The sequence below is a fragment of the Dromiciops gliroides genome, chromosome 3 (genome assembly GCF_019393635.1).
Source record: "Dromiciops gliroides isolate mDroGli1 chromosome 3, mDroGli1.pri, whole genome shotgun sequence".
Lineage (NCBI taxonomy): Eukaryota > Metazoa > Chordata > Mammalia > Microbiotheria > Microbiotheriidae > Dromiciops > Dromiciops gliroides.
Genome location: NC_057863.1, coordinates 176,392,881 through 176,681,238, shown reverse-complemented (window position 1 = coordinate 176,681,238; position 288,358 = coordinate 176,392,881). Strand labels below are relative to the sequence as shown.

The 288,358-nt window shown below is 36.6% G+C and overlaps 1 protein-coding gene and 1 pseudogene across 2 annotated transcripts; both read left to right on the top strand.

Moving 5' to 3' along the window:
• The first annotated feature begins 67,664 nt into the window (after positions 1-67,664).
• TUBGCP3 (tubulin gamma complex associated protein 3) lies at positions 67,665-231,632 on the top strand. 2 transcript variants are annotated; one of them, XM_043997221.1, is made up of 22 exons: positions 67,665-67,816; positions 89,674-89,781; positions 111,975-112,042; positions 124,090-124,167; positions 126,329-126,546; positions 137,669-137,841; positions 144,468-144,586; positions 145,618-145,743; positions 152,787-152,855; positions 153,634-153,766; positions 157,516-157,682; positions 170,871-170,981; positions 171,911-172,019; positions 175,918-176,107; positions 179,560-179,695; positions 180,177-180,245; positions 184,630-184,765; positions 198,481-198,569; positions 198,787-198,918; positions 206,012-206,152; positions 220,174-220,290; positions 226,946-231,632. In XM_043997221.1, exons 1-22 carry the CDS (start codon positions 67,741-67,743, stop codon positions 227,102-227,104), a joined length of 2,724 nt encoding a protein of 907 aa, XP_043853156.1. In that variant the 5' UTR covers positions 67,665-67,740; the 3' UTR covers positions 227,105-231,632. The 2 variants fall into 2 exon arrangements, with proteins under 2 accessions (XP_043853156.1, XP_043853157.1); XM_043997222.1 differs by lacking the exon at positions 67,665-67,816 and adding an exon at positions 113,132-113,295 and having other exon boundaries at positions 89,763-89,781.
• Positions 221,755-222,140, top strand: LOC122750483 (annotated as a pseudogene).
• Positions 231,633-288,358: the final 56,726 nt, after the last annotated feature.

The window sequence follows — 288,358 nt, the reverse complement described above, 5'->3', positions numbered from 1 at the left end:
TTTGGGCCCTGGACAAAGCTCGGAAAATAATTAGAAGGACCTGAGGCCAAAGGCACCATTCCCCACATCCTGGGATTAAAGCTGATTGTAATAAAAAGCTGCTAAAAACAAAAACAAAAAAATTGGTAAGCAAAGAAGAAAGAACCTAACCATAGATAACTACTATGGGGATAGAGAAGACCTGGACTTGTTTTCAGAGAATACCGAAGAAAAACAAAAACAAAAAAACCCAAACAAAGAACAACAACAACAACAACAACAACAACAAAACGCCTTCCCTACCCCAAAGAACAACAGCAAATCACCACATGTCCAAAAAGAGTCCCTGAAAGAACTTCAAAAGAATTTTAAAAATCAAATAAGAGAAATTGAGAAAAAATTAGAAGAAAAAATATGAACAATCCAAGAAAACCAAGAAAACTATGAAAAGAAAGTCAACTAACTAGAAAAAAGAGATCAAAAATCTTAAGGAAGAAAACAACTCCTTGAAAAGTAGAATTGGGCAAGGGGAAGCAAATGCCATTATAAGATACCAAGAAATAATAAAATAAAATGAAAAGAATGTGAAACATGTCATAAGAAAAACACACAACTCATCTGGAGAACAGATCAAGAGAAAATATAAGAATAATTGGACTACCTGAAAGCCACAATCAAAAAAAGAATCTTGATACAATATTATGAGAAATAATTAAAGAAAATTTCCCAGAAGTTTTAGAACAAGAAGGGAAAGTAGAAATAGAAAAACCCACCATTCACCCTGAAAGAGAACACAGGATGAAAACCTACAGTAACATCATAGCCAATCAAAACCCTTAGGTTAAGGAGAAAATATTACAAATAACAAGAAAAAAAGAATTCAAATACTGTGGAGCCACAATGAAAATTACACAAGACTTAAAAGAATGTAGGTCTTGGAAGATGATATATTGTATAGCGAGAGAACTGGGATTGTGGCCAAAAATAACTTACCCAGCAAAATTAAGTATAACCCTGAATGGAAAAAAATGGACATTCAATGAGTTGACAAACTTTCATACCTGTCATTTCCAAATGAATGAAAAAATAGAGGGCAATGTGAAATATCTCCTTGGAAAAACAGCTGACCTGGAAAATAGATCCAGGAGAGATAATTAGAAAATTATTGGACTACCTGAAAACCAAGATCAAAAAAAGAGCTTAGATATCATCTTCCAAGAAATTGTCAGGGAAAATTGCCCTGATATTCTAGAAGCAGAAGGTAAAATAGAAATTGAAAGAATCCATCAATTACCTCCTGAAAGAGATCCGAAAAGGAAAACTTCCAGGAATATTATAGCCAAATGCCAGAGCTCTGAGGTCAAGAAGAAGATATTGCAAGCAATTAGAAAGAAACAATTCAAGTACTGTGGAGCCACAGTCAGCATAACACAAGATCTAGCAGCTTCTACATTAAAGGATCAGAAGGCATGGAATATGATATTCCAAAGGGCAAAGGAATTGGGATTACAACCAAGAATCACCTAGCCAGCAAAACTGAATACAATCTTTCAGATAAAAAATGGGACTTCAATGAAAAAGAGGACTTTCAGGCATTTGTGATGAAAAGACCTGAACTGAATAGAAAGTTTGACTTTTAAATACAAGACCCTAGAGAAGCATAAAATGGTAAACAGGAAAAAAAATCATGAGGGATGTTAAAAGGTTAAACTGTTTCATACATGGGAAGATAATACTTCTAACTCATAAGAAATTTCTCAGTATTAGGGCAGCTGAAAGGAATATACTTAGAGGGCACAGGTGTGAGTTGAACATGAAGGGATGGTATCGGTAAAGCATTTATTTTTTGCTTATCATTTTTTTTGTGGGGCAGTCAGGGTGGGGTGGCTTATGTCTGGGGCCAGATTTGGGCTTGGGGCCTGCTGGGTCCAGGGCTGGTGCTTTGTCCACTGTGTCACCTAGCTGCTCCATGATGACATCTTTAAAATAAAATTAAAGGGTGAGAGGAATGCACTGGGAGAAAGGGAAAGGGAGAGATGGAATGGGGTAAAGTAGCTCACATAAAAGAATCAAGAAAAAGCTTATGGAGTGGAGGGGAAGAGGGGGAATGAGTGGGGGAGTGAGTGAGCCTTACTCTCATCAGAATTGACTCAAAGAGGGAATAACTTACACACTCAAGTGGGTACAGTAATATATCTTGCCCTGTGGGAAAGTGGGAAGGGAAGGGGTTAAGGGGGAAGAGATGAGGAAGTTAGGGAAGATTGGGGGAGGGATCAGTAAGAGGCAAAACAGTTTTGAGGAGGGACAGGGTGAAAGAAGATAGAAAATAGAATACATATCAAGGGAAGGGAATAGGATGAAGGGTAATACAGTTAGCAATGGTAACTGAAAGAAATGATGAGCTGGATGCCATCAGAAGGACTTATGAAAAAAGCAGTCCATCTACAGAGAAAGAACTGATGGTATCTGAATACAGATTGAAGTAATTTTTTGTTAGTTCCTATTTCTAAAGTTATTTTGTCTGTTTTCTTTCACAACCTGACTAATGTGGAGATGTTTTGCATGACTGCACATGTATTGAATTGCTTGAGTTCTTAGGGAGGGTTAGGGAGGGAGGAAGAGAATTTGGAACACAAAGTTTTAAAAAAATCAATGTGACTGTGTGACCCTGGGCAAGTCATTTAACCCTCATTTACCCACCAAAAAAAAATTGATGTGAAAATTTGTTTTTACATGTAACTTGGGGAAAATTCTAAATAAATAAATAAATTTTAAAATAAAATGAAAGATACACAGTGTTAAAATAAAGGGCTGAAGTAGAATATATTATGCTTCAGCCAATGTAAGAAAAAAGCACTTATAGCAATCATGATATCAGACAAAGTTAAAGCTAAAATAGATTTAAGTAAAGGAGATAGGGAAGCTACATTATGACAAAAGGTAACATAGATAATGAAGCAATATCAATACTAAACTTATATGCACCAAATACCATAGCATCTAAATTTTTAAGAGAAAAGCTAAATGAATTACATGTGGAAAAAGATAGCAGTACATAGTAGTGGGGGACTTGAATCTCTCAGAACTAGATAAATCTAAACAAAAAAAAATAAAGAAGTTAAGGAAGTGAATAAAATTTTAGATAGGCTAATTACGATAGATATCAAGAGAGAAATGAATGGAAATAGAAAGGAATACACCTCTTTCTCAGTGGTACATTGTACTTTAACAAAGCTTGACCATATCATAGGATACAAAAGTGTTATAGCTAAAAGCAGAAAAGCAGAAATATTAAATACTTCCTTTACAGATCATAATGCAATAAAATTATATTTATTAAGAGACCATGAAAACATAGAAATAAATCTAACTGGAAACCAATTAGAGGCACAAAACAATCTAATCTTTTACAAAAATAATAAACATTTTTATTTATACTTTTGAGTTCCAAATTTTTTCCCTCCTTTCTTCCTTTCTCTCCCCTTCCCTGAGCCAGTAAGCAATCAAATGTGGGTTATACATGTGCAACTATGTAAAACATTACCATATTAGTAATTTTGTACAAGAAAACTTGAATAAAAGAAAAAAATGAAAAAGTGAATGGTAGCATGTTTCAGTCTGTGTTCAATCAATATCAGTTCTTTCTTTGGAGGTGTATAGTATGCTTCATCATTAGTCCTTTGAGATTGTCTTGGATCATTGAATTGCTGAGAGTAGTTAAGTCATCCACAGTTCTTCATCAAACAATATTGCTATCTCTGTGTACAATGTTCTTTTGATTCTGCTCACTTCACTATACATCAGTTCATATAAGTCTTTTCAGGCCTTTCTGAAATAATCCAGATTGTCATTTCTTATAGTACAATCACCATCACATACCACAGATTGTTTAGCCATTCCCCAATTGATAGGCATTCCTTTGATTTCCAGTTTTTAACCACCACAAAAAGAGTTGCTATAAATATTTTTGTATAAATAGCTTTTTTTTTCTCTTTTGGGAGATGTTAACAATCATTAGATTAAAGAATGTATAGTTAAAGAACAAATAATAGAAAAATCAGTAATTTAATTAAAGAAAATGACAATAATAAAACAACTTATCAATCAGAAAAAAATTTACATCTCTAAGTGATATCAATAAAAAAAGGAAGAGCTGACGAATGAATTGGGTATGCAATTTAAAAAACTAGAAAAAGAACAAATTAATAATCTCCAATTAAACACTAAATTGGAAATCCTAACAATTGAAGATGAAATGAATAAAACTGAATGTAAGAAAACCATTAAATCAATAAATAAAACTGGGAGCTTGTATTGTGAAAAAAATTAATAAAATAGATAAACCATTGGTTAATATGATTTAAAAAGACAGAAAACCCCAAATTAATAATATCAAAAATGAAAAGGGTGAATATACCACTAAAGAGGATGAAATCAAAGCAATTATAAGGAGTTATTTTGCCCAATTATATGCCAATAAATTTAACATGAAATGGAAAAATATTTACAAAAATACAAACTTCCTAGATTAGCAGAAGAGGAAACAGAAAATCTAAATAGACCTATTTTAGAAAAAGAAATTGAACAGGCCATAAGCTTCCTAAGAAAAAAGCACCAGAACCAGATGGATTTACAAATTAATTCCATCAAACATTTAAAACCAACTAATTTCAATATCAAATATTATTTGGAATAATAGGCAAAGAAGGAGTCGTACCAAACTTCTTTTATGAAACAAATATAATACTGATATCTAAACCAGGAAAAATACAAGCAGAGAAAAAAATTATAGACCAATTAATTTCATTAATGAATATGGGTGCAAAAATCCTAAAATAAAATCCTAACTAAAAGACTATAACAATATATTACAAAGGTTATACATTATGACCAAACAAGATTCATACCAAGAATGCAGGGATGGTTTAATATAAGGAAAACTATTAGGTTAATTAATTATATCAATAATAAGAGGAACAAAAATCATGTAATATCAATAGATGCAGAAAAAGTATTTGATAAAGTACAACATCTATTTCTGTTAAAAACACTTGAACCTGGGCAGCTAGGTGGCATAGTGTATAGAGCACCAGCCCATGGAGTCAGGAGGACCTGAGTTCAAATCCGGCCTCAGACACTTAATACTTACTAGCTGTGTGACCCTGGGCAATTCACTTAACCCCAATTGCCTCACCAAAAAAACCAAAACAAAACACTTGAACCAAATAAGAGATAGAGAATAGTATGAAATGCAAAATGGATGATTTTGATTACATTAAATTAAAAAGGTTTTGTACAAACAGAAGCAATGCAGACAGAAAACTGGAAATAATTTTTATAGCTAGTATTTCTGATAAAAGCCTCAATTCTAAAATATATTGAGAACTAAATCAAATTTATAAGAATCCAAGTCATTCCCCAATTGAGAAATAGTTAAAGGCTATGAACAGGCAGTTTCCTGATGAAGAAATCAAAGCTATCTATCATCATAGGGAAAAAAGCTCTCAATCACTATTGATTAGAGAGATGCAAATTAAAACAACTCTGAGGTACCCCCTGACACCTATAAGATTGGCTAATATGACAAAAGAGGAAAATAATAAATGTTGGGGAAGCTGTGGAAAAATTGGAACAATAATGTATTGTTGGTAGAGCTGTGAACTGATCCAACCATTCTGGAGAGTGGTTTGGAACTATGCCCAAAGGGTTATAAAGCTTTGCATACCCTTTGACCCAACAATACCACTATTAGGACTTTTTCCCAAAGAGATCATAAAAAAGGGAAAAGGACCCACATGTACAAAAATATTTATAGTTGCTCTTTTTGTGGTAGCAAGGAATTGGAAATTGAGGGGATGCCCATCAATTGGGGAATGGCTGAACAAGTTGTGGTATATGAATATAATGGAATACTATTGTGCTGTAAGAAATGATGAGCAGGAAGATTTCAGAGAAACCTGGAAAGACTTGCATGAACTGATGATGAGTGAGATGAGCAGAACCAGGAGAACATTGTACACAGTATCAACAACATTGTGTGTTGATCAACTGTGATAGACTTGATTCTTCTCAGCAATACAGTGGTCCAAGATAGTTCCAAAGGAGTCATGATGGAAAATGCCCTCCAAATCCAGAAAAAAAAAAAGAACTGTTGAATCTGGATGCAGATTGAACGAAACTATTTTTATTGTTTTTGTTGTTTTTCTTTTTTGAGGTTTTTCCTTTTTGCTCTGATTCTTCTCTCATTACATGACTAATGCAGAAGTATGTTTAATGTTATTGTACATATATAACCTATATCAGATTACTTGCTATCTTGGGGGGGGGGAGAAAAATTTGAAACAAGAAATCTTATAAAAACAAATGTTGAAAACTATCTCTACATGTAACTGAAAAATAATAAAATATTTATATGGAAAAAACAAAACAACAACAACAACAACAAAACATTTGAAAGTATAGGCATAAATGGACTTTTCCTTAAATTGATAAGAAGCATTTACCTAAAATCATCAGCTAGCATTATTTATAATGGGCATAAGCTAGAAACCTTCCCAGTAAGAATGCATACTGTCACCAATATTGTTCTATATTGTATTGGAAATTCTAGCAATAGCAATAAGAGAAGAAAAGGAAATAGAAGGAATCAGAATAGGGAATGAAGTAGTAAAACTATTTCTTTCTGCAGATGGTATGATGATAATCTTAGAAAATCCTAAAGACGCAACTAAAAAGTTAATTGAAATAATAATTTCAGCAAAGTAACAGGATATAAAGTAAACTCACATAAATCACCAGTCTTCCTATATATCACCAACAGGATCCTGAAGAAAGAGATAGAGATATCCCATTTAAAATTAACTCTAGACAGTATAAAATACCTAGGAAAAAACCTACCTAAACAAACCCAGGATCTATATGAAGAAAACCATAAAAACCTTTGTACACAAACAAAATGAGATTTAAATAAATGGAGAAATATTAATTGTTTATGGGTAGACAGGGCCAATATAATAAAAATAACAATTTAACCAAAATTAATCTATATATTCAATGCCATCCCAATTAAATTTTTAAAAATTTTAGTCAGAAAAAATAATAACAAAATTCATTTGGAAGAACAAAAGGTCAAGAATATCAAAGCAACTAATGGAAAAAATGTAAAGAATGGAGGTTTAGCAGTACAAGATCTTTATCTTATAGGGCAATAATTATGAAAACTGTCTATCACTAGGTAAGAAATAGAAAGGTAGGTCAGTGGAACAGAGTAGACATACAATCTACAGCAGCAAATGAATATAGCAAACTAGTGTTGACAAGTGTAAAGATTTAAATTTTGGGGATAAGAATTCATTATTTGGTAAAAATTGTTGGGAAAGCTAGTAAGAAGTCTGACAGAAATTGGACAATAACTTATACTATTTACAAAGAAAAGATCAAAATGGATACATGACCCAGATATAAAGGTAAATATTACAAGCAATTTTGAAGAACATGGAACATATTTCCTATCAGACTTATGGATCAGTGAACAATTTATGAACAAATAAGAGATAGTGTTGTGGGATGTAAAATGGATAATTTTGATTACGTTAAAATAAAAATTTTTGTATTAATAAAACAAATGTAGCCCAAATCAGAAGGAAAGCAGAAAACTGGGGGAAAATTTTATAGACAACCTCTCAGATAAAGGTCTTATATCTCAAGTTTATAAAGAACTTTGTCAAATTTGTAAGAATGTGAGCCATTCCCCAATTGATAAATGGTCAAAGGATATGAACAGGCAATTTTGTTGAAGAAATCAAACACTTTATAGTCATATGAAAAACTGCTCTAAGTCATTACTGATTAGAGAAATGCAAATAAAAACAACACTGATAAAGCACTTTATACCTGTCAGGATTGACTAAAATGTGTGGGAAAATATGGGCCCCCCTCAAAAGCTGATTGAAGTTGTCTGGGGAATGTCTGGGAAGTGAATTTCAGCTGGGAGAAGGGTGTTTACTAATGGCTCCTTTCCTTCCCCCTCCCCAACAATCAGGATCACATGATGAGAGAGACCCAGGACTGGTCATGTGGAGAGGAGTTTAGAGGGATGCCCCTTTGACTGTACTGCATTCCAATTGGCTAGCATTTGACTCGAAAATTGTAACTGAGGAAGAAGGGAGGGACCAGCAAGTTGAGATAAAAGGGCTCCCTCCCACATTAGGGAGCTGGCCCATTCGCGTGTGAATGTATAAATAAAGACATTTGATACTTCTCCAACACTGAGTCCCAGAAATTTTTAAATGGGATTTCTCACAATTTGTTTCTCACAAATGATAAAAGGGAAAAGTGAGAAATGTTGGAGGGGACGTGGAAAAATTGGGACAATAATTCATTGTTGGTGAATCTGTGAGATGATCCAACCATTTTGGAGAGAGATTTGGAATTATGCCCAAAGAGCATGGACAGTTGTCCATATCCTTTGACCCCACAATACCACTCTCACATCTGTTTCCCAAGATGATTAAGGAAAAAGGAAAAGAACTTACATGTTTTAAAATATTTATAGCAGCTCTCATTGTGGTGGCAAAGAACTGGAAATTGTGGGGATGCCTGTCAATTGGGGAATGGCTAAACAAATTGTGGTATATGTTTATAATGGAATATTATTCTGCTATAAGAAATGATGAGCTAGGGGCACCTAGGTGGTACAATGGATAGAGCACTGGCCCTGGATTCAGGAGGACCTGAGTTCAAATCCAGCCTCAGACACTTTATACTTGCTAGCTATGTGACCCTGGGCAAGTCACTTAACCCCAATTGCCTTACCAAAAAAAAAGAAAGAAACAAAGAAATGACGAGCTCAATGATTTTAGAAAGGCATGGAGAGACTTCTACAAAATAATGAAGAGTTAAATGAGCAGAACCAAGAGAACACTGTATGCAGTAACAGCAGTATTGTTTTAAAAACAGCAATGAACATCCAAGTCATTCTGACTATTATAAATACCCAAATTTACCACAATGATCCTATGAAGTGAGAACTGCAAAATTTACTGAGAACTGATTCCCCACCCAGTCCCCTCTTTCCCAGGCAAATGAATTGCCTGGGGCTGACTGTCTCCGTGATTTCCAGACTCTTGATGGATTTATGGACCTTCCCCCAAGCAACTTATCCCCTCCCAATGTTTCCCCATCTTACTCCCTGGACTTTATGTTATTATTTAAAAAGGGTCCACCTACATTAAGTAGTTTCTATTTAGAGTGAGTAGTGTCTATACTTAACTTAGGAGCAGTTCTATTGTTTCTTTTGTTAAAGGTTCATTTACATTAAATAGTTGTATGTGACTCTGGAGCAATCTTTTGGTTACCTTCTATTCTGTTACCCCATAAAAACCATGTCCTTTGTTCTCATCTTTGGGTATTCCTACCAAGAGCTATAGTTCCTCTGCCCAGATTAAAGACTTTATTTCTCCTATATTGATTGTTTCCTTAATTTCCAGGTTAACAGAAGTAAGATGCTGTTTGAATCCAGAAAAATAACTGACATGTGTATGGATGTGGATGTATATACACATATACAGATTTATGTCTAATGGTAGCCATCTCAAAGTTTTGGGGGAGAGAAGGGGAAAAAAGTTACATGATAACTTTGTAGTATATCTGAAAGGAATAACAAGTTGTGCATAATGGATCTGCAATTTCAGGTGCAATCCTCTGTTTTTCTATCCCACTATGTCATGGAAATGCTTGTTTTATTTCTTAAGTTCAGAATAAAATAGATACTTTTAAAAAAGTTGGGGGCGGCTAGGTGGCGCAGTGGATAAAGCACCGGCCCTGGATTCAGGAGTACCTGAGTTCAAATCCGGCCTCAGACACTTGACACTTACCAGCTGTGTGACCCTGGGCAAGTCACTTAACCCCCATTGCCCCGCAAAAAAAAAAAAAGTTTATAGAATTCTCCTGTAAATCCAACTGGACTGTATATATTTTGACAGTTCCTTTATAATAAGTTTGGGACAGCAAGGGGTGGGCTGGATTCAAGAAGACTCATCTTCCTGAGTTCAAATCTGGCCTCAGACACTTATTAGCTGTGTCACCCTGGGCAAGTCACTTATCTCTGCTTGCCTCAGTTTCCTCATTTGTAAAATGAACTGGAGAAGGAAATGGTGAACCACTCTAGTTTCTTTGCCAACAAAACCCTGAATGGGGTCACAAAGAGTTGGATACAACTGAACAGACTGAACAAATTGTAATTGGTTTAATATTCTTTTCTGAAATTGTATTATTAAAGATTATTAAAGACTAAGGCAGATTTTACACTCCTTGAGTCTTATTGTAATTGATTACAACATTTATATCAATGTCAATGTCCTTTACTTTATCTGTTTCCAATTTTCAATGGAAAAAGGGATAACGATAGGGATATGTGGCAAGTAAAACTATGTGGTCGCTTTATTTCTGCCACAAATTTTGGGAAAATTAGCTGGGGTTCCTAATATAGTGCTACTTATAAATTAGAGGCTACTGCACCAGTTTTGGGCATTACGCATTTATTAAAGCATATTAAATATTAGTAAAGAGAGAACACATGGCTCTGAAAGATAGGAAAGCCTAGCTAGGAAATAGAAGAGAGAGAAGAGAGAAAATGGGGAACCCTAGAGGGTTGTGTCTGCACTCACCAAATTCCGTCAAAAGAGTGAGAGCCTAGGAGTCCCAAAACCCCTATTATGAAGTAATTACCTCTATGTGCAGGTCAAGACATTCTCTTATGCTTCTTATACTTTTAGAGTTTTTCTTTTGGCACTAAAATGTTAAGTGACTTGCCTGGGGTCACATAGCCAGTATTTGAGGTAGTCAAGATACTGAGGCCAGTTCTCTGCCCACTAGACCATATAACCTATGTTTTCCGTTCTTTTTTTTTTTTTTTTTTGCAGGGTAATGAGGGTTAAGTGATTTGCCCTGGGTCACACAGCGAGTAAGTTTCAAGTGTCTGAGGTCAAATTTGAACTCAGGTCCTCCTGAATCCAGGGCTGGTGCTTTATCCACTGAGCCACCTAGCTGCCCCCTGTCTTCAGTTCTTTTAAACAAGCAACTAACTTATTTAAAGACATCAAGCTGGAATTGTTTTAATTGTATGTCATATCTGTTTTCCCCCTCATTTTTATTCTTTTTTCTCTATTATATATATAATATATGTAATATAATATAAAGAATTTTGATATTTGCTGTATAGTAGTTGGCTGAACACAGGCAGATAATTCAGAAATGACTTACACATCAGTAATGAGTCATTTTCTGTCTGTTCAAATAGAATCAATTTCTTTTTTTGTGTGTGTGATGCTGGTAGGACTTGCTGTGTCCAGTACCCTCTAATTATTTTCATGGGAAAAAAGTATTAATGACATATAAATATCATTTTTCTGTATAGTCTGCAAGTTTTTAACCTCTTATAACTACTCATAAGCCTTATTTTCTAGCATTTTTTGCTCTCTTCACATATTCCCACTTTTGCATTTAAGTCACTATCAAAGTAGATGTTGATTTAATTTGCTTCATGGCATTTCTTTATCTCTTTATCTTCTGCAACAGATGTTACATATAAGCTGTATTTGTTTTCATAGTGGTTTTTATTTGCTTGTTTTTACAAAACTTATCATGGGCGTTGCAATGTAAGATAAACAAATTTTTCCTGTTACCTCTGGATGCATGATTAAACTTATTCTTCCAATACCTTTACTGATTCCTCTAAGGAGATTCTGCAAACCATCTTTCCATTTAGCTGCATCTTCCTTTTTTTTTCTGGTTTCAATTATACCAAGAATGCTATAATCAATATGATTTAGGTCCTTCAGCAGTATATCTACTCATTGCTCTTGGGGCAATTTAGAGTAAGAACAGCTATACTACTTTTTATAATGATCTTTAAAAATATGTGATTCTTGCTACACTCTGCTTCCCTCCCCCCAACTTTTTGGCTATATTGTTAACAACACTGTAGAAACAGAAAAGGTGATACCCAAGATTTAGGGTCATTTTGTATTTTCGTTGCCATGACCAAAGAAATAATCAGCAAATGAGCAAGGTTGCCATCTTGTGATGGTTAATCTCAACTGCAGATCCATGCTCTAAAAGGAATATGAAGTAATATGTTAAAGTAGCACAAGTTCAAGAAAATTTTTTTAAAAAGTGATGTCATAGAATAAAAGAGAGTCTTTGTGTCTGGTTTCTTTCTTGCTTTTGCACTCATCCATGAAAGAAAATGAAGGCAATATCTAGCTGAAAGAAACTGTGGGGTTGGGGTTAGTTATGTATAGCTGGGATTTAAAAATCACCTATGTCTATAGAATGATGAATATGGCTTTTATGAATACTCATTGCTTAGATCAATATCTTGTTGCTTATTTGTTATCATACCCTTGTGGTTCTGGATATCTCTACTCAGGAAATGATTCACAGAGGACAATAGAGTGCAAATTTTGAGATGTTCCATCAGAAATGATATTGCTCCTACCTTTTATATGATAAAGAGAATATCAAAAGGGAGCTTGCCCTGCATCTCCTCTGGATTAAGGAGTCCTATAAAAGGATTAAAGGATACTATCTGTACTGTGTACTCTTTGTTCTCTGATTCCTCTCATTTACTCTTGCCTGTGGGACTGCAGTAGGAGATAGACACATGGGAAGCAGAGGTAGCAACCATGGGGCTTGAGCAATAACTGTGATGAGGAAATGCTAGAATAATCAGAAGCCACTTCTAATCCAGAGCAGATGTTGTGCCGCAGACAAATGTCACTTAGAACCAGTGAGGACTGTGTTTTTTTAGAATTCTTATGGCCATTGAACTGTAGGAAATGGCCTTCTCTCCTTTCTTTAGCCCATAAACCTAAAATGAGAGTGGGAGAATTGAGAGTCTCATTCTTTTTTTATGAGTTGAAGTTGGAAATGAACTAGGAGTCTTTCCCATCTAAAAAGAAGATACTGGGAGGGGACCAGTGTAGTTTTTATATTTGCTTTGAATTTTATTTTAGGTAATTAAATAAAATATGCATTCATACTATATTATGTCTACAGTGAGAAGTGATTTGAGAAAGTAGAAGATCCCTGTGGGGTAGAGGCTCTCAGTATATGTAATGAATTTGATATCTTAATATCTAAGCAATGTCTTATTTCACTTTAAGACTAAATTGGAACCTAGGCAACAAGGGATTAAAATAAAAGCCACTCCCCAACCTCTAAGGTTACTTCTTATAACATTTATTTCTACATCAGAAACTGTTATCATCTCTGACTCTTTTTTTCTAAGCCCATTGCTTGTTTATGTCAACTCAATACAATCTAATCCAAAATACAGGTATTAATCACCTCCTATATGTAAGATGAGGTGCTGTGTTCTGAGGATACAAAGGCCAAACAAAAACAATCCCTGACCTCAAGGAGCTTACATTCCACTGAGAGGATAAAACATTTCTACCCTCACATTCATACACAACTGTATGATGAGGGAGAGAGAGAACCCTTAACAACTAGGGTGAATCAGTGAAGGCTTCCTTTAAGAGCTGGCCCCAAAAAACCTGATGCACTGTTGGTGGAGTTGTTGATTGATCTAATCATTCTGGGGAATAATTTAGAACTATGCCCAGAAGGATTATAAAACTGAATACCATTTCACCCAGAAATGTCGCTACTGGGTCTGTATCACAAAGAGATCAAAGGAAAAGGAAAAGGACTTATGTGTACAAAAATATTTATAGCAGCTCTTTTTGTGATGATAAAGAATTGGACATTGAGAGGCTGCCCATCAATTGGAGAATGGCTGAACAAGTTGTGGTATATGATTGTGATGGAATAATATTGTAGTATAAGAAATGATGAGCAGGATGCTTTCAGAAAAGCCTGGAAAGACATATTTACTGATGAAAAGTGAAGCGAGCAGAACCAGGAGGACATTGTACACAGTAATTACAATATTGTACTATGATCAACTATGAATGACTTTGCTATTCTCAGCAATACAATGATCTAAAGCAGTCCTGAAGGATTCATGATGAAAAATACTATATATAAAATACCAGTCAAAGAACTGATGCAGTCTGAATGCAGATCAGAGCATACTTTTTAAACTTTCTTTATTTTTCTTTCTCTTTGTTTTGGTCTGTATTTTCTAATTTTTTTTCAACAAACATTTATTTTATTTTTTCCAGTTACATGTAAGGGTAGTTTTCAACATTCATTTTCATAAGATTTAGAGTTCTAAAATTTTCCCCCTCCCTACCTTTCCTTGCCCCTTCACAAGACAGCAACCAATCTGATAGATTATATATGTACAATCCACAAGTGCTCTTTTTATCAGTTCTTTCTATGGGAGTGGACAGTATACTTCACCATTAGTCCCTTGGCATTATCTTGGATCATTATATTGCTGAGAGTAGTTAAGTCATTCACAATTGCTCATCGAACAATACTGCTGTCACTATGCATGATGTCCTCCCAGTTCTGCTCACTTCACTATACATCAGTTCATGAGTCTTTCCAGGTTTTTCTGAGATCATCCTGTTTGTCATTGCCTATAGCACAATACCATTCCACTACAATCACATACCATAGCCTCTTCAGTCATTCCTCAATTGATGAACATTCCCTTGATTCTCAATTCTTAGCCACTACAAAGAGTTGCTATAAGTATTTTTTTGTACAATTTTCCCCCTTTTCTTTTTTTCATGATACTTTGGGGGCAGGATGTTCACCCTGAAAAAAGAAAATGTCTACCTATGAACCCAGATGGACATTGAAAAGGGATTCAGACGATTGGAGAGGACCCTCAAGGAGTTTTCTGTCTGGGTCATGGATATTTCAGAGTTAATTGATCAACTAAATTTATTCTTTGACTTCTATAGTTAGGAGTTCTACTCTGAGCACACCAAATGGGAATTCCTGTTCTCCTGGATGATGGGAAAGGTGTCCCCTGCTCAACATGTAACCACCTTCTGCTGATAGATTTTGAAGAGTTACTACAACAAATCTGCAAGGAATTTGATAATTGCTTTAATTTGAATACATCCTCAGGCTCCATGAGGGGAAGGGCTCCTTTGTAACACATGCCAGCAGCTTCTGGGCTCTGGTCCAAGACCTCCAATGGGACCAACTAGCTCTGACAGGTCAACTTTTGGAGGGTTTCACAGCAGAGATATAATCAAGAATTTTGGAGTCCAAGACAAATATAGTTTTTGCAGAAGAGTGGGGTAGTAAATTGAATTGGAGCATGGAAGTTCTCGGGATCCACATTGGCTGGCCACATGCTCACATTGCTTCTGATCCAGGCTTTGCTTAAGAAAGATTTGATACAGGTTCTCAGGTACCTGTGGTCCTATGAGGTATAGCCATAGTTTAATGGATAGAGCTTTGGACTTAAGAGTAAGGAACACCTGGATTCAAATTCTGCCTCAGACACTTACTAGCTATGACCCTGAACAAGTTATTTAATCTCTCAAGATAATTTCCTCATCTGTAAAATGAAGGGGTTGGGCTAGATAGTTTCTAATGCCCCTTCTTATATCAAGTATATGAATCTAACATCTTATGTGGGTGGGATTAGCTCCTCCCTTTAGAATCCAACCCATGCTCTATGACAAATCCAAAGAAGACTCCAAAGGAAAGAATAGTGTGGAAACCTTACAATGGGGAAAACTGAACTCCAACAGAAGGGCACACAAAAGCGATAGATTTCTGGGGATGGAGGATCAAGGTTGGAGTAAAAGCAGGGGGCCAATAGAGAACCATGCTGTGTGGGGCCAGCCCATTGGAGGATTGATGCTATGAGGAATCTCAGCTGCACACCTAGAGAACAAATTCAGAGTGATTTTCCCACTTAGTGACCAGATAGTTAACTGACTACCATTCTATTCCTCAATTCACATATACCTTGAATTTCACTGTCCCTTTTATAAACTGGCATAGATTTACATCCACTGGATTTATGCTCATTCGCAGTATTAGAAGAAGTACGGTAAGAATTTCTTATGAACAAAATCCTTGCCTTATATAGACCTAGAGGTTACTTTCAGAAATTAGGGGGTAGAAAAGAAATAGTTTGGAAGAGAGGATCTTGGAGCTAGTCTATTCCCTTTGTACTCTAACATTGGTAGAGGACTTTTATCAGCTGCACCCCACCAAATTCAGTACCTGAAATACCCCGGGGGCAAAAAATAAGGTCTGCTGAGTTTTCTGAGGCATAAGTAAGACTCCTAGCATCTGGAACAATTTCAGCTTAAGGACAAGACAGAATGTAGGTAGGTCCTCTGAGAGACAGTTGGATAAATTGGAATAGAAGAGATGACCTGTCACTTCCCTTTCCTCCCTTTGGTCTCTCCTGGGACTGTCTTCCCCTTTCCAAGTCCTACATGGGCTAGTGGAGAACTGAGAAGTGGGGAGATAGCAGACTCTGGACTGCTATGGGAAGAAAGTGCACCAGCTCTCCATTCTTAGCACCTGGCGTCAAGCCTCAGCTTCCCTCACCTAGTTACAGATCTGATGGTTGCTATGCAAGATAATAAAGATAGCAGGAGCTCTCCAGCTGAGAGGAACTCAGGGGGAAAGTGGCAGGAGGTAATGTCTGCTTTAAAACCTCCCATTTAGGGAGGTGATGAAATGCTAGTGTGACAAATTGGAATACTCTTTGTTTAACTTAATAACCTGTTGTTTATCTGGTACCAAACCTCTAATTCTTGAACCTCCTTTAGCCCACTTAGATTTGTATGTGATCCTGGTTTTTACCCAGCTTCCATTTGATCCCAGTATATATAGCCTCTGACCTTTTCAACCTGAAGACTTCTATCCATGGCCATTTTGCTTCTTCTTTCTCTAATTCAAACCACTTTGACTTCATTGCTTGTGTAATGAAGAGTTTTACAGCAAGTCAGTCCATGTAGGCATTGACTCTTCTTTCCTGATTTGCTTCTTGCTAGTGAAAAATATGATGTTTGTAAGTTATTGCTGAGATATTTGCAATTTTTATTAATACTCTAAAGAAACATGTTAGTTAGAAATATGGGGATGACAAGGAAGAGTTGCCGGATTTCCTGGTAAAGGGTGCCTCTTTTGTGAGAATCAATATGATCAATAGGTGATCTGAGCTTTACTATCTTGTTTTAAGAAAAACCTATTACATGACATAAAAAGGTATTGAGCAAGGCCATTCTTTAGCATAGGGTAGACATAAATGCATCTGCACCTCATTTAGAAATTTTAAGGAGATGGTATTATCAGGTCTGATGTGCTTTCTAACTCCCTTCCACTTTCTCCCTCAGTAGCTCCCAGCAAAGAACAAGGACCATAGCCATATACATATGCTGCTTTACTTACATACTCTTCCAAACACAGAAGGATGTTTTTTGTTTCAAAAACTGCCTAATTGTCATTCACTAAATATCTTTGGAGGCAGGAAAAGGAAGAGAGATTTGGGCTGCAGAGTCCAAGTTAGGATTCTAGCTATTCAGCTTGTTAGAACAGGCAATGCAAAATTATATTTCCAATATTGGTGCTTTTTGCATTCACAGTTGTATTTAACAATTAAGAAGTTTCAGCTTTCTCCCCCGTCCCAGTTTCTTATAATTCCTTCTATCTAGCCTTGTGTGCCTGATCAGGAAGTATTGAATTCCAGAATACATAAGCTCCCTTTTGAGTAACAACTAACACCCATACCAATTCTCTTCTTTTGTATTCATTTTCAAAGAAAAAAACGTGAGATCAGCATATAAGATACTAATTCTCATGGCACTCCACTCCTAGACCCTTTTCAACTCAGAGTCTATCTCAACCCCTGATTTAATTTTGGTTAGTGAGAAGATTTTCTCTCTTTCCTTCTTCCTCCTTTACTGTCTTTATAGATGGATTGTAAACATCTGAAATGAATGACTTGCTTTGCTAAGTGTCTAATCCTAGGTATAATACCTGTTTGTTCAGCCATTCAGACACTGATGGATGCATTTCTAAACACAACTAGTTTGTGCAGCCATTTATTCCACAGGAACATCCTGATAGAAATGACCTTAACATTACTTAAATATATTTTGTTCAATTCATCTATTTTACGTTTTCATTAGGATGGGACTGATCATTTCACTGGAATAGGGAACTCCCAAGCGAGAAAGCTCTACCATTGTAGGTCATCATATTCTCTGCCATTCTCTGTTTTAGAGAGTTGCCTAAAGGTATGAGAGATTAAGTAATTTGCCTCTGTCGCATAGCCAGTATGTGACAGTCAAGACTCAAATTTATGTCTTCCAATCCACTCTTCCATACAGCCTCTTATTTCTAATGGGGAAAAAAAGTGTTTCTTTGACCTGTTGTTGAGGATGTCTGACTCAGGTCAGTATTCTGTTAGTTAAGGTTTGATGTTGGAATAAAATGAGACCCTCAGAAGTTGTTCAAAGGTTTACAAAAGGAGGCTTTCTTAACCATATATTGGAAAAGATATTCAACAAGGAAATTGCATCATTTAGCTTGCATAGATAGCCCCATCCTCTTCATATGGAAATTATATAGTAGGGTGTGATAACTTATGTGGTCCTGGGATATCTGCCAAGTCTGAAGTACTGACTCACACTGGTAAGTCTTTTATGCTCTGAGATAACCAGAAAGCCATAACAGTATGTCCAGAGGCTCCCAGGAAGAGAGACAGAGCTTGATTTTATGAAACCTGGGCCGATCAAGTCCTGGTGACAGCTTTTCATCTTTCAAGGGAAAACTAGCTTAACCCATTTTGCAGAAAGAGGAGGATAGATAGAGGTCTATCACAGCTACATATTTAATTGTATCAGGAAAGTAAATTATAGACTCAATAAAGCAAAGGGTTTTTCTTGGGGGGGGGGGAGTATATAATGGAAGAAGAAAGGCAGTATGGTGAACTGAAAAGAAGGCCAACTTTGGAGTCAGGAAGAACCAGGTTTAAGTTTTGCCTCTTGCAAATATTAATTCTGTGAGTACAAAGTACTTAATCTCTTAGTACCCCAAGGAATTTTGTGAAAGAGTGCTGAATATGGAGCCACAGGATCTGAATTTGAATCCCAGCTCTGATACTTACTACTTGTGTAATCTTGGGCAAGTCACGTCTCCTCCTTGAGCCTCAGTTTCCTTATCCATAAAATGTGCTAGATTACTTCCAAAGTCCCTTTCAACTTTAGATCCATGATCTCAAGGTCTATTGTCTTCATCAGTGGAAGGAGTTTCTTCACTGGGAGTGCCCTAGGCCAATGAAGTCACAAACTACCTCATTACAAAATACCACCACAGAGATGAAAAAATATGCCCAAGTCAGGAAAGATGTTTTTATTTTTGAAAATTCAGCATCACTTGTTTTCATGCTTAGTAAAAACATTTGAAATAGGATTGAGTACAGTAACAGTAATATTGTTTTAAGAAGGACTTTGAGAGACTAAGTTACTTTGACTATTATAAATACTCAAATTAACTATGAAGGACATATGAAGAACGATGTGATCTGCATCCAGAGAAAGAACTGATAAATAGAAGTATGTATAGAATAATATTACATACATATACCTATTTTTGTCAAATGGTGGCCATGGGGGGAGGGGAGGAGATGGGAAGAAAAAAAGGAAAAGCATTTAAAAGTTTACATAATAACCATTTTAAATTTAAAAGGAATAGCAAGTTGTACATGGTAGATTTGCAGTTTCATGTGCAATCATATTTTAATTATACTATGTTATGGAAGTCCTTGTTTTATTCCATAAATTAAAAATCATATGGAGTCAGGAGTACCTGAGTTCAAATCTGGCCTCAGACATTTAACACACACTAGCTGTGTGACCCTGGGCAAGTCACTTAACCCCAATTGCCTCACTAAAAAATTTTTTTAAAAATCATATGTAACCTGAGGCAAATGTTCTCTTGATGGAATTTAGATCTCTTTCCCCAAAGGGGAATGCTAAGACCAGTTATTGAGATTTAAATCCCCTTCTTCCTAAGAAAACTAGAAAAAGACAATGCCTATAAAATTAAAGAAAGGTTTTGATTTATCAGGGAAGAAATTTTTTTTTTGGACATGCTTCATGGGTATTATCTAGCCTATGCTGAACAGGACACCAGGTAATAGAATGCGTAAATTTATATACCTTTTAAACAAAGGCAGGTAAGGCATCTTAGAAAAGAATGGGTCAGTGGGTCCCATTCCCAAGGGAAGGGGGAGTGAGGAATTTCAGGGATCAAGGATGTAATCTCTGATACACAAATTGGAAGGCGTCCTTGGCCATAAACAATTCACAGTTCAAGGCTTGATTAGGAGATATTTTGATAAGGAGATCTCTCAAAAAACAGGATAATTTTGAGAGTCGCATAACCAAAGTTAGGGGAGTAGCTGAAGATATGGTTGTCTCCAAAAAAAAGACCTTAAACAGGATATGGTCATAGTCTCATAACCTGCAGTCAGGTTAAGTCTTTGAAGACAGGATTGATTCTTGAAGGTTCATAAATCACCATCACCAAATAGTTCAGAATTTGCTTCAAAGCTGATATGAGCTTAATTGACTTCAGAGTTAGTAATTTTCTACATGTCCAGTTAGGTTTACTCTTGTTCATTGCAAAGGATTGTCAAGCAATTATGCTCCTTAGACAATACAACCAGTCCTCATACAGCTCTTCTTGGTTATTTGGATAATTAGGGAGGTCAAGCAAATTAAGGTAGTTAGTATACTCATTTTCAAATGTGTTCTTACAAAATAAATAAAAAAGAAATAGTATGATATCAATTAGAGGTCTGATCTTTTCTGATGAGTAGCTACTTTTTATTTCTCTGAAGTCTTATGATTACCCCTTATGAAGAATGGGTGATAGGGGAAAGAGTATGGACTTATAGAGAAGTGCAGGTTTTAGGGGAGACAGAAAATTATGAGAGCTCATTAAGATAACATCTCTCTAAGCCTCACTATTGCCCTTCCTGTTGCACCCATTCCTGCTCCATGAAGGGGGGATAATCTTGCTCAGGAGTCAGCTCCTACTGAAATATGAGCTAGAGCAATTATCCTGCTTATCTCGAGAACAGTTAGATTTGATTTGAGGTAAGGGAGGGAGAAGAGAGATCTATTAATGTAAACGGATTCCCAGAATATCTAATAGCTGCCTCTCAGGGCCATGGCAGATGCTCAAACAATATATTTATTGATTTAAAACAACAAAAAAAAAGCCTTAACACAGAGTGTTATGATGCACAACTTAAAAGATCATCCTAGGGACTACAGTAGCTGCCTATATGCTAGTACAGGGGTTTTTACTTTTTAATGTATGTCATGGACTCTTTTGGGCATCTGGCAAAGCCTTTGGACCCTTTCTCAGAATATTTTAAGTGCATAAAATAAAATACATAGGGCTACAAAAGATATCATTTATATTGAAATACAATTATTATTTTTTTAAAAACCCAACCTTTTAAGAACAAGTTCATGGACTCCAGGTTACGAATTCCTGTGTTAGATGAATATTTAATCAACATCTGCCAGAGGTCATCAAGCTAGATTTAGGGTAATATTCATGGATTATTAAACTATCTGTAATGTTGTCTCCCTCTCCCTTCTCTTTCTCCCCTTCCCCTCCCCATTTTTTGTCTTTCTCTCCTGTGTCTCTCTCTGTCTCTGTCTCTGATTCTTTCTCCCATGTACACAGGAGAGAATAAGAACAGCAATTATACTTTCTGGTTAAAGATGTGACTATGTCAGGGGCAGCTAGGTGGTGCAGTGGATAAAGCACCGGCCCTGGATTCAGGAGGACCTGAGTTCAAATCCAGCCTCAGACACTTGACACTTACTAGCTGTGTGACCCTGGGCAAGTCACTTAACCCCCGTTGCCTGCAAAAACCAAAACAAATCAAAACAAAACAAAAAACGAAGATGTGACTACGTCATATCCACATTTCTATTTTCTGGGTAAAATAAGGTCTTTGAGTTTCTATTTGGGTAGAAGAAAAATGTTTATTTTGTGGACACATTATAAAAGTAGCTAATATTTTTCAACAGTCCATGGGATCCAGTACTTAGATGTCTCTAAGTATCAATTTATGTAGGTACTCATTCCAAGGATACATATTGCAAGCCATCTCTGTTTACCAAACTTGTATGACTTTTATCCATGTCCTCCCATAAATCCACCACAGGGCATTCACCCAATGTGCCAGAGGCCTTCTTCTACATCATGTGACATGCTTGGAGACAAATAGATCACATGGGTTGGCTACTAGTTTTTCCTTTCTCTGGATATATTATTGGCCTATCCTCCCCCATCCCCCCCAGTTCATATATTACTTATTTTAAATCAGAAATTCTATCTTAAAAATCAATTATAGGACTGACAGGTATAAGTTAGGAAGCTAAGACAGAAGGATACAAGTTGAAGTTCTATCTCAGACTCATAGTCCAGGCTGTGTGACCCTGAATAATTTGTTTAATCTCTTGGTCATTGCCCCTGGGCAATTCTTTAAGACCAGAAATTTCAGAGAAGGTAGCTGGTAGATGGAATTTCTTCTGGGGAAAATACTCTAGAGCTCAGTAGGAGCCTAACTTTAGTTATATCTTGTCCAGTCATTTTTCAGTTGTGTCCATCTCATTGTGACCCCATTTGGGTGTTTTCTTTGTAAAGATACTGGAGTGGTTTGCCATTTCCTTCTCTAGATCATTTTACAGATGAGGAACTGAGGCAAACAAGATTAAATGACTTGCCCAGGGTTACATAGTAAGTGTCTGAAGCCAGATTTGAATTTAGGAAGATGAGTCTTCCTGACTCCATGCCTGGTATTCTATTCACTGTGCCACCTAGCTAGCCAACAGTATAACTGCTGTTTGCAATTCCTAGTTAGAAGGAGTTGGTTCATCAAACTCATAACAAGGAATATTCTGTACAATCCATTATGAGGACATGGAAGATTCAGAGAAAAGTTGTAAAAATAATCTGACTCAAAATGTCTCCCAGAACAAGGCATGTTCACACTCACTACACCTATACCATTTTCTAGTTCATTCTCTAGGTTTAAAGGAAATAAAGCCTCTTTCATTCTGTTTCTTTTCCTCTCTCATTCCATCTTCCTTCTGTATAGAAACTGCCACTACCACCAAATGATTGACTAGACTACTACAGTAGCCTTCTAATTGGCTATAGGACCTAGGTTCTAATCCTGACCCTGATACTAACTAGCTTTGAAACAATGAGCAAATTATTTAACTTTTTTTTTTTAGTGAGGCAATTGGGGTTAAGTGACTTGACCAGGGTCACACAGCTAGTAAATATTAAGTGTCTGAGGCCAGATTTGAATTCAGGTGCTCCTGACTCCAGGGCCTGTGCTCTATCCACTGAGCCACCTAGCTGCCCCTTATTTAACTTTTTTGAGCCTTGATTTCCTTAACTATAAAATGGAAATAATTTGTGTACCCAATGCAAACTGCTGATATGAAGGATGAATCAAATAATATATGCAAAACACCTCATGGCCATACAGTGGGAGATAAACTTGTTACAATAATTATTATCCACCTCAATCTTCCTACAATATTGTTTTTATCATGTTGCTCTGTTCAAAACCCTTTAATTCCATTGCCTACCATGTGATAAGATACAAATCTCCTGATCTGGTATACAAGATCTTCATAGATGGTCTTTCCAAACCATCTTTCCATACATTTTCCATAAACTTTCCAGACTAATTCCTATTATACCCTTAGACAAACCCTCTGCTTCAGCCAAATTTCCTCTTCCTCTGTAAACTTTGCTTATATTATTTGTTTACCTGGAATATACCACCACCATCACCATCTCCTTCCTTAACCAAATCATGCCCATCTTTCAAGGCCTACTTGGCATAATAGGATCATAGACTTATAACTAACTCAAAGTTTTAGAGGCCATCTGTTCCAACCCCCTCATTTTAAAGATGAAGAAGTCAAGGGTTGGAGAGATGAAGTGGCTTGACCAAAGGCACACAGGCAATAAGTGTAGCAGCTAGGATTTGAATCCTCTGATCCCAAATCTGGAACTCTTTCCCTTGCCTCCCTTGTTTCTAGAAAAATGCCCCTGATACTGTAGCTAAAGGGTGGTCTCTCCTTCCTCTGAATTCTTTTACCATTTATTACCTGTACCAGTCATTTGGCATTTACTTTGAACTGCTTCGTATTACTAGTTATTTTTTCTTGTGACCATTCATTCCCCAAATAAATTGTTATGACCCTTTAGAACAGAGATAGTGTAGCTTTCTCCTTCAATATTGAGCATAATGTTTTGCATGTAATGAGGCCTCCATCAATATTTGATAGTTGGTCATCCTACTTCAAATAGCAGCCAGTAGAAGGGTGGTTTCACTACTAATGCTTAGAACTACACTATGACTTCTAGAATACCCTGTGTATCTTGTGTTTTGGGCAAGAGACCTTTAACAGCCGTCTCGGTAATATGAAGGTAGAATACTTCCTTGTACTTCCTTAAGGCAAGTTATACCCCTTTGGGGTTTTATGCACTGGGTAGGTTATGTGAGAGGGGAGCAGTGTATGTAAGTGTTCAATTCAAAACACAGGAACACAGCGCCTATAGGTGATCTAGACTGTGTAGGTGACTAACTATATGATAGAATTTAAGAGATGATGAAAAAGGCTGCTTAACCAGTAATATCCTTCCTGCCTGCCTTTCTTGACATTTCCAGCATCAGAGTAACCCTTCTGGTTTAAAGTAACAAAGCCATGGGCATTGCTTCTAGGTCATTGTTAAAATGCACCTGGGTTACCAGAGAAAAGGACAGCATCAGGGGACTCTTTCAGTCTTCTCCCATTAGAATATTAAATTTCATTAGATTAGCTAGTGCATGTGTTCAGGGGTGGAAAGAGGTATTGAGAGGGAAGGTGACAGAAAGGGGAATTTGGCTCTATATAAGACATTCTGGTTGTTCCTTTTATAGAAGCCCATTCTTTTGTCATATTAAGGAGAAAGTTGGACACATGATGACTTGACAGAAAGACCTTTTGCAACAAAAGTCACCAATTTCTTAAGCATCACACACCTCATCACCTGACATTTCTTACCTGGCTTCATTACTTTGAGACTTCTCTGATTGACTTCACCATTCCCCAGGAAGTCCATTTTTGAGATAACCTCATCATCCTGGAAGATCTCATGAGTCTTGGTGCCATACTTCATCACTACCCTCTGCCTCTCTGATTGGAGTGTGGGGCCATGAACTCTAAACCTCTGTTTAAGGAGTGAGCCCTGTTCAGATATCTCCTCATATCCTACCCAGCTGCACTACTTATTCTATAGGACCTTTCTGCCTTCTCCACCATGCCTCCACATCCAATTCCTTCTCCTCCCTACCCTTCTACTTTTCAGTTTCCTTTTAAGGTTTGTCTTCCCCCATTATATTGTAAGCTCCTTGAAGGCAGAGACTGTATTTTTGTTTCCCTGGTGCATAACACAGTGCCTGACACATAGTAGGCACTTAATAAATATTTATTGAATGTTGACTTTTCTATCTTATGTTTTGTGATGCTATCCATGTGCATCCTTCCTCTAATGAGGAAGATTATAATACACTCATATCAGCCCATTCTGTCTGATTCCTTTTCATATCTTCATGTAAGTTTGCCACTATGTGTGTGTGTGTGTGTGTGTGTGTGTATGGGGGCCTCCATTCGACATTCTGAATAACATTCTTGCACTTTCTTGACATTGTGAAGACAATTATGGAATACATTGGTTTTACTTCACTCTCAGACATTTCTTTGAAGATGTCCTTTATATAACTTCTCTTTTAAAATATTTGTTTGAGCCAACCAAGCCCCTTCCCCATCATCCTAAGATTGATTCTCAATATCAGTTTTTTGGAGTTTCACAACTGGTATAGTGGCTAGAGCACTAGACTTATAATCAGGAGACTCTGAGATGAAATCCTAACTTAGAGACTTGTTTTGTGACATTGTGAAAGTCATTTAACTTCCCCGTGTCTGTCTTCTTATCTGCAAAATGGGGGGTGGGGCAGACTCAATGATTCCTAAGGTCCTATGGTAGTACCACCATCTATTAGGATTCCTTCCCTATCCCACAATATGGGTTAGGCTAGTTTTTCCTTGAAAGATATTGACCTTTCAGAGTTGGTAGAAATTAAAGAGGAATCTTTTATACAAGCTAAGTGCTGAAGTATCTTTACTGAATGTTCTTTTTATACCATAGCTAAGTAAATGCCTTTTTATTAACTGTTGAATGATCTATGAATTCCTCATTTCATTCTAAAATCAAACCTAAAATAACAGGGTACCAACCTGAGTCAGGCCCATTTCTAACAGGTCCCTTCTTACCATAAAGTTCTAAAGATTAATAACATTTGTTTCAGGGAGAAATGTAGGGTCAAAAACTGTGGATGTCCATTAAACCCTAGAACACTAAAGAGCCTTCAGAATGAGATCCAATCACTCCAAAGAGTTTGGTCTAATTATTCTATAGGGAAAAGCAAGAAAATGCCAATTTCCTGTTCAGATTATACTGTGCAATTGAATGACAATTTTTAGCTACCTAGACATCTTGTAAAGACAATGCAAATAAGTTGGAGTCTGAGTATAAAATGAGTACGAATGAAGGCTGGATTAACTTTGAGAAACAGCAAACTTTTTTTAAATGGCCCCAATTTTTCCCTGAAACAAAAAAAAAGTTAATCTTCCTATTACAGGCTTAAAAAACCCCTTTCAGTTACTTTATTTTTATTTTCCCTCATTTCTACTAAATATGAGCAAAATGGAAGCCAAGACTCATAAATAATTTTAAAAAATATAATAAAGAAAAGCTATTTCTAAAAACCAGTGATTCTGGGATTAGAATTGCCAGTGCTGGGGCAGCTAGGTGGCGCAGTGGATAAAGCACCAGCCCTGGATTCAGGAAGACTTGAGTTCAAATCCGGCCTCAGACATTTGACACTTACTAGCTGTGTGACCCTGGGCAAGTCATTTAACCCCCACTGCCTTGCCCCCCCCCTCAAAAAATTGCCAGTGCTTCTGGCTTGGAGCTCCCTAAGACATTTTAGATTGTGAGCTCTTTGAGAGTGGGGACTATCTTTTGCCTCTTTCTGTCTTCCCAGTGGTTCTCACATTATCTGGCACATTGTTGTTGTTGTTGTTCAGCCATTCATTCACTCATGTGCAATTCTTCATGACACTGTGGACCATATCATTTTGATACTGTCCATGGGGTTTTCTTGGCAAGGATACTAAAATGGTTTGACATTTCCTTCACCAGTGTATTAAGGCAAACAGATGCTAAATGACACACCGAGGGTCACATAGCTAGTAAGTGTCTGAGGCCCAATTTGAACTCAGCTCTTCCTAACCCCAGATCTAGCTCTCTATTCACTGAATCATTTAGCTGCTATCTGGCACACAGTAGGGTCTTAAAAATGTTTTTGATTGATTCAATTCAAGGTATTGTACTGTTAATGGTCATGTTGGTTCTATTCTACTTATATGTTGGTACTGAAACACTGTTGATTTCAATGTTTACAAACATTTCTGGGATGTTTTCTAAATCATAGGGAAATAGTGGTAAATCTGCATTAAAAATCATGTTGGCAATACTAAAGGAAAATCATGAATTTTTGTAACAGCTTAGTGGATAAAATAGTTAATGAGTGTTTATCATTGTGCAGACTAATAGTAGGTGTTGAGCATGAAGGGCAAAGAGAAAAACAATATGACTCCTTTCCTCCAAAAGCTGACAATTTAGTTGAGGAGCCCAAAGAGTATGATCTATCAAGAAATCTATGAAAATCATAATATAACATTACATTGTAAGAAATCAAGAAATAGAAAATGAATTATATACATTTTATGCAAGAGTATTACCATATACCAGTCAACAGAGCAAGGTGGAGGTGATTAAGGAAGTCTTGCTGATGGAGGTAAATTATGAGCCAGGAGTATGAGATTAAATGATTTGGAGTATGAGAGATGAATAAATCTAACAATTCAACAAGCATTTATCAAGTGCTGACTCTGTGTCACCCTTAGATACAAAGAAAGACAAAAAAAGACTCTGTCCTTAAGGAATTCACAATCTAATGGGATAATGAGATAATTAGGCAGAATTTTTTGGCTGAAGCAAAGACTAAGTTCAGGAACAATAAGACAAAATGGGAAATTTATGGGAGGCCTGGACTACAAATGTATTCTATCATCCTTTCTCATCTTTTTTTTTTTTTTTTTGGTTTATAGTGAGGCAATTGGGGTTAAGTGACTTGCCAGGGTCACACAGCTAGTAAGTGTTAAGTGTCTGAGGCTGGATTTGAACTCAGGTACTCCTGACTCCAGGACCGGTGCTCTATCTACTTCGCCACCTAGCTGCCCCTCTAAGCCTCTTTTATATTATATAGTTTATGCTAGAGAGCTTATAAGTCATTTAAATAATCATTTTTAACTATTGGCCTTAGAATTTATAAAATTCTACATGGTAAGTTTTGGTAACCTTGATAATAAATGTAGGACCCTTCTGTGTGTGTGTGTACATGTGTGCACACATGTTCATGTATGTGTATGTTGGGAGAGGAAGCAAGAGATAAAGCATGCATCATGTTACAATGGAAGGAATACTGGTTTTGGAATCAAAGGATATGGGTAAAAAATCCTGCTTCTGTGATTACTGTGTGGTCTGTCATTTAACTTCTCTGTGTCTCAGTTTCCTTGTCTATAAAATGAAGGGATCTGAGGGTAACCAAAAATGTACCTGGAGGAGATGGTGTAGACAACAAGGTGAGCAGCAAAGGCTTTCCAATCCCATTACCAGTGATAAATATAATTTCCATGAGTATTGCAGAAGAGCCCCAGCATTGCAATCTGCCACCCACTGTTGCAATATTCTTGTTCCTCTTGGCCCCTGGATATTCTGTGAGAGCATATTTTTAAAACACCAGGGAAGCATTATTGAGTAATGGCCAAGCAGGGGTAAAAAATGGCCAGAGTAAATATCCCACAGATCTTTTCACTTGGCATTGGGAATATGATAAAAATTAATATACCTCAGGTTTTAAATCCCTTTATTAATTGCAAAACCCGATAGGTATTTTCGAACACTTCCTCCATTTTACATGCGTCATTCTCATTCCCAATGAATGGGGTATAGATAAAAGCTTCCAAAAAAGGAAATCGTGTCATTATATGGTTTCTCCAATCCATCAATAATAAATGCCTTACACCTAGGGGATTTTAAGTAGGATTTGCAGGTATGATTAAATGGCTGCAGTCAGGGTTTCAGATGGTTAATTCCTTTTAATGTTTTTCCTTTTTTTGATCTTAGGCAATTTTTTATAATCATCTGTGGTGCATCATCTGTGTGGGATACTTTTTGTGCCAAAGGCAAGTTCTCTTATAAGCATTATTCTATTTACAAAGAAACAGTTGTTTTCTTCCCTTGAGGTCCTAATGCTTTCCTGTTCTTTTTTTTTCCATGACAAGAAAAATGGTACAGGTTACATGCTTTCAAGTGATTACTTTTTCATTTGCCAGCTAGCTGTTGAGCTCCCTTGAATAATAAAATACTCTCTTTCTGCTAATACTATCACCTCATATTGTTTTGAACAACTCAAAGAGTAGAAAAATCTTTGTTTTTCTCTCAGATTCCAGCATCAAATTTTCAAGAAAATATTAGCAAGAATTCCTTCCAACAGTATATTGATATGGAAAAGACTCAAAATTATTATTTTCATATGCAATGAATACTCTTTCTATAGTTTAATAATCAGATATAAGATTATTAAATAGCTCGAGTTACCAATGACCCTTGCTTTCCTTTATCTTTAGCAGATTCAGTGCAGCATCTTATGTAATTACCTTTGATTAGAACATTGACTATTTTAACCAATCAACATCTCAATGTTGTACTTACTTGCAAAAAATTCTGAATTTTGATGGCTTTAATCCATGCTTTTGTCATGGGCCTTAGAGGGCCATAGGATCTTGGGACTGTACAGATTAGGAGATGATATTGGCTAAGAAGAAAGGTAGCTTAAGGAGACAAAACACTGAGCTTTGTGAGAAACTGAGTATGTGGAACTAAAGCAGATCTAATAGAGTAAACAGTTGTTCACTCATGCAAAAAACTTCTTTTCCCCCATCAAGGAGATAAGTTGACAATATAGTTAGATATATGTAAGAACTTGCTGCAGAGGAAAATTTTCTCCTTGCCTGCAATTGTGTGTCCTTTTTGAATATATATATATATATATATATAATGTGTTACATGCCAAATCAATGTCAAATGAATATTAAAAATATATTACTAGATGCAATGGTTAAGAATATCATTCATCTTTTTCTCTTTTCTTCTCTATTGTTTACTTAGATATTTATTGTAAAGCTCCTGCTTTTTAAAAGGCAACACATACATAAATCAACAGAGAGGAAATGACTTTCTATTATTTTGATAGATACTGGAAGCATGCTATTATCTGCATAGCTTTATGAAATCATTTTCTGCTCTTATATAATGATGAGCTTGAATTTCGGCTTTAAGCCTAGGAGAGGTAGGTACCCTAAGGAGAACAGTGGAAAAGATAGTCTCTGTAGTTCCTTATCATGGCTCTATGTCAGTATTGACTCCCAATAAACAGCAGCATTTGGATCATGGCCATGTTAAAGAGAAGCAATGAAATGGTTTATCAAATGACTGACATTTTTGTTCCTATTTGACCAGTAAGGAAACTTAAAGGACAAATAGTACAATGATTTGTACCCAGTCCATACATTAACAAGTTACTTATCTCTGCACAGCTCAGTATCCTCAAGGGGAAAGTGAGGGCATCATGGACACTGTTTTACCAGGTTATTGAAAGAAAAGTGCTATGTAAATCTAGAAGGGCTATATAAAAGTGAACTATTGTTATTATTATAAACATATTTTTGGACCAGAATTATACCAATTTCATGGGTTTAGAGAGTAACCAGTGAACAAACTCCATTTACTAATGCAGAAAGCACTCACTTTTTTGTAAATAGTATTTTATTTTTCCCAATTACATGTAGAGATAGTTTTCAACATTCATTTTTATGAGATTTTGAGTTCCGTGTTTTTCTCTCTCCCCTTCCCCCTCCTCAAGACAGTAAGCAATCTGATATAGGTTATACATGTACAATCATGTTAGACATATTTCCACATTAGTCATGTTATGAAAGAAGAAACAGAATAAAAAGGAAAAACCACAAAAACAAAAGACAAAAAAGGTGAAAATAATATACTTTCATCTGCATTCAGACTTCATAGTTCTTTCTCTGAATTTGGATAGTATTTTCCATCATGAGTCTTTTGGAATTGTCTTGGATCATTGTATTCCTGAGAAGAGCTAAGGCTATCATAATTGATTGTTACATAATGTTGCTGTTGCTGTGTAAGATGTTCTCCCGGTCCTTCTCACTTCCCTCAGTGTGAATTCATGTAAATCTTTGCAGGTTAGAAAGCACTCACTCTGCAGTTTTTAGATAGTTTCTTGGAGACACTGAGAAGTTGTGTCTTGGCCAGGATCACACAGTAAATACATATCAGAGGCAGAACTTGAAACCAGGTTTGTCTGATTCTGAGTTCTATTTTCTTTCTTTTAAACTTTTATTTTATATACTATTAATCTTGGGTTTTGCTTTTATTTTTATGTGAATTCTCTTTTCAGTTACAAATGTTCTCCCTCCCCCTCTTCCTCCCTAGCCATTGAAAAAACAAGAAAAACAAACCCCATTATTAATGTATAGAGTTATGCAAAACAAATTTCTGCATTTGCCATCTTAAAAAAAGGCAAGAAAAAGAAAATATGCTTCAGTCTGTTCTCCAAGTCCATCAGTTTTGTATTTGAATGTGGATAGCATGTTTCATCATGAGTCCTTTGGAATTGTAGTTGGTCATTTTGTTGATCAGAATAATTGATTTTTTCAAAATTGATTATATTAACGATATTGCTGTTACTGTATAGTTTTCTTGATTTTGTTCATTTTACTTTGCATCAATATATCTAAGTCTTCCCAGTTTTTCTGAAACTATCTCCATTATTTCTTACAGCACAATTCTATCACATATATAAACCATCATTTGTTCAGCCATTTGTCAATAGATGGGCATCCCTTCAGTTTCCAATTCTTTGCCACCACAAAAAGAGCTACTATAAATATTTTTGTACATGTTGATCCTTTCCCTTTTTAAAAAATCTCCTTGGAGGGAACAGAGCTAGTAGCAGGATTGCTAGGTTAAAAGGGTACATACAGCTTAATAGCTTTTGGGGCAGAGTTCTAAATTGCTTTCCAGAATGGTTGAATTAGCTCACAATCCCATCAACAGTGTATTAGTATAACTATTTCCCCATATTCCCTCTAGCTTTTATTATTTTCTTTTTTTGTTATCTTAGTCAATTTGATGGGTGTGAGGTGGGACCTTAGAGTTTTAAAAATTTATATTTTCTAATTATTAGTTATTTAGAGCATTTTTCATATGGCTTTGATTTCTTGTTTTGAAAATTGCATATTCATATCTTCTGGCTATTTATCAATTAGGGAATAGTTCTTATTCTTTCCAATTGGACTTAGTTCCTGATATATTTTAGAAATGAAGTCTTCATGAGAGAAATTTACTGCAGAGATTCCCCTCCCCCAGTTTCCTGCTTTTTAGCTGCGTGGTTTTGTTTGTGTAAAATTTTAAAAATTTTATGTAACCAAAGTTATCTATATTATCTCCTAGGACCTGCTCTATCTCTTGATTAGTTATAAACTCTTCCTCTATTTATAGATATGGCAGGTAATTTCTTCCACTGGGTTCTAATTTTTATCAACAGCAACATGTAACCTTACTATTTTTTTTTTGCAGGGCAACGAGGGTTAAGTGACTTGCCCAGGGTCACACAGCTAGTTAAGTGTCAAGTGTCTGAGGCTGGATGTGAATTCAGATCCTCCTGAATCCAAGGCCAGTGCTTTATCCACTGCACCACCTAGCTGCCCTGCAGCCTCACTATTATAAATATTGTTATTAATAATAACAATAAGCTAGGCCTGAAACTGAATAAGAGTAGAATACAATTTGGTTGGGAAATTGCATTCTTAAGTTTTTCCCTGAAAGAAAAGCGCACTTTTTTTTAAACACTAATTTTATTCAGGTAAAGTTATATGGCTGTGAGTTATAGAACATTAGAGTCTCTGAAGAATTGAAATTGAAGGTCACCCAAGGAACATTAGAGAGATGTTTGGTGGACACGAGGAAATAGGGAATTATATGACAGAAAGCATGTAAAGAGAAATGCATGCTCAGAAAAAAAAAAAGCTATGGGTCAAAGGCCAATAACATAATTCAAGGAAGCAACCATAGCTTGTATACTGTACTTGTATCCATATATAGTGGCAGTTGTACTGGATGGAGTACACTGCATGCAAATGTGTTGGCTACTTCCAGGAACACGTGGCTCAATTCTGAAAGGGTTTATACCTTTAGGATGACATAAAGAATCCTGGGTAGGCTCTTCATCTGCAGCCTGTTCCATGAGAGTGGAAGGGGGGGTACAGTATTGCATCAATTAAAAAGGGGTACAGTATTGCATCAATTAAAAAGGAGAGAAAGTTTTGTTACTTTCCCTTTCTGGGCTTCCAGAAATGGTGGATGGCAAACACATGGCCCCTAAAGTCCACGCATTGGCTTAGGTGAGTCTGAGCCTAGGCCTTTCCAATTAGGCTTCCTTGGATCTTCTAGAAGTGGGTAGTTTTTGTTATTCATTAAATGTCAAGAGAATTCCAGAAAAGCCCCCAGGATGTTAGACAGGTCTCTTGTAGTGGGTTTATAGAAGGACTTGGAAAAGGATTGCACAATACATATGTATGTTTGTATGTGTGTGTGTAGATATATATGCATACATATATGCCCACATATATGTATATATTTTGAATTTAAAACATTATACATTATATTACATTTAATGCATTATATATATTAACATTTCCATGTGACCTTTGGGTGAAGTAGGATTATCTTTCTGTGGGTATGTACAGATGGATGCTCTTAGGGATATTACTGTGAATCTGATGAATTGTTCTTCATTCAAGTTATTTTTGTCTAAAGAGTACGTCATCCACAATAAGAGCAGCCTGTCCCCTGATCAATGCTGAATGTTGACTGATAGAATCTTACTCTCCATTTTTAGTGTTTCAGAGGAGACTCTGAGAACTATAACCTGGCAAGTCTCTCTTCCTAGTAAGGAACTAAAATCTATAATTTAAAAAAGGCTCTTTGAATACTAACCTCATGGGAATTAGACAACATGTTTTCTCTAACGTGATGCATTTTTCAGAAGAGCATAGATTTAGATCTTTAATGGAGTGTAAAAATCACCTGGTTCAACAACTTCATTTTATAGGCAAGAAAAGGATAATTGATTTGGCCAATGTCACACAGGTAGTTAATGGCAGAACCAAGTTTTGAACCAAGGTAATTTAATTCCAAATCTTTCCACTGTGACGTGCTGAATCCCTCTCATTTAATGATAGATACATACATTTTACATGAAATTAATTGAACATTTATGCCAGAAATTCCTTCTTGACATGGATAGTCCAAATAAACTTTGGAGACCTCTCACTTATATGACTCACTCCCCCACACTCCCCCACCCCTGCCCCAGTGTAATATGGGAATTTCAGTGTCTAGTTTACATACTGAAGTAGACACCACATTCTCTTACCAGTGTTTAGTTTCATAATGCTTTAATTCATAGATTAGTTCATTTAAACAGTAAAGTATATAAACAGGACTTACATCCAAATCTATAGAATTCAAGAATCCTACTGCAGTGGGCTGCTCTTGTTCCCCGAGCAAGCCACCTTCATTCACTCCACGAACACACATTGTATTTATTACTTAAAGCACTATTTCAGGTTGGAATTGTTCTTCTATACCTGTGTTCTATACCTCTTTATTTTTCCATACTCATTCTCTTCTATGGTTCATGTTCTACTGTCACTGTCCTCCATTCCTTGAAGGGACTATGGGAACTTCTCACAACTGGCATTGTCTCTGCCTAGCAGTAGGCATTGCAAGTTCTTCTCAGTGTGATTACTGTCCTTGGCATTTCTTCAGTACTAATTCCCATTGTTGGGCCCCATTCTAGGAGATGGTGCTAGTTTTTTTCTCTTTAGAAACTAACTCTCATGCATCTAGATAATGACATGATTATCTGCTCCAGGGTATTGTTTCTCCATCAATTTAAACTTTCTGTTATTGCATATTTGGATATTGCAGCCTCACTCTTCACACCAAAGTTCTCTTTATTTGACGGTAGGAATGTTTCTTTCTTAGATTGTTTTTAGACTATTTTCTTTGTTTTTTTTTTTTTGTTTGGTTTTTTTTTTTGGTGAGGCAATTGGGTTAAGCGACTTGCCCAGGGTCACACAGCTAGTAAGTGCCAAGCATCTGAGGCCAGATTTGAACTCAGGTCCTCCTGAATCCAGAGCCAATGCTTTATCCACTGTGCCACCTAGCTGCCCACCTAGTGCATAATCTTGTGACATAAGTATAATGATTTTTAAATTGCTTCATTAGTATATCAAAATTCTTTTGGGCAGGTGGGAGGGAGAAAAATAACAAATATGCATGTTGACAAAGAACAACTAGTGTACATAATTTATTTGGATTTTCAAAAAGCCATAGACTAGATTCTATAGAAAAGATTTTATTTTGTTTTGTTTTGCATTATATTGGAGAGAATATTTTTGTGGGAGTTTCTGGATTTTTGAAATGTAACAGTACTATTCCTTAGTGATCAGTGATGGTGACAATCTCTATTCAACTTTTCCATAGATAAATAGGAGTACAGAGTATATAGCAAAGTCTTCACATGTGCAAACAATACTGAATTATTCTGTAAAAACAAATAGAAACTGGATGACCCAGGGAAACTGTAATAAGTAAATATGTGTGTGCATTTTGCTTTTTAAAACCAGTATTTTCCAGCCCAAATGATGTTGAGGCAGTGACATAACTAAATTTTGTGTCATGTACTAAAAATATATATTTACATAATATATTTACAAAATTCTTTAACAGCATAAAATGATTTCAAATTATTTTTCATCAATTTATCAGGAAATAAAACAATCCCACATCAAGAAACAATCTTTTATATTCAAGTAGACTAACAGATGCTATGTGAGATCTATAATAATTTTTAAAATGTCAAGACTGATTATAATTCATACAGTAATTTTTCTGTTCTGTGAATTAAAGATGTTACTATTAGATCTAGGCTAGGGTCAACCGTCAACCAATTTCTTTGCTTTGATTTTCTAGAGTACTGTCCCTGGGATACTTCTAACTCAGACTCTTAGGATGGGTAGCCTAGGTGACACCCAATGCAGGATAAAAATACTCTGTTTCTCAACTCCTAAAACTTTAGCTCATGAGCCTTCACCACTGTTAACCTTTAATAGTAAAGCAGATAACCCAATAGCTCAAAGAAAAAGCACTTATTGAGCTGGAATTTTTAGGATAGTTGTTAAAAATACTATTATTGGCTCACAGTTTTCCACATATATACACTATGTCAGTGGGAAGAATGGACACACAAACATGGATGCACACTCACACACACACACACAGAGTACACTAGTAGAGAAGCACACACTTAGGGAACCCATCTGGCACTTCAGGGACTTAATGTTCTTTTCCTTCTTGTGGTATCCTCATTCTGCTCCCATTGGGAGCAATCCAGCCCATGCTGTACCATCTGAATTCCACTAGCCTGTTATTCTTCATAGCTTAACTTCCAGTTATTAAGGTTCACTCTCTCACTATATAAAATTGCTTAGGTCTGTACCTTGACTTTTTCAGTGTATAACCTTCAGAGTGTCTCTGACTGGGTGGGTAACTGCTGCAAAATGACATGTTAATTCAAATCAACAAGCATTTAAGTACCTGGCAGGAGCCAGGTACTGTGCTCATGCTGGGGATATAAAGTAAGACAAAAAACAATCCCTGCTCTCAGGGAGTTTATAATCTAATGGTGAATACAAAAATGCGAACAACCACATTCAAACAAGATGTACACAGGATAAATTGGAGATACTCTTGGACAGAGGGCACTGAGATTAAGGACTATGAAAGGCTTCTTGTAGAAGCTGGGGCTTTGGCTGAGACTTAAAGCAAACCAGGAAAAGTCCCTGAAGTGCCAGGAAAACAAGGAAGCAGAGTTGAGGAAGGAGAGAATCCCAGGCATAGAGGAGTGCCATTGAAAAAGCCTGGAGTTGAGACATGGAGTATGTAGTATGAGGAATAGGAAAGAGGTCAGAGTCATAGAGTATACAGAGGGGAGTAAGGTATAAAAAGAGTGGAAAAATGGAAAGGGGTCCAGTTTTCAAGTGCTTTAAAAACAAACAAGAAATTTAATATTTGATCCTGAAAGTAATAGGGAATCACTGGGATGTACTGAATTGGGGATGGACGTGATGAGAACTATACTTCAGGAAAATCATTTTGATAAATAATGGTTGAATGGGAAGAGGAGAGAAAAACTTCCTCTCTTCATGAGAGTTGACAAAAGATTCCTCCCCTCTGAAGGGCTAGGTTCTTCTTCCCTATCTGTTTCTTCTTGACTTCACAGAGCTCCAGTCCTTAAGAACTGTCTCCTACCATAAATGACTCACTAGAGACTATGTCCTGACTTTTAAAGGACCACCAGTGGGCATGGCCAAGCCTTTATAATCATATGAAAGCATGCTCAAAATCACTAAAAGTTAGAAAAATACAAATTAAAACAACCAAGATTTCACTTTATACCACACAAATTGGCAAAAATGACCTACAATGTTCATCATTAAGTCAGGGTTAGAAGAGTTATGGGAAGACAGGCATGATATTTTCTGAAATAATTGTGATGTGAAAACAAAAGGCATGAATAAAACTTAAAAAGAAATCCAGAGGAGGAAGAGATCAAGCAGCTAGATGGTACAATGGATAAAATGCTGGGTTGGAGTTGGGAAGATAGAAGTTCAATTCCTGAATCAAACACAATAATTGATAGCATTTGAGGTTTAAGGTTTGCAATCTCTCTCTCTCTCTCTCTCTCTCTCTCTCTCTCTCTCTCCACACACACACATTTTCACATGTTCACACACATATGCTATATATACATATATACTACATATATACACACATATACATATACATTTTCATTTGATCCTTACAACAACCTTATGAGGTAGGTGTTATTATTATTATTGTAGTTTTACAGATGAAGAAACTGAAGCTAAGAGAGGTTAAGTGACTTGCCTAAGGTCACACAGCTAGTAAGTGTCTGGGGGAGGATTTTGACTTCTTGACTGTAAGTCCTATGATCTATCCACTGTGCCATCTAGCTGCAAACTTATTTGCTTGCTGTTTGAGTCAAGTAATCCTTTTAGGCTTCTTGAACCTTGATAACTTCATCTGTAAAATAAGGCGTTGGATTCTATGTCTCTTTCAATGCAAAACTATCTTCTTTTGATCCTATGATCAGTTTGGTTTGCAATGATCAGGGCAGAATTCACCGAGGCGGTAGGATGGCTTCTGGACCTTTAAAGATGGTAGAAATTGATATTAGATATAAGGAAGAATTCTCTGATTGAGAATTATTAGAGATGAGATTTAAAAATTTAGGGTATATATGGAATAATTTTTTGTGCATGTGTCAGAATTGATTGCTGAGGGAGGATGTAAAGTCACCTTCTCTGAACCCCTTTAAAAATAGGATTGATTTTTTTCCTTGTCTCAGATATTTTAAATTTAACCTGCTAGAAGGGAAGAGAAACTAAAAAGAATCTCAAGGTTCTCCCAGTCTCATGATTCTGTGATTCAGCTACATCTTGAAAGGAAGTGCCAAACTCTTAATACCTTTGATTCATACTGGAAAATATCTGTAGGCTTTCCCAAGTGTCATATATAATCTAGCACCATTTATGGTTGCCTAGATGAAAGCTTTCCCAAAGTTCCTTTAATTGTGAATCATCCATGTAAATTGGACACATCCCTGCTATATTGGATACACTTCACAAGGCCTGGAGGAAAATTTGTCCTTGTTGCTCAATATTGTGATTACCTATGATGTCACAGAGTGAGAAAATCTCTTTTTTTAAACTATTATTTTTATTTAATTTGCTAGAACTGCATTTTTAGATTTGTGGTTGGCAGGAGCCACAACATCATTTTTAAACATTATGGCATACTGGACATTGTCATTATGGAAGCCCAATATAAGACTATTTTCATTCCTTCTTTGATATTGATTTAATATCATTAGACCATTTACTCCTTGCCCCACACAGATGCTAAGAGGAACTTGGCAGTGGCCATGAAGGACACAGTCCCTAGATGAACCAGTGTTTACCTAGAATAAAACACAAGTTTAATATTTCATCTGAATATCTTATTAGATGTTTTTGAACAGAGAAAACACCTAAGCATATTTAGGAAAATAAGCAGAACTTCAACAATAAAAATAAATTTGTAATAATACACCAATTTCCTATTCTGTCTTGGTTGTATCTATCCCTCATTGAGATATTTAATTTGGATTTGAATTAAAAACTGGGAAGTTCCTTTTCATAAAGGATGAATAGATGCAAATAGGGTAGGACCCTGTTATAATATAGCTTATTATTTGGATATTTTAGACATGTCTCTTCACCTCTAGGGCCAAGGTTCCCCTCCCCCATTCTCCCCATTAATTGATGGGGGCTGCATGATTTTATGGTGCATGAATGGCTCAGAACATGCTTATGGATACAGCATCTAATGACTCTGGAAAATATATTTTGTCAATAGACCCTTGCCTAGGGGTAGACTTATATAAGGAGAGCCTAGCTCTGTCATAAACACCCAAGCAATGATCTAAGAGGGCACTAGATCAAACAATGATAAAGAAAACCAAAGGAAAAAAACTGGTAAGCTCTTCTGCCCCCTCCAGGACTGCATAAGAACACAGGCTGAAGCCTGTGGATAATCAATCAGAGAAGGATTGCATCAGGGGAGGTAGAAGCCAGCCTAAATTCTGTTGGCTTTCTGAACAGAAATGCCCAAGGAGCTTGATCTAGGGGAAAGGACCTTAAGCCTGTGGGGTCTTTATGGTGAAAAGATGTGTCCATGATCAGCAGGTGCTACATACGTAAAAACTCACTGTAGAGATGGGGTGTGTTGGAAGCTAGTTAAACCTGTGGGGCCTAAAATGGGCCCAAAATATATAGGGTTATTTGAAGGAAAGTGAAGCCAACCTGAGCTCCCATGAACAGGACTTGAAACTGTCAGGATCCTGAAACTGACCTGCAGCAGCATGAGTCAGAGCCATCCATCAACAGGTTATTACATAGGGATATGGGGCCTACCATTGCATACCTCAGAGCATTTGGAGCTACAGAAGGCAAAAGGAACAGCCTAATCTGCAGGCACATGACCGTATCTGATTTGGACCTATCATAACCACAACAAGGGATAGAACCAATTCCAGACGGTTAATTGTGTAAAGAGAAAGAAATGGAGATCAACTGAGACTAACACTCATGTTCGGCCACCAGGAAACACAGGAAAAAATCAGGGATTGTGAAGGGGAGTAAGGTCAAGTTCCAGCCCCATCTAGAACTTTAGAGGTAGGGGTATCTAGGCCATGGAAGGCACGAAACCAAATCGCCTAGCCAAACCATCCAAGATACAGAATGGGGCAGAGCCTGGCCCTGGCACATGTCCCAGTCCAAGACTAAAGTTGCAGAAAAGACTGAACAGAAGAAACTCCAAATATATGAATACTCTAGGTTAAGAGAAGTAGAAGAGGTAAAACTAGAGAGAACAACTCTACAAGAAATTCAAGTAGAGCCCCCTCAAAAAGAATGGAGTGGGGGCAGCTTTTATTTTTAATATCTGGGGGCAGCTAGGTGGCACAGTGGATAGAGCACCGGCCCTGGAGTCAGGAGTACCTGAGTTCAAATCCGGCCTCAGACACTTAACACTTACTAGCTGTGTGACCCTGGGCAAGTCACTTAACCCCAATTGCCTCACTAAAACTAAAAAAAAAAAAAAATGGAGTGGCCACTGGACTCTGTGGAAATTTATTTTGATTTGGGGACCCTACATTGGGGCTGAGATTAGAAAGCCTTAGACCCTCAGGTTTTTCTTCTCTGTGTGGGAGGGGCTGGTGCCCCTCCCCCTCCGCTTCAGCTGAGCCAAAAAAGCCCCGTGGGCTATATAAGACACCAGGTCAGACAGCTGGGGGAAAAAGCCCCAGCTCCCTCCGCCCTGAGCAGATCTATTCCAGAGATCCTGGGCTTGTCCAGGCCAGCCTCTGGCGTAGCCTATGCAGAGGTCCCTGGGTGCACAGCAGGGGGCAAGGCTCCCTGGAGCCCTGGGTGTGGTACGGACAGGATGCTCAAGTGTCACCCCCAGCCGCAGCCCGAGTGTGGCTGGCAGATTAGCCATGTGTGGGGGTGCAGGGAGCCCTGAGGTTTGAATGGAGAGAAGGAAGATATATATACTGGAGAGTTAGATGCTGAGGGGGGTGGCAGAGAGCACAGAAGCAGGCAGCACAGGGTACAGGTTGGAGAAAGCACTAAGTGACAGGGGAAGGAGAAAAAGCTAGGAGCAAGAAGGGACGGAGGCCAATATAGAGCAGCGGGGCTTTTCAGTGAGGGGAATGCTAGAAGGTCTGTTGGTACGCAGGAGGAGGCTAAAAAAGTTCCAGGTGCAGCAGGTGGAAAGAGATGCGCCTGAACGCAGTCAAGGTTGTACATTTTATTTCCCTGTATTCTTAATTTTAAATTGTATCTCATAAATAAACCCTCTGTTGTTAAAATGGAAGAGGCTTCTTAATCTTTTGCTTATCAATTGTGGGAGTGAAGTAGTGTAGTGGAACTTTATAAAGGGCCCATATTAAATTAATAGCAGTCAGATAACCAAACAGTCAACAGTCCCAGATTAAGTACCCCAGTCAGATTAGGCCCCCCAAATTAGGCCAGTAAGTCAAAATATTTCTACAACTTTAAAGAATGGGCAGGCCAGAAGAAATGAGACAATAGATAAAAATGAAATGAAAGCTTTTGAGGAAATAATTGGAAGAGGAAAAAAAGAACTTGAAATAGAAGAGTTGAAAAGTTTGCAAATGGTTCAAGTACCTTTTTTTGGAGTAATACTACCACTAAACATAATGCCTAAAGAGAGTAAAGAGAAAGAGAAAGGAGTCATATGTACAGAAATATTTATAGCAGCACTTTTTGATAAAAAAGAACTAGAAACAAAGTAAGTGCCCATCAAATTGGAAAATAACCAAATTATAATGTACACATATTATTATTATTATTATGTTAAAACAAATGACAAAAGGGACAGATTCACAACCCCAGGAAGACTTATATGAATTGATTCAGAGTAAGGTGAGAAGAACAAGGAAAATAATTTATTTAATTACTACAGCATAGTAAAGGAAAACAACTTTGAGAGACTTAAGAACTCTAATCAATGTCTTTTACACAATAAGAACACAAGATACTTTATTATATTAAATAATCATTCACATGAGAAGACTGATAATAAAATATAATTCTTGGCAGAGAAGTGATAGATTGTAGATTCAGAATAAGACACACATTTTCAGACATAGCCAATACGTGAATTTGTTATCTTTGATTTTTTTTTTTGTTACCATGGAAGGCTTTAAATTTTGTAGGGAAAGTTACAGGGTGTGGAGAATGGAAAAGACAGCAATATTAAGGCAAAAAAGAAAAGAGGAAAAGAGTGTCAAGAAAATATTTTTTTAATTTCGCAGAAGAGAGAAGAGGGACATTTAGAAGGAGACAGAAGCAGGGCAGTGTTGGTTCCATCACGTTTAATTACACACGCATAAATATGTATGTGTGTATATACACACATATGTGTATGTGTGGACACATACACATACGGAGTCTATGAAACGATGAATCTCTATTACATGTAGTTCGGTTTTAAAATATATTAACATATGTTAAAAACAAACACACACACACAAAACCTGCTGTGTGTAATAGAGATTCATGGTTTCATAAACAATTTTCCCCTGTTCTTTGATATGGAAATTTTCATGTTTGTTGACATCTGTCAAGTTTGCAATTTTAAAGAATGAACATAATGAAAGAAAAGCAGAGTATTTCAAGGATGCAGACCTTATATCTCTCCTGATATCATTCCCAAGGAAGCAGGCAACTAGGAGAACAAGTAAATGATGCTCACAGGAGCTCCAACTCTGTTCCTCCTAGTCACAACTGGAAAAGTCACTTGGCTCCTCCCTCACTCCATCCTCACACGTAAATTTGCAGTTTGAAAAATATCCCAACTGGTTCTCAAAGAATATGCCAGTTCCATTCCTACTGTCCATTTTTCCGAATTGCTTAGGTATTAATACTGAAGCACATAGCAACCCAGGATGATCATGGCACGTTGGAAGCCTCTTGGAGAAGAGCTCTATGAGCTCTGCATCTCTCACCTGAGCTCTCTCCTGCCTCTGTACCCGGCTGTGCTTTTGGCTTGACTTTGACTGTACTTTAGGCATTGTGCCACTCAAAAAACTTAGAGCTAACACTTGACAGGATCACTAAGCCAGTAGATCAGATCTATAACTATAGTTAGAGTTAATGTAGATTTTAACAAAGAATTTAATAAAGTATCTTGTGGTTTTTTTGTGTAAAAGATAGAAGAGGGATGTGGGCTAGACAGAACAATTAGATGGATTCAAAACCTACTGAATCCCCTGATACAAATAATCATGTATGATTGCCTTTTCATCTTGGTTGGTAGTCTTTAGAGGAGTGCCCCAGGTTTCTGTTTCACATGCTTGACTTGATACTATTTAACTTTTTAAAAAAATCAGTGATTTGCATAGAACTATAGATGAGATGCTTATCAAATTTTCAGATGAAAAAATTGGGAAGTACATTGGAATCTAGTCAGGAACCAAAAGGATCTTCATAGGCTAGAGTATTAGGGGTGAAGTCAAGATGGTGGAGGAAAGACAGTAAGCTCTCAAAACTCACAACACAATCACTCCAAAAACTTTCCAAATAATGCCATAGGACAATTTCTGGAGCAGCAGAACCCACAAAAGAATGGACTAAGATCATTTTCCAGCCAATGATGCCTTAGAAGGTTGGCAGGAGGGGCAGCTAGGTGGCGCAGTGGATAGAGCACCGGCCTTGGAGTCAGGAGTACCTGAGTTCAAAACTGGCCTCAGACTCTTGACACTTACTAGCTGTGTGACCCTGGGCAAGTCATTTAACCACAATTACCTCACAAAAAAAGAAGGTCGGCAGGAGGGGGTCGCTGTGCCAGGGTGGGAGTGGAGCCCAACCCTGCCATCATGCTGACACAGATCCAGTCTCACCAGAGAAAGAGACCCCTAGAGTCTCTGAATCAGCTGCAGTGCCAGTGTCATCTGGAACTAAGCTCATGGTCTGGTGAGAGGGCTAGGCAGTTGGCCAGGGGGAGATTACAGGGGTCTCTGCTGGCACTGAGGCAGAAGTTAAGTGTTTCACCCCTGCTGGGAACAGGGAAGTAGGCTTGAGTGGTTGTGGCCCAGGTTGGGGAGGGGCATAGGCTTGTACCACAGTACACAAAGTTTTGCAGTCTGGTTGATTAGCAAGTTGATCTGGGGTTGTCTATGGACCAGAGAACAGGCCAGGGGAATGAAGAACCTGTCTCTCTTTAAATACCATCTTAGAACCCCTGAAGCTTGGGACAGTACATCCTGGAAGTTTTGCCACACTTTAAGAAAGAGTTAGAAGTCAAGTAAAAGAGGGGCAAGATGAGAAGACAGAGAAAGATGCAGACCATAGAAAGTTTCTTTAGTGACAAGGAAGATTGAGGTACACCCTCAAGTGAGTATAGCAATGCCAGGGCTCCTACATACAGGATAGAGTACTAGGTTAAACCCAAGAAGATAAAATTCAATGAGGAATAATATAAAGCCTTAGACTTGTTTTTTAATGTCACAATTACAAGATAGATGAAGGCATGGTTAGACCACAATTTGTTTGAAAAATATGTGGGAGTTTTAGTGACTGCAAGCTCAATATGTATCAGTGATGTGATGCGGAAGCTAAAAATGGCTAATGGGACCTGGGACCGCATTAACTAGCCATAGTTTCCAGGAATAAAGATATGTTTTCCCACTGTACTCTTCCCTGGTCAGATGATGTCTACAATGTTGTGTTCACTTCCTGGCACCACAGATTAGGAAGGACACTGATAAGGTGGAATGTCCAGAGGAAGGTGACTAGGATGATAAAGGACTATGGGCATCAATGAAAGGAACTAGAGAGAGAAGATCCAGGGAGGATATGATAGCTATATTCAAGTATTTGAACCACTGTCACCTGGGACCTATTCTTTTTGGCCTTGGAGAGCAGAACCTGGAGCCATAGGTAGCAATTATAAAAACAAACAGACTGAGGCTTTATGTCTAGGTAAACTTTCTAATAATTAGAGGCATCCATAGGTAGAATGGTTTGCCTCAGGAGATAGTGGGGTCACCCTTATTGGTGATCTTCAAGCAGAGGTTGGATTATCACTTTTTGGGAATAAGGTGGGTTAGAGGGTCACTGAGGTCCCTTCTAATTCTAAAGTTCTGTGATTCAGCAACAGATTAGCATTTACAATTGACCAGTCATTACCTGAGTTCTTGCTCACTAGAGAAAGGGAAGGAGAAGGAATAAACATCTATGAAGCTCTTACTATATGCTAGGTACTGTGCTAAATATTTAAAAAAACAACAACAAATATATCATTTCACACACACACACACAAACCCTGTAAGATAGGTGCCATCATTGTTGCCATTTTATAGTTTAGGAAACAGAAAAAAACAGAAGTTAAGTGACTTGTCCAGGGTCATACAGCATGTAAGTGTCTGAGACTAGGTTTGAACTCATGTCTTTCTGATTCCAGGCTCAGAGCATTATCTATTGAACCATTAGATGCCTCTTCATTCATTAGGAACAAAACAAACAAACAAATCTAATTCTTGATTTTTACCAGTTCAATCCCCTTAAGAATGTATAGGAAGCCTGGATGGTACATTACAATATCACATTCAAAGAAAGCTAAAATAGTGGAAAACCCTATTTATGGGCACTCTTTCTACTTCTTATATTCTTTTGTTAGCACCATGGACAGTGGTGGGTGGTGGTGGTAAAGACATAATATGTTGTTCAATAGCACCATAACTAGGAAAAGTGATAGAGCTATCTTTAGCTGGGCTGGGTTAAAGTTGCCACATGAGTATATGGGAATATTGTACAGTCAGTTGTTCTAAGGTGGAGGAAGAGTAGCTTCTGCTGTCAGTAATTATAGGACTATTTTCTACCATATAGCATTTTGGTAGAATCTGGCCCAACTAAGCATCTGGGTTGTAGGAAGGGCAGAGATGCTTTGTTTAGAATTTTCTGGGAGACTTGTGTGTTGAGGGCATATTTCTGTAAGTCCAGTTCAGAATGCTAACTTGTAAGAACATAGCCCATGAATATATGGGTCATGTCTTTATTTTTCCTCTTCTGGTATCTGTGTATTGTCATTATGCTTCAGTCTTCCCTGATGGCAAGGTAAGGCAGAGCAAGGCAAAGCAACAACAGATATTAACCACTTACTATGTTCCAGGCAGCTAGGTGGCTCAGTGCTAGGTCTGGAGTAAGGAAGATCTGAGTTCAAATATGGCCTCAGATACTTAATAGTTATGTGACCTGGGCAAGTCTCTTAACCTCTATTTGCCTTAATCCACTGGAGAAGTAAATGGCAAACCGCTCCATTATCTTTGCCAAGAAACCTCATGGACATTATGGTCCACAGGGTCATGAAGAGTTGATCATAACTGAACAACTGAACACTGATTCAGGCACTGTGTTAAGTGCTAGGTATGAAAATACAAGCAAAAACAAAGATAGTCATTCTAATGGGGAGTGGGGAGATAATACACAAAACAGATTCTAAAGAGTGGAGGAACTGGAGAGGGTAGTGAAGTGCAGAGAGTTAAAAGAACATCTGGTTGGGGAATGAAGATTGGATGGCCCGGGCTTCTCCCCAAAATGGAGGCCCTGGAAAAAACTCGCCAGTGGAAAAAAGGAGGCTGGCATGGTGGGGGGATAATCCAGGGTGAGATGGCAGCTCAGGAGTGGTGGAAAAGTCCAGAAAGTCAGGAGCAGAACTGGAGAGGGTGGGTCAGGCAGGTTTTAGCTTCAAGGACACAAGAGTTTCTGGTGATAATTCCTTTCTGAGATAGACTAGCTTGTATCTCTGAGGTGGCAACTGTATGAACCTCTGCTCTGTCAACCTTTGGATGTGTTTGAAAACTCTAGTAACACCTTTTAAACTCATTGTGCCTTTGAACTTGTTTTTCTATAATAAAGAGTATATAAGATCCCATTGTTCTTATTGTTTGTTGATTATGAAAAGGCATTCAGTTTGGTAGAACAAATCAGCACCTTTTAGACTCATAACAAGGAGTCTCCCATTTATAAACAAAGATCATTTAAGGTTCAATGGAAGATGTAATAACGGAAATAACCCTGTTTAGTGACCCCCACCAGTGATAAATATAAAGGCATAAACAGGGTGATGTATGCTTACAAAAAATAAGGAGGAGACATAATTAGATTCCGGGTCAAGGAGTGATTAGCTATGGATAGTAAGGTCATACAGATTCTCCTATTTGCATAAGACATGATAATTACATCAAGGCCTAAAACAGTGTAGAACTTCCTTGAAGAGGAGCTTGACTTGTTAACTCAAATGAGTTTGGATTCCCCATCCAAAGGAAAGACCTGATTGACAAGGAATGTCTATTGCCCAGATTTCAACATGTGTCTTAGTGGGTATCCTAGAAAGTTCATCCACCAGTATGCAGAGCTGAACAGATAATACAGATGGCAAATAATGAGATCATTCAGAATTGAAAAGGGGGAGACCAGACCAAACTGTTTTTTAGGAAATCACAAGGAACTTACTGACCTCAAGCTTCCCATAATAGAAAAGGCTAATTTTTTCCCAATATAAACATACCAGGGTTGTTTTAAGCCAGAAGATCTAGAATACTACTGCCTCTGAAGAATTTCTTAACATCTCAAACCTCCTTGGTGTCTTCTCTATTCCATCCTCCTTTATTCCAGTCTGTGATGAAGAGTTTCCTAAGGTCAATTCTTTATACACATACTCTTGATTCCATCTTCTCCAGCAGATTGCTTCCAACAATTATCTCTTCTCTCTCTAATCTTCAATCTCTCCTTATGTACTGATTCCTTCCCTACTGAATACAAACATGCTCAAGTATTACTATCTTTAAGAAAAATCTTCACTAGGCCTCATCAAACCTGAAGCTTTTATCCTATACATCTACACCCACTGTTCCCACTTCGTCTCTTTTCACTTCTCAACTCTTTTCAATTTCTCTTTATTTCATCGTTCAACTAAAACTCCTTTCTCTAAGGTAATCAATGATATTTACATGGCCAAATTTCATGGCCTCTTCTCAGTCCTTATCTTTCTTGTCCTCTCTGCACTTTTGTCACCATTGACCACTTTTTTATGCTGGACACTCCCTCCCATTTGTGTTTTCATAACACTGCTATCTCTTGGTTCTCTTTTTAGCTGTCTAACCACTCCTCAGTATCCTTTGCTGATTTATTGCATGGCATTATGTTCCTTAAGTGTGAGTGTCCACAAAGTTCCTTTCTTTGAGATTACTTCTTTTCTCTATACACTCTCTCATTTGGCAGTCTCATTAGCTTACGTATATTTAATTATTATTTCTATAGAGATGATTCGCAGAACTATATATCCAGCCCCAATCTCTCTCCAGAGGTTTGTACTTCTCCAACTACCTTTATCAGACTGAATGTCTCAAAGGCATCTCAAAGTCAACATATCCAAATCAAAATTTATTATTTCCTCCCAAACCTCCCCCTTTTACCCTTCTCTTTTCTTCTTATTAGGAGACATCTCATTTTCCAGAGCTAAAGCCCAGTAAGCAAGCCGTACCCTGAGCTTGACATAACAACAGTCCTTTGTGCTTACCCTCTGTATGAATTCTGCCGCAGCTAAATCATAGAATTGGCTCAAACAAGCCCCAGGTGGTCCCTGAACTTTGGCAAGCACCTGCAGGAACCATATTCTGGTCATAAAGCCCTATTATGAATAGACATTTTTGTCACTAGGCAAACTTGTCACATTGTTGCCATTATATCTCACTGCTGCTGTTATACCTCATGGCTTGATTCTTTGTCTTTCCACTTCTTTATGTATCAAGGCTAAGCCTCGCTGCCTTGGGTCTCCTCAGTCCTAGACCAGGTATGAGCACAAATGTCTAGTTTCCCTCCTCCAATGGAATAAAGAAGGCTTTTTGCCTGTAACTTCTGTGAGCTCTTTGGTTTTTTTTCAGAGTTGACAGTGTAAAGCTTCTTTCTATAACCTCTGTGGGCTCTTTGGTAATTTATTTCCTAGAGTGGGCATTCTGAACTTCCTTATTTTTGTCAAGGGTACCACCATCATTCCAGTGACTCATAAAGCCTCAGTATTATTTTTAACTCCTAACTCTGTTGCACCCCATGTATCAAATTAGTTGCCAAATTTTGTTGTTTCTAATTCCACAACCTGTCTTATATCTATCCCTCTGTCTCCATGCACATGCCATGGCTATTCTCATATTTGAGGTCTTTATCACCTTTTCTCCGGACTATTGCAATAGACTTTTAGTTGATTTCCATGCCTTAGGTCTTTCTCCACTCCAATGAAATGTCCAGAGAGTTGCTAAAGTGATTTTCCTAAAATGTGGGTCTGACCATATCATTACCCTTTTTGTCATTGTTGTGCAGGGTAGGCCAAAAGTCATGAAGGGGTTTTAATATTTAATAATTTCTTTATTTTTTGTTTTTAATTTACAATATCATAGTATCATATACAGTATATATAAGAAATGAGTTTACATTATGTATAAAAAATCAAATCACATAAATGGCCAAAAAATAATTTTCAAAAAGTTATTAAAGCATCATGACTTTTGGCCCACCCTGTAGTTTAGTCATTTCAGTTGTGTCTGATTCTTTGCAACCCCATTTGGGATTTTCTTGATAAAGGTACTGGAGAAGTTTGCCATTTCCTTCTCCAGCTCATTTTAAAGATGAGGAAACTAAAGCAAAGAGGGTTAAATGACTTGCCTGGGGTCACACAGCTTAATAAATGTCTGAGGGAAGATTTGAACTCAGGAAGATGAGTCTTCCTGATTTCAGGCCTGGGATTCTATCCACTGCACCATCTAGTTGCCCCATCCCTCCTTTAATCAACTCCAATTGTTCCCTATTGCCTTCAGGATAAAAACAAAAATTCCTCTGTTTGGCTTTTAAAGCCCTTCACAACCAGAACTCATATGTTATTTCCCTTTCTAGACTCTGTAGTCTATGCAGATTGGCATTCTTGTCTTACACATTGTACTTCATCTCCCATCTCCATGACATTGCGTTGGCTCTTCCCAATGCTTTGAATACAGCCCCTCCTCATCTCTGCTTATTGGTATTCCTTTCTTTCCTTCAAAAATTATCTAAAATACCACCTTTTACATGAAGCCTTGCCTGATTTCCCACAGATACTAGTGCCCTTCCCTTCATTACCTTGTATTTTATTTTGTATGTGATTTTATACATACATACATATTGTTTTCACTGTTCTCTAAAGAATATAAGTTCCTTTAAGTCAAGTACTGTTTCATTTTGTCTTTGTATTTCCAGTGCTTAGCATAGTACTTGGCAAATAGTCAGTACTTTAATGATGATTGACTGATTGATTACTATCACAACAAAAGAAAAAGAAATTCCACAAGCCATATACTAACATAACAGAATATAAAGCAAATTGATACACACACATATCTCTCTTTCTCCATGTGTGTGTATATATATATACAACATAATCAAATGGACAAAATAGGAAATAAGTAAGCTAAAGAAAATGAACCACCCATTAAGTATCTGCTTTTTAAAAAAAAATACTAGGGCCAAATGGATTCACCAATGAATTCTATGAAACATTCAAAAAACAAATGAAATCCAGAAACCCAAAAGCTCAGAAAAAGTGGTTATTTAGTCCAACCATACCTGAAAAATAAACACTTTTACAATATCTCTGACAGTAGTCATTCAGTCTTTCCTTAAAAACCTCCAGTGAAGGGTTAGCCATTGCCTCCTGAGATAGTCTACTTTTTGACAATTCTAAATTATTTTCCTTAAATCAAGTTGAATGTGCCTCCTTGTAACTTCTACCCATTGCTCCTTATTCTGCCCTTTGGGACCAATTAGAACAAATCTAGTCTTTTTCACCTATGACAATCCACTAAAAAAATCTAAAGTTCGATTTCATGTTCTGCCTGTCTTCTTTATACAACATAAAGTTTTCAAAAAACAGAGGAAGACAATATTCTGCTCTTTCTGTAAGGAAAATATGGTCCTGATAGCCAAATTTCATAAGGATTAGATAGTAGATTAGAAATATGGGACAATAATACCTATGAATATCAGAGTAAAAATATTAAATAAAATATATTTAATTTTAAAATATTAGCCATAGCAGGATTTATAACAAGAATGCAAGGTGTCAGTATTAGGAAAATAATATTGTTATTAGTCTGTCTGCTCATATATATTTGGCAATATTATAATAAAGTGACCACAAATTACTTTCTAGCTGTTTGAAATTGGGGGAAATGGGATATATATTCATCCCTCCATCCCTTAGCTTGAGCAAGGGCAATAAGTCTCAGGTAAAGCTAGTTACCAATGGGTCATAGATTAAAGGGACAATTCTCTGTTTATTAATAGAACAGGACCCCCTTTGATTCAAGACTGAGACCTTCCTTGGAAAGGGGACTTTATTTCTATGAACCTTCAGAGCTAGAGAATTTGGAAAGTAAAAAAAAAAGATATTACCTCATCTTTATGGAAGTATCTGAGGGGAAGTCAGGGGACAAGAAGCTATATCATCAGGACCATTTGGTCTTATGTCACCAGCAATAGTAGTTGGGATTCAAGACACAAAGTCTTTTTTCTTCCCTGCTCCTCTTATGCTTTGGAATAAGAAGTATTATGGAGCATTGTGGTTTCTAGATTTCTCTGTAGGTAATGATGAGTAGAAGGCTATGCTTTTGAGAAACTGAGCTACTACCAGAAGGTTTTTTCTATTTTTTGAATCTCTGTTAGGATTTGGGAAGCCTATGTAGCCTCATGCTAAAGTGGACCCATTTTTTTTTCTTTTCAGGAGTAATTATGTTTTATATTTTAAAAATTATTTTTAGGAATTCTATCTTCACCTTATAAGCCATCTTTGATTCACATGAATTTATCTCCCCCTCTAGTCATGTGCTTTATTGGTTTTAGCTTGGAAATCCATCTTTGGGGTAAGAATTTACCTTGTGTTTGATATTGCTGACAGTCACCATTAAATACCTTTGTATATCGTATCAAGAAGGATGCTATGAAAATTCTTTTAATTCAATAGATGCAGGGTGGCTAGATGGTGCAGTGGTTAAAGTGCTGGCCCTGGATTCAGGAGTACCTGAGTTCAAATCCAACCTCAGACACTTGACACTTACTAGCTGTGTGACCCTGGGCAAATCACTTAACCCCCATTGCCCCGCAAAAAAATAGATGCAGAAAAAATACTGACAAAATACAAGACTTTTTGATTGTAATGGAGGAAACATTTTTTTTACGTGTTAACAAATATTATTTGAAACCAAGAGTAGGATTATATAGAATGCAGTTCTTGACTTTTTTGGGGGGAGGAAAAAATTAAGTTAAAAAACGCAACAAGTGATCAATAAGACTAGTTGAAGGGAAAGAGAACAAAGGAGAATCTAGTTGCTTAACTGAGAAGAAAAAGAAGAGGGAAAGAATTAAATACAATAAAAAGTTTAAAAAATAAAATAAATAATAAAAGCAGAAAAAAACTGTTATCCAAAATCCCATATCATTATTTATGACAAGGTAGTATTTATACCATGGATGCAAGGATGGTTCAACATTAGGAAACCAATTAACATAATAATATTCAAAATCAAAATATTCCAAACAACGCGATCATCTTCATAGATGCAGAAAAAGCTGTCCCTGGGCAGCTAGGTGGTTCAGTGGATAGAGCACTGGCCCTGGAGTCAGGAAGACCTGAGTTCAAATCTGGCCTCAGACACTTAACACTTACTACCTGTGTGACCCTGGACAAGTCACTTAACCCCAACTGCCTCACAAAAAAAAAAAAGGGCTTTGACAAAATACAGTACTTCTTTCATGCTAAAAGCACTAGGAAGTATAGGCATAGAAGGACATTTTAAAATATCATATAAGCATCTATCTAAAACCCAAGGTAAACATTATATTCAATGGGGATATACTAAAATCTTTTCCAATAAATATGAGTAAAGCAAGGATACCTACTTTCCTAACTATTATTTGAAATTCTTCCTGAAATGCTAGCAAGAGCAGTAAGGGAAAACAAAACAAAACAAAACAAAAACAAATCAAAGGCTTAAAGATAAAGAGGAGATAAAATTATCACTAATTTTTGATGATATGAGAGTAAACATGAAACATTCTAGGGAATGAGTAAAGATATTGAGACAATAGCTTTAGCAAAGTTGCTGGCTACAAAATAAGATCTCAAAGAGCAACAACATTTTTATATAATAATAAAGCAAAAACAGAAAAAGAATTCTCATTGCAAATACAAAATGCATAAAATGTCTGAGGACTGACCTACCAAAGCACACAGATTTACTTATAGAGTGTTCCTTACAGAAATAGAGAATAACTTAAATAGCTAGAATAATATTCAGTGCTCATGACTAGGCAATGGCAAAATAATAAAAATATCAATACTATTAAAAGTAATTTTACACTTTTAATGCTATACCAATCAAATGACCAGGGTAGCACTTTATAGAACTTGATAAAAAATAAAATTAATTTGGAAAAATTAAAGATCTAGAATGTCAAAAGAAAAGATTAAAAGAAGTGGAGAGGGGCAGCTAGGTGGCGCAGTGGATAGAGCACCGGCCCTGGAGTCAGGAGTACCTGAGTTCAAATCCGACCTCAGACACTTAACACTTACTAGCTGTGTGACTTTGGCAAGTCACTTAACCCCAATTGCCTCCCTGAAAAAAAAAAAGAAGTGGAGAAAAGAAGGGAGAATAGCATTTCTAGTCCTCAAACTATATTATAAAGCAGTAGTCATCAAAACTGTCTAGTATTGCTTGAAAAACAGATAAGTCAATGGAATAGACTATGCAAAGGAGAATTAAAAAAAAAATAGAACCCAACAACCTAGTGTTTGATGAAATGGAAAATTTAAATTACCTAGGGGGAAAAATTCCTTATTTTACAAAACTACTGAGAAAACTACAGGAAGTCTGACAGAAATTAGGCTTAGAGCAACAATATACACCACATTCCACGATACATACTATACAAATACTCAAACTTAATATTAATGATCATACCATAAAAAAATTAGAAGAGAAGCAGATCATGTCTTTCTCACAGCTATGGATCAGAGATTTGTTCTTAATAATAATAAAAAAAACCTAGAGGCAAATACAAAAGATACAATAGTTAATTTTGATTACATTAAGTTGAAAAGCTTCTGCATAGACAAAATTAATGCATCAAGAATGATAAGGGAAGTGGTTGAATGAAAAAATATATTTGTATCAAATTTCTCTGATAAGAGTTTGGTATCCAAGATATATAAAGAATAAATAAGCATATATGTATATGTAACAGATATAATTATATATGCATATGTATATGTAATATCTATATGACTGCTAACTGTTCCCCAATAGACAAGTGATCAAAGGACATCAACAAACAACTCTCAGAATAAGAATTGCAAAATATCAAAAATCATATGAAAGAATGCCCCAAATCACTAATAATAAGAGAAATACAAATCAATACAACCCTGAAGTTTCACATTACACTCTGTAAATTGGCAAAGATGACAAAAATTACAAGATTCAATGCTAGAGGGTTTTTGGAATGATAGACACACTAATTGTTAGTAGAGTTGTGAAAAGAAACTTGGAATTAAGCAAATCAAGTGACTAAAATGTTCATATCCTTTAAAATAGTGAGTCTATTACTGGGCTTATACACCAAAGAAGCTATCAATAAGTATAAAGTCCCCATTTACACCAAAAAAACAACACAACAACTTTGAAAGACTTAAGAACTGTGATCAAAACAATGACCAAGTACAATTCCAGAGGAGTAATGATGAATCATATACCCACATCTTGTCAGAGAGGTGATGGACTTAGAGTATAGATTGAGACATTTGGTGGGGTGAGTGTGGGTGTATATCCAATACAAAAATTTCTTTTGTCTGACCATACATATTTGTTAAAAGGTTTTTTTCCTTGCGTTTTCAACTTTTTGGGAAAGAGAGAAGGTAGATTTTAGTTAATTAAAAAAAAAAGAATGACACAACGATTTTCAGTGGTGATGTGACTCCTTGTTGGAGCTGGCTGTTTATTTTGCTCACTCTGATCTGTGATAGGCTCCCTGTGGCTAGATGAAGTCAGAGGTTACACAGCTGAGACAGGAGACAGTAACTCTCCTGAGTTTTAGTTTGCACCAGTTCCTGTTTTGTGTTCTCACACAAAGACTTGGATTCCAGAGTTTCTGTGTCCGCACCACATGACCAATCCTGTGGGAAGCATGAGTCAAATATCCAATGAGAATTGAATTATTGCACTACTTTGCCTCATCAATGGAAGTCTCAAATTGTTTGTTGCTTATAGCTCCTGGATCCAGGTTCACCCAATGTCTGGGGACACATAAAGGATTTAGGAGAGCAGCAAGCTTAAAAGTGCATAGTAAGGGGCAGCTAGGTGGCGCAGCGGATAGAGCACCAGCCCTGGAGTCAGGAGTACCTGAGTTCAAATCCGGCCTCAGACACTTAACACTTACTAGCTGTGTGACTCTGGGCAAGTCACTTAACCCCAATTGCCTCCCTGAAAAAAAAAAGTGCATAGTAGATGTTTTATGTATTTTATTATGCACTGTATTCTTTTGGTATTAAGTACTGCTTATTTACTAATTGCCTCTACACAGAGTAAAAATGTATTTCACATTCAAATATGTGTGTCTGCTTCTGTTGGGAAACAATTGTATTATGCCAAAGTTGTGTAACTGTCACTCATCAAACATTACATTCAGAGGAACTGGGTGGAGGTATAATGGTTAATCCTAATTGCTGTACCCCCGAATGAACATATTCCCAGCAATGAGTGGTGTCTGACCTATAGGAAAGGGTGTAGCTGAAGGATAGAAGGTTTCAAACTTTCTGGTAACCATAGAAAGCATTACTTAACACTTTTGCCAGGGGCAACTAGGTGGCGCAGTAGATAGAGCACTAGCCCTGGATTCAGGAGGACCTGAGTTCAAATCCAGTCTCAGACACTTCACACTTACTAGCTGTGTGATCCTGGGCAAGTAACTTAACCCTCATTGCCCCACCAAAACCCAAACCAAACAAACAAAATGCTTTTGCCACACTGGGTTATGTATTGACATTGGATATTATATGGATATATAGGGTGAGTGTGGGACTTCCCAGTGAATAGCTATAAACGACTATTGTCTAAACTTCTATGATATATTGTACACATTTGTACGATTCAGAGCCAAAAGTGAGTTTGTTGTCATTGAAAGCATTCAAATGGAGGTTTGATTATGCCTTCTTAGACTGTTGTAGGATATTCGATCCAGCAGATAGTGAGTTGACCTGGATGATCTCCAACTTTTCTTCTGGCTCAGGAATTTTATTTTATTCATTGCTATATTATCTCAGTGAGAGTGTTAAGTATAATGGTGGGTACATCTTTTCCAACTTAATTAGGAGACTAGAAAAGATATTTGAAAACAGCAAAACCAGAGAATTGGGGGACATAGAGTGTTTGGTTTTTGTTTTCTTGGCAAGTGTGACTTGAACATTTATGCAATGCTTCAAGGCCATTGCACTGCTTGTCTCAAACATTTAGGAAGCAGCATAAAATAGTGGAAAGAACCTTGGACAGACTTAGAACACATGAGGTCTAGTCCTGACTGTTATCATCTGTGTGCCTAAGATGAAGCTCACCTGGATAGGCAGAGGAGCTCCTCCCTGGGAAGTCCCTACACAAATGAGATCGCAGGTCCAATACCTATTCTTTGTTCCCTCTAGGATAGTGGAAAGAATGCTGGACAGAGGGACAAAACAAGGGCTTCAGGCCTCATTCAGTCCAGCCATTTTATTGATGAGAAATCTGAAACGCAGGGTGATTTGTCGAAGGTCATACAGGTTAAATGAGTTTGAACACAGTTAGGTAACTGCTTAGTGTCAAAGCTGAGATTTGAACCAACATCTCTAGGTTCTAAATCCAATTAAAGAATGAGTGTCACTGGGCCTTTAAATATTGAATTTAGCCTAGCAGAATTTTTCTCACAGAGAGCATTGGGTAACAGAGGTTTTAATTCCTTTTATCAGATTAGAGGGATAAAAGGATTAAGAGTTAGTAGGCAGTTTCTCAGCATATTTTGGTAATTTATCTTGTCATTCAAATCTATGAATGCAGCTGATCTTACATGTGATGGGATAATATGAGAAATCAAATACTCAGACTGAATCTCAACTATGCTTTATGGTATTTGTAAAGCTAAAACTTTGTAAAGTGACTCTCAACAAAACAAAGTCCTCTGGGATTCCTATTTAGTACTTACGTATGTCTAAAGAAGGTTTTAAACATAACACAAAAACTTTTTTGTTCTCTTTAGAAATAATTTCTGAACAAACAAGGAGTATTAATGTTCTCATTATTTAATAAAGCACTGGGGTTATTGAATATTTCCAAATGTTTAATAAATTATTTGAAATAAAAGAATAAGAAATGTGGTAAAAATGAAACTACAGTTTTTAAGAGAAATGTAATAGATGAAAAGAGTCAGAACTAGTAATGTTTCTACTGGAGTTAATATGAATAACAGATGAGAAATTCTAAAAATGTTTTGCCCTATATTATTCATATGAACCAGGTATAAATTCGAATTATATTTACAAATATGTTTACATTATTTTAATTATATATTATTCTATAGCATATAATAATAATATGTGATATAGACTATATTATATAATAATAATTCACAGTATATTATGACATTATAATAACACAATCCTATAATATTTTATATTATATAGAATATGGAACAATATTATGATACTATAGAACAATACATTATAATTATGTAATGTATAATAGAATGTTATAGAATTTATTTAGAATATGTAATTTTGTGGTATATTACATATAATGTAATTATGTAATTATATTTTAATATATAATTAAATAACTACATTTGTAAATGAAGTAATATAGAAATGTGTGTGCATGTGTATGTATTCTGATTCCCAAAGACTGCCAATCTTTTCAACTATTTTCTAGTCTCTTCAAACTCATTGGGCTCTTGTCTGTCTTTAGGCTTTGTAGTCACTTCAGGTGACTCTGGCTTCCGTCCTTGAGAGAGAAAGTAGAAGACATCAACCCCTACTTCAGGTTCCTGAAGGGAAAGACTTTGGGAAGAAATTGACCTAAGAGGAGCTGGCAGTCTCCATCATGTTGACTTCTTCCTAGAGTCTTGGAACTCCATCAATGAGGAAAGTTGCCCATACCAATGGGCTTTGGGATTCAGGTTCCATATACAAACTTGAGAGGCAGAGACTAGTGTAGTGGAGAGTTTGGGTTGATGGACTTGGGAGTCAAGAATTCAAGTTCTGCTTCTGACATTTACAAGCTCTGAATAAGGCAATCAATCTGAATTTCGGACAACTTTCTAAAGTTATAAACTATACCATTGGCTTATACATACTTCAGGGCTTCGTAAGTCAAAGCTTCTTAAACTGGGTTGCAACGCCATATGGGGTTGTGTAACTGAATGTGGGGATCATGAAAAATTTGGCAACAGTAACAGTTATATCTATTTTATATACCTATATACCTGGGGTCTCATAAAAATTTCTCAGGCAAAAGGGGTTGCTAGTGGAAAAAGTTTAAGAAGCCCTACCCTAGGTGACTGGCTCACTCATTTGTGTGCCTATATTCCCTATCAAAAGTTTACAAAGAGGAAATGTTTTTCTTCACTAAGCAGAAGTAATATAAAACCTAAAGCTGCAAAGACAACACAACACACATTTAGAGGGAGAAATGGTCCATCAGTTCATTCATGTGTTTAAAATCAGTAATTGAGGTAGCTGTGCACAGTGCCAAAGAGAAAAGTGAAAGTTATTTTAAAATTCAAAAATGCTTTTAAAGTATTCTGATCCTTAATATGAGTTGAATGAAAGTTTTACAAGCAGAAGGGACAATTAACTGGGATGGAGCATCCTTAAAGATGATGAACCAATAACATTATTTCTCTACTCCTACAGGAAGTTAATTTACTTTTCTCCTTCAAATGACTTATTATAGTTTCTCCTTGAAGCTTTCTCCCAATGAATACTAAAGACATTTGAGACATTGATAAGTAAAGATCTTTCTCTCTCTGTATATGTATATATATGTATATATCTCAATACATATTTATACATGGTATACATGGTATACATGTTATATGTGCATATTAAATTATGTATATATACACTATGTATATGTATGTTTATGGTGATATGAATACACATATTATAGCCTGTCCAGTAGAATCAAGATTTGAAATATCATAAACACTCATGGACCACAAAATGCAATTATAATCCAAGAGAACTAAGCATTAAAAGAAAATCCTTCCAGAGTTAAAAGAGAATAAAATGCTCCTTCCTTTTACAGTTGCCATAGCAAATTATCAAACCAATGAAGTAGGCATTTCTGGAGGGCGATAAGAGTTAAGGTAAAGCTTCTGTCATAATTTCTTCCCCAAGCTAAGCCTTTTTATATTTCAAGCAGCAGAAAAGCCTTTGTCTTCTTAAGGAGCATACTGAGTTCACATGATGCTAGGGCAACTGCATACCAAAGAGAATGCTAGGAATAGCCATCCATAGAGAAATGAGAAGGAATAGCAAAGGGGTAGAAGCAAAAAAGAAAGTAGGATGAGTTCCTGGCCATGGGTGAGGGTGAGAAGAGAACTTCTGATTTCATCAGTTTGCATGGCAGCCCTGCTGCCTTTCCCTGAAAACTGCTCTCAATGCAAAACAAACACAATTCCTACCACATCCCACTCCTTGGTAGCAAATTTCCAAAAACTATCTAAAGTAACTTCCAGTATCAAAATGAAAGCATAATGACAAATAATTTATTAAGATCTTACTATGTTCCACGCACTGTGCTAAGTCCTATGGATGTAGATAGAAATAAGCAAGACAGTCTCTATCCTCAAGGAGCATATTGGGAAAGACAGCACATAGGGACATGGTGATGGTTACATAAAACAACCTTAGTAACTGGAGGAGAAACGTAATGTCCATAAAAACCACAAAACAATATTAACAGTTTTCTTAAAACAGAATTGTGATAACTAGGAGCATCTTGAAAAACATCATATTTATTGAATAAGTGACAGTACCTCTGTCAGTGTAACTGGTCCTGTCATGTGCGAATTCATGGTCCTTTATCATTTGAATTCAAATAGGTAAGAGGTCATAGGCCTCTTGCATGCATCTGTTCTTGGGTCTAAGTACTGGAACTCACAGTATAATACCTACTCAATATTCACTGGCCCACCTGCCAAAACCTCTCTTTTCCTAGGAGTCCTATCAGGAGGATAGTGTCAAATTTTGGCTCCTTTTGAGGACACTAGTGAGAGATAACCCCTCTTTCTAAGGGATTGGCTGATAACAAGCCTTTATCTTTAGCCAAAGAATCAAAATTACTGCCAAGTTATACAAAGACTTGCCTTTTTTCCAAGTGAACTCCCACTCATCATTATTGTAAAACAAAAGTTTCATTCCCCTCTACACAGTTTTTTAAAAAAATATTTTTATTATTAAATGTTATTTTTAACATTTATTTTTAAAAGTTTGGGTTCCAAATTCTCTCCCTCTGTCCTCAATGAGAAGGCAAGCAATTTTACACAGGTTATACATGTGCAGTCAAGCAAAACATATTTCCATATTTGTCAGGTTGCTAAAGAAAACATAGACCAAAAAAACCCAAACAAACAAGAAAAATGAAGTTTTAAAAAAGTATGCTTTGATCTGCATTCAGTCTCCATCTGTTCTTTTTCTGGTGGTAGATAACGTTTTTCATCATGAGTCTTTCAGAATTGTCTTTGATCATTTTGTTGCTGAGAATAGCTACGTCATTCACAGCTGATTGTTGTACAATATTTCTTATAATGTGTACAATGTTATCCTGGTTCTGGATTTCTACTTTTTGGTCTCCCCAATCTTTTCTGGGAAAGAGCTGTCTAACTGTCCCAGGGTAATAGAAAACTGCCAATTAAAGGAGATGTGAACTGTTTTCCTTGGTTGTGTAGAAATTTATTAAGGAGCAGAAACCTTGAGGCTCAGTTGATTCTGCAAAGAAGATGTAATAAGAAAGGGCTACAGAAGAGCAACTGAGACTACATTCAAAAGTACTTCATTCTGATCAGTCAAGACTTAAAGACTGCATCTAAGAAACCTCTGGAGTAAAGAGCCCTCCTATTTCCTAGGGTAGTACTGATTTCACAAAGAAATCATCTCTGTGAGATGATACCTAACTTCAACCATCAAGAGTATGATGACAAAGCTCTTGTCCATGACAACATTCCTTCATACCAGTTGCCTGGGGATGGTATCAAAGATGGAAAACAGTGAATAAAATAGTGACAGCTCTCATCTTGGATCTTTTCATGGTAACATGGTTACTGTCATCAGAGGTGATGTGAAAAAATGGTAAAAAAAAAAAAAAAGGATGTGGTCTATAAGGGCCCTGATAATGGCTACCCTAGTAGAGGACTTTTAGGATGAAGAGGGTGTCATGTAGGGGAGAAGAAGGCTCTCACTCATGAAAGATAGCCTCTATTTTCTCTATAAAATAGGAGGAAAGGGCACATGCTTGTAAGTGGGCAAAGGAGGCATTGGGGATTTGAAAGGAGGAAAGAAGGTTTGTAACAGCTATTGAGGCTAGTGAATTAGAGTTGATGATGGACTAAAAGTTTTGCCTTGTAGCAATGAGTGTGGCTGAAGTAGTAAAGTGAGAGGTCATGGGAGTTGAGGGAACTGGTGAACTGTGTTGCCAGGGTGATGAACTAGGAGAGCACTGGACACCTAGAAACCATAGCAATAAGGATTTGGATATAGCTGGATGAAATGAATCTCAACAAAAGAGAGGTTTCTGAGAAATGGTGTTAGGGACGGGTCTGAAAATGGTTATTAGGAGCAAAAAGCATGCCAACTCCTCCTACTGGGGGCTCACTTCTCCATGTTGGTGCTGCCCTTCAAAGCTTCTTTGCTTTGCTTTGCTCTTTCACTAGACATAGTTTTGATTTGGTTCCTGTTCCCCACTGGTGTTGTAGCATTCTACTACAGCTTCCTTTTGCATACTGAAGGTGACATGTGCCTTCTCTCCATTACTGCTAGCTTCTACTGTCCACAATAGACCCTCTTTCTTCCAAAAGTTGGTGCTCATTTTTTCTCTTTAGAGCAGAGCTACTTAAACTTTTCCCACTTGACCCCTTTTCAACCAAGAAACTTTTACATGATCCCGGTTATATAGGTATATAAAATAGGTATAAGTAACCTTTTACTATGGCCAAATTTTTCATGACCCCCCACATTCAGGTATGCCAACCCATATGGGGTCATGACCTACAGTTTAAGAAGCTTTGTTCTAGGGGACCAGCTCTCTGGTTGTTCATGGGAAAGCTCATAGGGTTAAAGGGGGAAGGGAGAAGGGAATAAGTATTTATACAGTGACTACTATATGACAGGGCATATGGGGTATTCAAGAAGGACTGGCACATCTGGTGAGAGGGCTTGCTGAGACCTTTTTACCTTTGGTGTCCACCTGCCACCCAGATCTAACCTGTGTCTCTAAGAAGCTGCAGCATATCCCAGTAAAGTCATCTTAGCAGACAGGCTAAAACAAGTAGAGGGAAACCAATAGACAGACCTCAAACCCATCATCAAGTTAAGGGGATGGCTACCCCAGGCATGCAAAGACTTTTTTCAGCAGAATGGGCAAATGAGAACAATTTGTTCCAACAGCCATGAAGGCGGCTGAAGCAGGTACTGTGGAGTGTTTAGACCTTGGTCAGACATTAAAGACTCCAAGGTCATCTACCATATTCCAGGCCACCTCCAGTTGTCCTGACTTTTGTCCTGCCACTGGACTTCTATGACTCTGGAGGAGATAGTAAAGCTAATGACTTGAGCAACTCTGACTAACTTAAATCCAAGTCACATGCAAGTCAATGTCTCCCATGATGTCATTGGTCCTCTTTGAAAATGAAGGATGAGTTGGGGCAGCTAGGTGGTACAGTGGATAAAACACCAGCCCTGAATTTAGGAGGACCTGAGTTCAAATCTGACCTCAGACACTTGACACTAGCTGTGTGACCCTGGGCAAGTCACTTAACCCCCATTGCCCCACAAAAAAAAAGAAAAAGAAAAGAAAATGAAGGATGAGCAACAGCAACAACAACATTATGTGCCAAGCACTGTGCTAAGCCTTCTACAAATATTCTCATTTTATTCTCACAACAACCCTGCAAAGTAGGTACTATTACTATTCTCAGTTTACAGTTGAGGAAACTAAGGCAAACAGTTAAGTCACACAGCTAATAACTGTGTGAGGCTGCGTTTGAAATCAGGTATCCATATCTCCAGACCCAGTGCTCTGGTGGGGGCCCACCAGGCTGCCAAAGGATGAGTAGGTTGGAAACCATGTAGATCAAAGTTTGTGTGGTGATCTGTAGTTGGATCAGATTGTTCCTGCACTTTTCAACCTGGGTGAGATAGAGTGTCCCAATCTCAAAAGAAAAAACTCCTGGTAGAGTACATTTAGCTTCCTCTCCTTCATCTCTTTATCTTTGGAAAGATGTTGATACCTAGACAGCACCTTTTTCCATTAGGAAAACTCAGCAGACTTTGTCTCATTCCTAAAGACACAAATATAGATTGATGAACACTTTCAATCTTATGCAATGGAGGTGAGATTTGGAGTTGTCAGCGAAATGAGAGGTAAAAATGACAATAGTTACTTCTTCACTTATGCTTGCTTATGCATTATTCTGAAATAACCTGTGGTTCCGATATTCATCAGAGAAGTTTGAGAGACCATACTTGTTCAAGAATGAACTGCCCTTTGCTCAGTTCCCAGCTGAGAGCTTCTTAGAACTAAACTTTAAAGTTCTTTCCTTTCCTGCTGCTGGGAAGATTGGAGCAGAGAATGAGTGATAAGGTATGTTCTGGTATATATGTAGTCAGTGCTTTGTTATTCATAGATTTAGAATCATGGATCTAGAGCTAGAAGGGAACTAATCATTTTACTGATGAGGAAACTGAGACCTAGAGATATCAAGGGATTATGTGACAAAGCCAGGATTTGAGATCAGGTCCTATGGTTCTAAGTTTAGCACTTTATTGCATTATACTATTTCCTCAAATTAGATCTATAAAAATGCAAAAGAGTATATCTTGTCCATCCACACTGGAAATACCAAGTGGATGTAAAATATCTGTTGCCAAGATTTCTTTTTCCCCCCCTTTTTTTTGTGGGGCAATGAGGGTTAAGTGACTTGCCCAGGGTCACACAGCTAGTAAGTGTCAAGTGTCTGAGGTCAGACTTGAACTCAGGTACTCCTGAATCCAGGGCTGGTGCTTTAACCACTGCGCCACCTAGCTGCCCCCTGTTGCTAAGATTTCAATATACATCTGGCTTATACCTTGTAGAACTTGTCCAGCAGTATGGATACCTGGTACTGATGGTATTGAAGGACAATGAGTTGGGTTCAGAGTTGAAAAGGAGGAGAATTATATTAGATTGCTTTCAGGAAATTGCAAAGTTCCTTCCCTGACCCCAAGTTTCTCAGGGTAGCAAAGACCCATCTCTTCAATCTTACTCTTTTACTAATGTTGCTATATGGTAGTGAGATATGTAACACCACTGCCTTCAAAGAACCAAAGAAGGCAAGGGAGGTGTGTGTGTGTGTGTGTGTGTACAGATTATATAACTGAGATAGCCAATGAGGAACTCTAAAGCCTAGGAATAAAGGATGTTGGTAAGGAGTTGTATGAAAGTAAGAGAAGAAAGGACAAAGTGGCAAAAGCTAAGGATAAGAGGTAGAGTATTCCACTGATGCTCTTTATGCTGGTAGAAAGTAAAGGAGGCCCCTACCACATTGACAGGATGTAGTAAACTTTTGAGAGAATGTGAACAAAGAGTTGTACAAGCTAGGCAAGTATGGATTGGGTAGAGATCTGCATTGATGGAAACAACTCTTGAATGGATGGGATCACAGATCCATTTTAGTATTTGAGTATGCTTTAAAAAAAACCCATGCAAAATAATTTTTTAAACGTCATGGTCCTATCAGAGGGGATCTGATGAAGCATACACAAAGAAAAGGGCAGAAAGAGAGTTTTTAGTTGTTGTTGAGGGATTTGATTGGTAGATGTCAAAAATCTCCTAAAGTGATATCAGAATCAGACAGACTATGCAAGAGGCAGAGCCACATGATTGCCAGAATGGTTTCTGACAGAAACAAATAGCTTGGATAAAAGTAACAATAGCTTGACAACTATAATCTAATGTCCTTATAGACCTTCCAACCATAATATAATGTGAAAAGAGGTGTTTTATAACAGAGGTATAAACAACATTCTATGGGAACATAGGCATTTGAGGTGGGTGATGGGAATTCTACCATCTTGAGGCAGCCCTTGAATTCCCACAAATACTTTAGAGCTCAATTTAAGTACGTCTTTTTTCCAAGGTGCTTTTCTTTTGGACCTTACGTAATACCTTGCTCATACCTCTCATGAGCTTATTATGTATAATTTTCTATTACAATCATTTTAATATGTATCCTATCTCCTTACTAGAACATAAAATCTATGGGTAGGAATTGTATCATATTTAAGTTACAGTGACTAGTCTTTATTGACTGATTGACTTTGTACATTACTTAACACTTATATAACTGTTTGCTGTATTGAATTGATAGGTGACTTGGGGTGGTATCATGGAGGGCTTTGAATGCTATGCTAATAAATTAATCAACAGATTCTTATTAAGAGCCTACTACATGTCAATCACAGTACTCTGCAAAGGGGATACAAATATAAAAAAGGAAACAGTCCTTTCTTTCCTTCAAAGAAATTACATTCTATCAGAGTACAACATGCACACATAAAACAGAAAATATTTACAAAGTAAGCCCGAGGTAAGGAATTTGAACTTATTTTGTAGGCAATAAAGGACCACTAAAGGATTTTTGAGTAGGGAAATGACATGATCTGTTTTATATTATTTCAGGTGCAAGTTCTTTACCGAGGTTGAGCTCATAAACTACTTGAAATAGCCAGGGACATTGAAATTTAAATGACTTGCCCAGAGTCAAAGGCAACATTATTAGAAGGCAACATTGTATCCACAGTAGAACACGTCCTCTCTATTGAAAGGTAGAAGGCACTTTATGGGTGTTAAGGCAAAGGTATATCAGCAATTTTAGGGATTGTGGATGTTTAATCGGGGAAATATTTTGGGATAAAAGGCGAGTACAGTCTGGACAGTCTGCTTTGCCTATGCACAGGACTGGCCCTTTGCACAGCTCTGCAGCACGGTGCGGTTTTAATACTAGCGCTGCTACTTATCTAGGCGCCCTTAGGTAAATAAGTCATTTAAACTCTCTGGGCCAAGTTTTCCCCTAGGTCAAATGAGGGGGTTGGACTCCGTGCTCTTTAAATGTCACTTCCACACTCGTTATTCTATGGTTTAACCAATAATGGGACGGGAAGTTTTTTTTAAACAATGCACTGTATTTTCGGTTGCCACTAAGTGTAGTGCTGAGATTAATGGCTAATGGGAAAAAAATGAGAAGATACCATCAATGCAAAAAAAAACCCACAACTCTTTGGACTGGAAGGCTTCGACCAGCCACCATCCCCTTATCCCAGTAAATAAGCCAGACTCGCATCCAGCAGAAGCTGCACCTAAGAGAGGGAGGGAAGAGCTAGCCCCTGTCTTTCTCTGCCCAGTTTATGAGAGGGGGGTAGGGGGTGGGGGAAGCTTCAGAGAATTCCTCTGGCGGAACCTTTAGCAACCTGGCTGGAGGAGCCGGGGGGGAGGATGTACGGTGACGGGAGGGGGAAGCTTTAAACAGTTGCACCCAAGGAGCCTGGGAGGAGGGGGGGGTGCGCTGTGAGGGAGCTAAGCATTGTGGGGGTTGCCGGTAGTTTCGGCGGGTTCTGTTAAAATGGCGCCGCTGTTAGGCGCTGTCCCTAACCGTTAGGCAAGAGGACGGGAGCGGAGAGTGCCCGTAGACCCGCGTGGGTGGGTGGGGGAAGGAAGGCGAGTAGGCCGGCCAGGTGGGAGGGCGAGCACGGCGGTGGAGCTCCTTGTACGCGCCGTGGGGTGAAGAAGGGGCCGGAGTCAGGTGAAAGAGGAGGAGAGGGCGGGGGCGGGGGGGTGGTGGTGGCGGTCCACCCCCCCCTCCCCGTGGGCGCGCGCTTCCACATCTCTCTCCCCCGCCCCACTCCGGCCCCGGCGCGAGGATGGCGACTCCGGACCAGAAGTCCCCGAACGTTCTGCTGCAGAACCTGTGCTGCCGGATTCTGGGCAAGAGCGAAGGTAACGGCGCGGGAGCGGGGAGCGCGTGCCTGCGGGAGGGGGGAGCGCGCTCCGGAGGGAGGGAGGCTCCTCTTCCCCCTCCGTTCCCCGCCCCCCGGGTCCTTCTCGCTGCTGCAGAGGCCCGGGGCCACCCCGAGCTGGGGTGGAGAGGCCGGGACCCCAGCCGGAGCCGCCGTGGGGCGGGGGCACGGGGAGGGATTCTCTTGGCGGAGGCTGAGTCACTGTGCTTGGAGCTCACCCGGGCCCCTTCACTTGTCTCTGGAAGGGGTGAAGGTGGAGGCGGGCGGAGAATTTATCCCTCTTTCTGGGGGTGGGGGTGGGTGGGTCACGTAATGTGAGGGGAGGGCAGGCTCTGGTTCTCTGGGAAACTTGGTGGGTGGGGTTGGATGGGTGAGTTCCTACAGCTGCGCAGGAGTGGCTTCTACGTGACAGCCACCCGTGACCAAAACATGGTCACATTGTTGGAGAGAGCTGAAGGTTTGCTCTTTTCCCCCCCACACTGGTAAAATTGAACTGGTTCAATGGCTTGGGTAAGGGACTATAAAGAGCACGGAATGATGAATGGGCAATGAAACTGCTCAGGAAACTTCAACTTATACGTGGCCGTGGCTTCTGAATTGTTTAGACTAGCACAATCACAAACATGAAACAAAAAGCGATATAGCCCCAATATTAGAAAACAAAACTAAAGAACCCCCCCCTTCCCTTATTTTCAGGAAAGACTTTGATTATAGATTCAGTGATGAAAATTGTAAGACAAACTAGTTAAATTCTAGTAGGTTCCCAGAATGTTGGCTACCAGGTAGAGGAATTTTTTTTTTTTTTTTTGCCTGGAGCAATTAATGAAACTGTTTAGGCATGGAGGACTTGTGATCTTGTGATCTGTCTTCACAGAGGAATTACTTGCATTAATGAAATCTTGGATCTTTGGAATTATTGAAAATAAGAAATTGGCCATCACATGAGTGAGTTTTCCAGATAAATGAAACTCCCCCCATTTAGCACTAAAGCTTTTACAAATTTAACCATTTTTAATGATCTTTACAAAATATGGTACATGTGTCCCTCCTTGCCTTTTTTTTTTTTTGCAGGGCAATGGGGGTTAATTGACTTGCCCAGGGAAACACAGCTAGTAAATATGAAGTGTCTGAGGCCGGATTTGAACTCAGGTCCTCCTGAATCCAGGGCCGGTGCTTTATCCACTACACCACCTAGCTGCCCCCCTCCTTACCTTCTTAAAGAGAGTATGTAGAACAAAATTTTAACCTTTTCCTAGTGAATTAAGTCATCGTTATGATCATTAATTACTGCAGTAGCTTATATTCTCAGGGGCTATGGATGGATGCTGAGCCATACATGAAGTTTATAGATTTCACAATCGTTTTACATAATTGTCTCATTTGAGCTCAAACAGCTCTTTGAGGTAGTTTCTGCAGGTATTGTTAATCCCATTTTATCAATGAAGAAACAGACCTACTAGGTTTAGGTGGTTTGTCCCTAGTAAGTGGTTTACTTGGAATTCACACCTAGATCTTAAAAACTTCAAGAGCATCACTTTGTCTGTCTTGCCCTTCTGCACTATGTAAACAGAGTTTTCAGTCTTTTGGTTTCCTTCTTACATCACTGTCCACTTTTCACTATTTTCACTGTGTACCTTTCTCCAGGATTTTTGCTTGTCCTCTTCTAATTTATTGTTTTTATTTAACTGTGGTCTGGCAGAATTAGCTAAGTTTGTAAGAATTGTTTTAATTTGTAATAAATATGCCCCCTGAATAAGAGCCTTAGAAGCTCAGATATGAACACATTGATAATATTTGTGACTTTTTTTTTTAAGTGAGGCAATTGGGGTTAAGTGACTTGCCCAGGGTCACACAGCTAGTAAGTGTTAAGTGTCTGAGGCCGGATTTGAACTCAGGTACTCCTGACTCCAGGGCCAGTGCTCTATCCACTGTGCCACCTAGCTGCCCCCAAAACAATTTTTTTTTTCTTTTTGTTTTTGCAGGCAATGGGGATTAAGTGACTTGCCCAGGGTCACACAGGTAATAAGTGTCAAGTGTCTGAGGCCAGATTTGAACTCAGGCACTCCTGAATCCAGGGCCTGTGCTTTAACCACTGTGCCATCTAGCTGCCCCATATTTGTGACTTTTAATTTTGTTGCTTAGAGGCCTTTTTTTTTTTTTGCTTACTTCCAGGTTCTCTGCTTTGTTTTTGGATAACTGAAGTTAAATGAAGTGACATACTTATATTTTAATCTACTATATGCTGATGAATTTTAATATTTGCTGTTCTATTCCACAGAGAAAAGGAACGATGACTTGCCACATTTTACTTAAAATATTTACAGGATCATAGGTTTAGAGCTGGAATGAACCTAAAGATTGAGTCCAAATCCCTCATTTTATAGATGGAGAAAATGTAGTTGCAGAGGGAATTGCAGAGATATGAGATGGCTTGCTAAAGATCACTTAAAGTGGCAGAACTGAGATAGGAAACCAGGTCCAGTCTAGATCCAGCATTCATTCCATTGTACCACACTGCCTCTGTTGGTATAGATTTCATGACATGTTTAGATACAATTTATCTGAATCTTGGTTAAAATGTTTATCTAGTTAGACTTTTTATGTTAATGACTGATGTTTGTGTGATTGACATTTGAGTGGTACGTAAAAAATATTTGAAAACCATCTTTTCACAACAGTGCCCTTTGTGAGGATTTGTTTGTAAGTATATTTTTAAACTACCATAGCTGACTTCAAAACAAGCCATCTAGCAGCATATACACACATATATTTATTATTACCTCCCAGCACATTTTATTTTGCGATTGTTTCTTTACTTTCTCATCTGGAAAATTAGAAAGATGGATTAGTTCCTTCTGGCTATGAAATTCATTGATCATATCATATTTATCATATTACTGGGCATTTGCAGTGTGTAAGTTATTATTCTTTAGTGCTTTAGCAGGTGCAAAAAAGTGTAAGATGCAGCTCCTGTCCTCAAGCAGTTTATCTAGGCAGATAAAGCATAAATATATGAATAACAATACTAGAGAGGAATTGAATTCAACAATATAAAAGGCAAGGTGTGCTTAATTTCTAAAGTAATGAATGCATAGCCTATTCTATAAGAGATGAGAAAACTGGACCGAAATAGATTAGGATGCCTTCCTTCATGGGAAAGGAGGAAAGGGAGTATGAATTTGATCCATATTTTGAAATATGGAATAAGATGAATAGAAGAGATGGAAGGTAACAACTTACAAGTGGGAGAAATAATGTGAGTGAAGGTTTGGAGGTAGAAAGGCCCAAGACATGCTGTGTGACAGTAGATCAGTTTAGTTACAGGGTTTGGGAAAATGAAGAGTTATCAATAAAAATGGAAAGACAGTTTTGGGGACAGATTTTGGAGTGTCTCAAACCCTCCAGATTAAGGAGTTTTGACTTTTTTCTTGTAGATATTGAAGAACTGTACATATATGCATATTTTGTGTACACTTATATATACAGTAAATCCTGCAGTATATATAGAACCATTTGGGCAGGAGTTTTCAGTAGTCCAGTTTTTCAAACAGTGAATGCTAGCCTTTGAAATGCCAGAAACCATAAATATTTAACTTCTTAAATGAAAATCTTTCTATAACACTCTCTGCATTAAGCAGGAAAAAGTTTTCATGATGACTTAGATAATGAGAATATGAATTATGATTTTGTACATCCAAATAGTAGGCTATTGACTTGAATGGGTATTGAGATTATTATTGGCTTTGTAACTTAGGTTTTTTTTTTTTTTTGGTGGGGCAATGAGGGTTAAGTGACTTGCCCAGGGTCACACAGCTAGCAAGTGTCAAGTGTGTGAGGCTGGATTTGAACTCAGGTCCTCCGGAATCCAGGGCTGGTGCTCTATCCACTGTGCCACCTAGCTGCCCCTGCTCATAGTTTCTTACAGCACAATACATCCATATAACCACAACTTGTTCAGCCATTCCCCAAATGGTGGGCATCCCCTGAATTTCCAATCCCTTGCCACCACAAAAAGAGCAACTATAAATATTTTTGTACATGTGACTCCTTTCCCCTTTTTTTTGATCTCTTCATGACCTAATAGTGGGATTGCTGGGTCAAAGGGTATACACAGTTTTATAGCCCTTTGGGTATAGTTCCAAATTGCTCTCCAGAATTGTTGGATCAGTTCATAGCTCCACCAACAATGCATTAGTGTTCCAATTTTTCCACAACTTCTCAAACATTTATTATTTTCCTTTTTTTTTTTTTTGGTCATAATTAGCCTATCTGATAGGTGTCTGGTGGTACCTCAGAGTTGTTATAATTTTCATTTTTCTAATCAGTAGTGATTTAGAGCATTTTTTTATATGGCAATAGATAGCTTTGATTTCTTCATCTGAAAACTACCCGTTCATATCCTTTGACCATTTCTCAATTGGAGAATGACTTGAATTCTTATAAATTTGATTTAGTTCCCTATATATATATATATTTTTTTAATAAAGTATTTTTTTCCCCGTTACATATAAAGATAGTTCTCAACTTCTGTTCATACAAGCTTTCCAATTTCAGATTTTTCTTCCTCCCTCCTCCCTCCCCTAGACAGCAGATAATCTGATATAGGTGTTTATATATATATATATATATATATATATATATATATATATATATAATAACATTAAACATATTTCTGCTTTAGTCATGGTATAAGAGAAAAATCAGAGCAATGAGGAAAAACCTCAAAATAGAAAAACAACAACAACAACAGCATCAAAAACAAAAGAAATAGTATGGTTCATTCAGCATCCACACTCCACAGTTCTTTTTTTTTTTTCCCCCCTGGATTTGGAGATCCTCTTCCATCATGAGTTCCCTGAAACGCTTCTGTACCATTGCATTGGTGAGAAGAATCTAGTCCATCACAGTAGATCAACACACAATGTTGATGATACTGTGTACAATGTTCTAGTTCTGCTCATTTCACTCATCATCAACCCACGCAAGACCCTCCAGGTTTCTCTGAACTCCTCCTGCTCATCGTTTCTTACAGCACAATAGTATTCCATTACATTCATATACCACAACTTGTCCAGCCATTCCCCAATTGATGGGCATCCCCTCAACTTCCAATTCCTTGCCACCACATAAAGAGCAGCTATAAATATTTTTGTACATGTGGGTCCTTTTCCCCTTTCCATGATCTCTTTGGGGAAAAGACCCAAAAGTGGCATTGCTGGGTCAAAGGGTATGCACAGCTTTATAGCCCTTTGGGCATAATTCCAAATTGCTCTCCAGAATGGTTGGATCAGGTCACAGCTCCACCAACAATGCATTAGTGTTCCAATTTTTCCACAGCTTCTCCAACATTTATTATTTTCGTTTTTTGTCATTTTAGCCAATCTGATAGGTGTCAGGTGGTACCTCAGAGTTGTTTTAATTTGCATCTCTCTAATCATTAGAGATTTAGAGCATTTTTCATATGGGAATAGATAGCTTTAGTTTCTTCATCAGAAAACTGCTCGTTCATATCCTTTGACCATTTCTCAATTGGGGAATGACTTGGATTCTTATAAATTTGATTTAGTTCCCTATATATTTTAGAAATGAGGCCTTTATCCGAATTACTGGATGTAAAAATTGTTTCCCAGCTTTCTGCCTCCCTTTTAATTTTGGCTGCATTGCTTCTGTTTGTACAAAACCTTTTAAATTTAATGTAATCAAAATCATCCATTTTGTATTTCATAATATTCCCTATCTCTTGTTTGGTCATAAACTATTTTCCTTTCCACAAATCTGAGAGGTAACCTATTCCTTCCTCTCCTAATTTACCTATGGTATCACCTTTTATGTCTAAATTATGTACCCATTTTGACCTTATTTTAGTATAAGGCATAATAAGATGTTGGTTTATGCCTAGTTTCTGCCATACTATCTTCTAGTTTTCCTAGCAGTTTTTGTCAAATACTGAGTTCCTATCCCAGAAGCTGGAGTCTTTGGGTTTATCAAACAGTATATTACTATAGTCATTTACTACTGTGTCTCTTGTGCCTAACCTATCCCATTGATCCACCACTCTATTTCTTAGCCAGTACCAAATAGTTTTGATGACTGCCACTTTATAGTAAAGCTTCAAATTTGGTACAGCTAGCCCACCTTCCTGTACCTTTTGTTTTCATTAGTTTCCTTGATATTCTTGATCTTTTGTTTTTCCAGATGAATTTTGTCATTATTTTTTTCTAGCTCTATAAAATAATTTTTAGGTAGTGTGATTGGTATGGCACTGAATAAGTAAATTAATTTAGGTAGAATTGTCATTTTTATTATATTAACTTGGCCTATCCATGGGCAATTGATATTTTTACAATTATTTGGATCTGATTTTATTTGTGTGAAAAGTGTTTTGTAATTGTGTTCATAGAGTTCCTGGGTTTGTCTTGGCAGGTAGACTCCTAAGTATTTTATATTGTTTACTGTTACTTTATTTTATTTTATTTTTGTTTTGGTTTGGTTTTTTTCAGGGCAATGAGGGTTAAGTGACTTCCCCAGGGTCACACAGCTAGTTAAATGTCAAGTGTCTGAGGTCAGATTTGAACTCAGGTACTCCTGAATCCAGGGCCAATGCTTTATTCACTATGCCACCTAGCTGCCCCCTACCGTTACTTTAAATGGAATTTCTCTTTCTCTCTTGCTGCTGAGCTTTGTTGGTCATGTATAGAAATGCTGATGATTTATGTGGATTTATTTTATATCCTGCAACTTTGCTAAAGTTGTTAATTGCTTCAAATAGTTTCTTAGTTGATACTCTAGGATTCTCTAAGTATACCATCATAGCATCTGCAAAGAGTGATAGTTTTGTTTCCTCCTTGCCTATTCTAATTTCTTTAATTCCTTTTTCTTCTCTTATTGCTAAAGCTAACATTTCTAGGACAATATTAAATAATAGAGGTGATAATGGACATCCCTGTTTTCACTTCTGACCTTATTGGGAATGCCTCTAACTTATCCCTGTTACATATAATGTTTGCTGATGGTTTTAGGTAGATAGTGCTGCTGCTGCTTATTGTTATTATTATTTGTGGGACAATGAGGGTTAAGTGACTTGCTCAGGGTCACACAGCTAGTGTCAAGTGTCTGAGGCTGGCTTTGAACTCATCATCCTGAATCTAGGGCTGTTGCTTTATCCATTGTGCCACTTTGCTGCCCCCAGATACTGCTTATTATTTTAAGGAAAGCTCCATCTATTCCTATGCTCTCCTGTGTTTTTATTAGGAATGAGTGCTGTATTTTGTCAAAAGCTTTCTCTGTATCTGTTGAGATAATCATATGGTTTTGGTTTGTTTTGTTATTGATGTGGTTGATTATGTTGATAGTTTTCCTAATGTTGAACCAGCCCTGCATTCCTGGTATAAATCCCACCTGGTCATAGTGTATTTTCCTGGTGATGAATTGTTGTAATCCCCTTGCTATTATTTTTTCAAAGATTTTTGCATCAATATTAATTAGGGAAATTTGTCTTATGGTATTATTTTTGGAGGCATTTCAAGGGAAATTGGTCTATAATTTTCTTTCTCTGTTTTGGCTCTGCCTGGTTTTGGTTTCAACACCATATTTGTGTCATAAAAGGAATTTGGTAGAACTCCACCTATTTTGCCAAATAATTTGTACAGTATTGGAATTAATGTTCTTTAAATGTTTGGTAAAATTCACTTGTAAACCTATGTGGCCCTAGAGATTTTTTCTTAGGGGGTTCATTGATGATTTGTTCAATTTTTTTTCCCTAAAATGGGCTTATTTAAGGATTTTATTTCCTCTTCTGTTAATCTGGGCAGCTTATATTTTTGTAGTATTTATCCATTTTGTTTAGATTGTCAAATTTATTGGCATACAGTTGAGCAAAATAGCTCCTAATGATAGCTTTAATTTCCACTTCATTGGTGGTGAATTCACCCCTTTTATTTTTGATACGGGTGATTTGGTTTTCTTTCTTTTTTTAATCAAATTAACCAAAGGTTAATTTTTCATAAAGCCAGGTCTTAGTTTTATTTATTAATTCTATAGTTTTCTTACTTTCAATTTTATTAATCTCTCCTTTGATATTCAGGATTTCTGATTTAATATTTAATTGGCACTTTTTAATTTGTTCTTTTTCTAGCTTTTTTAGTTGCATGCCCAATTCATTGATCTCCTCTTTCTCTATTTTATTCCTGTACACATTTAGAGATAAAAATTTCCCCTAAGAACTGCTTTGGCTATAACCCATAAGTTTTGGCATACTATTTAAAAATTCTTTTGGCTTAGTTTTATTGTTTCTTGATTTTTCATAAGGTGATTAGCTTCCATTTGCCCAATCCTAATTTTTAAGGAGTTATTTTCTTCATTGAGCTTTTGTATACACGTCCTTTTCCGTTTGGCCAGTTTAGCTTTTCAAGGTATTCTTTTCCTCATTGGCATTTTTGTGCCTCTTTTACCATTTGGTCTAGTCTGTTTTTTAAGGTGTTATTTTCTTCTCAATTTTTTTGTGTCTTCTTTACCAAGCTATTCCCTGAACTTGGTGTTTTGACACCTCCTTGGAATCTCATCTCTTCTGAGAATTCTTGTCTTTTTTCAAGGCTCAACTCAAATGCCATCTATGGGAAGCCTTTCCTGCTTCCCCTCCCCAACTCACTTTTTAGTTCTCCGTCGTCTTTCCTTATCTTGCATTTCTTTTTTTCATTTGTGTACTTTTGTTTTATATTTCCAGTTTTACTCCTTGAGGTCAGGCTATTTTGATTTTTTCCCTTTTTATTCTCAGCTCCTAGTATTTACCTAATTCACAATAGGTAATAAATGTTTCTCAAATTGCATTGAAATAATCTGTGCTGGGATCTGTTTTTGTGGGCTAATAACAAAGCCCACTAATCTTTCATTACAATTAGAAAATGATGACATTTCTGAAACACAGCACCATAATTTTTCCAACCCCTCCTTAATATTTGACTTTGAATAGAATTACTAGCCCAAGCAACATTCAAAATAGCATCTTTAATGCAATAACAAGTTTGACAGACCTGTACAGTGGATAATTTTTCTTATGAAATCTCTAATGCTATATTTATGTTCTTGATAATGCCCTTGTTTATTGATTGAATCAGTGAAGTAATGTTGGCAGACAGGAAGATGGTAAAAGTGTGCTTTGATTTCTAAGGGAAGCTCTTTAATTGTTTAGCAAATAGATTGGCTGTTTTGCTCTCAATAGCATCTGTGTGCCAGTATGAAGTACTCACTGGCCATAAACTAACTCTTTAGCACAGGAGGTGCAGCTCAGCCAATTTACATTTTAGTATCACAAAAGAGCCTAAATATACCTTGTTGACAGCATATCTCTTAGGTCATCTTATTTTTATATTGACATTGTGAAACTAGGCAAAGAAAGTTGTGGTGTCCCCATTTGACAGTTAAGGAAACTGAGACACAAGGAGGTATAACTTACTTATGGTCACAGCTATGCAGTAGTAAAGTACACAGGCCTACAACCTAGCTGAGGCTTTTTCAACTTTACATTCTCGATTCACCAGAACATGCTGCCTACCTTTGCTGAAAGGTATAGAATCACAATTACTTTTCTAGTTACTTGGGGGAAGGTATTCAGAGGAGACAGAACTCTGGAGTTCAGTGATAAGAAAAAGAAAAGATGCTGTGTCTACTGGGTGTAACTCATGCAACAAATAAGTCACATACATAGTTGTTTATACCTCTAGCCCCTAGTGCTTTGTATATAGTAAATTCTTGGCAAATACTTACTGATTGGTCAGTATACTAGATAATGTTAGGCATTATTTAGAATATGGATAGAGAAGGCATGCAGGTTGAAATGTTGTGAGTGGAAAAATTAGGCACTGAGACTAGAGTAAGGGAGTGCATAGGGATTTATTTCATATTGCCTTTTTTTTGGTGGGGCATTGAGGGTTAAGTGACTTGCCCAGGGTCACACAGCTAGTAAGTTTCAAGTGTCTGAGGCTGGATTTGAACTCAGGTCCTCCTGAATCCAGGGCTGGTGCTTTATGTACTGCACTACTTAACTGCCCCCTAATTTTGACCTTTTAGAGCTATCATTCGACACAGTTGGGTATAAGATATCGATTAGTCATTGAGAATTAAAAGATTTAGTGTTTTAAAACCCTCTTTTGATGTTATGACTATAACAATATTAGTTGGAGGAGTTATGGAGGAAGAGGAAGAGGCTTTTTTTCGGGACAAACTTTCAAGATCGTATTGTAACTTGAGTATCAAAGCCCTCCCAACATAAGATAGACTGTTTTGCTGATTTCTGTTTTCAATCTAATAATGGTAAAATGTGAATCCTTCCTCAGAGGAATGATGACGTATGTGCAAAGTACTTTACATTTTATTTCATTTGAGCACTATGAAAGCCTCTAGTTATTGCCCCCATTTTACAGATTAGCATACTGAAGCAGATAGGTTAAAGGGCTTGCCCATGTTCACAGAGCAAATAAGTGTCTGAGGCTGAATTTGAACCAGGGTCTTCCTGATTCTAAGTCCAGGTCTTGTCCACTATATCTCAGAGGGCAGGAATTTGATAGAGTTGCTTGGCTGCACTGGACTAGTAAACTGGATTGAATTGAGAAGCTCAGTTACTCAGTCTTCTAAATTAATTTTGACATTTTTCCCCTCAAATATCTTGAAACCCATGTCAGATTGTAACAGCCTTTCCACCTCCCCCCTTGAATCTTTTCCCTGTTTTATGGCCTAGTCTCATTTCTCCACTCCTGCACACCCTTAGACATTCAGTGCCCTTGTGCCCTGGCATAGCAGACTCACCCATTCTGCTCAGGTCTGCCCTTTCCTCTCTTTCAAAATTTGCCATCCTTTTCTCCTCTTTTGGCTTTTCTGTTTACTCCACCCCTTCTCTGCATGTAGGTAACCAATCCAGTAGGGGCTTGTGATTATTTGATTAAAGCAGTACACATTGTTGTTGTTTGTCCTTCATTCTTAAAGAGGATCATGACATCAGGGTGATGTCATGATTTCCACTGAATTGGATTTAAGTGACGGAAGGCTGTTGAAGGTCACCATCGTCACTCTCTTCTCCAGAGCCATCTGAGTCCAGTGGCAAGATATATATCAAGATGACTGGAGGGGCAGCTAGGTGGTGCAGTGGATGAAGCACCGGCCCTGGATTCAGGAGTATCTGAGTTCAAATCTGGCCTCAGACACTTGACACGTACTAGCTGTGTGACCCTGGGCAAGTCACTTAACCCTCATTGCCCAGCCAAAAAAAAAAAAATGACTGGAGATAGTCCCAGATAGTTAAGGCAGTTGGGGTTAAATGACTTGCCCAGGGCCACACAGCTATTTAAGTGTCTGAGGGGAGATTTGAACTCAGGTCCTTTCAACTACAGGGTTAGTGCTTTATCTACTTCACCACCTAGCTGCCCAAAGCAGTACCCACTAAAGAGTGAATGACATTAATCTTCAAACTATTATGAAAGAATATGAATTTCTAATTTGAGCACTCTTTGTGGGAAATATTCATCTATTTCCTTTCCTCTATGATGTTCAGTTAGTGAATAGGCTATGTTCCAAGTAACATGCTTTGTTGTCAGATATTTAATTACTAGAGGTAGAAATAAAGTGGAAGAGACATAAAGATGTGTTTAAGACATTTGAAAAATAATTATATCAGAAAATAGCATAAATATTAAACACATCAAATGAGAAGCAAGATAGCTTAATAAATAGAATGCTAACCTTGGAGTAAGAGTGCTTTGGTTCAAATCTTGCCTCTGATATAGACTTATTATATGATCAGGGACAAATTGTGTAACCTTTTAGTATAGTAACCCAGGTAAATCTTTTAAAACACCAACGTACAGTTGAATTGTTCATTGTAGATGAGATGCAGAGAGAGTTTCCACACTGAGAATTTCCTTCATTGACTCAGTAACAGGTCTATTGCAACCCCCTACTCTCCCACCAGCCCAAACATAACATATGCTAAAAAAGCGAAATATGTATTTCATGCAAAATATGAATTTTAATGTTTAGCATTGTTTGAAAACAGTTATTCATTAAAAGATAAGACGATTCAGCTCTATGTAGGCTGTTGCTCTAGCCAAGGGGCCAGAAGTTACATGGAGAAGCAGATGGTGCTGATTGTGCTCTTTTCCTTTCTCTTTTTACTCTAGTACACTCGACTCCTTGGGTGAGGGTTGGAGGAAATAGGTCACTATTAGAGGAGGGAGAGGAATTAGAAGACAGAGGAAGAAGGAAATGCTTTTCTGTTTCCTCAAGGCTATAACATAAAATTTTTTCAGCCATCAGGGATGCCATTGATTTATATTATTTCTCATGGCAATGGTGATGTTTAGTTGATGTTCCTTCATTTTCTTGATACCAAAAATGTTACAGTGTAGTTTTTTTCTTTAATGTCACCAAACTTTTTGCATAGTGCATTATTTAGTTATTTTTTAAATCAGTAAAACAATTGAAATGGTAAGTTTTCTGGCCTTACGCATTAAAAATTTATGAATATGGCCTTCACATAAAAGTTGTGATTTTGGGGGACAGTTTGGACAAAATTATGGTCCTCTGAGAGACTGCAAAACTGAATGGGAAGGGTGCTTGGCCCTAATTTGAAAAGACAGAATCCAAGTGAGTCAGGAACAATATCTAGAAGCAAGGTAGTGGGGATCAGAGAGCTGGTTGGAAAGAAAAACAGGAATCATCTGGATGGTGGAAACATGGGACAAAGGGGAACAACTAAACATAGGTGAATCACCAATATTGGATCTTAAGATTGCTCTGCTATTGTTAATGGTCTCGTCCATGGCTGCTGTTTTATGTTCAATTACATCTCTTCCTACTAGTGTCTCTTGGATGTACATATGGGTTGTAGTTTGCTGTCATCATTACAGTTAGGATACTTTTGAAATTGCATTCTTGAAGCAATATATAGTTAATTTCTAAGTGTTGAATTACTCATCTTTTAATACTAGTTTTGTAGGTTGCTTAAAAAGCTTTTTATTTAATGAAGTTCACTATATCAAATGTGATATAGAGATAATGCATTTATTAAGAGTTTGCTTTATGTCAGCACTATATGTCAGGCACTGTGCAAAGTGCAAAGGATACAAATATAAGCAAAAAAGACAATCCCCATCAAGGAGCTTAATGGAAGAAGATAACACATGAAAAATTAGCAGTGTTGGTTGTGGTAGAGGTGCTTAGAGGCAAGGAAGAAGAGAATCCTAGAGAGTGAAGAGTGGATATAGAAGTGAAGTAAGCATGGTCTATGTGCTTCCTGAAATGGTAGTCAGCCTAAGGACTTAGCCATCAATCAGAGGGCCATAGGGTAGAGGCATTTATCTTTTGGATGCGAAGGCTGATGGAGGAGAGAAATCTTGAGAGTGGAGTCAGAGCTGATGAGTCACAGGAAGGTTTCTTAACATAGTTCATAATTTTTCTCATCAATAAGAGCTCATTTGAAAATGTGAAATATTTAAGTCATGACTCATTTGAGTATAATTACTTACATCTGAATCAGTTGTCTTTTTTTTTTTAATTTTTAAAATTTTTTTAGTGAGGCAATTGGGGTTAAGTGACTTGCCCAGGGTCACACAGCTAGTAAGTGTTAAGTGTCTGAGGCTGGATTTGAACTCAGGTACTCCCAACTCCAAGGCCAGTGCTCTATCCACTGCGCCACCTAGCTGCCCCATCAGTTGTCTTTTAATGAAGTTAATATTTTTAGACAGATTTTGCTTTTGTCTTCAGTATAAAATAGCTAGTGTATACAATATATACACAGCTAGTTTTTTTTTTTAACTTAACAGTATTTATTTTGCAGGGATAATCTATACAAACATGTTTTTTTGTCTGTTTTAAAACAAGCGTAGTTTATTTATTTATTTAAGTTTTCAACCTTTGTTTAGATGAGATTTCCAATTTCAAATTTTTCTCCCTCCCTCCCCCCTCCTCTAGACATCAGGTAATTTGATATATAACATTAAACATATTTCTGCATTAGTCATATTATACGAGAAGAATCAGAGCAAGAAGGAAAAACCTCAAAAAAGAAAAACAACAGCACTAAAAACAAAAGAAATAGTATGGTCCAATCAGTGTCCATATTCCACAGTTCCTTTTTCTTTTCTTTTCTTTTTTTTTTCTGGATTTGGAGAGCCTTTTCCATCATGAGTCCTTTGGAACTTTCTTGTACCGTTGGATTGGTGAGAAGAATCTACAGCTAGTTTTTTTATATGTCAATATATCTGTGGTTCTTTTTCATTTTCTTCAAAAATTTTCACTTAACCATGTCCTTTTTTCTATTTTTATCAGTATTTGTAAGCCATAAGGATGTGTATGCTTATAGCCAAGTTAACTCAATATTTAATGGAAATATATTTCTATGAAAATGTACTGGGAAAGCAGGTTTTCTTTTTCCTATCACACCCACTGTCTGGACTTTTTTAGATGCCAGTTTTCACTAATTTGACAGATCCGTACTTGAATGAATATATAGTATATTAGCGCAACTTAAGTTTCATTTAGTTATATTTACAAATAACCTCTTCTTTGTAGTTTGTAGCTTTCTTCTTCCCCCTTATTATCTTCTAGGAGTGAAGTAAATCAGATTTTTTAGTTCTTTCCTGATGTCTTTATTAATTCCTTTTCCAAAGTAAGTTGCATGTAGGCCTAGAGACTAGTTATTTTTTCCCCCAGGATCTTGCACAGTACCTGGCCCATAGTAGTTGCTTAATAAATGCTTATTGATTGATTTTTAAACACATACTATGTGTTGCTTTGATATTTCAGTTTTCTTAATGACCATTGTGTTTTTCTCCAAAGGAATCATGAAATTCTGGATAAGTGAATAAGGCAATATAAAGGAAAAGATGTGTTTTTCCATTTAAAGAAATATGGCAGCCCCTCAAAAAACCCCAAACAAACAAAAAACCAAAACAGTCCAACAAAACACAGAGAACTTGACTGAGGCCAAGAGAACTATTCAAAAATGACTAAAAATTTTAGAGTTAATGTGAAGACTGGAAAAATTTAAATGTAATCTTGTGTAATAGGTCACTTTTAGGCAAGTTCATGCAGAAAAATAGATATTTTGAAATTTTTTATTGCTATCTTTTGTTTTTTTAATCAACTATATTTTTCAGTGTAGTCTTCCCCATTTCTCTCCTAGAGAGCCATCCCTTATAACAAAGAATTATTAAATGGGGGGCAAAAGAAAGTTCAGCAAAACTTAATTGAAAGAGTGTCATATGTAGCTTTCCATGCAGTCACTCCCCACACCATCTTCCCCCTTCCTCCCATCTACAAAGAAGTAACCTTTGCATATCTCATTTTTGAAGAGATAAGTAACCTTTTCATATCTCTCTTATTTTTCTTTGAAGCTTGTTCATTATGGTTTTACAGTATCGTTTCAATTATTTTATTGTTGTTCTTTTCCTTTACATTGTTATAATCACTGCATATATTTTCTTGGTTTTGTTTCACTTTGCATCAGCTCATGTGTCTTCTACTACTTTGCTGTATTCTTTTTTTTTTGGTCACACAGCTAGTAAGTGTCAAGTGTCTGAGGCCGGATTTGAACTCAGGTACTCCTGAATCCAGGGTCGGTGCTTTATCCACTGCGTCACCTAGCTGCCCCTGCTGTATTCTTTACATTCTTTTTTTTTGTTACATGGGCAGCTAGGTGGTGAAGTGGATAAAGCACTGGCTCCGGAGTCAAGAGGACTTGAGTTCAAATTTCCCCTCAGATACTTACTAACTTGTTGCCATGTGACCCATGGCAATTGTCTTAAACATCCAGGGCCATCTCCAGTCATCCTAATATATATCTTGCCACTGGATCCAGATGGTTCTGGAGGAGAGAGTTGGTGACCTTGCATAGCCCTCTCTCACTTAAATCCAGTTCAGTGCAAGTCTTGACATCACCCTGATGTCATGGTCCTCTTAAAGAATGAAGGATAAATAACAACAGTTCTTTTCTTACAGCATAGTAACATTTCTTTGCACTCACAACTTGTTTAGCCATTCCTCATTTGATGGACATCTTTATTCTCAGTTCTTTGATCTTACAGAAAGGGGAGAGATAAATATTTTGGTATATATGGGGCCCTTTTAATTTTTTAAAATTTCTTTTTTTAATGAACAAAAATCTATTTTCTTTTCCACCTATCCCTCTCCATGTATAGCTAAGCAAAACAAATTCCTACATTGGCCATGTCCAAAAAAATCTCTTATCCTCTGATTGTTCCCTATATCTATAATGTTCTCCTTTCTCACTTTCAACTGTTGGCTTCCCTGGCTTTCCTTAAGACACACTTCAAATTCCACCTTCTGTAGGAGGCTTTTCCCAGTCTCTTCTATCCCCTGTATTTTTAAATTTTTGGTGCTAAACTGTGTTTTCTCAAATTATTGTTTATATATATATATATATATTTACACCCGTTTTGGCAGTAAGCATTCGTTAATTACTGTCATATATACCAGTAGAGAGTTGACTGAATGGCTGTTAGCACAAGCAGGAGAAAAACCCCAGACCCATTATGTTTCTCAGAGAGGCAACACATGGTCTCAAGGCTTAAGAGGAAGAAGATGCACCTAGCAACAGCATTCTCATCAAAGAGCACTAGCCAAGATGGTGGCAAGATATCGAACCTCAGTGATCAAGCCTTTTCATTCTCTTTTAATAGTGTGTATGTTTGTACCTGATTATATGGATGTTGTCTCCCCTATTAGAATCTGAGGTCCTTGAAGATAGGAGTAGTTTTTTGTCTTTCCTAGTATCATTAGAGTTTAGCACTGTGCCTAGCATTTGGTAAGTATTTAATAAATGCTTGTCGACTGATTCATTCTAATTGACCATAAGTTTTTCCTTACATCAAGCTTTAGTCTTTCTCTTTGCTATTTCTGCCCAGACTATTTTAGTAACCTTCTCCTAGTCCCTTCTATGTTAATTTTTAGATTTGATTTCCAAAAGTGCTTTCATAATACCTACTTAAAAATCTTCAGTGGTGCTCTGTTGGTTAAACCAGACCTTTTGGTTTTAAAGGCCTTATACATTCTTTTTTTTTTTTTTTTAAGTGAGGCAGTTGGGGTTAAGTGACTTGCCCAGGGTCACACAGCTAGTAAGTGTTAAGTGTCTGAGGCCGGATTTGAACTCAGGTACTCCTGACTCCAGGGCCAGTGCTCTATCCACTGCGCCATCTAGCTGCCCCGGCCTTATACATTCTTAAACCATTTACCTTTTTTCTTCACTTTCATTATTTCCCAGCAGAAATTCTTCATCTAGGACAGTTTCCTTGTTGCCTCCATAAACATAACATTTTACTTTCTGCCTCTCTTTCCTCATGCTGTTTAATTGATTGATTGAAATGGGGAGGAGCATGAGAGAGAGAGAGAGAGACAGACAGACAGAGACAGAAAGACAGAGACAGAGACAGTGTAGGAAGAACACCAGCATAGTTTTCCAAATAATTCAGAGGAGCAGAGAGTAGGCACAGTTTATATCTGAGTCAGAGATACCACAACCTGGTATTCCCTTCATATAATATTCAGTTTTCCAAACATTTTAGGTTGGATGAATTAATGAAGAAATATTTATTAAACATTTATGATTTTTGGACCAAACAATGTGCTAATTGCTCAGGATACAACATGGAAAAAGTGAGACTGTCTTTGCTCTCAAGGAGTTTTCACTCTTAGTTGGGGAATCCAGCATAAATAAAAGGTCAATTACAGAGTTGTTGGAAAGACTGCTCATAAAGAGTTCAGCGGGGCAGCTAGGTGGTGCAGTGGATAAAGCATCAGCTGGATTCAGGAGGACCTGAGTTCAAATCCAGCCTCAGACACTTGACACTTATTAGCTGTGTGACCCTGGGCAAGTCACCTAACTCTCATTGCCCTGCAAAAAAAGAAAAAACAGAGTTCACCTTCAGGATTGGTGACAAAGTTCAGGGCTCCTTAGGTTGTACCTGTAGGTCAGGTGACTGTCCAATAGTCTGAATGGTGTATTGACAGGGCAGAGATTATAAATCTTCCATCTCATTGGAAATGACATCATGGTGATCTTCCATCTCATTGAAAGGAATAGTTTATTGTCTCCAGTTTCATTCAGTCATGATTCTTAGTAGGCAAAGTATGTGTGGCCCAGGATGAAAATTAGGTGTCATTACTTTCCCCATGCTTTTATGCCCATTTACTTCTGCAATTCCATGTAACTTTGATTTTATGAATGGTACCAATTTTCTCATCTATAGGACTGTGCTTAGGAATGGATTCTTTTTACCAATGGTGTCTACCCATCATATAATTTGTTTTTTATCTTTTCTCCCAAAATCTGTAAAAAAGTTTTCAAGTTTAATGGCAAGACCTAATGCTGTTAAAATTTAATTATCTTCTTAAGCCTAAATTTTGAAAAAGCAGATGAAGCAAGATTTCTAAATGAAATTTTTTTCATTTAAAAAATATATTTAATTTTCAAAAGATCAGCAAAAATTCATCTTCTTTCCCTTTCACCCTAACTCCATTCTCAGTTGAGATGGAAAGAAAAACAAAACCCTTGTTACAAACATGTGTAGTCAAACAAAACAAATTCCTTCATTGGCTATGTCCATTTTGTCACCTGTTTTTAAGAGATCTGGGTAGTTTTCTTTTAAGATTTCTTATGTGTATGATACCTAGGTTCTTTTTTTGGTCATAACATTTAAGTAGTCCAATGACTTTAAAAAGTTTTTCTCCTCAATCTGTTTACTAGGTCAGATATTTTTGCTTTGAAACATCTTACATTTTCTTCTATTTTTTTTTTCAGTTTTTTTTTTTCTTGTCACATGGAGTCATTGACTTCTATTTAGCCCATTCTGGTTTTCAAGTAGTTTGGGCAAGGTGTTATACCTCTTGTGCCAAGCTGTTAATTCTCTTTCTACATTTTCTTTTATAACTTTTATTTCCTTTTCACTTTTTTCCTCCAGCACTCATTTATAAAAACATTTTAAAACTCTTTAAAAAAAATCTTGCTTCATATCTTCCAGAAGTTTCATTTTTTTTTAAGTTGGGTTCCTTCTTAATAGTTTCTGTGTTAGTGCCTTGTAGATCTTGCCTGCAGGCCACCTTATTCTATTGTTCCTCACTATTAGAAACACCAATTACTGCAAGTGAGAAAGGATATTGCTCCATGGAGTGAATTTTTCTCTGTAGTGTATTTTTAACCTTTCATCTCCCCATGGACATTTTCCCCCACATGCCATGAATTCACTTCCTTGGGTTCATGATCTCACACTCTTCTGGGTGTCATTTGCCCCAGGCAGCTCTAATTCCCCTTACTATTATTTTTTACATTATGTTTTTCAGTTTTTATGACTTGTGTTTTTCTAGAAGATATATTTTCCTTACATTCTCTCTCTGTATCCTGTCTTCAAAGATCAATATGTTTTGATTGTATGGAAATCATGTTTTCACTGTTAATGTTTTTTGCTTCTTACCATCTTGATCTATTTACTTCTCTGTATTTGTATTCCCAAATTTTCTCTTTTGTTTCTTAGGTGAGACTTGCTATGATAGATTCCAATTTTTCTATTCAGACCATAAATTCTGCTTTCACAGTTTTTATTTGTCTTTTAAACCATTCATGAACATCCTTTTTTGCTTCCATGATCTCTTTGGCATCCACAGGGCCCTCTGTCTCATCAGGTGTTGATTAATTTTTCTTTGTTCTGCAATATTTGTTCATAGATGTCTGGGCTTGTTTAGCTTATCTGGAGGCCATATTCCCTTCTATTGTTAACATCTTTCTTGTTTATTTATCTACTTATGTTCAAGGTATTTAATTGAATTTCCTTCCTCTTGGGATGGTAATTTTAGTTGGATTTTTTCCCCCTTTTATATTCCCTTATTGCTCAGTTTCTGACTCTTTGATGGTGGTTTCTTTAGGTGCTAGACATCAAAGCTATCTCAGATTGCTCCTGTGTCTTGATCTCTTCCCCAGGTGACTTCTGGGGGGCTAAAACTGGCCCCACTCTTATGCTAGTCTCTTTCCCTTAGGTTTGGTGGAGTGCCACATAGCCATACACAGACATGTCCTATTCAGTTGTTTCTGTTCCTCAGTTTTCTGACTGAACTCTGTTTACAGCGTATTATGCTACTGTGCTTCTCTTTCAGAGCTCTGGTTTTCCTTGGCACTGGGAGAAGTGGGAGGGTAGAGTTGAGTTCTATTGCAAGTGTGTGGGTGGGTAACCCTGCTGCTGTAGCATGGTAGGGGGACAAATAATGATAATGGAAGGGTTAGGGATTTATCTTCTCTTTTGCACGTTCATGGAATTGTTAACTTGTTGGGGTTCGTGGTATCCTTAGATCAGGACTTTTTAAACTTTCCCCACTTAAGAACCCTTTTTGCCTGAGAAAATTTTTATGTGACTCTGGATATATAGGTATATAAAATAGGTATACACCACCTTTTACTATTGCCAAATTTTTCATGACACCCCCCCTCCCCCTTTCAGTTACGTGAACCCATATGGGATTGCAACCCATGGTTTAAGAAGCTTTGGACTAGATGGTAGAGAAAGGTAACATTGTTTTATTGCTTGTGAACTTTTAGGTTTAGAAGTTAGAGAGGCAGCTAGGTGGCTCAGTGGATAGAGCACTGGCCCTGGAGTCAGGAGTACCTGAGTTCAAATACGGCCTCAGACACTTAATACTTACTAGCTGTGTGATCCTGGGCAAGTAAGTCACTTAACTCCAATTGCCTCACTAAAAAAAAAGGAAGTTAGAGAGGTTGTGAGGATTGGAGAAAATGGCTAGTCCTCCATCATTTTGGTTATGTTACTCAGAAGTCTAGAGTAGCCTTGTATTTGGACTCCCTCACTCCCTCAGATTTGCTGCCTTCACTCTAATCTGTCTTCCATACTGCTACCAAATTGATTTTCTTAAAGAGTAGTAGATTGGATCATGTAACACAACTGCTCCAATGGTTCCCTATTACCTTTAGGATCAAATATAAACTATAATCATTTAAAACTCTTCTTAATCTGGTCCTTTCCTAACTTTCTAGTCTTATTTCACATTACTCTCTTTCATACATCTTATGACCTAACCAATTTAAGGGTATTCCAAGGGTAATTTTGGCTACATGCTATTTCTGTCTCCTATCCTGTGCTACCCTTTGAATCTAATCTTGGTTTAGAGTATAATTCCACTATAATTACTGTATCTAAGTGTAAGACCAAACCTATTTAAGTCTCATTACAGGACTCAAAAGTAAGAAGTTTGACTAATGCTCATGAAGTAAATACTAGTAATTCATTAAATATTTCTGTTCTTTGATATAGTAAACCTAGTTACCTAAAGCATTTAGGTTAGTGATTTCATGGTTCTTCTTAGAAACATTAAGTCAAAGCTTGGGGCAGCTAGGTGTGGTGCTGTGGATAGAGCACTGGCCTTGGAGTAAGGTGTACTGAGTTCAAATTTGGCCTCAGAAGCTTGACACTTACTAGCGGTGTGTGACCCTGGGCAAGTCATTTAACCCTAATTGCCTCAGACATCCAGGGCTATCTTCAGTAGTCCTAATTTATATCTTTCCACTGGACCCAGATGGTTATGGAGGAGCGAGTGAGACTGGTGATTTTGCATAACCCTCCCTCACTTAAATCCAATTCACTGCAAGTCATGACATCACCTCCTGATGTCATGATCCTCTTTGAGAAGGAAGGAAAACAACAACAAGAACAACAAGTCAAAATTAACTTGATAGGGAAAATATGTGTATATTCAGGAACCTTTTAATTTTCTTCAGATAGATTTTATATGTATATATAATATATATATATATATTTTTTTCTCTTTCAGCTGATGCAGCCCAACAGTTTCAATATGCAGTTCGAGTTATTGGTAGCAACTTTGCCCCAACAGTCGAAAGAGATGAATTTCTAGTGGCTGAAAAAATCAAGAAAGAACGTATGTATTTTTGTTAATCTTTGCTATTTATTAGATTACCAAATGCAGCTAAAGGAATAATTATATTTTCTTATATGTTAGTAATCAATTAGTTTTCCTAAGTGAATTTTAATTATAAATCTTGTACAGTGGATCAGGAAGACCTGATTTAAAATCTGGCCTCAGACACTTAATAGCTATGTGATCTTGGGCAAGTAACAACAGCCCCCCCCCCCCGCCCCGAAACATATTTTTTGCGTTTATTTTTTAAACATCTTAAGACCTGTATGTAATGTGCTGCCAACATGATGTTCCAGGTGATATAAAATAACGTTAATGTTATATAATATTGTTTATATATATATATATATATACACACATACATATGAATGATACACACACATATTACCCCAATGGGCCTTCAGAATTTTATGGCAGGATTGTGAGAAATTGGATGGTGAGAAAAGGAGTGTGACACTGGGTGACAGAACTCTTTGACACCCAGCTATCGTGCTAGTGAATTAGATTGGAACTGTTGACCACCTGATCTGTAACAAATTTCTCTACAAATAAATGATTCCCTAATACAGGTATGTAATACACTAAATAGGCAATAGGGGACAGGTGAAAGCTTGAAAGTTCACTACAGTTTCTGTTATGATATTAGAAAATGAGCTACTGATTCATCTGTTAGAGTGACACATTTTTTTTTCTTTTCTTTTCTTTTTTTTCCTTTTTAAATGGGGCAATGAGTGTTAAGTGACTTGCCCAAGAGCACACAGCTAGTGTTAAGTGACTTGCCCAAGATCACACAGCTAGCGTCAAGTGTCTGAGACTGGATTTGAACTCAGGTCCTCCTGAATCCAGGGCCGGTGCTTTATCCACTGTGCCACCTAGCTGCCCCGTAACTCACATTTTTGATGATATTTAGAGTACATGTATTATGTGAAGGATCAAGGTAAAGAAATAAACAGGCCCTTGTTCTGTTGCTTAACTAGTAAATGGATGGATTATTCCTTTTAGATCTGATGATATAAGCATTAAAAAGGCATTGTAATCACCTCTCTTGTCTTCAGGTAGCAATTCAGAAAAATGATATATTGAGCACCTCAATATTATGCAAGATAATTGTGTGCATCTAGTGTCCTCTACAAATTTATATTCCAGAGCTTTATGGCTCACACATGTTGGAACACAGCTGAGATAAAAATTTGACTAAGATCAAGATTAACTATGGAAACAGAAGTTAGCTATTTGCTGCATTTCCTGTACCTTCATACTTATATTCATAATACTGTCTTGTTTTTATTTTGTCTTACTTATGAATATATCTTGGGCTTTCCTTTACCTAAATGTGAATTAGAAATAATCTGTCTCTTGTGATGATGAGCTTAGAATTTGAGGAGATAGCTTCTTCTATTTTTGGACAGCTTGAGTCATTAAGCTTTTTATGTTCTTTTTTTTTTTTTTTGGTAGGGCAATGAGGGTTAAGTGACTTGCCCATGGTCACACAGCTAGTGTCAAGTGTCTGAGGTCAGATTTGAACTCACGTCCTCCTGAATTCAGGGCCAGTGCTTTATCCACTGCACCACCTAGCTGCCCTTTTATGTTCATTTGTAAACTGCTTCCCTGTACTCAGTGTTGCTGAAAGTAGCATAATAGAGTCCTGGGTTCTTTCCACTAAACCATTAACACATGGCATTAACCATTAACCACATGAAAACCTGTTAGATATTAGTATTTGACATGTACAGTTAATAGAAAATACTAGGGTTGCAGTCATAAAGAATGGGCTATAATTCCACCCTCAAGGCACTTGTGATCTTGGGCTGGTCAATTTAACCTTTTCAGTGTATAAAGCAACTCTCTAGGATTCATCTACTAATTAATATGTGGTGGTAACCTTCGTTGCTGAAAGGAATTCACATGCAAATCATAAGGAGCAAAATGTTACCTTTGCATATTTGAGAGTTATTGGTATTTGGTATTATTATAAATGCTAAGGCAGAAGCTTTATGACATAGTGCATAGCGAGTAAGTCTGAAAGATGGGAAGATGTGGTTTCAAGTCTTGCCTCCTCCATACAGGTACTTAACCTCTTATGCACACCTAGGTAACTCCGTTAGACTTTAAAGGTTTGCAACATTTTCTGATTTGAATCAGTGGAATTTCCTCAGCAGAAGTTCTCTACAGCAGTAAAATCACAGATGTTGATTGTTTTAAAAAGAAAAAAATAAATTGTTTAAAAAGATCACATGTGCCAGAAAGTACAAGTTTTTAATTTTCTCCTAAATTAAGAAGTGTACTATTGTACCTCAAGACTGTTTAACAAGTCTAGACTAATCTGAGTAATAAGTTAGTATCATTTCCTAAATATCAACACAGTTTAATATTTTTCCTATTTAGTGGTATATTCTATCCATTTCAACAAACATATTACCTATTTTGTGCATTATTTTCAGTATGTTACCATACGCATATGCTTTAAAAATATGGCCAATAGTAGTAGACATAATATACCATTTTGTTAATATTTTTGGTTTTGTGTTGTAAAGATAGCTAAAAATTAGATTTCAAACTGATTTGATTAAAAATTAACTTTCTAGTTTAAAAGTTTTAAATCAGTTTTGTTAACTTTTTGTGTATATCTCTTTCCCTGAGAGCCATCCCATGTAACTGTTACAGGGGAAATGGTTGGTGTGGGGGGTCCTTAGAAATTCCTCTTTAAAGAATTACACCCTCACACACAAATCCAATTAGAATAAAATAATATTTTATTTAGGCTCTAGATAAAGCAAACCTTGAGAGCAGTCTCTAGGGGAGATAGATCCAGAGACCTGGTTCCCTGAGAAACCTATCTCCTTGAGGAGGAGAAAGGCCATAGGTTTTATAGATTGTAGATGGGGTGATCACCTGAGCACTTATTGGGGGTGGGCTCAGAGAAGTTGGGTGAGGGGGGTGGTCACTGCCTGACAATGGAAAGTTCTCTTTGGGGGTGGGGAGAGCTTGAGTGAAGGTTTGAATGAAAGGACTTCTGGAGTTATTTCTGTCCCCATGCCTAATGGGCTTATTTCTCTTGCTTCAAGGTGTGTCTGTCTTCTCTTGGAGAAGATCTATGTCAGCTGGCCAATTTAAACTTTAGTAGTCCTAACCCCATAATGTAACAAAGATTATTTTTGAACAGAAAAAGATGAAGAGGAGAAAAATCAGCATCTAATTAATACATTGGAAAAAAAAATCTAGTATATGCAGTGTTCTACTCCTAGACCCTTCCAGCTCTCTAGAGATGTGTGTGGGGAATGTCTTCTGATACATAGTCTATGGAATCATGCTTGCTTTTTGTAATTATGCAGCATTCGTTTTCAATTGTTTTGTGGTTCTTTCTTTTTACATTGTGGTAGTTGGAGGGTTTATATATTGTCATTTTGCATCAATTCATTTAAATCTTCCCATGATTTGCTCTATTCATCATATTTGTTGTTTCTTATAGCATTGAAATATTATATTAAATATACTGTATACCACAAAATATTCTATTATATGTATCATTATTTTATATCATGACCTGTTTAATAATTCATTAATAGATGAGCATTTATCTACTTTGTTTCCAGTTCTTTGCTACCACAAAAAGTGCTACTATAAATATTTTGTTATATATACAGATGTTGCTTTTTATTAGTAACTCCCTTGTGTTATGTACTAGCAGCAGAATCTGAGTCAAAAGTATGGACATTTTAGTCACCCTTATTTACACAATTCCAGATTGCTTTTAAAAATTATATGACTAACAGCTACTCCAGAAATACATTCCTCTGTTTTACCTTTTCACATTGACTATTCACATCTTTTGTCATTTCTGCCTATTTGCTCTGTGTGTGTGTGAGTGTGTGTGTGTGAGAGAGAGAGAGAGAGTGTGTTAAGTCTTCAGGGTTGTTTTGATTTGCATTTCTTTTATTATTAGGGATTGGGAGCATTCTTTCATATGATAGTTAATAGTTTGCAGTTCTTTTGAAAACTGCTTATTCATAGCCTTTGATCACATGTCTTATTGGGGAATGGGTTTTGGTCTCATATTACTTCGTTTTAAAAAATGATTTAGCTATAAAATTTTTAAAAATCCTGAGTTAGAATATGATATGGCTATTAAAAAAATTCAAGTTAATAGCACCTACTAGGTAGAAAAAAATGTTGTACATTTAAAAGAAATCCATAATTACTTAAACATGCAATTAGCAAAGAAAAATGGAAACTGGATAACAAGGATGACAATGATACTGATTATGTTATTATATAGAAGTTTAAACCAATTTCCATTGTTAAAATAAGAAGCCCAGGGGCAGCTAGATGGCGCAATGGATAGAGCACTGGCCCTGGAGTCAGGAGTACCTGAGTTCAAATCTGGCTTCAGACAGTTAACACGCACTAGCTGTGTGACCCTGGGTAAGTCACTTAACCCCAATTGCCTCACTAAAAAAACCCAAAAAACCAACAAAAATAGGGGCAGCTAGGTGGCGCAGCGGATAGAGCACCGGTCCTGGAGTCAGGAGTACCTGAGTTCAAATCCGGCCTCAGACACTTAACACTTACTAGCTGTGTTCCTCTGGGCAAGTCACTTAACCCCAATTGCCTCACTTTAAAAAACAAAACAAAACAAAAAAACCCCAAGAAGCCCAGAAGCCCAATACTTATATAACATTAGATTTAAAGTCTTCATAGAGATTTATCCTAAAAGGTGGCTAGGCACGATTAAGTAGATGATTATCTAACCTTACTAGTTGGAAAGTGAAGACAGTTGAAAGTCATGCTTAGGACAATATGGCCCAATGGTTAGAGACCAATTTTTTTTTTCTTTCCCTTTTCCTAGCTCTTAACAAAAAGCAAATCACTGTACTTCATTGAGCATGTGGTTAGATCTTAAAGCCTTAAAACACAGCTGATGATATTCTAAAAGGTTCTTACTATGTTCACTTCACAGAAAACCATTATTAGTCAATTAAATTCATAACCCCCCCAAATTGAAAGAATCTACATTCTGACAATATCTCCAATATAGCCCTTTTCTTTTACATATTACAAATCACGTAACTGAGGTAACAGCTTAAAACTATACAAATCTCCTGATATAGTATCACGATAATAAGTTTTACTTAAAATGAGACCAGAAGTGATTCAATTACACCTGAATTTATTTTCTAAATGATATCATAGGGGCAGCTAGGTGGCATAGTGGATAAAGCAGCGGCCCTGGATTCAGGAGTACCTGAGTTCAACTCTGGCCTCAGACACTTGACATTTAACTAGCTGTGTGACCCTGGGCAAGTCACTTAACCCTCATTGCCCTGGGGAAAAAAAAACAACCCAATGTTAAATGATATCATATAGAACCTCAATTGATAATTTCATTTTAGTATTTTTTTTTTTTTAGTGAGGCCATTGGGGTTAAGTGACTTGCACAGAGTCACACAGCTAGTAAGTGTTAAGTGTCTGAGGCCGGACCTGAACTCAGGTACTCCTGACTCCAGGGCAGGTGCTCTATCCACTGCGCCACCTAGCTGCCCCTCATTTTAGTATTAATTCACCCCATAGCCATTTATTCTAAGCACTTCCTATTTTCCTGTTGTTGTTTTTAACAATTCCACTACAAAAGATTTTTTTTAAAGTGGCAGTATATAGTTTGTATGATTCCCAAAATTTCTTAAATAGATAGCCCAGTCAAATTCACTTACCCTTTTTGATGATTTCCTGATGACATACAACTTTTCCTTTGTTGGTTTAAATTAATATTTTAATGCCACATTCAGTTTTCTAATTAGTTTGCAAGATACTGTTAGAGAAGCAAGTTTCTTTCTGTCCTTCCCCCCACTTCCTTAACAAGGCAGCTTCACGGTAGTTTTATCAAATAATTAAACAAAACTTTCCTTCTAAATTCCAAGCACAAACTTACATTTTCAACAGAAACTTGAACACACGAGACAATTTCACATCAGACACACATGAAACACAGACACATGGAACACAATCCCAAGAAATTTCTATTTCCTTGAAGCTTCCTTTCTCAGTCCATTTCCATCCCTCCCTTATATTCCCTTGTCAGGGAAGAAGAGAAGGGTGAGAGAAGAGGAGAGAGAAAGGAAAAAAAAAATCTTTCTTTTTAGCTTTTCTTTAAAATAACCTGATTTAACCTAATTTAGACCAGTCAAGGGAGCTCCAATAAGCCAATTTAGTTTGTCATTATCTTTAGTCAGTTCTAATAAATTTTTTGGGGGGGCGAGGCAATGAGGGTTAAGTGACTTGCCCAGGGTCACACAGCTAGTAAGTGTCAAGTATCTGAGGCCAAATTTGAACTCAGGTCCTCCTGAATCCAGGGCCGGTGCTTTATCCACTGCACCATCTAGCTGCCCCCTAATCATTTTTTTTAAAACAATATTTGTGAACAACAGAAATATGTTTCTTAACCATTTGCAATGCATCAGATCTATAAGAGGGCTCAGCTAAATTAGATAATTTGAAATTCATATGCCCCAACCTTTTAGCCTGAGGAATTCCTATCTTTGAGAAATAGCTCATGATTGCCGTCCTCTATTAAGTGCTGAGAGCTTCTTCATGGGACAAGAACTCAACTAATAGTGAGAGTTTGAGGTTTGGTGTTGAAAACTGGAAAGGAATTTTCACCTTGCAAGTCAAGAGTCCATAGCTTGTTTGGGAGAGAAACCTCTAGGCGCCTGCCATGGACCTGTGTTGTAGGGTGATTTCCATTTCCAATCAAATCCCAGTTGCTGGCAGCATTTACCAGAGTTAAGTAACTCAAAGCCAAAAACTGTTCTTAGGCAATGTGGTTCAATGTTTAGAGACTTACAAAAATACATACATACATGTATATGTGTGTGTGTGTGTGTGTGTGTGTGTGTGTGTGTGTGTGTATTTGCGGGGCAATGAGGGTCAAGTGACTTGCCCAAGGTCACACAGCTAGTGTCAAGTGTCTAAGGCCAGATTTGAACTCAGGTCCTTCTGAATCCAGGGCTGGTGCTTTATCCACTGTGCCACCTAGCTGCCCCCCGTATATTTTTCTTTGAAACTTTAACACATTACAAATAGTTCCTGATTTTAAACTATTCTACTATGAAAGATTTCAAAGGTAGCAGTATATAAAAGATTAAAATCTTATGCACTAGATGCTTATCAGATTGCTCTCCTACCCCCATAGCAGAAACTGCCACATGGAAAGAGGACTCAGCCCCACAGCAGAAATTGCCATGTGGGAAGATGGGGCAGGGTGGAGGGGGCTTACAGATACATGTTGTCCTCCATTTTGATTTTAGCCCCCTGTAACCATTTTGGAAATGAAAAAGAATCGATCAGATTACTGTACCCTAATTCAAAACTCATCCATCCCAAAATATTTTAGCATGTTTCAATTACTTTTTGGTTCTTTCCAGATAAGTGCAGGTAAGCACTTAAAGTGATAACATTTTTTTTTTCTTTCAAATTTTTCACTGTCAGTACAAACAGGATACAATTTCTTTCCAGTTGCTTAATTTGTTCCCTAAAAGGGCTGTCTTTTAGGGATTTCTGAGAGTCTACTTGTACTCAGTTCCTTCAACACTGTCCTTGGTGAATTTTCTAATTTGGGGAAACCCTCTATTGTTTCCTAGATCCTAGACTTCAGACTTGAACTGCTTGAATATAGCCTTTGGACTTGAACTGGCTGGCCCCACTGGAGTTTTACTGGACTCTGGCTTTTTAACCACCCTGGGGAGTACTTGAGCATCCCGTTCCTTCCTTGGGATCAGAGGGTGCAGGCTTACATGATCAGATAAATTCTTACCCCCTTTTGAAAGTGATTTATCCCCTCTGTATTTGCCATATCTCTGCACAAGTTCCTCCCGTTTCATCAGGAATCAGGCCTCTAAGCTCAAATAATCCATTCAGCCACTGATAACAGTTCAATGAGATGTCCTGTCAAAAGAGTGGTGGAACATGGAGCATCCTGTAGCTCCTTTTCAAGTCTATGTGGAACCTCCAAATTGAGAAGAAAATGACCCCTGCTCAATAATTCTCTGGAACTCAGAGGCGATATGTCAAAGGCTTATTTATTTTCATTCTCAAGAGAATGGACACTTGCAAATAAGTGCTACAGCCAGCAAGTGCAGAGGATAGGGGCTAACAGACCCCATTTTAACCCCCAGCCCCTAACATGTAATGGACCCTCCCCCTTGTTCATCACTGACCAATTTCTTAAGAATTACAGTCTATGAGCAAAAGCTAGCTAACTGGATCGCATTATTCTTCTTTCTTTTTTTTTTTTTTTTTTTTTAGTGAAGCAATTGGGGTTAAGTGACTTGCCTAGGGTCACACAGCTAGTAAGTGTTAAGTGTCTGAGGCCGGATTTGAACTCAGGTACTCCTGACTCCAGGGCCGGTGCCCTATCCACTGTGCCACCTAGCTGCCCCGATCGCATTATTCTTAACCCTAATTTCCATAATTATTCTTTGAGTTCTTAGGTAATGGGGAGTGGATACAGGTACATTCCTTCAATCCTCCTGGGAGAGGACCTAGTTGAGACCAGCTCAGGACCATTGGATCTGTCTGCAAGAGAGAAGGGGAACTGAGACCTTTGTCCTCAACAGGTCTGGAGGAGTGTAATTTGAATGATGGTGGTTATATTCTACTGGGAAGAGAGCACTACCCATTTCATCATAATATGTATATTTTTATACATGATTCCCATTGTTCATCATTGAATTGAGGGTTTAATGGGTTTTTTTGGTCACAGCTCCAATTTTTTTTTTTCAGAATGAATGAACCACTTCAAAATTCTTCTAATAGTTCATTAATATGCCTTTTTCCCCACAGCCCTTCAACATTTATCACTTTTATTTTTTGTCATCTTTTTCAGTTTAATGGGTGTGAGGAGGAACTGTGGAGTTGTTTTACTTTGCATTGTTGGTGATGTGGAGAATTTATTTTTTCATATGGCTGCTGAAAACTTTGCTTTCTTTCTTGGGAAAACTGCTTGTTTATTTTCCTGCCACTTTTTTTCTTCCTACCACTTTTAATCAGTTGGGGAATGGCTCTGTATTAATAAATTTGAATCAGTATCTTGGAAATCTCTGCTTTAGTTTTACTTTAAATTATGTTGTTGAAACTTTATTCTCATAGTTTCTCTTTATTCCCTCATTTGCTTATCTTTTCCCTAGTTTTTGTTTTAAATTATTGATATTTTTCTTTAATGTTTCTTTTGTCCTTTCTTTTTTCTTTTTGCTCCTCTGTTAAGAGATTAGTTCTAAATTTACCCTCTCCTCTTTTCCAACTTCTTATCTTTATTTTTTGTTTCCTTTTTCTAAAGTTTTGTCGTTATTGCTTTGTCTCAACATTCATTAATTCTTTTTTTTTCCAGTGTAGTCTGAAATTTTATTATCTGATTTGTGGTCTCTACTTTATTTCTTCTTTAAGTTTTCTGTGTTCCTAATGTTGTTAAATGTTCTGAATTACAAGATTTGAACTCCTCTTAAACAATTTCTGGAGGCTAATTGCTTCTAGGAACTCTTATATCCCTTTTCGCGAGGAAGGATGGTAACCATAAAGACAACTGCTTTGTTTTGTGCTGGGTCTGTCATCAGAAAGACCAGAGTTCAAGCCTGGTTTCAGGCACTTAATTATCTGTGTGACCCTGGCAAATCGCTTAACTTCTGTTTTCCTCAGTTTCCTTAATTGAAAAATAGAGATAATAAAAGCATCTACCTCATAGGGTTGTTGTTATGATAAAATGAGTTAATATTTGTATTTTAAAAAAAGGCTCAGTGCATGCATCTGATGCAGGCCCTGTAGAGAATATATGTGCAACAAAAGGAGAGACAGGTATACGTAAGTCCATGGTTTGCTTATGATGGTGACTATGTAGAGCACAATTACTAGGCACAGTCCAGTATTCATCCTCTCTCCCTCCTAATTTAACCTAATTTAACTGAACTTAATTATCTTTTTATCTCACTCAGTTGAACTCAACTGTGGCCTAGCACAATCACTGGCTGTCTCGGAACCATGAGATATGGTATGATAACCTTTCCATAACATTTTCAGGTGTCATGAACACATACTAAATTTGGCTTTGATCCAGACACATGGTGGTAAAAAGTGTTACACATTGCATAACTACCTCAACCCTCTATTACAAGTCTAACCATATAAAGGAAGGAATGTAATGGAATTTATTAATTTGATCATTGACAATGCTATGCTAAAGTTTAGTAAAAATACAGCAATTCAAACAGTTAAAGAAGAGAATCCAGCTTTCTAGACCAGAGTCCAGAATCCAGTTTTCCAGACCAGGATCCAGTTTCCTCCTGATGACATCTTACCACTTCAAGAAGACAAGAGAACTCAGAGACTTTATATGAACTGTTTTGCTTTGTTAGTTTTTACTATCTCCTTTCTGTTATAATATACATCATCTGTAACATGTACCCTCTGCAGAGCAAGACTAATGTCAAAGCGTCGGTTCATGAGGACAAAAAAAAAAAAAATCGCCCCTCTGGACAAAACTTTCCTCTCTTCCTTTTCTATATTATTGTTCACATATTATTAGTTAGCAATAGTTATTATATTCTTTTTACTGTTCCGTCAAGGAAACATTTTGTTTCTTGAGGAACAACAGGGGGGACTGTAACGATTGGAATGATGCCACCTGCTGGAGACTTACTGTAGAAGAGTTCTACCCATGAAGCGAAGGTTTTTGAGGGCAAGACCAGGAGTCTTTTCTTTGGTGGCAGGAAGTGACGTGGGCTAGTGGGAGGAGGAAGGAAGAGACTGGAGCTCGGTCTCGCGCTCTTTCCTCTGGACTCTGGTGGAGAAGGGAGCTAGAAATGTGCTCTCCCTTTAATAGATAGGAATCTAGGCCTTTCTCTCTCTCTTTACCAAATTCTTATTCTCCTTAATAAATGCTTAAAAGTCTAACTCTTGCTAAAGCTTGTAATTGATTGGCGACCACTCATTAGATATTTTAGACAGTTTAGCTAGAATTTTAACCCTTAACACTGGCATGTATTTGGAGTTATATAAATGCTCATTCGAGCTGTATAAATGCTTATTCCCTTCCCTTCCCTATGGAGGTACAAAACTATTACAGGATAGTTAGCTTCCCAGTGTACCAACTCCTTTGTGATTACTCATAAGCGTGTGTGTGTGTGTGTGTGTGTGTGTGGGAACGTGCTATTTATTGAGGTCCCCTATCCTTGGTAGGGTGTATCCTGCCTTTGACCTATATAGATTCAGTCCCTCTTTTCTGCCACTTTCCATCTTTTTTGCCTGGAGACTGAAGCCCATTGCTTTGGTAGGGGTTTATCATGTACCCCACTTTTTCTCTTCCCATTTTATATCCCCTTTCCACTCTGCTACTTTGTCTCATGAAATACATTGTAATCTGTAAGAGGAGGAGGTAGTCACAGGGTTTAACCTGTGAAATATCAATTCCATTCTTTTCCTCTAATTTCTCCTGTTTCTTTAATTTCTACTTATAGTTTATGCCCTTCGTCATTTTATTTTATTTTTCTCTTTTCATTTCATTTTTAAAATGTTCTTTTTTGTTATCCTGAACTTGACAATCATGAACAACTTGAATATTGTTTTAATACAAAAAACAAAAAAGAGGACTTAAATGAAACATGAATAATTTATTCAATATAACTTGCTTTTATAGTAAATTAAATACATTAATATCCAAGCTGACCTTTTTTCCTCCCTGAAGCTTGATTTGTACCTCCTTCTGAACCACTTTCTGTTGTCTTATGAGCTTTTAAAAAATGATCCCATGATCTGTTTTTCTTTTTTCTCTTTTGTTTTGTCTTTTTCTTTTTGATAATTCCTTTCTCCCAAAGGCAGAGGGCAAACCTCTAGGGTAACAAATAAGTAGAATTAAACAGAAATCCACACATTGGTTGTTCAAGAATGTAAGAGGAAAAAATAAACACAACTGATTGATACGTTGAAAAAAAGTTGGAAAACATGCAATGTTGCCCTACCATCTCTGTAAAGTGGTGAATTGGAGTTACCTTTTCATATCTCTTCCTTTGATTTCAGCTTGATCTTTGTAATTTTATTATATTTACTTTATTAAAGTCATATACCACAATTTGTTTAACCATTCTCCAATTGATAGACATCTACTTTGCATTTCTTTGATATCACAAAAAGTGATATAAATATTTTGGTGTATATGGGAACTTTCTTTTTACCAGTAGCTTCTTCATAGTATAAGCCCAGTAATGGAGTCTCTAGTTTAAAGAATATGGGCATCTTATTGGAATTATTTTCATAATTCCAAATTGCTTTCCAAAATTTCAGAGTACCATTTCAGAATTCCATCAACAATGTATTAGTGTGTATATCATTCCACAACCCCTCAAATATTGAGTATTGTCATTTTTTGCCATTTTTGCCAGTTTACAGAGTATGAGTTAAACTTCAGGGTTGTTTTGATTTAGATTTCTGTTAGTGATTTGGAACATTCTTTCTTGGAGTTGTGAATACTTTGCAGTTCTTCTTTTGAGAGCTCATTCACTCTGTAAATCTTTGCTATATCCTACTTTGTATAACTTTTCCAATTTTTTTTGTAGTCTGCTTGGATAAATGGGTTTATAATTATTTATTATTTGTGATGTTCCTTTGAGTAAAGCAGTGTTTGGTGGGAAATAACTAACCTGGCAAGTGTAAACTAAATGACCCTTCTTTAAGAGGGATAAGGAAAGTGGCTTTCCTTCTGAGCTTGATTCATGTTTGGGACAAATTTGCCTCAGTTTACCGAAATAATTCAAGGAGACCACCAAGTCAAGCAGAGACAGATTTATTACATTCTCATGAGAATGGGTGACCCCATGTAAGGGATGAGGAGCACACTAATGGGCTCATGAGTTGGGTTTTTATGGAAGTTTTGATGGGGGGGTGGTCCCCTCGTGCACAGGGTGAGCTCACAATCTAACATCCAATCCTGTCTCACCCAGGATGTATGTTCAGCGCATGATCAGAGTTTGGATAGATGTTCTAAGAGTGAGGGGGAAGGGGAGAGGGAAAAGGTGAAACCACGGGAGGGGGAAAGGGTGAAACCACTCCACCCGTGTAAGGAGGGGCAAGGGGGAAGAGGGGAGAAACAGTACCAGGAGCTGGTACTGGGAGCTAGGGTTTAGGAATGCAAGTATCTGGGTGGGGTCTGCGCTAGCTGGAGACATCTTTCCTGCCTGGTCATAGAACAAGTGGGGAGTAAGAGGTGTGTTGTAGCAACGGCATAACTAATCCATAATAAGGACTGGGGGTTTGGAATGTAGGTGGGGGCGGGGGGGGGCAGTGGGTGGTATCAGGGTCAGCAAAGCAAAATACATGATTTTTGTTATTAGCAATGGAATAAAACATGAACAGAATAATCTAACAATAACAGGAACTGGGGGCTGGGTACTTTCCAGACCCCATCCTCAGAATCTGAACTGACTCAAGTCCACCTATCCCACACAGTTCATATCCTAGGTTGCCAGTATTTGAGAGAAGAGGAAGGTATAATTCTAATCAGGTACCCTTCTTGAAGATAGATAAGGGAAAGAGTAAGTGCCAAGTCATATACCATCTCCCCTTTCCCTCAAGGGGATAATTGCAATCTCACTTGGGAAAGTATTTAAAGAACATACTTCAAGTATCCACGAGTTGCATCTTTACATTTAGATAATCCATGTAGATATGCCATACATATTCTACATCAATAAAACTCTTACCTGAGTAACAGAACAGTGGCCTAATAGTATATTCTGGTCATAGGGAAGCTTTGACACTAGCCAACTAGAAATAGGAAGCTTGAGTTCAAATGCTCTCAGAAATTTAGTGATTGTGACATTGGGCAAGTAACTTAATCTCTGTCTGCCTTAGTTTCCTCACCTGTAAAAGGGGGATCTTAATAGCACCTACCTCCCTGAGTAGTTGTGAGGCCCAGTAAACTGATATAATATTTTTAAAGCACTTAGCGCAGTGCCTAGACATGATAGGTGACAATGCTGATTCCCTCTTCTACCTCCAGTTAGCTCTAATAGGCTCAATTACCATCTATATATAAATGACTTCCACAATACCTATGGGACATTTCAAAATGAATCCTCTATAGGTATCTCAAACCCATTATGTCCAAAACAATTATTCATTCCCTCTTTCAAAATTCTCTATTTCTGTTGAGGGTACCACCACCCTTATTAGTTCCAAATTTTCAACCTTGTCTTATCCTAAACTCCTTTTTTTCCCTCACCCCACACACTTAACCTTGTTATTTATACTTCTACAGCCATCTTTTCTGTTTCTCCCATTCTCTCTAACCCCATGGCTACAACCCTTATTCAGATTCTCCAAACTATTATTTTAATAGACTCTTAATTTGCCTCTGTCTCTAATTCATCTTCATATCTGCTAAATTGATATTTCTAAAGTACAGATTTGACCATATCATTCCCTTGTTTATGAAGCATCAGTGACTCTCTATTGTCCATGGTATAAAAATCTTTATTTGGCTTTTTACACCCATGACAATTTAGTAGCAATTTACCTTACCAGCCTCATAGATTATTCTTTCATACCTTGTACACTTTAGCCAAACTGGCTGTTTGGCTGTTCCTCACATGTGACACTCTCTATTTCCCATCTGTTTGTCTTTCCCTCATGCCTAGAATGAGTTCCCTCCTCAACTCTTTTTTTTTGTGAGGCAATTGGGGTTAAGCAACTTGCCCAGGGTCACACAGCTAGAAGTGTTAAGTGTCTGAGGCTGGATTTGAACTCAGGTCCTCCTGAATCCCGGGCCGGTGCTCTATCCACTGTGCCACCTAGCTGTTCCCCCCCCCCGCCCCCAACTCTTAAAAATTTTGAAATTTTTCTAGATTTATTGTGCATGTGAAAAAACCCAAATCCTTATATGAGTAGGAACTAGGGCTAACAGAATACATTAAAATTAAACATGTTTCCTTTCATGAAATTTCATGTCTAGAACATTATGAAAAGTGACAAATTAATTGGACAAAGAAAAACATTTTCATTTTTCTGTTCTTAGAAACACCATTGTTCACTTTATTTTTTCTTTTACTTCACCTGGTATCATTCCTTTGGCAGTATTGGAATAATGGGTAATTTTTTTAGAGGAGAAGCTTTGTCTTTAAAAACAGATTTATGTCCTTTTTACTATTTTGAAAATTATCCTATTACTACTTTCTTTTTCCTTATAGAATTAAAAATTAATTAAACGTGATATCTTTGTAAAGAGACCAAGAATAGAGGACAAGAATCAAATTTGGAGTGCTGAATTTTTATTTGGGTACATACATAATATAAGAATTCTATAGTAGAACCTTTCTTTTGGAAACTTTCATCCTAATGTTTATGTCATTCTGACTTTACCTCCTTGTATTTCCCTCTTTCATTTTTTACCCCCACTATCCCCACACAACTCTTGTTACAGCTTTGGATCTATATCAATTTAAGTAAAGCAATTTAGAATGACTACTGACTGTTGTTCAGGGATTATAGATGCATTTTAAGAGTAGGAGGATGGGTTAAAAAAAGCTAATTTAAACTTTTGTTATCTCCTATGCAAAGCCTTTTCAGATAATGCTTTCTTCATCAGATTATTTTGGTATTTTCTTTTCTTTGCTGCATGTTACACTTTCCCAGGAAAATGGGGCCATAGATGATTTTTTTGGTTTGTTTTTTTGTTTGTATCTCTAGTACCTGTGACACATATTTGACTATGTGATCCTAGGCAATTCACTAAATGTTTTAGTGTTCTAGGTCAGAGGTTTCAAACTCTGAGGCCAGGGGACCTCAAAAAGTAATTGGGAAATGTGTAATGGAATAAATAAAAATACACTACAGCATAGATGATGTTCATTTGTGGTTTTCTCTTTTTCTTTTTTTGTTTAGAATTTTATTTTCCAAAATATATGTAAAAACAAATTTTGACATCAATTTTTAAAAATTTTGTGTTCCAACCTCTCTTCTTTCCTCCCTTACCACCCCCCAACCCCAAGAACTCAAGCTACATGAGTTAGTCATGGAAAACATCCCCACATTAGCTAGGTTGTGAGAGAAAACAGATAAAAAACAAAACTTTAGATTAAGGAATTGTCAAAAAAAAATGTTTTTCAGTCTGTTTTCAGATACTATTAGTTCTTTCTCTGTAGATGGATTGCAATTTTCATAAGCCCTTCAGAGTTATATCTTGGATCATTACCTTGCTGAAAATAACCATGTGCTTCCCAGCAGATCATCTTAGACTATTGCTGTTATTTTGTATACAGTACATTTCACTCTGCTTCAGTTCATGGAGGTCTTTCCAGGTTTTTCTGATAGCATCCTGTTCATCATAACTTTTATATAGTACCTTAAACTTGACAAAGAATTTTCTTCACAATAGCCCAGGAAAGTAGGTATCATACATTTTGCCATTGTAGTCAATCATCATAACTATTTCCCTCCATCCTATTCCCTTCCCATGATATTTACTCCATTTTCTATCTTCTTTTACCCTATTCCTCCTTAAAAGTGTTTTACTTCTGACTGACCCCTATCCCGCTCTGCCCTCCCTTCTTTCACCCTTCCCTCCTTATTCTCTTCCCCTCCTACTTTCCTGTAGGTTAAATAGATTACTCCTCCCAATTGGGTGTGAATGTTATTCCTTCCTTGAGCCTACTCTGATGAGATTAAAGTCCTTGAGCTAATTCTGTGTTCTAAATTTTTCCTCCTCCCTCCCTCCTCAATCCTCCCTATGAAATCAAGCAATTCAGTATGCCATACTTGTGCAGTTATGCAGAACATCTTCACCTTCCTTGAAAGTGTTTTGCTTTTTACTGCTCTCTCCCCCAATCTGCCCTTTCCTCCTTCTCCTCTTCTCACCCCCCCCCCATCTCCTTCCCCTCCCACTTTCCTCAGGGCAAAAATATATTACTATACCCACTTGAGTATGTATGTTATTCTCTCTTTGAGTCAATTCTGATGATAGTAAGGTTCACTCACTCCCCCACTCCTCCTTCCCCTCTCCTCCATAAGCTTTTTTCTTGTTTCCTTCATGTGAGCTACCTCTCCCCTTCCCCCTGCCCCCAGTCCATTTCTCCTACCCCTCAACCCTATTTTAAAGATGTCATCATGGGTTAGCTAGGTGGCACAGTGGACAAAGCACCAGCCCTGGACCCAGGAGGCCCTGAGCCCAAATCCAGCCCCAGACATGACACCTCACCCTGTTTACTCCACAAAGAACAAGGATAAATAAAAAATAAATGCATTACAGATATCATCCCTTCATTTTCAGTTCAGACCTGTGTCCTCTGTGTATTCCTTACTGAGAATGTTCTTATGAGTTTGAAGTATTATCTTCCCATGTAGGAATGTAAACAGTTTAATCTTTTAATATCCCTCATGACTTCTTTTTCCTGTTTACCTTTTTATGCTGCTCTAGAGTTTTGTATTTGAAAGTCAAATTTTCTATTCAGTTCAGGTCTTTTCATCACAAATGCCTGAAAGTCCTTTTCATTTGAAGTCCCATTTTTTCCTCTGAAAGATTATACTCAGTTTTGCTGGGTAGGTGTTTCTTGGCTATAGTCTTAGTTCCTTTGCCCTCTGGAATATCATATTCCATGCCCTCTGGTCCTTTAATGTAGATGCTGCTAGATCTTGTTTTAACCTTATTGTAGCTCCAGAGTATTTGAATTCCTTTTTTCTAGCTGCTTGCAATATATTTCCTTGACCTGGGAGCTCTGGAATTTGGCTATAATATTCCTGGAGATTTTCCTTTTGGGATCTCTTTCAGGAGGTGATCAGTGGATTTTTTCAGTTTCTATTTTGCCTTCTGCTTCTAGAATATCAGGGCAGTTTTCCCTGACAATCTCTTGGAAGATGCTGTCTAAACTTTTATTTTGGTCATGGTTTTCAGGTAGTCCAGTGATTTTCAAATTATCTCTCCTGGCTCTATTTTCCAGGTCAGCTGTTTTTCCAAGGAGATATTTCATATTGCCTTCTATTTTTTTATTCACTTGGATTTGCTTTACTGTGTCTTGTTCTCATAAAGTCACTAGCTTCCATTTGTTCAATCCTAATTCTTAGTTATTTTCATCAGACAGCTTTTTTATCTCCTTTCCCATTTGGCTTTTCAAGCTGTTGACTTTTTTTTCATAGCTCTCCTTCATTGCTCTCATTTCTCTTTCCATTCTTTCCTCCACTTCTCTAAATCTTCCATCTCTCCTAATTTCTCTTCCAAGTCCCTTTTGAGTGCTTCCATGTCCTGAGACCAGTTCATATTTTTCTTGGAAGTTTTGGATGTAGGGGTTTTGAGGTTGCTATTCTCTTCTGAGGGTGCACCTCGATCTTCCTTGTTGCTAAAGAAACTTTCTGCCCTGGCAATCTCCATTTGTGGTTTTCTAAAAACCTTGAGGCCTCTGAGTTTGATACCACTGTAGTCTAGTCAACTCTCTGACTATAAATTGCAGAGAAGGTGTTAACCTGCATTGGTAGAGGTTTTGCTTCTGGAGTTCCTTAAATAAATGAAATAATAACCTAGTTTCTATCCCTCTCCAAGTCTCAGTGCCTAGCACAGTGCTTTGCACATAGTAGACACTTAATGCATGCTTATTGAATTGTGCAAACTGGTGTTAAAACCTTTAAGTAGGCTTGTAATATAAATTCCTTTTTGAGTATATGTTTTATTATGTAACTAGAATATGGTTTTTGAATACAAGATTCAAACAGGTATACTTTGAAATATGAAGCATATAATAGAAGCATTGGTGACACAGCATCTTAAATGAAGCAATTATATTTTTCATTTAAAAAACTTCTAACAGTTTGGAGTAGCATTTCAATATGGAATAAGATCATTAAAAAACTTTTATTGTGTAAGAAAATCTGGTTTATTTAGTACCTTATTAACTGTAACTTTCTTAACTGTAATTCCTGCTTAGGGACAGTGATATAATAGCTGAGGTTCATTATGATGACCCTGGAGTTTATAATGATGAGGTACTTTCAGGATCCTGGAAGTCTTTCTGAATCAAAATAGGATCAAAGTTTTAGAGGTGTAAGGAACCTTAAAGGTCTTCTCTTATCTGGCCTTTCATTTTACAGACAAGGTGCTGAGACTCAGAGAAATGAAGAAACTTGTCCAGGTTCACTCATTTAAGATCATTACTCCATCATGATTTCAAATGCATGTCCATTTTAAATTTGAAGTGTTGCATTCTAGAGCTTGAGCATGCAGTTTATTTTTGTTCCTCTTAACAAACCACCACTAGTCTATTTGAAAAGATTTTCCAACAAAAACGGCATGAATTTACCGAACTTTATCTCTTTTTTTGCCTCTTTTTCTTTTACTCTGCAACTTCCACTGCAGAAATACAAGGCAGGGAGGGACTATCCAATATTGTGGGATATTTGTTCATTCCATGTGAATAACCTACTGGTAATCAGCTTTTCCATACTTGGGTAGTCTTGGAAAGCTGACATGTCAGAACCATATTCAAAATTTCTAGAGCTAATTCACTACTAGCTTAGCCTTTGAGAACCCAGGGTCACCTCTATACTACATTAAGTCAGTGGATAAGGACTTAATTGAGGTTGCATTCAGCAAAGGCCAGACTCTGAGGGAGAGACAGGAGGTGGCATGTACCAGGTATTTCAGACCATAACCACCACCCCTACATGCTGATAGAGATAACTCAGATCCCGGAACCCAAGAGTCTTGGGAGCAGCATTGCCCTCTAGACCAAAGCTTCTTAAACTGGGTTGTGACCCTATATGGAGGTCGCCTAAATGAATGTGGGAGTCATGAAAAATTTGGCAACGGTAAAAAGTTACGTATGTCTCTTTTATATACCTGTATACTTGGAGTCGTGTAACAGTTTCTTGTGTGAAAAGGGGTCTCAAGTGGAAAAAGTTTAAGAAGCCCTTCTCTAGACCACTGGTCCTGTTTCTAGGCTGAGTCCCAAAGCCATTATTGAAGAGAGCAATTCCTATGCAGAAGGGGCCTACCTCTCTCATCACCACTATCACTGTCACCAATGGTCAGTAAATTCCAAAGTCTAGAAATGGCAATTTATTCTTCCTTCCCCACTTTCCTCACCAGTCTTACTTTTAGTTCATCCCCTGAAATCATTACCCTGGGAAGCAACTGCCATGGAGATGTAGCCCATCAAACTTTTTTCTTTTTTACCCGTGTTGCAGACACAGATGTTGAACATTCTTTAGAGAAAGTTCTCACCACTAAATGAAATGGATTAATTTCAGAAACATATGATATTATCAGGGGAAGTGGCTTTAAAGAAGAAGCATTGTCATCTGCTTTGCAGCTACACCCTAAGAACTCTTACCTTTGAAACCTGTACATGTTGTCTTCTTCTGCCATTAGAATGCCTAGAATCCCTTCTTTACCTTGAGAGCAGGGACTGCCTTTCCAATTCTGTTTCAGCACTTAATAAATTTATTTATTTATTTCATTTATTTAATAAGCATTTATTGCAACCTTGATGAAAACTAGAAAAGAATAAAAAAACTACTCAATCTATGAAAGAATTGTGATTTATTCCAGAGTGAGCCACATACTTAGGGTTTGGATTTTGTTTTTTGTTTTTTTGCATTTTGTCTTGTTTTGGTTTGAATACCAATTGGAATTAGGATTGATGCTGGTCATATACTCTGGTAATGAAACCTCCACAATATATTCTTCTTCTAGGCTGACTCTTAGTTTGAGAATCTTATGTAGGTGGATTCATTCTTGGTCCTGTCTGGGGTTCTAGTCTCTGTGGGCATGGTAATAGTCCTACTAATTCCTGGTCAATCATGATTTTTCAAATTGTAAGGGCCAAATTTTAATTGGGGAGTGTTAGTTAGGCGGCTTGCCGTAATATTGGGATAAGGAAGGAGATTAACAGCCTCTTTCAGAAAAACCCAAAAACAAAACAGGGTTTATTTATTTATTTATTTTTCTTCTTTTTTTGCAGGCAATAGGGGGTTAAGTGACTTGCCCAGGGTCACACAGCTAGTAAGTGTCAAGTGTCTGAGGCCGGATTTGAACTCAGGTACTCCTGAATCCAGGGCCAGTGCTTTAACCACTGTGCCATCTAGCTGCTCCCCCAAAACAGGGTTTATTAACAAGAACGAATTTAAAACACAAGTAAGGGGGCAGCTAGGTGGCGCAGTGGATAGAGCACCTGCCCGGAGTCAGGAGTGCCTGAGTTCAAATCCGGCCTCAGACATTTCACACTTACTAGCTGTATGACCCTGGGCAAGTCACTTAACCCCCATTGCCTCACTAAAAAAAAGAAAAAAAACCCCACAAGTAAGATTAGTAGAACTAGGGACAAGGGAAAAAAGGAATGGGGGAAGGAAAATAATACGACCTGAATCACACTAACTGGACTCAGCTGTTCCCAAATAGCAAACTGCTGCGCCCTCTCGCATGCCACAATGGAGAATGGCCATTCTCCTCCCTTCTCTTTCCCAGAAAACCCTCGGCCGTCTACACACAGCCCCAAGCTAATTGGCTGGCAGCCCTGATTGACAGTCACAGGACTGCCCTCACTGGGCTTCCAGTCATTATAATTTGGCCAGGCCCATGCAGGCATTGGTGCATGTTAATGACATGAGCTGCCATCGACATGTCAACGGCTACAGCCAGTGGATGGAGCACCGTGCCAGCAAGGAGGTGGCTGGGTGCACCATGGGGCTTCCAATTTTAGCCAAAGATGGGGTCGTAGAAACCTCATCACAATTTATTCTTTATAAAACATATCTCCTATCTTTTCCCTACCACAAATCTAAAACTGTCTTAGGGCATCCCTACATTTGGGATGGTTTTGGAACTACCTTAAAGTATTTTTGAGCCTTTTCTAGGACATGGTTAAATAGGATTATGAGAGGTTTGTACAAGTCATAGTTTTTCAACATGGATCTATTTGAAGAAATTTATAAGGATTTTTCTGCTTCTTATTTGATGAAAAGAAAAACCTAGTCTCTCCCTCTCTTACACACACACACACACACACACACACACACACACACACACACACACACACACGGGTCTAGTAATACAGTGAATTGCCCAGAAGTAAAAAAAATACTCAATATCCAAATGATAGGACTGTTAGTAGGCAAAATATTGTTATAAAAATGAATTGTAACACATATTAATACTTTATTTTTTTCTTACTTTATAGTTGTTCGACAAAGAAGGGAAGCAGATGCTGCGTTGTTTTCAGAGCTCCACAGGAAACTCCATTCACAGGTATTATATGAATTATATTGCATTTATTTCACAGATACTAAGGATGCTAGTGGTACAAGAACAGTTTTTGTGGTATCACATTAGCCTCATCTGTATTGGGTAATGGCTTTTAATTTTAGATTGTGGTTTATTAAGAGCCAAGGGCTGGCCAGCGAGAGTGCTGTGGAGACCTTCCATCATCCTATATGTCTTGAGTGAGGAACTTTACTGTATTAGAAGTATGTATGTACTTTATTTGGATTTAACAGTAAATTGCTTGTGGGATGAAAGGAAAGCCACTAGCTTGGATAGAAAATATGGAATAAAAGCAGTATTTACACATTTGGTTTGTGTACAATTGCTTAAAGTCATAATAGGAAGGAAGGAGATGAGCAAAAAGGTTGACTTATTTATTCATAGTAATAAAAGCTTACATGTCTAACTATACTTTATTTTTAAGATAATGGATTCTAAAATGTATTGATACATTGATTTAGAGTTAAGAAAGTCTTCTGCTTTTGAGCTTTTATGAGACATGTTGTTTATCTCAAATGTTAAAGGTTTCTTAACTTTTTTTTTCTAAAATAGTCTACCAGTCTATAAATACAAATAAATTTAGCATTATAAAATTGGCTCCTCAAAAGAGGAACCTCTTCAAACTGGTTTCCTAAAATCTCAAAATTATTACTCTTTTTTCTCTCATTTTAAATGATCATTAATGTAGGATTATAATACTAGATACTTTTTTGTTTTCTTTCATTAACTCCAAATTTTCCTTTCTTAGAGCTTTTTTCATTTCTCTCAGATTACTTTTTTTTGGGGGGCGGGGCAATTGGGGTTAAGTGACTTGCCCAGGGTCACACAGCTAGTAAGTGTTAAGTGTCTTGAGGCCGGATTTGAACTCAGGTCCTCCTGACTCCAGGGCTGGTGCTCTATCCACTGCGCCACCTAGCTGCCCCCTCAGATTACTTTTTAAAACCTTTCTTAGTCCGTTTCAAAGATTCTTGTATATATGATTGTGATTTGAAATTTAATCATGTCTGTTAGACAAAATCATTGAGTTGAAGCTAAGATGATAAATAACTAGACATTTATCTCATTTCTTTTCAGAAACTCATCCTTCATCTTTGAGATTTGGCTTAAGTGGACTAGCTGTTCAATTCCATTTAATTGATGATTCAGTTGAATTCCATGGCTAATGGGCCAGCTATCCACTCTGCCTCATTGCCACAGAACTTTATTACTTCTTTGTTAAATTTAACAGCATTTGAAAGGTATTCCTTCCATATTTCTTAATTAAAACACATGTACCCACACATATATAACTAGAGATAGAAAAGAGTGAGAGTAACCTGTAGTGGTGATGAGACTTCTGATAATATCTCATTTGAAAAAAACACAACAGCTAATTTTATATTTAATAAATATGATTCAAATTAAGAAAAAAACATTGAGTGCCTATTTTGTGTAAGGCACTATATAATAAACATTTGAGATATAAAGACAACAGTGAAACAGTCCTTGCCATCAAGGAGTTTATATTCTACTGGCAAGAGTCTTAAAAAACTCTCTTATTTCTGACTGATCAGTGTTTCGACCTTTTAGTCTCAATTTTTAGTTTTCTTTTGACTTTATTTGGGAAGCAAAAAGTGAGACTCTTCTCCCATATTTTTTAAAGGGTCAGTATTATAATCTATTTCAAAACATTGTCTCATCTGCTTTTCATGCTTCTTTCTCCATTTTTACAGTTTATCATTAGTTAAAGGAAGTGCCAGGGTTTTAGTTTCAGGAATCGTATACCTTAACCGGAAGTTCTGAAGATGAAAGGTATACCCTTGAAAAAATCCTGAGTCATATACAGAATATTTCCTACTTGAAATGGGTTGTGTTCCAAGTTAAAATTTAAGTCTCATGAAGTTTAGAACAAAAACTAAGAAATACAATATATTTTTTAACTGTTCATAAAAAAATTAAAAAAATCTAAAATCAAATTTGTACATTCTTACTCTCTAGGACTTCTTAACTGGGGTACATTTTCTTTTTAATAAGTGTTGTAGTCTAAATAATTGATTATGTAATCCCATGTATTTTATTTAAAAAACATTATTCTGAAAGGGGGTTGATAGGCTTCACCAGACTGCTTAAAGTGTGTATATGGGGGTATCTTAGATCCACACAAAAAAAATTAAGAACCCTTACTCTTCTACCCCCTTTCTCTTCTCTTTCCTTTTGTCAGCTGGTACTAAGTATATGATTAGTGGGAGTCTATTATTTGCTACTCTTGAGACTTTCCATTGTTATTAGACCTGGATGGGATTTGAATATACTAAGGGTAGCACACTGAGAGTTGTGACCTGTTTCATGGGAGGGAGTTCTCAAATTCATGAAATTATAGATGCATTTGGGCACTTGAGAGAGTATACTAAATGTAAATTTCATTTCTGAGAACATGAATCTTTGACATCTCAGTGAGCTGGCTTGGTATATTCTAGCAGAACATTTTCTTTCACAGCTTGATGGATTGAGCATATGAGCTGTCTCAAGAATAAGTTAGATAAATAGTGCCTATATGTGCCTGCTCTGAGTCTGAAAAGCACTTCTTAACTTGTTTAACCACCTCCATAGCTCTAGGGAAAACTTTTGGAAAGTTGATGATGGTGGCACTGGCCTCTCTAGGTAAGGAATAGTGTCCATTTCTGTCTGCCTTACCCCGCCCCCCCATCCTCTTTTTTGTGTTTTGGTGAGTATCTATAAATATTTCTATGTGAAGTTTAAAAACATCATACTTGATGCAACATTATTATTGTGTTTTTCCCCCACTTTGTACCGTCCAGACTAGCCAATAGCTTAATCATGTTCTATGTCTTCCACTGACACCCCACACCAGTTTTCCTATACTCTAAATTAGAGGTGTCAACCACTTGACCTGCCAGAGTGCTTATAACTCTCTGACTGCATCCATAACCAGATAAAAACGTTGTTGGGAAATATTTAACAAAATAAGTAAAAATAAAATAAAACATGTTATGCTAACATATAGTTTTCTAAGTTTGTGGTCCACAGGGATCCTTATATATTGTTTAGTGGCCCCTGTTTCTATTTGAGTTTGACACCAACTGCTCTAAAGTGCTCTTTGTTAAAAAATATCTTCTTTTCTCTCATACCTATCCAAGTAGAAATTCCTCTGATACTGGCTAAGCAATTTTAAGAAGGTAGTTTAATGAACACTTGCACTGAACTTGAAATTAATAGACTGGAGGTCTAACACTGTTTTGTCAATAACTAGCTATATTGTTTTGGATAAGTTATTTAACCTATTTGGGAGTGATGATCTCTAAGGTTCTTTCTGTCTCTTAAATGATTTAGTGACTGAAGGCTGAATGACTAAAAGCCAATTAAGCTTTGTATAGGAATTAGAATTTTCAAAATAAGATGCTTAGTAACCCATATTAATCTCTGGTAAGATTTTTCAGTTATTTAAAAATCAGGGACCATATACTTTAGACTGAAATGGGTTGTGTTCTAGGTGGAAAAATTAATGCAATTTGAGTGAATCTCTTTTTGAACAGGGCTCCACAAGGCAGCCAGACTGGCCAGCCCTTCCTGAAAATCTTAAAGTGCTTGACTGAAAGTACTTGCTTCTTACCCACAAATTCTCCCCCAAACTCCAAGTTAACGAACATAACAAAACACAATAATTTCCACACTGGTTAGGAATAAGGGTTTTGTCTGTTTAAGTCACGAGCAAGACATAAAGACATGATTTGTTAATTCAAGTATATGGAATTGTAAGTGTTTCTGAGGTTCATACCATTTGTGTAAATGTAATGGTGAATCAAATTTCTATCGATTTTTCATTGAGTTTTACATCTAACCAGGTAGATGTCAGTGTGGCCAAGTCTTATTTGAATTTAACTTGCCTCTGAAATTATTATGTAAATTGTTATATTGTGACTTTATGAAAACCAGGAATTTGATGAGAAAGTGATGTTAGACATGTCTTTATTTCATTTTTTTAAAAAGTGCGCTTTTAATTTCTTAAGTATATCCATATAATTCAACAGATAATTTTTATAGCTAATGATTGTCTGGAATATGGTCAAACAGATGATCGATAGCTTCTGTTGATTAAATTATGCAATTTTGTTAGAATTTAAGATTAGAATATAACGAATACATTATTTTTCAAAATAATGCAGCTACCACAGTTAAACATTCAGAAATTTTATTTTTTGGCTTTTGTAAACCTTTGACCTCTAATAATCTGATTAACTTGGAAATAATATCTTCAGATCAGATCTTAGCTACTTTCTCTGCTCTCATTCTGATACCCCCTTTCAAATGTCTTATCTACTGTTGTATAATACCAGGACCCTTCCAAGGGGTAATAGTGTGGGATCACTTTTATTTAGTGTAGATGCTAGCAGTCTTGTGCCTGATTGTCACCATATTATACTAGGCTAGGTAATGGATGCTGGGGTGTGGGGTAGCTATTAATTTTGGGCAACTATTAAGAGTATTATAAGCTTTAAGGAAATTGGAAGGGAGGGGAAAGGAAAGAAAAGCAATAATATATTTCATTTGTCATTTATATGCCATTCCTGTCCCAATGCTGTGCTACCACCTAGAGGACCTTTGAGCTAGTCATCCCACATCTTACCATTTTTGTAAGTTTTCAGAGCAGCTAGATTTGAATCCCTTTAAGTACATGGCTTCACATATGATTTACATATTTACATAATATGTGTTCATGGTTTCTTTTCAATATTTTTTTCCTGGCCATATACATACTATTTTAGTATAATAAGTTCCAGAGTCCTAGAATTGGAAAAAGTTTGCTTATTACTCCATGGTAAGTTTAGATGATTTCAACATTGGAAATTTTAAAGACACTTTTGCTAAAAGAAAATACATTCCAACTTCTAAACATTGACATATAACTTCATGTTGATTCAAGTCTAATTATAATGATGTCTGTGTATAAGGCAGATTAAAGTAAACATGACAAGAGCTAGCTTTGATATTACTCCATTAATTTGATGAGAAGGCACATATCACAGTTTTATATTTGGAAATAATGATATTATATACATGTCTATAACTATTCAATAGTTGCATAAACAAAATTATTTGTGGTCATGAAGGGTACTTACTATTCAAAGAATGCTAGTGAAATTTTTTTAAAAATGAAAAGCTACCTTCTGAATTGATAATTTGTGAAAATATGGATTTTGATAACTTAAAATTTCCTTTAATCAGTCACTCAGCATTTAAGTACTTACTGCATTCCAGGCACTGTGCTAGGCACTGGTAATACAAAGGCAAAAATGAAATAGTTCTTTCTCTCAAGAAGCTTACTTTTTATTGGGACACATGTACACATATGTATGTGTAAACATATGCAAAATTGATGTAAGTTAAGTTTTTGATGGAGGGATGAAGAGCTAGGTAGGGATCAGGAAAGGCCTCATGTTAAGTAGGTGACATTGAAGGAAACTAGGAATTTAAATGATAAAGGCAAATAAAAGAGTGGAATCCAGGTATGGAAGTCGTGCTGAAAAAGCATGTTATAATAAATAACAAAAAAGGCCATTTTGGCTTGACAGTAGAATATGTTGAAAAGAAGTAATAAGGCTGGAAAAATAGGTTGGAGTCAGGCTGCAAAGGGCCCTAAATACCAAAAAGGAATTTCTTTTTGATTCTGTAGGTTAATAGAGAACCAGTGGAACTTAGTGAACAGGCAGTGATGTGATCATACTTGTACTTTAGAAATATCACTTTTGGCAACTGTATAAAGCAGATGGATTGGAAAAGGGAGAAAAAACTTGAGAAGGAAGACAAATTTTCTAGTCAGTCCATAAATATTTATTAAGCACCTACTATGTGCCAGGCACTTTGGTAGGCTCTGAGGAGATAAATACAAAGAATGGAAGTTTATTTTCAAGGGGTTTACATTATAAATACAGTAAGTACATTTCTAAGTAAATGCAACATAGAAAGAAATGAAACCTCTCATAACCTAGCTCCCGGTTACCTTTTTAGTCTTCTTACAATTTATTCATCCCCATGTACTCCGTGATCCAGTTACACTGACTTCCTTGCTGTTCCCCTCATATAATACATCATCTTCAGACTCAGGGTATTTTTGTTGGCTGTTTCCATGCTTGGAATTCTCTTCTTCGTGTTTGCCTCCTGATTTCACTGCCTTCCTTGAAATCCCATCCAAAATATTATCTTCTACAAGAAACCTTTCTGATCTCTCCTAATTATAGTACCTTATATCCGATGATTATCTTGAATTTATCTTGTATGTCACTTGTTTGTACATAGTTTTTGCATGTTATTTCCCTGATTTGACTGAGAAAATGGAGACAATGAGAATAGACAGCTTTTTCAAGGAATCTGGCCTTGAAAGAGAGCAGAGCTAGAGGGTTATTCCTTGAGGTCATGGTAGTCCGTCAGCAAGCATTTTTAAATATTTCCTATGTGCCATACACTAACTACTAATGGTAGGATTAAGAAAATTTTTTTCAGAATGGACAAGCTTTGGGTGTGCTTAGGCAGTAAAGAATAAATTAGTATATAGGGAGAAATTAAAGATGAGAAGAGAGGGGATGATTTGGGGGCAGTCTGCAGAGGAAATGAGAGGGGATGGAATCAAAGATAGCAGTATAGACATTGGCCTTGGTGAGGAGGGCTATCCTTTATCAGAATGAATATTGGGTTGAGCTCATTAAGGAAATACAGGTTGCTGCTGACATGGGAAACACCAGAGGAATGTACGAAGGCATCAAGAAAGCTTGCAGACCCACTCAGAGCAAGACAGCTCTGGTCCAGCACTGGAGAGTACATTACGGACAGAGTTAAGCAAATGGAAAGATGGGTAGAGTACACTGTCAGAAATTCTATCACAGAATCAGCTTTAAACATCATGGAGTCCTTCCCTGTACTATAGGAGTTGGACAATGTACCCAGACTTGAGGAACTTGAGAATGCAATTAACTCCCTAAGATGTGGAAAAGCTCCGGGTGTAGACAGTATTGCAGCTGAATTGATCAAATGCTCTAAAAATGTCCTATTAAAGCCCCTGCATGAATTGTTGTGCCTGTGCTGGAAAGAAGGTGAAGTGCCACAGGATATGCATGATGCCGGTATAGTTACTCTTTATAAGAACAGTGGAGACAGGAGTGACTGTAACAACTACAGAGGAATATCACTTCCCAGTGTCGTTGGGAAAATGTTTGCCAAGGTCATCTTGCTAAGATTGTGTAAACCTGCTGACTGTGTTTACCCCGAATCGCAATGTGGCTTTCGAGCAGGGAGGTCAACTATCGATATGATTTTTTTGCTTCGCCAACTGCAAGAAAAGTGCAGAGAACAAAGAAAACCCCTCTTCATTGCCTTCATAGACCTGACCAAAGCGTTTGATATGGTTAACAGAGGTCTTTTTGAAATTTTCTCGAGAATTGGTTGCCCTTTTAAACTCCATAGCCTCATTCACTCCTTTCATTGCAACATGCAGGGTGTTGTACAGTTTGAAGGCAACACCTCTGAAGCATTCAGCATAAACGGCAGAGTCAAGCAAGGATGTGTGCTTGCTCCCACGCTGTTTGGAATTTTCTTCTCCATGCTGTTGTGTCATGCTTTTGGTTCGTCAACTTGATAGCATCTATCTGCATTCTCGGTTGGATGGAGGCCTGTTCAACGTTTCACATCTGAGATTCAAAACCAGAGTGAGAGGTAGCACCCTTAGAGACCTGCTTTTCGCCGATGATGCCGCACTTGCCTGTCACTCAGAGCGTGAATTGCAGACCTTGATGGATTGCTTTCCCAAGCTTGCACAGACTTTGGCCTAACCATAAATCTTAAAAAGACAAAAGTCATGTGTCAGAGTGCTGTGTCACCTCCAATCAAAGGATTGGGAAAGCTACTTCAACCATGGCTAAGCTTGCCAAGCGTGTCTGGGCAAACAGTAAACTGAGAAGACGAACCAAATTTGCTGTCTATAGAGCATGCGTCCTGAGTACCTTACTGTATGACAGCGAAACATGGACTACGTATACTAGACAATAGAAGAAGCTTAACAGCTTCCACATGTGCTGCCTTCGGCGCATCCTTGGTATATTTTGGTCAGATAGGATCACCAACACAGAAGTGCTCCAACATGTGTAACTTCTGAGCATCTACACACTACTGAAACAAAGATGGCTGTGCTGGCTCAGTCATGTGCACTGCATGCAAGACGGGCTCATTCCTAAACACCTATTCTATGGCGAGTTAGCCTCAGGCCAAAGACCTGCTGGACGCCCCCAGCTTTGCTACAGAGATGTATGCAAGCAAAACTTGAGGGCTCTGGGAATAGACATCTGCAGCTGGGAGGAGATGGCCAAGGACCTCACCTACTGGAGTTCAGTACTCAGGAGCAGCTTGCGCACAGCTGAGATGGGCCTTCAAGCTTGGGAGGAAGAAAAATGGATGAGATGCAGGAACCGACGGGCAACAGAAAGTGCAGTTTTCCTATGTCCTTGTTGCGGCAGGAGCTGTGGCTCCCGTATTGGACTGCACAGTCACACTGTGGCCTGTGGCTCTTTTTTTTTTTTTTTTTTTTGGTGAGGCAGTTGGGGTTAAGTAACTTGCCTAGGGTCACACAGCTAGTAAATGTTAAGTGTCTGAGGCTGGATTTGAACTCAGGTCCTCCTGACTCCAAGGCCGGTGCTCTATCCACTGCGCCACCTAGCTGCCCCCTGTGGCTCTTCAAGGCGCTGATCCATGGTCTTCCTAGACTGGTGGAAGCCTACTAATGGAGGAGAAGCTAAGACATGACGTCAAAGAGTTCTGAGATATAGAGTAGGGGATTAGAGGGGATTGCAAGGTAAATCTATTTTCTCTGTAAAGTATGCAGCCAGGTGTTCTGCTGAAAGAGTGTGAGGAGGGGTGGTATGGGAGACTTGAAGAAAGAGAATGTTTGAAATGGGAAATGTAGCATCCATGGGCTTGATGCCAGGGGAAAAAAAAAAAGCAAATTTTCTAACAATTAGAGCTATACAAAAGTAGAATGGGTTGCTTTGAGAATTGATGACTTCTCTCTTCTTTTAAAAGGAAGCTGAATGAGCACTTGTGGGGTATGTTCTAGTAGGTATTCCTTTTGTGTCTGGGTTGCACTGAGGTTCCTTATAAGTCCTAATTTCTGTGATCTTGTGATTCTTTAAATAATGTTTTTAGTACATTTTTATTTATTTTATTTATAAAAATTATATTTACATACAAATTTCAAGGACACAAATTCAAATCTCAGAAAACAAAATGGACTTGCAGGTCTTTGCAGGGCAATGAAAGATAATTCAAAAAGATCATGGTGTTGGTTAGAAAAAATATTGGGAAGGAATAATATTTTAAGCACAAAACATATAAAGATAGATTTATCTCTTCCCTTATATATTTAAAAACATTTGCTGCATTATTTTATTGTTCCTTGACAATATTTTCCCCCTCATCTTTATTTTCAAAATATATAGAATTATATCCCTGTGTACTTCTAAAAATAAATTTTTATAGATATACTTTATTTTTGTATCAATTGCATTTCTCAATATGCCCATCCCCTTTCTTCTCATAGAGCCATCCATTCTAAGAAAGAATTTTTAAAAAAAGAAAAAGCAGTTCAGCAAAACTCCCTAACACATTGAAAACATTTTATGTTACCTGTAGTATTCCATATCCATTGTCCTCCAGTTTTTCATTGAAGGAAGGGATCAAATTTGGTTATTATATTTTCACAGGTTTTTTTTGTTGTTGTTATTGTTGTTTGTTTTTTGTGTTGTTTTTTTTTTTTTGGTGAAGCAATTGGGGTTAAGTGACTTGGCCAGGGTCACACAGCTAGTAAGTGTTAAGTGTCTGAGGCTGGATTTGAACTCAGGTCCTCCTGAATCCAGGGCTAGTGCTTTATCCACTGCGCCACCTAGCTGCCCCAATTTTCACAGTTTTGTGTGTTTTACAAGAGCATTACATTGTTGTCATGTAGATTGTCATCCTGGTTCTGTTAATATACATTTAATATACATAATTTAATGTAAGTTTTTTTATGCTTCTCCGTATTGACCATATTCATTGTTTCTTCTGGTACAATAATATTCCATTGCATTCTTGTACCTCAACTTGTTCAGGTATTCCCCCAGTTGATGGGCATCTACCTTATTTCTGGTTTTTTCACATTACAAAAACTGCTGCTATAAATATTTAGAACTAATACAAACTTTATTAAGAATAGGAGATGAGATCCTGTTTTGTAGGTTGAATACATGAAGAAAGTTTACTTTATAAGAGAAACCTTTGGAAAACAATTTTGTAAATTGAGGAATTCTTTTGTAATATAAGTATTTCTTATCTTTTTTGTAAATTTTTATTTTGTGTGCTATTTGAAGCAGTTGATGGTGCGGTAAAGAGATTGTTGAGCCTGGAGTTTAGCAAGATCCAAGTTCAAATCCAGCCTCAGACACTTATTAGCTATGTTACCCTCAGAAAGTCACTTAACCTCTGTCTGCCTTAGTTTCCTCAGCTGTCAAATGGGGATAATAATAGCACCTACTGGCAGGGTTGTTGTGAGGATCAAATGAAATAATATGTATCAAAGTGTTTAGTACAGTGTCTGGCACACAGTAGATGCTTATTCTCTTTCTTTCCCCTTCCCTTTTTATGGGTCCATATGACAAAGGCCCCTGTGACTTTAGTAGAATGTTTTGAACTCTTCATAACAAAAGTAACATATAAAGCCACAACAAAAACATTTAAGGCTGGTTTTTATTATGTTTATAAATCGATTAAAGTTTTTTAGTTTGCGTGGTTCTTTTCTACTGATAATCTCCTGGGCAGTAATTTTAAAGTTTTTGAAGTCTTTTTACTTGAGATTTAATTTCTGTTGTATAGAATTGTAGGGTTAAAGATTTATAGCTGGAAGATAGAAATCACTTGTTCCAACCTTCTCACTTGACACAATGGAAAACTTAGAACCAGAAGGCAAAGTATCTTGCTTAAAGTTCCTCAGGTAGTAGAGAAGGGGAAAGGGGAAAGAAATAAGCTTTATAGTAGTGCCTACATATGCCAGGCACTGTGGTAAGTGCTTTATAGACATTTTCTTACTGATTTGGTAGCAAGAGGCATTGTCTTTCACAGTTAACCTAGACGAGAGAGTTAGCAATAGAGATGCTACTGTAACGTTTTTTTAAAAATGTACAGAAGAGTACAAAAGGAAGTTTAGAATGAAGCATAGATATGCAGGATAGTTTTGAAAGTAATGTGTAAAATTGGCTACTTATTTTAAGAAAAGCAAGAGATATGATAGAGGTTCGTGGTTTCACATAGAATCCTCTCTTTGTGACCCACAGTATGAAGGAAAATCCTCCCCCATTTTTGAGTGTTTCAGCATAAAAAAATAAAATGTAGGAGGCATTGCTTTGGATTTGAGCTGAAGTCCTCTGACGCCAAATGTAGTGCTCTTTTCATTGCATAATGCTTTACTACTTCTTTACAAAAAAAAAAAAATTTGAGGTGTTTAGACTCCTTCCCGTTTTGCAAGATACGCTACAGTATAGGAACAGTGTTTCTAACATTAAAAAGTTTTAATTTAATTTATACTCTATAAGAAGGAAGTGGTTAGAAAGGGAGGAAAATGGTGTTCAGATATTAGAAATCATTTTGCCTTTAATGTAGCCAGTAACTTACAAAGTTGATTTTGTTTTTTAAAAAGAGTTTTCAGGTATAGAAAGGAACTGTTCTTTTTCAAGGGTATGGTGATCAATGAAAAATTATTTTTATTACAGGGCTTTGAGAGAAAATGTTATAAGGGTTTATATTACTGATCTTTAAAGGACATTATCTCCAGAAAAATGATAACTCCTAGTTCTGGTAAATAAGAACTTAAAATATTTAAAACTGAATGCCTTTGTGAGATTTTCTTATGTGCTTGGAGGTAATAGTTTTTGAAAATAATAGTTTGGAGGTACAGGAAAATAAAACCATGAGAATATTTATTAAACAATACTTTATTGGTCTTAATTATTTCTCTCCAACAGGGAGTTTTGAAAAATAAATGGTCAATACTCTACCTCCTGCTTAGTCTCAGTGAAGATCCAAGAAAGCAACCAAATAAGGTAAATGTTTGTATTTTAGTTGAGTTTCTAGTTGTCTTTTTTTTTTTTTTTTGCGGGGCAATGGGGGTTAAGTGACTTGCCCAAGGTCACACAGCTAGTAAGTGTTAAGTGTCTGAGGCCGGATTTGAACTCAGGTACTCCTGAATCCAGGGCCGGTGCTTCTAGTTGTCTTTTAAAAGAGCCATTTTATTTATTTATGTATGTCTGTCTCTTTCTCTTTGTAAATACATACACATATATACATACATTCATGTGTGTATATTTGTGTGTGTGTGGGGGGGGGGTGAAAGGGCAAAAGGAGATTATTACACCAAATTTAAAGTAGGGTAAACAAATAGGAAGTGGAGGTAGCACAAATATATGAGAAGAGTAAAAAATCTGTCAATTCTTAGAAAGTTTAGAAATTTACAGTTTAAAAAAATCAAAGCTATCTATATACTTTGACATGAAAGTAAAGGTAATAACTTGTTGGACTTAGAATCATGAAGATTTAAGTTTTAATCCTTGCTGTGTGACTCTGGTTAGTTATTTGATCTTTTCTGATCTCAGTTTCCCCATTTGTAAAATGATTATTGTTTTCAGGAGCAAAGGAAATAATGTAGATGAAATATATTGTAACCTTTAATGTACCTTATTCTGATCAGTTCTTGTTAAATTTTTTTCCCCCCAAATTGATACAATGACCCCCCCCTTCAATTAAAAAAAAGACATTGGGGAAATGGAATTTCCTGGTTAAATGTACACTTGGTTCACCGTGTGACACTACAAACAATGAATTACTTTTTTTCCCCCTTTTGATCTTTTTTAATTTTAATTTTTCTCAATTACATGTAAAGATATTTTTTGAGTTCCAATTTTTTCTCCCACCCTCCCTTCCCTTTCCACTCCTGAAGCCAGTAAACAATTTGATATAGATTATACCTTACAATCATGTTACACATATTTCCATATTAATTAGTACAAAAGGAAAGAAAAAAGGCAAGAAAAAATAAACAAGAACAGTGACAAAAAAGCAACAACAAAAGTGAAAATCATATGCTTTGGTCTGCATTCAGACTGCATAGTTCTTTTTCTGAGTATGGAGAGCATTTTTCACCATAAGCCTTTTGACATTGTCTTGGATCATTGCATTGCTGAGAAGAGCCAAGTCCATCATAGTTGATCATCACGAAATGTTGCTGATACTGTGTACAATATTGTCTTGGTTCTGCTTATTTCACTCAGCATCATGCATTACTTATTTTTTAATGAATTTGAATTGAATGAGATAACTTTGAGAATGTAGACCATAAATTAATTCTAAAATCACAGAATTTTTAGAGCCAGAAGTAACTTTGAGGACATCAGATCAACCTTCCTTCTTTTTTTAGGTGAAGAAACTGAAACTCAGAGAGGCTAATGGACTTGCCTAAAGTCACACCTGATGTCAGAGTCAGGACTTTTTATGACCCTTGTTTCCTGATTCTTAGTCCATTTCTTACTGTTACTCTACACTTAAGTCACTTTAGGATTCTGCTGGCTCAGACTTGTCATTGTGGTCATAATTTTTATTATATTAGTGATGTTTGCAGATATGAGAACTCGAGTACACTTTTGAAGTCTCTCCCCTGAATGAACTATTTGACTACCTTGTGCCATGTAGAAGTCATTAGAATATTCATATACAAGAATCTGGGATTTTGATATTTTATAGCATGTAAATTTCACTAGACCATATTTTTTTTTTTTAGTGAGGCAGTTGGGGTTAAGTGACTTGGCCAGGGTCACACAGCTAGTAAGTGTTAAGTGTCTGAGGCCGGATTTGAACTCAGGTCTTCCTGAATCGAGGGCTGGTACTCTATCCACTGCACCACCTAGCTGCCCCCTAGACCATATTTTAAAAAAGATTGTGTTTTGAGTTTTATGCTTGACTTCTGGTTAAGTCTAACATTCAATTATTTGATGTAAATATTCACAGAATTTAAACATTTTGCTTTAATTTTACCAATTTTTGAATTACTTAATTGAATTAGCACCTTATTTACTTTATTAGCAAGCTAAACATTTAAGTGCACAAATGGAAAGGAAACAGGAATCTTGATTTTTTTCAGTAGATATTTTGAAGAAAACGTTAATTACACATTATTATGTTCTTAATTAGAATTTTGCTTTTCGTTTTAAGGTTTCTAGTTATGCCGCACTATTTGCTCAAGCGTTACCAAGAGATGCCCATTCAACTCCTTACTATTATGCCAGACCTCAGAGTCTCCCACTGAATTACCAAGATCGGAATACTCAGTCTGCACAAAGTTCTGGCAGTATGGGAAGCAGTGGAATCAGCAGCATAAGCATGTATGCCCTGAATGGTCCAACACCCACACCACAGTCTCTCCTTCCAGGGTAAATCCAAACTTAATCTTTTATTAAGACAACTTGTCTTTGAAAGTCATCTTATTTTAAACTATTTTGAGATCATTGGGTTTATTAAGTAGAAGTTTGTAGCATTTTCAAGTTTTCAGAATATTGATTTACTTCCTAACAAAAATGCATATCATCCAAGGATCCAATCTAAAGAGAGACTTTACCAAATGATACTAGTTACTATGCAGTGGATTACAGAGAAAATAAAAGCGTGTTTATTTCTCAGAATTAGAATATTGAAGAAAGGGAAATACTGCTTTCAAGTACTCTTTTTAACACAGTATTTAAGTGTCAGGGTTTAGCACTGTTCTTTGTGAATACCACACGAGATTTTTTCCACCCTTTATTTAATGTTTTTTTAACTTATTTTAAAATTTACTATTTAACATTCATTTAAAATTTTTTTTTAAGTTCTGAATTCTCTCCCTTTTCCCTCTCCCACCACCTGTTCTAAAGACAAGAAATGTGATATTGATTGCACATGTGATATCATACAACATATAGTTGTCATGGTGCAAAAGAAACTAGACCAACACCTTCCTCCCCCCCCCCATCCCGCAAGTTAAAAAACCAAAAAGTATGCTTTGAGACTCTATTAATTGTATCTTTGGAGGTTATTATATTGGCTTGGCCTACCCATGAGCAATTAGTATTTCTCTAATTATTTAGATGTGTCTTTATTTGTATGAAAAGTATATTTTAATTGTGTTCATATAGTTCCTGGGTTTATTTTAATATTTAATAACATGTTATATTTTAACAAGATATCATTTAAAATTTTTGAATGGTATAATGGAATGTGAACTGAAACATTTTGGTAATTTTACTAGATTGTAATTTCTTTGAGCTCAGTGACAGATTTATTTTTTTTTTTATCTTGTGTAGAGACTAAATACAATTATAGGTCTTTAGATACTAAGTGGATAGTAAATCCTTATAATTCAGTGTTTATTAAATTGAATCAAATTACAAAGTAAAATTTACCACAAACTTATATAATGGAATTCAAAAATTTTATTGCTGCCAGTAAAACTAATATACTTAAATACTAAAAAGATCAGCACTACTAGTATAGTATTTTTGCCAAATTTTATGTGTTGTTTCAAGATATTCTGCCCTTTTCTGAATGATGAAAGTCTGTAATGTAATATCTGTAACACTTTGACCACATGTTGATTTTGGCATGGAATTATCGTAATAACTAAGCATTAGTAAACCATTCTGTTTAACATCAATACTTAACCAAATTTTAGAGAATGAGAATATGAAGTAATAGAGAACATTAAAATATTTAGCAGCTTTTTAATTTTTTGATATTTTCACACAAAGCTATATATATATATAAGCCGTTCTTGTCTTTTTTTAATGTTACTTAATACATTTATTAAATGCCTGCTATATTTTAGGCACTGTGCTCAATACTGGGAATGCAAAGAAGGCAAAAAGTACTGCCAGCTCCCAAGGAATTCATAGTCTGATGAGGGAGATAGTAAGGAAATAATTTGAAATGAGATATATACAGGATAAATTGGAGATAATCAATAGCGAGAAACCAAAAGAATTAAAAACATTTCTTATTCTGAATTCAACAAACAGCACAAAGAACATTTCCTTATTCAAAAGAGAATTGAAAAATATCTTTGAAACTGAATCTCTTACACTTTGCTTTAAAAAATAAAGTAAATATAAATTCATCATGTTTATATTTATTCTTTTCCACATCCAAAAACATATGGCATTCTCCACCTTACTGCCATTACCTCTTTTAGTTGGGTAATATGCTTTACCAGAGGACCTCTGATGACATTGTTGGTCAGTGTTTTGGTCATATGTCTTAAATCTTTCAGAGTTTTTTTTTTTTTGAACTATGTTACTATCCTTGTATAAATTCTACTTCTGGTTCTACTTACTTCATTGTGCATTAGTTCCTACTTTGCAGGATTCTCTGAAATGCTCTTTAATAATTTCTTTCAGGGGGCAGCTAGGTGGTCTGGTGGATAGAGCACCAGCCCTGGAGTCCGGAGTACCTGGGTTCAAATCCCGCCTCAGACACTTAACACTAGCTGTGTGACCCCGGGCAAGTCACTTAATCCCAATTGCCTCACTAAAAGCAAACAAACAAACAAACAAAAATAATTTTTTTCAGCACAATAACATTCCATTTCATTTATATGCCAAAATTATTTATTCATTTCCCAATTGATGAGTACCCTATTAGAGCCCAATTCTTTTCTTTATATTTTTTTCTAACTTTGAAACTTAGAGTCTAAACTTGTGTTTAGAGTCAGGAAGACCTAGGTTCAAATTTGGTCTCAGACACTTACAAGTTACAGGAGTCTGGTATGTTGTTTGAAATATTGGAGGCCAGCCTGTCTCTGTACTAAATTACTGGGGAACTAGGTTGGGGTTTCTAAGATATTGCTGCTTATAAATTAATGGCTGTTGTACCTATTTAGGTAGTAAGTATTTATTAAATCGTTTTTTAAATGCTAGGAGAGTATTGATCGCATTTAACATAAGCTGAAAAAACCCCAGCACCATATCATATTGTCTGAGAGAGAGCACATGGCTCCCAGCAAAGTTCAGAAACTGTACATTACCTAGAGAGAGCGAGAGAGCTCAGCCTTCCTCAGCTAGGATCTACTCAGAATGGCATTCACCTCATGATCTCAGTCTCTTTTCCTCTGGCTCTTACACACTGATCAAACCTAATTGGCTAGAATCATTCAATTCCATTGGTTGACGTGACCTGAGGGTGGCCTACATTAAAGTGAGTTGTACCTAATAATGTTATGACTTAATGGGGAAGTGTGCAAAGAGACCATCTCTGAAGGGCAAGCCAGATGAAGTCTAGGTGTGGTTTCTATCTCTGCTTTACTGAGTTAGTCTGATTTCCGTTTTTGTTGATCCACCCATGGTCTTCTGGGCTGGTCCCAAAAGAGATTAGTTAATTTTGTTTCTGAGCTAAGCCTTCCAGTGGCGGGGGTGGGAGGATGGGGGTGGGTGACTCTCTGTCCTCAAAATTCCATTATTAATAATTATTTTCTCACACTGGGCAAGTCACTTAACTTCTGTTTAACTCAGGTTTCACAACTATAGACTGGGAATGGTGCAATCACCTACCAATCTCCCAGAATTGTTTTGAGGATCAAATGAAATAATGTTTGGAAAGCACTTAACTCAGTGTCTGGCAACATAGTAGGTGCTATATCAGTGCTTATTCTCGATCTCCATTCCTCTATTTGCCCCACTTCCTCCTCCCCCCCCCCCCCCCCCCCCCCCCGCCCAATTCCTGCTGTTAATTCTGCCTTCAGGATCAAGAAATTGGTTTTTCTTGTGATTTCATTTCCCAGAATTATCATTCTTCTAAACACCTTTTCTCCTAACTTGTTTCCTTATCAAGTCTGATGTATTTATATACCAAATGTGTGTGTTCTGGGCATTCAGCCCTTTTGTGTGCTTCATAAAAGAGTGAAGCTCATTTAGTGCTTATTCTGTACATATCTTCCACCACTTTTGTATCTCATTCATCCTAATTATGAAAAATATCATCCACTTTCACCTTCTTTCTACACTAGTGTATTCCTTTTATCCTCCCTTCTCTTTCACTTCTTAAAACCCTTAGAACAGAACCACTTCACCTAGGACCCTCTGTTTTTCTTATTTAACTTCCCTCAGTACCTTGCTTCGTCCCCTAGTATTAGAAAGCTGGTATAGTGGGGGCAGAGCCGAGATGGTGGATTAGAGGCAACCCAGCTGAATTCTTTCAACATTTTCTTCCAAATAACTATAAAATAATGCTTCAAATCAAATTTTGGAGCCACAGAGCTAACAAAAAGTCAGAGTAAGACATTTTTCCTGGCCTATGAAAACTTAGGGGGTCAGTGGGAGAAGTTATTGACACCAGGGTGGAAACCTGTCCAGAATCTACAAACACAGTAGCAGCAGCAGCAGCAGCAGCAGCAGCAGCAGCTTTGGGAGCTCTCAGTGCAGAGAGGGTAAGGCAATGAGACAGCTGGTCAGAAAGAGATTACAGGGGACCCTTTACTTGGCCTTGCATTCAGCTGGTGCTTATTGGCAACTCTGTTGCCTGTACACAGTTCTGGGTGACAGTTTCAGGTGCAGAGGAACACTGGGGGCTAGTCACTAAGAAACAGGGGCTCTGTTTTCAGTTCCAGGATAGAGAGGAGCACTAGTTCTTGTGGCTACAGGAGACCAGGGGCCTTTCCTAGGTAAAGACCAGAGTGTAGACCAGTGGAGCAATGACCATATCTTTTCCATGATCACACCACCATGGAAGTACCAAAAATTTATAGATTCCCCTTCCCCCCAGAACTAGCTCTGAAAATAATAGCACAAAAAAAGCCTGAAGTTTGGCACATTGCTACCCCACCCCCAGGTGAGCAGAACACAATTGTAACGTAAAGTTAAAAGTCAAGAAATGAGCTGGAAAAATGAGGAAACGACAATAAAAAAGAATTTGAGCATTAAAAAAAAAAAAACCCAAACCAATACAGTGTCAGGGGAGACCAAGACAAACTCAGAAGACAACAGTGTGAAAAAAGCCATAGACAAAACTGCAAAGAAGAATGTTAATTGGAATGAACCCCAACAAGAATTCCTGGAAGAGTTAAAGAAAGATATAAGGGGGGCAGCTAGGTGGCGCAGTGGATAAGGCACAAGGCTTGGATTCAGGAGGACCTGAGTTCAAACCCAGCCTCAGACACTTACTAGCTGTGTGACCCTGGGCAAGTCACTTAACCCCCATTGCCCTGAAAAAATTAAAAAAAAAAAGAAAAAAGGGGCAGCTAGATGGCGCAGTGGATAGAGCACTGGCCTTGGAGTCAGGAGTACCTGAGTTCAAATCCAGCCTCAGACACTTAACACTTACTAGCTGTGTGACCCTGGGCAAGTCACTTAACCCCCATTGCCCTGAAAAAATAAAAAAGTAAAAGAAAAAAGGGGCAGCTTGATGGCACAGTGGATAGAGCACTGGCCTTGGAGTCAGGAGTACCTGAGTTCAAATCCAGCCTCAGACACTTAACACTTACCAGCTGTGTGACCCTGGGCAAGTCACTTAACCCCAATTGCATCACTAAAAAAAAAGAAAGAAAGATATAAGGATAGAGGAAAAATTGGGAAAAGAAATGAGAATGATGCAAGAGAATTAATAGCTTTTGTATCTCCTTTTCCATTTGGCTTTTCAAGCTGTTGACTTTTTTCTCATGTCTTTCCTGCATCACCCTCATTTCTCTTTCCATTTTTTCCTCTACCTCTCTAACTTTATCTTCAATGGCCTTTTTGACTGCCTCTGTGGCCTGAGACCAATTCATATTTTTCTTGGAAGCTTTTGATATAGGGGCCCTGACGTTGCCACCCTCCTGAGGGTGCACCTCGATCTTCCTTGTCACTAAAGAAACTTTCTATGGTCTTTCCCTTTCTCTGTCTGCTCATCTTTCCTTTCTTTTACTTGACTTTTAGCTCCTTAAAGTGGGGCACCATTTCTAGGCTGCACTGTCCCAAACTTCAGGGGGTCCCAGGTGGTATGATTTAAGGAGGAGCAGGTTCTTCACTCACCTGGCCTGTTCCCTGGTCTGTAGATAACCGCAGGCCAACTTGCTGATCAACCAGACAGCAAAGCTTTGTGTGCTGTGGTTGTCAGCTCCAACAAGCCTGTGCCCTTCCTCTACCTGGGCCACTGCTACTAAAGTCTACCTCCTGTTTCCCACCAGGGATACAAAACCCAAGTTCTGCCTCAGCATCAGCAGAGACCCCTGTAAAATCCCCCCTGCCGAGGGCTCTCTCACCAGACCATGAGCTTAGTTCTAGACAGCACTGGCACTTCAGCTGATTCAGAGGCTCTGGGGGTCTCTTTCTCTGGCGAGGCCTTTCTGGGACTTTCTGTGTCAGCATGACTGTGGGGTTGGGCTTCACTCTAGTCTCGGCACAGTAGTTCCCTCCTTCCAACCTTCCAAGCTGTCCTTGGTTGGAAAATGATCTCAACATGTTCTTCAGTGGATTTTGCTGCTCCAGGAATTGTCCTATGGAATTATTTGGTTGACACAGTTTAGATATCATATTTCCAGATATTATCAAGGAATACTGCCTTGGATTTTAGATCCAGAGAGTAAAATAGAAATTGAAAGAACTCACAGATCATTTCCTGAAAGATCCCTAATTGAGAATTCCCAAGGAAAGTATAGCTAAATTTCAGAGGTCCCAGCTCATAGAGACAATATTTCAAACAGCCTGAAAGGAACCATTCATATACCATAGAGTACCAGTCAGAATCACACAAGATTTAACATCCACCATGTTAAAGGAGCAGAAGGCTTTGAATGTGATATTCTAGAAGTCAAAGGAGCTAGGATTACAATAAAAATTTTTACCCAGCAAAACTGAGTATAATTCTTTAGTGGAAAAAATGATACTCAATGAAATTGAGGATTTTCAAGCATTACTGATGAAAAGACCAGAGCTGAATAGAAAATTTGACATTCAAAAAGAAGACTCAAGAGAAGCACAGCATTATAAACATGAAAGAGTAATCACAAGGGACTTTTTAAATTGTTAATTGTTAATCACAAGTTAAATTGTTTATATTCCTATATAGGAAGATGATACATGTAACTTCCAAGAACTTTGTCATTATTAGGGCAGTTAGATGGTGTATATATAGACAGAGGGCATAGATATGAGTTGACTATAATGGGATAATTCCTCCCTCTCGGCCACCAAAAAAAAAAAAAAAAATAAAATAAAATTAAGGGGTGAGAAAGAGGGATAAATTGGGAGAAGGGGGAAGAGGAAGAATGGAGAAAATTATCTCATTTAAAAGAGGTGCAAAAACTTAACAATGTAGAGAAAAATGGGGGGAGTGCCTACTTGGACCTCACTTTCATTGAAATTAGTTCAAAGAGGGAAGAACACACACACACTCATACACGCACAGACTCTTTTTGACATAGGAATCTATTTTACCCAATAGGGAAATGGGGAAAAGCTGTGTGTGTGTGTGTGTGTGTGTGAGAGAGAGAGACAGAGAGAGAGAGAGAGAGAGAGAGAGAGACGGAAGAAAATAGGGAAGAGGTTAAATGCACAGTAATCATATATATGAATGTGAAATGGGATGAGCTAACCCTTATAACTGAAGTCGATGGCAAAATGTAATAGAAACCAGAATCCAACAATCTGTTGTGTACAAGAAACACTTGAAATAGAAAGACACACACAGAGTTAAAATAAATGGCTGGAGCTGAATTTAATATGCTTTAGCTAAACTATGTGTGTTATTGTTGTTATTCACTTATGTTCAACTCCTTGTGATTATCCTGGAGAAGATACTGGAGTGGTTTGCTATTGCCTTCTCCAGCTCATTTTACATATGGGGAAACTGAGACAAACAGGATTAAATGACTTCCCCTGGGTCACATAGTTAAGTAAGTATCTGAGGCTGAATTTGAACTCTGGTCCTTCTGACTCCAGGTCAGTACTCTATCTATTGTGCCACCTAGCTGCCCCATAAGAGGTGAAGTTTTGAGGGAAATATAAGTTGTGTTTTAAACATGCTGAATTGAGAGATATATAAAGATACCCAGTTTGAGATGTACAAAAAAGCATTTGATGATGTTAGAGATCAGGATTAGATAGTTAGATGTTAACATCTTTACAGAAAAGAAAATTGAACCATATTATATCACCAAATAATGTAATATCAAGAAAGAAGAGAAGAGTGTTTAGAAGAGAGCAGTGTCACGAAAACCTAGAGAAGTAAATCCAGGAAAAGGAGGTGGTGTAATTTGTCAGAATTTGCAGAGAGTTGAGAAGGGAAAGGAATGAGAACAGGACATTAGATTTGGCAATTAAGACATCATTGGTAACTTTGGAGAGAGCAATTTCAGTTGAATAAAATAGTAGCCAGACCACAGAGGATTTAGAATTGAGTTAGAGGACAAGTAGAGGTACTTGTAGATGCCTCTGCCAAGGAGCTTAGCTGAGAAGGTTAGGTCAGGTAAAGGATGACAGACTGGTACTAGTTCGGATGATTGAATTAAATTAAGGTTTTTCAAGGACAGGAGAAACAAGGATATGTTTTTAGGCATTAGGGAGGAAACCAATAAGTAGGAAGAGATTGAGAATTAGTGAGAAATTAGTGAGATGGTGGGATGGTAGAGGAAGTAGAAGATGGTATAAGATAGGATTGAAGGCACACAGGGAAGTATATACCGTGACAAGGAAAAGATATATCTCTTTATGAGAGGAGGGTGAAGGAAGAGAGTAGAGGAAGATATCTGAGTGGTATGAGGGGAGGGGAGTAAATGAGGCTCTCAGTAGATGACTTCTGTTTTTCAGTGAAGTATGAGATGTGGTCTTTAGCTGAGAAGGTGGAATGGCATGGGGAGGCTTTAGGGGGAATGAAAAGGTTTGCAATAGTTGCTCTGCTAATTGGGAGGGTGACATGATTAGGGGCATGGACTAGCATTGCTTTGCTCGAGTGTGCGCTCAGGTGAGATTATGTAGTGTAAATCTGTAGTCAGCCTGTTTTTATGATTTTTTTTTTCATTTTCCATTCAACATTGTGTGAATTTGGAGTAAAAGTGGAGGATAATAGGAGGAATCCAAGGTTTTGAGTTTTGTAAGACTAAAGATTTAGCCTTACAATTAAGTAGAAGTTATCCTGCATAGCTGAATAAAATAGGACAGGGGAAAAAAAATGAATCTTTAATAGAAGAGAGGATTCGGGGCAGCTAGGTGCGTAGTAGATAAAGCATCAGCCCTGGATTCAGGAGCACCTGAGTTCAAATCTGGCCTCAGACACTTGACACTTACTAGCTGTGTGACCCTGGGCAAGTCACTTAACCCTCATTGCCCTGTCAAAAAATAAAAAAAAATAGAAGAGAGGATTTTCAAGCACTGATGATGAAAACACCCAAACTGAATAGATATTTTGAAATGCAAATACAAGTCCAGAGAAACCTATAAATGAGCAGTTAGAAGGAACTTTATGCTCATGTAGTACTACTGTCCTGATACTAAGATAAGAAGAAGCAAGTTTCCCTTCAGAATCTGAAAGTCTTTAAAGAGTGTTGAGGGTGTTAAATAAAAAAAATCAGGTCTTTGGGTTGAAGTACTTCTGTTCTGAGGGTAAAAAGAAGGGAGGGTAAATGGAAAACAGAAACCATGGGAAACATTTAAATATGCAAAACCCAAGAAGTATATGAAGAAATTATGAAGAATTGAGCAGAACTTGCTAATTCCCATAATTGGAATATTTGAGAAGAAGAGTATACACACATGGAAGAAAGGGTTAGCAAGAACAGTCATCAAATGAACCTCATGCTTACCCAAACTAAACATGCACACACACACACACACACACATTCATTCAACAGAGAAATAAGGGGATTGTGGAGATGAAGAGAGAAGCTACTAGGATGGAAATAGTTGAAAGAAAAACCTTTCTAATATCCTGAAGATATTAGAAAGGCAAAAAATAAAGCAAAGAACTAGAATTTATGAGATTAGACCTTAGATTACCTCTTTGATAATTGAGTAATGACCAAACACATTTTGGCATATGAATTTACTACAATTTTATTGCTTTGTAAGAAATGATGAAAGAGGTAATTTCAGAGAATCCTGTGCCATATGAATTAACACTTCTATGCAGAATGAAGTGATCAGAACCAGAACAATTTAAATGAGCTCAGCAACATGTTAAAAAAAAAAAGAACTCTGAAATTCTTTAGAATTGATCAAAGCAATGACCAGCCATGTTGTCAGATGATGTATGATGAAGCATATTATCCACCTCCTGACAGAAGTGATGAGTACATAGTGCAGAAAGATAAACTGCTTCTTGGATGTGGCCACCACTGTGGATTCATTTTCCTTAGCTATCCTTATTTACTAAAAAAAAAAAAAAAATTCCCCTTTTTTCTTAATTGGGAGGGCAGATAAGGGTTAGCAATACTGATGGCCAAAAGAAAAAAAAGAGAAAAAAAGAAAAAGAGAAGCTCTGAAACAATCTAAAAAAATGTACATGTGGAAGTTGATTAGAAAACACAGAGGGGGCAGCTAGGTGGCACAGTGGATAAAACACCGGTGCTGGATTCAGGAGCACCTGAGTTCATATTCAGCCTCAGACACTTGACACTTACTAGCTGTATGACCCTGGGTAAGTCACTTATTGCCCTGCAAAAACAACAACAACAAAAAGACAAACCCACACACAGAGAAGTAGGGCGATTTTGAAAGTCATATGTAGAATTTATAATACATTTTAAAAGTAAGCATTAGGAAAAGGAAAATTATGGTTTTACACAGTTGTCTTTTTGTGTTGCATGTTATGGATGTGAACTTTTTGGGTGTTAAGTTTATAATGAAAATTAAAAATAAAAAAAAAAAAAACCCTTCAAATCTTCTCAAACAGATGGCTAAGATAGTCAGTAGACATTTATTAAGTACCCACTGTCTGCTAGGATCTTTGCTAAGTGCCTGACAGGCATGAGATAGTAATAGTTTCACCATATTCTTCCCCCCCCCCCATGTGAACACAGGCAAAGGAGTGGTAGTGACAAATGAATGTTATAGTAAACTGCAAAGGTGCAAAAGGTGACAAATGTCTATCAGCGACATGATTTTCACATATAGGTACAGAATAGATTTTAAAGTAAATAATAGCTGCTCATTCTTTGTGCATGATATAATCTGGTAAGTTAAAGATGTGGCTGAAAATCAAAATATTATTTCAGCAATGATTTATTATGCATCTAATATGGAAAAAGTGCTGTACTAGTTGCTGGGGAAGATACTGAGATAATTAAGACATGTTGTAACTCTTAATACTGGTGGCTTATTTGGTTTTAGGCTGAGAATCTCATCAAAGCTATGTTCCTCCCTATTCCAAGGAAGTTTAATCCTAGGGCCAACTTTTGAACAGCTGGTTTTGGGCAGTCTTTGGGTCCTAGATCAACTGTCTTAATCTAGAAATTAAGTTATTTCCTAAATTAAACTAATTATTTTTAGAATTTTTCCCCCATTTTTTTCCAGTACATTTATTGGTTAGCTGTAAATGTAAAATGTGTTTTTATCCTTTTAGACAATCTTATCAAGCCACAGGAGTAGGGGATTGCTTTCGACAGCAGATGGGGTCACGTCTTGCATGGACATTAACTGCAAATCAGCCTTCTTTACAAACCACTACCTCAAAAGGCCTGCCAAACACTGTTTCTCGTAACGTGACTAGATTAAGAAGAGATGCAGATACGAGTGGTAAGTAAGGATGTATTGCTATAGTTTTTCTACACCTGAAATGAATTGATAAATCATGGTGGTACAAATCATTACTAAATCATAAATTTGGTGACATTAAAAGTGGAAAAATGAATGGAATGTGTACTTCTCAGACACTAGTCTCTAGACAATGAGAATCCCCCACGTATTACTTGGGATCGTCTAGAATGTTAGGCTATAGTGTGCCAGTTAGAAATTGGAGGATCCAACAAACCTAACCCTGTTCTGAAAAATCACTAGCACCTGTAAGAATCCTTCCTGGGTCTGTCGTCCTTTGTCTGCCCACAGTAGGAGGGGCTGTTTAAAATTAGAGTAGGAGTCCTACGATTCATGGCTTAGAATCAACAATCATACCTTGCTGATGTTTTGCTTTTTTTCCCATTCTCTTAGTCTGAACTCCATTCCATACCTATTTCCTCTTTCAGTACTTGAAATTTAAACTCAGATATTTGCCTAAATGCTCAGACTCTGCATCTGTCTGTGCCTTCTTGTTCTGCTCTGACTTCTGAATTTTGAATATAATTCACCTACTCAGACTGCAAACCTTGCCCATGTCCTCTTTTTTTTCCCCTGGGGCATTGAGGGTTAAGTGACTTGCCCAGGGCCATACAGCTAGGAAGTGTCAAGTGTCTGAGGCTGGATTTGAACTCAGGTCCTCCTGAATCCAGGGCTGGTGCTTTATCTACTATGCCACCTAACTGGCCTCACCCATGTCCTCTTAATTTGGCCTAATATCTTGGACCCTCACCTTGGCTTCAAGCTCAGGAATTACAGTAATTGAAAACTTCATTTTTCCTATAAACTGCCCCTTGGCTATAGGATCTCTTAGCTTGCACACATTTCTGCCCATTCTGCTTCTTATTCCAGTTCCCACTTAATCATTTAACCATCTCTTGCAAAATGCTTATGTGCAGAGTACTGTGTTAGGTGCTGAGAGAGATAGAAAGAATAGAAAAGACATGATCCTTGCACACACAAATAAGACAGAAACAAATATATTTATTTTATATTAAATATTGCAAGGATAAGTGTGGATACATTTTAAGTAATTCAAATTGCAGCCCCTAAACACTTTTAAAGTCGTTTTCATGAGAGGCTCTAACAGGAAAAAATCATCCAGATTTGATAGGATTTGGGATATGAACCAAGATTTCTTGATTACAAACAAAGCAATTTCTATTACACAAAACTCTTTGATGCTATTATTTTTAAAAGTGACATGAGTGCATTAGAAAGGCATATACAAAGTGTTGTTTGTTCTTTGATCTTGAAGAGGACCATGATATTGGGGTGATGTCATGACTTGTAGTGAATTGCATTTAAGTGAGGGAGTGTTCTGCAAAGTCACCGACCTCACTCTCTCCTTCAGAGCCATCTGGGTCCAATGGCAAGTCATATATCAGGATGACTGGAGATGGCCCTGGATGTTTAAGGCAATTGGGCTTAAGTGATTTGTCCAGGGTCACACAGCTAGTAAGAGTCTGAAGTGAGATTTGAACTTTTTGTTCTGAATTACTTTATTTCTTGATCTCAGCTCTACTTTGAGAAGTATATGATGGAAAGAGCACTGGATTTTGATTCAAGAGGCCTGTGTTCTTGAACCAGTACAGCCCCCAACTACACCTTTGACCTTGGGCAAATCTTTTAACTACTCTGGACATTATGTTTGTTATTGATCAAAGGAATAGTCTCTGGGTACAGCTAGGTGGTGTAGTGGATAAAGCACCGGCCCTGGATTCAGGAGGACCTGAGTTCAAATCCAGCCTCAGACACTTGACACTTACTAGCTGTGTGACCTTGGGCAAGTCACTTAACCCTCATTGCCCTGCCTAAAAAAACCAAAACAAACAAACAAACAAAAAGGAATAGTCTGGGCCAGATGATTTCTAAGTACCAAAACCAGTGCAACATATTTTGATGTGCTTTATGTATAATGCTGATGTCAGTACTTCCTTCACTGCTGCTTTTGATAAGGACCAGTGAAGTTGTATTCCCTTATCTCTTGGCTCCAAACTGAAGTGAAATGGCGTACTCATAGGCTTTGGAATAGAGAGGAGGGAATTTTTAACAAAGGCGATGGCTAGGTCTTGTTACTTCTTCCTTCTGTTTCACACCCAAGCTCTAAGAACTGTTGATTGCATCTCTACTTTCTTTCTTCCTGAATTAAATGGCAGGTTCAAATAGATAAACCCGGAGAATGGTTCAGAAGGATTCAGATTTTTATATCTTCCAGATCAACATAATGAGACCTTTTGTCTTCAGTGCCATTCCCATATCACTCACTGCCTATCAGACGTTACAGATTGGCTGTCTTGTAGATGTTTCAAACTCAGAATGGTAAAAATTGAGCTCATTCTCTTTATTCCTTCAAACACACTTTAAAACTAACAAACAAACAAAAAACTTCCTTATTTATTGTGAGGGAATAGTGACTACCTTAGTTCATAGCATTTATGCCTCTTTACTCTCACTCACTCCACATATCCAGTAAATTGCCAGATCTTATTGTTTCTATCTATATGATATCTCTTGTGTCTGTCTCTTCTTCATTGACACAGCCACTAATCTTATGTCCTGTCTCTTGGTCTACTGAGTTGTTAACTCATTTACTTTCTTCCGCACTATTACAGAAGCTCTTGGTTGCCTCAAGTTTTTCCTCAAGCTATACTTCACGTATCTGCCAAAGTAATTTTTCTAAAGTACAGAAACCATTTCAGTACAGGACCTCTCCTGTTCCTATACTTAGTGAACTCCATTGGCTCCACATTATTTCTAGGATTCAGTATGAACTCATTTGGCCTTTGAAGTCCTTCCCATCCTGATCACAACTTATGTTTCTAGCCTTCTTATGTATTTTTATTCCCTTTTCCTCACACTTTGCTCCAGCCAAATTGACCTTCTTACTCTTCTTCAAACATGACACTTAATTTCCTATCTCCACGTCTTTATACTATCTGTTCCATATGCTTAGTATGAATTTTCTTCTCACTGTAAAGGTGAGAAGATGTAAAATCTTAGAATTCTGACTTTCCTTCAAACATCAGCTCTGGCATTAGATCCTACATGGAACCTCTTTGAATCCCATCATCTTCTAGTATTTTACCCCCAAGATATCTTGCGTTCATTTTGTAAACACTTATATATGTAAATTTTGTCTCTCCTGCCTAGTTGGCTGTTTTACTCTTTCCTCTATTCCTAGCACCTAACAGTGCCTAGTGTATAATCAATGCTTAATAATTGGGTTTTGAAAGGATGCTTATCCTAAGGGTCTTTTATTTGTGCTAGTGATAAGGAACAGATAGATGGTGCATGGAATTTTCCTTTCCTGAAGTGGTTTTTAAACCAAAAAGTTAGAATGCCAGATTAAACAGCCTTTTACTTTCTTGTGTGATTTTTTTTTTTTTTTGCGGGGTGGGGGGGCACTTTGGATATTTTCTTCCAAGTTTATTGCCTTTTTAAAAAATCAGATAAGAATTTATCTTAACATTATATTTCTGTTATTTGAGTCTCATATGTCTTGTTAGACACAAGAGAGCTTTAGGTTATTTTCTCCCCCCACCCCCTCTCAGAATTGACAGTTTTATCATTTCTTTAATCTTTTTTCGTTCAAATTATTTTTGCTTTTAGCTTTTGCTACTGTTTCTTCCCCATTCCATAGTTCTATACTTTTTTGGGGGGGAGGGGGGAATGGGGCAATGAGTGTTAAGTGACTTGCCCAGGGTCACACACCTAAGTATCAAGTGTTTGAGACCGAATTTGAACTCAGGTCCTCCTGATTCCAGGGCCAGTGCTTTATCCACTGTGCCACCTAGCTGCCCCAGTGGTTCTAACCTTTAAAAAAATTACTCATTAACTTTGAGTTTACTCTACTTTTAATCTTTGAGTTTACTCAAATCTTTGGATTTGTGTCTTGTGACTTGAGCTCTTTGAGGGCAGCGGGGCATCTTTAGTTTTCACTTGGTGGTAGCTATATTTGAATTGACCTTTCCAGGCCTCATATTATTCAACTTGGTAAGAGAAAAATGGAAGCAAAAAAGAGGTCAGAAGTTTTAATTTTTCCCTGTCTTAACAGTTTCTTATCTACGCTGAGCAGCAGTTCTATTCCTTATTTGCGCCTCCTTTTCCCAATATAATGATATCACTTCTATTCCTTTCTTTTTGGATCCTTACCTAACTTGATCCCTCTCCTCCATTAATTAATAAGTATTTATTAAGCACTTATTATATGCCAGTCACTGTACTAAATACTAAGGAAAGGCAAAAACGTGGTACTTTAAGAAGGACATGCTAATGGGTGGGACAACTTGCAAACAACTCTTGCCCTCCCTCTCTCTCTCTCTCTCTCCATATAGTATAAATAGGAGATAATTTCACATGTAAGTCATTAGCAGTGGGGGTTGGGCCCATGAAGGGCATTTTGCAGAAGGTGAGATTTCAGTTGAGTCTTGAAAGATGCTAGGAGGCAGAGGTAAGGTAGGGGAGGATAGCTTTCCAGGATGGGGGACATTGAGAGAAAAGGCACAAAGTTTGCAATACTTTTCTTTCCAGTTCTTTACTATTACAAAAAGTGGGATATCATATTGTGATATACATGGGGCCTCTTCTGACCTCTTTGGAGTTTTATGCCTAATAATTGGATCTCTGGGTCAGAGGATACAGAATTTTTGTCTTTTTCTTAGCATAATTGTGAGTTATTTTCCAGAATGGTTGGATAATTCATGGTTCCACCAACAGTGCATTCATGTACTTGCCTTTTCTCAATTTTTCCAACATTGATTATTCTCAGCTTTAAAACTTGAAGTACATCAATTTAAAAAAAAAAGGCTTATTGATGTCTTTTATCTTTTATTGTACCCTCATTTCCTAATATATACTATCTATACCAGCAGATCTCTCCTTTGCAACAAAGAAAAACAGTTATTAATTGTTTACAGATACAATGACTTTACCCATGTAACATTCAACAACTGTAGTTCCCCAAGAGGGAAGCATAATTTATTATCTCTTCTCTGGAAACTACATGTTAGCTCCCAGAAACATTAGGGAACAAATCATTGTAGTGAATATGAGTTCAACTGCTCTTTAGTTTTCTTTTTTTATTGTAATCATCATCCACACTATTTTCCTTGTTTTCTCTAAGTTTGCAAAAGTCTTCTCTTGTAAAAGTCTTGTCTTGTTTTGCTGAATTCCTTATGTTTGTGGTTAGTTATTTTGTAATAACCTTTGATTATATCACAGTTTAGCTTTTCTTTGATTAATGGACACCTACTTTGTTTCTAAATTTCTAGCTACTATAGAAGTGCTGCCACAAATATTTTGGTATTTATGGAGCTATGTCCAAAAAGTTATTAAATTCAGCATGTCTTTTGACCCAGTGATACCTCTACTAGTTCTGTATTCCACGGAAATTAAAGAAAGAGAGAAAAGAAAGACTCATATGTATGGAGATATTTATAGCAGCTCTTTTTTGTTGGCAAAGAATTGGAAACTAAAGGAATGCCCATCAATTGGGAAATGTCTGAACAAGTTCTGACTGTGATGTAATACTAATGTACTATAAGAAATGAAGGGGATGGTTTCAGAAAAACCTGGGAAGACTTGTACTAACTTATGTGAAGTGAAGTGTGCAGAACTCGAACAATTTATATAGTAATAGCAGTATTGTAAAGATAATTCATTCTGAAAGACTTAGGAAATCAGATCAACACAATGAGCAACCATAATTCCAGAGGATTCAGGATAAAACATGGTACTCACTTCCCAATGATGGGGGATGGAATTAAGGTGATCAGATTGATTGTGAGTCATCCCAAAGGAATTACTAGACTCAGATATGAACCTCTATGTACCTCCCTAAGGTCGAGATTATTATAATGAGACTGATAATCAGTTTATCCATAATATAAATATAACTGTCTTCTCTTTCCCTATTGGAGAGACACCTTTCTCCTTTGGTGGTCTCCCTGTGGTCACTCACAGTATTGCAATAAAGCTTGGGTAACTGAGTCACTGAGTCTTGTTATAATTTTGGGACAATTCATGATCAATTTGATCACCTTAATTCCATTCCACATCACTGATAGCTGATGGACTTGGAATGCAGATTGAAGTATAGTTTTCCTTTGTTCCTGCCTGCCTGCCTTTCTTCATGTTTTCCTTCTTGCCTTCCTGACTTCCTGCCTGTTTGCCTGCCTTCCTCCCTTCTTTCCTTCCTTTTTGAATTTCAAGATACCACAGAAATGCTGCTGCAAATATTTTGGTATTTATGGAACTATGTCAAATATTAAATTTTTTCCTTTCTTCTTTTGCCTCCCCTACATTTCCTGGAAACTATATTGGTAGAATCAACATTTATTTTGTTTTTTCTCCCCGTTTAATTAAAAAAGATCTTTAGGAAGAGATTCCATGATCTTTCTTGGAGACTTTTCCACAGTTTCTAGGATTTCCTTCTCTCATAAAGTTCATTTTTGTTAAGCTTATTTATTCTTTTTCATTTAAACCCATTTTATAGATAGTTGCTTGTCAAATTTAATTTTAAATTTGATTTTTTTTCCTTAAAATGAAGTAACTGCTTCTAAGTAAATTTTAATATTGTTCTGTTTTAGGTGCTATAGAAATAACTGAAGCAGCCCTTGTAAGAGATATTTTATACGTCTTCCAGGGAATAGATGGCAAATACATCAAAATGAGCAATTCTGAAAATTGCTATAAAGTTGAAGGAAAGGTATAGTTAATATTGTAACATTCATAAAAGGAAAAATGCCTGGGGGCCTGTACGGGGGTTATATAATGTGTTTTAGGGGCTAGGGAAAAAATAGCTTCTAGAAATTGATGTGATAGTGTCCATGCTCATATTAGTTTTAATCCCTTAACCTTTCTTGAAATGTGGGATTCAGGCAATGGATTGGGAGAGCTGAGCTTGGAAATATACTTATCTTTGTTTTTGTGACAGCTCAAAACAATATTCAATGCTGGTTTGATTATAATGACTAGATTAAAGTAGTTTTTTGTTTAGATGAGTACTTAGTCTCCTATTTTACCTTATTAGTGCAACTCCACCTTTCAACATTGAGTACCAGTGCCACAAAGTTGACTTATATTGTTTCTTATGTTAGTGTCTTTGCTATTGATTTGAGATTACATTTGAGGCACAGATACAATTTGTTTATATTTTCCAATAAAATAAAGAAGAAAGGAAGATGTCATATTCAGCCCAACATTTTATCCTTTCCTTTAAAAATCGACCGTGTCAGTTTTCATAACATAAACCAGCTAAATGGATTTGGGGCTAGGTGGAGGACAGAGAAGAAGTAAGTGGATATAGTGGGTGCAAGTTACCAACTCCTTAGGATGATGACTGAAGAAGAGATTGCACACTAGTGATAGAATTAGAGAGAAATTCATTCAACAAATATTTATTGAGCAGGATCAAGAAGAGGAAAAAGTATGTAGTATTTAATCTTTTCTAATTTTATTTGAGAATGAAATCTGTTAAAGCTGACCTGTGGGGCTATTTTATTACTGTTTTTAAACTACATATCTCTTGGTCTTGTGTCCATTGATACATTTACTTACTTTTTTTTTTTAAAGAATGACACATTCACTAATTTTAGTTTTTACTGTTAAAGCTATTTATTCTGCCTTTATTGTGCCACTAAAAATTATTGGTATTAATTCTTAACTATAGTTTTAAAAATTCTAGTTTTTTAAATATTGTTTTTTAATTGTTAACTACTTGTATGTTGAATTTTTTAGGCAAACCTAACCAGATCTTTGAGAGATACGACAATAAGACTTGCTGAGTTAGGATGGCTGCATAATAAAATTAGAAAATACACTGACCAGAGGAGTTTAGACCGAGCGTTTGGACTTGTAGGTCAGGTATGTTTATTATAAATATCAGTCCATTTTGGATTTCTTTCACTTTGAGAACTGCTTTCTCCCCCTGAATTCCCGCCATGAAAAAAGAAAAGACTTAATTTGGTTCAAAATCAGTGTTTCTTAAAACAACTATTTTGGATATAATAGGTGAATGAAACATAGGGTTGCAGATGTAGGTTTTGCTTGTGCTAAATGCCAGAACCATGGATTAAAAAAATCTGAGCTGGGGCTACTCTATTCATTCTGAATTTTAAATGAAAATTTTGATTTATACACGTATTGAGCAAAAAAAGTGGTACTCACATTTTCAAATTCAAGAAATTTAAGTCAGCAAACTGTGGTGGGTATGGGAGGGAGCAAATAGATATTGATTAAGTATCAGCTATGTGCCAGGTGCTATGCTAAACTCTTCACACACATTATCTCATTTGATCCTCACAAAAAATCCTGTGAGGTTGATGTTATATTATTTGCAATTGAGAAAATGGAAGTAGATAGAGGTTAAGTCACTTGCCCATTGTCACAGAGCTAGGGAGTGTCCAAGGCTGTATTTGAGCTTGCATCTTTCTGACTCTAGGCCCAGCAGTCTATCCACTGTGTCACCTAGAAAGCTATAAAGATTAGAATAGACACATTGTGTATCCTCAAGCAGTTTATAATCTAGCTGTGGGAAGGGGAAAGAATGAACTATATATACAGGTAAGTATGATAAAAGGTGGAATATGATAGGGGCAAAGAAAAGATCATGACAAGTGCTCTAGGAAAATTGAAGAAGCAAAATCATTGCCTTTTAAAGTTGGAAGGGACCATAGCAATCATCTAATCCTGCTACCTCATTTTTCAGATGAAGAAACTGAGATGTAAAGTAGAAAAGAAGTCTAAATTTGCCTTTCAAGCAATATATATTTATTTAATGCATTATAATGTGCAGTGGCTATCCAGGTTGATTTGTGAATGGGAAACTAAACAGATAAGACATTTTTAGGACAATTCATTTAGTTTAGTTAGTGGTTTTATTTATTTATTTTTTTGTTTGTTTTTGTTTTTGGTGTGTTGTTTTTTTTTTTTTAGTGAGGCAATTGAGGTTAAGTGACTTGCCCAGGGTCACACAGCTAGTAAGTGTTAAGTGTCAGAGGCTGGATTTGAACTCCCGTACTCCTGACTCCAGGGCCGGTGCTTTATCCACTGTGCCACCTAGCTGCCCCTAGTGGTTTTATTTTGAAATTGCTGTTTGTACATTGAAATATCCTCAAATCAGAAAAGAATCGGGGCAGCTAGATGGCGCAGTGGATAGAGCACTGGCCCCGGAGTCAGGAGTACCTGAGTTCAAATGTGGCCTCAGACACTTAACACTTAGCTGTGTGACCCTGGGCAAGTCACTTAACCCCAACTGCCTCACTTAAAAAAAAAATTAGAAAAGAATCAAAATATTGTAGATGAGTTGTTTTGCTATTGATTAACAGTGTGACTTGGTATTTTTATTTAATCTGTATGGGATTAATTTTCCTCATCTATAATATAAAAACTTAGATGACTTTGGGGTTTTCCCAACTCTAGCATTCTGTGATTTTATGATTCTATGAGTTTCTGTTACTACTTATAGTAGGGAGATTGCATTGTACCTTTGATAATATTGTAACTTCTTCTAGTTTATATCTTCCTAGTTCAGTCCTGGCTTTTTAGGTCACAGGTATATTTGAACCATGTGTTAGATACAAAGCAGGTAAAACACAATTATAGCATGATGAAAAAAATTTGTTAAGGGTTAAAATTCTAGCTAAACTGTCTAAACTATTTAATGAGTGGTCGCCAATAAATTATAAGCTTTAGCAAGAGTTAGGCTTTTAAGCATTTATTAAGGAGAATAAGAATTTGGTAAAGAGAGAGAGAAAGGCCTAGATTTCTATCTATTAAAGGGAGAGCACATTTCTAGCTCCTGCTCTCCGCCAGAGCCCAAAAGGAAGAGCGCCTCCGTCTCCTCCTTCCTCCTCCCACTAGTCCGCGTCACTTCCTGATACCAAAGACTCCTGATCTTGCCCTCAAAGACCTTCGCTTCATGGGCAGAACTCTTCTACAGTTAGTATCCAGCAGGTGGCGTTATTCCAATCGTTACAAATTAAACAGACATATGAAAGGTATTTTCTTTGTTTTTTTTTTCCAGCCTTCAGAATGCTTTTGCATGTTCAAATTTTTGATCTTCTCATCAATTCTGTGAAGTAGACAGGGGAAATGTTGTTTTCCTTAATGTGCATATAAGGAAATAGAGTTCTAGAGCGCATAAATGAGTACCTAAGGTCACATGGGTAATATATGTCAAAGCTACTTGTAATCCTCTCATTCCTGATCCAGTGGTTTTCACTCTAAAAGTTTAGCTTTTATATTTTTTGCTATTTTGAATAATTTCTTTGTAATACCTGATCACTAGAAAGGAAACTGTTTAATATAGTGGAGAAATCCACAAATACTTTAGTCATGCTTTATTACCCAATAACCTTGATTTTTATTCCTATCATTTGAAAAGAAAATGCTTCCTAAGAATTGGAGATTTTTCATTTTTATATAGTGGCCTCATTGAGCCAAGGCAAGAGAAATTAGTTGTTTTGTTTCTCTAGAAAACTTTTAGTTTCAAATACATTTAGTGATGTATTACACATGTTATCATAACCCAAATTATCTTTATTATGCAGTAATATTCTCCAATCTGAGTCCTACTCTAATTCAGCCTTATGGCCTGGCAGTGACCCTAGATTCTAGTATTCAGGCTTGGCAGATCCTCCCAAGCTAGAAGGACTGGGAACATTGATCTAGAGACAGATTGGCTTTTATTGGAGGACCTGGGGAGGTCAAGTATCAGAGGGTTGGCTACCAATAGATGAATCTTTCAGTGATACAGATGTAGAGAAACTGTTTGTCTTGAGGGTATTAAAGTTTGATCACTGATTGGAATCTCTATACCGATAAAGTCATTGGTACTTGCAGTCTGACAGTCTGCAAACAGATACACAGAATGAGATAATCCATATTCTCAAGAACCTTCCATTTTCTCAAAAGAGACAGTATATATAAGTATATACAGAATAAATGCAAGGTAATTGTGGGGGAGGGTACTAACATTTGAAAGGATTAGTTAAGGTTCATGTAAAAGGTGATGTTTGAACTGTAGACTGAAGGAAGAGAGGGATTGGGAGGTGTATGTGATCAAGGGAGTGCATTTCAGGCATGGAGAATGGACAGTGCAAAACTTTAATATTTGTAGTATTTTTTTTTAATAAAGTATTTTATTTTTTCCTGTTACATGTAAAGATAGTTCTCAACTTTTGTTTATACAAGCTTTCCAATTTCAGATTTTTCTCCCAATATTTGTAGTATTAAATGCTAGAGGGTTTACAAAAACACTTATGAGGCAGATAGGATAAGTAGTATCATCTCCATTTCACATATGAAAAAGCTGAAGCTTAAAGATGTTAAGTTACTTGTTTGTGTTCAATAACTAGAAAATACTGAAGTGAAGTTTCACATCTAGGCTGTCAACTCTGAGTTCATTTCTTCGAAGAAAATATTGTGTTAGTAATGATAGTTTTATCAGAAAGTCAATATACTCACAGTTTCTATTTATGTTCTTAAAACTTGTGAGATTTGTTACCAGTCAGATCATGGATGTCTTTTAGTTGATTTTTTAAAAACAGTGTTTGTTTTTTCCCTAGGTCTGTTAGTGGTAGATTGGGAAGGTGAGGATGGATGATTTTAAATAATTAATTTTCAAAATGTAATGTGATGGTTAATTGTCAAACTAGTATTGTTAAATTTGCAAAGAATATTAACTTTTGAGTTTTTTACATATTGGTCTTCCTTGAAAATTGTACCCTATAATATGCATGAAATTTAAAGAATGTCATCTAGTTTTTTTCTTTTTTTAGTTCAGTTCAGTAATCTACCATAATGAGAGACTTGGATGGACTAATTTGATCTTTTCGGTTTGGGTATTCTCTCCCTTGTTGAAGACTGTGTCCCTTTTCTGTCTTATCTTGTGTAATTCTGCCTCCCACCTGTATATCAGGAATGGCTTTTAAAAAAAGTCAGACAATGCATTGAAAGCAAACTTTACAAAAGGCAAGCCTCAAATGACTTCACACACACACAAAAATGACCATTTAAATTGACTCATTTTAATAAACTGGAAACAACTGCTTACCAAAATGGAGATTATTTTAAAATCTTCTGCCTATGCATAATAGTCAGATAGTCAAATCACCTCAGAAGATGAAGCATCAGCATTTAAATTACTATTTTAGGTAGTCTAAAAACTGATTCTTAATACTTTTTGTTCCCTTTTCAGCTACACTGTGGAAGTAGAAGAGGCTACGTAAGACTTGAGACTATTTAGTACTTTTGTGTGTCATGGATACCATAGCCAAAAACTCACCCTATAGTGGACAGCTTGCTGCTGTTGAGCCTTACCAGACTTAGCTAGTTATTGGAAAGTTGACTCAGTCTGTCACTTGCCCTGTATTGAAAGACTTTACAACTTGGTAGAACCTGACAGGAGTTACACCATGATGAGGCACCAGAGGAGGACTTTTGTGGAGGTTAATCTAGGACACTTATCCTGTCATTATCATCATACATTTATTGACCATCGCCAAAATACTTATTAATATTCTAGTGCTTTACAGAGGCTTAGGATGATGGGCCCTGAAGCATTGTATATGGTTGGAATAGGTTTTCAGTTCTTCAGTGGAAATACTTGCCTTCTATAGAAAACATTTTAAGCATCTATTAAGATTTCAGGCTTTTCAAAGATTGTCATTTTATTTGACAAATATTTGTTAAGCAGCTATTGTATAATAATTTACATACCTAACATATTATGCACCTACTATATAATAATTACTGATGTATAATAATAATGCCCGGTGTTTTACAGAACACTTTAAAGCTTACAATGTGACAACGGATTAAATGCATCGAAATTCATACCAAATCAGGGTATCCCATTTTAGAATAGTTCTCATTTTTAGGAAATTTTCTTTATTTTTAATTAAAATCCATCTTCCTGTAACTTTTTTACCTGTTACTCCTGATTCTGGCCTCTGGGCCAAGTAGAATAAATTTAAACCCTTTTCTACCTGACAGTCTTTCAAATGATTAAAGTATACTATCATGTCCTCTCTGTCTTTCTCCATTCTCTTCTGCCCTAAATTAGGCTTTTATTTTCCATCACTACTTCTGTCGACTCATTTTTATATGACACGTTTTTCAAATTCTTTTACCATCATGATTGGCCTCTATAGTTCAGCTTATCAATGTCTGTTCTTAATGGTGAACAGAATTTGACATTACATGGGAAGAAGCCTGACCAAACAAGAACCTAGTGTAAAACTCTTCTCCTTTATTCTGCAGGTGAATGTTTTGTTAATTTAGGCCATGTATACATTAGCCTTTTTTGGCTTCCACGTCACACTACCAATATTAAAATTCCAGTTCAATAAAACTTTTTTTTTAAAAGAATTGATTTTTTTAAAGCAATAGCTACTCTAGCCCTTTTCTTGTAAATTGATGTTTTGAATCCAAGTTCAGAACTTTATATTAATCCTTACTAAATTTTAATTTGTTACCTTCAGGCTGTTCCAGCTTATTTAGAACATTTTGGAGTACTGTTAGCATATTAATTAGTCACCAAGTGTTATTGAGTGATTACTTTGTGCCAGGAACAGTGTTAAGTGCTGTAAATACAAAGCACTCCTTAGTCTTTTTCACTTTACATATTCATCCATCCATCCATCCTTCCTTCCATCCATTCAATTTTTGGGGATAGTCAGTGCAAAAATTGGTGGAAGAGCATCCTGTGTAAAGAACAGAGAGAGAAGTCCAGTGCTTTTTTTTTTTTTGGCTGGAATGTAGGGTAGGGGTGATTTATTATGGGGCTGGCTGGAAAGATAGGTTGGATCTAGGTTTTGAAGGGTTCAAAATCAGCCAATTTTTGTTTGGTCCTAGAGGGACTAGAGAGCTACCAGAATTAAGCAGGAGAGTGATACATTTATCTGCACTTAAGGAAAATTCTTTGGCATCTATATAGAGAATGGGTTGAATTGAAGAGAAAACTTTAGGAAGGGAGACCAACTAAGAGGCCATTGTAACTGCCTAGGTAAGAGGCTGTGAGGACCTAAACCAGGTGTTATTAACTTTGTTTGTGTCCTGGGGCCCTTTGGGTGAAGAGCAAGGATACATCTTCCCCTCAGGCTTCTAGGAGGTGCCCTGAGGAGTTGGAGGTGTTTTTTTATGACATCGTCTTGAGCCCCCAACTTGTGTGTTTCCTCCCAAGATACTTGAACATCAACTTAGCTAGCCTTAAATAACTTTTAGAAAGGTTCAAGAAGTTCCCTTTGAGCAGAGTGAATTTCGTCCCCAGTTTTCCCACAGCTCATAATGCAAACAGTTTTGCCAGCTTCTGCTGTTCTGGGGATACTTGCTGGGACACTGAGGGGGAGATGAGAAATCCGATATTCCCCAGACCTTTGCAAGAGAAAAGGAGAGAGGAAAGGAAGAATGAAAGAAATCCAATTTGGAGGAGAGTGACTTTATGGCATATCTTTTGTTGTAATAATTTTGAAATTTAATTTTTATTTTCAGTTCCAAATTTTCTCCCTCTCTCTCTTCTCCCAGCCATTGATAAGTTAAGAAATATGATACCCATTATACACAGTTATGCAAAACAAATTTCTGCATTAGTGATGTTCTCCCCCCCTCCCCCCCAAAAAAGCAAGGAAAATAAAGAAAAATAATTTGTTTCAATTTGCCCTCTGAGTCTATCCAGTTGCCTATTTGGATATGGATTAGCATTTTATATCAAGTTATGGCATATTTTAATGAAGATTTAAACCAAAGTTAATTCCATAAAATGTAATACAATTTAAGAATGAGTTATGGTGAATGATACAAGATGCTGTTTCTTTAAAGACTTCTATATAATTTTGTAATTAATGTGCTAGTCCTCTTTAAAAATTATTCTACAAATAGATTTATTGTACTTTTTTTCTATACAGAGCTTTTGTGCTGCTTTACATCAAGAACTTAAAGAGTACTACAGACTACTCTCTGTTTTACACTCCCAGGTAAAATGACATTTACATTTTGCTTTTAGTTCCCTACTATTTAGTGTTTCAAATGCATAATAACTGTAGCTGGGTAGAATATTCTAAATTCGATTTTTATATCAACCCGTTTTAAAAATAAAAATCTTGTTGATAAAATTTTTCACTGTGACCTAGAAAAACCATCTAGTTTTGGCATATACTATAGCTGAGAGAGAATTTCCATTTTAGGAACACATTTAGGAAATCCTAGGGCATAGTTAAGGTGCCCTATTTTCCTATATTTAATGGATTTTTTGTTCCTTGAAACAATTAGTAAACTTTTCCCAAACTGAGCCCTTTTGTCATTTTCTTCCTTAAAAAATTATGTCTTTTGTTTTACTATCTCCTATATTTCCTTTTATAGCCCTTCCTCTTCCCAGAGAGCCATCCCTTTTAATAGTAAATATAATAGTGAACAAGAAAAAGTTTGGTAAAACTCACTCACATGTCAAAAACATTTTAAATTACTTTTTGTTTTTGTTTTTTTGCGGGGCAATGGGGGTTAAGTGACTTGCCCAGGGTCACACAGCTAGTAAGTGTCAAGTGTCTGAGGCCGGATTTGAACTCAGGTCCTCCTGAATCCAGGGCCAGTGCTTTATCCACTGTGCCACTTAGCCACCCCCCTAAATTACTTTTTAAAATTAGAATAATCTATTTCATAAAATCAATTTAAATAAAACAAGAAATTATGTAACAAATTAGTTAATTTTTCTGAAAAGATATTTCTTACCTTTTGTCTCTCTCTTTTATTCTCCAGCTTCAGTTAGAGGATGATCAAGGTGTAAATTTGGGACTTGAAAGCAGCTTAACACTTCGTCGTCTCCTAGTCTGGACATATGATCCTAAAATAAGGTTGAAGACCCTTGCAGCACTGGTTGATCACTGTCAAGGTCTTTTTTAATTTCTTAGAACACATTCTTCTCATACTTGCTCCATTTTATTGTTTTTTTGTTTTTTTTTTTAGTGAGGCAATTGGGGTTAAGTGACTTGCCCAGGGTCACATAGCTAGTAAGTGTTAAGTGTCTGAGGCCGGATTTGAACTCAGGTCCTCCTGACTTCAGGACCGGTGCTCTATCCACTGTGCCACCTAGCTGCCCCCTACTTGCTCCATTTTAAAGGCAGCAATGCCTATAAGACTACTTAAATTACAAATAAATTGGCATCAGTGGAAGGAGTTTTCCCAGGATGAGTTTCTTGCACAGATTAAATTACAGATCCAGAACAAAACAGTGAGCTCTCATAGGAGCAGGACTGTCACCTCCCTTGTCCTGAGAATCTTCTCAGTATTGCTTAAGGGAGTATAAAATATAATCCAATTAGAAAAGATTACAGTCTTTATCTTTTCCACTTTGAATAATTCTAATTTCTTCTACTTTTCCCTGTTATTTTCCGTGACATTCTTTTATTTTACGTCTGCTTTAAACCTCCTTCATGCTTTCCCTGTTTCTTTTAAGTTTTCTCCAAAGCACTGTAGTAGGGAATATAAAGAATTTGCCCTCAAGGAGCTTGTCTTCTACAAACAATCCTGATTCTTGTGGTGTCTGATAAGTACAGAATATGATACGGAAGACTTATTTCATCCTTTTGTTGATTTCTATAAGGCTAAGGCTATATAAATACTATAACTATATATACATACACAAAATATAGTATAATGGAATACTCTTTTAAGAGATTCCTGTTTATCAACAAATGAAAAATTAAATTTGGTTATAAAAGCTTTTAAAAAAAAACAACAACACCACCCTATTTATTTATTGGTGAGGCAATTGGGGTTAAGTGACTTGCCCAGGGTCACACAGCTAGTGAGTGTCAAGTGTCTGAGGCTGAATTTGAACTCAGGTCCTCCTCAATCTAGGGCTCGTGCTCTATCTACTGTGCCACCTAGCTGCCCCTATAAAAGCATTTTGATAAGGATTCTATCAAGTATCAAGGAATAACCTGTTCATCTTTTTTGCAAGGTGTATACCTATGTTTTAGTACTTTGGATTGATGGTTTCATTATCATGGATATTGCCTCTATATCTTTTTCTCTTTTATGATTTTTATTGCACAAGAATTGGTTCCTTATAAAGGATCTTCCTTAGGTACTGAAGGTTCTCCTCTTATACTTTGAATATGTCAGGAGTACTGTTGTACCACTTGGTTGTTCATCTCTTATCTTTAATTTTCATTCCCTTTTGGGTAATACTTTTTATTGAGAATGTCTTTTTGTGACTTCTTACATGCAAGTCATTGTTGCTAACATTCTACAGCCTGTTTTATAGCCACGTCTTGAGTTATTTGTTATTTTTAGTCTTCTGACACTGTAATATTCTGGATTCATCAGGAGAATAATTTTAAGAGAATATTGCTAATAATGGTATTAAAGAGATTTGTGATAATGGGCAATTTGGGATCATCAAAAGTACTATGCCATTTCCTAAGTGCTCTCCAACCTGATCTCCTTTTCCTATTTAATTCAGGACCTAGGATCCTTGTCATCCACCCACAGTGCCTGTCCAAGATTTTCATATTGATGTGTGAGAAGCTGACTATTCAGTTGCATTTTATAGTGTATGTCATAGGCATTTTTTACGTGCTTTATTTTTCCAGCATGGATGGAAAAGATTAGTCTCTGTTTCATTATTATTGATTTCATTTAGGCAGCTCTGTAGTGATTTAAGGCTTGATGCAATTAATATGTCGTCTTTGAAGAGGAACTTTTGGAGAATTTCAGCATCAATAGGGAATCCTTTTATTTGGACTTTGTCTAGGACAGCTTTCATTGCCTTTTGGTGTAGTCACAATGCAGTTAGTTGTATGACTTTTAATAAGATGTAGTCTTTAAGGAATCTCCTTTGAAATTGTCTTTGGCTCACTTGTGTTTTCATTAAGGAAATCATGTATATTCTTGTTTTTTCATAAGCTACGTTTTGTTTTTCTATAAGGTGATACTTCTTAATTATGCTTCTGTAATGTTTTGTGGATACATTTGTACACTATATAAGTGTGGTCCTGGTTGCATGTGTTTCTTGTTGGGTTTGCACTTTGGGGGATTTCTGGACTTTTTCAGCCTCCATATTGTGTGACTATTTCACTTTGGTTTAGTGTCTCTAAGAAGCGATAAAAATCAGAGTAAGTGTCCATTTTGTTCTTTTTCAATTTTTCCTATTTGTCTGTTTGTTTAACCAGGTTAGGTTGGAGTGGCTACACATAGTATCTTTTTTTCATCTTTATTTTTTCTTTTGTGTTGGTCACTGAGCTAGTCTGGTTAGGAGCCTGATAAAGCTTTTCTGTTCCTGTTAGTAGTGTGATGCAGCCCATTACTAGGCCCTGTATTTCAAACCTTGGTGAGATAGGGAGACCCAGTCTTTAAACATTTATGATATATAGATATTTTTTGAATAGTTTATAACATTTTGGCCTTTTAAAATTTATTTATCTTGAATCCTGTTTTTCACCAGTTTACTGCAGTAGTTGCAGTAAACTTCAGTTAATGATACTTGAATGTAAACTGTTTGAGAACAAGAACTTTTATTATGTTTGTATCTTGAGCACTTAGCACAGTGCCTGCCTGGCACGTAGGTGTTTGATACATGTTTGTATATTGATTATACCTAAAAGGAACCATTGTAGTTTTTATACCTTCATGTATCTAGTTTATTTGAGACTAAATTCTATTTTAGCAGGAAAGTGAACAAGCTAACACAAACTTTTATTCCTTTCCCCTCCCTAATTCCTTGTCCTTAATCTAATCTTAAGAGAATTAATAAGAATTTAAAAAAAGATATCATTGAACTCATCAGCAATAATTTTGTTGCTAAATTTGATGTTTATGAAATTTCTGTGAGGAATAGGATAATGTTTACTCATTCTGTAACTTAAAATACCGAAGTGGTTCAACATTTCCTTTTCCAGCTCATTTTCCACATGAGGAAACTGAGGTAAACAGGGTTAAGTGACTTGCTCAAGGTCACAGCTAGTGAGTGTCTGAGGCCGGATTTGAACTCAGAGAAGATAAGTCGTCTTCCTTACTTCAAATCTGGCACTCTTATCCACTGCACCACTTAGCTGACTTAAAGGGACCTTAGAGATCATTTTAGGTAGCACAATAAGTAGAGCTCACCTTTTCTCCACCATAAAATGTCTCCTAATGTAGCCTGTGCTACTTTTTCCCTCTGTCTAGAATGCCTTCTGTGATCTAGCATAACCTAAGACAGTCAAGACAAAGAGAACTGGCTCTGAAGTAGGAGATTATGGATTCAAATCTTGCTTCTGATGCTTACTACTTTATGACTTTCACAAGTCATTTATTTTCATTGAGTCTCAATTACATCATTTATAAAATGAAGACATTGGGCTAGATGGTTTCTTTTTTAGCTCTGGATCTATGATCCTGTAACCCTGTGAAAACTTATAATTACCTCGAAATATTTTTTCTGTTACTTGGAATTTCTTTGTCTTTTATGACTGCCACATAATATTTCATACGACTGACTTATCTATTATTCTAAAACTGATTTAAAATCGTTTTGCTTATGGTTTTTTCCCCTTAATTGGATTATAAACTCTGAAAGGCAAGGTCTGTGTTCTCCTTTCTAGCACATATGTTAAAGTTGGTCAGTCTTGATCTCTAAAAATTAATTTCTTCCCTCAGGAAGGAAAGGTGGTGAACTAGCGTCAGCAGTCCATGCCTATACTAAAACGGGAGATCCATATATGAGATCTCTAGTACAACATATTCTCAGTTTGGTGTCGCATCCTGTTTTGAATTTTCTTTACCGTTGGATATATGATGGAGAACTGGAAGATACATACCATGAAGTAAGTAATGATAGAGTATTTTTAAGTATATAATACCTGAAAGGTAATTTAGCCTTTTCACCATCATTAATAATTTTTACTGTTAAATTTCCCTTAATATCACTTTACATTTTTATAAGACTTTATATTTTTCAAAATGCTTTCCTGTCTTTTTATCTCATATTCATACATCTTTGAGGTTATTAGAATTCAGATATTCTCTTAGTTTTTATAAATGTAGAAATCAAAGTGCCCAAGAGGTAAGTGGTTTGCCTGTGATCACACAAGTATTTGATAAAGTCTGAGTGGAAATATAAGAGGTGAACAGAGGTTATCTGTTCAGGTGATTTTGAAGGAACTTGGGTCATTGAAAATCCCTCTTAATATCTGACTTGAGAAAGTTGAAGTCAGAGATGCACATTTGAAGGTGTCTGAATATCAGGTTACTTAAAATTCTCTGAGCTTTGGTTTTTTCATCCTTAAAAGCAACACTGCTTTGATACCTCTTGTATGACAACATGAGAACGATTATGGACTACTTTCAGAAATCTAGATGCTGCAATGGGGTGTTTTGACAAGAACATGGGGTTAGGATTAAGGACACCTGCTTCCTTGCCCTTCCTTCCTTTTCACTAAATAGTGAATTATTTAATTTTTAAGAGTAAATAAAAATTTTAAGACAGCCAGGTTCTGAAAAGAACAATTGAAATGAAGTTGAGGGACTCGAGTTTTATTCTCGACTTTGCTACTTAGAAGCTCTTGGGCCTGTATTCTCTTCTTTTGTGATTTCCTCACTCCATAGGTTCAGTTATGTTCTTTATCCAGATGATTCCCACATCCATGTATCCATTACCAACTTAATGCTGGATTTTCCTTAGACATGTTAAACTCAACATGATCTAGATGAAACATTTTCCTTAAACCTACCTCTCCTTTACACTTTCCTATGCCTGTGGAAAACACTATCATCCTTTAGGCAATGCAGTTTTGTATCCTTGATACTCTCCATAACTTTTCTTCTCTTTCATCTACTGTAGCCAACAAGTTTTCCAGATCTTAAGGATTCTTGCTCCACAACATTTTATTTCTCCTATTTTCTCCTCTTAGATTACCATTATCCTATTTCTGGTCCTTATAGTTCTCAGTCTTCTAACTGGTTTCTCTGCTTCTCGTCTCTTTATACCATCTGTTATCTTCCTGAAAAAAAAATCATCTTCCATAGGTACAGGGTCTGACTGCTTTACTCTTCAGAAACTCCTTAATCCAGACTGCAAAACTTTCTATATTCTGGCTCAAACTTCCCATTCCATATTTATTTAATGTTACTCCTTTTTATTCTACCCAAACTAGAATAGCTATTAGCCAAACTTGACATTCTGTTTCTTACCTCCAGCTTTAATATAAGTAAGGCATGCCTAATGTTTTCTATATGCTCTTTCTTAATTTCTTCCTCATAGAACCCTAGTCTTCATGCAGTGCTCTCTGAATCTTTTCCTAATCCACCTTTTTGGGTGGTTGTTAGTGTTCTATGTCCTTCCTTAAATGCCTTTGTATTTATTAGCTGGGTTTATGTTCCATATTTGCAGTTTTTGACAGAATTATAGGTCATCCTCTCCTCCCAGATAACTTTTCCTTTAGCTTTCATGACATTGCTCTCAGGTAGAATATAAGCATTTTGAGGGAGATGACTTTTTTCTTTTCATCTGCAGTGAAGAACTGGAAATTAGCATGAATTTGTAATGGATTCTACTGTTTAATAGCTCACAACTAGAAGTTGAGATTCCAGATATTTCAATATTAAAATATGTGCATAAACATTGAGAAGTAGCCTTCATTTTTAATAGCTAAGTTTGAACTGAACTTTTATTCACTCATTAATAAAAGTCTTAGTGGAAGAAATGGAATTTGAGCTTAGAGTTTTAAAGCTGACTCAAAATAAAACTTTCTAATTCATTAGGTGTGCCAACTTAAATTTTTTCTGCTTGTCTCTTAGCTGTTATAACTTTTGTGGTTGTAGGTAGGATTGGTAAATTATTTCGTTTGTTAGAGTTATCTTTGCAACTTGTTCTTTATTTACAGGATGGGGTGGTAACTGTTTTGAAAACTGAATTATTGATTATTTAACATGAATATTGTGGCCTTTTAAAAAATTACAACCATATCAAGTAATTTTAGTTTTATCATGGATCATTTATAAACTTCCTGGAATGTTAGAACTGTTGAGGTATACTCTTACTGTATTTTCATATTTTGTCTATTTAATGAATGCCTGTTATATGTTACTATTTGAGAAATAGCATGACCTAGTGGACCACATATGAAAGGCTTTTATATTTACTATTGTTTTATTGATATTGATTCATTTTGAAATATGGAAATATTTGCCCATGTATGAATATATATGCAATCATTAGCAAAAAGGTAAATAATTATACTGCTTATAAATGTTATCCTTTTTTTTTTTTGGTGAGGCAATTAGGGCCAAGTGACTTGCCCAGGGTCACACAGCTAGTAGGTGACAAGCGTCTGAGGCCGGATTCGAATTCAGTCCCCCCGACTCCAGGGCCGGCGCTCCACCCACTGCGCCACCCAGCTGCCCCTATAAATGTTATTCTTTTTTTTTTTTTTTTTTTTTTTTTTTAGTGTGGCAATTGGGGTTAAGTGACTTGCCCAGGGTCACACAGCTAGTAAGTGTTAAGTGTCTGAGGCCGGATTTGAACTCAGGTACTCCTGACTCCAGGGCCAGTGCTCTATCCACTGTGCCACCTAGCTGCCCCTATAAATGTTATTCTAAAGATATAGTTATAGCTAAAAGCAATAAAATACTATAGAATATGTACATTGTTCCTGATTTTTTTTTTGTTGTTGTTAGTTACTCTCAGAGTAGCCAACTTATCTTCTTTGAATGTAGTTACTAAATTTGTTTTCTTTCTGGAATTTTTCTTTTTTTAATTAGCTTGAATTTTTTAATCATTATCATTATCATTATTATCATTATCTTTTTTATGTTATCTTGACCTCTCCCCCAATACTTTGAGAGGGTGTGTGTGTGTGTGTGTGTGTGTGTGTGTGTGTGAGATGAACCTAATGAAAACATTTCCAAATTAACTAGTGTTTTGAGTGGAGACTTAGTGATGTTGAGTCAATAAGACAAGTACATTATAAATATGGGATGCTATCTTAAGAACCTCTTTGTTTTGTTCCACTTTACAAATATAGTATAAAGTAAAATCTTACTTAAAATAATAGCATATATAAATTATATATGACATTAGGTTTGTCCTGATTTGTGGATTCTAGATGTGATAACTTTAGTGTTGGGTCTCTCTTTCTTAGGCCAGGAGACCATGGCTACCATTCTTTGTATCTTTGTATGACACTTCATTTCTTTGATCAGCCTTTGTTCTAATGCCATATGTTTACAGTTTAATGACAAAATGAGTATGACCATTCCACAAGATGGATAGTTTGGACATTTATTTAACACTGCTATTTCAAAATTACATGTTTTTGGTAGTTTGAATAGTATATCTTGATGTAGCTATCTTTTTGTGCCTTTTGAGAGGCAGTGTAGTTTAATATAGTATTTTCTTTATGCTTGCTACATAAATATGAGTTGTTACTTTGTAGGGTGGGAGATGGGATGGCTATGGTCTCCATTATGGCTTATGTTTTTCTTGTAGACTTCTAATGAGTTGCCAGTGATTTTACAAATAGCCATTTTGGTCTTTGTTTTGTTATTAGTAGTAAACAATATAACTCTTATTTTTAGCCTATTGTAGGTTTTTCTATGGTAACATACTATTAGAAGAAAATTGTAAATGATGCCCCATGTATTTTACATAAAAATTAGGATTTTTTTCCTTGACAGTTATTGTGTTATGTTCATTTGTTTTATATATTTGTTTGCTTTTGTATGGTTTCTAGGAGAAGGTGGCTATCAACCTCTGTCATTATATTTTCTTTAGTTATATTAGCTATTTCTCCTAGCAACACAGAACATTTTTAGACAGTAGAAATTGATCATCTTATCCTTTCTTGATTATGTGGATTATCTTTTGACCTTTTTCCTCCCCATTTGGAAAAATTTTCTAATTATGCTGCCAAAAGTTTCTCTCAGCTTGACTTGAAGTATCTCAGAAAAGCAATGAAGAAGAAAATCTGGTAATAGTAATAGCTAACATTTATATAGTGCTCAGTATGTTCCAGGCACTGTGCTAAGTGCTTTACAATTATTATCTCATTTGGTCCTCACAACAACCCTGAGAGGTAGGTGCTATTATGAATCTCCATTTTACAGTTGAGGAAACTGGCAGAGGTTAAGAGACTTGCACAAGGTCACACAACCAGTCTGAGTTGGATTTGAACTCTTGTACCTTTCTGATTCCAGGCCTGGCATTGTATCCATTTCACTAGCTGCCTACAAGGTTATACCTATTTGTTGATAGAATAACTTATAAATCTTGGGAAGTGACAGCTTTTTATTGGTCATGATGAATTATATACATGAGATGGAAATAAGGTGACTCAGTTATCAAGATTGTGTGACCTCTTGGCAAACCTTAAAAAGGAATTAGGCATTTTGGGGATGAGAGGAGAGAGATGGAGGAAGAGGGGAGGAGAAGAAGAAGGAATAATTTTATGTTGAACTATACTTATATACAAAGGTAGTAAAATTCTCTTCATCATTTTCCTTGAGTATGAAGATTTGTGTAATAAGAGATAATGAAATAGAGAATTTGCCTTTGAATTCATTTAAGACTTAAGTTTTCATTTCAACACTTTTTTTAGCCAAGAATTACTCTAGTTTTAAAATTTTCCTTGTAAAAAGTATCTTTTATTATTCAAAAAAGGGGTGACCAATCACCAATTCCTCTTATCCAAAGGCTATTTTATTTTCTCAAGGTGTGGCCTTTGGAGAAATCTCTTCACATTAGTCATCTACTTGATTGACAAGTTGAAGTTGGGATCTTTTAAGGGTCTGTATTAATGGATCTGATTCTTAGAAACTAAGTTGCTTGCTAAGAAAATTACCCTTTTTATTTCTGTTTTTAGTAAGGAGGCCTTGGCATTTGTCCAACAGTTAATGAGAAATCATGGTACAATTATGTTTTTTTCTCAGTTCTTTCTGTGTTTGACATAATGGTGAAAATTAAAGAACCTTGAGTGGAAAATGCATCAATAAAATAAAAGCATATCGCAATTATATTCTGACCTTGATTTTTTTCTCTATAACTATATATTTTTCACAGGATTAATTATAATCTAAAATGTACCTATGCCTCTTTGTGTTTGCTACTAGATGTTTTCTAGGTAGAGTAATTGCATGTTACTTTGCCCTTAGATGAAGCAATGCTTTCATAACTTCTAAAGATGACTGAATTGTCTGAGGTTTTTTCTTTTTTAAATTAAATTTTCTCATTGTTCACACTGATAAAAATCCGGCTGCACTCCAATTACCAGGATAAATTAGTGTGTTGTCTGTAAAAACTAGCTCTTCTGTTTAAATGAATAGCAGATAAATACTGTAAATGCAATTAATCTAATATGCTGAGTGGCAAGCTACAGAACAATGACACATATAGTTTGTTGGTTGAGTAACCTTTTAGATTACTCTTGCTGGGCTAAAGGGTTTTATTTTTATAGAAGATAATGGAATCTACTAAAGCAGTGATAGTCTCATGCAATCCCTTACGTCTTTCAAAGTGGTCTTTAGTCAGATATTCAATATTAATGAGTTAATATAAATGAAATAAGTCTGCTTTACAATTTTTCTTTCTGATGTCTAAATTTTTGGCATTGATTATATATTAATAATTGTTTTGACAAATGCTTTTAAGTACCTCTAAAGATAAGGGGTTTGGGCTTTATGTGATTTGCTTTATTCATTTCTTTATAAAGACATTTAAAGCCTATATTATCAATGCCTACTGAGAGTGGAGTCTTAAATGTGCATATCAGTTCATTAAGTAGCTCATAAAAGGATCAAACACAAGACTATGGCCTTATTAGTACAGCCTGAACCCACATAACTATTATGAAGGATAGTTTTAGAAAATACCCTTTATTCCACTAAATACCTAAGGTATAGGTATAGAAAACATTATGAATCAATGAAAAAAAACCTACTTATGTGTCAAGCCTAGTGCTAAGGGCTGATGATAAAAATACAAAAGTGAGATTCTCCCTTTGCTTCCTTGTAATAGCTGAGACAACATGTATATGGGAGGAGGAGTAAGCTACTGGATGGGTGGTAAAATAAAGTTATTCTCAGAATACCGAGTGGGTGAGGTATGTGATGTGGCAAGTCAACCTTTGAAAATATTTAAAATAGTATTTATCTTATATAGTTGCTTGTCATTATGAGTAAAACAAAGACTTCCATGTGAAAATTTGATAAGAAAATGTTACCGTTGATAAAATCTGTTTCAGGACTCTCGGAAAAATCATCCCTTATTTTCCTGAAACTGAACTTGGTCTTTGCCTTCATGTGCCAATACCAAGTGCCCACAGTCCTTGGGGCCAGGTTCTCTGTGCTAAAACTCAATTCTATAATCCTGAAAATGAACTTCTTAATTAGAAAAGGCTAGGGATAATTCCTCTTCTGTCTCCTTAAAGGTAATGTATATTTGAGCCTTAGGCTTTTTTTTTTTTTAAGTTATCATCCTATTGTAGCCTTCATTCTTAGGTATTTCGAGACTTCCCTAGAAGAGCCACATTAAGCTAATAGGCCTAAAATAGTCTTTTCTTTTGTGTACATTTTATTGCACCTGAGGTAAGGCTTTTAATTATGACAGCTGACTGGACTGAGGGAAGGGGATCAAGGAAAGAAGGAGGAAGGATACAGTGGGATGGATCACAGTCAACTGAGAAGACACAACTGGCTCTCCAAATGAGAGTATAAATATGTTTCATGAGTCTAAAGCAGAGGGTTTTTGTTTGTTTTTTTGGTATTATGGACTCCTTTGGCAGACTGATAAAATAACCTATGGGCCCCTTAGAGTAACATTGTTAAGTGCATAACATAAAATAAATAGGATTATTAAGGAAACCAATTATATTGAAATATAGTTATCAAAAGAAACAAAACCAAAAAAGTTCACAGACCCCTTGGGTAAAATGATCTTGAGACTGTGACAGACAGTTATCTTTGAGAAAACCTCCTGGACCTGTCATCCAGATTATTCCAGATTCTTGACATTCCTTCCTAGTTTGGTGCAGTGAGGCTTGGGTTAGTTCTACACAGTAAAGTCATTCCATAATTTGGAAGAGGGGCCATATGCTTCTCAGGAGAGGGTATGGTCTTAATCAAATGCATTTTATTGATTTCTTACCTCTCATGTAATAGGCAGATAAGTACCCAGGTGGTTAGGAAGCATGAATCTTCTAGCAAGGAAAAGTATACATATATGGAGGGTTTCAGAAAAGGGTAAAGTTAAGAGGAGGGGGCATATCTAAAGTTGACAACCCAGCAATAGTGACTTTCCAAATGGAAGATTCTTTAGGCTGACAAAATGACCTGACTTTTATTTGGGAGTATCTGAGGCCATCTAGAGGAGAATAGCATTATGGAAAGCTAATGGGGAAGACATGTTATGTAGTAAGTAGGATCTTCCAGAGTCCCTTAAATTCTGAAATCTATTGTTTACCTACTGTAATATAGCCTAGAAAGTTCTGCCTTTTGAGCCAGAGGACCTCTTCTGTACTTCGTTACCCATGGAACCTTTGGCTAGTCACTTAATGTCTCTGATTAGGGGCAGCTAGGTGGCGCAGTGGATAGAGCACTGGCCCTGGATTCAGGAGTACATGAGTTCAAATCTGGCCTCAGACACTTAACACTTACTAGCTGTGTGACCCTGGGCATGTCACTTAACCCCAATTGCCTCCTCCTTCCCCCCCTCCCCCCAAATTAGTGGATTGGGGACAGCTAGGTAGTGCAGTGGATAAAGTACCAGTCCTGGATTCAGGAGGACCTGAGTTCAAATCCGGCTTCAGACACTTGACACTTACTAGCTGCATGATCCTGGGCAGGTCATTTAACCCTCATCGCCCCGAAAAACAAACAAAAAAATTAGTGGATAGGATTATGTGCTCTCTAAGGTTCCTTCTAATTTCAAAATCTGTGATAACTTATAATTCTTTATAAACTGGTAATATCCTAAGTAAGGAATATTTTTCTAGCAGTTATATTTTATTTGGAGAAATTTGCTTGTGTAGATATTGGCACTATTATATCATTAACATTTATTATTTATGAGGACTCTGAAAAAACTGAAATCTAGAGAGAGAGAGCCATTGTCACACAGCTGATTAGAATACAAATATTGAAATACTTAAATAGACAATATGAGTAAAGAATTATTTTGTAGAATTCTATTTTTTAGTCAGATTTAAAGAAATTTGAAAGAAGGTAAAAAATAAATAAAATTACTTGATATAAATTGGCAGTCATCATTTGCTACAAAAGTTACTGTTGATCCTATCATTTTCATCAAATATTAAAGTTAGTAACCTTGAGCCTGATGTTGATCTGCTACTAAAGTTAGAAGTTATCTATGGAAAAAATAAGAATACCAAATATAGGAAAACTATAATCCTAATTATTCCAAGTTTAGTAAAACTTTGCCCAGTTAGGCAAAAAGAATCTTGTCCAAATAGAATGTCATATAGCTCGACTTGATGATTTAGCAGTTTCCTGCTTTCTGAACTCTTTTTTGGTTTTGTAGTGCTTGCTTAGATATAGGTTTTTCTGTGGTTGAATTTGATTTTTAAAGTTCCTTTAATTTTATTTAGAGGTAACTATCTAACAAAGAAACCCTTTGGTACTAGATATGTTCATTTCTAGTATATGAATAATGATATCCCTCACTTTTTACTTCCTTTTAGTAACAAAAACAGAGTGAAATGAAAAATCTTATAATAAAAATGATATGGGAGTGACTAGATAGGTACTGTGAACTTAGGCTTTAGCCAGAGTGCTTTTTTTTTTTTTTTGGAGGGCATGAGGGTTAAGTGACTTGCCCAGGGTCACACTGTTAGTAAGTGTCAAGTGTCTGAGGCTGGATTTGAATTCAGGTCCTCCTGAATTCAGGGCCAGTGCTTTATCCACTGTGCTACCTAGCTGCCCCCCAGAGTGCTATTTTTAAAATGTGCATTTGAAATAAATATAGGCACAAACATTAATTCAGATTTGATTCTGATTGTATGTTAAAGTGTTTCAATTCAGTAAGCATTTATCAAATACCTTCTAAGTGCTACTGTGGTAGACATTTTTTGAATGAATGATTTTTGGGGAAAAAAGCTAAGTAAGTACTTGTTTAAACTTATTATTTGGGAAGAGAGTGCAGCTAGGTGATACAGGGGAGAGTGTGTTGTGCCTAAAGTCAGGAAGAGTCATTTTCCTGAATTCAAATCTGCCCTACTGTGTGACCCTGGGCAAGTCACTTTAAACCTATTTTCCTTAGTTTCCTCATCTATAGAATGAGCTGGAGAAAAAAATGGCAGACCATTCCAGTATCTTTGCCAAGAACACTCTAAATGGGGTCACCAAGAGTCAGACATGACTGAACAACAGCGACAGCAACAATAACAAATTTGGTAGGTGAAGACTAAGATTTGAAGTGATCAGGAAAACCCTCATTGTAGGAGATGGCAACTTTGAATAGATTTAGGGATTTTGAAAGGAAAAAGCAAAGAAGGAAAGCATCCTAGGCAAGGTGTAAAGGCTATGCAAAGGCTTGAAGATTGGAAATGCACTGTTGTATATAGGAAATGGCAAGTAGATGTAGAACACAAAAAGGTAGTAATACATAATAATTCTGAAAGATAGGTTAGAATCAGATAGTAAAGGGCTAAGAGTTTTCATTTAATCCTAGCAGCGATAAGGAATTTCTTGTTGAGTTGTCTTTCAATTGTGTCTGACTCTGCGTGACCCCATTTGAGATTTTCTTGACAAAGATCTTGGAGTGGTTTGCCATTTCCTTCTCCAGCTCATTTTCCAGATTAGGAAACAAATAGGGTTAAGTGACTTTCCCAGGGTCACACAGCTAGTAAGTATCTGAGGCCAGATTTGAACTCAGGAAGGTAAGTCTTCCAGACTCCAAGCATGACACTCTCTCCACTGTACCAACTAGCTGTCCTATCAAATTGCAAATAACAGAGACTATTATAAATGGAGATTTCACATTATAGGTATTATAGTATGCACATATCCATATTTGAAATACATAGAAATTAGTAACATAGAATGTAATCAATAACTAGGACTTAAGCAAAGCTTTTGAGTAGTGAAAATAGATGACAAATTCTATTCAGTAAATATTTATTGAGCATATGCTTTAGTAATTGAAATAGCATTGAAGTTAAGAATCTTATGTTAAGCTCTTCAGTCTGACACTTAATAGCTGTGTGATAAGACAAGTCAATTTTCTTCTTAGATTCCCATTTGCCTCATCTGAAAAATCAGCATTATAATATTGTACTATTGACAAAAGATTACTTTCCACAGATCCACTTAAGCTATTTACAGAGTGGTGAATCACCAGTAGGCTGGCTACTTGGAAATGGCAACTGTTGATACAAAAATACAAAATGGCTCTCTGTCATAGCAGGTCTACTCTAGTGATGGTGTCAAGGTGTTAGAAAAGAGACCTAGGGGGCAGCTAGGTGGTGCAGTGAATAATGCACTGGCCCTCGATTCAGGAGAACCTGAGTTCAAATGTGGCCTCAGACACTTGACACTAGCTGTGTGACCCTGGGCAAATTACTTAACCCTCATTGCCCTGCCCCCCCTTCCCCCCCAGGAAAAAAAAAAGTAGAAAAAGATTTTAGATAATCTGCAGGGATTAATTTAGCTGTTGACATTCTAGATGTTACTTGTGTCCAGTGGCCAATAGTGGATAGATATACTGGCGGAACTGATTATGTTAATCCATATACTCTCAGTTTATAGAAAACCAGAAGACAAAAGGGAGTTGAAGTTCAATGGAAGGACATACTACAGGTTCTCCTTAGAGTCACAAATAAAGGAATCAATGAAATTGGTTTTATTGTTCATGCAAAGACAACCTGAAACTTTATAAAAGAGTAAGAAGCAACTCATAGAAAACCCACTAAGCAATACAGCTAAGTAAAGCTATCCCAAGAATGTTTAAGGATGAAATTAGAAGGGAAAAGCATCTGGGTTAGGCGAAGGCTAGGCTTACCTATTCATAAAATAGGTTTTTTTGAGGGTGACCACCTCTATTTAAGGAAGGCAACCAGACCTGACATCTCTTCTTTCTCATTAGGCTCCAAGTCAGATTCCTTTGTCCTGTCCTAGAAACCTCTTCATCCCACAACATCATTTCAGCCCTGGAATTCATACTTGAGAAGTATCCTCAGCCCCCCAGGAGTTGTTGCTCCCTCTGGTTGATGAACCCTTTCAGAACCTCCATCTAAGGAGGGGGGCCAGTCTGACCATCTCTGTTTTTTACCAGCCTGTCATTCAGACTTCTCCATCATGTCCTTACTCTTGAGTACCTCCCATCACCCCTACCCCACCACTACTTAACCTCTTTTTATGTGATATATTTACTTCATTATAATATAAGTTCCTTGAAGGCAGGGCTATCTTTTTGCTTATATTTGTATTCTCTGTGCTTAGAACAGTACATGGCACATAGTAAGTACTTAATAAATGTTCATTGACTAAATGATACAATTGTAAAGTGATTGATCAGTTTTTGAGGCAATTGGGGTTAACTTGCCTGGGTTCACACAGCTAGTAAGCGCCTGAGGCCAGATTTGAACTCAGGTCCTCCTGACTTAAGGTCCAGTGTTGGATGCACTGGCCCACCTTGTTGCCCCTTGATTAGTTTTTAAGATATAAGAATATAAGGATATAAGAAGGGAGGCATGGAAAAAACAAAAAATTTTATTACCAAAAAATGCTGGCCATGAGAATATCAATACTTACAATTTCATATGATTACTTTCTTAACTTTGTAAAGTATTTAGGAGAATAATCTACTTAAGCCTTTTGGCCATCCTTGGTGAAAGTATAAGGGAGGAAAAGTACAGGCTTTTATGAAATGTCCTGTATACTTGTTCAGTCATTTCATTCGTGTCTGACTCTTTGTGACCCCATTTGAAATTTTCTTGCCAAAGATACTGGAGTGGCTTGCCATGTCTTGTCCCCACTCATTTTACAGATGAGAAAACTGAGGTAAATAGGGTTAAGGCCTAGGGACATAGAGCAGTCAAGTATCTGAGGCCAGATTTGAACTCAGGGAGATGAATCTTCCTGATTCCAGGCCTGGTGCCATTGTGTGCCACTGTGCCACTTATTCTGCACCATCTTTTCTTTACATTCACACAGTTGACAGAAGAATTTAGAGAGTACTAAATCTACTGTTCATATTGTTCACTATAAAAAATATTTAAATTGGTAGAGCAAAATGTTTACCTTTAAGTTACTCCTCCAACATGTCTCCTATACATATGTCAAAGTCATTCAGATTTCCTTACAAGATGTAATAATATTGAGAACTTTGTTTAATGACTGATTATTATTGTAGAATGGAATGAGTTCTGATAATCATGAATATTCTGATCTAGCTGGCACGTGAAATATTGGAGAAAGGAGGAGTGTGAGATAAACCTGTGAATATAAAATCAGGGTAATGCCCTGGTACTTTATTTATAGGCCCTGATATAGCCTAACTCTTGATACACAGTTCTTGCAAGCTTGCTTATCTTCAAACAAAATCCACAATAGATAAGAACACACTGAAAAGGGAAAGGCTTGTTATAGGCAGGTACCCTACCTCATTGAGGGGTGATAACCTTTACTAGGATGAACTCAATAAAATTAAAATAGACACACATAGGGGTGAAAATGGCATGTACATCCCAGTAAGTATTGGAATTGTCACTCTTTATATCATACACAAATCATAATGCCAGTCCAAAAAGAAGTAAAGGCTTAGTTATGTGCAGAAATATCTGTTTAGGAATGTAAGGAAATGTATAATATGTTCTAGGAAGATTTCCATCTAAAATGTTTAACATTTCTAAAATGTATTGTTATTTAAATGATAAATTTTAAACTATCTAGAAATCATAGCTAACTAGAATGATATTCCCCATGTGTTCTAGACAGTCATTATTTTTACTTTAATATTATTTCTTAATATTTAAGATGATGTCTGTTTCCCCTTTCCCTTTCAGTTTTTTGTAGCTTCAGATCCTACAGTTAAAACTGATCGGCTGTGGCATGACAAGTATACTTTAAGAAAATCTATGATTCCTTCTTTCATTACAATGGACCAGTCCAGGAAGGTATGGCTAGAAGAGCTTTTATATAATTTAATGATTCATTGTTATGCTTTATTACTCTTTGTACTAATGTTATTTTTTTTAATAAGTGGATTGCTATATATAGAGAAATTAAATTCATTATCTGGATATTTAATTTTTTTGGATAGCATTTGGATGATATTGTGAATACCTTGCAAGTCAGTGGGTTTTTAGGTTTTTTTGGACACTATAGAATATTAGGTAGCTTTTTAAAAAAAAATTACAAATATTTAAAAACAGAAGATAGCATGGCATAAGGAATAGTTAGTTGGCCTTGGAGACAGAAAGACTTTAGTTCAAGTCCTGCCTCTCAGATATTCTGATCGTGGCTCTGGTCGTCACTTAATCTTTTTTTTTTTTTTAAAGTGAGGCAATTGGGGTTAAGTGACTTGCCCAGGGTCACACAGCTAGTAAGTGTTAAGTGTCTGAGGTGGGATTTGAACTCAGGTACTCCTGACTCCAGTGCCGGTGCTCTATCCACTGCGCCACCTAGCTGCCCCGTCACTTAATCTTTTTAATGTGCCAGCCAAACTCTCTAAGACTCTAAAGTTGCAGAGTAGTTGTAAATCTGCATTGAGAGGAATGTCCTTACTGGGAGATCCAATGAAATATCCTAAGTGTGGTTACAAAAAACCCCCCCAAAACAAGAAACTATCTACTAGTATTGTACTAGGTTTTTACATGAGTAAATTTGTACTTTATATTTTATATATGTAGTTGTATATACTCTATATATACAATGTATGTGTGTTCATGTGTGTATTTGTATATAATGTTTTGGTGCAGTTTTAAGTGTTAATAAAAACTGTACAAAGACTTTTGTAATATTGTATGTACTTGTGCAATTTGGGGGATTATTATAATTATAATTTCTAGGAAGATAACCACAGGATTTTTTTGTCCTTGTTTAGGTTCTTCTGATAGGAAAATCTATTAATTTCTTGCATCAAGTTTGTCATGATCAAACACCAACTGCAAAGATGATAGCTGTGACAAAGCCCACAGAGTCTCCAAAAGATGGTATGTCAGATGCTAAAAACATTCAGTTGATGATTCATTTCACAGCTATTGAGTATGCTTTTTGAAGTCTTGAGAATAAAAATCATGTAGTTCACTAAGTACCTGTATTCATTAAGATACTTTTCATTAACCACAGTCTGGATACAATGTTGTTTTTTTCCTTTTTATAATTTTTTATAACATGACCACATGTTTTTATTTATATACATTTATACAAATTTATGTTTATACATTTTTTTAAAGTAGGGCAGGTGATTATATTTTCATAATTTGTAAGTTTATTTTCATGGTGTAATAATCAAAGCAAATTTTAACTCAACCTCCAAGTCAAATTCTCATCTTTCATGAACTACCAGCAGCATTTGACACTTGGCCACCTCTCCTCTTGGAATGCTCTTTCCTCCTTAGATTTTTTGTGACATTATTCTCTTTCAGTTCTCCTTCTACTTGTTTGACCACTCCTCTCTCTCCTTTGCAGGGTCATCATCCATGTCACTTTCTCTAACTGTTCTGACCTTGATTCTCTTTTCTTTTTTCTCTTTATAAACTTTCTCACTGGCATCTTCAACTGGAAGGAACCTGAAAAATCTAATTCATTGCTGTCATTTTATAGGTGGGGAAATAGAAAAGTTAAATCAGTTTAATACATTGAGACTTGTGGGAGAACTAGCTCTAGAATCTAGAATTGCTGAGTCCTACTCCAAATTGTTTCAATTGTACCTTGTTTTCTTCCCTCCTAAAAAAGGGAAATAAATTTAAACAAATATTTACATATATGCTCATCTGAATCCCCTCATCACCTCTTACCTAGATTATTCCAAGTTAATCTCTTTGCCTCAGGCTTCTCACCATTCCAGTACATCCTAGACACTGCTGCCAAAGTAATTTTCCTTGAGCACAGATATGCCCTTGTGACACCCTGAACGAATCAAATCCATTTACTTTGTATTGCCACTAGGATAAAATATAGGTACATCTATTTAGCTTTTAAAGCTCTACCAAACTTAACCCTACTCCTGTCTCATAGTTTTCCCTTTCTCTAAGACAGTTCAATCACCATCTTCTTTCTGCATGAAGCCTTTCCTGATACCCTCAATTGCTAGACTCCTTTTCAAACTGTTTTATATTTAATTACTGTGTTATGTTTGTATTTGTATATATTTCTATCTGTCTCCCCATTGGAATGTAAACTCCTTTTGAGCAAGGATTGTTTCATTCTTTGTACTTGTACCTCTATTGCCAAAGCATAGTGCCTCACACAAAAGAAAAGCTTCATAAATATTTGCTGGTTGATTTATTGATCTTCCTTTTATTTGTAGCTTCCCTTTTGAGTTCATCCATTATTGCTGCTTTTGAAATAATCTTCCCAATGAACTGTGTTGATTTCTTCTACTCAAGAGCCTTTAATATTTATCTATTCCTTACTAAGTAATATCTGCATACTGGCATTTATGCCCTTCTAAGCTTTTCCCATCTAACTAGATGTCTCTTTTTCAGTGAATAGGTTCCTCTCAACCATTTACTGGTCCCTGTTCTCAGCCTGACTACTTCTGTCTCTCTGCATTTGCTCATGCCCTCCTCCCCAATGATGTTTTCTATTCTCTATCTTCTACTTACTTATTTCCACTTGTTGAAATTTAGGTACAACCTTTTTTTTTCTTTTTTTTCTTTTCTTTTTATTTAGAATTTATTCCCTGAGTTACATTTAAAAATAAATTTTAACATCGATTTTTAAAACTTTGTGTTCCAAATTCCCTTCCTCCCTCCCTCCCTACAACCTCCCTTAAGAACTCAAGCAATTCAATATAAGTTATACATGTGCAGTCATGCAAAACATTTCCACATCACTCAGGTTGTGAAAGAAAACAAACAAAAGAATCATCAGTTCTTTCTCTGTAGAAGGATTGCATTTTTCATATGTCCTTCAGAGTTATCCTAGATCATTGCATTGCTGAAAATAACCAAGTCATTCACAGCATATCATCTTACAATATTGCTGTTATTTTGTATACAGTACATTTCACTTTGTATCAGCTCATGTAGGTCTCTCCAGGCCTTTCTGATAGCAACCTGCTCATCATTTCCCACAGCACAATAGCGTTCCATCCCAATCTCATCCCACAGTTTGTTCAGCCATTCCCCAACTGATATGCATCACCTCAATTTCAAATTCAACTTTTAAAAAAAATCTCTTTGAGGATACCAACCTAGTAGGAGGTACCACCTTTTCTAAGAAATCTTTATCACCTTCTTTTTCCCTGTGCCTTTTTTTGTACTTGTTACCTTCTGCTTTGTATCATGATTTATGTACAATCTTATCCATTCTATTGAATTGTTTGCTCCATGAAGGCAGAGCCATGTCTTCTTTCATCTTCTTTGTGTCCTTAATACGTAGCATGGTGTTTTGTAGTAGTTACTTAATACATATATTTGAATTACATTTTTATTGAATGTAACCAAACAGTTGAAGATTAACATCACTCAGGATCTTTGATTATTTTACTGGTTTTTGTCACCTTCCCAAAAAAAACCAAACCCTTCCCCACAAACTTTTGAATTTGGCTCTTCTTAATAATTAGACAGATTTTCTTCTTCTACATTTGTATTCCATAAAAGTAAATAAAAAGCCAAAGACTGAGATTATCTTAAAATAAAAAAGACAAATGTATATGAACCTGTTAGTGTGAAGAACAAACAAAATATTTTTCATATTAATCCAAATATTTCCAAGTTTATTTAAGTTAATTCCCAAATGATACCTCTTATGTAGTTTCCTTTTAGTTTGCAGAAGCTGTAGTGGTAGAATTTGGGAGTAGCAGTTGTCTTATAATAGCTGGAGTTTATAATACAATTCTTGTGAGGTTCATTTCCATTGGATTGACATATAGGTGAGAATACCTTATTACATCAATCTTTGGGTTCTTAAATAGATAGTAACAGATCAATAACATGTTACTTTGTACTTTATAGCAATGTATATTTTTGTGTGTGTGAGGCAATTGGGTGGCTTGCCCAGGGTCACACAAGCTATTAAGTGCCAAGTGTCTGAGTCCGGATTTGAACTCAGGTCCTCTTGAATCCAGGGCTGGTGCTCTATCCACTGCACCACCTAGCTGCCCCTAGCAATGTTTTTTTTTTTTTTTTTTTTTTTTTTTTTTTTTTTTTTAGTGAGGCAATTGGGATTAAGTGACTTGCCCAGGGTCACACAGCTAGTAAGTGTCAAGTATCTGAGGCCAGATTTGAACTCGGGTACTCCTGACTCCAGGGCTGGTGCTCTATCTACTGCACCACCTAGCTGCCCCGCAATGTTTTTTTTTTGTTTGTTTGTTTTGTTTTGTTTTGTTTTTTTGCGGGGCAATGGGGGTTAAGTGACTTGCCCAAGGTCACACAGCTAGTAAGTGTCAAGTGTCCGAGGCCGGATTTGAACTCAGGTCCTCCTGAATCCAGGGCCAGTGCTCTATCCACTGTGCTATCTAGCCGCCCCCCCGCAATGTATTTTTAATGAAATTAGTATGCTTATTTTTAGGGGACTTTATTTGGACTAGAGTATCCATGATTTCAAGTACCATTGGGTTCTGCTTATCATGTACTGATCATTTGTTTTTCTGTTAAATTATCAGCCATAGATATTTTGTAAAATAAAAATAGATATTGTTTCTGCTGTAAATTCAACTAGTTGTTAGAGTTTTTGAACTTTACCAGTCATTTTACTTGGTAAAGATGAAATAGTTGTGATTCCCTTTATTGTCTTGGTACTAATAGCATTTCAGATGGGAAGAATAGGATTTTTAGAAATGTTCAATATTGACCTGTGTATATAAGTGTGCCCTTTTAGTTTCCTGTCTTGTTTAAAATGCTAATAAAGTATACATATATACTTTTCTTTTTTGCCTTGCAGCTGCAGACTTATTCACAGATTTGGAAAATGCATTTCAGGGAAAAATTGATGCAGCTTATTTTGAGACCAGCAAATACTTATTGGATGTTCTTAATAAAAAGTACAGTTTATTGGAGCACATGCAGGCTATGCGGCGATATTTACTTCTTGGTCAAGGAGATTTTATAAGGCATTTAATGGACTTGCTTAAGTAAGAAAAATATGAATACATATTTCTTATGCTTCTAAATATGTGCTAGAAATAGTGTTTTAAAAATCTTTTAGTATAACTCATATGACTTGCTTATGGGAATTCTTAAGTATAATTAAGAGGAAAATGCAATGATTTGCCTTTATGTAAGATATATTTTTAAACAAAATTAAATAAGTAAAAATAAAACTACAAGGTGGTTGCCAAAATAATATGGAGTACATACTATGTTCCAGGCATCAGAGACAAAAATGAAATAGTTCTTGCCATTAAGTTTACTTTCTACTGAGGAAGCAACATGTACACAGATAAAATTATACAAAAGTATGTAGAAGAGTTGTGACATAAATGCAGAATTTAATTTTACCTTTAGATCATCACAAAAGGCATCAGAAAAAGAAACTTAGGTAAGCTTTTAAAACTAATTTCTGGTTTTTAGTTTGCATTTACAGTTTGATGTTAAGCAGTGCCAACTTTTTCTTGTACTATATTGACACTGTACTTTGCAGCTTTGGTTCCAGGGTAACATTCTTTTTTTTAATCATAAAAGTATTTTATTATTTTCCAGTTACATGTAAAGATAGTTTTCAGTGTTTGTTTTCATGAGATTTTTAGGTCCAAATTTTTCCCCCTCTCTCTCTTCCCTCCCCCCTCCTCACTATAGAAAGCAATCTGATATAAGTTATATATGTACAATCATATCAAACATATTTCTGCATTGGTCATGTTGTGAAAGAAGAATCAGAACAAAAGGGAAAAACCTCAAAAACAAAAAAAAAACAAAAGTAGAAACAGTATGGTTCACTCTCCATTCAGAATCCACAGTTCTTTGTTCTGGATGTGGAAAACATTTTCCATCATAAGTTCTTTGGAATTGTCTTGGACCATTTGCACTGCTGAGAGGAGCCAAGTCTGTCACAGTTGATCATCACACAGTGTTGCTGTTATTGTGTAAGATGTTCTCCTGTTTCTGCTCACTTCACTCAGCATCAGTCCACTTTAATCTTTCTAGGTTTTTCTGAAATCTGCCTGCTCATCATTTCTTATAGCACAATAGTATTACATTACATTCATAGACCACAATTTGTTCAGACATTCCCCAGTTGATGGGCATTCCCAGGGTAACATTCTTAATCTCGAAGCTGGTATGTATGACTCTGGATCAGTACAGGAGTTTTTCATGTTTCCAGAAACAACCCAGACTGTGGGAGTAGAGCTCATAGGCACTCGTTACTCAAGTTGGAATGTAACTGGAATGAAAATAACTTAGTGCATGCGTGTGTGTGTGTGTTTGTGTGTTTTACTTGAGAGCATCAGGCTATCAAATTGCTTTTTGATTCAAGTCTGTAGTAATTAAGGTACTATATTGCAGCCTCACTTGCTAATCAGAGGGCAGATTTAAGTGTGAAAAAGTATGTTGGTCATTATGAGTGTGAGGACCAATCATAATACGTGCCCCCAACTTTGAGGGTCGCATGAGTCTTGTAAACTGTAACTATACATAGTAGTGCCAATTGCATTTGGCAGCATCTTTTTTTTTTTTTTTAGTGAGGCAACTGGGGTTAAGTGACTTGCCCAGGGCCACACAGCTAGTAAGTGTTAAGTGTCTGAGGCCGGACCTGAACTCAGGTCCTCCTGACTCCAGGGCCGGCGCTCTATCCACTGTGCCACCTAGCTGCCCCAGGCAGCATCTTTAAATGCAAGGAAAAGCACCCCTTTCTCCTACCTACTTTGGTTTAAAAAAATAAGGCAAAACAAAAAATAAAAACAACCCCAAACCACCTACTTTAGGCTTGGTAATGATTATATCAACCATGGTAACATCTCTGAAAATAGTTACTAAGTATAAGGTATTAGGTATAAGGTCAGTATGCTTTTTATTCTGGGGGGGTGGGGGCAGTGAGGGTTAAATGACTTGCCCAGGGTCACACAGCTAGTAAGTGTCAAGTGTCTGAGACCACATTTGAACTCAGATCCTCCTGAATCCAGGGCCAGTTCTTTGTTTGTTTGTTTGTTTTGTTTTTGTGGGGCAATGGGGGTTAAGTGACTTGCCCAGGGTCACACAGCTAGTAAGTGTCAAGTGCCTGAGGCCGGATTTGAACTCAGGTACTCCTGAATCCAGGGCCGGTGCTTTATCCACTGGGCCACCACCTAGCTGCCCTTAGGGTCAGTTCTTTATCCACTGCACCACCTAGCTGCCCCCAGGTCAGTATGCTTTCTGAACCATGTAGTTTAAAAAAGTTTTGTAGAGACTGAAACAACCTTTGATTCTTATAAAATTTTTGTTTTGTGTGAACCTGAGAATTTGAGATGCCCAGATTACTTAAGTTATTATGTGTGAAAACTTTTTTAAAGTCTTTGTTTAAAAGAAATTGCTTTATGGTTACAGAGGCTGATCTCTAATGTAAATAACAATAACAATGATGATAATACTTACTAACATTTATATAGCATTTACTATGTGCCAGGTAATTACACAGTGCTTAGTGCTTTACAATTAGTATCTCTTTTGATCCTTACACCAACCCTGGGAGGTAGATGCTATTATTATTGCCGTTTTACAGATGAGGAAACTGAGACAAACAAAGGTAAAGTGACTTGCCCTGTTTCACACATTTCATTCAGTCAGTGTCCCAGCACAGATTTGAATTTAGCTCGTCCTGACTCCTGACTCCAGAACTCCAGTCTGTCTACTGTGCCACCTAGACCTAGGGATATGTGTGTGTGTGTGTGTGTGTAAATTATCATTTGGAATATACAGTTTGAATTTTGTATAGTCTAGAGCTAGAAAATAAGTTTATTATGCTAAAGTATTTCTATTTCTTCCTAAAGCTAGGTTTTTTATGTTTCCTTAGGGGAATTTGATACTAATATCCTCCTTAAACTTATTACAGAGGAATCGACAAGCTAACTTTTTTTTGTTTCTATTTGTTTGTATATCTCTGAATATCTGTGCGTATATATGTACATGTGTGCATTTATATATATAATCAGGAGACCAATTAGTTCCTGTAGGCCTTATAAAATGAAAGAGATAGGTTTATAATTGAGGATAAAAGGCTTTATTCTTAAGTTTTAAAATCTGTGCCAAACACATAATAAGTGCTTAATAAATCCTTATTGCATGAATGAATTCTAACAGGTAAAGCTGTTATCTCACATATTTGGAAATATATATGATGAGTAAGCATTTGAAAATGCAGATATCTTATAATGGAGCAATTTACAGCCTTTTCAGGGTTGTGATATTTGAATGCTCAAAGTGAATTAAAACTAAATTTGTTTTGAGGTATGCCAAGGATTGGGAGTAGATTTTGGTGATACTGTTTGAAATAATTGGAAATATCCTATCTTAAAACCAGGTAAATTTATCCTGCGTTGTGATGCTTTAGTTATCAAAATACTTTTTAGGCATCTAATTATTTCTTTAAATGTGTCTTTTTATCTGTCAGACCCGAGCTTGTCCGTCCAGCTACCACTTTGTATCAGCATAACTTGACAGGAATTCTTGAAACTGCTGTCAGGGCAACTAATGCACAGTTTGACAGTCCTGAAATCCTTAAACGACTGGATGTTAGACTTCTGGAGGTATTTTAACCTTGTCCCTATTTAAAACGATATATGCTGGTTACAAAAAAGATTATCTGAATGAATTTTGTTGTAAAACAGAATGTTGCATCTAATTGATGTATTTTGTGGGGTGGACAGGGAGCAGATTATAAGATGGTGAATATAATTTATCATCAAATAGATTTGTTTAGTGGTATATTAGATTTTTCAGAGTCAGAAGAAAATTTAATTGTCGATTTGTAATAAAACAATTCTTTTTTTTTGCCTTTTGTTGCTTGAAGTGTTTTGAAACCATATGAAGCATATCATATATTCATATATATACATGAATGTATGTATTTGTCAATAGAAAAAAATGGAAATTAACCCAAAACTTACTCATTTACAAAATGAACCTGTTTACTGTTACAATTTTCACAGTTTAGACGTTTTTTGCTTTGTTTTGTCCTTAGGGATAATAAATACGATCTTTAGCAGTTTTTTTTCCCCCCCATACTAGGTATCTCCAGGTGATACTGGATGGGATGTGTTCAGCCTGGACTATCATGTTGATGGACCAATTGCAACTGTAAGATCATTTTGTGTATTTGTATAATATTAATATTTACTTAGATTGCTAAATATTTTGTTATTTTTAAATGGCCTTTCTATTCTAAGAAATTCTGATTAAAGTGATCGCTTGGCATCTGGGATATACCCATTGAATGAACATTTAAGCCAAAACTTCAGTTTCTTTAAATTATTAATGAGTGCTAAAATGCCCCATTATTAAAAACATTCTTTTAAGAAATAAATCATTTGTTCTCTTCTAGATTTCAGCAAGTACTTAATAAATGGATTGTTCATTTTATTCCATTATTCCTAGACTGTAGCAACTAATTTGGGATAATTTGCAAGGAACTATAAAATGTATTTCAGGGAAATCGTATTTGTACTACTTAAATAAAATTTGATATGTAGTATTCATTTGAAATGATGAGAAAATAGCTGTACTATTGTTCAAAGTGCTTTTTACCATATATAAAGAAATGTACTATTTCTTTTAACACTTATCAAAGAACAAAAGTTTGACCAGCTTAGTTGTCTTCTTACAAATGTGTAAAGGCAGAAGTAGCTCTTCTTAACATGACTGTTTTTTGCAGACTTCAACATACTGTTATTGACTATCTCTCTGAACGTACAAATAGATCCAAAATGATCTTTTTGGTATCTTCAATTAGCAAAACTTTATATTACAATATGCTTAAAACTAATATTATTATTTGGATATTTGATTATCTGTCTAGGAATCTTAGGAAAGCTCTAATCCTAATGCTATGGATCACATTAGTTTTCCATACCTTTAAAATTTAAATCACTAAATCCAATATGAGATTATCAGAATTGCCATAGCCTTCTTAGTGTCCCTTCTAGAATGATAGATCAGGTTTGTAGCTCCTGTGCTACAGGCATCATATTAATTTTGTCAAATATTGACTGTTAGTGTAAAATTTTTCTACCTTTAAATTCCTAAATGGGTAGTTAACCTGTCTTAAGTAATAAATAAAATTATATGATTTATTCTTAAATTCACCTTTATTAACATATTTAACTTATAAAACATTTAGATATCTTCCCTGAATAACTTACTAAAGTACATTTTGTTAAGTGATTCATTCCAAATAACACGACTTTTTCTGTCTGTTTTTTAAACGAACTATGCATATTTTTACTGTGCAGTTTTTTTACTTGCTAAAATCAAGCAGAGATTAGGTTTTCCTATAAGGCTTAGAAAATAATCTAAGATTTAATATAAAAGAAATGTAATTGCAACTACTCATGTTAGATGGTGTACATTAGATAGTTTTGCATAGTGCAAAGGATACCAGATTAAATTAGATGAATGCTTCACAGAACTTTAAGTGCTTAGAGGAATAGGTATCCTGCAGAGAAAATCTTTTTAAATCACTGAACATTATCTATATGTGTGATCTCTAAATTATTTCATAATGTTACAAGACTGAATAGCAGTGCAAAGGCATATATTGTTGTTCATTTAACACTATAGAGAAATTCTTTGAATACTTGATGAAAACTAGAATTTTTTCTGCATTCCATCTTTTGGAAAATAGTCAAAGAACAAGAAAAACACATATCGAGAAGTGGTTTAAAAGAGGGAAAAATTAAAAATTAAACATGTTCCTGTTTGGTACACATGTAGACCTGTCTGCCACATCAATATAACATTTACAAATTTAATTGAACATATGTTTATTGAGTATTTATGATATGGTAAACATTTCAGAACATACAAAGATGTACAAGATGTTGTCCTCACCTTCATTCCAGGGATTTACATTTTTGTAGTAGAATATGAGGAATAATACAGGATAAATACAAGCACAGTAGCTCAGGACCACAGAGTGGGCAAAAATGATTTCCAGGAAGATTATCAAAGAAGATTTTATGGAAGAGGTATTATGTGAGGTGTGCCTTGATTCAACAGAGATATTCCAAAACTTAGCATAGGTGGACATAGACCCCACCTTGTCTCCATATGGAAACATGTCTGACCAGCACAGCAAATTGTGTTGATTTGTATGGTCGTAGGACATCCTCTATTGGGGACATCCTTCAAGTCTGAAGAGCCACAGCTTCAAATCAGTGCAGTTCACATGCCCATTTGTGATCAGGAAGCAACATCAGTATGGCCAGACCCAACCAGGAAACTGTCAAGGGAGTCAAAGCTGGAACATTAGCCGGGACACCTTTGTTTTCTCTTAGGGGAAAAACTGGCCTAAGTTGGACTAATTGCATGGGGGAAGGTGTTAGGATATTGTTTCAGCTATAATTAGATACTACAAATGGACAAAGAGTGAGATCCAGAATTTAGTAGGAGAAACAGAATGGGATGGGTTATATTTGTTACCTCAGTCTTCTTTCTCAAGTAAAAACAAACAAAAACTTAAAAAACAAAACAAAAACCCCTACTGTCTATAGGATATTCTGTGGCTCTGAAACATGGAATCCCACAATCTCCAGGAAATTGCAGATTATTCAAATGACAATAAGTGGTGGGCTAAAAATGTCTCACATTACCAATGAAGAATTATGTGCAATAAAAATTTTAAAAGAGAAGTATTATTGATTTTATCAATAATGAAATTCAAGTGATCATGTATATAGAACTTGAGATAACAGATAACTATCCTGCCTGCTCTCTGGAAAAGCTTCTAGTTACAGTCCTGTTAGCAAACTATTTCTGCTTTCTGAAGAACAACGTAGCTAATCATCAGTAGACTGGTTCAAGAATTTACTGATCATAGCAAATCATAAAATAAGGAATATTCTAGAATGGCCTTTAGTCTTGTATGGACATCTTCAGAGACCTAGGCATAGCACTGCAAAATTATGGGGGGCAGCTAGGTGACACAGTGGATAAAGCACTGGCCCTGGGTTCAGGAGTACCTGAGTTCAAATCCGGCCTCAGACACTTGACACTTAGTAGCTATGTGTCCCTGGGTAAGTCACTTAACCCCCATTGCCCCGCCAAAAAAAAAAAATTATGATCAGATTTGGCACTCCCAGAAAAGGTATAAGAAGGTACCTCTCTCTTTCCTCCTTTGTAGAGGATGGCAAATTGTGGGTATGGAACAATGCATATGTCAGAATTTAAAAATATGTTGTTTAGTTGGCAGAACTGTTTTTTATCCTTAAAATTTTTTTGTTATGAGGGATTGTTCTCTGTGAGGGGAAAGGTAAATGATGAATTGGCAAATGTAGGGGATATAAAACAAAAGATTTAAGTGAAATTTATTTAGAATATCTTTTTACCCATTCTTTTACTTCAAGTTCAGTCTTTTCCACGAAGCCTTCTATAACACCTCCAGTCCTTGTTCTCTTTTCTCTGAGTTCTTTTAGCATTAACAATTGTGCCACATAATATTAATTACATATATATATGTATATGTGTATGTATATGTATATGTGTGTATATGTATTATATAGTTTGTCAGTTGTTTCAGATGTGTTAGTCTTATTTACACAATTAAATAAAAAAGGAATCATATATAGAATTTTAGAGATAGACCATACCTTAAAGATTGTCTACTTTTATAGGTAGAGAAACTGCAACCTAGAGAGGTAAAATGATTAGTCCAGGGTCTCCCAATCAACGATTGAGTATTAGAACTAGAAGACCTATTTCCCAACTCTTTTTATCCAGTGCTCTCACTAAAACACCTTGCTTCCTTGACATATGTTTGTCCACTACAAAATAGTGCTGACCACTTCAGGTTCAACAAGCATTTAATATACACCAAACACTGTGTTAAGTACTAGAGATATAAAAACAAAAATAGCCCTTGCCCTCAAGGAGTTTACATTTAACTGGAGGAAATACCATATACACATATGAGTAGATGCAAAATGGGTAATTTTGTAGATGGGGGCAGGAAACAGTAACAATTGGGGAAATTATGAAAGGCCTTTTATAGAATCTAGCACTTGAGTTGATATTTGAAGGAAGAGGTTGTAGTTCCTATAGGTTAAATGAAGAACATTCCGAGAAAGAACAACGACCTAGACAAAGATATGGAGATGGAATGTTGTATATAAGAATAGTAAGTTATGGTTAATGGTGAATGAATGCCCTAGTGTGGCAATATATCTACCTCCAAAGCCAAATATAAAGTATCTTACCTTTGGGATATCCAAATTTATGGAAGAACATGTTCTAATATGATTTTAATAATATGATTCTTGTCTCTTAATTTAAAAATATATTAGATCATTTCTTTTTAGAACTTCACATTTGTGTAAATTATACCTTTTGTTCTTAATTATACTGGTTGTACTGCCATCTTACTTGCAGTAGATTAGGTGTTAATTTTCTTTATAAAACTCCTGAGAGATAAAACAAGTGTCTTTGTAAATGTTGGTAATACTTTAAGACTATTTACTGTTCTTTTCAGGTGTTTACTAGGGAATGCATGAGTCACTATCTAAGGGTGTTTAACTTTCTTTGGCGAGCTAAGCGGATGGAATATATCCTTACTGACATACGGAAAGGACATATGTGCAATGCCAAGCTCTTGAGAAATATGCCAGGTAAAAGATAAACTCTAATGTTTTACTGAATTTTCTTTTCTATATGAATCTGTTTTACAACTGATTTGAACTTTTTTATTGGATTCTTAAAAAAAAGAATGAAATCATATAATATGACTAAACTTAAGAATCATTGTTAGTTTCTTTTTCTGTTTCTACCTTTGAGGAAATTTAATTTAGTTTGGACTCAAACATTCAGTTAAGTCAGCAAGCATTAAATATTTGCTGTGTGCCAGGCATTAGGCTGAGTTCTGGGGATTGAAAGACAAAAGTGAAATAGCCTGCCCTCAGCCAGCTTACATTTTGATTATTTTCTTTTTTCTTTTCTTTTCTTTCTTTCTTTTTTTTTTGGGTGGGGGGGAGGGGTGAGGCAATTGGGGTTAAGTGACTTGCCCAGGGTCACACAGCTAGTAAGTATTAAGTGTCTAAGGCTGGACCCGAACTCAGGTCCTCCCGACTCCAGGGCCAGTGCTCTATCCACTATGCCACCTAGCTGCCCCATGCCAGCTTACATTTTGATAGGGAAGCCAACATGTACATAGTTTTGAGTAGTTTTGAGATAGAGAGTGCTAGTTTTGTAGGGAATCAGTAAAGACTTTATATATAAAGTAAAACTAAAGCTTATACTTGAAGGAAACTCAGGATTCTTAAAGGTGGAAGTAAGCAGGCATGAGGGTTTAGCCAGTGCAGAAGCATGGAGATGGAGATGGGAATGTCATTTGCACAGAAAAACAAGGAAGTCAGTCTAGGTAGATAGTAGTGTGTATGAGTATTTCTTAGAATCCATATCCATATCACTAATTTACTGTAAACGCTTTCATTTTTGGTTTATTTTTCATTTTGACATTCATTCATTCATTGTTGCACTTCAGAAATGTAAATGAATAAAGTTTTTTTTTGGATAGTCTCTGTGTGTTCTTGATCAAAGTTCATATCTTGAACCTATTAACTTTCAGTTTTACAAAGCTGCATATAAATTTGATGGTCAGTTAGCCAGGCTTTTCAATTGATAATTCTTGAGGTGCTAGTTAATAAGTAAATCAGTGACCAGACAACTTATTTTAGTTTTTAGATTTCTATATATTTTTCTGTAGTAATGAATTTTGATTTGGCTGAAGTAGATTATTTCAGCCAACCTGTCTCATAGCGGTGAGTCATATCTCATGCCCTTATCTCATAGTGATATAACATTATGGAGAAAAAAACCCATCCTGTTAATTCTTGAAGAAAGGATTTGAAAACTTCTTTTTATTACTAGATTACTAGTTTAAAGACCTGTCAGGTTTAAGAGTAATGATCAATGTAATACTAGTGATAGAGAAAATCACAATATCATACTGACTAGATCCACTATAAATTTATGTTATCTAATCTTAACTGATTGAAGCAAGTTAATACTGATATACCTTCTTAATCAGTTTAGTATTCCACTCATCATAGCAACTATTCTAAACCTTTTTATCCCTCCTCAAGCTTCCTGTGGTACCCCCTAGTCCTCCCACCCTTTTAGATGAGGAACTTTCCTCATATTTTACCAAAACTTGAGTACATTGGACAAAAGCTCCCTTTTTTGTCTTCCTCATCATCTTGAATCACTCAGATGTCTTCCCCCACTATCTTCTCCTTCATCTCTGACTCAACCTGGAAAAGTGGCCTTGTTTCTCTGTTTCTGAGGGAATAAGCAAAGGCAAAGAAGAAATAGAATTATTTTTGTAGATATGATGATTTACTGAGAACTCTAAAAAGTCAACTAAAATGAACTTAATAACATCAGGGTATAAAATAAATTCACATAAATCATCATATTGCAAACAAAACATAGTAGATAGAGAAATTCCATTCAAAATAACTCCATAATGTATAAAACATTTAGGAATTCATCAAGACACACCTATGAGTCCAACTACTACAAAACACTCTTTACAGAAATAGGAAGCTCAAGTAATTAAAGAGATATTAATTGTTCATGAGTAGGTCATGCCAATATAATTTAAAAGACAATGCTACCTTAATTAATTTACTTATTTATTGCCATACCAATCAAAGTAACAGTGCTAGGGGAAAAAAAGAACAATGAAAGTTATCTAGAAGAAGAAACAATTAAGAATCTTAAGGGAAGTAATTTAAAAAGGGAACCTAGCAGTACTAGTTCTCAAACTGTACTACAAAGTCGTAACCACTAAAATCATTCGGTACCAATTAAAAATAGTTTGATCAGTGGAGCAGATTAGATATATAACACACAGAGGAAGCAGATATAGTAGTCTAGTGTTTGATAAACCCAACTACTGGGTATCCCAGCTACTGAGATAAGAACTCACTATTTGACAAAACTGCTGAGAAAACTATAAAGCAGTCTTTACAGTCATAACATAAACATAAAATAGTCCTAGCTGGTTTATAGACTAGCATCTCACACCATATGCCAAGATAAATGACCTGGTCATAAAAGATGACATTATAAGTGAAGTAGAGGAAGAAGGAAGAAATTATCCTTTACAGCTATTGAGCTCATAACCAAACAAGTGATAGAAATAATCACAAAAGATAAAATGGACAATTTTGGTTATATAAAATTTATGAGTTTTTGTACAAACAAAATCAATGCAGTTAAAATTAGAATGGAAACTACGGGAGGGGGAATCTTAGCAGCAAGTTTCTCTGATAAAGGTTTTATATTCAAAATAGATAAAGAACTGATTAAAAAATTTAAGAATATGAACCATTCTTTAATAGATTAATGGTCAAATCATATGAATCAGCAGTTTCAAAGGAAGAAATCCAGGCTATCAACAACCTCATGAAAAAAATCTACAATTAGGGAAATGCAAATGAAAGCAACCCTGGAATTCCATATCATACTTATCAGATTTGCCAAGATGACTAAAGAGGAAAATGACAAATATAAGAGGGGTTATGGGAAAACAGGCACACTAACACATTGTTGGTGGAACTGTAAATTGGTTCAGCCATTCTGAAAAACATTTTGGAACTATTCCTAAAAAGTCACTAAATAGTACATAACCTAGACATATATCTAATAACACCACTACTAGATTTATATTACAAAGATATCACAAAAAGAGAAAAAAGCCCCATATGTACAAAAATATTTATAGATGCTCTTCTCATGGTAGCAAAAAAACCTAGAAGCTTAAGGAGGTATCTACTTATTATACAATGTCTAAGCAATTTATGATATATGATTATAATAGAATATTATTTTATTCATAAGAAATGGCAAAATGGATAGCTTCAGAGAAACTTGGGAAGACTTGTAAGAACTGATGCAGAGTGAAGTAACAGAATCAAAAGTACAATTTAACAATTTTGAAAAACTGATAAATGCAATTACAAATGGTGATTCTAGAAAAGTGAAAATGAAGCCACTTCCTGCATCCTGACAGAATGGTAATGGACTTAAAGTACAGAATAAGACATGTTTTAGGATATTGCCAGTGAGGGAATTTGCTCAATTAACCATGGCTATTTTTATTAAGACTTCCTTCCTTCTTTCCCTCAACCCTTTCCTCCCTCCTTCCTTCCCTCCACCCCTTTCTCCCTCATTCCCTCCCTTCACCCCTTCCCCTTTTTCTTACTCTATCCTCTCTCTTCTCTCTCCCTTTTCTCCCTCTTTCCCTCCATCCTTCCCCTTTTCCCCATCTCTTCTCATCTTCCTCTCTCCTCTTTCCTCCCTCTCTCTCCCTTTCTTCCTTTCCCCCTCTGCCACTTTCCCATTCTTTTATCTTTTATTTTCTCCCTTTTATTCTTTTTCCCTTCTCTTCTCACCTTTTACCCCCCTCTTGTACTCTCTTTTCATTCTTTTGTTTAGTTGGAGGAGAGTAGGAGCATCAGAAAATAAAGTTTTAAAAAAAATTTTTTTAAGCTTCAGTTCAAATGTCATTTTCTACAAAAGATCTTTTCTGGTTCTTCGCTTTGCTCTGCCCCTCATCAACCTTGGTTTTAGAGAGTTGATTGCTTAATATGGTAGGACAGAGTTAACAGGAATGGAAAAGAGGAAGGCAGAGAATGACTTCTTTCCAACTTTAATCATGCTTATGCTAATAAAGATAGGTGGGTGGAACTGAGGATACTGTCATGGACATTAGAAATTCCAGGATTTGAAAGGGCTATCTACCTTCAACAACCCTTTGGCTTTTGGATTATATCAGAATGTCATGTTGTACAGTTGTTCATGTTTCTCAAATGTTGGCAGGAGTAGGAATAGTTTATTATCTTTTTTAAATGAACATTTAAAAGTTATATCAGTTTGTACATTCAGTTTGTTCCTTCCCATTGCATTTTTAAAAATACTATCGAAAGAGATAAATTTTCACAGGACTGCTGTTCCTTCTCTATACTGGTATTTTTTATATCAGCCTTCTGTTTTCAGAATAAAGCTTCAATCTCAATTCTTTATTATTTTTAGAATTGAAAGATAAGAGTTCCATAGTAGTTATGAGTATATGAGCATGAACCATTAAAATGAATTTTTGTGCTTGTCAGTGTCTTGATAATGAACTAACTTTTTTGATTTTATTTTTTTCCTCTATACTTAAAGATAGCCTTGTTTGCTATATGTCCAATCCAGTCCATTAAACATTTATTAAATCTTTACTATGGGCCAGCACTGTACTAAAGTGTAAGTGATACAGTTAATAAAATGATAGATAGTCCCTTCCCTCAGAGAGCTTACAATCTAAAGGGGAAGATAATACATAAGGAGGCAGGAAAGTGGGGCATTGGGAGGCACCAGGAGGTACCTTCTCATGGGGGCATTTTGTTTCCTGGAGTTGAAACCAGACAAAGTAGTAGATGTATAGTGGAGTGAACTGAAAGTCACTTTCTATCCTTTACAAAGAAAGGCATTGGGAGGACTTTCATACTCCACCCTCCAGCCCTCCAATAAGAGGGGAGAAGCAGCCCAGGAAGATGGTTTAAATCAGAACTTGAGTCAGCAGTCTGGTGGTGAGATTAGAAGTGACCAGGGGGCGGCTAGATGGCGCAGTGGATAAAGCACCGGCCCTGGATTCAGGAGTACCTGAGTTCAAATGCGGCCTCAGACACTTGACACTTACTAGCTTTGTGACCGTGGGCAAGTCACAACTCCCATTGCCCCACAGGAAAAAAAAAAAGAAGTGATGACCTTATCCTGGAATGGACATCTTGTTCTCTTGAAACCAGGCAGAGTAGCAGATGGAAAGTGGAGTGTTTATATAGTTTGGACTCTGGTGGGAAATCACTTGAAGAAGTAAAGTTTTGATAGCTTCTTTCCCATGACACTATAATATTGAAAAGGTAACATTAAGACTTATAAATCATTGGACACATGTGTGTATGTATGTGTATGTGTGCATGACTACAAAATGCAGAAAACATGAATATAAGGACAAAGAAATGATGGCATTTTGGTTTTTTGTGGTGAATTGTTTTTTTTTTCATAAGTAGACTTTTAAGGAAATAATCTTTTTTTTGTTGTTATTGTAATGTCATTTTAAATATAAAAATGTAAAGTCTTATGTTCATCATGAGAGTGTTACCTATTCTACATGATATACCATCATAACAATTAAGTTATAGAGTTCTGAAATATGAACATTCAAGGAACAGATTTTACAAGATTTTTTTTGAATTTGAGACACTCCTTGAATCAGTTCTTTAGAATAAAAGAAAACTGAATTCAAGAGAACCTCTCCCCCTCTCCTGAATATTTCCATGAGGAGAATCCATTGGAAAATAAATAAAGCCCTTGTAATAAATATATCAAGTGAAACAAATTCCCACATTGTGTGTATTTTAAAATGTATGTCTTATTCTGCAGGATGTGCTAGGTATGTGACTGTAGACAAGTTACTTAACCTGTGTATGCCTCACTTTCCTCAGCTGTAAAATGGGAATAATAATACCTACCTTCTAGGATTGTTTTGAGGATCAAATGAGATAATACTTGTAAAGAACTTAGCACAGTGCCTGGTATAGAGTAGGCATTTAATAAATGCTTGTTCCTTTCCCTCTTCTCTCATTTCATACCAACATTAGTGGTATTTCAAACAAAATAAATGAGACATCAATCCCTCAAATCAATCGATCAGTCCATAAGCATTTATTAAGTGCTTATTATGTGTTAGATATTTCTGGGGATACCAAGAAAAAAGACAGTCATCCATGCCCTTGTGGAGCTTACCTTCCAATGTGCGAAGCAATATGTATTTAAATAAGGAATATTAAGTAAATATAGAGTATATGGAAGGTACCCTGAGACAGGCAAATAATAGAAGCTGGGGGACCAGGAAAGACCTCTTGCAGAAAATGGCATTTGGGCTGATTTTTGAAGAAAGCTGCACATTCTAAGATGCAGAGATGAGGTTGGAAAGCATTCTAAGCATGCGGGACAACCAGTATAAAAGGCTAGATGAGAAATGGAGCAAATCTAGGTGACTGAGAGGATGAAATTATTAAGACATTCAGGTTTTGGGGAAAAGATAATGAGTTTTGGACATGTCGAGTTGGAGATTTTTATGGGACATAGTTTGAAATGTTCAGTAACATCTGGTGATGTTGCATAGATCTGAGAATCAGAATAGAGATAGTTGAATCATTGAGAGAGCTAATGAGTTCACAGAGAACAGAGCTTATTGGTCACCCTTGATTATTAGTATGCTTTTACAGATGAAGATCTAGCAGGGAAATTGTGGAGGGTACCCAGGAGAATTTCTGTACATTATCAGCAGTATAAAATATTGTAGAGCACCCAAGAAAGATGATGGTTGAGAAAGGGCCATTGCAAGAAAAAGTATTTTTTTTTCATCACCATTTTGACAAAGGCTGTGGACTCATTGGTCCTTGGCTTGATTTTATTGAATTTTAATGATAATAATTGCCGTGGAAGCCTATGGAGCAGAGGGATATGATGGAAAGAACACTGTCTCAGGAGTCAAAGGACTATGTTCAAATCCTTCTTCTGAAACTTAGTATCGTTCAACTGCCGTGGGCCCTCAATTTCCTTACCTGTAAAATGAAGGAGTTGGACTGGTGACCTCTGCAGACCTTTTAAGTTCTAGATTTATTATCCTCTAATCCCTAATTCCTCTTCTTGTACCATTTTTGACTCCCCAGACTTTATCCACCATGCCACTCTTCCAGTCAGAGGCCTCTTCCTTCCCATGATGGGTCAGTTCCTACACATAGTAGGCACTTAATAATTTTTAAATGGAATTGAAATCTTATTTAAATAATAAACAATAGAAAACAACTGATAACTCTGTCAAGCTCACATTTCTAATAAACCAGTCTGTGACCAATAATTCATAATCATATACCTCTTTTTTCCTTTGTCCTATGGGTTTTTTTTACCCCTTTCTTGTGCTTTTCTTTTGCCGTGTGTGTGTATTAAAACACTGAAGAAACAGCAATGAGTAAAGGGAAAAGAAAAGTTGTAATTAATATATATATGTATATTAAAACGTTTTTAATTACAACTTTTTCTTTTCTGTCTACTCATTGCTGTTTTTTCATTGTTTTAATTCTGTTCCTCCTCTTTCTACATTCTACATTTAATTCCTTCTTTCTCTACTCCTGGCAATAATGAAAAACTGAAGTATGAGTTTCTTCTCTTTAATTTAAAAAGCAGGTAAATTGAATATTTTTGTATTTTCCTAAGAGAATTATCTAGATTAAATTGTCATTTTTTTGTATATGATTTTTGAATAATTTGTTTTCCTGTTAGTACTTGGCAATTGTGAAATGGTAGGCTGGCTTTAGACTTACTGCATTTTTCTTTTGTTCTGGACTGAACAAGTTGAATAGAAGTTACACATGTTTCAGAGGAGGATTATAAAAATGATTTAGAAAGTTGAAGAATAAAAATCTAAAAATTATCTTAATGCCATTATCATCTTATAATTTATTTAAGAAGTGAATACAAATGAGGAACTTAATAAAACCTGTGGTTATTTTATACTAATTGAGGGAAAACATTCTGAATTAGTGAAAAGCCTGACTCGTAGGATATTTCAAAGTTTTATTTAATCCAAATATAGAGACTAATTTAAACTAAGTACTAATAGTCTTTCTAACTACAAGTTTTGCTAAATATATTTTAATGAATAGATTGCTCATTTATTACTAGTTGTATATATTTGTTTAAACTTTGCTAAAAACCCTTGAAAACAATTTGGTTTGTTAAATAAGTTAAACCTGGTCTCAGAAAACTTGTTTTATTATTAATTTCCCTAGTAGAATATTTATTCATATAGCACAAAAGTTGCCAACTGATACAGCCTGAAGTAACTAATAGAGCTTAAGTTAATGAACTTTTATTATATTGGAAAGGTGATATTATATAACATAGGAAATATTGCCCCATTTTATCCTTTTATTCTGTCCTCAGTAATATACTTAAAATGCATTTTAGAGATACTTTAAGTTAGAGTCAAGGAAAATAATCATAAGAGAAGTTTCTGGAACAGAGATCTTTTTCTTGGAACTTTAAAGACATATGCCTTCAACTGATCTCACATTGTCTACATATTGTAAATACTATGCATATTCATTAAATAGAACCTACCTTCAAGCTCTATCAATAAGTAATTCTGGGAAAGTTATTGTTTCCCTTCAACTTTCACACTGTGTCCACTTGTAGTCAGTGATAATGGATGAAGCTTGAAAGGAAATAAGATTGGTCCTTAATGATTAATTGAAAAAATTTTTTTTCATATAATAGAAATATTTAAAAATAAACCTTATTTCTTTAGAACTGCTAAGAGGTTGGCCTTTGTTTATTTTGTACTTTATTTTAAAAGCATTTTGGATCAAAATCAAATAAAATGACATGTTTGAAAACAAAAGATTTTATATCAGCAATGAAAATGTCTAGGACCTAGCTGAGTAGTTTAAAAACTTATAAATTGGAGTTCTTTAAGCAACCCCTAGAGGGCAGTAAAGAATTACAAATGAGTATTACTGTCTTGACAGATAAACCAGAGAAGAAACAGCTCATTTTTTGATTTTTGCAAATAGAATTAAATCTACAAGTTCATGTTAACAGAGTGGGATATAAGATATAGTTATTTGTTGTTTAGATCATTTTTTTGCACTTCTGATGCTATAATAATTGTTCCCAAATATCATTATGTAGTTTTATTGTAGAAATTAGAACTAGAGAGAATGAAGGAACATTAGGGGAATTTATTCAAATAACATAATTTATCAGCAAGAAAACTGAGGTCCAGAGAGGTTATGATTTGCTTGTATTTTGGAGCTTTATAAAGTAAATTACGATGTTAAACAAGCTTAAAACATTTTTGGAGGGGTTCTTTCTGAAGATCAAGAGATGATATGAAAGTAGATTTTTTTCCTTAGGAATTATTATGTAACCATTATATTAAACCACTATTAAGCCATTAACTCTATCAGTAGGTTATTTGTGCCTTTCCAGACTTTTCATTGGTGAAAGTGTTCAGTGAATTTTACATAGGAAAAAAATGTCAGTACTTTGATATGACCTATTTTATCAGATTTACTTTTTGTTCTTGCTAATGTCTGTACAAATTAACTCTTAAATTTATCAGAATTAGATACTTTAGAAATGTAACATTACAGATGTTCCCTGTATTCTTAATTGAGAAGAAGCTTTGGCCCCAAGAAGTGACATGTTTCTAGAAAAAGTACTAATACTACTTGACATTTTGAAATGGTTCCAAAGGAGGCATAACATATTGCTGGATTAACATTGGCTTTTATAGCTTTCGAAAAGGGAGATAATTAGAAGGGGCAGCTAAGTGGTGCAGTGGATAAAGCATTGGCCTTGGTTTCAGGAGGACCTGAGTTCAAATGTGGGCTCAGACACTTGACACTAGCTGTGTGACCCTGGGCAAGTCAATTACCCCTCACTGCCCTGCAAAAAAAAAAAAAAGAAAAGAAAAGGGGGATCATTAGAATAGTTAAATGAGACAGGAATTCATGAATTATTGCACCAAAATCTACATCAGCTTTATCTTATAACACATCTAAAATAGCATTATGGGCTGTACTCTATAGTATGTGTTGATTTTTCTCTTAAAAAATATTTTTAGCTGAAGGAATGCATATAAGGAACCCAGAGTGGCTGGTAGCAAAGTGTGCATGTATGTGGTGGGGTACCCAAGAAGGACAAGAGAGTTCATAGAACAGTAGTCATGATCTACTGGGACCTATTTTTACATTTTACATGTATGTTGTATCCACTTCCTCATATAAGTAGAAAAAAAAAAGCACCTGACTTGAAGAGCCTTAGAGATGAAATTCTAGAAATTTTGCCCAGAATGTGTACTGATCTCCAGGTCAAAAAAGAGTTTGCCATTTTGACTCTTATCCATTAGAAATACTCCAAAAGAGAACCTAAAAACTATAGACTATAGCAGAAGCAAAAAACCTAAGATATGAGTTACCATGGGATTATGGAAAATGTTTTGTCATGGAAAGAGAAATCCACTTAGAGATAGAGATAAATGCATGTTTTCTGGATGGAAAAGCATTAATAATATGGTTCCCCAGAGATGATTCAGTGCTAGAAATGTACTTAATTAACATTTTAATATAAATGTTCTAGTAGGAGGTGAATAGTAAAATCTTTGTTTACCAGTAACATTGCACATTAGCATCCAGTACCTTCTTAAACCAAAGTAGCCTAAAAGAGAAGGAAGAACTCCAAAGGTATGATCATATTACATATTTCATTGACCTTGAAAACTGTTCATTTCAGTCAAATCCTTTTGGTACTTTCTTTGCCTAAGACCCATACCTTCTCTTCCCTCCTACCTCTACTTCCTGCATAGGCAAACTTATGAGAGGGAAGACAAATACAAAAGGGAAAACACACAGAAACAGCTGATTGACCTACCTAGTGACCCTGCCATCACATAGCCCCATCCAATTTGTACTACTTTTCTCCTGGGAATGTCTTACAGAGGAATAGAAAGAGCAGTGGGGCATGTTGTAAGACCTAGGTTCAAATTCCATTTTGAATGTCTGCTAATTTATTAGCTATGCAATAATGGACAATCCCTTAATTTCTTTGCCTATTTCCTCATTGTGAAACAGGAATAAAAATCCTTTGGCTTTCTACTTAATGGCATTGTGAGGATCAAGTGATAAATGGGAAACTTCCTTGTAAATACTGAATCGCTGTATAAATATATGCTAATGTTAGTAGGTTGGACTAATTGATTAAAGAGCAACCTTGGAGTCAGGAAACCCTGGTTTCCTCTGACCTGAGTTTTGTGATGATGAGATAGTAACTGAAAATCTCAGCATAGCTAAAACTTTAAAGTGTAGGTGAGTCATTGATCTGATCTTTATTGGTGAAGGGAATTTCCATAATGGTAGGTCATTATACAGTTAAAATCACAGGTCCAGACCTCTTCCTCCAAAAAATACAACTAATAACCGGGTTGTTTTCACAGATAGAAACAGTAAAAGCCCTGCTTCTTGCAGCTTTTATTCAGCATCAACATGAGGGAGAAGCTGGTGTTCTCTTCAGGTCTATTGACTACAGTTGTTGCCTTTCTTCCCCATAGTTGAGCTCTACAACACCATTTTATTGGTTAATACTAAGCTTTTTGCCTCTGGGCAAAATACCACTGAATAGTGATAAACTCTAAGGTGGGTATAAAAATGAATGATTTTCATTTGTTAATATATTTAGACAATAATACTACAAAAAAGAATAAATGTTCACTGCCATGTTTTGGCAAAGTCTGCCCTCCGTGCTTATAATTTACTCCCTTTACTTTCTAGAATTAACTTCCTTCAGTGAATGAATAGATGAAAAGCATTTACTATGTATCAGGCCCTTTGCTAAACACTAGGGATAAAAATACAGAAGTGATCTAGCTAATCCCTGGCCTTGAGGAGTTTATATTGTAGTAAAGGTTTAGGGACACATTCTTTGGTCTGGGAAGTTAGAGGGAAGAGGAGTGAATTCACAGAGCAGTTGCTTGACATTCTCTTTCAGATGTAGTATTTTAATGGTAATAATACTGTAATTATAGTTCCTGGAGCGAGACATTCAAAGGCAGGGTAAGTATAGATTGGCAGATCAGCTGGCAGAAAGATGGCTGGTAGGTATGCCTGGATATGAAGCATAACCTGGTCTGGGGTCATCTAGTTATAGTGACCTATGTGAGTTTACACTCACTAACCATTCAGGGTAGTTTAACTCCAAGGAAGGTGTTACCAAATTGAGTGAATTAACTCCTCTCGGACTTGGTCTCTGAAAGTTAGGTGCTCCAGAGGGTGCAACTGCATGACTGATAGCAAGATGATTCGATTAGATAACTGGATGATGTTTAAAGTCCATGTGCCAGCTTCTATGGGAAACTTTTTCTGATCTTCCAGGTAGGGCTCTCTTTCTCCTTAAATTGTCTTGTCTCTTGTATATCTGTTGCATCCCCCCTGTAGAATGTAACCTTCTTGAGGGCAGACATTTTTTCATTTTTATCTTCATACCTTTAGCACTAGCATATTGCCTTGCACATGGTAGGCACTGAATATTAATACTTGTTGAATTGAATGGAAGCTCTAAGCATATCCCACCTAATATTAATTGATTCCATAGAAACAAGATGTGATTTAAAATGATGTTATGGGGATGGCAGAAGACAGTTCTATAGGAACAGTGTAATAAGTGCTATAAATGGACAGTCAGCTCAGTAATAGTGAGCTTGCATAAATTCATGGCTTGGTTTTGATTCTGTAGGGGCCTAAACTATTTTTAATACAGATTAATATGTGTTTATCCACAGCTGTGTGTGTGTGTGTTTATATGGCTATGAAGAAGTCAAACTGAAATTTAAGTATTAAAATTTAGCGCACCCGTTAAAGCATAATTCACAACTGATAGACCAGTTCCTTTAATGATATAGTAACTTTGGGGAAAGAGATAGGACAATGATTGCTTAAACATTTACCCTTATCAAAAACATAAGTATCTACTATTTGATAACTTGAATAACTAGCCCCCCAAAAAGGGATTGAGTGGGTGGGTTTTAAAAAATGTCAAATTTGACCCATTTTCTTGTAATTATTAGTCTAGTGGTTTTATCTTTGATTTGATCCTCACATAATTTAGTGTAACATAATATGCTGTTATGGTCTTTGTACCAGAAATTAACAGTGGTGAGCAGAGAACTGCTGCTCAGTGGTGACCTTCAAACCTTTTGATGGTTTTATAATCATATAAAGAATAAAAGCAGACTCTGAACTCTCCCTTAACCCATTTCAAAGGTTCATATTTCTCTCAGGTGGTAAGGTCATTTTTCAGTTCCTTGAAGAAATGTCATTTTTATCTCCAAATAGCTAGGGAATAGTAAATGTTTCATGCACAGTAGGTATACTAATTGTAAAGAACCTATGAAGTAGGGCCAGTGTTTGTTCAAGGAATTGGAGGTTATTGATAGAAGATTTTAATAACTAAATATGTACAATTTAATTTTGTTTCACTTTATTTTAGACTTGGGAAATAATACTTCTGGTACTCAGGGATCATATGATATTGCTTGATTGTTTAGCCTGTATTGCACATAAATTGATTATAGAGAGGTCTTTTCCTTTTTAGAACAGGGTAGCATAATAGCTTGTGATTCCTTGACACATAAGGGAGAAGGACATTATAGTGCTGGTTTTAAGTGCATCTGAGTTTGGTGTTTAACATATAAATTCTTTGGTTTCTTTTACAGAGTTCTCTGGGGTGCTGCATCAGTGTCACATTCTGGCATCAGAAATGGTCCATTTCATTCATCAAATGCAGTATTATATTACATTTGAGGTACAATTTAGCCATCCAATTTGGGGGGGGGTGGTTAAGCAAGTAAGGTGTTGTGCTAGTACATTAATTTATACTTATGTATATATGTTATACTTATGTATAACATAAGTATCTAAAAAAAGTATTATTTTATCTGATTTAATGGTCTAGAGAGTATACAACTCAAATCAATTCTGATTCCTTCCCCTTCCTCTCCACCCTCCCTCCCCTCCCCAAGGTACTTGAATGTTCATGGGATGAACTTTGGAACAAAGTCCAACAGGCTCAAGATTTGGATCACATTATTGCAGCTCATGAGGTGTTCTTGGATACGATCATCTCTAGATGTCTACTGGACAGTGACTCCAGAGTAAGGCTTTTTATCTGATATTTCAGATTTAAAAAAAAAAAAAGAAAAGGATGATGCTTTCTTTCCCTGATTTGTACCACATGGAAAATTGTAGGAATCACTTCTTTGCAGCTACATTAATAATAATTAAAACATTTTTACTAAAGTTTGATGTTCAAGTTACACTGTTACTGAACAGCAGTGGAACAATAGTACTGAAACAAGAAGAATGTGCTCTAAAATGTCTAAAATAGATATTAAAATGGTAAAGAATAATAATACCTATTCATCTCCTAAGTGTAATAATAATATCCTATTATATTGTTCAAAATGGAAAAAGGATGTTTTAAGTTCAGTTTCTTTGATGGACCAATTAATCATCAAAAATGGTTTTGAGTTAGAAAGGGCAATACTAGAACAAAACAACTTATAATAGCATTACTAGAACAAAACAAAATGTTATCCATATCAGAATATAGAAGACTACTATGAGTACATCCAGAATTCTCTTTCTGTGTTATGGAAGATATTTATTTTCAGATTGCATTTTCATTCTTTTGATGACTGCCTTAACTACATTTCTCCATTTTCTCTCATTGGCAGCATTTTTGATACAGGGGCTAGAAGTATAGAATTTGGTTAAGATATCTACGCCAAAGATCTGTGATTATGTCAGAGTGGTTGCTTCCTCTACTAAAACAGATTGGAAACCCCTCTGTGCCATATTGACAGTGTTCATGAATTACTGTGGCTAAGCAATTCATCACCCTAAAGCTACCATAATAACAAGTCTCTATATACTTAGCCAGGTTGTTCTGATGAGACATTTAGTCTATCACTAGACCTGTTCTTGAAAGCTTTTTGTTTCTGGTATGGGACTTGCCAGACTTTGCACATCGCCATCTCTTTACCATGATGAGGCATCATAGCAGAAGGAAGATAATCTGTAAGATAATTAAATATACACATGCAAACCCCCCCCCCCCCACAATATAAAACTTGTCAGGTCTTTTAAATTAAAAAAAAAAGTTATGTTATCTTTATTTACAAATGTCTCCTTCCCAGAGAACCATCTCATGTAACACAGACTAAGAAAAAAAAACATATTTCAGCAAAACTACCTAACACATCAACTGAATTTAACAGTATGTTTTATTCCACCTGCAAAAGTACCCTACTTTTGCAAAGAAAAGAGGCTAGTAGTTTTCTTATCTCTTCTTTGGGGCTGGACTTATTCATTCAACCCCCCTCTCCTTCCCTGCCTTTTTTCCTTCCTTCCCTCTCTTTTTTCTCCTCTTTTTCTCTATCCCTTCTTCCCTCCTTTTCTCCCTTCCCTTTTTTTCTTTCCATTTACATTATTTTAGTTGCTGTGTCTATTGTTTTGCTAAGCTACTTTTCCTCTAGGTTTGTTCATCTTACCTAGATTCTCTAAAATATAGTACAATTATCTAGCATGATTTAGAGTATGGAATATTCTGGCCACATGCATTTACTGGTCATTTGAAAACTAATTTGCAGTTTTGCAATGGAATTCTATAGCTCAAGGAGGTCTTCCTTCATAGCAATATAGGGACCTGCCTTCAGGAAATCTCTATTGCGTGCAGTTGGTTTGATTTAGAAATACAACAAAAATCAGTGGGGTAGTTAAATTCATGACTAAAAAAGACAAGTCTCAAGTTGATTCTGAATCTCTTAAGATACCAGACTAAACCTAGATTAACTCTAAATAGAATATGAATACAGAGAAATTTTGGTATTTTAGAGACACTTGTTGACTGAAATCTTTCTCTCTTGTTCAAAAAGATGTCATGAGAATGTTTGCTGAAGTCCATATATATTCTACCACATTTTCTTGATCTACTCCAGTAATTTTATCCAAAAAAAAAAGTATAACGAGATTATCCTAGCATAGGTAATTTTTGTTATATCTTTCCCAGCCTATAGTGATTATCAGTTCTCTTTCAAAGTGATCACAAACATGCATTCTAGAATTTTGTCAGGAAATGAAGTCAAGGTTACATCCTCTATTTTGAAAAATCTTATTCATTTCCCTTTTTGAAAATAGAAGTATTATTTGCCCATCCATAGTTTTTCAATACCTATTTTTTTCAAAGATCGTAAATAGTGACTCAGCAATAACATTGATATCAATACATTTCAGCAACTTGGAATATAGCTCTTTCAAGTCTGGTAACTTGAACTCACTGAGGGCTGGTAAGTACCCTTGTAGTATATCCTCCTGTCTTGGGTATTATTCTTTTTCCAGTGTGAAGATCATCCTTTTGCATAGAATGCCTACCACAGTGATTAGTACATAGTAAGCCTTAATAATTGCTGCTTTAAAAAATGGAAGAAAATAATTCAATATCTTATTGATGTCCATTAGATTCTTCCCATCCAACCCCCAGGAGTGATTTTTAACCCTCCTTTGATCTTTCTAACATTTTGTTAAAAAGCCCCTTTGGTTTCCATTGATATTCATCAAAAGGCTCAGCTCATTCTGTGCTTCAGCATTCCTGATATAATTATAATGGCACTCTTTTGAATTGATACTCACATACCTATTTGCATTCCATACATGTAATTTGAAAGTTTGAATTGGTCAGTGAGATGACTGTGTTGTCACATTTCAACAACTCCTCTTTTCCCACTTATTATGTCTTCATTTTGTCAGAATTTCATTTTTAAGAGCATCTCATCTACCTTGAACCACATGCCCCCAGATAATCTTAGCCTATCGGATCCTAACAATCCTTCCTTAGATTCTTCTCTCCCAAAGGGTCTAGCAAATGAGTGGAACTATCTTGGGCATCATCTGTCTGATCATCTGGCACAAATTCTAAGATGGAGTGGTCACTTCCTTCTACAGTTTCAGTCATTTCTATTTCAACCAGTTCTTCCTTATTGATCAAAATCGAGCATATGATAGCACTTTACCTTGTCTGCCTTCTGAAAGATAAAATTATCATTAAGACAAGTGAAGAGTTTGTCAGCTGCTTGAGTGTAATTGAGAAAAAATGTCTGGCTAATTGAAGCCTCATCACCAGGATAACTATACCAACATTTTCATCTGCTCAGGAAATATAACCCTATTCCTTTTTTTTGGTGCTCTGTAATATACCACTACCACAGTATCTCTTCTTTTTTCCCTCTCATTGATTTTTAGCCAAACGCTCTCTAGTATGCCTCCCCACTTTCATTAGTGGACTTCCATATAGTGTGTCTTCTTGATATATGATGCTACTTTACCTTTGCTCTTATCTAATCTATTCCCCAATCTGGGCTGTAGTTTTGTTCTTTGTCAAAGAGGTGTGTTAACTAAATGATCTCAAAAATTAATTATAGCCTTTTATCCCATGACCCTAAGCAGAGATTGAAAGTTCATAGGCTTTGAAAATTATGTTAGCTTCTCCTATAGGTTGTACATGCACAAGATAGTGTTCGTTGAAAAACCAAATGGACTAATACCTCTCCCAAATCCATATTGTATGTAGACCTCTTACTGCCCTAGTCTACGTGACTTCGTTCAGCAACTCACAGCATAAAGCCCATATAGATATATCACTCACCTTCATTTATCAAGCCATATGCCATAAGATCTTTAGTTGTATTCCCAATGCATTCTAGCATCAACTTTGAGATCTTAAGATCATTTCTGTACCACAATAGCAATAGGTCTTTGGCATGGAGGTTTTAGTACAAGGACAACTAATAAAACATTTTAATTTTTTTCAAGTGAAACAGTAATATTCATGCTCAATTTTCAATGTTCAAAAATCCAGTGTTCAAAATTGAATAAATATCTTTTAAGCCTATGTTCTTTGATAAAATGCTCATGAAACGAATACTCATTTCTTATGATTTGAATCTCTTATAAAGAAGAGATACTAACATATCTTAGCACTCCCAAATGGAAATAGAACTGTAGGTGAGACATATTCATCCTTGTGCCTTTAAAGGAGCTGTGGGCATTGAAGCTATGAGGATTATAGTACCAACCCATGAAAAAAGGGATGAGGTAGGCATACCAAAAACATCTGAGTTCTGTAGACAGCAACAACAACCACTTTTTATGTGCTAATGGTTTGTATGAATTTAAGAACATTTCCCATCAGGTATCAAGCTGTAGATTATCTGAAAGCCCAGGTTTCAATAAAACTTACCAACACATTAAAAAAAAGTTGATACTTGTGGTGTTCCAAACCCATTGTCTCCCATCTCTGTAATGATGGGGAACAAACAGTACCTTCTCATAGCTCTTCTTTGGTGCCAAGCTTGTCCATTAGCATTTCACAGCATTTTGTTTTAATTGTCTTATTTTTATACTTTCTATTTACATGTTGTAGTCAGTGTGTATTGTATTTGTGATTCTGCTTACTTCATATAGATTCATACTTTTCTTACTACAGATAAGAAATCATTTATTGTTGCTTATACCTTTGTGTATTATAATTTTGAAAATTCTAAACTTAATAAACACCAAATAAAATCATATCCATGTACATAGTAGACTAGAAAAAAAGAATTTTTGTGAAATTGTGGCTCTCTATTATGTACAGTTTGCTTTTCTTTGAAAATATGTAATAAATTCACTTTGTAACTTGTGTCTTGCTTGTGATTCTTTTATTCTTCATACTAAAAAACTAAAGTTGCTTCAGTTGCCTACTTTTTCTTCTTTTTTTCTGCTAACCTATAACTGTCCTCTTTCTCCCACTCTCCTCCCAGGTGTAAGAGGTATGAGTGGTGTTGATACCCACAACAAAAAGAAAAACCAAGCCTTTGTAATAAATATGTGTAATTAAATAAAAACAAATTCCCTCTTTGTCTATGTTCAAAAATGTATTTCCTTTTCTGCATTTTACATCTTGATCACCACAATATCAGTAGTGGGGTAGCATGTTTCATTATCAGAAATTGATCATTGTGTTGATCAGAGTTCTTAAGTCTTTCAAAGCTGTTTTTTTTTTTAGGGGGGGGGGTGAGGCAATTGGGGTTAAGTGATTTGCCCAGGGTCATACAGCTAGTAAGTGTCAAGGGTCTAAGGCCGGATTTGAACTCAAGTACTCCAGAATCCAGGGCCAGTGCTCTATCCACTGCGCCACCTAGCTGCCCCCTTTCTTTTTTTTTTTTAAGCTGTTTTTCATACATTGTACTTCTTTTTCTTTTCACTTCACTCTTTATTATCTCACTTGGGTTTCTCCAGGTTTCTCTGAAACCACCCATTTTGTTATTGCTTCTAGCGCAGTAATATTCCATTACATAAATATATGATAATTTGTTTAGCCATTCCTTCATTGATGGACACCCCTTTAATTTACCATTTTTTGCCACCACAAAATGAGCTACTATAAATATTTTTGTGTATATGTGTCCTTTTTCTCTTTCTTCAATTTATTTGGAATTTAAACCTAGTAATGGTACCATTGTGTAAAAGCGTAAACACAATTTAGTGACTTTTGGGGCATTTGTTCCAAATTGCTTTGCAGAATAGTTGTGCATACCATTTTGCAGTTCTGCTAACGGTGCATTAATGTGACTTTTTCACAGCCTCTCTAATAACTGTCATTTTTACTTTTTGTGATCTTTGCCAATGTAATGGATGTGAGGTGAAACCTCAAAGTTGTTTTTATTTGCATTTCTTTAATCATTAGTCATTTGGGGCATTTATTCATATAGTTGTTAATAGCTTGGATTTTTTTTTTCTTTGAAACTGCCTGTTCATATCGTTTCATCATTTATATACTGGGGAATGAGTCTTTTATTATTTGAATCAGTTCCTTATATATCTTGGATAAGAGACCTTTATCAGAGAAACTTGGTACAAAGATATTTTCCCTATTACTTGTTTTGCTTTTGTTTTAGCTATATTGATTTTGTTTGTGTAAAAAACCTTTAAACTCTTTTAGTTTTTTTTTTTTTTAAGTGAGGCAATTGGGGTTAAGTGACTTGCCCAGGGTCACACAGCTAGTAAGTGTGTGTTAAGTGTCTGAGGACGGATTTGAACTCAGGTACTCCTGACTCCAGGGCCGGTGCTCTATCCACTGCGCCACCTAGCTGCCCAAACCTATAAACTCTTGAATGAATTCTTCCCTGATTCATAGTTGTGAAAGATATTATTTTCTTAGAATTTCATCTTTTATGTCTGTCATGTAGCTATTTAGAGTTTATCTTGGCATATGAAGCTCAACACATGATTTCTGCTATACTGCTGTCCAGGTTTCCTAGCATTTTTTGTCAAAAAAAAAATCCATACCCCCAGTATCTTAACTCTTTGGGTTAATCAAAGACTAAGCTACTAGGGTTATTTGCTTCTGAATATGGTATACCTAATATATTACACTGATTGGCCTCTCTTTTTTAACCAGTACCAAATCATTTTGATCATTACTGTTTTGTAATATAGTTTGAGATCTACTACTTCTAGATTCCTTTCCCATTTTTTTCTTTGTTTTCCTTGAACTTCTTATACTTTTCTTCCTACATGTGATTTTTATATTTTTTCCCCAACTTGATAAAATAATATTTTTTCAGTTCAGCATAAGAAGTTCGTTTCTGTTTTTGTTGTTGTTTTTGAAAGCAGTCTGTATAATCAGAATGCTGACGGAACTTACTTGTAATTTTTTCTGGTCTTAGAGATTTAACTTTGGGAGTTCATTTATGGCTGGTTTAATTTTTGTTGTTGATAATGGCTTATTTAAACCTGGGTAGTTTATTTTCTTGTATGTATTTATCCATTTCATGTAAGTTACGTATTTTGTTGGCATGTAATTTGGCAAAATAGTTTATTTTCTTTTATTTCTTGATTCTCCTTTTTCGTTTTTTGATACAGATTTGTGTACATCTCTTTAAAACAATAAGGCTAGATGTGTATCTATTTTATTAATTTTAAAATAATCCTATTTACTTTTTTGCTTTTAATTTTATTAATGTTTGATTGTCAGATTTTCCACTTTAGTGTTTTTTGCTTTGGTGATTTTCTGGGATTTAAAAAAGTGCACATTAAGTTCATTGATTTATCTTTTCTTTCTATTACATTAATATTTTAAAAAATACTAGGATACATGTTGATCTTGCTAGTTGTAAAAATGAAACCTTTTATCTCTTAATTTCCCAGGTTCTTTTAAATCAACTTCGAGCTGTATTTGATCAAATTATTGAACTTCAGAATGCTCAAGATGCAATATACAGAGCTGCTTTGGAAGAGCTACAGCGTCGATTGCAATTTGAGGAAAAGAAAAAACAAAATGAAATTGAGGTATGGTTGGAAATCACACTTCAATTCTTTAGAATTTTAGTGACTTCATTGATGTGGATACTCTCTATACTCTTGCAAATTGCAGCCTTTCTTAGTCTTTGAAACTAATAGCCCTTCATAGTTTTTGAGAGTTACTGTGGCTGAAAAATCCTTATGGACTTTCAAAATAGGAATTTCATTCTAAAAGCCTTTGCCACAGTCATAAATGTAAATAAATTTGATGATATTCCTGCTAAAATTTTTGGTCATTGGCTATTTAGATATATCAACATATAAAATGTTTAGTAAATAGTGTGATTTTGAAGATTAAATTCATCATTTTAAAATAAAGGCAAACAAACTCAGAATAACTACAATTCATCCTATTTGTAATTCATCTTTCAGGACTAGCTATAATAAATAATTTTATTTTGTACTCAGTGTATTACATTGTTAATACAGAAAGCTGCAAGGTAAAATGAACTTAATTTTTGCCATATAGCAGATACAGGAGGATTACAGGGTATGTATGATATTGAAACTTATTATACTTATTATAGTGACCTTAATATCTTCCTTTTCCTCCCCCACAAAGAGATGCCTTTGATAAGTCTGGGTTCTAAAAACTATAAAACAAGTTTGGCTGTCTGTCAAAATCCCTGTCATCTTTTACTCTATTTGGTGTGATGATAACATGATATGATCCATTGTGTCTGAGTTGATGGTACCCTGTAAAACTCATTCAAATGAAATAGATTTGCATAAATAGTACAACTAGACTTGTTTAGTATACTTTACATAACCATATTTAGGACACAGAAAGGGATCTAGAAACTGGTGTTGCAGCTGAGAAATTGTTTAACAGGCTAGGAATGCTATCAAAATTATTAGGCAGTTTGTACAGTGTGAGGGAATATGGTACTAGTGCTAAGATCTTGACATCAGAAGATTTGATTTGTAATCTTGAATCCAATACTTAATAGTTAGCTGTGTGACGCTGGACAAGTTATAATTTCTTTGAGCCTCAGTTCCTCATGTGTAAAATGGGGTTAATAATATTTGGGGCAACAATACCTGTTTCATAGGATTATGTGTGTATGTGTGTGTGTATATGTGAAATAAAGAAAATATCATTTTCAAAAAATTGTTAATCATCATTCCCCTTTGTGACTTTTGGCCCACCTGATATTTGTAACTTTCAAACACTATCTAAAAATTATTATTTAGGAATTGAGATAAATTGAAATCTTTTGAAGAATATATACAAGAAAACATAAAAGATTATAAACTAAGTTGTAATAAAATAAGTGGAGTGTGGCCAAAAAGGGAAGTGTGACAAAATGAGTCATGGTTACTGCTTATTTCCCAATTCTTCATAATTCATCATTTTGACTCCTTTTATTGATACCATCTAGAAGGCTCCCAAAAGACAGTATTCATTGTATATTCTCTTTCTAGTACTGTGACCTCTTTCCCATATTCTTCCTTTCCCTTCTCAAAAATCTGTCACACCAACCTTTTAAAAATGAAATAAAATCTTAGTTTACCATGCAAAGATAAAAAAGTATATCTAGATAGCATAAGAATTTATACCATGGAATTCAGGGCACTTCAACTGCATGAAGGTTTTTTATTCTAATAGCAGTTCCATCACTTGGCCCCTTGTTTTTTGGCTTTTCTAATTGTTCTTTCTTTTCTTGGGTTAGGAAATTATTTGACTTAGCTTCTGGGAAGGAATAGACATTTTCCAATCTTTCTTGCCCTGTACCCTAAAAACAGTACATGGATGTAAGGTTAAGTTATACTGGTATACATTACAATTAACAGTAGGCAGGAGAGACATGGTAACCAAAAAGTTATAACAAGTGTTAACTTACAGTGTTTATAAGAGTCCTGGTCAGCTACATCAGCTACTAAAAACTGAAAATTAGGCCTTTTTTCCCCACCTTCCTCTTTATTCTTTTTTTTTTTTTAAAGTGAGGTAATTGGGGTTAAGTGACTTGCCCAAGGTCACATAGCTAGTAAGTGTTAAGTGTCTGAGGTCAGATTTGAACTCAGGTATTCCTGACTCCAGGGACGGTGCTCTGTCCACTGCGCCACCTAGCTGCCCTCTTCCTCTTTGTTCTTAACTGATGTGGCTTCTTCCCTATCTTGTCTTGATGTTAGACTAAATGCAGTGTACTCTCTGGTCCATTTGACTCAACAAGACTATGTCTTAATTGTTTAAGCCCTCTTCTAACCTTTGTTGAAAATGGAAATTTCTGGCCTATGGCAGGTACCTTTCCTGTAGTCCTTTCAGTACAGTCTCTCCTGATGGATTTCAGGCAACAGTTTTGAGTTCTAAATTATATCCCTCCCTCCTCCCCCTCCTTCCACCTTCTCTGAGGCAGGAAGCAATCAGATATAGGTTATACATGTGCAGGTATTCATATTAATCATTTTGTATAAGAAGACTTGAATAAAAGAAAAAAGGAAAGAAAGCAAAAAATATGCTTCAGTCTGTATTCCATCAATATCAGTTCTTTCTCTAGAGGTGGATAGTTTGCTTCATCATTAGTCCTTTAAGATTGTCTTGGATCGTTGTATTGCTGACAATAGCTAAGTCCCTCACAGTTTTTCATCAAAAAATATTGCTGTCACTGTGCACAACTTTTTCTGGTTCTGTTCACTTCACTATACATGTAAGTCTTTCCAGTTTTGTTTTTTAAATCATCCTGCTTGTCATTTCTTACAGCACAATAATATTCCATTACAATCATATACTACAGCTTGTTTAGCCATTCCCCAGTTGATGAGCATCCCTTTGATTTCCAGTTCTTAATCACCTCAAAAAAGCTGCTTTACATATTTTTAAATTTAATTTTATTATTTTCCAGTTACATATTCATATAAGGATAGTTTTCAATATTTGTTTACAGTGGATTTTTAGTTCCAAATTTTTCTTTTCTCCCCCTCTCCATTCCCCCCCCCCAAGACAGAAAGCAGTCTGATATAGGTTGTATATGTATAGTTACATCAAACATATTTCTACATTAGTCATCTTGTGAAAAAAGAATCAGAGCACAAAGGACAAACCTCAAACAAGAAGGAAAAAAAAATAACAGTCCAAAAGTAGAAACAGTATGGTTTGATCTGCATTCATAATTCACAATTCTTTGTTCTGGATGTTGAGAATGTTTTCTATCATAAGTTCTTTGAAACTGTTTTGGATTGTTGCACTGCTGAGAAGAGCCAAGTCTATCCCCATTGTTCATCACACAGTGTTGCTGTTACTGTGTGCAATGTTCTCCTGGTTCTGCTCCTCTCAGTCAACATCAGTTCATGTAAGTCCTTCCAGGTTTCTCTGAACTCCTTCTATTCATCGTTTCTTATAGCACAATAGTATTCCATTACATTCATATACCACAATTTGTTTAGCCATCCCCCTATTGATGGGCATTTCCTCTATTTCCAATTCTTCGCCACCACGAAGAGAGCTGCTATAAATATTTTTGTATATGTGGGTCCTTTTCCCTTTTCTATGGTCTCTTTGGGATACAGACCTAGCAGTGGTACCACTGAGTCAAAGGATATGAACAGTCCCATAGCACTTTGGGCATAGTTCCAAATTGCTCTCCAGAATGGTTGGATCACTTCACAGCTCCACCAACAATGCATTAGTGTTGCAAATTTTCCACAGCTTCTCCAACATTTATTATTTTCTTTTTTTTTTAGCCAATCTGATTGGTGTGAGGTGGTACCTCAGAGTTGTTTTAATTTGCATGTCTCTGATCAATAGTGATTTAGAGTATTTTTTCATATGGCAATAGTTAACTTTGACTTCTTTATCAGAAAACTGCCTGTTCATATCCTTTGACCATTTCTTCCCATTACATATGTTTGCTGATGGTTTTAGGTAGATGCTGCTTATTATTTTAAGGAAAGCTCCACCTATTCCTATGTGTTTTTAATAGGAATGAGTGTTGTATTTTGTAAGATGCTTTCTCTGCATCTATTGAGATAATCATATGATTTTGGTTAGTTTTGTTATTGATGTGGGTTGATTATATTAATAGTTTTCCTAATGTTGAACCAGCCCTGCATTCCTGATATAAATCCCACCTGGTCATAGTGTATTATCCTGGTGATCACTTGCTATAATCTCCTTGCTAATATTTTATTTAAGATTTTTGCATCGATATTCATTAAGGAAATTGGTCTGTAATTTTCTTTCTCTGTTTTGGCTCTGCCTGGTTTAGGTACCAAAACCATATTTGTGTCATAAAAGGAGTTTGGTAGAATTTCTTCACCTATTTTTCCAAATAGTTTGAATAGTATTGGAATTAATTGTTCTTTAAATGTTTGGTAGAATTCACTTGTAAACCTATCTGGCCCTGGAGATTTTTTATTAGGGAGTTCATTGATGACTTGTTCAATTTCTTTTTCTGAAATGAGCCTATTTAAGGCTTTTATTTCCTCTTCAGTTAACTTGGATGAATATTTACAAAAATACAAATTGCCCATTTCATTTAGATTGTCAAATTTATTGGCATACAGTTGGGCAAAATAGCTCCTAATTATTGTTTTAATTTCCACTTCATTGGCGGCGAAATCATCCCTTTCATTTTTGATACTGGTAATTTGGTTTTCTTCTTTCTTTTTTTTTTTTTATCCAATTAACCAAAGGCTTATCTATTTTATTGGTTTTTTTTTTCATAGAACCAGCTCTTAGTTTTATTTGATTAGTTCTATAGTTTTCTTGCTTTCAATTTTATTAATTTCTCCTTTGACTTTCAGGATTTTTAATTTAATATTTAGTTGGGGATTTTTAATTTGTTCTTTTTTCTAGCTTTTTTAGTTTTATGCCCAATTCATTGATTTCCTCTTTCTCTTTTTTATTCATGTAAGCATTTAGATCTATACATTTTCCCCTAAGCACTGCTTTGGCTGCATCCCATAGATTTTGGTATGTTGTCTCATTATTGTCATTCTCTTGGATGAAGTTATTGATTGTTTCTATGATTTGTTGTTTGACCCACTCATTCTTTAGGATGAGATTGTTTAGTTTCCAATTGATTTTCAGTCCACCTTTCCGTTGCTCTTTATTACATGCCATTTTTATTGCAACATGATCTGAGAAGGATTCATTTACTATTTCTGCCTTTCTACATTTGACTATGAGGTTTTTGTGACCTAATACATGGTCAGTTTTTGAGTATGTGCCATGTACTGCTGAGAAAAAGGTATATTCCTTTCTATCCCCATTCAGTTTTCTCCAGATGTCTGTCATATCTAACTTTTCTAATCTTCTATTCACCTCTTTAACTTCTTTCTTATTTATTTTGTGGCTAGATTTATCTAATTCTGAGAGGGAAAGATTCAGATCCCCCACTAGTATAGTTTTGCTGCCTATTTCCTCTCGTAACTCATTTAACTTCTCCTCTAAGAATTTGGATGTTATATCACTTGGTGCATACATGTTTAGTATTGATATTACTTCATTATCTATAGTACCTTTTAGCAAGATGTAGTTTCCTTCCTTATCTGTTTTTATTAGATCTATTTTTGCTTTTGCTTTGTCTGAGATAAGAATTGCTACCCCTGCTTTTTTGACGTCAGTTGTTCCAACCTTTTACCTTTATTCTCTGTGTATCACTCTGCTTCACATGTGTTTCTTGTAAACAACATATTGTAGAATTCTGATTTTTAATCCACTTTGCTGTTCGCTTCTGTTTTATGGCAGAGTTCATCCCATTCACATTCACAGTTAAAATTATTAACTGTTTATTTCCCTCCATCTTCTTTTCCCCTTTGTTTTTACTCTTTTTTCCCTTCTTTCACCCTATTCCACTTGACCAGTGTTTTGCTTCTGACCACTGCCTCCCTCAATCTGCCCTCCCTTTTATCAGCTGCCCTTCTTTTTCTTTCCCCTTTTTCCCTCACTTGTGCCCTCCCTTCTATCAATACCACTGTTTTTCCCCTTCCCCTTTTGTTTCCTTAAAGAGTAAGATAAGTTTTTTTATACAAATGAGAGTGTATTTTATTCCCTCCCTGAACCAAATCTGTTGAGAGTAGGGTTGCAACAATGCCCACCTCTCCCTTCTTTCCCTCTATTGTAATGGGTTCTTTTTGTGCCTCTTCATATGATGTAATTAACCCCATTCCACCTTCCCCCTTCCTCTCCTCCCCCTAGTCTTCTTTTATTCTGCCCCCTTAAGTTTCTTTATATCATCACACCAAAGTTGATTTAATAACAATACCTTAACAGAGATACAGATCCCAAGAGTTAAAAGTATTATCCTCCCTCATAGAGACTCAAGCAGTTTAATATCATTGAACAACCTTTTTCCCCTCCTTGTTTACCTCTTTATATTTCTCTAGAGTCTTGTATTTGGAGATCAGATTTTCTGTTCAGTTCTGGTATTTTTCTCAGGAAGCTTTGGAAGTCCCCTAATTCATTAAATGTCCATCTTTTCCTCTGAAAGAGAATGATTGGTTTTGCTGGGTAGTTGATCATGGGTTGTAATTCAAGCTCCTTTGTCTTCCTGAATATCATATTCCAAGCCCTGCGATCCTTTAATGTTGAAGCTGCCAGGTCCTGTGCAATCCTGACTGTGGCTCCATATTTAAATGGTTTCTTTCTGGCTGCTTGGAGTATTTTCTCCTTCACCTGATAATTCTGGAGTTTGGCTACAATATTCCTTGAAGTCTTCCTTTTGGGGTCTCTTTCAGGAGGTGATCGGTGGATTCTTTCAATGATTTTATCCTCTGTTCTAAAATTTCAGGGCAGTTCTTGATAATTTCCTGGAATATGGAGTCTAGACTCTTTTCTTGATCATGGCTTTCAGGTAGTCCAATAATTCTCAGATTATCTCTCTTGGATCAATTTTCCAGGTCAGTTGTTTTTCCAATGAGGTATTTTACATTTTCTCCTATTTTTTCAGTTTTTTTATTCTGCTTGGCAGATTTTTGGTATCTCATGGAGTTATCAGCTTTCATCTGCTCAATTTTCATTTTTTTTTTTCAATTTTAATTTTTAAGGTCTTATTTTCCTCAGTTAGCTTTTGCACTTCTTTTTCCATTTGGCCAATTGTATTTTTTAAGGAATTGTTTTCCTCAGTCAATTTTTGTGCTTCTTTTTGCAGTGTAACTTATTTCTCTCATTTCTTTTTCCATTTTTTCTTCTACCTGTCTTATTTGGTTTTTAAAAGCCTTTTTGAGCTCTTCAAAGAAGGCTTTTTGTTCTTGAGACAAGATCATCTTCCCACTTGAGTCTTCACTTGTAGGCATTTTGACTAACTCATCTAAGTTTGAGTTTTTGGTCTTCCCTTTCACCATAGAAGTTGTCATAGAAGGGTCCTTTTTTGTTTCTTCCTTATATTGTAGGCTATTTTTAAACTTATAAAGTTGAACTCTGCTCCTGGGGCACAGGGTTCACTGTTGCAAGCTTCTTACTGCTCTCAGCTGTCTAGTTGCAGCAGTGTCAGGCTGCCCACTGAGCCAAGCTTTGCTGAGGTGAGCTGCTAGCTGAGATGAGTAGTGCCGAGCCACCCTCCCCTTTCACCCAGATGAGACAGACCATTCCTGAAGTCTTCTAAATTATGTTGAGTAGCAGGATTGTGTCTCTCTCTTTTTGTAGGTTCTGTAGTTCCAGATTTTGATTAGAGGCTTGATTTAATATTATTTTTGAGGGAAATATGGGAAAGCTCAAGCAAGTCCCTAGCTTCTCTCTGCCATCTTGGCTCTGCCCCTGGAACTGCTTTATATATTTTTGTACAAAAAACTCCTTTCCCCCCTTTTTGGATGTCTTTGAAATATAAACCTAGCAGTGGTATTGCTGAATCAAAGGGTATGCAGTTTTATACCCCTTTTGGTATAGTCCCAAATTGCTCTCCAGAATGGTTAGATCAGTTCACAACTCCACCAGCAGTGCAGTAGTGTTCCAATTTTCCAACATCTTCTCCAAAATTTTTCATTTTCGTTTTTTGTCATATTAGCCAATCTGATAGGTATGAGGTAGTACCTCAGAGTTGTTTTAATTTGCTTTTCTCTAATCAGTAGTGATTGAGGATATTTTTTCTTATTACTATATATAGCTTTGATTTCTTTGTCTGAAAACTGCCTATTATCATTATTATTCTCTATATGTTTGAGAAATGTGTTTTAAAAATTAATTACTATTGGGGCAGCTGGATGGCGCAGTGGATAGAGCACTGACTCTGGAGTCAGGAGAACCTGAGTTCAAATCTGGCCTCAGACACTTAACACTTACTAGCTGTGTGACCCTGGGCAAGTCACTTAACCTGAATTGCCTCATTCCACCCCCCCAATAATAATTACTATTGCTATAAGTCAGTTTTCTATAATCATATATTTATTATTATTGTATACCAGTAAAGCATTGATAGCATGTATCCTTAACTTCTCTTGGTCTAAGGCCACATGGTAAGGAAAGCAGAGAGAGAACTTCAGCATGGCAGTTAGTGCTAGCAGGAGAAAGCTCCAGAAGACCCATGCTGTCTTATAGAGAGGCAACATGTGGTCTCAAGGAGACCCAAGAGAGTTCAGAAGACCTATTAGATCTATGCTGTATGTACTAAGAGGGAGAGTAAAGAGAGTTCTTAGTCCCATGTTTACCCAGGATTTTTATCCTCTTTTGATAGAGGCGGCTCAATATACATTGATCAAAGCTAATTGGTTAGCATTATTCAATTCCATTGGTTGACATGATTTGAAGGTAGTCTAAATTAAAATAAACTCTATGGATTACATCAGGGAAAAAATGCAAAAGACCCCCATTGAAGTGGCTCAAGGCAAAGCCCATTATCTAGATGTGGTTTGATCTCCTCAGTCCTTCCCTTTGGTTTGTCCCAAATAAGATTTTCTGAAGTTTCTCAAGAACTGAACTTGGTGGGGGGGGTGATCCGCAGGAGGAGAAAGCACTGAGAAACTGATCTCTGGGTCCTCCAAAAAATTCATTATTAATATTTTCTCACAGAAAATATTTTCTCACTTTATTAGTAGGTTTGCTGGTCTTGAACCTAAAAAGAGCCTTTTCTTCTGCTAGCTCTTAAATGAGTGAGATTTTTCAATTTACTTTCTGACCTCTTCAAACTCTTTCTTGAGATCCAGGCCTTTAGTATCACTGTCCTTATCTGAAGATCTCTATGCCCTGGCCTTTTCTTTCACCTCAATCCTATCATCTATATTCCTCTTTCTTTCTGGTTAGTCTACCTAAAATAAAATTTCCCAAGTCAAATTTGTAGTTATGCCCCTTATCTATCGAAATTGGCATTTGTTTCTGTAGCCTGGGACATTAAGGATCAGCTTCCATACCCTATCTGAACCTTACTTTTCCTTTGCTGCTCCTAGCATAAGATTCTTTCTCAGATTAAAAGTATCTTAGTTTTATTCTGCACCTCTTTATGGCTTCCTCTAGCTCTCTAGAGCCAGGGAGCTCTGCACACCTGCACCAATGTGTACAGCTCCAGCCACCTCAGTATATTCAGGTTTCATCTACCCCTTCCTTCTCAGGGGAGTCATTCATTCACATAGAAAATCAACAGCATCAACAGTAAAACCAAACCCCAATCTATTAGGGAGACCATAATAGAATATTTCCCAACCTACAGGAACAAAGGTATGCCACATCACATCTTCAGATCATCAGTTCACCAATTACACTAGTCTTTAATTCTCTTGCCTCAAATCCCTGATAACATTTCAGTCCTTAAATTATACCCCTTCTCCTACTTTTTTTCTCTATTACTTCACTTTTTCTCTTTTTTGGAAATTTAGGTATGCCTTTTCCACTCTTTTCCAACTCTAAGATTTTAATGGTTTCTTATCACCTTCTAATTGAAAGGGATGCAATTATATTTCTATTTTGTTCAAGTTGTAGTTTTGCTACTAATATCTGTATCCTTGGGCAAATCATTTAACCTCTCTGTAGCCCATTGTAAAATTATCTTACTTTTTTTTTCTTTCTTGTACTTTTTTTCAGAACATAGCTAATGCAGAAATTTGTTTTGCATGATTTCATATTTGTAATGGATTTTGTATTTTTTGTTTTCTCAATGGATGGGGAGAGGGAGAGAATCTAGAATTGAATATAAAATAAAAAAGAATTAATGTATTAACAAAATGAATGAAAAAGCACTTACTATGTGCCAAGCCATTGAGTAAAAGTACTTGGTTTTTGTTTGTTTGTTTTTAAGGGGCAATGAGGGTTAAGTGACTTGCCCAAGGTCACATAGCTAGTAAGTGTCAAGTGTCTGAGGCCAGATTTGAACTCAGGACCTCCTGAATCCAGGGCCAGTGATTTATCCACTGTGCCACTTAGCTGCCCCCCCCCCCCAAGTACAACTTGTTTTACAGAATTGTTGAACCAATTAATAGATCTATGCACAGTAAATTTTTGTTTGTCCTCCATCAATCCCTCCACCATCATTTCTTCCTATCCTTGCTAATTTTGATGGGTATAAGGAGGAAACTCTCCAGTTGTTTTAATTTTTCTTTGGTTTTGATTTTGAACATTTCTTCACATGTTGTTGATTGTTTTTTTAACTGTTTATTTGACCGCTTTGGGCGTCTAGTAGCTTATTTTATTTCAACAAAGGTGAAAAATTACTCTTCAGAGAGTATAGTTGGATTTTTTTCCAAGGGTTATATTTTGTAATGTATCTAATGATTATAAGATTAGAGCCAGAAGTGACCTTAGAAATCATGTAAGTCTATATGACTAATGTGGAAGAATGTTTAATGTAATTGTACATATATAACCCATATCAGATTGCTTGCTGTTTGGGGGAGTGGCAGGAGGGAGGGAGAAAAATTTGGAACTCAAAATCTTATAAAAACAAATGTTGAAAACTTATCTTTACATGTAACTGGGAAAGAATAAAATACTATTAAGGAAAAAATAGATCAAAAAAGAAATCATGTAGTCTGATATTTAGTTTAAGTTGTTTTGGTCCAAGTTTAAGAAATAATTATTGAATTAATTTGAACCCACTTACTTTACTGAAAAGAAAACTGAGGCCCAGAATGGTAAGGTAAATTAACCAAGATTGCACAGGCAGTAAATGCAGGGGCAGAATTCAAACCCAAATCTTCAGAATCCTGTGTTTTTTCAAGTATATCATAATCCTAATAGACTAGAACCGGATATAACTTAGTTCAACTTTCATAGGAAACAATTGTTGTCAAATTGTTATCAGTCTCATTGAATTTGCTGGTTTGAGAAGATTAACATGTTTAAAATTACTTGCTGTTCAAACAGAATGCTACCATAATTGTTTATAACTATTCTTATGCAAGTACCCTATTAAATATTATATCACTACCATGTTATAATGTAATGGTAAATTACCTTTATCATTTTTGGATATTGACATGTATTAGACTCAATTGATAGCTTTCCTCAACATTTTCTGATTGCATGCCTGAAGTAATGGAAAGTACAGATGATTTCTGATGAAAATGTAAATTTATCAGAATTTCAAATTCTGTATACTTGATTCACCTGGCTGTTCCAGTCTTTTCTGGTGAGGTGTCCCTACAATTACAAGAATAATGTAAATTAACTTATGTTCAGTGCTATGCTGCTAGTACTATTCTCTGAAGATCTTTTAACCAGGAAAAAAAGAGAATACCCTTTAACACAAAAGCTGCCACTGGAAGTTAGAATTAGGGTAATGAATTTAGGCATAAATAGAAGAAAATATTCTGGAACAAAATATAATTTTTTTAAAAATCCTCCCAGAGTTTTTAAACTATTAATCTTGTCTTTAAAAAGTTATCCAGATTCTAAAGGAAAAGTCCTGTTTGGATCTTAAAGTATTCCATACCCACAGTAAAGAATTCTTATCTCTTTTCTTTTAGGTCAAATTTAGTCACTGCAGTATTTTTTTTTTTAAGTGAGGCAGTTGGGGTTAAGTGACTTGCCCAGGGTCACACAGCTAGTAAGTGTTAAGTGTCTGAGGCCAGATTTGAACTCAGGTACTCTTGACTCCAGGGCCGGTGCTCTATCCACTGCGCCACCTAGCTGCCCCATCACTGCAGTATTTATCATTTGGTTCCAGATTTTTTAAAAGAATAAATTCGTTGGAAGTAACAGTTAACGCAGTTAAAAGGAGATGGGTAGGAGTCAGCATGATGTAATGGAAAGAACAGTGGTTCTGGTGTCAGAGGACCTACTTTTATAACCTACCTCCAACTCTTACTACCTGTATTACCCTAGTCTCTTCTTCAAAGTTTCCAGTGAGGGGGAGGCAGCTGTCTCCTTCAGCAGCTCGTTTCTCTTTAGTAGAAATATAATTGTTAGCGCATTTTCACAGTCACTGCCAACACCAACTGCTGATCAGGTGCTAGAGATGGGCAGGTAAGCCTGAAAGGCCAAGGAATAGAAATGCTGTCCCTCCTAACCCCCAACACTAAACCTGCTTCCAGCTCACCACCTCTGATCATCACACAGGAAAGCAAATTTTGTGAGATGTGACCTGGCAACTATCTGCCTCTTTAAGTGCTGTAGCCCCCCACCTACTCAGCAGCCAAATTACTTAAATACCCAGAAAAGAAAGTTCTTGCCCCCAAAATTCTTGGTTTTGTCAAATTGTTCAGTGTCAGAAATAAGTGTGATTTTATTAATGGAAATGACACTAAAGAAGACACATAACCTGCTTTGCCACTGCAACCCAGGGCCACTAGGCCTTTCCATTTTACTTAAAACTGAAACTTACTGTATATGTTGTTCCCCTTACCCCACATTAGAATGTGAACTCTAGAATATGGACTGCTGTCTTGCTTTTATATTTATACTTCTCCAAGGTTTTTCACAGTGCTTTCTTTGCACATTTTAAGTACTTAATAAAATGCTTTTTCATTCACTCATTCATTGAACTTTCTTTTACCTCCTTTTCTTCATCTGTAACATGACAGTGGGCAGCTAGGTGGTGCAGTGGATAGAGCGCTGGCCCTGAAGTTGGGAGGACCTGAGTTCAAATATAACTTCATACACTTACTAGCTGTGTGACCCTGGGCAAGTCAACCCCAATTGCCCTAAAACATCTGGGCCATCTCCAGTTGTCAAGATGTATATCTTGCCACTGGACCTAGAAAGCTCTGGAGGAGAGTGAGTTTGTTGACCTTGGACAGCCCTCCCTCACTGCAAGTCATGACATCACCTTGATGCCATGGTCGTCTTTGAGAATGGAAGGCAAACAATAACAACAACAACAATATGACCTTGCCCTTTGATGTCCCAACCAATTTTAAGAAGTCAGTAATTGGGTATACAATGGTATTGTAGAGTCATTTAGTTTGTTTTTTAAGAGAGTATAAGAGAATGTTCCCAAATGAGTGCTTCAAAATAATGTTACCGGGGAGGGGGGGGCAGGGCACCATACATGTAGTCTTGTTTCAGTGATATTATCTATCATTGCTCAAAGCATTTGAGACATCATTTTCTGGGACTTTTTCCAAGTCTCTGGCATATATTTTTTTGGGGGGGCGGGACAATGGGGGTTAAATGACTTGCCCAAGGTCACACAGCTAGTAAGTGTCAAGTGTCTGAAGCCAGATTTGAACTCAGGTCCTCCTGAATCCAGGGCCGGTGCTTTATCCACTGTGCCACCTGGCTGCCCCACTGGCATATATTTTTAATTATCTTCTGTGTGGTAGAAATCCTTACCTTTAAAAGGCAGATTTGGTTTTGGAAAAAGTCATTCATAGAGGAGACCTGGTTAATAAGATAGATGATGAAGTTGAATAATGTTTTTGGTAAAAAACAAGGTGCAACTGATCATAAAAGGGGATTTTCATATGGTTAATTAAAACTGGCTATAATAGTAATTTTAAAGGAAGTATTCTAAAAATATTTTGAATGCTGGCATTATCATTAGGATAAGTCACTGCTTTGAAGGGCAGATACTTATTTGGTGGAATGTTTAAAATAATATGAGCCTCATTACATTATATAGTGTAATTTCAAAATGCTTAGAATGGAGTTTTTAAGTTTGATGTCATTTAATTTTCAATGAAATTTAGATGGTTGTATTTTACAGGGTCAGTGGGGAATCACAGCAGCAGAGGAAGAGGAGGAAGAAAAGAGGATTAAAGAATTTGAAGAATCTATACCAAAAATGTGTTCTCAGTTGCGAATATTGACACATTTTTACCAGGTACATAGCACAGGAAAGAATCATTTTCAGTTGTGTTGCAGTGAATATTTGACAGTTACAATTTATCTTTAAAATAAGCTATTATAACAAAATCTAGTTTGTCTCTTAATGTACCTTTTGAGAGGGTTGCTCATGGAAAATCTTATTTTGAATCTTCCAAGTCAGCCAACAGTTGATGACCACAAAAAATTCATTTCAGAAACTAAAAGGAGAGGTGACGTTTATGCCAGTTGTATATTTCTTTTATCTTAACTCTCCCTTTCCTGCTTTGTCCCATTTTGCATTTTTGTTGAAAAATGTAAAGATATTAATGACCACATGTAATAATAACCATGTGTGCAATATAAAATTATTTTAAAAATACAGGCTTTTTTTTATCAAGTGTCTATATGAGCTAGTTCTATACATAATTTATTTTTAATATTCCTTTCAAAATAGATACCTGGTGGTTAACTACATATTACTAATTAAAATAAGGAACACAGCTGCAAAGGAGTTAATATAGTGAGTAATATGTAATTAGGAAAAAAGTCTGTGTACTCATTTTTAAAAGGAACTGTGATGGTTCTGTTTACCATTATACACTTCCATGATGGATTTAATAGATTTTTTAAAAAAGTAATCTTAATCAGTATAATCCCAATTGCACTCAAATTACAGTCTTAATCTTCTTTGTAAATCATTACCATTCATAGTCTCTTCCCTTCACAGAAAAAGTTGCTTTCTGTTCTCCTTGTAGGAGAGCTTGAAATAGTAGTGTGTCAGCAGCTATTTGTCATTCACTGCTTCATAAATGAGTGCACACCCAGAGTCCCATACCTGTGAAAAAGAAAAATTATTCATATTTACTTTTAATGAGCTTCACATATCATTTTTTTCAAATTCATCACTCAACAGGAAGTCACTGTCTACATTTTCAGCAATAATATTCCACAGGAAAAAAATTTAATTTTCTTTCTGCCCTTTTCCCTTCCTTATCACACACACGATATGTCTGACTATTTTTACATAAATGGCAATCACTGACTTGAAAGTAGTTTACCTGTATTATAATTTGTATGTTTGGTACTCCCATTGTTTTTTTTTCCCCCCATAGTAACAAGTCTATAAAATTGTTGTTAGCTTTCTAGACCTGATTACAAAAATATGTTTATTCCATAATAATACAATAGTAATTGTTTTAATTTATTGTAATAAAAGAAAAGTAACTCTAAAACTCTAGGATTCTATGAAATATGGTTCTGTAATGCCATAAAACTCAACTACCATGTGTAGCTATAGAAAGACACATTTGGAGTTTCATTTTAGAAGGCCAGGAAAACATTTTTCCTCCATCCCACAGTAGTTGTAGGATCTCTTATTCTCCATCTGCCAGATAAAAGGAAATAGGGGGTATCACAGTATGCCCTGGAAGCAGAAGTTGGGCCAGCTGGGAAACACCTGCAGCAATGGTGATGGCAGAGGATGAACGTGCCTCTGGTCTTCGAGTCCTCCCTATCCTTTGAGGGAGAGAAGAACATTACTATTAATAAGGACACTAAGGTCCCCAGTGCCTATTTACAATCAACAAGGAGGACCACACACATGCTGGGAAACATCATCAAATTACAGTTACTGAAAGATCTTCAGGTGCTTTTTGCAGGCTATAAAGTCTGGAATACTGGAACACAAAATCGTCATTCATGTGTAGACCACTCCAGTTTATAGCCCTCAGGAGGCTTTCACCAACGCCATCACTGATCTGATCGGCGAGCTTTCCTTGTTGGAGGAGCAATTCCGGGTTGCTATCAAAGACAAACAAGAAGGAATTGAATAGTTCTTGGTGTCTTCCCCACGCAGTTTCCATAAGATTGTGAGCACAGAAAACTCTCCCTGTTGACATCCAACTGGTATAAAAAGTTGGGGGAAGGGAATCTCATCACTTTTCTCTTCAGCATACAACTACTGTAATTTCCTCATTAGATGTATTGCTTACCTCTGGGGGGAAAAAAAAAGGAAATAGGGACTCCTACACTAAGTTATTGTTGGTTGATCTCTGTGTTCTGGCATAGGTGCTCTAACAAGGTAGGATGGGGTTTGGGGATGTATACAGGAACTCAGATGAGTTTCAGGAAAAGGCCTGAAAAAGGCTTATCATCTACCAAATTCAAGTTTAAATGGCACAACTTAACTTTGAAGTCCTCCAGTCTAATCTCTCACTCTGTTCCATACATCCTATGTTCTAGACTTGCAGTTTCTAATCTTTTCTGATTATGCATTCCTCTTTCTCTCTCTCTCTCTCTCTCTCTCTCTCTCTCTCTCTCTCTCTCTCTCTCTTTCACACACACACACACACACACACACACACACACACACACGAACACACACGCCCAATATGTGCATATTTACTTATAAATTATGTCCATGTGTTATTGTACTAATGATTACATACATTATAAAATTTAGATTAAAATAGTAAATTAAACAAGATGAGTGAAAGATAAAGTAATTGGTCCTGAAGTCAAAAGGCTGCTTCTGTAGTTTTATGAGTAGGGGAGGGACATGGTGAGACCTGAACTTTAGGAAAGTCATATTGGGAGCCATATGGAGAATGGATTGAAATGGGAAGAGACTTGAGACAGGGAAACTTACTATAAGACTATTAGAGTAGTCTAAGTGTGAGATGTCATTAGGTTCAGAACTAAGATCAAAGCTGCGTGAGTAAAGAAAAGGGGAGAGATGCTAGAGAAAGTAGAAAAAACCAAACCAGGATATTTCAATTTTTGGATAAACGGAATGAGACATAAAAGATGGCATTAAAGTTGTAGGAATCCAGATGACTGGAAAGATGGTAGTACCCTTCATAATAATAGGGAAGTTTGGAAGGTGGGTGGGTTTGGGAGCAGAGTAGCGGTGGTGGAAGATAATTCAGTGTCTGTGATTCAGATTGCAATCCATGTGTACCTACCTGTTCAACTTGTATAACTTTCTGTCCCATCAGAATGAAAATGGGACAAGTAGAGTTCTTACTAACTTGTCACTGCCTTCCTGTGCAGAACCCTTCTTGTATGAGGACCACCACAGCCAAGAGGTGATCTGGGGGATGGAAGCAGGGCAGACAATAATCCCTGCAATTATTAGTTTAGGTTATAACTGCCCTGAAAATTAGTTTTAATTAATGAGAAGTGCATTTAATTCAGAAGGAGGAGATTGTTCATAGCAGAGGGTGAAATGGAGAGAGGATTGTTAGGTATGGTTGTGTTGGATTCTAACCCTATGATTGGCTTTTGCAGCAGACAGCTGCCCCATCCTCCAATTGGCCTATCATTCTTTTCTTAATGTTAACCCACTGCTTCCTGGGACTTTGACATGAGCCTCTAAGGAGTCTCAACCCTCCCCCATACACACACACACACAATTAAATGCCTTGAATATGCCAAGTATTTGAGAATGAAAACTCTTTTCCCCTCCCTTCACTTGATTCATCTATCCTTCAGGGCTCAGTTCAAGTGCCATTTCTTTCTTGAAACTTTACTTCTCAAACCACTCGTGAAAAAGTAATTCTTTTCTTCTCTTAATTGTCCTAGCAATGTTTTCCTCCCTTATTGGACTTACTACATTTTACTTTAATTCAGCTTTAATTTACTTTAAATCATCTCTGGTATGCCAGGCACTTTGCCAGGTGCTGGGATGCAAAGACAGAAACAAAAACTGTCCCTAACTTCTAGGAGTTTACATGCTGCTGGGTGGGGGAAGCGACATTTGCACTAATTAATACATATAAAATACTTGTGAAGTAATTTGGGGGGGGGGTGCAGCAAGGTGGTGCAGTGGATAAAGCATAAGCCCTGGATTCAGGAGGACCTGAGTTCAAATCCGGCCTCAGATACTTGACATTTACTAGCTGTGTGACCCTGGGCAAGTCACTTAACCCTCATTGCCCTGCCAAAAAAAAAAAAAAAAAGGAGAAGGAAGAGAAGAAGATGAAGAAGAAGCAGCAGCTTACAAAGGGGGAATTGGAGGAGGCCTTTGGTACGAAAGAGGTGATATTTGCAGTGAGTTTTGAAGAAAAGAGGAGGGGTGTCTAGACAAAGGTGCAAGGGTAAGAGATTGATTCTCAAGTACAGGAGACAGTAAATACACCTGTTTGGCCAGAACTAGAATGCATTAAGGTCTGGAAAGCACAGTAAATCTGGAAAGGTCAACCAGAGCCAGATTATGAGGGCTTCCAAATACCAAACAGAAGTTTGTATTTTTATCCTGAAGACAACACTGATGTTTCTTGAGCAGTGTAGTTTCAAGTGTACTTCAGAAACATCAATTTGGCAGTTATGTGGAATCTGTATTGGGGAGGAGAAATAAAGCAGAGACTGGCTAAGAGGCTATTGCCAGTAGTGCAGGTGAGAAGTTGTGAGGCTCTATAACCCTGGTTAGTTTTGGATTTAATGGAAAGAAAAAAATAGATTTGAGAATATTGTGGAGCTAAAAGGGACAAAACTCGATAAGTGACAGGATATAGATTATGGAGAAGAAGGAAGAGTTGAGGAGGACTGAAAGGGAGGTGGTACCTTTGATGGATTTTCTCCTGCTGACCTAGAAATTCTATGAAAACACAAACCGTGCCTCATTCTTTTTCTCTCTCAGTGCCTCCCTCTGTATTACACATAGTAGTTATGTGCTTAACAAATATATGCTGAATGAATAAATCAATATATATTTATATATAGTGATGATCTATGCTTTGCTTCAGATTAATTTTACTTACACACTGTGATGTTTAAAATCTAATGTGGGTCCTTACCTGCCTCCACACACACACATTTGGAGGGGGGGGGGAACTGGCTAAAATTACTGATAAATTCAGCAAGAGTTTAGGCTTTTAAGTATTTATTAAAGTGTATTAGAAGTTAGTGAAGAGAGAGAGGGTGAGAACAGATCTCTTATAGAATGAAAAACCCTAGCTTAGATCTATGCAGGATAGAGAGAGAGAGAGAAAATCTCTCCTTTTTCTCTGTCTGCCACCAAGCTGAAGTCCCAGATGAAAAGAGGAAGATCCAGAGCGAGCCTCACCTTCCTACTTCCTGATTCCCTTCCTGAAAGAGGAGGTACTTCAAGCTGATTGGTTGAGGGTGGTCTCCTGTTGATGTTGTAGTCCACAGTCTCTAAGAACATCACCCCACTCAGGGCCAGCCAGGTGTGGTCTCGATTTAATCATCCTTAAGTAGGTTCTCAGTCTCTCAGTGTCACCCAATTCAATCAATTCCAAATCAGTCTTCAGGTGGGGCCCTTGTGCATCTGTCAAATCAATTATTTTATCACAACACATTGATTAGTTTTGTAAATGTCCTAAAAGACTGTTTTACTTTCAGTACTTACTTTTTATGTCAGAAATGAAGAGGATATGGATATCAGGGATTGATAGAGACTGTAATAGTGGGTCCATTTTTTTAAAATAACATTTATCCTTAGGGAGACAGAAGAACATGCTAGGGCAACAAAGCATGCCCTAGGCAGATAGATGTCCATTAGTTTATTAGTCTTGATGGTATTTGGGGATTTCTATAGTATCTCTTTGTTCCATAAAAAATAATAATGATGATGGAAATCTAAAATTTAACAAACTTCACATCTTATTAACTCTAGAGTCTCTTTAATGTTAATGTTTAATGCTTGCTTTTCCTTTTTTTCAAGGATTTAGGTTTAGTTCTAAATTGACAGTGACTTTCATGGACTATATACTAGATAAAATATTTGTTGAATGGATATGATTGATTAAAAGTGATTGTACATGTAATTTGAGGTGAATTGTTTGGTATACGTTTCCTCTACTCATTTGAGATCCTCTATTTATAGCTTTTATATATATAATATACACACATACACACACACACACACATATATATATATATTTATAATTAGTGGAGAAGTAAATAGAATTAAAAATTGTAAAATTGTAGTATGGAGGTGACCCTGGGTTCTCAAATACAATTCTGACAAAAAGACTACTTTGGCAGATTTTACCATGTTGGAAATATTTTGAATACAGGCCTAGTAACAATTCACACATCTTTTGTATATGGACAAGTCTAGCTAATTTTGGAGAGGCTTATCATTAATTTGGCCAAAAGGTGGTGAATTTTTTGACCATATCTGTTCAGAAAAAGTAAATCAGATTTGTGAGTTGCATTGTGAAAGAAATACTCCTGCTGTCAAAAATCACACATCCTGACAATATTGAAGTAAGTATAATAGGGTCTTAAGTATTTGGTGAATATCGACTAAGTTCCAGTTATTTGCAATAAATTATTTCAGATCACCTTCTGAGTTTCTTTTTTAAAAATTGTATTCAGAATTTTAAATTAACTCTAAAAAATTGCTCAGTTTTATTGTTTTGATAAGGAATTAACTTGATTATGGTTACTGTTGAATTTAGGGTGAGGAAGAAGGAACAAAATCATTAATTAATTATCTGAAATCCTTCTTTCCAAATGTTAACTGTAAGCATGAGAAAGCTGTGTTCTGTTTTGGTTTTATTTGATCTGGAATCCAAGCCCCCAAAAAAGTTGCCTCTTTGGACATAAGTCTTGAAGATTGTTAAGGGTTGGTTTATCTTGTTTTTGCTTGTTTTTTTTTTCCTTAACTGAATCTATTTTATTCTTTCTTGCTTTTCCTCTAGGGTATCGTGCAGCAGTTTTTGGTGTTACTGACAACAAGTTCTGATGAGAGTCTTCGGTTTCTTAGCTTTAGATTGGACTTCAATGAACATTATAAAGCAAGAGAGCCAAGGCTTCGAATGTCTTTGGGCACTAGAGGGCGACGTAGTTCCCATATGTGAAAAAATTCCAAAACCATCTATTGAATCTATAAAGGCTGTTAAATATTTGTTTGAATATAAAGATCCACACTTAAGAAAGAAAACCAAACGGCTTGCAGCTCTGTCCGTCCATGAGTACTTCAGACATGTGAATGTGTGTCATCATGGTAGAAATATAAAAGGCAAATCTTGTTTCTACATTGAAATTGAATATATTTGTTATATTACTAAGTTAAATAGATTGGTTTGCACTATTCCAATTTATTTTTTTGAAATTTCATATTTAAAGAATGTCATGTTTTGTTGGAGCTTTGTAAGCTCAATGCCTTTATTTATATTCATTTCAAAAATCACAAATTCTTTTAGAGAAAACAGGTGGTGGGGTATTTAGTTAAGGTGTGCTGTCATTAACTTTTTTAAAGCATCCTCTTTCAAAGCCATTTTTGTTAATAATAAATCAATCAGATCCTGAAATATTGTCCTTACCAAGAAAATACATAAAGTGTTTTATTATACTGATTTTAATGTTGTAATGTACTTGCCTGTGTGAGAACCTTTGTATCTTTGATACATTAACTTTACATACATTTGTTTTCTTTCTTGCTTCAAGGTTTACATTTTTATATTTGATTTACTATTTCAGGTAACTTCTAAAAATCATATGCAAAAAATATAGAAAAATACTAATAGAATTGACATAAAACAAAAATACATTTAAATCATTTAAGTTGAGATCTCAAAATTGTCACATGAAGTTATATGTAAATATAGATAGACATGATTGAAACATTCTGTGTTCAAAATTCTGATGTGTATTAGAAAGATATTGATTCATATAATGAAGATATCCTTTTGGCTTGGCTATTTTTTCATTGTAAATATTTATATATTACTGTTAGAGAGAATTTTTTTGGTAAAAATGTCATTATATCAAGTCATTTAAGTCTCCATTTATTATGTTCCATACATAAAAGTTTAGAAAAATTAAAACACAATTATCTTTCAAAAATATTGTCTATTTCTTGACTAGCTTAGAAAGAATTATATTTTATGTGGAGGAGAATAGACAGAGTTAAACTTAAAATTTTACTCTACTTATTATTATTATTATTATTATTATTATTAGTGTTCTGCAGAGTCAGGAAGTGAGATCTTAGGAAACTTAATAAATAGAAAGAAGAATGAAATTTAGTAGAGTTTCTCACTTAGAATCCATTTCTTTGTTCTCATCTTGTCTACTCCAAATTCCTTGCAATTAGAAATTTGAATTAGAGAATGAAGCTTTGCAATGTCTGGCAATACAGAACTAAATTCTCAATGAAGTTTAGAATTCTTAATAGTGTAAATATGAAGGAATTAATTCTAATCTGATATTTAAAAATAGAATAGAGAATGCATTCTTAATCCACCAAAATATGGATAATTTATAAATATAGTAACATAAATTACTTTTGAACCTTCCAAATCTTGACTCTTTATTTTACCAGTTCAACTTTGCACTGTTTCATACCCTTGAACTTCTTTGCCCACTTTTCCTACAATTCCTTTCTTTTTGAACTCCGACATTGTATTACTTCCACCATCCACCCTCTTCCCTAATACTCCCATTGCTGCAGAACATTGTAGTTGGAAACCATACAACGGTGCTGAGTCAATTATAAATTTGTTAGCCAGTTTCAACTGGCCTTCATTGCTTTCTATTAATGCTTTTATTCTTCCCTATTGATACTATCTTACTTTCCACAGCAGCTATTACAAACTGTGTCTTCTTGAGCTACCAGTATCGCTCCTTCCTTCTACAGAAGAGGACTTCACCTCATACTTCAGTGAAAAAATCAAGGCCGTCTATTAAAAACTCCCTTGACACCCTTCAGATCACCTCAGCAGCATCTCCTTTTTTCTCCCTTTTTTGGTCTGCTCTAAGAAAATCTCCTTATCAACACCAAGTCCAACTCCTATACTTGTGCCCTTTATCCCATGGCCTCCTGTTTTTGTCTTTAATCATTCTTTCTCCCCTGTTTTTTTTTCCTTAAAAAAAATCATAATATATTTTGTTTTTTCTTGCCTTGATCTCCCCCTTCTCTTCTCCCTACCAGAGACCCAGACCTTACAACCATAACAAAAATATTTAAAAAGAAGAAAATTGAACAAAACCAATCAATAAATACATTGAACAAAAAAAAATCACATGATTTGTATCTATGGATCTAGCCCTGCAAAAGAATTGGGAAACATGTCTTCCCATAGCCCTTCTTTAGTGCCAAACTTGGTTCTTATAATTTCACAATATTCAAATTAGAAGGTATTATGGTTGTTTTCCATATATATTGTTAAAGCTTTATATTTTGTGTTTATGACTCTGCTTAACTCTGTATCAGTTCATCTTAACTCCATCCTCCTCTGTATACTTCACATTTGCCATTTTTTAAAGCACAGTAATGTTCCATTACATTTCTGTACCAAAATTTGTGAAGCCTTTTAAAAAAACTCCGAGCATCTACTTTGTTTTCAATTCTGTGCTACCACAAAAAGTGCTGTTATAAATATTTTGACATACATGAACCTTTTTTGTTAATTACTTCCTTATTCCCCACAGATTTTTCAATCTCCTTTTACACTGATTGCTTTCCCATTGCCTACAAATATGTTCAGATCTCCTCCATATTATTTTTTTTCTTTGACCCTACCTTCCTTTTAACCTCTCATCCTAACTCTTCTCTCTTTCACTACCATATTCCTACAAAAAAATTCTATCTATATTCATTACATCCACTTGTCACCTCCTGCTCACTGGCCTCTGGAAATCTGGCTTCCAACCTTATCACTTAACTAAATCTGTTCCAAAGTCACAGTGATCTTTTTGATCCAGTGGCCTTTTTTCAGTACCTATATTTCTTTCTATAGCACTAAGTAATGTTGACCACTCCCTCTTTGATGTTCTCTGTCTGATCCTTCTTAATTTCCTTTGCAGAATTATCATCTATGTCCCATCCTCTATGCATTGGTATATACCAGATCTGTTCCCTGGTCTCTTATTTTCTTCACTTTCTCCAAGTAATTTCATTAGCTTTCATGGATTCAACTATCTTCTCTGTGTAGATCACTCCCAAACCTACACATCCATTCCTTGTCTCTCAGCGTTTCATTCCCACATTGCCAACTGCTTATTGGATATCTCCTTTCATCTTGAATTCTACGACTGCATCTCAAAACAAATATATCCCAAACCAAAGTCATTCTATTTCCCACTCAACCCACTGTAACTTCCCTATTTCTATCAAGTGCAACATTATTCAAGTAACCCCCAATTGGAACCCATGAATCATCCTTGACTCTTTACTCTCTTCTACTCTCTATATTAAACCAGTTGCCAAACCTCCTGAATTCTACATCTACATTTGCTATATCTATCCCTCTTTACTCTGCTCGCACCTAATTCGGACTCGTACCACTTCTCATCTGAATTATAACAGTAGCTTCTTAATTGGTCTCCTTGCAGCCAGGATCTCCCTTCAATTCATTCTCTTTCCTTCCAAACTGATGTTCCTAAAGCACAGGCCTGACCGTGTAATTGCTGTTGAAGAAGCTTCAGTGGCTCCTCATTGCCCTTCAGATAAAATAAAAACATTCTCTTTGTCATTTAATAATAATAATCTAAGTTAAGTATTTCCAGGATGATACACATCACTCTCATGCATTTTATACTCTAGCCAGGTGTAGCTACTTGCTGTTTCCTGTTCGGCATTCCATCTCCTGTCTTCATAGTTTTACGTAGACTACCCAATTCCTGGAATTTGTTCTCTAATTTCTGCCTCTTGAAGTTCCTACCTCCCTTCAAAGTGTGTGTTTTGTTAGCCTTCTCACCACACCATTCCCATGAAACAATAACAAAACACCTTTTGTATTTTTTTTGGGGGGGGGTAGTTTGTATTTATCTGAATGTTGTATCCTTCTGGTAGAATGTAAAATTCCTGGAGGTGAGGATTGCCTTATTTTTGTCTTTATATCCCCAGCCCTTAGCCACATTGCCTGCTAGTATTAGACACTTAATAAATGCAAGGCGTTTGATTGATGTAAATTAAGACAAGGCATTCCTGCTTTTTGAAAGGAAGTAGTCTTTTAAAAGCTGTTAGACACTCCCTTCTGTGATATTGAAAAAGTTAGCTTTACCCCAATGATATTGGCCAATATCACCTGTCATTTGTTCTCACATTCTCCTTCATGTCGATGGACTAAGGCTATTTGCAGGGTTTTATTCAATGAAAATTAAACAAAGTAGCTCATTGAAAAGATGCTTTCTAGACTTGCTTGATTTCCAAGGCCCTGGGCCTTTGGATCAATACATACTCTCATGAATGATTTGATTCATAAAAACATAAGTGTAAAATGTATTCATGTTTAACTAAACTGGACCATGTTCCTAGAAATCTAATGGTGCATTTTATTTCAGCATCCCAAAATTGTACATTCACAAAAATGAAAGAAAGAAACAAACAAAAAAACAAACTCTGAGAATTATTTTTATATGTTGGGTTCAAATATATCATTTCTGTATCTGTATCATTCAAAATTTGTTTACATATTTCCATTATAAAAATTTGAAAGTAATTCAAATTGAACTAATTTATATTATGAACCATTAGAAATAAGTTTCAATGTTGTTTAATCATGTCCAACTCATTGTGAGCCTGTGGATCATAACACAGTAATACTGTCCATGAAGTTTCCTTGGCAAAAATACTGGAGTGGTTTGCCATTTCCTTCTCCAGTAAATTGAGGCAAACAGCGGTTAAGTGATTGGCCCAGATTCACATAGCTAATAAGTGTTTGAGGCTGGATTTGAATTTGAGTCTTCTTGATTCAAGGCCTAGTACTTTATCCACTGAGCTGCCTAGCTACCTCCTAAAAGTTTAAGCATGGTGTGCCGCGTGTGTGTTTGTATACATATATAGGGGTGTGTGTGTGTGTGTGTGTGTAATATACATTATATATGTGTATATATTTGTGGTGATGAATTATCATGTATCATTATAAGCCCTGATCACCAAACTTCATTTAAAGTATTAGTTTCAGCATGAACATTTCAGCATAACCAAATTGTCCCTGATTTACAAGCCAGCTTGTGATTTTGAAAACCAAAGTTTTCCTATAAATTGTTGCATCATACATCATCATTGATGATCCACATATTACAAGTTTGAAATCTCTAATGTAAGTCAACTTTACAAAAAAAAAAATTAACCAGGAAAGAAGGGATCTCCAATTTCAAGAGAAAAGTGACAAAAAAGGACCATTTCATAAATTTATAAAGGTATAGTGGTCACAAGAAAGTAGCCCAGAAAATTACCATAGTTAGCAAACAGTTTCTTTGCAAAACAGAGAGAGTGATATGAGCCAGGGATGATGAAGGTTTAAAGTGTAAAGCTCTTTGAGAAACACTAAAAAGTATGCTAGAAAATTGTGAAGTATCAACTAATAAAAAGTTGATAAAAAGAGCAATCCTGAAGAGAGCTGGGCATGAGATATCTATAATTCTACTCTTCTAGATACTCATATAGTTCTCTTGGAAATTCAGTTTCTTTCCTTTGAGTCTCCTGCTTCAATTTTTATGGAATTACTCCTTTTGGGGATCTCAACCCACAATTAAAGGAGAAATCAGAAAGAGACAGGAAGGTGTATTTATATGCCTATCTATCTGTCTGTCTGTCTGTCTGTCTGTCTGTCTGTCTGTCTATCTATCTACCTACCTATCTATATCATCTGTCTGTCTTTGGTGATTTTAACGTTTATACATACATATGTGTGGATGTATATAATGTATATACATAAGTGTATGTTTAAAGGTTGAAACCACCAAAGATTTGAAGAGGATGAAAATATCATAACAGAAGATACTAAAGCTATCAGAAAGGGTGAGTACTAAAACATCAAAAATATTACATACTTCTCCAAATATATGTTAAATGATGTATGAAGTTGAACCAATAACTAGTGAAACACAGAACTTTGTGGAATCCCAGATAGCATGGAGCAATGAGATGTTCCAAGAATGGTTCAAAAGAAGAACAAAACTGAACAAATTAGATGAAAAAAAGTGACAGAATTTAGGGCCTTCATAACAGAAATAATTAGTAGAGTAAAAAAAATTGAATCCATAGTGGTGTGCCTTCAAAGAAGCAAATAAGAGAACTAGAGATTTGATATATAAATATAATTCAATGAAAGATAATCTCAAAGAAGAAAAGCAAAAGAGCACATAATCTCTGTAGAAGCACAAGTAATTAAGAGAAAGTAGGTGTAAAGAAAACTTAAGGAGCATAGGTTGTCCATAGCATGTAAGAGGAAATACCATAATATGGGGAATACTGCAAAAAAAAAAAGAAAAATCCCAGAAATTCTGAATACAGGAAACAAAGCAACAATGCTGATTATTTGCAGAACTTATTTTTGAATGGATTTGTTCATTTTAATCATCATATGTCTTGGAGTTTGCAACCTTGAGTTTTTTTCCTTTTTCTAAAGATCTGTAAATTTTTTCAATTAGTATTTAATTTTCTGTATTCAGAAGTTCTGTTATTTCCTTCATAATAGTGTTATGGGTTTTTTTGTTTTGTTTTGTTTTGTCCTGTCATGTTCTTCTGGGAGACTTATGATCCTCAGGTTATCTCTGTACATCTTGTCTTTGAGATTAGTATGTTTTGCTTGCATAGCCATAAAACTTCTTGAAACAATTAACTTCAGCAAGGTTGCAGAATATAAAATAAACCCACATAAATCATCAGCATTTCTATATATGACCAACAAAGCCCAGCAGCAACAGATAGAGAAATTCCATTTAAAATAAATGTAGACGGGGGCAGCTAGGTGGTGCAGTGGATAAAGCCCTGGATTCAGGAAGACCTGACTTCAAATCTGGCCTCAAGACACTTGACACTGGTTGTATGACACTGGGCAAGTCACTTATCCCTCATTGCCTCAAAAATAAAAAATAAATGAAATAAAGGTAGACAGTATAAAATATTTGGGAGTCTACCTGCCAAGGCAAACTCAGGAACCATATGAACACAATTATAAAACACTTTTCACACAAAGTCAGAGCTAAACAAATGGAAAAATATCAATTGCTTATGGTCAGGTTGAGCTAATGTAATAAACATTTTTATTCAGTTCCATACCAATCAAACTAACAAAAAAAGTTTTATAGAGCTAGAAAAAACAATTCATCTGGAAGAAGAAAAAGTCAAGAATATCAAGGAATTAGTGAAAAAAATGCAAAGGAAGGTGACCTAGCCGTACCAGATATAAAACTATATTATAAAGCACCAACCATTAAAAAACAACAACCCGGGGGCAGCTAGATGGCGCAGTGGTTAAAGCACTGGCCCAGGATTCAGGAGTACCTGAGTTTAAATCCGGTCTGACACTTGACACTTACTAGCTGTGTGACCATGGGCAAGTCACTTAACCCCCATTGCCTAAAAGAAAAAAAAAAAAACCCTATTTGGTACTGGCTAAGAAATAGAGTGGTGGATCAATGGAATAAGTTAAGCACACAAAACACAGTAGTAAATGAATATAGCAATCTACTGTTTGATAAACCCAAAGACTTCCAGCTTTTGGGATAAGAACTCATTATTTGACAAAAACTGCTGGGAAAACTGGAAAATAGTATATGGCAGAAACTAGACATAGACGAAAAGTCTTCAAGTGACCAGGAGAAAGACCTTTAAGTATAAAGGAAAGGAAATTCAAATATAAGATTATTCTTTATTGACTACAAACTGCAGAAAGGAATAGTGTATAACAACACACACATATCAAAAGCATGGTATGTGACTATAATATAAAGCAAAAGAACTCAAAGATGCAACTAAAAATTATGTACTCCGAAAAACTGAGCCAAATCAATGAAAAAAAATGGGGGGCATTCAATAAAAAAATGGCATTTGGGGCTTTCTTTAAAAAAAAAAAAAGATGAGAGCAGAGTATTTGAATTGCAAATACCCCAAACAACAGAAACACATAAAAGGTAAATACAACTACCAAGGAAAGAATACAGTAAATAAATTTCTCCATCTCTAGTGATTATTTTTTAAAAGAAAAAAATGATCTCTGCAAGTTAAAAAAAACACAAACTTCAACAGATGGACTATTAAGAGGGTTTTTTTTTAAGTACATAATGGGATAGAGATGAATGTGCAATTTATTTCCTTAACTTTTAAAAAAATTAATGAGCATTTATTTTCTTTCCCACTTTGCTCAACTGAGATGAAAAAAAGAAAACCCTTGTAATAAATATTCATAGTGAACCAAAACAAATTACTACATTGGTCATATCCAGAATGTATAACTTATTCTGCATATTGAGTCCACTCATTTGTCAGGTAGTGGATAGCATTCTTCATCATAGGTCCTCTGGAACCATTCCTGGTCTTTGTTTTGATCAGAGTTCTTGAGTCTTTCAATGTTGCTTGTCTTTCAATGTTATTATTCTATAAATTTTTCTCCAGGTTCTGTTCATTTCACTTTGCATCAGCTCATACAAATATTTCCAGGTTTCTCTGAAATTATCCCTTTTATGATTTCTTAACAGAACAATAGTGTTTTATTTTTCAACCATTCTACAGTTTAATGAGTGCCCCCATGGTTTCTAGTTCTTTTCTAACACACACAGACTACACCCCAACACACACACACACACACACACACACACACACACGATGCAGGAAATGTTTTTTGTACAAAGGATCTTTTTTCTCTTTGATCTCTTTGGGATGGTTGTATTGCTGGGTCAAGGGGTATACACAGTTTAGAAACTTTTTGGATACAATTCCAAATTGTTTTCCAGAATCAGTTGTACCAATTCACAACTCAATTAACAGTCTTTTAATGTACCCATTGAAAGTACAATGTAAAGAAATGGGAGAAGGAATTGTGGAGAAGGAGGTCTCACATATCTTGGACCAAACCCCACAACCACCTTATTGGTTAATTGGTGTATTTTGTGGGACAAAATAGAACAATGAGAGGGTGTAAAAAGAAGGAGAGGGAAAGTGAGGACATAGGGGTATGTGTGATGTACTTTAATTGCATCTTAAGGCAGCTAGGTGGCTCAGTGGGTAGAGTCAGGAAGACCTGAGTTCAAATTTGGTTCCAGACACTTACTAGCTGTGTGACCCTCTGGAGGTCACTTAACCTCTATATACTTCCTTTTTCTCAAATCTATAATGGGGATAATAATATCATTTAACTCATGGTGGAGCAAATTAGATAATATTTGTAAAGCACTAAGGGTGCTTGGCACATAATAAACAAATACTTGTTTTCTCCCTCCAAACTTTTCTTTTTTTTTCTTCCGTCCTTTGCTCTTTTCCTTTCCCTCTTTACCCTTTCCTCCCATCCTTCCTTCCTCCCTCATTTCCTCCCTTCTCTCCTTTCTTCCCCCTTCCCTTCCTCTTTCATTCCTTCATTAAGTCCATGAGTGAACAACAAAAGCAAGATAACTGTTGTATTTTTCTCATCAAGAAAAAATCCTGTATTAAAAGGAAAAAAAAAACTTTAAACCTTTAAAAAAAAAGAAATACAAAAAAAAAAGATGTATGAAAGCATATGTGGTATGGCACATAAAAAGGGTGGTGGGGGGAAGGGAGTACAATTTTAAAAGTTTTCCAAAAGAATAACCAAAATAGTGAATAAAAGAAAACAAGAAACAAAAAGAAAAGGAAAAGTCGTATAAGTGAACTGTCAGAAGAGAGAAACTGGAAAAGGCAGGAATGAAAGGTACAAGTCTTAATTCATTGGGGAAAGGTCATCCCAATGAAACCTGCTCCTATGGGAGAATAAGTATATGTCTATAATGGGAGAGAAAGGTCTTGCAGTGTGTATAATCTGGAGATGATATACAGGGAGAACACTTCCTCTGAGAGAGTGTTGTTACTCCACGGACAATATCCTGCCTTAGAAGAATGGAAATCAGATGTCCTGAAGGCAACTGGCACTCAGAAGTGTGGGAGGCCATGAATTAAAAGATAAGAGTTAATGGTAGATGGGAAAGAGGAAGACCCTGAGGATGACAGAATACCATTCAACAGCAAATCCCCATTATCTGTTTCATGCCTAGATACTTCCAAGAGTGAGGCACAATAGAAAATGTGCATGAACACACACACACACACACACACACACACACACACACACACACACAATAGCAGAGAAATTGGCTTAGAAGAAAGACTTAAATTTGGTATTTAAACAGTTTCAGTTCTGTGAGGAATATAAATAGATCAAATAAAGAATAAGTAGATGGATCATATATCAAAGAATTAAAGTTAAGAATAGGTAGTGTAGGGGACAAATTTAATATGGAGAGAGTTAATTGGGTGGTTCACCGTAATATTGGGGTTTAAAAGATAATGAGGGACCTCTAGGTCCAAAGTTTCCTCCCTTCCAAACTGCTTTTTTTTAAAAGTTATTTCTCCCAGGCCAATAAGAAAGGAGATTAACAGCCTCTTTTCCACAAACAAATCAGGTTTTATTAATGGGAATAAAATACACAGCAAAGGTGAAATTAATTAAGCCAATGACAAGGGAATAGGAAAAGAGAAAAATGGATAAGCTCCCTGGCTCTAGCAAAGACTGACACAATCCCCAAAATTGCTTCCAGCTCAGCTACTTCAAAGAGCTAGACTAATTTTTATTAACTCACCACCTGGGCTCTGTACTTTCAATAGGAAACAGCTGTGCAGCCCCTCTACAGTCTGCTCTCGGAAGCTCACTGAGCTCCCCTCAGCAAGCATTCCCTTTTCTACTTTTACTCTCCTTCCCCCAAAAGGGAGGTCCTTCAAGCTGGATATCTGAGAGTGGTTCCCCTGCTGACATTAGCAGCATACGTCACTCAGGGCAGGCCGGGTGTGGCCCATATCTAATCATCCCAAGTAGGTACCTAGCTGGTTTCCCAAACGGTACTAGATAATTCAGATGGGACCCCTGGGTGTCTGCCAAATTCCGTTATTTTATCACAGTAGAAAGAGAGAACTTAATATAGAAGATAAAGCAATTCTTTTTTTGAGAAAATTTTAAATAAAAGTTAGTGTAGAGGGAGAGATTTGAAACTAACCCCTTAAGTGAGGGGGAAAATAAAGGAAAAAAGAGAAAGAACTAGATAACAAAATAAATTGGTGAAGAAAAATAAACCAAAGAAATAAAACCACAAAACTAGGGGAATGGTTGACAAATGGGAGGTGGTGAGGAGAGACTGTGACAATAGAGTTGCATCAAAGTAGAATAAACAAAACTAATCACAGTGACAAAGTATTGACTTAAAAGCAGGAGAACAAAAAAACTAACAAAAAAACAGTGTTAGAGATTAAAATAAAAGACAACAAATCTCTTAACTTTTTTTTTTTTTTAGTGAGGCAATTGGGGTTAAGTGACTTGCCCAGGGTCACATAGCTAGTAAGTGTTAAGTGTCTGAGGCCGGATTTGAACTCAGGTACTCCTGACTCCAGACTCTATCCACTGCGCCATCTAGCTGTCCCTCTTAACTTTTAAATATGAATAATGAATTGAATAAAATGAAGAGAATGAGATTAAATTAGAAAACAAAATCCTACAATCCGTTGCTTACAAGATACATATCTTAAAAGCACACACATACTGAGTATAAAAATGAGAGGCAAGGGCAAAATTTGCTATGGTTCACATTAATTCAAAAAAGTAGGAATATGCAATCATATTATCAGGTAAAGCAAAAATAAATATTCCACAAAATAAAAAGATAAACAAGGAAATTACATTATGCTGAAAGGAGCCATAGATAATAAAATGATTATCAATATTGAACTTTTGTTCAGACATGTCTGACTCTTCCTGACCCCTTTTGGGATTTTCTTGGCAAAGATACTGGAGTGGTTTACTATTTCCTGCTCCAGCTCATTTAACAGATGAGGAAACTGAAGTAAACTGGGTTATGTGACTTACCCAGGGTCACACAGCTAGTGACTAAGACCAGATTTGAACTAGTTCTTCCTGACTCCAGGCCTAATTCTCTAGCTACTATGCAACGAGATGTCCCACATTAAATTTATATGCCCCAAAGAGGGCAAAATTGAAATCCATAAAGGCAAAATTAACTGAAGTGCAAAAAGTCTAAGAGATTAGGATATTGTTTCTTTCTTAGAGTTGGATAAATCTAACAAATATAAACAAAATGGAAATGTAGAATTGGACCAATTGTTGGAGAACTTAGAGCTAAAAGATTTATGGAACCTTCTTATTGAGACCACTGAAAAATATGTATATCTTCAATAATGTGGTATTTTAACAAAAGTTAACCATGTATTAGAACACAGCAAAATTTCAAAATTATTTAAAAGCCAGAAATTTTGAATTCATACTTTATAGACCATAACAATAAAAAAGTAATCAATTCAAGGACACAAACAAAAAATGCATAAATAGAAACAATAACAAAATCTTAAATAATGAGTAGGCCAAAGAACACAACATAGAAATAATCATTGCATAAAAATAATGAGAATGAGAAAACATACAAAAATGTACATTTCTGTTATATAGCTAAAGCAGATAAAAAATTATATACCTAACACCATACATTAATAAAATAGAAGAAAACATGAATTAACTGAATAGGTATTTTAAAATGATAAGTGCAACAAATAAACCCAAAATAAGTGCAAAAAAATAGATAAATTCAAAACCAAAAAATCTACAGAACTTATAACCAAAATAAAAATCTCTTTCTTTGAAAAACTTAACAACACTGATAAACTGTTACTTAATCTGACTTTAATCAGAAGGGGGCAGGAAACACAAAATTTAAAAATGGGTAAAGAAGTCATAGTAAATTCAGAAGAAATAAAAGACATCAGAATCTACTATGCACAGTTATACATACAGAAAACTGTGACCCCCAAAGAAAACATTACTTTCAAAAGTATAAAATACTCAAATTAACAGAACACCAAATAGAGATTTTTAAGTCTCAAAAAATCAAGGAGAAGTAGCTATATAGGTACTGACAAAGGGGGAAACAATTATTTCTTAAATGTGTTTACAGCAGAATGCCATCAAACTTTTAAAGAACTATCACTAACCACAACGCAAATTATTCTCCAAAATTGAGAAAGAAAACATATACCCACACTCCTTTTATAAAACAAATATAGCCCTAATACATAAACCATGGAAATAGTAAACAAAGAAAAAGGACTATAGACCGATAATCTTAATGAATATTGATTCAAAATTTAAAACAAAATCCTGGCAGAAGGATTATAGCAATTTATCTTAAAAAACCATTAATATTGATCAATGAACTGTTAGATTTATACCATGAATGGTTCAGCCTTAGGAAAACAATCAAGGTAATCATATTAAAAACAAAAGCATCCAAAACCACAATTATCTCATTAAATGCAGAAAAAATAATTTGACACAGTAAAATATTTATTCATCCTAAAAATGCTACAAAACATAGGCACAGAGGGATCTTTTTAATATGACAGCAAAGCATCTCTGTAAAACAAAAGAGCAGACTTCATATGCAATGAAAGAAACACTAAGTTTTCCGATAAATACAGTAATAAAATAAGGAAGTCCACTTCCCCTATCATTGTATCATTGTAGAAATTCTATGTAGCAATGAGACAAATGAAAGGAATTAAAGACACATATAGGTAAGGAGCAGATAAAGCAATCCCTATTCACTGATGACATGACCTTTTTACTTAGAAAATCCTGGGGAATCAGCAAAGAAACTGAGAAAATTAAAATTTTCAGCAAAGTAGCAGTCTACAAAATAAATTCACAAAACCAACTGCATTTCTACCCAATAATAACAAAATCCTACTGGCAATAATAGTAAGGGAAATACTATTTAAAATAACTTCAAGAGGGCAGCTAGATGGTGCAGTGGATAAAGCATGAGCCCTGGATTCAGGAGGCCCTGAGTTCGAATCCGGCCTCAGACACTTGACACTTATTAGCTATGTGACCCAGGGCAAGTCACTTAACCCTCATTGCCCTGCAAAATAAAATAAAATAACTGAAAAATGCATAAAACAGTCTACCAAAGCATATTCAATACCAGTGCAAATTTTATTACAAAATTTTCCTTAAAAAATAAATCACCAACTTAAATAGCTGTAGGAATACTTTATTCTTGTGTCTAGGCTATGTGTACTCCTTGATATATTAGAATCTGTTTAACTTATCTGATTTCCATTTGCTGTTTGCTTGAATAAATACATTTACTTGCTATTTGCTATTTCTGATTTTTTGTTTGTTTTTGTTTGCAACCAGTGTTTGGTGGGAGGGAGTTAAACTGGTGAGTGTAAGCTTAGGGCTACCTTGTTCCTTAAAAATGACCAGGAAATTGACTTTCCTTCTGAATCCAGACTCGTACTTGTTGAACGGAAATATTTGAAGTATGGCAGATAGATTTAATTCTGGCCCAATACCCAGCTTGGAGACTTGAAGAGAGAGAGTCCTACCCTCGCAGCACAAGAACCAAATTGTCACTACCCCCAGGTACAGGCACAGTCCTTTCCTCTCCTTCTAAAGATATCTTTTCTGTGGCATGCCCTAGACCTAAAATCATGTCTATCTATTCCACCTATGAATTACATCTATATATTTAGGCAACCCACAAACACAAATATTACATGTGGATATTGATTCTATGGGGGCAGCTAGGCAATGCAATGGATTGAGCACCAGGCCTGGTGTCAGAAAGGCCTGAGTTCAAATGTGACCTCAGACACTTAACCCTATGCAAGTCACTTAACCCTGTTTTCCTCAGTTTCCTCATCTGTAAAGTGAGCTGAAGAAGAAAATGGAAAACTACTCCAGAATCTTTGTCAAGAAAACCCCAAATGGGGTCATGAAGAGTCAGATATGACTGAAATAACTGAACATCATTTCTATATATTACACCAAAAAATGGATAATCTCTCCTAAGTCCACAGCACATTACCCCCTGCATGGGCCGCTGAGGTGCCTGCTTCAAATATTATTAACAGTACTAGAAAATAATTGTCATTTGGCATCTCCCATCCATCCCCATTATCACTGTTGCCTGGTGCCCTATGAATCCAGAATGTGAGGGCCAAAGAAAGATTGATGGACATAGGGACTAGTTTTTTGTTTGTTTGTTTGTTTGTTTTTTAGAAGTGAATCCAGTCTTGTAGTTTCCTTGTTGATCCGTTATGAAATTCATGGTACTTCTCCAAAGCTTTGAATGTGTGTTTATTTGTCAATGCGTATGCATCATTAATTCTGTTTGATTGTAATTTAGTTTCTGAAAAACAAATTCTGATCTCCATCTCCAGGGAAACTAGCCTATATCTTGTCTAATGTGACAGTAAAATACCACTCAGCTTGTCCAGCTGCATAGTTCCTGAAGGGCCCAAACTTAAGCTCTGGTCCAGAACCTTTTTGCTGCTCCAGGGGGAATGGCTCTTGTGTTGCCGGTCAGCTCCTAATGAACTTGGCTTGAGCTTTTATTGAGATCTGATTTCCGTGGTTCATTGCTGAGGGGATTTCATCTAAATGTTCTTTCTGTCTATCAGTGTCAACTGAATGGCGGGGAGAGAGTTCTCATTGCTTGGGCAGGACTAGGTGCAACCACAGCATTTCCTCCTGTACATTCCCTTATCAATTAGGCCAGTTTAGCATGGTCCATGGGTTTCCCAGTTACCAATGTCCTCCAAAACAGCCCTTCTAAACTTAACACAAAGGTGTGGGGCATCTAGGTGGTGCAGTGGGTAGAGCACGGCTCTGGATTCAGGAGGACCTGAGTTCAAATCCAGCCTCAGACACTTGACACTTACTAGCTGTGTGACCCTGGGCAAGTCACTTAACCCTCATTGGCCTGCAAAAACCCCAAAACAAAACAAAAAACAAAACAAAAGAAAACCAAAAAAACCCCACAAAAAACAAAAAACACCCCCCCAAAAATATATGTGTATGTCGCATATGCCTACAGAATGACAAACATATATTCACATATTTGGAAAAGTTGTGAGCTTAAGTGAGAAAGTAAATGCAAAATGATGGTTGATTAAAAATATAAAAATTCTTTGAAGAAAACTGTAATTCTCTATAGAAAATCCCTCTGACTAGACCAGTTGACTGACAGTTGGGCTCATGTGTGGGCCACTGCTTTTTACAAAATCTATTCCTTTAAAAATTACATTTAAAAAAATTAATAAGCATTACTAATGCAGTCCAGAAATTTCTTTGTACCTTATACCCTCAGAGGTATCTGGGACATTTAGAGGTTGAGTGACTCACCCTGGATAACATAGCTAGAATGTGTCAAAGCACGACTTGAACCCAAGTTCCCCTGACTTAGAGGTCAGCTCTTTATTCACTATATCGTATGATCTTTCCCTATGTCTCTATATATAGTTATTTAAATATAGGAGCAGACCAGTTCCAGAGTCTATATATGTATACATATATACATAATTGTATACAGACAAATTGACAGATGTACATTCAAAACTTGGGAGATGTCAAGAATTTAATAATATATTTTAATCAACTATCACTTACCATTCATTCTTTCACTTTAGCTCACTACCTGAAGGGTCTTAGCATTAATTCCTTTTTAAAAATTATTTTCAAACAAAGATTAGCCTTCTCCCCGCTTCCCACTCCTTACTGAGAAAGCAAAGAAAAACAAAATCCCTGTATATTCAATCAAAACAAATTTCCCCCTAAAAATATTTCTCTCATTTTGCATTCTGAATTCTTCATCTCTTTATCAGGAGGTGGGTTGCATGTTTTATCATTAGCTGTCTGGAATCCTGATTGGTCATTATGCTGATAAGAGTTAAGTACAATCATATTCCATTACATATTTATATACCATAACTTGGTTATCTAGTCTGCAATTTATGGACAGATTCTCATTCTTTGCCAGTTCAAAACCAATTATAGATATTTTTGTACATCCTTAGAATTTTTTTGCTTAGGACTTATGTCTCCCTTAACATACTCTCTCTCTCTAATTCCCCCTCCCCAACATTTTCCCCTTTTTCTTCTATTTCCCTGTTGAGTGAAATGTATATCTGTACCCAACTCTGTGTGTGTATGTGTGTGTGTATTCTTCTGTCTTTTGACCAGTTCAGACAAGAGTGAAGTTCAGGTGTCAGCCACTTCCCCTGCCTGTTCCTCCTTGTTTGTATAGATGTCTACTTACGCACCCTCATTCTGTGAGATAATTTTCCTTAACCTTTCTTTCTCTTCCCCCACAGTGCATTCTTTCCCCCCTCTCTTTCCATTCTTTTCTTAAAATCATAATGATATAATAAAACTTCTCCCATACCTTGTGTAATTGGACTCCTTCTATGAAATCTGATGATGATATGGATCAGAGGGGACGAATGTATCATCTCTCTCTCTATTTGAATATAACCAATTTATCCTTGTTTATAATATTTCATCAGTGTTCATTCATATTTACCTTTTTATATTTCTTTTCATTCCTGCATTTTTATTTCCAAGTTTTTCCAGAGCTCTTGTCTTTTTCATCAGGAATGCTTGGGAGTCCTCTATTTCTTCTTCTTCTTCTTCTTCTTCTTCTTCTTCTTCTTCTTCTTCTTCTTCTTCTTCTTCTTCTTCTTCTTCTTCTTCTTCTTCTTCTTCTTTTTCTTCTTCTTCTTCTTCTTTTGGTGAGGCAATTGGGGTTAAGTGACTTGCCCAGGGTTGCACAGCTAGCAAGTGTCAAGTGTCTGAGGCTGGATTTGAACTCAGGTTCTCCTGACTCCAGGGCCGGTGCTCTATCCACTGTGCTACCTAGCTGCCCCCTCTATTTCTTTAAAGATCCATTATCCCCCTAAATCATTATACTGTACTCACTTTTCCAGGGTAAGTTATTTCTGGCTATAAGCCCATATCTATTGCCTTCTGGAATATCATATTCAAATTCTTTGCTCTTGTGCCAAGCTGATGATTCCTTTTCCAATTCTTCCTTCCATAGCTCTCATTTCTTTTTCAATTTTTTCCTTCAAGTATTTCCATTTCAGTTATAAAAATATTTGAACACTTTATTTTAGACTCTTTCTTAATTTCTTCCAGGAATTTTAGTTGAGTTTATTTCCAAGCTGTGTTTTTTTCTCTGAAGGGGCAGTTTTTGTAGATTTTGGAGTCATTTTCTTGTGTTTGTGTCTTGCATGTACCGGTCATAATAGCTCATTATGGTGTGGTTCTGTTTTTTGTTTGTCTATTCTTTTAGCCTTTTTTCTTGACTTTGGACTTGATGTTAGGACTGAGTTCTGTGGATGTTCTGAAGAGAAGGTCTAGGCTGGTTCTGTTCTTGCTTTCTTGAAGTATTGAGTGCTGTGTTATTCCAGGATTGCAAGTACAGGCTAGAGACCTGCAGTTGGAAGCAAATCCATTTCCGTCTGTTCTATATTGGGTATATTGGGAACTTGATCTATTTATATCCTGATGACCCTCTCATATATCTGATATTTTTCCCCACCCTTCATAGATATGCTGTGAAATTACCTCTTCATCTCCATCTCAGGATGATTATGTGATCATGCTCTGGTCAGATTCTTGTGTAAATGTTAAAACTATTATAGCAATCAGTTTACTAGAGCTGGTAAGAGCCATTACCTCCTTCATTTTCCATAGGAAACTAGAGTCTGTAGAGATGAAGAGTTATTTTTAGAATCTGAATTAAAAGCCATATGCTCTCTACTCTATATGCTCTCATATTAAGTATTTATTGGGGTCCTGTTGACACCGAGGTTGACCCTTTCATAACCACTATCCCTATACAAACTATGATAAATGTCTGGAGCTGGTGTAGAACTTTGGGAACCTCTAACTGCCCATATTTGATTTAACAGAAGACGAGCCAAGGCACCCAAAACACAAGGTAGAATGAGGCTGAGGAAAGAAGAGACAGGTATGTGACTTTTGAAGACTTATTCAGTTAAAGTATCACTATCATGTCCTCTTATGAATGCTTAGTTTATCCAGCATAATAACGATATGTTGTTTTTGTCCTTTTTTGTCCTTTGGATATATATTTTTATTTTTATTTTGTTTTTGTTTTTTTGGTTGAGGCAATTGGGGTTAAGTGACTTGCCCAGGGTCACACAGCTAGTAAGTATTAAGTGTCTGAGGCTGGATTTGAACTCAGGTCCTCCTGAATCCAGGGCCAGTGCTCTATCCACTGTACCACCTAGCTGCTCCTTTGGATATATATTTAAATTTTTTTTAAATTATAGAAGTATTTTATTATTTTCCAGTTACATGTAAAGATAATTTTCAACTTTTGTTTTCATAAGATTTTTAGTTCCAAATTTTTCTTCCTCCTTCCCTTCCCTTCCTTCACTCCCCAAGACAGAAAGCAATCCGAAATAGGTTACATATTTACAATCACATTAAACATATTTCTGCATTAGTCATATTATGAAAGAAGAATCAGAACAAAAGGGAAAAACGGAAAAAAAAAACAAAACAAAACAAAAGTAGAAAACAGTATGGTTCAATCTGCATTCATAATCCAGTTCTTTTTTCTGGATGTGGAGAACATTTTCCATCATGAGTTCTTTGGAATTGTCTTGGATCATTATATTGCTGAGAAGAGCTAAGTCTATCACAGTTGATCATCACACAATGTGCTGTTACTATGCACAATGTTCTACTGGTTCTGTTCACTTCACTTAGCATTAGTCCACTTAAATCTTTCAAAGTTTTTCTGAAATCTGCCTGCTCATCATTTCTTACAGCACAAAAGTATTCCATTACATTCATTGTCCTTTGTTTTCAAGGAGGAGCAGTGACATCACAGGGTGACGTCTTGACTTGTGAGTGAATTGGATTTAAGTGGGGCAGAGCTGCACAAAGTTGTCAGTCTTTCCTTCCAGTGTCATCAAAGTCCAGTGGCAAGACAAAAGACAGGCTCACTGGTGACCTTGGTTTCTTCAGTGTCTTCCTAAGCTCTAAGTGCTTCATTGCCCTTGGAACAAATTGTTCTCATCTGCCCCTTCCACCCGGGGGAAGGAAGTCTTCACATTCTTAGGGCAGACACTCTGCTAAATTTACCAATGGGTTTGAGGCCTATTGGTTGCTTTCAACCTGGTTTAGCCCATCTGCTAAGATGGTTTTCCTACGGTATGGTCACTATTCATGCCACAGTTTCTTGGAGCCACAGGTGAGAGTTGAATGCCAGGTAGATACCCCAAAGTGATGATTGGCCCTAAAAAGGGCTCAACAGTCCCTACACCAGAGGTACTAGTTCTCCCTGAATGCCTCATACACCTTTGATAACTATAAATTTAGATGGAAAAGATAGAGAGGTTTCATCTGAAATATATTACTTCCCTCTAAAAACAAAACAAAACAAAACAAAACAGAAAAACAAAAAGAAAAAGACAGGACACATTTTTAGCTTCCTAAGAAAGAACTGCTCCTGAATCATGAAGAATTCATTTATACTAAGGCTTCCTAATGAACAATTTTGTGACCACAGTTTTAAAAACTGTGAGACTGTCCATTTAAGAATTAAGAATTTATTTGTAGAGTGAAATAAAATGTGTGGGAGAAAAGTTGCATTCCAGTGCATATAGGATGAAGGAGATGAAGAAGAAATGCAGCTGTCTACAGTGCCTTGAATCATTATGTATTAGAACGACATTTTCCCTCTGATATTTTTGCATTCAATTCAGGCTGTATCTGCTTAAACTACATTGAAGCACCAGTAACGTTATTTTTCTTGGGAAATTTTTGTTTTCAGCTTGGCATCTCCCCGCTGTTCCAAAACACTATGAGCTTTTTGCTAATTGTCCTAAGACACACAGTCAGGTTTAAGGATATTTAAAGACCTATTGAATGTCTTTCAAGAATCTACCTTGTGCTTTTCATTTTAGGTCAGTGAATGATATGGCTGATGTGATCCACAAAAAGTAAAATCCATTTTGACTTAAACAAGTATTTTCAGGAATCTTCTCCCCCACCCTTTGCCTCAACCCCCAACTCTTGGTTGTTTTTTTTTTCCCCCTTTGGTTTGGCAATTGGGGTTAAGTGACTTGCCAAGGTCACACAGCTAGTAAGTGTTAAGTGTCTGAGGCTGGATTTGAACTCAGGTACTCCTCACTCCAGGGCCAGTGGTCTATCCACTGCACCACCTAGCTGCCCCTCCCAACTCTTGTAAAAGACAAAACATACACAATGGTATTTTTGTTCTTCTTCACATTGCCACTGAAATTCTAATGATCTTTTGGATTAGGAACTAATCAATCACACATTCTGAAGACTGGGGACCTTTTTGAGGCATGAGTTCTGTTTTGTTTGTTTCTTTTTTTTTGTTTTTGTTTTGTTTTGTTTTTGCGGGGCAATGAGGGTTAAGTGACTTTCCCAGGGTCACACAGCTAGTAAGTGTCAAGTGTCTGAGGCTGGATTTGAACTATGGTCCTCCTGAATCCAGGGCTGGTGCTTTATCCACTGCACCACCTAGGTGCCCCCAATGGGTTCTATTTTGGAACCAATAGATGACATTATGCCCACAATTAGTGTGCCTTTTTTCATTAGTCCTTTCCATAACCAAAAGAAAGTTTTGGTGTTTGTGGGATGTACATGTAAGACATACCCAGATAGCAGACAGGTGGAAAGAATGCTGGTCTGAAAACCAGGAGAGATCCATTGAAGTCTTATAACTTTAGACAATTCTCTTGCTTCCTCTAGGCCTCATTTTCCTCAATTTATAAAATGTGAGATTGGATAAATGCCTTTAAAGATTGTCTTTAAGAATGGGAAGATGAAGAGACCAGCAGGGGTGATTGCTATACTCGTGAAAGTGTGATGATTAAAATTATGATTCACATAATTTCTGGGATATGTAATAATTTTATTAATAGGCTGACACTTGATTAATAAAAAGAGGTCTATTGGCTTTCTCTTTCAGACCAAAGACCCTTCACAGCACTCAAGTCTTGATTCATATACCCCAGGGGCAGCTAGGTGGCTCAGTGGATAGAGCACCGGCCCTGGATTCAGGAGGACCTGAGTTCAAATCTGGCCTCAGACCCTTGACACTTACTAGCTGTGTGACCCTGGGCAAGTGACTTAACCCCAATTGCCTCACCAAAAAATATCAATGGGATTCATATACTTTCCATCATAAAAGGAGGTCCATCATATAACAATCAAATCTAATTGGTTGACATGATTGGAGGTAAATTATATTAAAATAATGTTTCAGAGATAGACTCAGGTCACTCAAATCTTGGTAAGGTGACATCAGGGAAAAAATGTAGATCTCTCATCCAAAATAATTTTCCACCTAGGTATGGTGTAATCTCATCAGTCCTTCAGTAATCTAGACAAAAGGATTTATTAAACTCTTCCTATGAGTGAGGCTTGTATTAAGCACTAGGATCGCAAAGAAAGGCAAAAGCATTCCCTGACCTCAGGGAGCCATCCATTCTAATGGGCAATATAACATAGGTAGGTAGATGGATAGATAGATAGACAGATGGATGGATGGATGGATGGATAAACATGTATGCAGACAGATGGATGGATAGATCGATCGATAGATGGATGGATGGATAAACACATAGACAGATGGATGGATGGATAGATAGATAGATAGATATAGATAGATAGATAGATAGATAGATAGATAGATAGATAGATAGATAAACAGATAGATAGATGGATAGATAGATGGATGGATGGATGGACAGGTAGGTAGATAGAGCATTATTAAGTCTTTGCTTTTTTCCAGGCACTGTGCTAAGTGCTGGGGGATACAGATACCAACAGAATAGCCCTGTACATGGGGTGTACCTCCAAGGTGAGAGGTCTTCCATGGCAGCAGGTTTGTGCTTCTGCCAGCTGTATGACAAAGCTGAGTTTTTTAAAAGTCTAAACTCTTATTTCCAAAAGCTAAGCTAGTGAAAATGCCTTGAATGTTTGTGGAGGGTGGGTGTGACAGGAGAAAAAGGAAGGAGAAGAATGAATTACACAATGATCCAGCCACTCTCCTAAAATGTACCTCTGCTTTCGAGAAAATTGAGTAAAATGGGATGGAAATTTGGCTAAGTGATTATGATATTGTTCTGTGGACGTGTTGCTAGGTATCTCTTTAAGAAGAAAAATAAAATAAATTTGTATGTCTATGCCTTTAACTGATTTAGGTCTTAATAAAAGTGAAGCAAAAGACTATTCTAAGACCACTTGACTAGGACAAAGATTAACATGAGCTGACAAGGAGCTGGAGTTGGCTACTTCCCTTCCAAAGATCTCATCTCACATATGAGACCCGTAGGCTCTTGTTCATGCTGTGATGTGAAACGTGCCAAGAGAAGGAAACTCTTTAGCTTTCATTATGAAGACACTAATTTGGTTCATTCTTTGGTAGTCTAGAAAGTGGGGGGAAAGGGGTAGAGGTAAGTTTAAAAGTTTGGGCAGAATTCAGTGGAGAAAGGGAAGATCCATACGGCTGAGGTATGTTATAGGTGATGTTTATTGGAGTGGCAGCTGAATTCTGGAGAAAGGAATTTAAAAAACAACAACAACAAAACACCTTTATCTCTCTCTGAGGAAAGGAAGTCTATGGGAATTAGAAAGAGTAGGGATATATAGGATGGACGTGAGTTCTTTTTTTCCCTGTCATTGTAGGGAAATGAGTTAGATATTCCATATAGGTAAGCTTTCTAGATAACAGAAACATTATTTTAAATATGGAAATATTTTTTAAAATTTAAAATATGAACTTATTTTGATGGGAATTTTTCTAAAATTCATTACAAACTTCCTTACCTTAAATGGCTGATGTAGTATATCATTTAACTCCTTTGTGACTCAGAGCCATCCTTATAAACAGCAGTTGCTAGACTGTTACAGTGAGATAATGTATGTAAAGTGCTCTGTAAGTATGAGAAGCTACAGAAAAGTGAGCTATTATTCAAGAGAGGCTGATAATCACAGAATCTCAGAGTTGTAAGCTCAGGGTCCCATGTGTAGCATAGTGCCTGGTACTTAATAAATAGGCATTTAGTAGGTACTTAATAAATATTTATTGATTGATTGATTCATTGACCTCAAAGGCATGTGGTCCAACTCATACCTGAACAAGCATCTCTTCTAAAATCAGTGAAACAATAACCGTTTAGGTTTAAGTACCTACTATGTGCCAGGCACTATACTGAGTGCTGAGGATACAAATATAATGAAGACCAATGGATACTTGCAAAGTAATGGGGTAGCCAACAAGGTTATTCACACACACATGCATGTATATGTATATGCACACATGCATATGTGCATGTATGTATGGCATACACATATAAGAACACACAAACACACATATATGTATATGCCCTTTGTGCATATGTACATGCATGTAAGCATATGTACAAAATAAATATAAAGAGAATAAATACAAAATAATTAAACACAAGTGAGTTTGGGAGGGAAGATAGTAACAGTTTGGGGGATCAGGAAAGGCTTTGTGTAGAAGATGGTGTTTGAACTGCATCTGGAAGGAAGATGGCCAGGCAGGAGTGCAGAAAATTAATCAAAACAACGCAAAACTTGTGATTGACTTGCAACTATATGTTTCCATGATTTACCAATTATTAAAGGAAATGACAGATACGTACTTTAACTAACATGGTATAAAATTTTATTTAACAGGTCATATTTTTGTTTAAACTTGTCCTCATTTATTTAGTTGTAGCCAGTATTTATATTGTTCTTTTAAAGACAGCTAGATGGCACAGTGGATAGAGCACTGGCCCTGGAGTCAGGAAGACTTGAGTTCAAATGAGACCTCTGACATGACACTTACTAGCTGTGTGACCCTGGGCAAATCACTTAACCCGATTGCTTCAAACATCCAGGGCCGTCTCCAGTCATCCTGATGTATATCTTGTCACTGAACCCAGATGGTTCTGGAAGAGAGTGTGAGGTTGGTGACCTGGCATAGCCCTCCCTCACTTAAATCCAATTCAGTGCAAGTCATGATATCACCCTGATGTCATATCCTCTTTGAGAATGAAAGACAAACAACAACAACAGTGTTCCTTTAATTTGCTTTCTTGAATCTTCATCATTTCACATTTTCCTGTGTATTCTTCATGTTTGTCATTCCTTATAGAGAAATTATACAAGTTGTCTCCAGCCTTGGATTCACGAAACCCTGAGTTCTAGTCCTCTCTCTAATATAGAGGCTTGTGGGATACTGGACAAATCACTAACTCCTCAATGCCCCAGACACTTCTCTAAGACTACAATTGACAGGCATGATTCAGTCAACATCTGCCAAGAAAATTTCTATTTTTGCCTTATAGGAACAAAATCACAGTTCCTGCCTCTCCCCTCAAAGGCCCAATAATACTATTTTACATTCATATATTACAATTTATTCAGCCATTCTCTAATCACTGGACACATAGTTTACTTCTAGTTGGCTGCTGGGAATACTTTTGTGCTGGCAGAATTTTTTTCCTTCCAATATTCCTAAGGATGTAAATGAAATAGTAAGATGAATAGGTCACAGGGCATGTCTGTTTTATCATATATTACAATGAAGGGATTGGACCGATGTGTCCAATAGTCCTACCAGCAGTTGAGAATGCATATTCTTCACACATTACATGTAGTCTGTCCACTTACTACGCAAGTTGTTTTCCTCTGGACATATTCCTGCTTGTCAACATAACTACGGAATCATTCGACTGTCCTATCAAAATTTTGTTTTTAAGAGATTTCTATGTCTTTTGAGCTGCTTTCCCTTTAAGAATCTTAGACCCTAATAAAGGACTGGTAGTTATTAATTGATGTGATGTATACCACTGGAAGGACCTTTGAAGGGTGGTTGAAATGTGTCAGTAACAAGAAATCACTGAGGTATAGCCCAAAGAATAATGTATTTCGAGTCAGAAGTCCTGAATTCAAATTTGTGCACTGCCAGTTACTAGCTATGAGACTTTGGGCAAATCATTTTAGAGAGGAAATAAGCATTTGGTAAGTGCCTTCTATGGGTAGCTAGGTGGCATAGTGGATAGAGCACCAGATCTTTAATCAGGAAGACCTGAATTCAAATTTCACCTCATACAATCAGTAGCTGTGTGACCCTGGGCAAGTCACTTAGCACTGTTTGTCTCAGTTTCCTCATCTTTAAAATGAGTTGGAGAAAGAAATGGCAAATAACTCCAGTATCTTTGCCAAGAAAATCCCCAATGAGGTCATGGAGAGTTGGACACAACTGAGAATTGACTGAACAACAATAACAAAGCACCTACTTACTATATGCCAGCACTTAACAAATATTGTTTCATGTGGTCCATACAGCAACCCTGAGAAGTAGATGCTATTATTATGCCCATTTTGCAGTTGAAGAAACTGAGGCAGACAAAGGTTACCAGAATCACATAACTAGTAAGTGTTGGAGGCCATGTTGGAACTCATGTCTTCTTGTCTTCAGGGCCTACACTCTATTCACCGAGTCACCTAAAAGTTTTACCTCTTTGGGCATGAGTTTCCTGTCTCTACTAAATGAATGGGTTAAACTGGATGATCTTTAATCAAAGGTCCCACTGAACCCTAAATAGGATTTCATATGGAAAGTGTGAGTAGGCTGGAGATATTTTTTTTCTCCTTTGATGTAACAGAGAGATGTTTGAGAAAAACTGTAAGACACAGAAGTACTATTATTCTTTGTTATAGAGGTCCTGGGACATATTTGAAGTTGATTTTTTAAAAATAAAAATGTTTTTTATTCTAAAAGGTTACACAAAAGGAGAAAGGAAAAATATCCTTTAGTGGGAATTTCTCAGTTCACTTTCTTATAGCCCCATACTACAAGAGGGCAAAATCTTATACTCTTAGTGTTTCTTCATTGATTCTATGCTTGTCCCTTCTCCTTGTTATTCTTTTCTTCTTCATCAGTGTCAGAAACTTGGAGGTCTTCACAGAGAACACTGTCCTGATGCTTCATGGTCAGGTCCTTTGGGATTCCCACCTGAAAAGGAACCTGGGATACTCCTTCACCTGACTTCTGTAGGAGGTCTGGCTGTGTGTCCTTGTCCAGTGGCAGTCTCTGGAGTGATTGAAGTTGACTTTCAATGGAATCCTCAGAGCCCAGAACTTTGATCATTCAAACTTCTGAATCTTCCCCAGGTCAGGGAGGGGGGAACAGAACAGTTATGGAAAAACAGAAAAGTAACATAAGTAATATATTCTAGGTTGTTCCTTCAGAGTTGAGACACCTATGTTGTTATGTTCTTGTTAAACTTATCTGAAAACCATAGACTTCCATGTTTGAGACTTAACATTTTAAATACCAGTCCATAGCATGCATTACATCTTTATCTAAACAAGTTAACATAACACCACATACCATTCATTGTCTATTAACTCTCTCCAGTGGTGCTAGATAAAAGTAATCTATAACGCCTATAGACCTCACATATGGAATGGAGATGATCTGGATAAAGGGGGCCCCTTGATCTTTGCACAATATGCTACTTATTGGCCTTGCCATGTTATAGCCAGCCCAAGAACACTTTGATCAGAATGGTGAGGTCTCTCAGCACACTGTACCAGGAAAATGCCCATTTAAACAATACTTCCTTACTCCATTATATTAGTTTCTTTGTGTATCATCTTAATTTCATGTTGCCTATTTCATTTCCCTAATGCATTTAATACAAAAGGAATGCACTCTTCATCCTGAGTCCTAGAGATGATAGTGGGCAAGAACCATGTCTTTAATGTTTTGTCACACATAGGGGCTTTAGCCTATAGTATCGACTCCTTTCGGTCAGAATCCAAGAAAGGGTTTTCAGATAATATTTAGTTCATCCACTTCCTGCTTAATCTTGTCTCTGGAATTCAGATCACAGTGAAAAAACTGCAAAACAACTCAGGATCCCCATCAGACCTTTATAGGAATTGTTTCCAGAGTCCATGAGTAGGATGCTCAGTGAAAGCTAAAGGTGGGAGGGGTAAGGAGAAAGACTGTCATTTATCTTCCTTATACTATAGATTACACTTAGAGTTCAGCATAGTATTGTTTCTTGCATCTACAATTTAACTTATAATTATGATTTTTTAAAAAAATGTGTAAAGCAACTTCTACTGAAGGAGACTTCGTCATCTAGAATTTGTTTAATGGGAAGTGTTTCCAGATACAGTAACTAATCATAACTATGTCTTGCCACTGGACTTTGATGATTCTGGAGGAGATAGTATGACTGGTGGCTTTGCACAGCCCTGACTCACTTAAATCCAATTCACATCACCTTCTAGATGTCATTGGTCCTCTTCAAGAGAGAAGGACAAATGGGGCAGCTAGGTAGTGCAGTGGATAAAGCACTGACCCTGGATTCAGGAGGTCCTGAGTTCAAATCTGGCCTCAGACACTTGATACTTACTAGCTGTGTGACCCTGGGCAAGTCACTTAACCCTCGTTGCCCTGCCAAAAAACTCCCCAAAACAAACAAAAACCCAAACTTATCTGCCAGGGACTGGAGGTGCATGATAAGATATACATTTTTAGCCATGACCAATGTGTCGGTTTAATTTGCTTGGATCTATGACTTCATTGTTATAAAGAACTCTCTGGTAAGGAATATTCTTCAAACAATGTTGGTTGCCACCTACAATACAACTTAAGAGTCTTAGAGAGTTTTTCAGAGCGTTCTAAAGGGATTTGCCCAGGGTCACACAGCCAACATTCATTAGAGACTCTCCTTAAATCCAAGCCTTTCTGACTCCAAGGGCAGTTCTCATTCCACTATGCTGTTTTTTCTCTCTGCTTTGCTTGACTATATTTATTTGTTAGGGAGGGAGAGTGAGTTGGTGGTTAGTTGCCGAAATGCAAAAGAATGAAAGATGGAGGAAAGAAGGAAGGGAAAGCAGCCTCAATAAACATTTTTATTGTTGTTCAGACATGTCTGACTCTTTGTGACCCCATTTGGGGTTTTCTTGGCAAAAGCGTTTTGCCATTTCCTTCTCCAGCTCATTTTACAGATGAGGAAATTGAGGCAAATATGGTTAAGTGACTTGCCCAGAGTCACTGCCAATAAGTATCTGAGGTCAGATTTAAACTCAAGAAGAAGAGTCTTCCTGACTCCAGGCCCAATCTACTGTGTCACCTGACTGCTCATATAATGTTAGCTATATGTATTTTGTTTACATTTTCCTATTTGTTGTGTTCCCCTAAAATTAGATGGCAAGTTCCTTTAGGGTACACTTTTTACATCAGAAGTTAGCACTGTGGAGGCAGCTAGGTGGTGCAGTGAATAGAGCACCAGCCCTGGAGTCAGGAAGACCTGAGTTCAAATCTGGACTCAGACACTTGACACTTACTAGCTGTGTGACTCTGGGAAAGTCACAACTCCATTTGTCTAACACACACACACACACAGAAGTTAGCACTGTGCAGGGCACAGTGCTCAGTAATAAATCTGTTACTTGACTTCAGGCCTTGGATTATTTTTATGCAGGAAACTAGCTTATAGATTTTTCATATATGGGAACAAAAAGGCTATTGCAATTATGGTGGGGAGAAATAAGGATGAGAAATCTGTGTCTTGAGGATATAAAAAGGCTTATGAACAGGATAGACTGTCAGAAAAATGGGAGTCTTGGTTATACTTGTGAGAAATGGGTGAATGCTTGTGCATTTGAGAGTATAAGCATATTTCACAGACTTAGCGATCATTAATGATAAAAGCAATTCCAGTCTTATACTCTCTTTCTGCTAATATAGAAACTGAGTTTCAGAAGTGGAAAGTGACTTGTTGAAATTCACACAATAAAAAGTAGATAATTAGGCTGGTAGCCCCTATAGAAAAAAGGAAAAAGCGTTTCATGTCAAAGGCCAATTAGCTATGATACCTGTTAAAGGATGAAGTTAATCAAGTTTAGAGATTTAGGATTAGATTTAGGAGGCTGAAAGAGTCTCATCTGCTCTGGCTTTATTGGTTCCCTGTATTGTACAGTTCACTTAACCCAGATCAGTGCAGGTCAGACCATTTGTCCATCTACCCACCTGCCCACCCACTCATCCATACATATATCCATTTAACAAAGATTTATTAAGCACCTTCCAGATGCCAGGTATTATATTAGGTTTTGTGGATACAAAAAACAAGCAAACAAACAAACAAAAATGAAACAAAACAATAACAGCCCATCATCAAAAAGTTAACATTTTCCATTCCTCTTGGGGAATTCCTATATGAGATTTTGTCAAACTTGCCTGACACCTTGTTGAACATCATTGCCTGTGTTTGAGAGTATCTAAAGAAAATATAGAAAGTTTTTTTTTTAATGAAAGCAGATCTTTTGCTTAAGAATATTTGCACCTTAGCTTCAAACTATTTGCACCAAGCCTGTACACTTCCCTAGGTTAGTGTGTGAAGGTCTCAGTATGATTAGTATAGTATTGAGGCCCCCGTTAGCTGTAATTAGAAAATGGAATAGAAACACTGTTCCTATGGATCATTGATCCATTTGCCCACTGCTAATTTTGACAAGGATCCAGAAAGCTGGGGAATTCTCTCTCAATTCACATGTTATACTTACCGTTGTACTTAATACAAATTGAAAGGTGATTTAAGTGGCTAAGATAGGTGTAAGTCCTGGTTTTAAACTCCTTGGAGCTTGCCACTCGGAGTCACAATTGCAAAATGAATGGGAGACAAGAGGGTCTCTGATGGTGCAAGTGGTGACAAGTAAAGTCTAACTAGAGACTCTCATAAATCTGACATGTTTGCTGACCATTTCATCTTGAGCACATCCCGGATGAATATTTAATAGCCGGCAGTATCTCTTTACTGTGTATCAGCATCTTAGCCAACTCCATCTTGATATCCTATGTCAACTGGGAGCTTGTAGAAAATTTATTCCTTAAAAAAACACGAGGACTTCCGTAGCTAATATGTTTTTCATAATAATCTGCAAATATTTTTATTAATTTCCTTTGGAGATGCAACAGTCAAACCTACCTCATTTCCAACAGAGGATATGGCTTTTGGCTGTCCCACTGCCGATGCTTTATCAACTATGTCATTAGCTTGCGTGCTTTATCTCCTTGCTCATGTTTAATATTTGGCACTATTACTGTATAATGTCTTTTATGCCAGGATTTCTAGGGGATTTGAAAATGCCCATTAATTAAGGCCTCAACCCTCACAGAGAGATGAGATATTACTTGCCAGTTAGCCAACAGAGAAACTGAAGGTCGTATTTTATAGCTCACCTACTTGGGAACCAGCAATTTTGATTATTTTTTGCCAGCATTTTCATGAGCAGTTTCAGTATTTTGTCCTATATTCTCCTGCCAGGGGCAGCTAACTGGTGTAGTGCTGGTCCTGGAGTCAGGAAGACTCATCCTCTGTGAGTTCAAATATGGCCTCAGACACTTACTAGCTGTGTGACCCTGGGCCAGTCACTTAACCCTGTTTGCTTCAGTTTCCTCATCTGTAAAATGAGCTGGAAAAGGAAATGGCAAATCATTACAGTATCTTTGTCAAGAAAATCCCAAATGGGACCACAGAGAGTTGGACACAATTAAACAACAAAATTGTTCTGTTAATGCGCATTTGCCCTGGTACAAACCTATGGCTACAATTCATTCCCTTTTCATTTTAACCTGTTGAAATCTTCATTTCGGGTTCAAGCCTGGCTCACATGTCATCTTCTCCATGAAGTCTTTTCTCATATGTCCTGCTGAAAGTGATCTCTTCTTTTCCACTGTGCCACCTAGCTGCCCCGGAAATCATCTTTGCTGAAAGTGACCTTTACCTTAGAGCTTGTTCCACAAGGTCACATTATGTCCCCCAAGGATTTAACTGATGTTCCCTTTCTCTATAACCCTTGTATATGATTCACTGTAGTGGTTCAAGGCCATGCTTATAACACTATGAAGTAATATGTTAAGTTTGTGTCTGATGAAGCAGATTTGAAAAAGTTTGAAGTCATTCTGGCCTTGGAAGTAATAATTGTGAAAAATATGAATGGCTCACAATTATGATTCTAGAAAATTCTCTAAGGATGGAATTGGGGTTGGGGTTCCTGCCCCTTGTGAGGAAAGGACATTCTTTTCTGTGTGGCTCCCAGAATTGCCTTGGTTCTCAGCCCCATGGCACATGAGGAAATGCAAGGCCAGGGTACATCATAGGTGTTTATGAGAAATAAGATTAGATCAATCAGATGAAATCTTTAATGGGATTTAAGTGCCTCTATTACCCCCTTTTAAAATAAAGCAAGGATAGGATAAGGACCATAACAGATGGCGCCTGAGTAAGCACCCCCACAGTCTTACACCTCCCACTTAAGGTCTGAGGAAGAGAACAGTAGATGTCATTGCCACTGGGCACTGAGATTGCATTGATGCTCCATGTGTGTGGGAAAGATTTCCCCCTCCCCCCCACCCCCCCCAAGAGGCAGGTGGTAGAGTGGATGGAGCACTGGGCTTGGAATAAGAAAGATCAGAGTTCATATCTAGCCTCAGACACTTCCCAGATGTGTGACCCTGGGTAAGTCACTTGACCTCTGTTTGCCTCCAAACATCTGAGGCTATCGCCAGTCATCCTGATGCCACTGCACTCAGATGGCTCTAGAGAAGAATGAGGCTGGTGACTTTGCACAATCCTCCTTCACTTAAATCCAATTCACTGCAAGTCATGACATCATTTCCTGATGCCATGGTCCTCTTTGAGAAGGAAGGACAAACAACAACAACAACAACAACAACAACATGGAAACAGGTGAAATTGCTTTTATGTCTGGTGCATAATTTTTATTGTGGAGAGTCTTATTATTTGAGTCTTATTATTATTTTATTGTGGAGAGTTTTATTATTTGAGAGTCTGTGAAGATCAGAGAGAATGTCTTTTCTCCATCTTGTTGCTGTTGTGCCCCAGAAGTCTACTCTTTCTTTAGTAGTTTGCCTCTCAAGAAACCAGCATTTCTTCTGTTCTACCATCAGGCACTAGAGAAAGCCTATTAGGTAGGGGCTGAAGCTGGATTGAACCGTCTTGGGAGATTCTATTGTTAAATGTTCAGTGAACACTTATACCTCAGAAATTGGCAAAGGCTACAAAATGGGGCTTGATTTACTATTTTATTGATTGATTAGATTTTAATTGATGAAGAAAAAATTAATGATGCAAATAAAATTTAAAAGTGTATAAAAAGTACTTTCCCTCCCCCCAAAGAACCAGCTGTGAATTATATATATGTAATATATGTGAATTATTACAATATTTATTTTAATCCAGCCTTTGATTACATTAGTTTTAAAATTGTATTTAATTTTAATTATTTTTAAGTGGCCAAGTCACACTATTGATTTATAGTGAACTTATAGTCAGCCAAAACTCCCAAGCTTCTTCTGTCATTTACATTGTGTGACCTTGGACAAGTCATTTACCCTGAGCTTCAGTTTACTAATCTATAAAGCTAAGAAGTTGGTGTAGGTGGTCTTTAAAGTTCTTTGCAACTCTATGGATATGTTACTTTGAACTTCAGTGTAACACAACTCTCCCTGAGGCAGAATCTAAGTGATAGCCTTTAATTAGGCAGATCATGAAGCTTAATGTTTTGGCAGATTATGTTTCATAGACTCTGTCAATACAGACACTGTAAAGTGCTTCATGTCATCAATGCACTGATTCCATTATGGTAGGAGACACCCAACTTGTCTTTTTTCTCAGACTAGATTGGTGATTCTATTGAGGCAATTATTGATATTTTCTTGAGATTTTTCACCCCCAAGACCACTGAGTCCAGCTCATGGGTGAGGCGTGCTACCATACCCTGCAACAATCTTTGCTATTGACTGTTCTCCTGAGGGGAGTCTTTTGTAGAAAGAAGGGAAGGGCCAATAGTCATGTTTGCCCCAGGATATGCCAGAATGCCCCTGCCCATGCTCCATGCACATCCCCGCTCAAGACTTTGAAAGGGAAATGGAAAGGAGAAAAACAACAGACCTCTTTCCTTGCTCTAAGACTTATAAAACCAATGCTGAACCACACATTGCAAACTGTCATTACCATAGCAAAAGACAATTTAAACATTAAAAAAAAGACTGTGGGTGTCTGATATAAAAAATAATTTTAATTTAGGGGCTAGATTACAAAAGAAAACATAACTTCCAGGATTCTATGGGGGCTATACCATGATTTCAGGTGGCAAAAGGACTGGCTTAAAGTACAATGACAGATGAGAATTTGAACTCTTCTATTGCTCTGTCCTAAAATGAGTGGGAAGGCCAGGTAGGAGAGCTGCCATTCCCTAGTAACCTACTTCCACCAATTCTGAGTTCTCTGTAGTATTTGAAGATGGGTATGTGTCAGACTGAGTCTCTTCAACATAATCTAGTGAGTCAGGGGAAGCATTATACTGATACTTCCAATCTGAACTATTCAGTTCATGTTGTGAATGACTCAAATTGTCTGCTTCTTGCGGAAACTCACTGGCTTTATTGGGATCATCTTTCTCCATATATTCCCTATTCAAACAAGGACCTGGAATATCACGTAACTGATAACGATTTGCCTTAGGTAGGGATAGGGTCTGGATGCCATCAGAGTCGCTTAATTCTGAAGATGAAACAAAATCTTCGGATCTTCTGGATTCGTTTTCATAAGTTGGAACGATTAATTCATTCAATGGCATTATCCGTTCCTTCATGAAATCCTCAGAAAAAATAGGTGTGTTGTTGTAGTTAGAATTCTGAATGAACAATTTCCCTTTGCTTTCTGGTTGTCTACTATTACTTCCTGGTGATTGAATGTATCGGAGGTTTTGGGGATCTGATCTCAACCTACCAGTGTCTTCTCTTGCTTTTTCTGAGAATATTTCCTTAATGGAGGCAGAAGTTTTCTTCATTTCTTCAGTTATGTAGATGTTGTATGTGTTATTTACTGGAGGTTCCCTATAATAAAACACATAGAAGTTCATACTTGTTTTTCCCAACCAATAAAATAGACATTCACCTGTATATCACACCAAGTTTCTGACTTGCAGGTCAGGGACAGATCCTTGTAAAACTCAGATAAGAAGACAGTAGTCCTAAGTTGGATGTAATTGGGAGAGAGGGTGTAGAATTCATCTTTCCCCAAAGTGGTAGCAGAGAAATTCTTTATGAGCTCCCATCCCTATCCCAACCCACTCCATCGCATGTCTGTGATAGATGGTGGAGGGCTTGTCCATGTCCGCCATTCTCCCGAGGACTAAACCAAAAGAGAAAGTCCTTTAAGGGCAGTACAGAAACATGATTTAGTCATTCTGGGGGAAAATTATAAAAGAGACAAGTGTCTCTTCACTGTGATCCCATCCTTCTTATTCCCCTTTTACTTTATGATCTTGAGGTGGCAGGGATGATAGAGGGCCAGTGCTGAAATCAGGAAAACCTTAGTTCTAATTCTGCCTCATATGCTTACTAGCTGTGTGACCTTGGGCAAGTCACTTGACCTCTGTCTGCCTCATTTCCTCATCTGTGAAATGGGACTAATAGCTTCCCAAGCCGTTTGTGAGGATCAAATGAGTTATTTGTAAAGTGATTATTAGCTTAGTACTTGGTTTAGTAATAGGTGTGATATAAATGTTAGTTATTATTATTACTTTTTACACCCTATTTTTTCTTAGCCATTCAATAGTCTCTTGTTTCCTGATTCCTTTTGCATAAAATGGAACTATTACAGTTGTTTGGAGAAGCATCATGTAGTAGAAAGACTGCTGTACTTGATGTGAGGATACATAGGTTGGACATCAGCTTTGATACTTAGAAGCTCTGTGACCGTGGACAAGTCACTTGACTTTTCTGAGCCTTGGTTTCCTTTTCTGTAAAATGGGGGAAATAATACTTCCAGTACCTTTCTCATAGGGCATTTGTAAGGAAAGTGTCTTGTAAACCTTGAAAGGTAGTGAGGTATAGTGGGAAGGACACAACTTGGAATTAGGAAGACCTAGGTTCACATCTTTCCTCAGAAACTTACTGTGTTTCTGGGCAAGGTGTGTAACCTTTCTTGTCCTATTTGTAAACTGAGGGCTTGTCCTTGATGGTTTTTAGCTCTAAATATATGATTCCCTGAACTTTACTTTTTTTTTTCTTTTTGGGGGGCAAGGGGGATGAGGTTTAAGTGACTTGCCCAGGGTCACACAGCTATTAAGTATCAAATGTCTAAGGCTGGATTTGAACTCAGTTCCTCCTGAATCCAGGGCCAATGCTTTATCCACTATGCCACCTAGTTGCCCCCGATCCCCTGAACTTTAAAGTGCTACATAAATGCCAATTATTAATCACACCAAGGTGTTAGTGACAGAATAGTTTATTCTTCCCAGTACTATTGACATTTGAAAAGAGGACATATAGAAGGTAGTCATTAAATTCTAATGGTGCACTTTCAGACACTGTAGCATCTAGCTCAGGGAAATACTTTGGGCACCCAGAAGCCTTATTAATAACCTTCAGATATTTATAATGGAGGTGACCACCTACTCTGCCTGTCTACTAAGGCTACTGTGATCTCTGACAATATGTATAAGGGGAGGAGAGAATGAAATCTGAGTGGAGACAAGGAAAAACAAGTTTTATCACATCCCCAAATCTGTTCAGAGATGTGTGTTTTCAGGCACAGAGGGGAGAACAAGGTGACTTTCCAGAAGGATGCAAGCTGTGTGGTTATTCAGTGGCTACTAGTGGTCGGTATGCAAGCTTACTTTCTTTGTACTCCTTCCTTTCTCTGGTAAAACCCCTTCAGGTAAAACATCTTCTCCCCTATTTGCTAGGTTCCTGCTCTAGAACTATCTAGCTTGGGTATATTCTTGTAACTAGGACTGCCCTCAGTGGTTTCCTTTGGCAGTGGTAATTATTTTCTAGATAATAGGATCACTAGGTTTATGGCTGGAAGGGACCTCACAGGTCATCTCATTTATCTCCTCTCTCTCATTTTACAGAAAAAGAAACTGAGATTCAGAAATGTGAAGTGCCCTGCCCAAAATCACATAAGTAGAAATTAAAAGGGTCAAGATTTGAACTTAGATTCTCTGGCTTTTTTTTTTTCAGGGCAATGGGGGTTAAGTGACTTGCCTAGGGTCACACAGCTAGTAAGCGTCAAGTGTCTGAGGACAGATTTGAACTCAAGTCCTCTTGAATCCAGGGCCGGTGCTTTATCCACTGTGCCACCTAGCTGCACCAATTTTCTCTGGCTTTTAATTGTGTTTTTTTCCTCCACCAGTTTCTCATAGATGGCCATGCTTGAGGGGACATCACTTTGGGCCCAATCTGAATTGTCTTTTAGGTAGAGGCATGGTGTTAATGACAGGCAGCTAGTTGGCACACTAGCTGTGTGACCCTGGGCAAATCACTTAACCCTCATTGCCCCACCCCACAAAAAAGAAAAAGAAATGGGCAGATTGGAAATTTATTTTGTGTGTGTGTGTGTGTGTGTGTGTGTGGCGGGGGGCAATGAAGGTTAAGTGACTTGCCCGCTAGTAAGTGTTAAGTGTCTGAGACTGGATTTGAACTCAGGACCTCCTGAATCCAGGGTCAGTGCTTTATCCACTACACTACCTAGATATCCCCTAGATTGGAAACTTTGGAAGTGTTCAGAATAAAAATTGATGAGAAATACATTTGGGTATGAGATTTGGTATAGTCACATACTTCTCCAGAATGGTATTTGGGACACAGAACCTGTGACCTGGGCAAAATTGAGTGCTAAAAGCAAGTTAACCTTGGCTGGCTCTTCATACACCATGAAGCAAATATATACAATAACAAAACCAAGGCAAACAGTAAGCCTGTCACTGTCAGACAAGTTATGATGATGTTCTTCAGGATTGTAAGTAGAGAAGCAGATGGTGGTACATTCCGATGAAAATCTAGAAAAGAAGACAAGAGACTGTAAAGGAAAAGGAGAGACACAGTGGTGATTGATTCCTGATTTGTCTTTTCCCTACAAAAATGCCTTGGAAAATGCTGTCATTTCTGCAATGTCCTGATTATCACATGCACACACTAAATATACACGAGAATGAAAAACAAAATGAAACAAAACATAGTGTGACAAAAGAAACACCTGGTGGAAGATTGAAAAATCCCACCCTAGCTCCCTTTTTGCATTATTTTCCCCATTGGAATGGAAATTCCTTGAAGAGAGAGACCATCTTTCTTTTATTTGTACCACCGATGCTCAACACAACTCCTTGACATATAATAAGTGATCAATACTAGAATGATTGATCATTGAGAAGACTCAGATTAGCTGAAGTGAGTTCCCCAATACTGCCATTTTTAATTCCCCCAAACTTTGAAAATATCACCACTTCTCTCTACACTTTCCCTCTGGTAACAATAAGAATACAAATGATAATTCACTAAAGTTGATCCCTCTACCTGTGCCCCAGATCTCATGTCCTCTCATCTCCTCCAGGATTCCTTTTCATTAGCCATCTCCCCTCCTCCCTCATAATCTTCAGTCTCTCCCTCTCCACTGGCTTCTTTCCATCTACCTGCTAATATGCTCAGATATCTTAATCTTAAAAATTACTTAATTCATCTAACCTTTCTTAACTTCTGACCCCCAGCTTCTTTCCCTTTTGTTTCACAGAATTGTTCTTTTCCCTTTCATTGCTAAATTCTGGAAAAAATGTCAGTGTTGCATGCTTCTCCTTCCTTATTATCTAAGGGGTGTCCTCACTCCTTTGATTGCAACTACTCTTAAAAATCACTAAATAACCTTCTGCTTGCCAAATTCAATCATGAATTGACCTTGACCTCTTTGGACGTTTATGATGGAGTTTTTTGACTCCCTCATACTCCATGTTTTCTCTTCCCTTTTCTTCAGAGACATCACATTCTTAGTTTTCCTTTTACCTTTCTAATGGATCCTTCCTCATTTCCTTCATTGGTTCTTCCCCTCCTTTCTAACTTCTTAATATGAATGCTCCTCAAGGGTCTGTACTCGGGCCTCTTTCCTTCTCTTCTTACACTCTCTCCTTTGGCAACCTCCTTCACTCCTGTGGCTTTAACTAGCACCTTTATGTAGGTGACTCCAAAATCTATGCCTCCTCCCACAACTCCCTCATGATTTCCAGAAGCCATTGCAACATCTTCTTCTTCTTGTTTTTTTGTGTTTTTTTTTGCAGGGCAATGAGGGTTAAGTGACTTGCCCAGGGTCACACAGCTAGTAACTGTCAAGTGTCTGAGGCCAGATTTGAACTCAGGTCCTCCTAAATCCAGGGCTGGTGTTTTATCCACTGCACCACCTAGCTGCCCCCACAGCATCCTCTTCTAAACTTTGTATATTCCTAGCATCTAATCTCATGCTCTGTATACAGTAGGTGCTTAATATAAATATGTGTTTAATCAATGAATAAATTTGATTTAGTCCAGAGCAGAGAAGACTAAGGGAGACTTTACAAAGGAAAGATTTATGAAGACTAGGACCTTGGTCTTAGTTGTTCATACACTATGTATTTACTTTGCCAATTTGTTGTCACATCCCTCCCAGTGTCTTTCAAATATCTCAGTACTGACAATCATTTCCTAGTCCCCATCTCTTCTCTATCTGACCCCATATGATGACTCAGCAATACTATTTTCCCCAAGTTAACATGCTTAGTTATTTTAGGAAAGGCTTCTTTATCAAAGACTAAGCAGCCAGTAGCCAGTCTCGCACACCTTCCTTTCCCTCTATACTAACACACACCCTCTGCTAGAGCCCAGGGCCTTGGGCTGAACAGCAATTTAGAAATTATTTTCTTTGCCGATTCTGAAACCTAAATGATGCAGCTGGGTTACTAAATCAACTTCAGTAAATAAATAAACCATTTCTTGTTAGTATTGTCTTTAGTTCTTATTGCTTATGTCTCACTTCATTAGAGCTTTTTATTGTAATCTTCAGAGTTCAACAAGGACAACAAAATCTGCCCTGTTAATTTTGTAATTGAGGTCTAGGCAAGCAAATTGCTGGAGCCATGGAAAAAAATGTTTGCTCTCTTTCAGCTGAATACACACAATACATCTTAGCTGAATAAGAACCATCTGAAAGGCATAAATCAAGTGTTTAAAAATAGGGTGTGCATAGCAATATCTTTCTTTGTCAATGTACTAGTTAAGGACCATAGGACAACAAAATAGCGAGAGTGTCTATTTCCTGGTGTCATAGATAAAACTCAAATGACCACCCTGATATTCTACTGCATTGACATTTCATTTCTTACATCTCGTCACCCCAAGATACTGACACAATGGCCCTTTACTTTGGGCAAGAGGAGTTGGGGTTTCAGGGTCCATAGGGACTGGAGATAGTGAAGGATTACCAACAATAATAGTGACTAACATTCATACAGCACTTTAAAGTTTAGCTGCTGACAAAAGCAACACCATGTGTTACTGCAGGTATTATTGTCCCCATTTTGCAGATGAGGAAATAGGCTCAGACAGGTTAAGTAAAATTAGTTCAGTGCCAGAGGCAGGAATCAAATCAATGTCTCTCACGATTGTGCATCCAGTACTCTAGGAAATAAAATAAAGTAGCAAATGTCATTTTTTTTGTTGCTTACTTGGAAACATATTTCTTCACATCAATGGTTTGTATCTCTAAGAGAAGCAGGCATTACAAATTACAAGTTGAGCCTATGAGATTTCGGAACTATACAGTAGTTGCAAGAGATGGACAAATATCCTCTCTTACTAAAAGTTAATACTCAATTTAATGGAATTGAGGTAGAGAGAGAGCTGGTAAAGGAATGTAACCCCTTTTAAAAAAAAACCCAAAACACTATAAAAGCTCAAGCCCTGATTTTTATATACAACTCCAGATAAGATTGGAATTAGGGAAAGAAAAAAATTAAAAGCCAGCATGCCCTATTACAGATCTTTATCTCTATCTATCTATGTATCTATCTCTTCCTATCTATTTATTTATTATCTAGAAATACATTTAGATACATATATGTATATATATACACAAACATATGGACACACACAGACATCTATGTATGTATATATGTATGTACCTATAGCTACATGTATATGTATATATGTATATGTATATGTGTGTGTAGATTGTATATATACACCTACCCACATACATGTATATTTGTATAGCTACTAAGTGGCAGTACCAGTACTTGAACCTAGGTTTCTTGGCTTCTAGTTCAGTATTCTTTTCATTATGCCATCTAACATATCTTATTTAGTTCTATATAAATAAGCCAGAGCCTCACACAGAGTATTATACATAAAGTGCTTAATAAAAAGTTGTTGAATGAATGAAAACATGAATAAAGGAAATTTCTTTAAAATAGATTTGTAAATTAAAACCCATGTCATATGATAGGCACTGTTTTTTGTAGAACTGTCTTTTTTTTAATGAGGCAATTGGGTTTAAGTGACTTGCCCAGGGTCACACAGTTAATAAGTGTTAAGTGTCTGAGGCCAGATTTGAACTCAGGTCCTCCTGACTCCAGGGCTGGTGCTCTATCCACTGTGCTACCTAGCTGCCCCTAACCAACTGTCTTTTATAAATTATTTAACCAATCAACAAACACTTATTTTTTAAAAAGATTTTATTGTTATCCTTCGATTTTATATCACCTTCATTTCCAAATGTATCTCTTCCATTTCCATCTCTTCCCCTTACTAGAGAGCTATCCATTGTAACAAAAAAATAAAAGAAAAAAACCAGTTTGGCAAGACTAACCAACAAAATGAGAAAGTCAGGCATTATTTGTCTTATTCCACATCTATAGTCCTCTGTGTGTCTCCAAAGAGGAGAGGGAGATGCTTTCTTAAATCTCTCCTCTAGGCCAACCTTGGTCATTATAATTTCATTTTTCTGTTCTTTCAATTGTGAACATTGTGTATATATTGCTCTCCTGGCTCTGCTTACTTCATTTTGTAACAGTTCATACAAATCTTCTATATCTCTCTGTATTCATCATATTCATTGTTTCTTTTCTTTTCTTTTTTTCTTTTTTTAGTGAGGCAATTGGGGTTAAGTGACTTGCCCAGGGTCACACAGCTAGTAAGTGTCAATCGTCTGAGGCCAGATTTGAACTCAGGTTCTCCTGAATCCAGGGCCGGTGCTCTATCCACTGTGCCACCTAGCTGCCCCATATTCATTGTTTCTTACAGCACAATATTTGATTTCATTTATGTAACAAAAACAACAAATATACCACAACTTATTTCACCATTCCCCAATCAATAAGAATTGTTTTTGCTTCTAGTTCTTAAGAACAGTTATAAATATTTTGGTTTATATGAGGTCTTTCTTTTTATCATTGACTTTTTGAGGGTATGTAGAAGTCTGATCAAAAGGAAGGGGGATTTTAGTCAATTTCTTTGCATTATTCCAAAGTGCTTTCCAGGTTATCAGACCAATTCGTGGCTTCACCAACTTTGATGATTTCCATCTTTTGTTATCTTTGCCAGTTATCTGGGAGTGATGTAATATTTGAGTTATCTTGATTGACATTTCTCTAGTGATTTAGAGTCTTTTCTTTTAATAAACAATTATTGAGCACTATGTAGACCTTTGCCCACACTGTTCCTCACTCCTGACATATGTTTCACTTTCTGCCTACTGGTTGCATTGTACCCCAAACTACTTTGAAGTTGTCATGGAGAAATCTAGTAGAGCCAAGATAGTGTAGTGGGAAGAAGCACAATGAACGCTACTCTAAAACCCCCTCCAAACAGATATAGAGGATATACCATACTAAATTCTGATTAGGAAATCCAAGGAAAAAAATCACAATGCGTAATTTATTTTTTAGCCCACTTTGACAAAGGGAGGCGAGCAGATCTATGGACCCTGGGGATGGGGTCTGGCCTGGGGCACAATGAGCGGAACATTCTAATGCATGGAGAAGCTGTGCATTAAGACAATATGAGGCTCTAGGTCCAAAATGGAGGGCCCAAAAACTTGTGTAGCGTACAGGAAGAGGTGCTGACCGGCAGCTCTCTTATTTACTGCCTTGTCCCAGATTGTAGATCTAGGGTAGACCAAGATGGGGACCTATACCTGGGGGTAGCTTTCCGGGATGAGGAATGGTCACAGGTCCTAGCCTATATAGTGATCAAGGAATAAATTCAGAAGCAAGTGGCTATTGTGTGTCTTGAGCCCCAAGAGTGAAGAGAGAATGAAGAGAGATCTCAGTTCTAGGCTCCAGACCAAGCTGAAGCCTAAAGAGAGTGACCAGGGTAGGAATCCCAGATCAAGAGGAGAGCCTGCAGTTCTGTTACTCAGCCAGCAGAACTTTCCAGCTGGCTAATAGTGGCTGAGTCTAGCAGTCATCTTTTGAAACTCCACATGGACAAGTCCAAAGGCCTATTTTTCAGGCTGGAACCTAGGTCAGGAATTTGTATAACTCAGAACAAGGAGGCAATGATAAGACTTTGTTCTGATTCAGACCATGTTGGAAGAGCTGAAAGCTTGAAGTTTCCCAGATTGAGCTATTCCTGGGATCCTGGATTAACAACAGTACTTAATCGCTTACTCCCTCTCTCTTCTTTCAAAGCAAGAGCAGGACCAGCCCAGACATTCCCTCTAGAAGTACCTTAAAATAAAGTCTCAAGTCAGAAATTAAGCTGAAAGAATGAGCAAACACACACAAAAAGAATCGCATTATAAATGCTATTATTATGACAGGGACACTCAAGGGACAAACCCAGAAGGAAAGAATGATTCCAGAAACATCTAAGAGTAAAGCTTCAAAGGAAAACAGATTGGGAATAAAGTGAACTGGAATTTATGAAAAAGATATGGTAAAAGTAATAAAGAAAAAATTTACAATGTTTTTGTTTTGTTTTGTTTTTTTGGGTGAGGCAATTGGGGTTAAGTGACTTGCCCAGGGTCACACAGCTAGTAAGTATTAAGTGTCTGAGGTCGGATTTGAACTCAGGTTCTTCTGAATCCAGGGCTGGTGCTCTATCCACTGCGCCACCTAGCTGCCCCTACAATGTTTTTTTATAAACCAAATGAGGGCACTATAGGAAAAAGTTGGAAAAGAATAAGAGCTATGGAAAAAATTAATTGGAAAAGGAATTAACAGCTTGGCACAAGAGACACAAACCTTGCCCAAGCAACAAACTCCCTTAAAGTTAGAATGGATCGAGTAAAATCTAATTACTCCAGTAGACAAAAAGAAATATTAAAACAAAATCAAAAGACTGAAAAAATAGAAGAAAATGTAAGGTATCACATAGTATAAGTGACCTGGAAAACAGATCAAGATGAAAGAATATAAAAATCATTGGACTATTTTAAACAATGACCAAAAAAGAGCCTAGACATCATATTTTAAGAAATCTTACAAATGCCCAGCTCTCTTTGAACCAGAGGCAAAGCAGAAATAGAAATAATTTACTGGTCACCATCTAAAAGAAATCCTTAAAAGAAAACTTCAAGAAACATTATAGCCAAAACTTGGAGCTTCTAGGTCAAAGTAAAAAAACATACTGCAAGCACCTGGAAAGAAAGAATTCAAGTACTGTGGAGCCACAGTCAGGATCACACATGATTTAGCAACCACAACTAGAAAAGAATGGAGAGTTTGGAATACATATTCCATAAGGTGAAAACTTACAGCTAAGAATAAGTTACCCATCAAAACTGAGTATAATCCTACAGGGGGAAAATGGACCTTTAATGAAATGGAAGACTTATAAACATTCCTGTTGAAAAGACAACCATGACTGTATAGAAACTTTGAATTTTAAACATGAAAGTCAAGAGAAATATAATAAAATAAACATTTGAGAACAGTCGTAATGGTCTAAATAAGGGTAAATTGCTTATATTCTAATATGGGGATATGATACATGTATCCCCTTTGAACCCTATCATCATCAGGGGTCATAAAGGGAGTCCAATTAGACAGGAGTCGTTTTGTTATGTCTTGAGGCTCTTAAAAAAGAGAGGAATACACTAAAGGAGAAAGGAGAGAAGAAGATTAGGGAACAATATTGCGAATAATTTTAATGAGCAATGGGAAATCTATACAAACAGGAAGGAAAGAGTGGGAGAAGCAGCTCATACATGAACCTCACTTTTGAAGTGGTTAAATAAGGGAATAACACACATATACAGAGAGGTGGATACAGAAATACATTTCATTCAATAAGAAAAAAGGAAGGAAAGGGAGAAAGGAGAGGGGGAATTAAAGGAAGGGCAGAATAAGGGAGCAATTAGTCCAAAGGAGAACAACCTCTAAGGATATGTAAAAAATATTTATAACTTTCTGTAATGGCAAAGAATTGGAAGCTGAAGGAATATCCATCAGTTGGGAAATAGCTAAACCAGGTATGGTATATAAATATTCTATTGTGCTGTAATAAATGATGAAGGGGATAGTTTTAGAGAACTCTGAGAAGATGCATATGAACTGATGCAGAGTTTAGTGAATAGAACCAGGAAAACAATGTATTGTAAAGCTAATCAACTTTGAAAGAATCCAAACTAGGAGCAGCTAGGTGGCACAGTGAATAAAGCACCAGCCCTGGATTCAGGAGGAACTGAGTTCAAATCCAGTCACAGACACTTGCCACTTACTAGCTGTGTGACCCTGGGCAAGTCACTTCACTCTCATTGCCCTGCAAAGAAAGAAGGAAAGAAAGAAAGAAAGAGAAGAAAAAAGAAAGAATCAAAATGGTGATCAGCATTATGATCAATCACAATTCCAAAAAGACCAATGATGAAACATGCTAGCCATCTCATAAGGATTAAAGACTGCACAATGAGAAAACTTGTTTTTGGATGTGGCAAATGCAGAAGTTTGTTTTGCTTGACTATCCATATTTGTAACAGAAATTTTGTTTTTCTTTCATTTTCATTTGTGGGAGGAGGGAGAAAAAAGAAGATGGATTTTTGCTCATTGAAAAAAAATTAATTAAAATGATGTTTTCATTATTTTAAATTGACATGGAAATTCCAAAACTCATCCCACAGCATCCTCACCCCAATTAAGAGCCTTAGTAGGTCTATGCTAGCTCTTGGCCCACTTTTCTTCTCCCTTCACTTCTGTGAATATTATAATGACATATTTCTATAGATTATACATTTGTCAGTCTTGGTTCTCCTATTAGATTTTAAGCTTCTTGAGAGAAGAGAGATTCCTGCCCTTCCTTAATATTGACCCCAGGGTACTTAGTCACCATGCACCCTGTGGGTGCTCAATAAATACTTGAGTGAATGATTCACTGATGGATGTGAGCAGGCTATTTGGGAAAAGCTTCATTGAGGTGAGACTGGAGTCATTCTGATTTGCTAAGCCCTGGTCTGATTTTCCAGGAAGGCCTTGGCTCTGTGGGTATGTGCTAATTTGCATGGCTAGATTATATGAGCAAAATTAAGCTGGCCTAGCATCACAGTTCTGAGCATCGGGGCTCTCCTAAACCCTTGGCACAGCTGACATAGTAATTAACTTTCCTGGAGTTCTAATACTATCTGCTTAGTGCCTTGGTTTCTTAAAGGGTTGTCAGAATTGCCTTTTATAAAGTCCTATTATCAGTGATTTAGAATTGAGCTGTGAAAGTGCACTCTGGTTTGAAATACATCATGTAGGATCTTAGCCTGGGAACACATTCTTCTAGCAAATATTTTTAAGCCTATTTGACCATTTTAAAAGTCATATCTTAAAAAAAAATGTTTTCTAGGGCCTGTCACTTTTTTTGCCCTCTCATAAACTCAAAATCAATTTTTCTCTTTTAAATAAAATGATGCAGCCATTTAGTCTGTCATGTGGAACAAACCTTCTTTGGGGCTTACAGAAAATATTAAGGATAGAGGAGTTAATGTTTGAAAATTGGCCACTGTGCACGCACAGAAACTGTTTTTCTAACCTTTTTAATGCCTACATTAGTGTTAGAATAGAGGCTGATTTTGTTCAAATCCTTTTCAAAAGAGAGGTATCTCAAAGCACAGAACAATATGCTTGAATGCAGCTTGTATGCTGACTTCAGAGGCAAATGGGGCAGCCATTATGGGCTGAGGCACCGTGCACATGGACCGGCAAGCCTAGCACACCACACACAGCCAAACCATGGCCATAGATCCCTCTGGTCCCAGACGCTTCATCTGAAGAAGCTAAGTGGCCATGTTTGGTCAGTAGCCCATTGGTGGGGCCCTAGCTCTGAGAATCTTGCAGTAACATCAGGAGCTGGGAGTTGGAATTTCTAGATACATACCCTTCAGTCATCAATATAACAAGAAGAGCAATGGGACCCAGGTTCAAAACTTTTCTCTCCTGTGTATTATTTGTGTGACTTTGGATAAGTCACTTCTCCTCTAGGCCTCTAAATTTCCTCATGTATTAAATGAGTGGGCTGGATTAGAACTGTAAAAGCTTTTCGATTTAAAAGGCTATAATTTGAAGACCTTATGACTTCACAGAACAATGTTGGGAATAATCAGCTGAGAATCCTACGTGTACTTTCTTTCCTTCTGAAAGCTGCTGAATTGAACTAAATGGGTTGTATTTAGAGTGACATTTTCTTATATTATGTCATCATGGAGTTATTACACAAAACAAAAGAGGAGCCTCTATTGCTAATTTTCCCAGGGAAAATGATGACCCAATATTTCCCAAAGAGAGAATCAGGAAGACTTGCATCTAACTTCAACCCCACACGCTTACTAGGCTTCTTCTTCCACCAAATGAAGATAAATATTTCTGCAGCACTTATCTCATAGCATTGTTGTAAGGATCTCAAATGAGATAATATATGTCAAGTGTCAACTTGTATTTATTAAGCACCAATCATGGGCCAGGCACTGTACTAAGCACTGGGGATATAAAGAAAAATGAAAACAAAACAAAACAAAACTCCAGTCCTTTTTTTTCCAAGTAGCTCACAATCGAATGGGGCAGACAACACACAAACAACTATGTATAAATATGATATATACCAGATAAATTGGGGAGTAGTCTCAGAGAAAAGGCACTGATTTCAAGGAGGAATGGGAAAAGATTATTGCAGAAAGTGGACTTTATTTGAAACTTAAAGGAATCCAGGGAAGTTAGGGGACAGAGACGAGGAGGAAAGCATTCCAAGCATGAGAGAGACAGAAGTTGGGGCTGCATGTGAAGAGTAAAAAGGTCAGTGTCACTAATTGCCAGGTATGTGGAAGGGAATAGGGTGTAAGAAAACTAGAAAGGTAGGAAGGAACCATTTTCTGAAGATTTTAATTTTAATTTCTTTTTTTTATGAAGATTTTTAAATGCCAAATAGAGGATTTTGTATTTGTTCTTGGAACTGACAAGGGAATGATATTGTCAAAGCTGAGCTTTAGGGAGATGAATTTGGCAGCTGAGTGGAAGATGGCTCACAGTGGGGAAAGACTTGAGTCAGGAAGACCAAGCAGCAGGTTATTGCAGTAGTCCATATAGGAAGTGATGAGGACCTGCACCAGTGTGGTTGTAGTATCAGGGTGAGATTCAACCAAGGTAGAAATGACAGTGCTTTGCAAAAAGAAAGCACTCTAGAAATGCAAAATATTATTGGTTAACATTATTGTCATTACTTTTATCGGTAGAGAGCCTGCATGGTGCAGGGAATAGGGAGCTGGCTCTGGAATCAGGAAGACATGTTTAAGTCTTGTACATATTGTCTCTGTGATCCTGGATAAGTCACTTTACTTCTCGCTACTCTCAAAATCTATGAAGTTGCAGAAAAAGGAACAACCTGCATTGGTGGAGGGAGTTTTCTCATCCAAAGAGCTAACTAAACAAAGAAAATCACAGTTCTAGTCTCAATGCCTATTACTATTATTGCTACTCCTTCCCCACCCCCTCATTGAGAAGATAGACCATTTGATAAAGATTACACATGTGCAGTCAGGCAAAACATATTAGTCATGTTGTAAAAGAAAACGTAGACAATAAACCCAAGAAAAGTAAAGAAAGTAAAAAAACCCAAACAACTAGTATGCTTTGATCTGCATTCAAATTCCACCAGTTCTTTCTCTAAAGGCAGGTAATATTTTTCATCCTAGATTCTTCAGATTTTTCATGGATCTTTGTATTGCTGAGAATAGCTAAGTTATTTACAGTTGATCATTGTAGAATATTGCTATTACTGTGTCCAATGTTCTCCTGGTTCTGCTCACTTCACTCTGCATCGGTTCATGTAAGTCTTCCCAGATTTTTCTGAAAACATCCTGCTCATCATTTCTTATAGCACAATAGTATTCATCACAATCATACCACAACTTGTTCAATCATTCCTCAGTTGATGAGCATCCCCACAATGTACAGTTCTTTGCCACCACAAAAAGAGCTGCTAGGGGCAGCTAGGTGGTCCAGTGGATAGAGCATCGGCTCTGGAGTCAGGAGGGCCTGAGTTTGGATCTGGCCTCAGACACTTGACACTAGCTGTGTGACCCTGGGCAAGTCACTTAACCCCAATTGCCTCACCAAAAAAACCCCCCAAAACAAAAAAAAACCCAAAACAAAAAGAGCTGCTACAAATATTTTTGTACATATAGGTCCTTTCCCTCTTTAAAAAATCTCTTTGGGATTCAGGCCTAGTAGCAGAATTGCTAGGTCAAAGGGTATACACAGTTCTATAGCTCTCCAGAATGGTTGGGTCAGTTCACAACTCCACCAACAATGCATCAGCGTCCCAATTTTCCCACATTCCTTCCAACATTTGTCGTTTTCCTTTTCTGTCATATTAGCATATCTAATAGGTGTGAAGTGGTACATCAGAGTTGTACTAACAATTGTCTTATGGGGAAAAAATTAATCCAAATTTACCTTGCATCTTCTAGACACATCTATATCTCCATAGGTTGCTTTTGGAAATAGAGCTGGCTTACTAGGATTTTGATAAATCCAATAATAAAGAAAACATTCAGGGAAGAGATATGTTCTAAATGGTGAATGATAAGTATACACAGTTTGATAGCAAATTGTCTACCTGAAGCAAATTTTCTTGTGCATGTTCATGGGCCACCCTAATTCTTCAGACTTTAGTTCCAGAAGCTCCTTGCTGCTCTGTGGTTTGCTGTCCTAGGCTTGATTGAGTCAAGTTAGCATACAAGTTGAAAGTGTAGTTAAAGTAGAATATTGGAGTAATCCTATAACTTGGGAAGCCTCTCAGTAAGGTCCATGGTCCATTCTTGGTTACAAAGAACATCAAACATTAAATGAGAAGCTATATGTAAGTAGTAAATTTCTAGCACTGGTTCCAGGTCAAATGTTTGAGTACATGTAAGTTACCCAAGGGTGCACTCTTAGTTATTTGCTAAAAATTCTATGAAAGAAAGCTAAAGTACTGATTTCCTTAGTCATCTTCTTGTTGATATGATGATTACTCTTTAACCTTCAAAACAAAGCACTAGTCTACCCATCAAAGGCACACATCACCCAGAGGAAGTCCATTTCCTGATTCATTTTAAGCCTGAAAAATCTGATTAAGATCAATGAGGTAGCAAAAATATCATTGTCACTCTCTTCCTTATTTAACTCCTTCATTCCCTCTATGCAAGAAAGCTTGGAAAATTCCCATTTTCTTTTTCCTAGTGAAAACAGCTTCCTTTGGAATATGTGACAAGTCATTCATATTTCTTAAAAATTTTTTTTGAGAAAAAATTCATATGCATTGCTGTGATTGGTACTCCCTCCCACTCCCATCCCTTATCCAATTCAACATTAATTAAGTAGCACTAGGGATACAAAAACACAAATTGATACACTAGGAAAAAGGACTTTATGGAGTAAAAAATTCCTTACCTGTCTACCTATGAACTCCATGTATCATATTCAGTAGATATATAATTAATAAAAACAGGGGCTTCTTAATGAGTTAGAAGCGAGCTTTCTGTCTCCTTCATTTTTCCTTTCCCCCTTTTCTCCTTTCCTTAGCTTCTGGAGCCCTGCCCAAAGATGCAAAAGATAATCTGGCACTATGGAAACAAGACATACAGTGACATTCATTTCTCCTCTAGCCCCTTCTTTGGGCCATGTAATGCAGTTTTCTATTGCAATTACTTCACAACAAAGCTGACCTGATGGCATTGACTTTATTGACTTCAAGACCACTGACAGGTGAGCATTGGTTAGTTACCAGGAAAATTTGTAGAATGAGCCAATATCTAACTGAGTGATTGTGGATGACTCGTTGGATAAAGATAGCCACCTCATCCTCACTACTGGGAAAACAGTTCAACAAAAGTCCTAGTGATAATGAACTTGTAACATTATGTTTGTTGTTGCTTGCTGTTTGTCCCTTATTCTTGAAGAGGACCGATGACATTGGGAGGAAGATGTCTTGACTTGTGACTGGATTTAAGCAAGGCAGAGCTGAGCAAAGTTGGCAGCCTCACTCTTTTCTCCAGAGTCACTGGAGTTCAGTGGCAAGCCATAAGTCAAAATGATTGGTGATGACCCACACATTATATTTATATATGAATGAAAGCATGTACTCGTCATTTATGCTATTCGATATGCACTAGTCATGTAAGCTAATCAATAATGTTATTTTAAAACATGAAATTTTTGTGGTGGATAACATGTAAAGTGTTTCTTTCCCTTTCTAGCTTTTACTCTACTTCCAATAGCTATTCCTCTTTCCTCAAACTCAAACACTCCATTGAGGTCTCATTGATTTAAGAGCTCCCTACATTGAGGCAGATTGCAACCCATGCATGCCTGCCTATCCTGTGAAACCTATGAATTTAACAAATGCATTTCCTCATGAGAGATAAAAATGACTACTGTATATATTCTCTATAGAATCTCAAGGCTATGGATCACTTTTGAGGAGTTATCCAGTCTTTTTTTCTGTCTTCTGACAGTGTCACACTTTAAAATTTTTTTTTAATTTTTAAATGTGTGGTTTTTTTTTTGTGGGGCAATGAGGATTAAGTGACTTGCCCAGGGTCACACAGCTAGTAAGTGTCAAATGTTTGGGGTCAGATTTGAACTCAGGTCCTCCTTAATCCAGGGCCAGTGCTTTATTCCCTGTACCACCTAGCTGCCCCTTAGACACTTGAATCAACCCTGGTGGATGAGAACTTATTATATATTGGAATACATCCAGGGAAGGAATCCACTGTCATCCTTAGCAGTTTTTCCAGAATCTAACAATACTCCCTGGAAAGAAATTCAGTTCAGTTCAACAACCAAGTCTTTATTAAGTGACTATTAAATGCAAAGCACTGTGCCAGGTTAAGTGCCAGAGATGTCAAATGATAACTGACATGGTTCTTGCCTTCAAAGGAGACTAGCAAACATAACACACAAATAAATTGAATAGTTTCCCCTAATATATAAGGCAGAGGTGTAGTGTGTAGAAAGCTGACCTTGAATTCAGGAAGTTTTGGGTACAAGTCTCACTTTTGACAGTACTTGTTGAATTACTTTGGGCAAATCACTTAACCTCTCACCACCCAGGGCAAGTCTCTAATTCAATAAGTTGCAGAGCACTTGCAGCTCTACATTGGTAAAGGGAGTTTCTTCACTCAGAGATCTCTATACCAAAGAAGTCACAGGACTAGTTCTCTTACATTCTCCCCTAACTCACAGACACACAGACACAGGGAAAGACACATGCATGTACATATACACATATATGTACTGGCCCTGGCAAGTTGGGTCCCTAGAAGAGCCATTACTACTTCTGGTTCTAGGGGTAACCTTGTGGGTAATACTGATTTCCCCCACCAGTGTGCTTCCATTAACATAGCTAGGAGATTCAATTAACTCCTGGATCCCTGCCTTGTTGGGGCAGAGGGGTTTGTGTAGGTCAATGAAAATTTGAGCTATACTATACAGGGTTACTCAAGACAGACATAATGGAGAGTTCTGACAAAAGGTGATGTGCTGGAGAAGGAAATAGCAAGCCACTCCAGGATTTTTGCCCAAAAAGCCCCATGGACAGTATTAAATTGATAAGACATGACACTGGAAGATGAGCCCCTCAGGCCAGAAGAAATCCAACACACTACTGCGTAAGAGTGGAGGAAAACTAAAAGGAAGTAAAAGAAAGTACCTTCAGAAAGAATGAAGTGGCTGGGTCAAAACCAGAAGGAAGTTCAGCTGTGGGTATGTCTGGTAATGAAAGCAAAGTCCAATATCATAAAGATCAATATTGTACAGGAACCTGAACTCTAAGATCTCTAAACCAAAGTAAGCTGGGTGTGGTCAAAGAGGAGATGGAAAGATTAAATATTGACATCTTGGGTGTCAGTGAACTTAAATGGAAGGGAATGGGTGAATTTAATTCAGGTGATTATTATATATATACTAATGTGGGCAAGAATCTCTTAGAAGAAATGGAATAGCCCTCAAAGTCAGTAAAAGGGTGAGAAAAGCAGTATGGGGGTAGAATCTCAAAATGACCAAATGCTATCTGTTTGAATCAGAGGCAAATCATTCAATGTCACAATAATATAAGTCTATGCTCCAACCATTAAGCTGATCAGTTTAATGAAGACCTACAACATCTTCTAGAAAAACACCAAAAAAAGAGATATGTTACATGTCATAAGAAGGTTGGAATGCAAAGTAAGAAATCAAAAGATAATTGGAATAATAGGCAAATTTGGCTTTGGAATTCAAAATGAAATATTGCAAATATTCATCAAGATAACTTTCTGGTCATAGCAAACAATCTTTTTCACCTATTCCAAAAAAAGTGACTCTACATATGGACATCACCAGATGGCCAATATCAGAATCAGACTGATTATATACTTTGCAGCCAAAGGTGGAAAATCTCTATGTGGTCAATTAAAACAAGACCTGGAGCTGACTTAAATGTAGCCTTAAATTAGAGTAGGGAAAATCATCAGACCATGTAGGTATGACCCAAATGGCATCCTTTATGAATATGAGGTGGAGGTAATGAATAGATTTAAGGTATTAGATATGTTAAATAAAGTGTCTGAAGAACTATGAACAGAGGTTCACAATATTATACAGGAGGCAGTAACAAAAAGCATTCCAAAGAAAAAGAACTAGGAAGCAAAATGACTATCTGATGAGGCTTTACAAATAGCTGAGGAAAGAAGGAAAGTTAAAGGGAAAGTAGAAAGGGCAAGATCTACCCAACTGAATGCAGAATTCCAGAGAATAGCAAGGGAAGATAAGGTTTTCTTAAATGGGCAATGCAAAGAAATAGAAGAAATTAACATAATAGGAAAGACAAGAGATCTCTTCAAGAAAATTAGAACTATAAAGGGAAACTTTCATGCAAAAATGGTAGGCACTTAGAAGAAGAAGAGATTAAGAAGAAGTGACAAGAATGTATAATGCTTCTATATATGATATAGATGTGATATTTAGGAAGGAGGCAAGAGAGATAGAGCTTCTTCTATTCAACAAGTTTTCTTGGTTTTCTAGGTTCTCTCAAAGATATATATCTCTAACTTAGGTCATTGACCACTCTAGCAAATTTTCTGTTGGGTGTTATCATGAATAGCTAATGATAAAGATAAAAGTCTATGCTCTGGGGGCAAGCTCATTGCCTCTCTTGGCCCTCTCATGTGCATCTGCATGACTCAAGGTCTTCAGAATCCCTTCAGATGTGTTCATTTATAGCTGAAAGGACTTCACCTTTACATTTCTTTGTCTCTTTGTTTGCCTCTTAGGACTTTCAGCTTTGCTGGAGTCTAAATGGGACACATTTTATTTATTAAGTGCATATGTATGCATGAATGTATTTATGTACGTGTACATGTATCAATATGACATTTACATGTGTGTGTATTGTAAACTGCTACTGATTCTGCACAATAGTAGTTCTTAAAGTGTGGTTGAGACCCCTGGGGCTCCCTAAGACATTTTCAAACTTTTCATAATAATGCTAACAGTGTCATTTCTAATACAGTAAATATCAGTAGACATAACACCTATTTGGCATCATCAATAAATTTTAAAGGCGTCAAGGTTTCCTGAGACCAAAAAGTTTGAGAGCAGCAGTACAGTCTCCATTGGTTCTCTTGAATATATTTTGCATAGGGGTTCTACCTCACGATCTCTAAAGCCTCTTCCAAGTAATGGAGAGTAACAGCCAAATAAATATGCATTTCTCCCCTAGTACTACCACGTGAGTTTTGAGGGTTTCCTTCCCCTCCCCCCCAAAAGGTATCTGATACCAGTTCTTTGGCCATGAAGGTGGTCCACTCAGTAGCTCTGACTCCAGTTTGAGACCATTATCCTCACTTTGCCCTCACAGTCATTGGGAATTATTGCAGTTCCAACAGCCCCTCCCGGACCAAGGCACCATATACCTTCTATAACATAGAAACAAGAAGCCACCTGAGTCAGGGAAATATCAGAAATATTCCTTGCATTCAGAGCAGTTGCCTTCTCTCAGGATAATTCCCCCCCCCCCAAAATAAAGGTCAGAGTCCAATAGTCACAATGGAACAATCTAAGAACCATTAGCGCCACAGCATGAGATGTTCTCTAAATGCAAAATTATAGGGTAAGGAATGTTCAGTCAGTCCAGCAATCTGACTGGCTGATCAGCTCTGAGTGCTTTATAATGACAACGCTAAAGAGTCAAAAAGTGAGGTTGTTTATCTGTAAATGGAGGTTTCTCATCTCCTCCACTCTCAGAGCATTTTTCTATTGCTACACATAGATGAGGAACAGTTACTGAAAAGTTCAAATTTTAAGCTGGTCAGAGGCTTCTATGTTACAGGGAGCAGCATGACTACTGTGGGTGGTGGGTTTGCTAATATGAAGACTGACTGCTAGGGGGATCCAGGGGTGCACCTGCCATTTCTCAGAAATCACCTCTTTTTCAATCAGGGAGAAAGAGTGCTTCTAAGCAAAGAGATAGGAGAGAATTCAATTCAATTATTTGCTGGTGGTTTGGAGATGATACTTATGAAATATGGGATCACAGGAATCCAGAGCTAGAAGGGATTGCTGAGCAGCTTAGTTAAAACTAGACCTCAGGGCTCCTAACTCTGAGTCCAATGTTCTTTATATTTTCTTATTCTGGATTTCTACAAATTGGGAACCAAGATTTCTTTCTACTCATTGCCCATTAGGAGGACCATTAGTTCTGCTATAATACTTATTTTGAAAACTGAATTTGTTCCAGTATTAAACATATATTTGGGAATTATTTGGGAACAATTTGAGTATAACCCTGGTTTCGACTTTGCTGAAATAGTGAGAATAGAAAATCATGCCACTTCACAATTACTTACGTGCTGCAACCCTGCTGACACCAACTTCTAATAGCAACCTTCAGGCTTTTTAAAGGCAAAGTACTAAATTTATTGTATATCTTCTTGTGTACCGGGAGCTATGTTTGGGGGAGGGCTAGTTGGCACCCCTCCCCACCTTCTTCTGTAGCCTCTGGCCCCCAAGGTCTGGAGTTGTGGTTTGTCCAACTTTCTTAAGACTTTGCAGAAATACACTATGCCACAAATATAATGAATTATATGACCTTATCTTTATTAGGTTCAGAAAACTGACTAGTGGAAAACACCATCACGAGAGATTGTAAGGACTATGCTTCTCCAGTTACATTATGAGTCCCATTTTAAGCCAAATCCCTATATATCGAAGATGATTTCCAAACCCTGGCTGATGGCCAAGTAATTTAAAGCCATGATTAATGCATCACAATTAATCCCAGTTCATCAAAAGAACTTGGGTGTCACTTAGTAACATCAAGGAAATCAAGACTTGACCAAGGGGTATTTTCTTGGTGACTAAAAGGATGCCTTTAGCAACTATGAAGTATGCTTTCAAATTCCCATAGCCACATCAAGTCTAGTGATGGGAGCTGCCAATCTGAATCTCATTTATTTAGCTATCTTGGAAGAAAAATGGTCTCACTGGAAACAGGTTGAGGTTCCATCTTAGTTATGTCCTGTGAATAGAACCATTCTCTGGAAAATCTTTGAGATCTCATTCATTCATGAATTTATTGATGTACCTACCAGGCCCAGAGCATTTTCCTAAACACTGGGAGAAACAAGAAGTTTTAACAAGACATTGTTACTTCCTTTAGGGAGATCATAGTCTAATAAAGGGATGACATATAAACAGATAGTTGTAATATACAGTATTACATTGTAAGTGCATTAAAGAGTTATAAAATAAAGAATGACATGAGGACTGAGAAAGATAACCAACAGGGATCATCAGAGAGGGAAGGGAGAGGAATAAGCATTTAAAATAGTACCTACTGTGTGCCACACTATATGCTAACGGCTTTTATAAATATTATCTCACATGATCCTCACAACAACCCCATGAGCTAGGTGCTATTACTATCCTCATTTTACAACTGAGGAAACTGGGGCAAAGAGAGTTTAAGTGACTTGGCTAGTAAGGCTGATTTTGAACTCAGGTCTTCCTGACTCCTAGACTATTTCTCTATTCACTGTGCTATGAGCAGCTTCAAAGAAGAAGACTTCATGAAAAGAAGACATCATGGGTGAAGGGGTATTTGAGTTAGGAAGTAATTCAACAGAAGATGGGGAATGGAGAACACTGTTGATTTAGGGCACAGCCTAATCAAAGCCCCTGAGGTATGTGAATATATTGTTGGTTTGGGGACAGAATAGTGCAAGTTTCTTTCTATTTCTGACAGCCTATGACTTTATGAGTTTCAATTTGTCTATAGCATAGACTGTGTAGAGCTGCCAGATTGCGGAGTGCCTTGAAGCTAGGTGAAGGAATTTGAACTTTTCATTGGTAAGCAGTAGGTTGCTACTAAAGATGTTTGGGTAGAGGAATGATGTGACCAGACAAAAAGAAAAGAAAGAGTATTCTGGAAATGATATGAAATCTGGATTAGAGAAGGAAAAAAGTGGAGGCAGAATCATAATACTACCAGACCTGGTACTAGTGTTAAAAGGAAAGTCACAACTTCTGTCTGCATTAGTTTGCTCATCTGAAAAATGGGAATAATAACACCTACCACACAGTGTAGCTGGGAGGATAAAATGAGATACTATTTTCAAAGTGCTTTGTAAATCTTCTTTCTTTTTTTCTTTTTTTGGTGAGGCAATTGGGGTTAAATGACTTGCCCAGGGTCACACAGCTAGTAAGTGTTAAGTGTCTGAGGTCGGATTTGAACTCAGGTCCTCCTGAATCCAGGGCCGGTGCTCTATCCACTGTGCCACCTAGCTGCCCCTGTTTTGTAAATCTTAAAGCTCTATATAAATACTAGTTGTGTGGTCAAAGGACATGTACAAGCAGTTTTCAGAAGGAGAAGTCAAAGCTATCAATAATTGCGTGAAAAAAATACTCTAAATCACTATTGATTAGAGAAATGCAAAACAAACTCTGAGATACCACCTCACACCTGTCATATTGGTTAACATGACAGAAAAAGAAAGTGATAAAGGCTGAAAGGGATGTGGGGGAAAAAAGGTGCATTAATGTGTAGTTGGTGGAGATGTGAACTTGTCCAACCATTCTAGAGAATAATTTGGAACTATGCCCAAGGGCTATAAAACTGTTTATACCCTTTGACTCAGGAATTCCACTACAAGGCCTGTATCCCAAAGAAAGCAAAGAGGAGGGGAAAGGACCTAGCTGTATCTAGCTCTTTTTATGGTAGCAAAAAATTGGAAATTGAGAGGACACCTATTAATTGGGGAATGACTGGACAAATTGTGGTAGATGATTGTGTTGGAATAGTATTGTTTTATAAAAAATGATGAGCAGGATGCTTTCAGAAAAATCTGGAAAGACTTACATGAACTGATATAAAGTGAGCAGAACCAGGAGAACAGTATACACAGTAACAGCAGTATTGTGACTATGATCAACTGTGAAAAACTTAGCTACTCTGATCAAGACAGTAATCCAAAACAAAATGCCATCCATCAGAGAGAGACCTGATGTACTCTTTAGTGTGCTTTACATTTTTAAACATTTTCATACTTTTTTTGGTAACATGGAAAATATAGGAATATGTTTTGCATGACCACATGTATAATTGAATCTTTTACTTTCCAGTGGGAGAGGAAGAGATAGGAGGGAGAGGATTTATATCTCAAAATTTAAAAAAAGAATGTTAAAAATAAATTAAAAAATACTAGCTGTAGTGGTTATCATCACTTCATCTCCTACTTAATTTAAAAGGCTAGTCAAAGTGAACTTTCTAAACTCTTCTCTTTTCGTCCTCAAAAATGAAAGAATCTCCATTAGGTTTTTCATCCTTTGCTCTTATTTCAGGGAATCATAGAATCATAAGATTTAGAGTTGAATAAGACTTGGGGGTTCATCTCATTTTACTGAATAGGAAACTGAGGTTTAGTAAAGTTAAATGACAGAGCATGACTTGGATCTGGAGATGTCATAAATCAAATCACAATCTCCTCCAAATCTAACAACTATTCCGAGAAAAAAATTCTGACCTGTCACGGTAATCCTGTTCCTTATCATTCCTGTTAAAGGGTGGAAAAAAAAAAGATTTCATTGCTCTTGTCATCAGTAGAAATTTTACTTTCCTTCTTCCTTCTTCAGAAAATACAAACAAAAAAAAGGTCGAGACCATATTATTAGTAGCTACTCGTTACATTATCATTGACATGGTTTTAAATGTATATTTACCTGAATTTTTTTTAAGAGTTTGAAGGATCGATTCCATAATGGACACGTTGTCCTTTGAATTTTCTGATAAAGGCATCTGTTTTTCTGTGGGGGGGGGGAAAGAAGCATAATTATCAAGCTTCAACAAATAATTAGCGTTTAATTCCAAAATGCTTTTGCTTTCAACTCTAGAAAGCTATTAGCTCTGCCAGGGACCAGCTGCAGTGCCTCATTGTAAGGTTAAGAGATGGCTATGGCCAGTCATCATCTTTTCATAATGGGAAGTCATTTCACATTATGAATAAATAATAACCTGAACTTTATACATATTGTTTAAAATGATTCCAAAGTAATTCCAAACCCAGGCTGCTGGGAGAAAGGATTCATTTGGACCTCTACTCTATTTCAATCAGTATCAATAAGGTTGATATTTTACATAAATCATATAGGGACAACTAGATAAAATAGGTTCTTATAGTAGGCCTTTATAGTGGGTCTCCAACTTTAATCCAATGTTCACCACTTGTTTGCCAGTTAGGAAGCTCATTAGCACAAGTATAAAAATGCTGACAAAGATACCTCCATACTGTTTTTGAACTTTTTTTTTCTTGGTGAGGCAATTGGGGTTAAGTGACTTGCCTAGGGTCACACAGCTAGTAAGTGTGTAAAGTGTTTGAGGCCGGATTTGAACTCAGGTCCTCCTGAATTCAAGGTCAGTGCTCTATCCACTGTACCACCTAGCTGTCCCTCCCTCCATACTGTTTTGCTCAAATTCCATGTCCAAACCAGGAGTGTGTGATATGCCTTGATTCTTTGGAAAGTCCCTCAATTTATTTTTGTACCTCCAGACCACTTTCTCTTGTCTAGTATGATCAGGTGACCTTCTTATGACCACTTACTTACCAGAGATGACCCTTGCCCTGCCAAGTATCTGTCAAGTATGCTGAAGTATCATTTCTGGCCTTCTTGGAGGGTCAAGAGCAAGGTCTTTCAACAAATGGGATCTCATATTTTGTTTTATCCTCTCTTGAATGTCCAGGTATCAGTCCTATAAAAACAAAGTCCTAAGGACCAAAAGCATCTCAGATCATGAAGATCTGAGGTCCACTTCATTGGAGGTAGCCATGGACCCTTTAATAAAGTGCTATTGGCTTGGAGCTCTGCCTCAGTGGGTTTTCTTGCAGATTGGACAATTTTAGAACTCACAGTGTACAACTGTTTTTGTTTGTTTTGTTGTAGAAATGTGGTCCTGTATCATACTGAAGTGGGTAGGTGGGGAGGGCAGTGGGATATGATGGATAAAGCACTGGACTTGGCATGAAAAACTGTATAATTTTAGTCATGTCATGTCATCTTTCTGAGTCTCAATTTCCTTCATCTGTAATATGGTCATAATACCTGCCTAACCTGCCTCCTTATAAGTACTAAATGGAATAATGTATGTGAAAGGACTTTGTATAGAGAAGCACAAAGAATTATTACTGTCTTCAAATACTTTTAGTGAGGCAATTGGGGTTAAGTGACTTGCCCAGGGTCACACAGCTAGTAAGTGTTAAGTGTCTGAGGCTGGATTTGAACGCAGGTACTCCTGACTCCAGGGCCGGTGCTCTATCCACTGCGCCACCTAGCTGCCCCTGTCTTCAAATACTTTTGACTTGCTTTTCTCTGTGTATACATTCTGGGAGCTTCTGTCATTAAACTAACTACTTAATTAGATATGATGCTTGATTTCCA

Excerpts from the sequence above, each read along its gene's own strand:
- TUBGCP3 (XM_043997221.1), top strand. The coding sequence starts at position 67,741 with ATGGCGACTCCGGACCAGAAGTCCCCGAACGTTCTGCTGCAGAACCTG. Across the intron at positions 157,683-170,870 it reads TGGAAGATACATACCATGAA|TTTTTTGTAGCTTCAGATCC; the intron begins GTAAGTAATGAT and ends TTTCCCTTTCAG. Across the intron at positions 206,153-220,173 it reads AAAAACAAAATGAAATTGAG|GGTCAGTGGGGAATCACAGC; the intron begins GTATGGTTGGAA and ends TGTATTTTACAG.